General features: G+C 48.6%; 2 protein-coding genes across 4 annotated transcripts; both read right to left on the bottom strand.

The window, feature by feature from the left end:
* Positions 1–2,260: 2,260 nt before the first annotated feature.
* Positions 2,261–136,993, bottom strand: FAAH2 (fatty acid amide hydrolase 2). 2 transcript variants are annotated; one of them, XM_069212158.1, is made up of 11 exons: positions 136,634–136,993; positions 111,500–111,582; positions 97,672–97,808; positions 90,710–90,919; positions 71,092–71,211; positions 66,616–66,751; positions 64,803–64,920; positions 63,598–63,717; positions 27,561–27,672; positions 15,363–15,557; positions 2,261–10,926 (listed from the first exon to the last, which is right to left on the bottom strand). In XM_069212158.1, exons 1-11 carry the CDS (start codon positions 136,835–136,837, stop codon positions 10,751–10,753), a joined length of 1,611 nt encoding a protein of 536 aa, XP_069068259.1. In that variant the 5' UTR covers positions 136,838–136,993; the 3' UTR covers positions 2,261–10,750. The 2 variants fall into 2 exon arrangements, with proteins under 2 accessions (XP_069068259.1, XP_069068260.1); XM_069212159.1 differs by lacking the exon at positions 111,500–111,582 and having other exon boundaries at positions 136,634–136,724.
* A 14,891-nt stretch (positions 136,994–151,884) lies between these two features.
* BRCC3 (BRCA1/BRCA2-containing complex subunit 3) lies at positions 151,885–205,667 on the bottom strand. 2 transcript variants are annotated; one of them, XM_069212156.1, is made up of 9 exons: positions 205,390–205,667; positions 198,476–198,595; positions 190,886–190,973; positions 178,358–178,446; positions 176,495–176,550; positions 169,133–169,264; positions 168,020–168,063; positions 166,913–167,114; positions 156,151–156,283 (listed from the first exon to the last, which is right to left on the bottom strand). In XM_069212156.1, exons 1-8 carry the CDS (start codon positions 205,492–205,494, stop codon positions 166,945–166,947), a joined length of 804 nt encoding a protein of 267 aa, XP_069068257.1. In that variant the 5' UTR covers positions 205,495–205,667; the 3' UTR covers positions 156,151–156,283; positions 166,913–166,944. The 2 variants fall into 2 exon arrangements, with proteins under 2 accessions (XP_069068258.1, XP_069068257.1); XM_069212157.1 differs by lacking the exon at positions 166,913–167,114 and having other exon boundaries at positions 151,885–156,283; positions 205,390–205,662.
* Between the last annotated feature and the right edge of the window lie 10,274 nt (positions 205,668–215,941).

Genomic DNA, 215,941 nt, shown 5'->3' with positions numbered 1-215,941 from the left:
AGACAAACTATGAGGCTGTAAAGCTGAGTGCCACGCTAACCAGCAAATGGTGAGTGACAGGCGGGCTCCAAGCCTATACTGAACACATCAGTCTTGCAAGCGAGATGCATGGACTAGCGCATGCACTCGGAGGCTCGATCCTAAAAAGGAGACCACCAGAATTGAAAAACAAAAAATTGCCACAAGGATCACCAGCCTAATCACATTATTTGTGGAATATATGGTCATTAGGCAACTGTTACACTGAATTTTGAGATGGACCCAATGCAAAAAAGTGTAAATTTGGGCCGCTTGTGCTTGTTAAATGTACACATTAGGATAGTGTGTGTTGCATGCAATTTGTACCAAGTATGGAATCTACTCAAAAGAACGAATATAGGCCCTTATTACAACATTGGCGGTAACTACCGCCTACTGCCCTCATTACAACATTGGCGGTAACTACCGCCTACTGCCCTCATTACAACGTTGGCGGTAACTACCGCCCTCATTACAACATTGGTGCTAACTACCGCCTACCGCCACGGCCATCACCATACCGCTGCCGTGGCTACCAGCCGTCTACACGCGTATCATGACCGCCGACGGTATACCACCAGAGTGCTGGCGGAACACCGCCGATGGTCATGGCGGCGGATGGCGGCGGTGCTGACAGCAGCACCACCACGCCAGCAAAACACCGCCGACCGCATCATGACCAATGATATAGCCTAGCGGTGTTCTGCTGGCGGACGCTGCTGCTGACAGCAGCGCTGTGGACCGTCTCCAGCCGGAGGACCCCCTGCAAGCAGGTAAGTTGAGCTCTCCAACTGGAGAGGGAGATGGGGGATGTTGTGTGTATGTAGGGGGTGTGTATGTATGTTTTGGTATGCGTGCATGAGTCGCGTTAGATGCATGCGTGAATGAGTGGGAGTGTTGTGAATACATGTGTGTGGCAAGGTATGTTGGTGTGTGTTGCGGTGTGTGGGTATGTATGTGTGCATCGTGGGTGGTGGTGGGTATGCGTGTGTGCATGTGTGTATATAGGTGCGCGTGTATATGTGCGGGGGGCAGGAGGGGGAGGGGGCAGAGGAGATCCCCATCAGTGCCAGGGAAGGAATCCCTTGGCACTGATAGTGCCTATCGCCATGGTTTTCGTGGCGGTAAGTTTGGCACGAAAACCATGGCGGTAGGCTGGGTCGTGATCCAGAGGGTGGGATTGTAGCGGCCGCCGGGCTGGAGACCGAAGTCTCCAGCCCAGCGGCCGTTACCACCCTGGCGGTCGGTGTGTTAAAGTGGCGGTCTTCAATGGTGTTTACTACCAAGGTCATATTCCCATTTTTTTTTTACCGCTGGCCTGTTGCCGGTATTAACGCCACTTTAACACCGACCGCTAGGGTTGTAATGAGGGTCATAATGATTAAAATAACTGACTTACAGCTAATTCCCGGGAGTGCTTGAAATTATTAATATGATGAAAGATGCGATGAAGGAATGAAATGTAAGTCTGATAATAACTGAGGTATTACTGTTGACAAAAAAGCGAAATATCTATCCTCATAAGTCGTATCTTTTTGTGATTTTGGTACATGTGCCCTGGACTTCAAAGAGTTAATTGGACCACCCCTGTTGTATACAACATCTGAAGGTGGCATCACATTGTATCTCAAACTAGAAAACTGGGCCTAGACCCAGCATTTATCTAGCTGCAGGAAAGCCTGTTGTGCCAATCTGGGAAACTGCACACCCTGGCACGAGCTCCGGCATGTGAAGGGGAGGACAGAAGGTTACGCTCAAGAGCGGTGAACAGGTGAAAACATCTCTGGAAAGTGTTAATCAGGAAGGAAGGAACCAGCGACAGGGAGTTCTTCTGACACAAACTCGGGCAGATGGGATGAAGCCTCAGAAGTGGATTGCAGAGCCTCGAGGGTGAAACAATACTTCACATCAGAACTGAAATGCATCAGCAGATGTGGAGCTGGCGGGAGGTGACTTGTCTCACCCTGGAGAAGATGCCCCATGCCAGGGGCCGTAGAACCAGCAGCACCTTCGCAGGAACACCTGAACTTACTGACAGAAGCAGACTCTCACCTGAAGGGCCACAGCAGGACAAGGACAGCAAGCCCTCTACTGCCTGCCCCCTCAGTCCCCAGCCTTTGCTTCCGGGTTACTAAGGACTCACCTCTGTTCCTTGGAAACCAATGCTGTGTGAGAGAACATCACACATATCTGCAGGGGATCATTGATGTTTCATAGTTAAGCCGCCTTTGATTTCTCATCATACCTGATGTTCTTCACGTTTATTAACATACATTTTAAATACATTTAATTAAATAAAATAGATTGACAAGCTTCTGCTCTTTGACATTGTGACTTAATTTAACAGTAAATTTGAAATTGTGAAGAAACGCAACAAAGAATGATACACAACCATGCCTTGGAGTTTCCAATTTCTGGAGAACCGACATGGCCTACAAGGCAGTCTGAATGTGTCGCTGATAGGACGATACCTGCAGGTGCCAGTGACATCACACGCAGTCAGGCTACAGACAATTCTGGATCCCACCACAAGATGTGACAAACCATGTGAATCTGAAGGCGTTTCATCCTGCACCATGGCTCGCGCGCTCTCCTCCAAGGGTGGAGGGGGGGCTCGCTGTAGCGTCCCTCCCTGTGGACTGGAGGAGCATCGAGTGATGTGTTCTGAGCCTGGAAGGACTAAGTGTCCACCTGAGGGCGTGCCATCGCATCCCACTGAGTGGAGGAGCATGGAGTGATGTGTTCTGAGCCTGGAAACACTGAGTGTCCACCCTGAGGGCGTGCCATCGCACCCCCCGTGGAGTGGAGCACCATGGAGTGATGTGTTCTGATCCTGGAAGGACTGAGTGTCCACCCTGAGGGCGCGCCATCGCATCCCACGGAGTGGGGGAGCATGGGGTGATGTGTTCTGAGCCTGGAAGCACCAAGTGTCCACCCTGAGGGCACGCCATTGCATCGCTTGGACTGAAGGAGCGTGGAGTGATGTGCTCTGAGCCTGGAGGACCCTGAGGGCGCGGATGGTTTTGAACGATTGAATGGAGTTGGCCGCTTTGCAGAAGCACAATAAAGTTTTCGAATGTAGTAGAAGGAATAGTTATGTGCTTTTAGTCCGGTTATTTCATCGTAGGCATCTTCACTGAAGTGATGAATGTCAGAGTAATTCACCGCTGCATGTGGGTACCCTAGAAGAATTTACATCTAAAATATATGTTTTAGGGAGGATGAACAATCTGACATGGCCAAATACAGATTCAGCACCCTCAGCAAAACTATCAAAGGCAACATTTTCCAAGCTTTCTACTGTTTTGACAAAACATAAATCATCCTTTCTCAAAACTGCATTGTAGCACCAATATTATAAAGAGCTAACACAACTAACCAATGGGGAAAGGAGCTGCCTCGGGCCTTTAATACATGGTGAGGCAAAAATAAAAACGTCCCTTCAAGAGTCCAGAGGGTTTTCATTCCCATAATAGCTCGCTCCTGCAGGTGCTTCACAGTCAGTCCTCTTGTAGGATAAGTTGACTTAAAGATTGGATAATTTCTATATTCCATCCCATTTGAGACAGAAAGAAAGCGAGGGAGGAGGGATGGTCGTTTACGACTTCAATGAAGATGCTTTGAACAGAGAAGCAGGACCACGAGTTACCCCTTGAGCACGGATGGTCAGAGATGTTGGCAAAAGGTAGCGAGTTCATTCCTTGTTCCTCCTGAAGCTCTAAATCATAACAGATACTATCTACATCACCTTTCAGGGTAATATATACTCTTGAGAGTTATATGAAAATATTGTCAGTGCGGAGTGTCCTACCCTAGAGTCACCCTCACATCAGAATCAAAATGACAGAGGCTTAAGGAGGAAGGACTGAGCTCCAAGTGACCGCCTTACGGATATCGTAAGGAGGGATGCTTCTTAGCCCGGCCCTAGTATTCGCTTTCCCTCCGAGTTTTCCTGCTAACAGTTTATTGGCCAATTGGTTGATAATAGAAAGACGTAAAAGACAGAATCCTAAAAGGAATATTTTATTTCCAGGAGCCTAGATCTCAGCTTAAGGTCATACATGGCAACTCGCTGGTTCGGCTTCTGAATGGTTTTGGTCCTTTCTATATAAAAGTGTAAAATTCTCCTGACTTCTAACAAGTGTGAAAAGGATAAGCTGGAGAAGATTGTTTAAAAAAAATCTAAATCAATCTTCGAAAGAAAAGAAAAAATGCTCCTCTTAATAACCACAGAGCATGGGAAACTGTAGGGGTCGGCTGCTGAAAGTCTGAATCTCACTGACCCTCTGAGCTGAAGTGAACAGTTACTAAAACACTGTGATCACTCACAGATGCTGCAATGAAGTTCTGTGAATAGGTTTAAATGGGGGATCTATTCATTTTAGCACAAAGAGACTAAGTACCCATGGCGGTGTAGGTGCCTTTATAGGAGGAGATGGTCTTTATGAGCTTTTCAGGATGTCTTTATTGACAAGGACCTTAAAGAAAGATGTCTGATTGGGCGCTTTTCTGTAAATGGCTTTAGGGGCAAGATAGACGTTAACCGCAAATTAGCATAAGTAAGATGCAACAAGGAAGAATCGCTTCTTCTTGGCAGATGGGATTGCGACCATGCTGCTCACAAGATAAACGAAGGCCCTCATTATGAACATGGCGGGATTGCCCACAGCCGACCATCCTGACAGTCGTCGGATGACTGCCAGTGGCAGCGGCTGCCATCCCGCCAGATAATGACACCTGGAGCCTCACTGCCATTGATGGCGGTGAGGCCCGCAATGCTGGCAGTCGATGGCGGGGGTGGATGCTGCTCCACCCTCACCGCCATGGCAGTCCAGATACCGCCACGCCTATAATGATGCAGTCATAGGAGTGGCGGTGTATGAGGCACGGCGATGCCAGTGGAACAGCATCCAAGGAGCCTATTCCCTCCCGGAGCAGCGCCATGGAACAGGTAAATGCTGTCCGAGAGGGAAGGGGTGTGTGTTTTGACTGCATGGGGGTGTGTGTTTGTGCAGGGGGATGTGTGCCTGCGTGTATGCATGTAGGAATATGGGTGCATGTGGATGTGGGGGGTTGGGGGGGACTTGTATGGAGGTGGGGGATGGTGAGGGGGGATTTGGGGAGGCCTACAGGGAGATTGGAGGGTGGAGGGATGGGGGTTGGTTTTCGGGGTTCAGGGGGTGGGGGCGGTTCTAGGGGCTTGGGTGAGGTTTGTGGCGGGGGGGCCGGTGTGTCACATACAGGTGACAGGAATGAGAATTTCTGTCACCCATATGCTTTCCGCCAGGGATTACTTGGCGGGTATCACGCCAGAAAATCCCTGGTGGAAATGGGATCATTATCCCACTGCTGTTCTTGCTTCCACGGCGGGTCGAAAGTGCCTACCATCAGCCCGGCGGTCGAATCTGACCTGGCAGTGGGTAGTAGTGAACTGGCTGCTTTGCAGACAGTTTACTATGTTCATCATATGGCGGTCTGCACCGCCATGCCGTTTGCGGTAATGACTGCCACCACTCGCACACCTGTGACTGTTCTCTGTACCAGAGCTTCTTACAGGAAGAGTGACCCCAGCAGCAGATTGTCCCCTTAGGCACCACTCAGCGAGAGACTGCAACCGAAGCTGAGGCCTGTATCAGCTGCTTCCCACTGAGACAACCGGTCATCGAGACACTGTTGGAGCGGTCTCATGCGCAGCACTTTGGACAGTGGACATGCAGGCGGCCATGGAACACAGCCCAGGACGAGATCTGAGCTGAGGGTTGAGACACTTCTCCCAGACTGATGACACACTCATCTCCAAGGAAACACAGTTCCTCTTGCTGCATCGAATGCTGCCCTAGATGGGACAGATTACTGCAGATCTGGTTAAAAACCTCGGCATGTGTATAACAGAGACCGCGCTCACAGCATTATGCCACTTTTATTAAACCTGCACTTTTATCAGCCCATCGAGTACTTCTGGATAAACAAATACTCCCCAGGGACACACATGGGGTGACAGTACTCCCATGCAGGTGGGGAATCTCCGAGAAGTGCACTTCAGACCCAAGTGTAGTACTGTGTTCTGGAAGTGTGACTGAAGTATCATAAAGTTTAAGAACTTTCTATGTCTCTTTGTGCTTGAACAAGGAACTGTGTAGATTCACAGCGCGCAACCAGTCTCCTTGTCTGTAGATTCACAGCACGTAACCAGTCTCCTTGTCTGTAGATTCACAGCGCCCAGTCAGTCTCCTTGGCCTGTATATTCACAGCGCGCAACCAGTCTCCTTGTCTGTGATGCAAAAAGATTTGGCTCAGTGGGAGCATTCAAATCTCTCTTTTCATACACTTGTTGGCAACATGCAGATATTGGATTGATCTAAATTCCTTCTTTAAACCTTTCTTTCTCAACCAGTAAACATCTTGAATAAATACCTCTACCCCTCTCGGGAGAAGGAGTCTGGAACTTTCGCCTGTTGTTGTAAAAAGCTAGAAGTCGCCTTGTGCCGGTCGTCTTGATGGAATTTTGAAGTTGGCGTTGGTGAAAGCCAGTGGACCAGCCTTGAAACACAGCGAGCAGCCATGTGCTAAAACAGACAGAACCCAACTGTCATCTTTGATTTTTTTTCTTTTTTTCCAGATGACAAATTATAGCTCCCATCACTAGAGTGTTAACTGAGGTGAGAGGAGTCATCATTGGGGAATACTGGAGGACTGTCACCCTCGGCGTTGGACAACTGAGGTTGGGATGACTTATCCTTGTTCCTTCCTTCTGCTGCTAGGAAAGTCTCTAGTCCTGTTACTGCTGATAGCACCAGCGAGGGGATTGAACCCCTTGTCATGCATAACAGCAGATGGACTTCTAATGAGACCTGAAAAATGTATTCTTGTCTTCCAGTCCACCAGCCTTCAAGGTCTCAACCTTGTCTTACATTCCACCAGTTCATGCTCAGTGCATCGACGAACGCCGAGGAACCAGAAAAAGAAGCTCGAGAAAGTTTAGTTGCAAATCTGGTTTCAGGGACCTGAGCTGCAACCAAGTAGACTGAAGCATGGTGATGCCTTCATCGCAACCTGCAGCTGCCAGTTCTGCTGAGACAACTTGATAGCTTAGTTCAAAACTAGGAAACCTTCTCAAACCAACTCGTCAAAGACCTATCTGCGATGTCTTAGCAGGACATCTGAGAAATTCCAAGTCACCCCAAATCTCATGGTCATAACGAGCTGGTACAGCAGCCACACTACCTGTTTTCGCGGCTGTGGGTGCCCTGATACATCTTTCTACCTGCCACATTCGTCACCTTTGCAGGAGATGCTTACATTTATGGAGCGAAAGCAACAATCCTCCTGACTGCTGAGAAGACAGAATCCTCCTTAGGGTCGGATCTCAAAAAGTCAGGGTTCTGCTCTGGTGACTTAAAGTTTTTCAACAGCCGTGGCCGCTTTCAGCATGGCCAGAGCGAGGAAAGTTTCCTTTGCCAACTCATGGAGGCCTGACATCAGTCATAGAAGAAGTCTAGAAGAACCTAGGGTTGTAGAGTCCCCCTTATCAGCAACACCGAAATCTGTGGAGTCTACAGAAGGATGCTGAGTTTCAATGCTCCTCTTGGCGCCAAAACACCATGAAAAGCAATCATCTTGAACAGAGACTCTCGAAAGGCACCTGACCGATGACACCGGTCTGTAGGGCGACCGTTATGTGAGCATAGGGCGCATCAGTGACCAGGTGTGTGCTAGAGCGCATCAGTGACAGTAAGCTTAGGGGGGTATCAGTGACCAGCAGTGCACTAGTGCACATCAGTGACCAGGTGTGTGCTAGTGCACAACAGTGATAGTGAGCTTAGGGGGGTATCAGTGACCAGCAGTGCACTAGTGCACATCAGTGACCAGGTGTGTGCTAGTGCACAACGGTGACAGTGAGCTTAGGGGGGCATCAGTGACCAGCAGTGCATTAGTGCACATCAGTGACCAGGTGTGTGCTAGTGCACATCAGTGACAGTGAGCTTAGGGGGGCATCAGTGACCAGCAGTGCATTAGTGCACATCAGTGACCAGGTGTGTGCTTGTGTACAACAGTGACAGTGAGCGTAGGGGGGCATCAGTGACCAGCAGTGCACTAGTGCGCATCAGTGACCAGGTGTGTGCTAGTGCGCATCAGTGACAGTAAGCTTAGGGGGGCATCAGTGACCAGCAGTGCATTAGTGCACATCAGTGACCAGGTGTGTGCTTGTGTACAACAGTGACAGTGAGCGTAGGAGGGCATCAGTGACCAGCAGTGCACTAGTGCGCATCAGTGACCAGGTGTGTGCTAGTGCGCATCAGTGACAGTAAGCTTAGGGGGGCATCAGTGACCAGCAGTGCATTAGTGCACATCAGTGACCAGGTGAGTGCTAGTGCACAACAGTGACAGTGAGCGTAGGAGGGCATCAGTGACCAGTAGTGCACTAGTGCGCATCAGTGACCAGGTGTGTGCTAGTGCGCATCAGTGACAGTAAGCTTAGGGGGGCATCAGTGACCAGCAGTGCATTAGTGCACATCAGTGACCAGGTGAGTGCTAGTGCACAACAGTGACAGTGAGCGTAGGGGGGCATCAGTGACCAGCAGTGCACTAGTGCACATCAGTGACAGTGAGCTTAGGGGGGCATCAGTGACCAGCAGTGCATTAGTGCACATCAGTGACCAGGTGTGTGCTTGTGTACAACAGTGACAGTGAGCGTAGGGGGGCATCAGTGACCAGCAGTGCACTAGTGCGCATCAGTGACCAGGTGTGTGCTAGTGCGCATCAGTGACAGTAAGCTTAGGGGGGCATCAGTGACCAGCAGTGCATTAGTGCACATCAGTGACCAGGTGTGTGCTTGTGTACAACAGTGACAGTGAGCGTAGGAGGGCATCAGTGACCAGCAGTGCACTAGTGCGCATCAGTGACCAGGTGTGTGCTAGTGCGCATCAGTGACAGTAAGCTTAGGGGGGCATCAGTGACCAGCAGTGCATTAGTGCACATCAGTGACCAGGTGTGTGCTAGTGCACAACAGTGACAGTGAGCGTAGGGGGGCATCAGTGACCAGCAGTGCACTAGTGCACATCAGTGGCCAGGTGTGTGCTAGTGCACATCAGTGACAGTGAGCTTAGGGGGGCATCAGTGATCAGCAGTGCATTAGTGCACATCAGTGTGACTAGCAGTGAAGGAGCGTGCATTAGAGACCAGTAGGGCAAGAGTGAACATCAGTGGTGCATTAGGGTGCACTGTGACCTGTGCTGCAAGAATGTATACCAGTGAATAATGGACTAATAAGGTGCATCAGTCCTTAGTAATGTACCGGGGTGCATGGCTCACATGGGGTACACCAGGATGGTTCAGTTATGAGTGCTGCACATCATTTACCAGTGGTGACCTACTACACTTCAGTGGCGTATGGATGAGTATGGTACCTCAGTGACCAGCAGTGCACATGTGCTTATCAGTGATCAGTACTGCAGTAATGGCCTATGCAATCAGTGGTGCACTAGGTTACATCAGGAGCATGCTACAGCACACTAGGCGAGATAGAGGCCAGTGACACAGTACGGTTCACAAGTGACCAGTGACACCTAAGGGCATGAGTAATAAGTAATATTCTAGAACACACTTGCAACCAGTGTGCACCAGTGACCAGAGGTAAACTCACCATCAACCAGTGGGCACTTGTGACCAGTGCCAAACTCACCATCAACTAGTGGGCACTAGTGACCGGTGGTGAACACCATCAACCAGTGGTGACACACCATGAACCAGTGGGCACTAGTGACCAATGGTTAACTCGCCATCAACCAATGCTGACACACAATCAACCGGTGGGCACTAGTGACCGGTAGTAAACTCACCATCAACCAATGGTGACACACCATCAACCAGTTGGCACTAGTGACCAGTGGTGAACTCACCATCAACCAGTGGTGACACACCATCAACCGCTGGGCACTCATAATCAACCAGTGGTGACACACCATCAACCAGTGGGCACTAGTGACCAGTGCTAAACTCACCATCAACCAGTGGGCACTAGTGACCGGTAGTAAACTCACCATCAACCACCAGTGACCAGTGGTAAACTCACCATCAACCAGTGGTGACACACCATCAACCAGTGGTGCTCCCAGAAACACCATGAATCTATGGTTCACTAGGGCGTTAGCGACCGGTGGGCAATGCGCAACGCAGTGCTCTTGTATGCAGTGCTCGCCTGCTCCAGACATAACTAATGGAATCTTTGGATTTACATGGGCAGGATCTTCCTGTGTGAGGGTGAAAGCTCTTCTGTTCTGCTCTCGCAGACCACCCCGTCCCTCCCCAGCAAGTCTGTAGCACTAATACTGGGGTGTCTGGCAGCATCAAATAAGGCAAAGCAAGCAGTGCAGTTTCACTGACTTGGAGGTCAGGCAGCCGAGAAGCAATGGAGGTTTCCTTTGGGCATCCTGGTGATGTCTTAAAGCAACAGTTAATTATCACAACATTTATCAATCTTCATCTGTGGGCAATATCATAATCCTTCTCGAAGAGTGCAGGATCCGTTCACAGGCAGATCCCAATCAACGTGAGGCAGTCCTGTACATGTGAAGGAGCAGCCCCAATGTGAGAGGCGCAGCGGAAGGCCCACCGGCTCCAGCTCCGCGCCTCTAGGCACACTGGTTCCCAGTACCCTGAGAGTCTTCATTGTATTAGTCTCTAGGAGCAAACTCATGATCTACTGTTCCATAAACAAAGAGGATTTATCAGTCTATGACGCGCCAGGGACTGCCCAGCCACCAAACGCCTTTTCCAGGTACCGAGCCACAGCCAGCGTGAGGTGGTCATTGAAGTGGTTTGCCACCACCTGGATGCCCACAGGAAGGCCCTCTTTGCCCAAACCGAGAGGGCACTGGGTTACTGGAAACCCAAAGATATTGAAGATGCCTAAAAAAAAGAAAGATAAGAGAGGTTTCAGTGTAAGGAGTTTAATTATAAATACATCATCTAACACTGACCATTCAAGATCATGTACCCAAAACTGACCAAGCATGATCACTCAAGGCCAGGATCCAAAACGAAGAAACCAGGAACCCTAGAGAAAGAGCCCCAAAAACCTCAAAACCAATAATGCAACAACCCCATCACCAATGACCCACAGACCTTCAATGCATAGAACGTAACTGCTGGAACACGTTCTGAATCTGTTAATCTATGTCCATCCACACAGGACTGACCAACCAAAAACATCCACCCAAGACCCAAATCCAAAGACCCAAGACCAAAGATCCAGAGACACATCACCAATAAAACCAATGACCCCCCCAAACCAATGTCCTGCAGTTTGTAAATGCAAAGAACTTAAATACTGAAACACAACCTAATACAGCTCATCTAGGACCATCCAGACAGGACTGACCAACCAAACTGTTCACCCAAGACCCAAAGACCTAAGACCAAGGATCCAGAGACACATCACCATAAAACCAATGACCCTCAACACAAATGTCCCGCAGTCCTTCAATGCAAAGAACTTAAATACTGAAACACAATCTGATACTGCTCATCTAGGACCACCCACGCAGAACTGAACAACCACAAACTACTCACCCAAGACCCAAAGACCTAAAACTAAGGATCCAGAGACACATCACCATACATCCAATGACCCCTAACACCAATGTCCTGCAGTCCTTCAATGCAAAGAACTTAAATACTGAAACACAATCTGATATTGCTCATCTAGGACCACCCACGCAGAACTGAACAACCACAAACTATTCACACAAGACCCAAAGACCTAAGACCAAGGATCCAGAGACACATCACCATAAAACCAATGACCCCCAACACAAATGTCCTGCAGTCCTTCAATGCAAAGAACTTAAATACTGAAACACAATCGGATACTGCTCATCTAGGACCACCCATGCAGAACTGAACAACCACAAACTACTCACCCAAGACCCAAAGACCTAAAACTAAGGATCCAGAGACACATCACCATAAATCCAATGACCCCTAACACCAATGTCCTGCAGTTTGTAAATGCAAAGAACTTAAATACTGAAACACAATCTAATACTGCTCATCTAGGACCATACACACAGGAATGACCAACCACAAACTATTCACCCAAGTCCCAAAGACCTAAGATAAAGGATACGGAGACACATCACCATAAAACCAATGACCTCCAACACAAATGCCCCACAGTCCTTTAATGCAAAGAACTTAAATACTGAAACACAATCTGATACTGCTCATCTAGGAACATCCACACAGGACAGGTTAACGACAAACTATTCACTCAAGTCCCAAAGACCTAAGTCCAAGGATCCAAGGGCATATCTCCAATAAAACCAATGACCCCCACCCCAAACAACAATGCCCCGCAGACCTTCAATACGAAGCACTTAACTGCTGAAACACAATCAGAAACTGTTCATCTATGTCCACCCACACAGGCTTGACCAATCACAACCATCCACCCAAGACCCAAATGCATGGACCTAAGACCAAGGATCCAGATACATGTCACCAATAAAACCAACCACCCCCAACATAAATGCCCGCAGTCCTTCAATGCAAAGAGTGGAATTACTGAAACACAATCTGATTCAGCCCATCTACGAATACGACCATCCACACAGGACTGACCAACCAAGACAATCTATCAAAGACTCAAAACCAAAGACTTATGACTATGGAACCAGGAACACATCACTGGTAACACCATTGGCCTCAACACCAATGATCTATCAACAATCACAGGCAACATCTCTGTGCGAAGCACTGAAAAGAAGGAAGTGTCTGTACTGGCAGTCTACAAACACACACAGTTCTGTAAAGAGGACACCCAACTTCCCACCTCTGAGAACAGCACTGAAAAGAGGGTGTACGATGTACTGGAACTCATAACGCAGTCACCTCATGAGCCCACCCTTCCACTGGCAATCCTTTCCATCAATTTGTTCACTCTCTGCCACCTGTAACAAAGACACTGCCTCACACTCACCTGTGCACGCATAATTACACTCACATGTGTACGCATAATCACACTCATGTGTACGCATAATCACACTCACATGTGTAAGCATAATCACACTCACCTGTGTAGGCATAATCACACTCACCTGTGTTGGCATAATCACACTCACCTGTGCATGCATAATCACACTCACCTGTGCATGCATAATCACACTCACCTGTGGTGGTATAATCACACTCACCTGTGCATGCATAATCACACTCACCTGTGCATGCATAATCACACTCACCTGTGTTGGTATAATCACACTCTCCTGTGCATGCAAAATCACACTCACCTGTGCATGCAAAATCACACTCACCTGTGCATGCATAATCACACTCATCTGTGTACGCATAATCACACTCATCTGTGTACGCATAATCACACTCATCTGTGTACGCATAATCACACTCATCTGTGTACGCATAATCACACTCACCTGTGTACTCATAATCACACTCACCTGTGTACTCATAATCACACTAACCTGTGTACTCATAATCACACTCACCTGTGTACTCATAATCACACTCACCTGTGCACGCATAATCACACTCACATGTGTACGCATAATCACACTCACACGTGTACGCATAATCACATTCACCTGTGTACGCATTATCACACTCACCTGTGTACGCATTATCACACTCACCTGTGCATGCATAATCACACTCACCTGTGTTGGGATAATCACACTCACCTGTGTTGGGATAATCACACTCACCTGTGTTGGGATAATCACACTCTCCTGTGCATGCATAATCACACTCACCTGTGTTGGTATAATTACACTCTCCTGTGCATGCAAAATCACACTCACCTGTGCATGCATAATCACACTCACCTGTGTTGGTATAATCACACTCACCTGTGTTGGTATAATCACACTCTCCTGTGCATGCAAAATCACACTCACCTGTGCATGCATAATCACACTCATCTGTGTACGCATAATCACACTCACCTGTGTACGCATAATCACACTCACCTGTGTACTCATAATCACACTCACCTGTGCACGCTTAATCACATTCACCTGTGCATGCATAATCACACTCACCTGTGCTGGGATAATCACACTTACCTGTGCACGCTTAATCACACTCACCTGTGGATGCATAATCACACACCTGTGCACCCATAATCACACTTACCTGTGCAAGCATAATCACACTTACCTGTGCACGCATAATCACACTCACCTGTGTACTCATAATCACACTCACCTGTACACGCTTAATCACACTCACCTGTGCATGCGTAATCACACACCTGTGCACCCATAATCACACTTACCTGTGCAAGCATAATCACACTCACCTGTGCACGCATAATCACACTCACCTGTGCACGCATAATCACACTCACCTGTGCACGCATAATCACACTCACCTGTGCACGCTTAATCACACTCACCTGTGCACGCATAATCACACTCACCTGTGCACGCATAATCACACTCACCTGTGCACGCATAATCACACTCACCTGTGCACGCATAATCACACTCACCTGTGCACGCTTAATCACACTCACCTGTGCATGCGTAATCACACACCTGTGCACCCATAATCACACTTACCTGTGCAAGCATAATCACACTTACCTGTGCACGCATAATCACACTCACCTGTGCACGCATAATCACACTCACCTGTGCACGCTTAATCACACTCACCTGTGCACGCTTAATCACACTCACCTGTGCACGCCTAATCACACTCACCTGTGCACGCATAATCACACTTAACCTGTGCATGCCTAATCATACTTACCTGTGCACGCATAATCACACTCACCTGTGCACGCATAATCACACTTAACCTGTGCATGCATAATCACACTTACCTGTGCACGCATTATCACACTCACCTGTGCATGCATAATCACACTCACCTGTGCATGCATAATCACACTCACCTGTGCACGCATAATCACACTTAACCTGTGCATGCCTAATCACACTTACCTGTGCACGCATAATCACTCTCACCTGTGTATGCATAATCACACTCACCTATGCATGCATAATCACACACCTGTGCACGCATAATCACTCAGCTGTGCACGCATAATCACACTTAACCTGTGCATGCATAATCACACTTACCTGTGCATGCATAATCACACTTAACCTGTGCATGCTTAATCACACTCACTTGTGCACGCATAATCACACTCACCTGTGTACGCAAAAGCACACTCACCTGTGTCTGCATAATCACTCACCGGTGCATGCATAATCACACTCACCTGTGTATGCATAATCACTCACCTGTGCACGCATAATCACACTCACCTGTGTATGCATAATCACACTCACCTGTGCATGCAAAATCACACTCACCTGTGTATGCAAAATTGAAGGGCACTCCAAGAGGCAGATGGTGTTTGGGGGCCACCCTGGGGTGCGAGGGGTAAAGGAGGACCCCATCGTTGCCCAGCAGGTTCATAAGCTCAGTTTGCAGGGTCTGGGCCAAGCTTCTCATTTTCTCATTGCCGCTCTCGTTCAGTGCAGTGAATCTCTCTGTGAGAGCGAGCCCTGCGGAGGTAAGCAGACAAGAGAAGAGATAGAGCATCTTTAACCCGAGCCTGAGATGCACTCCATTCAAACCGCCCAGTAACCCTCTCTTCTCCCTGACCCCGCAACCAGAAGGCACTCAGCTGGTACATACCTTATCCCATAACGCAAAAAACAGGTTCAGAATGCTCAACTTTTACTGTCTTCCTTCGAAATGTGTCCTCCGAAGGAGTAAAGAGCCCACACCTCCTCACCAATCCTCAAGTGATGGCTAGAGAGGAATAGGAGTCCCATGGAGTACAGGAGTCCCTTGAGGTACAGGAGTCCCGCGAGGTACAGGAGTCCCATGGGATACAGGTGTCCGGTGCCTTCCCTTCAGCAGGAGAGCCAGTGCCATGAGTGCACATCAGCAGTGTGAGAACTGAGTCACAAGCTGCTGGGTGAAGCCCCCATGAGCCGCTGCCAGGGTTGCTCAGCTGCCCCCTCCTAGTGCTGCCCTGCACCCTCGGACACTCTGCCTTGGCACCTGAGCCCTCTGGAGCTGCCAGGGGCGCTCAGCTGCCCCCTCCTAGTGCTGCCCTGCACCCTCAGACACTCTGCCTTGGCACGTGAGCCCTCTGGAGCTGCCAGGGGTACTCAGCTACCCCCTCCTAGTGCTGCCCTGCACCTTCAGGCACTCTGCCTTGGCATGTGAGCCCTCTGGAGCTGCCAGGGGCACTCAGCTGCCCCCTCCTAGTGCTGCCCTGCACCCTCAGGCACTCTGCCTTGGCATGTGAGCCCTCTGGAGCTGCCAGGGGCACTCAGCTGCCCCCTCCTAGTGCTGCCCTGCACCCTCAGGCACTGTGCCTTGGCATGTGAGCCCTCTGGAGCTGCCAGGGGCACTCAGCTGCCCCCTCCTAGTGCTGCCCTGCACCCTCAGGCACTCTGCCTTGGCACCTGAGCCCTCTGGAGCTGCCAGGGGTACTCATCTGCCCCCTCCTAGTGCTGCCCTGCACCCTCAGACACTGTGCCTTGGCACGTGAACCCAGCCCTCATAGTGAGAGCAGTGCCATCCTCTGGGGTGCACGACAGACCCACCAGCCACTCCCATATCCCATATAGCTGATGCAGAAACAAGACCAAGGAATTCAAGTTATTTTGGGGACCCCCACTGCAACCCTTTCCAGTTGCAGCTCCTGCCATTGGTCTGGTGTCTTCAATGCACCAGGGATGGGGGCACGAAGGGCAGCGTTTAAGCTGGCTGGCCTTAATGGACCCTTTTTACTCCATATATTAGGGAGCAGCTCATGATGCTTTTCACTGGTCAGAGTTTACACTCACTATTGAAAAGGCTGAAGGTCCTTGGGAAAGAGAAACCTGCTAATCTAAAGGCAAGACCTTAAGTGAGCAAAATACACCAATGTGAACAGAAATCCATCACTGAATTTAGCCTGTGCCCTCTGTGACCTGGAGAAGGTTCACTTCAGTGGGCACCTTTCTTAGCCTCAGCTGGGGGTGTGAGTGCCCCCCCCCCCACAGCAGGCCAGTGGGCACTGCATGCCACCACAAAGAAGCCTCTGTCGATTGTGTATTCACGTATACCACACAGGGGTTGCGTAGGCTGCAAGCTGTCTGGTACTTAAAAGCTAACAGACCAAAGGAGATAAAACGTGAGAAGGAATCCCTGCAAACGTTGGACAGAGTGAGCGAATGGCACAATTTAAAGGTATGTCAGTGGAAATAAGACTTCTCCAGCATCGGGTTTACCACCTCTGCATAGAGAGAAATCAATCAATCAATCAGGATTTATAAAGTGTGGCTAATCACCCGATAGGGTATCCAGGCACTTGCAGGTGCCAGAGGCATAATTGAACAGCCAGGTCTTGAGGGCCATTCGGAATTTCAGAAGTGAGGTGATGGTCCGGAGGTGTGGGGAGGCTGTTCCAGGGTTTTGCTGTGCTTCGGTAGATGCAGGGAGTATGGACACGTGAAAGGAAGGCAGAGCATAGTCTTCTCAACAGTTGGAAGAAGTTCAGGCGGTGGTTAATGTACACAGGTCCTTGGTTGTGTAGAGCCTTTTGTGCGTGGGGCAGCAGCTTGAATTGCCATCTCTTCTGTACGGAAGCTAGTGGAGTTGTCTTAAGTGGGGTGTGATGTGGGTTCGTCGAGGATCAGTTTGGCTGCACCCATTCTGTATGGTCTGAAGTCTCTGTAGGAGATGTGTGGCTATTCCTACGTAGAGGGTGTTGCCGTAATCCAATCAGTTGGTGATGAGGGCTTCGGTGCGTCTCGTGTGCAGAAGTAGCCACATGAAGATCTTACGTAGCATGCGCAAAGTGAGGAGGCATGTGGAGGACACCGTTGATTTGTGATTTTATGGTGAGCTTCTTTTCAATGATGATTCCGAGGTTTATGGCATGGTTGGAGGGAGTGGGTACGGGTCCTAGGTCTGATGGCCACTAGGAGTCATTCCATGTGCTGCTGCTGTTGCCAAAGATCAGTACTTCCATCTTCTTTGTAATCAACTGCAGGCAGCTGTTCTTCATCTAGTCAGCGACGCTTGTCATGCATCTTTGGAAGATGGTTCTGGTGGTGGAGGGGTCATTGGTGAGTGAGAGGATGAGCTGGCTGTCGTCTGCATAGGAACTTATGCTGAGACCGTGGGATCTGCCGTTATTGGCCAGCGGGGTCATATATGTGTTGAAGAGCATGGGGCTGAGGGATGAGTCTTTGGGGACACCGCAGGTGATCTCCTTGGGTTCAGAGATGAAAGGTGGGAGGTAGATCTTCTGGGTTCTGAGGAAGGAGGTGATCCATCTGAGTGTGTGTCCCCTTAGATGCTAATGTGGTGTAGTCTTTCGATCAGCATGTGGTGGGATACAGTGTCGAAGGCTGTTGAGAGGTCAAGGAGGATCAAAGTTATTTGTCCTCGGTTGAGGAGGGTTCAGATGTCATCCGTGGCTGCAATCAGGGCAGTTTCGGTGCTGTGATTGCTTCGGAAGCTGGATTGGGAGGCACAGAGTAGTTAGTTCTGCTCCAGGTATGTCATGAGTTACCTGTTGATAATCTTTTCCAGTGCCTTTGCTGGCAATGGGAGCAGGGAGATTGGCTGGGAGGGTTTGTGTTGGTGGGGTCAGCAAAGGGTTTTTTGAGTAGTGTCTGACTTTGGCGTATTTCCAGGCATTGGGACATGTTGCAGTATTGATAGAGGTGTTGAAGAGGATGGTGAGTTCCTGGCCGATCCTTTGGTTTCCAAGGTTGAAGATGTAGTGTGGGTTTGGGTCTGTGGGAGTGGATGGATTTCATGGTGAAGGTGATGTCCTCAGTGGAGAGGATGTTCCAGGTGGTCAGTATGTGGTTTGTGCCGATTAAGGCGGTGGCATATATGTTGATGAAGTCCGTAGGCGTGGGTCGAAGTTTCAGTATATGGTTGCGATCTTGTTGTGGAAATACTCACCAATTTAAACATATCAGACTATACGGTCTAGTGGGGACACACAGGTGGATTTACAGTCAATGTGCAATGTTGCTATGCACTCGCTAAACCCTCTGTGCAGATGTACCGGAGACGTACCTTTAATGAACACGTTTACTATCAGCCCCCTTCCCTTGCCATGGACTGGCTGTCAGAGTGCTAACACGATATCGCACTCACATATTCTTCTGCCATATTCTCTTGGGAAAGACTTTCAGGAATTAATGAACATACATTGTGACAGGCTTACTGTTTGTGTGCAGCAAACAGACGTCCCCTTCTTGTAGAGGACTTAACACTGAAGCAGACCTGTTGGAGCTGGCACAACAGAAATTCTAATAATAAACTCTAAATCAGAGGCTATTCCATTCAGGATTACTGCAGCCATTGGGTTTTAGGAGGTTTTATCATCACCATCATCCTCCGAATTGGACGTTTGGGCTCACTTTTTGCTGTGACTTTGAGGGATCCTGTGATCTTAACAACGGAGAACATGCCTGGTTTGTGGGGTTCTTAAACTGCCTCTGATTGGTCACATATACTAATCGTTCTCTTTTTCTAATTAAATGCATGTTATGGCCTTTTTCCTATATATTTATGCTAATGTATGATTTGGTGAATCAATTCCACATGATGAGCGTCTAGCAGCAAGTCAATGGAATCATGTTTGCAAGAGTAAATCTCGTTATTCCTGGCAAGATGGCAGTGAATGAAGCACTTGCTTCTAGCTCTCATCTGATATGTAGTCACAAAACCATATCCAAGCAAAGTCAAGTCAACCTTTCATGCTTCGGAGGTCGATATCTTGACTAACACTGAATTACAAAGTAGTGACAACTGCAATTCATACAGATGCAAAACTTGAACTTTAAGCGCAATCAAAAAATATGTTGATACACATGCTCCCCATCTCTACGCTAAAAGAAAAATATTAGCAGTTTGTATTTGATTTGGCCTCCTCAAAATATTATTCTCCCCAACTGGTGAAGATATAAACTGCTGGTCTTTAAGAAGAGTACTTCAATTCTGGCTCTGCTGGGCCCGGAGTTATATCTGATGCTGCACCAGGCATCTTCTGCTGGAGGAGAAATAAAGTAATTTTGGGGCACACATATGTTTCCAGTGTTGTGTTGTGTCAGGTAGGTGCATACATTTTGCGGTACCTAAAACTTTCTTCCTGAAGAGGGGGACGGCATCCATGTGGAGTGCGGAGTCCCTTGCTGTTTCCTAGGCTGAAGCAGCAGAGCCACAACTTCGTCTCCTGAGATCAATCTGATCAAGGTCTGCTACTTCAAAGTTGCTGAAGTGAGCAATTTTTCTTCTGCTAATTCCGTAAACCTTGTGACTTGTGGAAGAATGGGTCTTGGAGAAGCACTTGGCCAAATCTCCACGATGATAGTGACTGCTGGTCGTGGGACCTCTATTTGAATACTAAGTTTTGCTGCTCTCTGATGAATACATCTTGGAAAGTTAAACCATCATCTGCTGAAGCGCAAGAAGAAACAGGAGGGGACACTAACGTATATTGTAAGGAAATGGCTCCCTGTTGCAATTACCCCCCACGTTTTGCCTGATACTGATCCTGACTTGACTGAGAAGTGTGCTGGGACCCTGCTAACCAGGCCCCAGCACCCGTGTTCTTTCATCTAAAATGTACCATTGTCTCCACAATTGGTACAACCCTTGCACCCAGGTAAGTCACTTGTAACTGGTACCCCTAGTACCAAGGGCCCTGATGCCAGGGAAGGTCTCTAAGGGCTGCAGCATATCTTATGCCACCCTGGAGACCTCTCACTCAGCACAGACACACTGCTTGCCAGCTTGTGTGTGCTGGTGGGGAGAAAATGACTAAGTCGACATGGCACTCCCCTCAGGGTGCCATGCCAACCTCACACTCCCTATGGCATAGGTAAGTCACCCCTCTAACAGGCCTTACAGCCCTAAGGCAGGGTGCACTATACCACAGGGGAGGGCATAGGTGCATGAGCACTATGCCCCTACAGTGTCTAAGCAAAGCCTTAGACACTGTAAGTGTAGGGTAGCCATAAGAGTATATGGTCTGGGAGTCTGTCAAAAACGAACTCCACAGCTCAATAATGGCTACATTGAATACTGGGAAGTTTGGTATCAAACTTCTCAGAATAATAAACCCACCAGTGTTGGATTTATTAAAAAATGCACACAGAGGGCATCTTAGAGATGCCCCCTGTATTTTACCCAATTGTTCAGTGCAGGACTGACTGGTCTGTGCCAGCCTGCTGCTGAGAGACGAGTTTCTGACCCCATGTGGTGAGGGCCTTTGTGCTCTCTGAGGACAGAAACAAAAGCCTGCTCTGGGTGGAGGTGCTTCACACCTCCCCCCTGCAGGAACTGTAACACATAGCAGTGAGCCTCAAAGGCTCAGGCTTCGTGTTACAATGCCCCAAGGCACTCCAGCTAGTCGAGATGCCCACCCCCTGGACACAGCCCCCACTTTTGGCGGCAAGTCCAGGAAAGATAATGAGAAAAACAAGGAGGAGTCACCCACCAGTCAGGACAGCCCCTAAGGTGTCCTGCGCTGAGGTGACCCCTGCCTTTAGAAATCCTCCATCTTGATTTTGGAGGATTCCCCCATTAGGAATAGGGATGTGCCCCCCTCCCCTCAGGGAGGAGGCACAAAGAGGGTGTAGCCACACTCAAGGACAGTAGCCATTGGCTACTGCCCTCCCAGACCTAAACACACTCCTAAATTCAGTATTTAGGGGCTCCCCAGAACCTAGGAAACTAGATTCCTGCAACCTAAGACGAAGAAGGACTGCTGAGCTGAAAAACCTGCAGAGAAGACGGAGACACCAACTGCTTTGGCCCCAGCTCTACCGGCCTGTCTCCCCACTTCTAAAGAACTGCTCCAGCGACGCGTTCGACAGGGTCCAGCGACCTCTGAAGCCTCAGAGGACTACCCTGCATCTAAAAGGACCAAGAACTCCTGAGGACAGCGGCTTTGCTCCACAAAGACTGCAACTTTGCAACAAAGAAGCAACTTTGAAAGAACACATGTTTCCCGCCGGAAGCGTGAGACTTTGCACTCTGCACCAGACGCCCCCGGCTCGACTTGTGAAGAACAAACACTACAGGGAGGACTCCCCAGCGACTGCGAGACCGTGAGTAGCCAGAGTTGACCCCCCTGAGCCCCCACAGCGACGCCTGCAGAGGGAATCCCGAGGCTCCCCCTGACCGCGACTGCCTGCTTCAAAGACCCGGCGCCTGGTAAAGACACTGCACCCGCAGCCCCCAGGACCTGAAGGATCCGACCTCCAGTGCAGGAGCGACCCCGAGGTGGCCCTCTCCCTTGCCCAGGTGGTGGCTACCCCGAGGAGCCCCCCCCTTGCCTGCCTGCATCGCTGAAGAGACCTCATGATCACCCATTGAAACCTATTGCAAACCCGACGCCTGTTTGCACACTGCACCCGGCCGCACCCGGCCGCCCCCGTGCCGCTGAGGGTGTACTTTTTGTGCTGACTTGTGTCCCCCCCGGTGCCCTACAAAACCCCCCTGGTCTGCCCTCTGAAGACGCAGGTACTTACCTGCTGGCAGACTGGAACCGGGGCACCCCCTTCTCCATTGAAGCCTATGCGTTTTGGGCACCACTTTGACCTCTGCACCTGACCGGCCCGGAGCTGCTGGTGTGGTAGCTTTGGGGTTGCCCTGAACCCCCAAAGATGGGCTACCTTGAACCCAACTTTGAACCCTGTAGGTGGTTTACTTACCTGCAAAACTAACAAACACTTAGCTCCCCCAGGAACTGTTGAAAATTACACTGTGTCTAGTTTTAAAATAGCTTATTGCCATTTGTGTGAAAACTGTATATGCTATTTTGCTAATTCAAAGTTCCTAAAGTTCCTAAGTGAAATACCTTTCATTTAAAGTATTGTTTGTAAATCTTGAACCTGTGTTTCTTAAAATAAACTAAGAAAAGATATTTTTCTATATAAAAACCTACTGGCCTGGAATTGTCTTTGAGTGTGTGTTCCTCATTTTTTGCCTGTGTGTGTACAACAAATGCTTAACACTACCCTCTGATAAGCCTACTGCTCGACCACACTACCACAAAATAGAGCATTAGAATTATCTCTTTTTGCCACTATCTTACCTCTAAGGGGAACCCTTGGACTCTGTGCATGCTATTTCTTACTTTGAAATAGTACATACAGAGCCAACTTCCTACATATATGACGTGTCACTGTCATACAAAGATGGTCCAGAAGAAGATGGAGACCTTCACTTTATGGTCTGTCGGAAGTTTGTGCGAGCATTGTTGATTCTGTTGATCTCGGATTCAAAGGTAGCGCTTGACCTAGTGGAGACAAAGGAACCAAAGGTGTAAGCCCTACTAGAGGATCTGGTACATTTAGAGGTGGAAATCGTAAAGGCAGAAGAGGAACCTGTACAGTGACTTCTGCTGGAGTGATCAGCCTCGGCCTCTTCAGAGTTACCGGCTCCTCCATGGGTTCAGCACAATCTCCTGATGTTACAGACTGCATTGATGCTTTCGAATGTCTCAACGTCGAATATCTGTGTCATGTGCATCAACATCGATCCTGACATTCTTGGATCCGAGACTTGATGTAGTTTAAACGTCGAAGATGGTGCAGTGGAGTGCTTCAGTGACAAATGATGGTGTCTGGGAGTTGCTGACATCTAGCGCGTCTTGTAGGTGCCGGAGTCATGGCTTGCTCCCATGATGGAATCAATGGCAGTGGTCTTGACATCGATGGCATCAACATTGATGCGAATACACTGGTTGAGGTACCTTGTGTGAGGGAGTCAAAGTTGGTCCTTTTGCCAACAAACATTTAAGTGCCGATGGTATTGGAGTGTTTTGAATGGTGAAGCCTTGGTCTTTTCTTTTTGGATCAACTCTGTGGGGGTCATTTTATGCCCCCTTGTGTGTCTTTTTCTTCCTTTCTTCTGCAGCTCTGTGTTCTTCGAACTCTTCTCGCAAGTGAATTCCCTTTCTATCTTTAAGGGCTCTTTTTGTAATTTTTGTTTTACAAAAAATACATTCTTTCACAGAATGTGAGTTCATGTCACATGTAGAGAATGTCGGTCACAATAGGCCTTTTTTCTCCCACAGGAGGGGCCACTCCACAAAAACTGTGACATTTCTATATAAAAAATACTCCAGATGATGTCATAAATTAGGGAGGTGTTAAAGTCCCCAAAAGATTACTTAACTATGAAAAAATGTTTTTCTCAACACAAATCCTTAGGAAAAGATGGGTTTCTAGCCCTGAAGTGTTCTGAGATCCAATCAGCACGAGCCAGAAAAAAAGAATAGAGCTGGTGAGGCAAAGTGCGAGTTCAGTGCGTGTTCAGTGCGAGTTCAGTGCGTACTGGGTGACGGAAGGTGCTCGCGCCCTTAAAGCTACAGTGTATAGTGTGTGCAGCTAATGCACTTTTGACCTTAGAGGCACCTTTCTCTTCATTTGTTGTGCAGTTTCAGCAGGGGTTTAAACTAGTTTTATATTATATGTCATTTTTTCTATAGTAAATGTTGCAATTTGAGACAGGGGAGGCTATCAAAGGGTTAGCAACAAACTGACTGACTCCATTCTAAATTCACCCTTCTATTGAAAGTTACCTTTAATACAATATCAGTAATGAGTCAGGTTTAATTTAACAATTAATTTGACACCTTGGGGTAATATCTTTGTTGGTCCCAATTGTAGGTAAGAGCGTGGCGGCTAGTGAAAGTCCCAGTTATCCAATGGGACCACAGGTCTTCCTCCAGTGAAAACAGCAATTTGTTTACAAAATAAAGATGCCCTTCTTGTTAATATTAAGCACCCTGTCTGCTGGGGTTACCCAGGCCTTCTCTAGGGGAGCGAATCAGGAATTAGCCAATTGTAAACATATTTTTGGGATCAGCACGCCTGGACAGCAGGGCCTAGTGGGTTACAGAGTTAGAAAACCATAAGCAAAAGTCCAAAAACTTGGAGGGGGAGGGAGATGAGACATACAAAGATCCTTTCCCTCACTCTCCATCAAACGGAACATTCCTCTACGCCATGCATGTCCAAGGAGTGTAATGCTGGTATCTACCTCCGTGGGGGTGGTGTCAACGGGTTGAGGTGCACGCTGGATGTTAGAATTGAAGATGATAGTCCCCTCTTCCACCATTTCCTGACCCCTTTTGTAATACACCTCTCGGCAGCTGTTGTACCAACTGGTATGTCTGTCCTAAGTGGTATCTCTAGTACCAAGAGAGACGTCTGACTGAGGGTGCAGTTGTCCTCGGTGGCTGTCCGCACTGCAACATACTTGCCAATGAGTTCCTTGTTTGAAGGCATCTCCAGTTACCTGGGCACAAGCTTTTTTCCTGGTAGTGTGAAAGAGCAAATCATCCGGTGCGACATGGCCCCTGATGTACACAGGGTCACCTGGGTCAGGCTTATATTCCCTTTTTAACCCTAGTCGAGACGATACATACTTTTAGTAGGTCAGTACTACCCACAGGGCTTGATTTAGAGTTTCACAGACAGGTCATTCCATCACAAATGTGACAGATATTCAGTCCGTCTTGTACAAATGTCACAGAATATAATGCATTTGTCAAAAGAATCCGAGTTGAACTCTTTGTTCTGACGCATGGCGCTTGGGTGGGCTACAAGGAGAGTCACGTGATACTGCAAGACCAATACTTCTACAAAGAAAAACCATGTACATGTCTGAACCCAACACTACATGGCAGGAGTATGCACAGCACACACATATACAGAAACACTAGATTAAATCTACATATTACATTGCATGAAATGACAGTTTTGCACCAAGGGACATCGCAGCAAGGTAAATAAAGAGAGACCACATGTGTCTGAACAGCGGGTTTCATTAGCAGCACACATTGGGTTGACTGGCCCCTATTAAGTAAGCTGTTCCTCACCCAGATGCAGGTGACTGCAACTGTATTTTACTCCCTGTTTGTTAAAGCTGGAAACAAACGTTTTTTTAAATGTAGTCACACTCCTGATGGAAGAACTTTTAAGTAGATAAAAAATAAAATATATATTTTTAATTTTTAAACGTCTTTTTACTTTATATCTCAAAGATATTTAGCAACAATGACCACACCTGCCAGGTCCAAATAGGTTCTGGCACATTTATATAACACAAATGAAACAAAAACACAACGGACAACACTGTAAAACAAAAAGAATATTTATCGTCCCCCGCAACGCTCTCCCATTTTCTGAATTTACACGCTATACCCATGAGCGTACAGAGTCCCACCAATGCTGAGGAAATTCCCTCCTCGGCGTGAGTCGCCTACGGTCCCCAGCCACAAGCACGTGTGAGACAGATCAGCATCCCCGAGAGGGAGGCTTCATGAATCAGTGCGGTATGCCGCATGAGCGTGCAGTGGCCCCCGGCACTCAGAGAGCTCACCAACACCAGGGAGGGAGCCTCCTTTGCGTTTCCCGCCTCTGGCCCCAGAGACATCCCCAGAGGCATCTGCAGCTCCACCCTACCCAGGGAAGACGGCCTGCTCTTGCCTTGCAGAGAGGAAGGTATTATTTGAACTAGTCGGTGAGCATGCTCACTCTTGCATGCCACGTACATTAACATTCAGAATATGCCCTGATGAGACCCCCTCACCATTCTAGGGGTCGAAACGCCGCCGACAGATCAGCGCGACAGACAAACTGTTGTTTGTGTCCATTCTCTCTACAATTTCTCAGAAGTTGCTTGTTACTTTACAAAAGGCTTTTTTGCTTATTATTTATGGTAATATATTAATGATGTTGTGCTTTGACACTGGGGACACATTACGCATGCTCTACTTGTTACTTGTTTTTCCCACGACAATATTTGTATTTGTAATTGGGAGTTCTGGGTACAATCCAGTCCTCACGAGCAGACGGTAGTGATTGCACTACTGCACATGTAAGTTCTGGGTACAGTCTTGTCCGTTGTTTATTTGTTTTGTTTGCGTTATATTAATGTGCCAGAACCCATGTAGGCCCGGCAGGTGTTGTCACTGCTGCTAAATATCTTCCAGACTTCTTCTGTCCTCCTCGTATTGTGTTATGTTTTTTGTACGATACCTGTGTGAACCAGGGAGGCACAGAATGGTTATATACTCAGGTTCCCATGGGTTCAAGGGTCGCTCTCGTAGTCGATTGCTTGTTATTTTATGTGGTCTATTTGCAGAAGGAAAGTCGCATCAGTGATTAGATATGTTTTTCAATCTTAACCCCTGTCCTCAGAGCAGGCTGTAGGTGCAGCACCGTGCCGCCTTGCATTATGGTAACTGGTATCACAGATTTGGTCAGTGAGTAGACCACTCTAGTTCCCACTCCATGAGTGGCGCCCTCCTCGCCCAACCCCTCCGTGATAAGTGCATCTGACTCCATTGGTCACGAAAGGGCAGGACCCCCGCACGACGGACCAGAGCAGACTCTTGGAGAGCATGGGCGCTACTCCACTGGTCAGGCGGTCTGAGAACTACTGCGCCCAGTGGCATAATGCAAAGTCTCAGTGTCGAACCTCTTCCTCTGTTCACACGTCTAAGGACATTCACTGTGACTTACCGATGGCCGGTAGGGTGTGCACGGATAGTCCCAGCGGCCATTTAAGCAGCTCCCACACTGGCCATACCTCCTTCCCATGATCAGAGAGGAGATCTGTGAACGACTGAGGAGGCTGCAAATGAAACACACAAATACAGAAAGATTTAGTAAGGGGAGAATAAAAGGGGGAGAAGGACACGGTATCCTTTCAACACATATGTTCATTACTCAAAGAGCATGGTACAAAATCACTGCGCAAGTGAGAGACCATGGAACTCTTTCTTTTTTGCACATTTTCAAAACTTTTTTAACCAATCCACCAAATGAAAACTTTAGCAAACTCTACTTGGCTGAAAACATCACTGCTACTTAACTACTAAACACTGACACAGCAACAAGCACTGGTAAAGCCAACAGGTCATTGTAGGAAAGTCACTCTTTCGGCATGGTTACCCCCACCGTTTTGCCTGTTTATCAATGTGCTTCGACTGAAATCACTGGGATCCTGCTAACCAGGACCTCAGTGATACTGCTCTCGCCTCTAAATTTGGTTGCTCTGGAACCTTTTACACCCCACAATTGGCATACTGGTGTACCCCTGTAAGTCCAGAGTACATGATACTTGGGTACCAAGGGCATTGGTACACCAAGGGTCCCCCATGGGCTGCAGCATGTATTATGCCACCCATGGGAGCCCATGTAAACCGTGTCTGCAGGCCTGCCCTTTGCAACCTGCGTGAAATGGTGCATGCACCCTTTCACTGCTTGTCACTACACCAGGTCACTGTAAGTCACCCCTATGGTAGGCCCTCCTAGGCAAGAGGCAGGGTGCAGATCCCTGTGTGTGTGGGCACCCCTGCATGAGCATAGGTGCCTCTACGAACTCCAGTTCCAATTCCCTGGACTTTGTAAGGGCGGAAAAGCCATTTTAGCTATGTACTGGCCACAGTTCACTACCTATGATGCAGCTACATAATGGTAACTCCGAACCTAGGCATGTTTGGCATCAAACATGTCGCAATCATACCCAAATACTAATGCCAGTATTGGTGGCACGATTCCATGCACTCTGGGGGCTCCTTAGAGGATGCACCCAGTATTGCTCCTACCAGACTTTCAAGGTATCCGGCAGCCTCTCAGACAGGATTCTGCCCTCCTGATGCTTCACCAGCTCGAGCAGGGGAAGGCAGAACAAAGGATTTCCTGTGGGAGAGGGGTGCAACCTCCTCTCCCTTGGAAATAGGTGTTAGAAGACTTGGGAGGGGTAGCCTCAGCACGCCACTGGTTTGCTTTGAAGGGCACACTTGGTGCCCTTCTTGCATAAACCGGTTTCCAACAGTCCTGGGACCTCTGGTCCCTGCTCTGGCACGAAACTGGACAAAGGAAAAGGGAATGACCACAACACTGTCCATCACCACCCCAAGGGTGGTGCCCAGAGCTCCTCCAGAGGGTCCCTTGATTCTGCCATCTTGAAATCAAGATGGACAGAGGCCCCTGTGAGCATCTGAGTGGCCAGGTCAGGCAGGTGACGTCAGTGATCCCCTGTAATAGGTGGGTTCCCAGATTCGGCATTCAAGACTCCACCAGGACTCCTCTGCATCAACCTCTTCTGCTTCTGACCCACCGGAATCACAACAGGACTTCTCAGGATCCGAACAAGCCTGCAACACCCGAGACGACCTTGCTTTGCAACATTGTTTCTTCAGCTCCTTTCAGCAACTGCAACATTTCCACGATTGTGCATCCTCTGGAGTCGCCAAGACTTGAGCTGCCCCAAAGAAGCAAGAATGACTCTCCCTTAGAGTGAAGAAGTCACTCCCCTGCATCCGCAGGCACCTAATGCAACAACATCTGGCTGCTGGGATCTGCTCTCCAGTGGAACTTTGTGGATCCTCCAACACAGGTGATGGTTCTGAGTGGTCCTCTTGGTCCTATCTGCCTTCTGTCCAACTTGGGAGACAGTGAACCCTTGCCTCTTCCTGTAGGACGGAATCTGTGTGCACCGTGACTCTTGCAGCAACCAAGGCTTGTTGACTCCTGCTCCGAGGGATCTTCAGGCTCCAAGTAGCCCCGGCCTCCAGAACTTCATCCCTGCAAGGACAGTCTCCTCTCTGCTGCTCCAGCGACATGGGACTCCTCTCCAGGTCTGCTGACTGGGCCTCACTTCAAGTTACTGTGGCTGCTGCCAGTGGATTGCTTGTGGGGGTTATGGCTGCTCCTGCTGGCTCTTCTGACTGCTGCAGGTCAGCCCGGACTCCCCTCCAAGGGCTGTGTCCTCTGGGCCTTGCTGGTCCTCTTCAGCTCTGCAAATCCTCTTTTGTCCTGGTTTGCATTTGCCAAGGCTTGTTGGCAGACCTGACCTGTCTTCGACCCCGTGACCGGCATAGGACACATTCTGCATGACTTCAGGGACTCCACTGCAGCTCCTTGGTTCCACAGCTGATCTTTATCTGCTTCGTCGACCCGGATCTTCACTAACCGAAGGGTGGGCAGTGGCTCGTGCCCCATCTAGACACTCCAGCAGGACCTGACTCTGTCCCCTTCTTTTGCAGGGGCTCTTCATTCAGAATCCACCATTGGGTTCCTCTGGTCTGATCCTGTTCTTGCAAACGTCCTTGTCCAAGTCCCCTTGTTAGTCTATGGGAAGACCAGGTAACTTACCTCTGCTCTCCTGGTGGCTGGGGGTCATCTAGGTACTCACCTCTTGGGTTTCCACTTTCTCCCGGCTCCCTACTAACTGCTCCACATCCTTGGGTGGGGGAACTAAGTTCACATTCCACTATTTTAGTATATGGTTTGGCTTACTCATAAGCCCTTGCTATTTTCTGCTATTTCTAATGATGTTATGCTAATTCCTAGTACTTACCAGTGTATGTTTTGTTTGTACTTACCTCTAAAGAGGGGGGCTGCCTATAGTCGTCTAGGTCAGTGTTACTATAATAAAGCACCTTTATTTCTGCAACACTCTGTGGTTCCTTTCATGTGTGATAAGTTGCTTTGTGACTAGTGTGGTATTGCAAGTGCTTTATACTCCCAGATAAGTCTTGGCTGCTCGCCACAGCTACCACTAGAGAGCCCTGGCTTCCTATACACAGTTGCACTCACTTAAAGGGGTTGCCTGGAACTGGTATAAGGTGTCAACGCCATAGGTGTCCATCACACACCAGGCCAGCCTTCTACAGTTGTGCCTTACTAATGATCCAAAATGGCGAGTGCCACTTGGGTTGGTAAATAAACAAAATCCGTTTTCAGTTGCACTAAAGTGAATTTCCAAAAGCAGAGTGGCCATGCAGTACATGGGAGCTGATGGGTACTCCGAAAAAAAAAAAAACAATTGAAGGATCTCGAGGAGCGGTAGAGCAGCAATAGAAGGGGTTGGCGGAGAAGCCAAAGAGAGTGAACGGAGGAGGAGGGGAAAAGCAAATCAACTTCAGGCACAGAGTAACACATGGGTGTGGGAGAAAGACACGAGAAAAAGAGGAACATGGAGCGCAAGGTGGGTACTTGGCAGAGGGAAAAGCACTCAAGGAAAAAAGCTGGAAAACACATGCACTCTCCTAGAGTCTTTCACCCAAAAAATATGTAGTCCCTGTTGGAAATGGGCCTTTCTGCAGGGTTATCCCCAAACTTTTGGCTTTCTTCTCCTATTAATCTGACTCTCTTTTTGTTGGCTTTAGGACTCTGGAACGTTGCTACTGCTAATCAGTGCTAAAGTGCATGTGCTCTCACCCCTAAAACGTGACATAAATGGCTTATACCTATTTGGCTTATTTAATTTACCAGTAAGTCCCTTGTACAGTGGTATACCATATACCCAGGGCCTGTAAATTAAATGCTACTAGTGGGCCTGGAGTGCAGATTGCACCACCCACAGAAGTAGTCTTTCAAGCTTGTCTCAGGCCTGCCACTGCAGGGCTTGCGTGCACAGTTTACTGCTAGACTAACATTGCAAGTCAAACTAATTGTCAAAATCTAAACTCCCTTTTTACTACACGTAAGTCACCCTGAAGGAAGCGCTATATAGCGATATGGTGCTGTGTATTTGAAAGGTAGGACATGTATCTTTATGTGCTCTATGTCCTAGTAGTGACAAACAGCCTATTTAGTTTTTCAATACTGTGAGTGCTGCTCCTCTCCTAGGTTTGCATTGGGCATTCCCTTATACATGTCTAAGTGGTAATTTCTGATTGTCCTGCTATTTGATGGAGTTTGTTTTGACCAATGACTTTGTGTTTCACCACTGCGCATATTAGTTGCTCAATGTTCACCAGTAGCACATGGTATGTTTTGTTCAGTTTAGCCGCCTATGGGCTTTGACATTGCATTAGTCTGTATTCTGCCTATTGGCTTTGACATGCTGTATCCAGTCTAGCCGCCTATTGGCTTTGACATTGCATTCCTATTGGCTTTGACATGATGTATTCAGTTTAGCTGCCTATTGACTTTGACATGCTATTAGATATTCTGCCTATTGGCTTTGACATGATATTATATATTGCATTTTATATTCAGCTTAACTGCCTATTGGCTTTGACATGATATTATACATTACATTTTGTATTCAGCTCCGCTGCCTATTGGCTTTGACATGATATCATATATTACATTTTATATTCAGCTCAGCTGCCTATTGGCTTTGACATGATATCATATATTACATCTTGTATTCAGCTCAGCTGCCTATGGGCTTTGACATGATATTATACATTGCATTTTGTATTCAGCTTAGATGCCTATTGGCTTTGACATTACACTAGACATTGCATTTGATATTTAGGTTAGCTGCCTATTGCCTTTAACATGACATTGCATTTGATATTTAGGTTAGCTGCCCATTGCCTTTAACGTGGAGTTAGACATTGCAGTTGAGAATCCAAGCTGTATTTTTCCAAGCTGTGTTTTTGCACCAGATGAACCAAGATGTTTTGCTCTCACAGTAGACTAGACCTGATAAGAGAGAGTACATGGGTATTGTTTTTCCTTCGCTTGAGCTTGGGAACGGGAGTAGTCTTGGAGACCTGGCCAGTCTCCAAAAGGCTTGCTCAGTTTCCCAGGTCTGAGAGGAGGGGGCACACCTTTGTAACAAATGTAACAGGCTGCAGAGAGTCAGATTCGAATCTGCCGGACCTCGTGCTGGAGCTTGGCGCCAGCTGCCAGCATCCCGTGTGGGTAGATGAAACTCTTTCTCGCGGCTGACAGGGGTCATCAGCTTGCAGACCTTAGAAAGATGTAGCTGTAAATAGTTCCTACACGGTGAAGTATTTGTTTTGCTTTGCATTCAATATCTTATAAATATAACCTGCTGTGTATATTGCAAACTGATACATTTTGTTTGATTAACGCGGACTTGAAAGCTACTAATTCGTCATTCATATAACAACAATAAAAGTCTTCTTTGACCTCAGAAGTGCATTTCTGTTGTGTTATGTTAGTGCTTAGAAACTAAATAAGAGGAAAGCACTACAATTGGTACCTGGAGTCGTGGGGTCGGTCATTAAGAGGTGATTAAAGGGTTTGACGAGTTGGTAGATTTCTAAGTGCACACTTTAGAAAGTGTAATTGTTTTTTTTGTTGTTTGGAGAATTACAGAAATTGTTTTCTGTTTGGGGAATCACAGTAGCACGGCAGACCATGTCTGAGAATACATGTGTTGATGAACTGCCTGATGGTGCTAAGAAAAACTGTGAATTGTTTTCTGTTTGGGGAATTACAGAAGAAAATGCATGTGTAGCTAAAAGGCCTGATAATGTTTTGAGAAATAATTCCTGTTGTATATATGTAGAAAACGTGTCTTTTGGAAGTAATGATGACAGAAAGGTCTGGATACCTTTATCTGCTTACAGAGAAATGCAGGAGAAATGTAGGAAGTTGGAACATGAAAATAGGAATTTACGTGAGCAAATTAGCCCGACTGAAAGTTATAAAAGGGCTGTTTTTGAAGAATCTTTCTTGTCCCATTCCAGTAATGAGGGGGTTAAGACAGCTCCGAGCTGCACTGAGTTTCCGTGTGAGCCAGGGTTTTTGGCAGACAAAATGCATTCCTTAACTGATAACACGGACGAGAGAGCTCGGAATGTGATTTACGAGTTACCGTTGCAAAATGCACAAGTAAAACGAAGGATTTTAGAGCAAGACACCCCGAGTTTCATTAGCTTGTTTGATTTTTGGAAAAAGAATAGCCCTCATTTGAGTGAAATCCTAACACTTTTGTATATGGTCACTGTGAAAAATAATATGCAGCTGCGCGCGTGTGATTTGGCAAATGAAATAATGCAGACTTTAGGTTTCTGCGCAGTGCAAGAAGGAAATACTTATGTACATTTAAATCATGAACAAGGAAAGAAAATAGTGCCCCTAGCTAGAATCATACAATGGATCTGGTACTTGCAAGACAGGGCTAGAGTACCACAGATAAAAGAATTACCAATGAAGTTGTGTGCACCATTTGAATTCGTGTCTACTGAAGATAAAAAGCATGTTTGTTTTTACTAATGATTCATTGACTGAAATGTTGTTTTCTGGCACAGGAGAAGGAACAGCGTTGTATAATGTGTGTCAGATTTTAAAGCAAGAGCTACGTGAGATGTGTCATTTTTATGCTGATTTTTGGTTCATTGCTAATGTTTTAGCACCTAACTGGTTCAATTACCTTGCAGATGTTAATGAGAAAAATTCAGAGAGAGAAGTGTACACCCAGAATTCTGCCTTAGTGGGGATGGCTAAGTGGGTGCCCCAGAAATGTGAACAGCTGAGAGAAAAAGCCACTTACAGGTGGGCAGAGATGAGAGAGATGCACATTCCCCTAGATTTGATCAAAACTGTGCAGCACGCACAAAAGCAATCTGTCATACAAGCAGTCACAGAGCAGTTGGGGAGAGGAAAGTTACCAGGACAAAAATGGCAAATTGATCAGGTTTTAGGGAGAGTGATTGCTGCAAATTACCAAGGAAAAATCGAAATTATGCTGATACCTAGAAAAGAATCTGATTCATTCATACAAATTGGAGACAGAATGGCCCAAATTGACAAAAATGCAGTGAATGGAGGTTTGGTAAAGAATGAGTCTGCCCCAGCCCTTCTGACAGTGCAAGAAAAGGGAAGCTGTGGCGCAGCAGATAAAAACCTCAGTGCTGATGTGTGGGCTGAAGCCCTAAGTGACCCTCCAGAACCTGCAGAGAATATAACAAAGGGCCCCAAAAACGTCCTGCTGATTATAATACAGGGAAAGAAAGAGGAAGGGTGCAGTTTAAATGAAAAATGTTATTTGCAAGAAAAGTCATACTTGTTTCTTTTGCAGATCCTACCACGTTTCGCCACTGTCCCCGAGTGTGCTGTGTGGTCCCCTTTCCGGTGTGTGCGTGTGGGGTCGGGGAAGGGACCGAACCCCCAACCTGAACCTGGCTGAGTAAAGTGCCAGCACCATGGATCCATTTTGCGCAAACTGCGCCTTCAGTTCAAGTTCAACTTGTTTGCTGTGTTTTTTTTTTTTTTTTTTCCCCTCTCGTATGGAACTCTGACTTTTGCTTATCTTCCAGCAAACCTTTCAGGTGGACCGTGCACCTTTACATGAGCAGAACTCATGCCACATCAAATTGCTAACACTGTTGAATTAGAGACTCATTCAGAGTATAAAAATTGCCCAGTCTTTTCTGTATAGATGTATCTGATGTGAAAGGTTATGAAATCAATGTGTTAATGTAGGAAGTTGGCTCTGTATGTGCTATTTCAAAGTAAGGAATAGCATGCACAGAGTCCAAGGGTTCCCCTTAGAGGTAAAATAGTGGTAAAAAGAGATAATACTAATGCTCTATTTTGTGGTAGTGTGGTCGAGCAGTAGGCTTATCCAAGGAGTAGTGTTAAGCATTTGTTGTACACACACATAGACAATAAATGAGGTACACACACTCAGAGACAAATCCAGCCAATAGGTTTTGTATAGAAAAATATCTTTTCTTAGTTTATTTTAAGAACCACAGGTTCAAATTCTACATGTAATATCTCATTTGAAAGGTATTGCAGGTAAGTACTTTAGGGACTTTAAATCATAAAAATTGCATGTATACTTTACAAGTTATTGACAAATAGCTGTTTTAAAAGTGGACACTTAGTGCAATTTTCACAGTTCCTAGGGGAGGTAAGTTTTTGTTAGTTTTACCAGGTAAGTAAGACACTTACAGGGTTCAGTTCTTGGTCCAAGGTAGCCCACCGTTGGGGGTTCAGAGCAACCCCAAAGTTACCACACCAGCAGCTCAGGGCCGGTCAGGTGCAGAGTTCAAAGTGGTGCCCAAAACACATAGGCTAGAATGGAGAGAAGGGGGTGCCCCGGTTCCGGTCTGCTTGCAGGTAAGTACCCGCGTCTTCGGAGGGCAGACCAGGGGGGTTTTGTAGGGCACCGGGGGGGACACAAGCCCACACAGAAATTTCACCCTCAGCAGCGCGGGGGCGGCCGGGTGCAGTGTAGAAACAGGCGTCGGGTTCGCAATGTTAGTCTATGAGAGATCTCGGGATCTCTTCAGCGCTGCAGGCAGGCAAGGGGGGGATTCCTCGGGGAAACCTCCACTTGGGCAAGGGAGAGGGACTCCTGGGGGTCACTTCTCCAGTGAAAGTCCGGTCCTTCCGGTCCTGGGGGCTGCGGGTGCAGGGTCTCTCCCAGGCGTCGGGACTTTGGATTCAAAGAGTCGCGGTCAGGGGAAGCCTCGGGATTCCCTCTGCAGGCGGCGCTGTGGGGACTCAGGGGGGACAGGTTTTGGTACTCACAGTATCAGAGTAGTCCTGGGGTCCCTCCTGAGGTGTTGGATCTCCACCAGCCGAGTCGGGGTCGCCGGGTGCAGTGTTGCAAGTCTCACGCTTCTTGCTGGGAGCTTGCAGGGTTCTTTCAAGGCTGCTGGAAACAAAGTTGCAGCCTTTCTTGGAGCAGGTCCGCTGTCCTCGGGAGTTTCTTGTCTTTTCGAAGCAGGGGCAGTCCTCAGAGGATTCAGAGGTCGCTGGTCCCGTTGGAAGGCGTCGCTGGAGCAGAGTTCTTTGGAAGGTAGGAGACAGGCCGGTGAGTTTCTGGGGCCAAGGCAGTTGTTGTCTTCTGGTCTTCCGCTGCAGGGGTTTTCAGCTAGGCAGTCCTTCTTCTTGTAGTTGCAGGAATCTACTTTTCTAGGGTTCAGGGTAGCCCTTAAATACTAAATTTAAGGGCGTGTTTAGGTCTGGGGGGTTAGTAGCCAATGGCTACTAGCCCTGAGGGTGGGTACACCCTCTTTGTGCCTCCTCCCAAGGGGAGGGGGTCACAATCCTAACCCTATTGGGGGAATCCTCCATCTGCAAGATGGAGGATTTCTAAAAGTTAGAGTCACCTCAGCTCAGGACACCTTAGGGGCTGTCCTGACTGGCCAGTGACTCCTCCTTGTTGCTTTCTTTGTTCCCTCCAGCCTTGCCGCCAAAAGTGGGGGCCGTGGCCGGAGGGGGCGGGCAACTCCACTAAGCTGGAGTGCCCTGCTGGGCTGTGACAAAGGGGTGAGCCTTTGAGGCACACCGCCAGGTGTCACAGCTCCTGCCTGGGGGAGGTGTTAGCATCTCCACCCAGTGCAGGCTTTGTTACTGGCCTCAGAGTGACAAAGGCACTCTCCCCATGGGGCCAGCAACATGTCTCTGGTGTGGCAGGCTGCTGGGACTAGTCAGCCTACACAGACAGTCGGTTAAGTTTCAGGGGGCACCTCTAAGGTGCCCTCTGTGGTGTTTTTTACAATAAAATGTACACTGGCATCAGTGGGCATTTATTGTGCTGAGAAGTTTGATACCAAACTTCCCAGTTTTCAGTGTAGCCATTATGGTGCTGTGGAGTTCGTGTTTGACGAACTCCCAGACCATATACTCTTATGGCTACCCTGCACTTACAATGTCTAAGGTTTTGTTTAGACACTGTAGGGGTACCATGCTCATGCACTGGTACCCTCACCTATGGTATAGTGCACCCTGCCTTAGGGCTGTAAGGCCTGCTAGAGGGGTGTCTTACCTATACTGCATAGGCAGTGAGAGGCTGGCATGGCACCCTGAGGGGAGTGCCATGTCGACTTACTCGTTTTGTCCTCACTAGCACACACAAGCTGGCAAGCAGTGTGTCTGTGCTGAGTGAGAGGTCTCCAGGGTGGCATAAGACATGCTGCAGCCCTTAGAGACCTTCCTTGGCATCAGGGCCCTTGGTACTAGAAGTACCAGTTACAAGGGACTTATCTGGATGCCAGGGTCTGCCAATTGTGGATACAAAAGTACAGGTTAGGGAAAGAACACTGGTGCTGGGGCCTGGTTAGCAGGCCTCAGCACACTTTCAATTGTAAACATAGCATCAGCAAAGGCAAAAAGTCAGGGGGCAACCATGCCAAGGAGGCATTTCCTTACAGTTAATTAACTTCTATTGCTTTACAGGGATTGCTTTGATCATAATGTTTTTTTTGTGCTGATGTTTTTTTTTGTTTGTTTGAAATATGAGATATGTGAAACAAAAATTCATTGGTCAAAGGGCGGAATGTCCTGCTATTTGATGGAGTTTGTTTTGACCAATGACTTTGTGTTTCACCACTGCGCATATTAGTTGCTCAATGTTCACCAGTAGCACATGGTATGTTTTGTTCAGTTTAGCCGCCTATGGGCTTTGACATTGCATTAGTCTGTATTCTGCCTATTGGCTTTGACATGCTGTATCCAGTCTAGCCGCCTATTGGCTTTGACATTGCATTCCTATTGGCTTTGACATGATGTATTCAGTTTAGCTGCCTATTGACTTTGACATGCTATTAGATATTCTGCCTATTGGCTTTGACATGATATTATATATTGCATTTTATATTCAGCTTAACTGCCTATTGGCTTTGACATGATATTATACATTACATTTTGTATTCAGCTCCGCTGCCTATTGGCTTTGACATAATATCATATATTACATTTTATATTCAGCTCAGCTGCCTATTGGCTTTGACATGATATCATATATTACATCTTGTATTCAGCTCAGCTGCCTATGGGCTTTGACATGATATTATACATTGCATTTTGTATTCAGCTTAGATGCCTATTGGCTTTGACATGACACTAGACATTGCATTTGATATTTAGGTTAGCTGCCTATTGCCTTTAACATGACATTGCATTTGATATTTAGGTTAGCTGCCCATTGCCTTTAACGTGGAGTTAGACATTGCAGTTGAGAATCCAAGCTGTATTTTTCCAAGCTGTGTTTTTGCACCAGATGAACCAAGATGTTTTGCTCTCACAGTAGACTAGACCTGATAAGAGAGAGTACATGGGTATTGTTTTTCCTTCGCTTGAGCTTGGGAACGGGAGTAGTCTTGGAGACCTGGCCAGTCTCCAAAAGGCTTGCTCAGTTTCCCAGGTCTGAGAGGAGGGGGCACACCTTTGTAACAAATGTAACAGGCTGCAGAGAGTCAGATTAGAATCTGCCGGACCTCGTGCTGGAGCTTGGCGCCAGCTGCCAGCATCCCGTGTGGGTAGATGAAACTCTTTCTCGCGGCTGACAGGGGTCATCAGCTTGCAGACCTTAGAAAGATGTAGCTGTAAATAGTTCCTACACGGTGAAGTATTTGTTTTGCTTTGCATTCAATATCTTATAAATATAACCTGCTGTGTATATTGCAAACTGATATATTTTGTTTGATTAACGCGGACTTGAAAGCTACTAATTCGTCATTCATATAACAACAATAAAAGTCTTCTTTGACCTCAGAAGTGCATTTCTGTTGTGTTATGTTAGTGCTTAGAAACTAAATAAGAGGAAAGCACTACACTGATCTATACGGAGTAGAGTGGGCATGTTTGGTATGGTTGGAATGGAAAATCGTGCTTACTGGAGTAGGTGGATTTTACATTACTATTACAGAAAGGCTACTTTTAGAAAGCGGGCATTTCTCTGTGTTCATGACTCTGGTGTTTTGCAGCCTGACTCCAATCCACATCTAGGGCAGAGTGACAGCTGCACTTTGCGCATTCTCCCCAGACAGCCATCCATCAGGGAGGGTTAAATGTGACAGGGTTACACCTGCATTCATCTACATACTGATGGTCTTCCTGGGCTGGGAGAGGGGGAGTTGGGGTGCACTTTAAACTTGTATAGGCTGTGTCCACACAAAGGGCTTATTTACCCTCTGCTGATGTCTGGAGCGAGGGTACAGGACATGGGGCATTCTTGGAACTGGTTAGAACTGGCTGGAACATTCTCTCACCTTCTACAAACTGGACATTTGACATTTGAGAATATGTAGAGGGGCTTTCGCCCCCTGATTGTTAGAGCACTTTTGGAACCGGGACTGAACCTCTGTCAGAAGGACTGCTGGACTGCATAAAGGACTCATCTGGATTGCTTTTCTGCACATTGCCATGCTGCCATCTGTACCCTGACATTGGACTGCAAAAGCACAGTAGTGCTATAAAGAGAGATCATCATTGGAGATGCTGGTTTTACTGTGCTGATCTGCCTCGCCACTAATGCCTGCTTTTTGCCCCCTTCAAGTGCCTCCTAAGCAGCCCAGCGCAGAAAGAGCGCTGTTTCCTGGCCCTTGGTTTATCTAACTCAGCTTGTCAAGAGTGCTTTTCATTATTGCACCAGCACATGGTGAGCGCTTTGTAGAGCTCATGGGGAGGGGTACATTGACTGCACCACGGGGAGAAACACGTTGTGGGTAGAGTGCTTTATTGACTTTGGTAGTCAAGTTATAACATGGCTGACCGACATGGAGTCCGCCCCCACCCCTTCTGCCACCTAGTGGTCTTCACTGTATCAGGAGAGCTTGTCCCCCTGGGAGGCACAGTGTAATATTTGGCCAAACACAGAGTCTGAGCCCTTCTTGTGTCCATGCTCCAGCTGCTGGCTTCCCTTGAGGACGGCGCCGCACTGCCTGGGGAAGCGTTGCCAAGAAGAAAAGCAAGATCTTTGGGCTGGCGTGCCCACTACTGGAATCCTGGATGTCAGCCCTGAGCCCGCGCAGCAGCTAGCCACCCTGAGGCACCATAGGGTGCCATCCAGCAGGGCTGACTCATGTGGCCGATGTCCCTCCCAGTTAGGAAAGACCCAGGGCTGAGGTACGGGGCGCTACTGTGTGTGTGGCTAGGAGTGGAGGTGAAGAACGCTCGCATGTCACAGGGCCGCAGCTGGGAATGAGCTCCAGGGGCCCACCTAAAGGCATTCTAACTCACTGATAAGCCCAGGGAAATCAGGCTGGTGTCCCGCCTGGCTGAACAAGGGTGACCTTCCACTTCCAACAACAGGACATGGCCCGACAGCCACAGAGGGCTCTGGGATTAGGAGGCCCGGGCCTGGCCTCCTTCCAAAGGAGCTCATGTTATGAGGGAACATTGCAGGGCTAGGAGTACATCAACGTTCTGGCATCACCAGGATAAGTTATTTGTGTGTTACCAGCACTGGGAAAATAATCTATGTGCCCTACCCGACGAGCTTCCGTTGCATCACAACCCTACTGTTACTATACACACCTTATCATTTGGTAACCTAGGTGCTCCCCGCAAGCCATCCCCCTTTATCTCTCTCACACTGATGAAGATTGCTGCCACCCAGTATTGTTCAGGACAACGAGCATCCTGAGATCATCATTGCGACTGTGGCGCACTGGCTGGGACCACCCTTAATCTGGCTGACTCATAGTACTGATTGAAAAGGGGCTGTATTTCACACGAGGGTCTCCAATGTATTGGCTGGTTTCCAGCACAATTATAATGACCTGTGGTAATTTGTGTATTTAGGGAATATTGGGGAATTTATGTGTTACGCACTCTGATTACTCCATGTTCTGATGCTATCAGGAAAGGGGTTTGGATACTTACATAATCTGGACAATTTTAGGCAGGAGGGGGACGGGCGGGAAGCACACTCTCACTTATTCATTCACACACGCATGCACATCCACTCACAACACTCATCAACATTCAAACATACACGTATGCACCAAACATTCATTTAAATAAAAATCACACACACAGACACACTTACCTTCAGCTTGGAGGTCCCAGGAAGATTGGGACGACTGGAACGTCCCAACTTCGTCACAAAGTGGGATGGGGTCAGTGAGACTGCTCACCCCACCCCACACTGTGACGAGGTGTCACGGATTGAAACTCACCCTGGGCGCTTCAGGGCTTAAACCTGAAGCGCCGAGGACGGAGTCAATAGGTGAAGCTTCCCCTTGTCACCAAGGGGGAGGGCCTCGACGCATCTTTGCTGAGCAGGTCACGCCCACAGGAGCTGTGACCTCTTCAGCCCAGCAAAGTTCAGCTCAGGCAGCGGCATGTCTCACTCCTGGCTGCCTGAGCTGAACATGAAGCATTTCTGTCAGGCTGACTTTTGTTCAGCCTGATCGGCACTCTTCATGAGGGGCAAAAGGTGTGTGGGGGGGGGGGTCCCTACACCCTAAAGGACGGTCTGTGTCTGGCTCTGACTACAGTGGTGGGTTCTGCCTAGCTGAGGTGCATACCCGAGCCAACCAGAAACCCTATTTCTAACATAGAGAGCAGTGGGAAAATACAAGTCAGCCAATCAAAAGGACTGTAAAGAGGTTATGCTCCGCAGGAAGGCAAATCAAAGATGAATAGTCCATCCAATAAGAAACAAGCAACTTAAAGCGTCAAAAATATTAACCAATGGTAAGCAATGAGCAGGCCGTAAGCCCACAAAAGACTTTTTAAAACAACACAACAACATGCGTTGTCTGGGAGGTGAGCCCTAACAAAGCAGTAAAGGGTAATCTAATGCACAGACTGTGAACCAGTGAGAACTGCTTCTGCCCCCTTAAGAACCCTGGACACTAGAATATCATGCCCAGAGAGGAGTCATTTATCCAGTCTAGCTCTTGGGGTGCAACAGAGAGATAAATTACTTTGATGCTAGTTTGAATCTAGAATCCTGAACTGCGAAGATGCATGTGTGACTTTTCTAAATTCGCCTAGAAAAAGTGTTCCCAGATTTCACAGCTGCACAGCGATGTTTTTGCAAAAATATGGAAATGTTCTCCCTTTTGTTAATTCAGAGAGAATATCTCAGCTGAAGAACTATGATTTTGGGTAACTTTTCCATCTCGCCATGGGATGTTATTTGATGTTACTTACCCAGTAGACATCTGTTCGTGGCATGTAGTGCTGTAGATTCACATACTTTGCATAAGTCCACCATCTAGTGTTGGACTCAGAGTGTTACAAGATGTTTTTCTTCGAAAAAGGTTTTCGAGTCACGAGATCAAGTGACTCCTCCTCTCTATAATTGCCACAGGCTTCCGTGGAGGAGGGAGAGCGCATGTGAATCTACAGTACTACATGCCACAAACAGATGTACACTGGGTAAGTGACATTTTCCGTTCGATGGCATGTGTAGCTGCAGATACACATGGTTTGCAAAGACTGTAAAGCAGTCGCCTCCCAAAATACGCGTTGGCTAGCCTGCAGGAGCTAGAGTACTTTGAAACAGTGTTTAAGCACTGCCTGTCCAACGTTTGCTTGTTGGCGAGATAACACATCCACAGAGTAGTGTTTAGTAAATGTGTGTGGTGTAGACCACGTGGCTGCTTTACATATGTCTGTGATTGGTATATTCCCTAAGAATGCCCTGGAAGCTCCTTTTTTCCTAGTGGAATGTGCTTTAGGAGGTATTAGTAACTGTCTTTTAGCTTTAAGATAGCAAGTTTGGATACACTTTACTGTCCATCTAGCTACTCCGTGTTTAGAAATAGGATTACCTTTGTGAGGTTGTTGGAAAGCCACAAAAAGTTGCCTGGACTTTGTGAAATCTTTTGTTCTGTCTATATAGTACATGAGAGCTCTTTAAACATCAAGGGTGTGAAGACCTCTTTCAGCAACTGAATCTGGCTGTGGAAAGAAGACTGGCAATTTCACTGACTGATTGATATGAAAAGGAAAAACTACGTTTGGCAAGAATTTTGTGTTTGTCCTAAGGACTATTTTGTTTTTTGTGAATTTGAAAGAAATTTTCTTCTAAAGTGAATGCTTGAATTTCACTAACTCTTCTTAAATAAATGATTGCTACTAAGAAGGCAACCTTCCATGATAAAAACTGAAGAGCGCAAGAGTGCATGGGTTCAAATGGTGGGCCCATACGTCTTGTGAGTACAATGTTAAGATTCCACCCAGAGGCTGGTGGAGCTCTAGGTGGAATAACCCTTTTAAGACCCTCCATAAAAGCCTTTATAACAGGAATCCTAAACAGAGAAGTATGTTGTCTGTTTTGGGGGTATGCATCTATTACTGTTAAATGGATTCTAATAGAGGATAATGCACAGTTTGCTTTCTGTAAGTGTAGCAAATAGCAAACAATGTCCTGTATTGAAGCTTTAATTGGGTCAATGTTTTAGTCTGACAATAGTAGACAAAACACTTCCATTTAGCCGCACAACACTGTCTACTTGTGGGTTTGCGTGCTTCCTTAAGAATATCCATACATTCAGATGGAAGTTGTAAGTAGCCAAACTCTATGACTTCAGGAGCCAAATCGCCAGGTTGAGTATGCTGATTTGACCTCTCTTTTGAGTCAATGGGTCTGGTCTGTTTGGTAGTTTGTGATGTGGTACTACAGACAGATCCAACAATGTTGTGTATCAGTGTTGACGTGCCCACGTGGGAGCCATGAGTATCATGGTGAGGGAGGTCTGTTTCATATTTTTGATCAGACATGGAGTTAGTGGGAGAGGTGGAAAAGTGTAAGCATATATCCTTGACCAATTGATCCATAGAGTATCGCCCTTGGATTGAGGGTTTGGGTACGCGGATGCGAAGCTTTGCATTTTGCGTTTTCTTTTGTGGCAAAAAGGTCTATTTCTTGTGCCCCCCACATTTGGAAATATTGTCGAATCACTTGTGGGTGAATCTCCCATTCGTGGACTTGTTGCTGCGTCCTGCTTAAGAGGTCCGCTGGCTGATTGTGTATCCTTGGAATATACTCTGCCAGTAATTGAATCTGATTGTGAATTGCCCATTTCCAAGTTGTCTGTGCTAAAATGGACGAATGACGTGAATGTGTCCCCCCCCTGGTTTTGCAGATTATACATTGTGGTCATATTGTCTTTCCTTATTAACACTATCTTGTGTGTGATTTGTGTCAGAAAGGCTTTGAGCGCTCGGTATACTGCAAGTAATTCCAAGTGGTTTATATGGTAAGTCTGTGGAATTGAGTCCCGTTCCCCCTGCATAGTGAGGTTGTTGAGATGAGCTCCTCAACCTATCATTAATGCATCTGTTGTGATTGTGGTCTGGGGTACAGGCCTGAAAGGGCCGCCCCTTTGTTAGGTTGGCGAAATTCCACCATTGCAGAGAGCGGTGAGTCTGGCGGTCCAACAACACTAGGGGCCACATGTACAAACATCCAATTTGCGACTCGCAAAACCGGATGTACAACAGTGTCAATGACACTGTTTGCGATTCGCAATGGGGTCGCAAATGACCTAGCTCATGAATATTCATGAGATAGCTCGCAATTTGCGACCCCATTGGGAATGGTGGCATTCACAGGGATGCTGGCCTGCTGAGGTCAGCAGACCACCATGTCTGTGACTGCTTTTAAATAAAGCAGTATTTTTTTTTGTTTTAAATGCAGCCCATTTTCCTTAAAGGAAAACAAATGCATTTCGAAAACAAAAATGAAAAGTTTTCTTTTCATCTTTTCAGAGGAGGCAGTGGTCCCCGGGAAAAACATTTTTCGTATGCATGCACAAAGGGGGAGGGGTCCCATGAGATTGTGAAATGCTTGAGTCCTCACTGGGTTTGGGTATGCTAATTCTGACTGAGTGTTCAGAATTGCTCCCAGATACGGTTGTATTTGTGACGGCTCCAGGTCAGATTTGTGGTTATTGATTGTGAATCCTAAATTATGTAGGGTGTTTATGGTATATTGAGTATGTTGTTGACAAATTTGAATTGTACTGGCCTTTATATGGCAGTCGTCCAGATACGGAAAGGCATGCATGTGTTGTCTTCTGAGGAACGCTGCAACCACCGCTAAGCATCTGGTGAAAACCCTGGTGCTGCTGTTACCCTGAATGGTAGAACCTTGAATTGGTAGAGCTTTCCCGCTATAACAAATCTTAGATACTTCCGATGTGCTGGATGGATGGGAAAGTGGAAATAAGCATCCTTGAGGTCTAATGCTGTCATGTAATCATGTCTCTGTAGTAGGGGAATGATCTCTTGTAGAGTGACCATATGAAGGTGTTCTGAATGGATGTATAGATTTAGGTGTATGAGATCTAAGACTGGTCTTAAAGTACCAACTTTCTTAGGTATGAGGAGGTATAGTGAATACACTCCTGACCCTTGTTGGGATATAGGCACAATCTCTATGGAACCTTTGAGTAGTAGTGATTGCATCTCCTGTTTTAATAAACTGAGATGTTCCAGAGTAAGTTTGTGCGAGCGAGGGGGAATGTTTGGTGGAGTAGAGATGACTTCTAGGCAATAACCATGTTGGATAATTGATAGAACCCATTGATCTGTAGTAATGTTGTGTCATTGTGGGTACAAATGTACCGGTCGTCCTCCCACAGGAGATGTATGCTCTGTGGGGATGCGTAAGTCACTGCTTTGTGGAGGTGGAGGAACCTCAGGGAGCAGCTACTTAACCTCTTCCTCTATAATTAGTTCCTCTGCAAGAGCCTCTAAAAGAGCCTCTGTTGTAGAAGTGTGGCCCTTGTTTTTGTTGCGATATGGAGGGTTCTGTGGTTGATGATCTGAAACCACTCCTAAACCGTGGCCTACGAAACGTTCCCCGAGTGGGTGTAGTGTATAACGCACCCATAGCTTTAGCCGTCTCGGGTCCTTTTTGAGCTTCTCTACTGTAGTATCAACTTGTGACCCAAATAAATGATGTTTATTAAAGTGCATTTTCAATACTGCCTGTTGTATCTCTGGCTTAAAACCTGAAGCCCTTAACCATGAATGTCTTCTAATGATGATGCTGGTGTTGACTCCCCTTGCCGCTGTACCTGCTGCATCTATAGTGAATCTGATTTGGTTATTGGAAATGGCCTGCCCTTCCGCTACTATGTGTTGTGCCCTTTTTTGATGTTCTGGTGGAAGGTACTGCTACAAGTGTTCCATTTGGTCCCAATGAGCTGTGTCGTAGCTTGCTAAAAGTGCTTGAGAGTTTGCAATCCTTCAATGGTTAGCAGCTTGAGTTGCTACTCTTTTACCCGCTGCATCAAATTTGCAACTTTCCTGGTCTGGAGGAGGAGCATCCCCTGTAGACTGGCTATTGGCCTTCTTTATTGCTGCACTAACAACTACAGAGTCAGGCGGTAGTTGTGTTCTAATAAACACTGGATCGAAGGGTGCAAATTTATATTTTTTATCGACCATAGGTGTAATGATTCTTGATTTTACTGGTTCTTTAAAAATATCTTCGACATGTTTAAACATGCCTGGAAGTAGAGGGAGACACTGATACTCTTTTTTGAGTAGACGTTAATGTGTTAAATAAAAAATCTTCCTCAATGGGATCTGTGTGTAATTGTGCATTATGATACGCAGCTGCCCTGGCTATAACCTGAGTGTACGCTGTGGTATCTTCAGGGGGAGATGGCCTTGCTTGGTATAAATCTGGATCATTGGGAAGAATGGGATCTGTGTCATATATATCCCATGGATCTACATCCTCCTGAGGATCGGATAAATCATCCCTATGTGGTGAAACAGGGGATTCTTGTAGAGAGAACTGTGTAGTTGAAGGTGGTGGAGTAGCAGGTGGAAGAGTAGCAGGAAGGGTAGGAGAACGTGGTGGTGAAGGCTGCTGTGGTGCCTTTTGTTTCTCCTTTTGTTTAAAAAGTTTAGTAGGTGGAGGCCCAGCATCAAAAGTTTCTTAAAAAGTTAATATTCTTTTCATTGTTGGAGGAGGAGAGGCTATGATCCTTCATGTGTCCTTATGCATATGGATTTTTCGCTGCTTAGCGTCCATAACCTCCGATATGGACTGTATCTATGATGACTCTTCAGTAGCTGGAGCATATCTATCACCAACAGGTTTCATCTCCGAAAGCTTGGATACCAAATGCTTGAGTCGAGCCGAAAATGTCAGCTCTGAAAGCGATGTAACTTTTTTCGGCCCCAAGGTGGAAGAGTCCGATTTTTGCCTTGGTACCAAAACAGATGTGGCGAGCTGTTTGCTCGGTGCCAAATGTACTTTGGTCTTTTGTTTCAGTGCCGTACCCGAGGGTTGGCCATCCAAATTTATTTTTCGGGTCCGACCATGACTGGAAGGCAGTGGAGGACCGAAGACCAATGCAGAAGTCTTTTTAATAGTCTTTGGGTGGTCGGACGGGGCTAGTGTACGCAGGAACTGCGCCGGTGGGATGGATTGGCTGTCGATATTGGAATCTTGATCTGAATCAGAGTCTGCGATGGAAACGGTTGCACGCTGTGCTACTTCTTGCGTGTGTTCACCCCCGAAGATATCCGGTTGGTGTGTGCTCTGACGATTTAGACGCCATCTCCATTCGACGCGCTCTTCGATCCCTAAGAGTCTTTTAGGATCAAAACCACCGGCAAGCGTCAGAGTTTTCTTCTCTGTGATCTGGAGACAAGCAGAGATTACACACCACATGTTGCTCAGTGTAGGGAAATTTGGTGTGACACAGAGGGCAAAATCGAAATGGAGTCTGCTCCATCTGCCTAACATTGTTCAATTCCCATGTGTCGAAGTAGGTCCAAAAAAGGCGAGATTGCCCCTAAGGGCGTTTACTCAACCCGACTATCGCAATCCGATCGATTATATGAGCAGAAAACGCGAGCCAAACTATACCGTCAGCTATAGAAAGTTAGAAACAAAGATCAGAAGATACTGAACCGAGATCTATGGGAGCAAGAGGAAACACGTCCAAACCCGACAACGGAAAGAAAACAATCGAACAAAGGACTCGATGCCCATGCGCACTATCACCGAGAGGAGGAGTCACTCGATCTCGCTCGTTACTCAAAAACCTTCTTCGAAGAACAGCAACTTGTAACACTCCAAGTCCAACACTAGATGGCAGACTTATGCAAAGCATGTGTATCTACAGCTACACATATCATTGAATATATATATGTGTGTGTGTGTGTAGAGCAGTGCAACAAGGAAAGTAACATTAAAAGCACAGACAGGGCCACAAAACAAACCTTGATGTAAGCAAGTTGTGGCACAATGCCTGACCCCACTAATGTACCACCCTTGAGTGCAAACAATAATGCTTAGTAAAGAAAGGATTGATCTCCGTTGGGACCAGTTTTTCATATCCCCTTAGGTATTTTCCTGCAGCAAACTCAAGGATGGGAAAAACAGATTCCACTTATTTGTGGTTAGGCTTTCCTGGTGTCTCTGGTTCCCTGAGCCTTGTCAAGCTCACCATTAGGAAGAAGTTGCCACCACAGTGATAATGAAAATGTCACTTACCCAGTGTACATCTGTTCGTGGCATCAATCGCAGTAGATTCGCATGTTTTGCAATAGCTCGCCATCTGGTGTTGGGCCGGAGTGTTACAAGTTGTTTTTCTTCGAAGAAGTCTTTCGAGTCACGGGACCGAGTGACTCCTCCTTTTGTCTCCATTGCGCATGGGCGTCGACTCCATCTTCGATTGTTTTTCCCCGCAGAGGGTGAGGTAGGAGTTGAATTGTAGTAATAGTGCCCATGCAATGGAGTGACTAAGTATGCACCTATTTAAGGTTGAGATGATACATATATAAATAATTGGAGGTAACTTCCAAACTGCTACAGGCTCCCGGGGAGGCGGGTGGGCACATGCGAATCTACTGCGACTGATGCCACGAACAGATGTACACTGGGTAAGTGACATTTTCAGTTCGATGGCATCTGTCGCTGTAGATACGCATGTTTTGCACAGACTAGTAAGCAGTTATCTCCCCAAAAGCGGTGGATCAGCCTGTAGGAGTGGAAGTAGTCTGAAATAATGTCCTTAATACGGCTTGACCTACTGTGGCTTGTTGTGCGGATAACACATCTACACAGTAGTGCTTGGTGAATGTGTGAGGCGTAGACCATGTGGCTGCCTTACATATTTCTTGCATTGGGATGTTTCCTAGAAAGGCCATGGTAGTACCTTTCTTTCTGGTTGAGTGTGCCCTTGGTGTAATGGGCAGCTGTCGTTTAGCTTTAAGGTAGCAGATTTGGATGCATTTAACTATCCATCTGGCTATACCTTGTTTTGATATTGGGTTTCCTGCATGAGGTTTTTGAAATGCAATAAATAGTTGTTTAGTCTTTCTGATGTTTTTTATTCTGTCAATGTAATACATCAATGCTCTTTTGACATCTAATGTATGTAGTGCCCTTTCAGCTACGGTATCTGGCTGTGGAAAGAACACTGGAAGTTCCACTGTTTGATTTAGATGGAACGGTGAAATAACCTTTGGCAAAAATTTAGGATTGGTCCTTAGGACGACCTTATTCTTGTGTAGTTGTATAAAAGGTTCCTGTATTGTAAACGCCTGAATTTCGCTTACTCTTCTTAGGGAAGTAATGGCGATGAGAAATGCCACCTTCCAGGTTAGGAACTGTATGTCGCAGGAGTGCATGGGTTCAAAAGGTGGACCCATAAGTCTAGTTAGGACAACATTTAGGTTCCATGAAGGAACAGGTGGTGTTCTTGGTGGTATAATTCTCCTAAGGCCCTCCATGAATGCTTTAATGACTGGTATCTTATATAGGGAAGTTGAATAGGTAGTCTGCAGGTATGCAGATATTGCTGCAAGGTGTATTTTAATGGAAGAGAAAGCCAGGTTAGATTTTTGTAAGTGAAGCAAGTAACCCACTACATGTTCTGGAGTTGTGTGTAATGGTTGTATTTGATTAATATGGCAGTAGCAAACAAACCTCTTCCATTTACTTGCATAGCAGTGCCTGGTGGATGGCCTTCTGGCTTGTTTTATGACTTGCATACATTCTTGGGTAAGTTGTAAGTGCCCGAATTCTAGGATTTCAGGAGCCAGATTGCTAGATTCAGCGATGCTGGATCTGGGTGTCTGATCTTTTGGTTGTGCTGTGTCAACAGATCTGGCCTGTTGGGCAATTTGATGCAGGGTACTACTGATAGGTCTAGCAGCGTTGTGTACCAGGGTTGCCTTGCCCAAGTTGGTGCTATCAATATGAGTTTGAGTTTGTTTTGACTGAGTTTGTTTACCAGGTAAGGAAGGAGAGGGAGAGGAGGAAAAGCGTAAGCAAATATCCCTGACCAGTTCATCCATAGGGCATTGCCTTGGGACTGTTTGTGTGGGTATCTGGATGCGAAGTTTTGGCATTTTGCGTTCTCCTTTGTCGCAAACAAGTCTATCTGAGGTGTTCCCCAGAGTTTGAAATAAGTGTTCAGAATTTGAGGGTGAATTTCCCATTCGTGGACCTGTTGGTGATCTCGAGAGAGATTGTCTGCGAGTTGATTTTGGATCCCTGGTATAAATTGTGCTATTAGGCGAATTTGGTTGTGAATTGCCCAACGCCAAATCTTTTGTGCTTGCAGGCTTAACTGCGTGGAGTGCGTCCCCCCTTGCTTGTTTAGATAATACATTGTTGTCATGTTGTCTGTTTTGACGAGAATGTATTTGTGAACTATTATTGGTTGGAAAGCTTTTAGTGCTTGAAAAACTGCTAGAAGTTCTAGGTGATTTATATGCAGTTTTGTTTGATGTACGTTCCATTGGCCTTGTATGCTGTGTTGATCGAGGTGTGCTCCCCACCCTGTCATGGAAGCATCTGTTGTTATTACGTATTGTGGCACTGGGTCTTGGAAAGGCCGCCCTTTGTTTAAATTTATGTTGTTCCACCACAGAAGCGAGAGGTAAGTTTGGCGGTCTATTAACACCAGATCTAGAAGGTGACCCTGTGCTTGTGACCATTGTGATGCTAGGCACTGTTGTAAGGGCCTCATGTGCAGTCTTGCGTTTGGGACAATGGCTATGCATGAAGACATCATGCCTAGGAGTTGTAGTACCATCTTTGCGTGTATCCTTTGTGTTGGATACATGCGTTGTATGATGGTGTTGAAATTTCGAATTCTTTGTGGACTTGGAGTGGCTACTCCTTTTGATGTGTCTATTATGGCTCCCAGGTATTGTTGTACCTTGTGCGGCAGAATTTTGGATTTTGTGAAATTGACGGTGAACCCTAGTTTGAAGAGGGTTTGTATGATATGATTTGTGTGATTTGAGCACTGTATTAACGAATGGGCCTTGATTAGCCAGTCGTCTAGATATGGGAACACATGTATTAGCTGCCTTCTAATGTGTGCAGCGACTACCGCTAGGCATTTGGTAAAGACTCTTGGTGCGGTTGTTAATCCGAAAGGCAGTACCTTGAATTGGTAATGTATTCCTTTGAATACAAACCTTAGGTATTTCCTGTGCGATGGGTGTATTGGTATATGGAAATAAGCATCCTTGAGGTCTAAAGTTGCCATGTAGTCGTGTAGTTTTAGCAATGGCAATACTTCTTGTAGTGTGACCATGTGAAAGTGGTCTGATTTGATGAAAGTGTTCACTACTCTGAGGTCTAGGATTGGTCTCAGCGTTTTGTCCTTTTTTGGTATCAGAAAGTACAGTGAGTAAACTCCTGTGTTTATTTGTGTGTTTGGCACTAATTCGATTGCATTCTTTTGCAATAGTGCCTGCACTTCTATCTCCAGGAGATTGGAATGGTGTGTTGTCAAATTTTGTGCTCTCGGTGGTATGTTTGGAGGGAATTGTTGAAATTCTATGCAATAACCATGTTGGATAATTGCTAGAACCCAAGTGTCTGTAGTGATCTCCTCCCATGCTTTGTAATAATGACTTATTCTTCCCCCCACTGGTGTTGTGTGGAGGGGGTGAGTGACATGTGAGTCACTGTTTAGTAGTAGGGGTTTTGGGGCTCTGAAATCTTCCTCTATTTCTAGGGAATTGCCCTCCTCTATATTGTCCCCGAAAACCTCCTCTATACTGTCCCTGGTAACTGGACGGTGTTGCTTGTGAGGTGCTGGCTTGTGTGGCCTGACCCCGAAACCCCCCTCTAAAGGGTGTTTTACGGAATGTGCTGTAATTCCCTCTGCTCTGCGGGGAGTAGAGTGCGCCCATGGCTTTGGCAGTGTCCGTATCTTTTTTGAGTTTCTCAATCGCTGTGTCCACTTCTGGACCGAACAGTTCTTTTTCATTAAAAGGCATATTGAGAACTGCTTGTTGAATCTCTGGTTTAAATCCAGACGTTCGGAGCCCTGCATGCCTTCTGATAGTTACAGATGTATTAATTGTCCGTGCAGCTGTATCTGCAGCGTCCATGGAGGAGCGGATCTGGTTGTTGGAAATGGTCTGTCCCTCCTCAACCACTTGTTTTGCCCTATTTTGTAAGTCCTTGGGCAGATGTTCAATGAGATGTTGCATCTCGTCCCAGTGGGCTCTGTCATAGCGCGCAAGTAGTGCCTGGGAGTTCGCGATGCGCCACTGGTTTGCAGCTTGTGCTGCGACTCTTTTACCAGCTGCATCGAACTTGTGGCTTTCTTTATCTGGGGGTGGTGCATCTCCAGATGTGTGAGAGTTGGCCCTTTTCCTAGCTGCTCCTACAACGACAGAGTCTGGTGGCAGCTGTGTAGTGATGAAAACCGGGTCTGTAGGAGGCGCCTTATACTTTTTTTCCACCCTTGGTGTGATTGCCCTACTTTTGACCGGCTCCTTAAAGATTTCTTTTGTGTGCCGGAGCATACCAGGGAGCATAGGCAGGCTTTGGTATGAGCTGTGGGTGGAGGAGAGTGTGTTGAATAAAAAATCATCCTCAACCTGTTCTGAGTGGAGGCTTACGTTGTGAAATTGTGCTGCTCTAGCCACCACTTGAGAATACGCGGTGCTGTCCTCTGGTGGAGATGGCTTCGTAGGGTATGCCTCCGGACTGTTATCTGACACTGGGGTGTCGTATAGGTCCCATGCGTCTTGATCTTGGTCACCCTGGCTTATGGTGGTGTGAGCTGGGGAGTGTGATGGAGTTCGTGCTGGTGAGACGTTAATCACGGGCGGAGGAGAGGGTGGTGGGGTAACTCTTTTCACCACTTTTGGTTGTGGTGTCTGTTCAGTCTGGAACTCCAACCTTCTCTTTCTCCTAATGGGGGGAAGGGTGCTTATTTTTCCTGTCCCCTGCTCTATGAAGATACGCTTTTGCTTATGGTCCACATCAGTTGCTTGTAGCTCTTCCTCAAACCTATGCTTTTGCATCTGGGAGGTTAGCGAGTGCTCTTCTGTATAAGAGCCTGAAGCTGGGTCGCTTGCAGTTTGTTTCGGCATCGAAACCCTGTCTGCGTGTTTTTTCGGCTCCGAGGTGACTTTTTTCTTTTTCGGGGCCGAAACCTCTCGGCGTCGATCTTCTTCGGTGCCGCTGTCTCGGCGTCGAGCCGTGTCCACACCGGCATCTCGGTGTCGAGGCTTGTCTCCAGCACTTTCTCGGTTCCGAGAAGGCTGCGTGCCGGTGTCTCGACCGGAGTCGGACGACCTCGGCGCTGTTTGGGCCTTTTTCGGTGCCGACGGTCGGTCACCGAATTTATGGGTGGAGCCATGGCCGGATGGCAGTGGCGTCCCCTGGGCCTTGTAAATGTTTCTCTGTGTGGTTTTCGACGTCTTACTCACGGTTTGTGTATCGTCGAATCCTTCGGAGTCCGATTCTTGGATCGAGAAGGTACCTTCCTCTTCCTGCTCCTCGAACTCTCGGTGGGCTGTCGGCGCGGACGCCATCTGAAGTCTTCTGGCTCGACGGTCTCGGAGTGTCTTTCGGGACCGGAACGCACGACAGGCCTCACAGGTGTCTTCACTGTGCTCAGGTGACAGGCACAGGTTACAGACCAAGTGTTGGTCTGTATAGGGGTATTTATTGTGGCATTTGGGGCAGAAACGGAACGGGGTCCGTTCCATCGGCGTTCTTCAGCACGCGGTCGGGCCGACCAGGCCCCGACGGGGGATCGAAAAACTACCCCGAAGGGCACCGGAGCTCTTCGATCTTCGATGCGGTGTGGAATCTAAGTACGCCGATCCCGAACGCAACAATACCGACGAAAATCTTCCGAAATTAGCTAATTTTCCGTTCCGAAACTCGGAGCGACAGGAACACGTCCGAACCCGATGGCGGAAAAAAAACAATCGAAGATGGAGTCGACGCCCATGCGCAATGGAGACAAAAGGAGGAGTCACTCGGTCCCGTGACTCGAAAGACTTCTTCGAAGAAAAACAACTTGTAACACTCCGGCCCAACACCAGATGGCGAGCTATTGCAAAACATGCGTATCTACAGCGACAGATGCCATCGAACATGATGTTACAGGATGGCCCCTGACTAGTTTTTAAGCTGCCTTTTGAGTCTCTGGTGGGTTGTGATCTCGCAGTTAGGGGGAAGTTGTGTTCCAGTTCATGGAAGATCTGGCCTGACAATTCAGTCTGGACTGGTCCTGTTTGAGCAGGATCAAGGCTGATTTGCATATGGATGGGTCTAATCTGAGGTGGCGTGGTGGGCAAAAGAACAGTGGGTTGAATGTTACACTGGGCGATTGACTTATTGCAAGCATTCCTCCCATCTCCTTTCGTGTGTTTGATGTAACGTCCTAAGTGGTTGAGGAAATGCCCAGACATGGGTCCCTGGCTCAACGTGCCACTGGAACCAACCTATACCTGACTGACAAGCCCCAGTAAGGACAAAACTGTTCTTGGGCTGCTTGTGTTCTGCTTCAGGAAGGATCTGCTCTGGCAATTTGGGCTGCACTGTTCCTATTGGAGCAGGACCAAGGATGATTTGCATACAGTAATGCAACCTGAGGTGTGAAGGTGGGAAAAGAATGACGAGCTAGAATGCTAACCTGAGTGATCAGCAGTGGTTAGACTTATTGCAAGCATTCCCGCATCACCCTTGGTGTGTTTGGTGGTCTACGACGCCCAGGGGCGAGAGTGCCTTCAAACAGGCAATCATCAAGTTAAGGGGAAAGACTGGAAACTCCAACTTCTAAAGCTGTGGTACAACCACCACCATCACTTTCAAGACCATCCGAGGGGCACTGACTAGGTCAAAATGGACCGCCACTAACTAAAAATGCTCTGGCCCACTGTGAACCACAGATAGTCCAATGCTACAACCAGTTTCCGGGGTCCAGAGCAGACAGGTCCTGGGCTAGCAAGAGCATCTTAACTTTGTCCTTGCGCAGAAAGGCGCTGAGATGGCAAAGATCTAAGGTGAGATGAAGGCCTCCGTTCTTCTTTGGCACAAGTAGCGGGCAGAACATCCAGGTCCCAAGGCCAGGACCCTGTACACGGCACTGAAATTGCTATTTTAAGAGAGTTACTGCCCATAGTTTTGGAGTGACTAATGTCATAGAAAGGTGAAGTACTGGATCAGTGCTATTTTGCCATGTTACCTGTTGGTAAACGTTGCTTGCCGGTGCTGCATTTGTATGGGCATGTTGAGATATCTAAAGTGCACAACACACCAACACAATTAAACCATAACAGGACAAAACACAACAAAATGAAAATGTCACTTACCCAGTGTACATCTGTTCGTGGCATCAGTCGCTGAGATTCACATGGTATGCATGAGCTCGCCATCTGGTGTTGGGTCGGAGTGTTACAAGTTGTTTTTCTTCGAAGAAGTGTTTTCGAGTCACGGGACCGAGTGACTCCACCTTCTGTGCTCATTGCGCATGGGCGTCGACTCCATCTTCGATTGTTTTCCCCGCAGAGGGTGAGGTAGGAGTTGTACTATAGTAATAGTGCCCGCGCAATGAAAAATGTAAGTATGTACCTATTAAAGGATTAAGTAATATATATACAAATGTACAAAATTGAAGGTAACTTCTGAACTGCTACAGGCTTCCGGGGAGGTGGGTGGGTCCATGTGAATCTCAGCGACTGATGCCACGAACAGATGTACACTGGGTAAGTGACATTTTCAGTTCGATGGCATCTGTCGCTGTAGATACACATGGTATGCATAGACTAGTAAGCAGTTAGTTCCCCATAAGCGGTGGTTTAGCCTGTAGGAGTAGAAGTTGTCTGAAATAGAGTTCTTAATACAGCTTGACCTACTGTAGCTTGTTGTGCGGATAGCACATCTATACAGTAGTGTTTGGTGAATGTGTGAGGCGTAGACCAAGTGGCTGCCTTACAAATTTCTTGCATTGGGATGTTTCCTAAAAAGGCCATTGAAGCACCTTTTTTCCTTGTTGAATGTGCCCTGGGAGTAATGGGCAGTTGTCTTTTTGCTTTAAGGTAGCAGATTTGGATGCATTTAACTATCCATCTGGCTATACCTTGTTTTGATATTGGGTTACCTGCATGAGGTTTTTGGAATGCAATAAATAGCTGTTTAGTTTTTCTGATGTTCTTCGTTCTGTCAATGTAGTACATTAATGCTCTTTTGACATCTAATGTATGTAGTGCTCTTTCAGCCACAGAATCTGGCTGTGGGAAGAATACTGGTAGTTCTACCGTTTGATTTAGATGGAATGGAGAAATAACTTTTGGTAAAAATTTTGGATTAGGTCGTAGGACGACCTTATTTTTATGTATTTGTATAAAAGGTTCTTGTGTTGTGAACGCTTGAATTTCACTTACTCTTCTTAGAGATGTAATGGCGATGAGAAAGGCAACTTTCCAGGTGAGGAATTGTATTCCGCAAGAGTGCATGGGTTCGAAAGGTGGGCCCATGAGTCTTGTTAGAACCACGTTTAGGTTCCATGAAGGAACAGGTGGTGTTCTTGGTGGTATAATTCTTTTAAGCCCTTCTATGAATGCTTTGATAACTGGTATCCTATACAAGGAAGTTGAATATGTAGTTTGCAGGTATGCAGATATTGCTGCAAGGTGTATTTTAATAGAAGAGAAGGCTAGCTTTGCTTTTTGTAAATGGAGCAAGTAATTTACTATATGTTTTGGAGTTGCCTCTAGTGGTTGTATCTGATTATGATGGCAGTACCAAACAAATCTTTTCCACTTACTTGCGTAGCAGTGTCTAGTGGATGGCCTTCTGGCCTGCTTTATGACTTCCATACACTCTTGGCTAAGTTGTAAGTGTCCGAATTCTAGGATTTCAGGAGCCAGATTGCTAGATTCAGCGATGCTGGGTCCGGGTGTCTGATCTGTTGGTTGTGTTGCGTTAACAGATCTGGTTTGTTGGGCAGTTTGATGTGTGGTACTACAGACAGATCTAGCAGTGTTGTGTACCAGGGTTGTCTTGCCCACGTTGGTGCTATTAAAATGAGTTTGAGTTTGTTTTGACTCAATTTGTTTACTAGGTAAGGAAGGAGAGGGAGAGGAGGAAAAGCGTAAGCAAATATTCCTGACCAGTTCATCCATAGGGCATTGCCTTGGGATTGCTTGTGTGGGTATCTGGACGCGAAGTTTTGGCATTTTGCGTTCTCTTTTGTTGCAAATAAGTCTATTTGTGGTGTTCCCCAGAGTGTGAAGTAGGTGTTCAGAATTTGTGGGTGGATTTCCCATTCGTGGACTTGCTGGTGATCTCGAGAGAGATTGTCTGCCAGCTGATTCTGGATCCCCGGAATAAACTGTGCTATTAGACCAATTTGATGGTGGATTGCCCACTTCCATATTTTTTGAGCTAACAAGCTTAACTGCGTTGAATGTGTTCCTCCTTGTTTGTTTAGATAATACATCGTTGTCATGTTGTCTGTTTTGACAAGGATGTATTTGTGGGTTATGATTGGTTGGAAAGCTTTTAGTGCTTGAAAAACTGCTAATAATTCTAGATGATTTATATGCAGTTTTGTTTGATGTATGTTCCATTGTCCTCTTATGTTGTGTTGATTGAGATGTGCTCCCCACCCTGTCATGGAAGCATCTGTTGTTATTACGTACTGTGGCACTGGGTCTTGGAAAGGCCGCCCTATGTTTAAATTTATACTGTTCCACCATAGAAGCGATAGGTAAGTTTGGCGGTCTAGCAACACCAGATCTAGAAGGTGACCCTGTGCTTGAGACCACTGTGAGGCTAGGCACTGTTGTAAGGGCCTCATGTGCAGTCTTGCGTTTGGGACAATGGCTATGCATGAGGACATCATGCCTAGGAGCTGTAGTATTGTTCTTGCTTGTATTGTTTGGTTTGGAGACATGTGTTGAATGACCCTGTTGAAATTGTGGATCCTTTGTGGAGTTGGCGTTGCTACTCCTTTTGTCGTGTCTATTATGGCTCCTAGATATTGCTGTACTTTGCTTGGCAGAATGTTTGATTTTGCAAAGTTGACGGTGAACCCTAGATTGTAGAGGGTTTGTATGACTTGATTTGTGTGGTTTGAGCATTGTGTGAGCGAACTGGTTTTGATTAGCCAGTCGTCTAGATACGGGAACACATGTATTTGCTGCCTTCTGATGTGTGCAGCGACTACTGCTAGGCACTTTGTGAATACTCTTGGAGCGGTTGTTAAACCAAAAGGCAATACTTTGAATTGGTAATGTATTCCTTTGAATACAAACCTTAGATATTTCCTGTGTGATTGATGGATTGGTATATGGAAATATGCGTCCTTGAGGTCTAGGGTTGTCATGTAGTCGTGTTTTCTGATCAATGGTAACACTTCTTGTAGTGTGACCATGTGAAAGTGGTCTGATTTGATGAATGTGTTTACTACCCTGAGGTCTAGAATTGGTCTCAGTGTTTCGTCCTTTTTTGGTATCAAGAAGTACAGTGAATAAACTCCTGTGTTTATTTGTGTGCTTGGTACTAATTCTATTGCATTTTTTTGCAGTAGTGCTTGAACTTCTATCTCTAGAAGTTGTGAATGGTATTTTGATAAATTTTGTGATTTTGGTGGTATGTCTGGAGGGAATTGCATGAATTCTATGCAATAACCATGTTGGATAATTGCTAGGACCCATGTATCTGTAGTTATTTTGTCCCATGCTTCGTAATATTGATGTATCCTCCCCCCCACTGGTGTTGTGTGGGAGGGGTGAGTGACGTGTGAGTCACTGCTTGTTGGTAGTGGTTTTGGGGCTTTGAAATCTTCCTCTATTCCTAGGAAATTGCCCCCCTCTATACTGGCCCCGAAAACCTCCCCTGTACTGTCCCTGGTAGGTGGGCGGTGCGGACTGTGAGGTGCTAGCTTGTGTGGCCTGACCCCGAAACCCTCCTCTAAAAGGTGTTTTGCGGAAGGTGTTATAAGATCCTCTGCTCTGCGGGGAGTAGAGTGCGCCCATGGCCTTGGCAGTGTCAGTGTCCTTCTTGAGCTTTTCTATAGCTGTGTCGACCTCCGGACCGAACAGAAGTTTCTCGTTTACTGGCATGTTAAGCACTGCCTGCTGAATTTCTGGCTTGAATCCAGACGTTCTGAGCCATGCGTGCCTACGGATGGTAACCGACGTATTAATGGTTCTTGCGGCCGTGTCTGCTGCATCCATGGAGGAGCGTATTTGATTGTTGGAAATGTTTTGACCCTCCTCAACAACCTGTTTTGCTCTTTTTTGCAGATCTTTTGGGAGATGTTCAATGAGATGCTGCATCTCATCCCAGTGGGCTCTGTCGTATCGCGCTAGCAGCGCTTGTGAATTTGCGATGCGCCACTGGTTTGCTGCTTGGACAGCAACCCTCTTCCCGGCTGCATCGAACTTCCTACTTTCTTTATCTGGGGGAGGTGCATCCCCAGAAGTGTGTGAGTTTGCCCGTTTTCTGGCAGCCCCTACCACCACAGAGTCTGGTGGCAGCTGAGAGGTGATGAAGACAGGGTCCGTAGGAGGCGCCTTATACTTTTTGTCCACCCTAGGCGTCACTGCCCTACTTTTAACTGGCTCCTTGAAAATGTCCTTTGCATGGCGTAGCATGCCTGGGAGCATCGGCAGGCTTTGGTAGGAGCTGTGGGTTGAGGAGAGGGTGTTAAATAAAAAATCATCCTCTACTTGTTCCGAGTGTAGTTCCACATTATGGAATAGAGCTGCTCTAGCCACCACTTGCGAGTAGGCTGTGCTGTCTTCCGGTGGTGATGGCCTAGTTGGGTATGTGTCTGGGCTGTTATCAGACACTGGTGCGTCGTACAAGTCCCACGCATCCTGATCTTGGTCGTCGTGGCTCATGGCGGTGTGAGCTGGCGAATGTGACGGGGTGTAAGTTGGCGAAGCCGGAGTTACAGGTGGAGGCGAGGGAGGAGGTGTTACCTTTTGTGTTGTTTGTTGCTGAGGAGTAAACTGAAGCGTTCTCTTTCGTTTGACAGGTGGGAGGGTACTGATCTTCCCAGTCCCCTGCTGAATAAAGATACGCTTTTGCGTGTGATCCACGTCAGTGGATTGCAGTTCTTGTTCAAATCTATGTTTCTTCATTTGAGAAGACATAGAATGCTCTTCGGTATAGGAGCCAGAAACAGGGTCTGATGTCGCTTTTTTCGGCTCCGAAAGCCCTGTCGATTGTTTTTTCGGCTCCGAGGTAACCTTCCTCTTTTTCTGTGCCGAAAATTCTTGGCCTCTATGGTCTTCGGCGCCACTGTCTCGGCGTCGATCGGTGTCGACACCGAACTCTCGGTGTCGATGCTTCTGTTTAGCACTCTCTCGGTCCCGAGGAGGCTGCGTGCCGGTGTCTCGACCGAAGTCGGACGATCTCGACACTGAATGGGCCTTTTTCGGTGCCGATTGTTGGTCACCGAGAATTTGGGTGGAGCCATGGCCAGTTGGCAGTGGCGTCCCCTGGGCCTTCTTTCCTTTTTTAAGGTTTGATCTCGACGTCTTACTCACAGTTCTTGTAGAGTGTAGCTCGTCGGAGTCTGAATCCTGGATGGAAAAGGATTCCTCCTGTTCCTCTTCTGTCTCGAACTGTGGACGCTCTTTTGGCGTGGACGCCATCTGGAGTCTTCTCGCTCGACGGTCGCGCAGAGTTTTTCGGGACCGGAACGCCCGACAGGCCTCACAGGATTCTTCGCTGTGCTCGGGTGACAGGCACAGATTACAGACCGAGTGTAGGTCCGTATAAGGATATTTGTTGTGGCATTCGGGGCAGAATCGAAACGGGGTCCGATCCATCGGCGTTGTCCTCCACGCGGTCGGGCCGACTAGGCCCCGACGGGGTGCCGAAATCTACCCCGAAGGGCACCGAGGCGCTTCGATGTTGAACGCGTCGTCGTATGTGTCTATCTCTAACCGGATCGCAACGATACCGTCGAAAATCTTCCGTCTTCAGCTAACTTTCCGTTCCGAAACTCGGAGCGACAGGAACACGTCCGAACCCGATGGCGGAAAGAAAACAATCGAAGATGGAGTCGACGCCCATGCGCAATGAGCACAGAAGGTGGAGTCACTCGGTCCCGTGACTCGAAAACACTTCTTCGAAGAAAAACAACTTGTAACACTCCGACCCAACACCAGATGGCGAGCTCATGCATACCATGTGTATCTACAGCGACAGATGCCATCGAACCAGTAATTTCAGAATGCTGCACCACAACACATCGTAATATATTGGAATAATGAAGCTCAAATAACAACAGAAACATCACCACCACCAAAACATGCCACAGACTAGATATTGTCACACGTTAGAATCTCCTTTAGAGGTGAAAGTTGGAGACCAGAGCTATAGAAGTTACTACAGTAACTTTCAATGTTATGGACCATCCACGCGATGCGTGTACGCTTCCCTACAATCGATGGATACATTGGAATATGGAGTCCGCACAACCACAGGTACTCTATGTTGCTTTCCATGTGGATTATGAAACTACAATCAGGTCAGTATAAACAATGTGAGCATGCAAAGCCTCAGCACACCTCTGTAACCACGATGTGTGCGCGGCTGTAGTGTCAGCACGCGGTTGACTTAATTCCTGGATAGAAGACAAATAAACATAAAGAACTGTGCCCGATAAAGGTTTAAAGTGTTCAATATAAAAGGAACAATAGTTGGCAATAAACTCCACATTAGGCTGACATTTGAAAAGGAAGCAGAATTCCTTCCTATCAGTCATTCCAATGTTTCTTGTACTTACGTTTGGCTATCATTTTTAATTTATCTTTCGTAGCTGCGTGAATTCTATAACTTACTAAGTCTGAATACCCGGTGGAGGTTCTGCGGTCTTGTACAGGTCCACAATGGTCCATACCACGGGTTTGTGTAGTGTGCTATTGTTTGTGTGGGTAGCTAGAATGCAAACTGTAGCGCAGGAGCACGCTGCCCCCTGAAGTGTGCGCATCTCACACCAGTCTACGCCTCCCCGTTGGCGTGTTTCTGCGGGGGTGTCATGGCTGTATAAGCAGAACTGTGCGATCATCCATATTCTGAATACGCTGGAGTGGGAGAATCCTCCTGGCTCTTTGTAAATAGAGCAGCCGTGTTGGGCGGAGGTTAATGAGGGGGCTTCATTAAACCCATGTAGAGGTTCCCCACATCTATAAATATTAGTTCAGAAATCCCACATAGGACAGAGTCCACAGAGAGCCACTTGCCAGGCAGTGATTAAGTGCAGTGTCTCTCATGTGTACATCAGGTACCAGGACAGCACCATGCTTTTTCAATGCTGACATTTCAACTGTTTGTCTGGAGGCACAGAGCCCATGTAAGAAGGGGGCACACTGTCAGAATTTACCTAGGCAACACAACAGAGTTGCCTGCACAAAGTCTGGGGGTGTCCAATGAACTCCGATCTCTACTCATAACGAGAGATTATCTGGTGCCACACAACTGAACCCACACAATGTCAGCCATGACTGTACGATCTCCTAGCGACCAATCAACACACTGCCCTAACAGGCGAGCCTTAAAAATCAACAGAAAGCCAGCCTAAACCCAGAAGTCACAACAGCATACATGACCCACCCCTATCTTCTACATAAAGCGTGAGAGTTAGACACCATGCCAGCCTTTGCCCACACGGTGAACGTCCAGAGGATTTATTCCAGAGGCCTGCATAAGACAGATCTACACAGTGATAGTTCTGGCGTACATGGAATTCTACTGCATACTATCTGCCTTCAGAAAACCACACTTGACACTAAGTTACAAAGTTACAAATACGCAGGTTGTTGCCAGTGGCCTCCCTGCCACATGTGATCTCTCTCTGAAATGAGGCAATGCACGCACCTGGCCGTCGGCGCCCTTGGAGGACATCAGGGCAGACCAGATCTGAAAGGAGTATCTCATCTTCTTGATTTCCACATTCTGCACCTCCACACCGAGGTCCGTCTGCAAATAATCCACCACCTGGGAAAGATGAAGCAGACGCACAGACATTACCTATAGAGTTCCTACTATTCACAAGAACCCAGGCGGCGGTTTATGCGAGGTGCTGGTAACTGTTGTCTGGAGTACACCTGAGCATCCAACATTGCATGCCTCAGTCCCTTCCCATCTTCCTCTGCCTCCTCCCCTAGATGCACACTGCAGGTGTGCTATGCTGTTCCATAAGAAAACCCTCCTAAACACAGGGAGCATCCACTCTGCAGGTAGAGAAGCCCCCTCTATTGAAACTTTAAGGTACACAATTATCAGGAAAGAGGGTGCAGACTAAAAGAACCCCTTTCCCTGCAAGAAAGAGTAAGTCAATTACAGTGCAAAGCCATGAAACTAACGCCCCTAAACCCCACCCCCGGGGAGTCAGCATGAACATTTCTTTGAGGACTGCATAGGCTAAATCCCTCCTATCACTGGAATCTCTAGAGACATCAGGGGGACACCACAGGGATAATCTATATTCCCACAATCAGAGTCTGCATTTACCACTCAAGTAATCCATAGTCCTCACCAGGCATCTTCATAAATGTAATCTGGATTACAGACACCACTGGGCCAATCCTTCCACATCCCGGTAGACTGCGGGGACTTAGTCTAAGTTAGGGTCACAACGGGATAAATCCTTAGAGTCTGTAGGAACGTAGAAACACCACAGGACTAATCATTCTAGGAATGTGTAGGGACAGCAATCACCTAATCCATAGATCCACCAACAGGGTCTGCATGAATTTATTCATGGTGAGGGACACTATGGGGCTAATCGCCACCCCCCATGAGATCTGCAGGGGCCCCCTGGGTCTAAAACTTACCCCATTCAGTCTACAGATCCTTCAATTTCACAAATGTCATCCTGGGCATTCCCCTCCTCTACTGCCTGAACCCAGGAGCTTGTAAGGCCTCCTCCACCGGTGAGACCTCGGCTCGTGCCTCAGAGTCTACAGGGCCCTCATCTTTACAAACCACACTGTGTGTCACATTACAAGCAGTCTCTGCCGGCACCAGCAGGGGGCACTGCTGGCCTAGCAATCACCCTCTGAGCCAGATATCAGACTTACCCTCCTCTGTGTTTCACGGAGCTCCTGGTCCACAGGAGACACAAAGATGGAGCCCCCGTCGTGCTCCATAGAGTAGAACTTGATGCCCCTCATTTCCACCTCTTCATCGAGCTTTAACCTGAGGAATAAAAGCAGCAAGACTGTTCAAGCAAGGAGGGGGCTTCGTGTCACAGTCGTTGTGCAATCCTTCTAATTTCTCAATACACCTCAGACGTTTCTGGACAACTTCTCCATGAACATTTCATTTGCATTGGATTTCTTCAGGAAAACTGCAGTCGATATCTTTTCAGGTTTGAGGGTGCCGGTCATGCTGCTGCTGTAGGTGCACACACTAGCCAGGAAACGGGGTAATGACCACGCGCTCACTCAACTCCTTATTTTAAATACAACCTAATATGGCAGCACGCTCCTTCAGCAGTCCAGCGCTTGTCCTGTATTACGCACCCCACTGGCAGAAGAACTGCCACAAAGTGGCACAGAGGGACCCCCCAGAAAACAGAGCAAGGGGAAGACCTTCAAAACTCAGTACAAATTTTTAGTGACTCATTTTTTACAATATCTTGGATGGTTGTAATCTACCAGGTTCATTCTCTGAAGCAAAAGGTGTTAGTTTCCTCCAAGAGCAGAAGCCTCCCAAAAACCCAGGCTCATATCATCCCATTAGTCTATATGAACATCGATTACAAACTTTACACCAGAATTATCACATACAGATTGGCTCCACTAGCACTGACCCTGGTCCATGCAGATGAAAGTGTTTTTTTACCTACAAGATTGACTTCTAACACCAATGTTCTTGGTACAGGCCATTGATTGTTATTCAGCAAATAGTATAAAGGCAGCCATTATTATGTTGGACGAGGAAAGGGCCTTCGATTTAGTACAATGGGAGGTTTTGTTTGCCATAATAATACAATTTGGGCTTCCCCAGAAACTGGTCCATCTACTAACAAATTTGTATTGACGCCAACATTTTAATTGATTCGCAAATGGCCAGGCGTGTGACAATGAAGAGAGGCCCAAGTTAAGAGTCCCCAATGTCACCCAGCTGCTTTGCTTTATTTATTGTGCCTTTGCCTACAGCTCTAACGGAAGATGTGTGAAATAGGGCCCCAACAAAGGATGCAGCAAAAATAAAACAATATGATATTATACTTGGCCTCCGAGGAACAAAATATTTCAAACGCGTTTGCCAAGATCCAAGAATTTACAGACATCGGCGGATATAAAATTAACCACTTCAAGTCCGACGTTCTATTATTTAACAGAACCCCTTCAGTCCTCCCTTTCGAAATGAGATTGCTCTATTCCCATACTCGCCCCAATCGATATTTCGGGATCTATGTCCGAACCATATTCTCTCCATGACAATGCACTTTGGACTTTGATGTTTCATCTTTACATGATCAAGATATTTCTATATGGACTATAAACTACAAACGAAAGATTTGTACCTATTAACTTTAGCGTGTGCCTCTATGTTTGTAAATTTGTCTGATTAATATGGTTTTTCAGGTTAAGGGATGAGGGTGTTTTCACCGCTTTATTGATATTCATGCAATTTAATATGTGCCAACTGGGTCTTTGAGCACCACATTTCTCCAATATCTAACAGCCCCCCTTTTTGAATTGTCCAGACTGAAGCCAGAACACCGCCTCTGAGTCCACTGCGTGGATACACTACAAAGGGGCGGGACAGAGCCATACATACCAGACCCTCAGCGGATCAGAAAAGCATTGCTCCGAGTATAACTGTGCGTTCCTCACGAACAGGAAGCACCGCACAGACAGCGCATCAGTACGGATCACTCACTTGTTGATCCCAGTTCCCGCCATAACCCTGAGCCAAGGGTCCAGGTCTTCCGCGTAACGACACATGGGTCCTGTGCACATGTACTCAATGCGAGGACCAACTGCAATAGGGAACTGGCCATCGTTTGGAACCACCCCTGCAAAGGAAAAAATACAACCACAGTGAACGTTCACATACAGAGTCTGTGCGTGACAATGTAGAGCGGGTCCTTTGACATCGCATGGAGAACGGGGAATGCAAATTATGTCAGGATGTTTTTTGTTTCACAGAAGAGCAACTTACATCTGTGCTAGGTTCTAGGCACAGCAGTGTAGACGAATTGCATGCAATTAAACACAGCGAAGTAATCAGTCCCACGATAGGAGTCAAAGCAATGGAAATCCACCTCATGGCACGAGGCACAGCAGCGTAGCTGTGCCCCAGGGTGACATGCACCGTGATCTAGACTCCTCCCTGGAACTAACCATCACAATCTACACGTGTTTTGGGTTGCTATGCGCAGTAATCTGCACCGGATCCCCGGCACCATGCACTGCAAACTAGATGCGCTTCTGGGTGCTATGCGCAGTACTCTGCACCCGATCCCCGGCACCATGCACTGCAAACTAGATGCGCTTCTGAGTGCTATGCGCAGTACTCTGCACCCGATCCCCGGCACCATGCACTGCAAACTAGATGCGCTTCTGGGTGCTATGCGCAGTACTCGGCACCCGATCCCCGGCACCATGCACTGCAAACTAGATGCGCCTCTGGGTGCTATGCGCAGTAATCTGCACCCGATCCCCGGCACCATGCACTGCAAACTAGATGCGCTTCTGGGTGCTATGCGCAGTAATCTGCACCCGATCCCCGGCACCATGCACTGCAAACTAGATGCGCTTCTGAGTGCTATGCGCAGTACTCGGCACCCGATCCCCGGCACCATGCACTGCAAACTAGATGCGCTTCTGGGTGCTATGCGCAGTAATCTGCACCCGATCCCCGGCACCATGCACTGCAAACTAGATGCGCTTCTGGGTGCTATGCGCAGTAATCGGGACCTTCCCCCCAGCACTAGGTACAAGAACGTAGACACATACTGCGGACAGCAGTGCAGAAGGGCCAGACATCGCTGTCGTAGTCATCTAGGACAAGTACGTCAAGTTACTCATTACTGACTGGTCATGCTAGCGCTGTAGTGCCCCTCCCTTAGTATATGGGACACCCCTGCAGTGGGAGGCGAAAACAAAAGAATTTGGAAGCAAGATCACATCAATAGACCGAGTTAGAACAAACCTCTTCCCATAGGTTGAACTCAGATCAATTTAGTTTCTCAAAGGGTTTACCAATGAAGTTCAACCACAGACTAGAGGGTAGATGGGTCAAAAGCAGTGGGTGTGAAAATGTCACAAGAAGAATCAACAACTACTCTGTCCCACATGCAAACCACTTTTGTCAAGACTGAAGCTTTTCAAACAGAGATCTAAAGGGAAGCTAGCAATTTATCAAACTTTCAAATCAAAAACATTTCTTAGTATGGCCTATCCAGCCTGATGATCAGCTCTGAAACACACGTCCAGTGCACAGGGTCTGCAGTGAGGGAACGTCCTGAACCATCTGCTTTGCAGACCACACAGACAGGCGTCTGCCCCTCCAAAGCCTGAGGAACCTTCACAAACTGCAAGCATGTGGACACCGTGGGGTGAGCGAACGCTTTGGAAAGAAGACAACCTCATGGGCATGAATGCCACTTAAGAATGTTCTCCTGGTTAGGACCACGACACATAACTAAAGGACATCTGTTACAACTAAGAGAAGAATAATTAAGTTAGTCGTGTGTGTGGAGGGTGGACAGTGCAATGTCCTGTTTTATGTGGCGTTTAGGACAAGAATGGAGTAACACACAGGCTGAGTCGAGAGTACACATCATATGGAACATCTGCTTTGCACAGATTAATGTTTTCAGTGCCCAGCACAGCACCAGAACCCTGTAATGTTTGCACTTATTGTAGTGTTTTGTGGCATGTCATTCTGCTATTGAGGCTCCTTCAGAGCGCTATGTAAGGTACCTTCAAGCGAGTTATGTGGAAAGAACCAAATACTTCAATTATTCAGTGATGTCCAAAAGTGGCATTACTTAATAAGAGAAAACCTTTAAATGAAGTACTGAATAAATCACAGAATAAGGTGTATATGCTTTTGCATGTTGTATTCTTCTAAACGTTTGGAAAGTTAATAGCATTTGTTTAGATTAGACACTGCTGGAAGCTGTGCTAGGCCATGTTCTTCACTGATAGTTAAAGGGGCTAGAATTCATATTTAACAGACAAACTCAATATACGGGGGAAATGAACTATGACAGCAGTAGAACACATTCAGAAAAGGCACTTCACGCAGCACCCTCAGAGTTACAGGTTTTGTACGTAATGTACACAGTTCTTTCTCTCAAACACCGTTCATCAAACAGAAGCCTTTTACCAGAAGGTTTCTGTTTCGTCCAGCGCACACATTCGCAACGAATTCTAATAATGGAGTGGGAGGCAAACATCAGCATCGCTTCAGCAGTGGCGGGTAGTAAGTCTATTACCAAGCTGCACCTGCATTTAGTTCACACCCCTGCAGTCCCCATGATGTCTGCAGTATGTGTGCCCCCACTAAGTCTATTACCAAGATGCACCTGTAATTAGTTTACACCCTCCAGTCCCCATGATGTCTGCAGTATGGGTGCCCCCAGTAAGTCTATTACCAAGTTGCACCTGTAATTAGTTTACACCCTCCAGTCCCCATGATGTCTGCAGTATGTGTGCCCCCAGTAAGTCTATTACCAAAATGCATGATGTCTGCAGTATGTGTGCCCCCAGTAAGTCTATTACCAAGATGCATGATGTCTGCAGTAAGTGTGCCTCCAGTAAGTCTATTACCAGAATGCATGATGTCTGCAGTATGTGTGCTCCCAGTAAGTCTATTACCAAGATGCATGATGTCTGCAGTATGTGTGCCCCCAGTAAGTCTATTACCAGAATGCATGATGTCTGCAGTATGTGTGCCCCCAGTAAGTCTACTACCAAGATGCATGATGTCTGCAGTATGTGTGCTCCCAGTAAGTCTATTACCAGGATGCATGATGTCTGCAGTATGTGTGCTCCCAGTAAGACTATCACCAGAATGCATGATGTCTGCAGTATGTGTGCCCCCAGTAAGACTATTACCAAGATGCATGATGTCTGCAATATGTGTGCTCCCAGTAAGTCTATTACCAGAATGCATGATGTCTGCAGTATGTGTGCTCCCAGTAAGACTATCACCAGAATGCATGATGTCTGCAGTATGTGTGCCCCCAGTAAGACTATTACCAGAATGCATGATGTCTGCAGTATGTGTGCCCCCAGTAAGTCTATTACCAAGATGCATGATGTCTGCAGTATGTGTGCCCCCAGTAAGACTATTACCAAGATGCATGATGTCTGCAGTATGTGTGCCCCCAGTAAGTCTATTACCAGAATGCATGATGTCTGCAGTATGTGTGCTCCAAGTAAGTCTATTACCAAGATGCATGATGTCTGCAGTATGTGTGCTCCCAGTAAGTCTATTACCAGAATGCATGATGTCTGCAGTATGTGTGCCCCCAGTAAGTCTATTACCAAGATGCATGATGTCTGCAGTATGGGTGCCCCCAGTAAGTCTATTACCAAGATGCATGATGTCTGCAATATGTGTGCTCCCAGTAAGTCTATTACCAGAATGCATGATGTCTGCAGTATGTGTGCTCCCAGTAAGTCTATTACCAAGATGCATGGTGTCTGCAGTATGTGTGCTCCCAGTAAGTCTATGACCAAGATGCATGATGTCTGCAGTATGTGTGCCCCCAGTAAGACTATTACCAAGATGCATGATGTCTGCAGTATGTGTGCCCCCAGTAAGACTATTACCAAGATGCATGATGTCTGCAGTATGTGTGCCCCCAGTAAGTCTATTACCAAAATGCATGATGTCTGCAGGATGTGTGCCCCCAGTAAGTCTATTACCAGAATGCATGATGTCTGCAGTATGTGAGCCCCCAGTAAGTCTATTACCAAGATGCATGATGTCTGCAGGATGTGTGCCCCCAGTAAGACTATTACCAGAATGCATGATGTCTGCAGTATGTGAGCCCCCAGTAAGACTAATACCAAGATGCATGATGTCTGCAGGATGTGTGCCCCCAGTAAGACTATTACCAAGATGCATGATATCTGCAATATGTGTGCTCCCAGTAAGTCTATTACCAAGATGCATGATGTCTGCAGTATGTGTGCTCCCAGTAAGACTATTACCAAGATGCATGATGTCTGCAGTATGTGTGCTCCCAGTAAGACTATCACCAGAATGCATGATGTCTGCAGTATGTGTGCTCCCAGTAAGACTATTACCAAGATGCATCTGCATTTAGTTCACACCCTCCAGTCCTCATTGTCTCTGCAGTATGTTTGCGCCCTCCCTTCCCAGGTCCAGTTCTACCTGTAGTGGGTTTGTGTCCAAAGACGCCATTGAAGAAGGCAGGCATCCGAATACTTCCCCCGATATCAGAACCCACTCCAATAACTGATCCGGCTGCTCCCAGGATACAGCCCTCGCCACCTGTAGGACAAGAAGGGAGCGTTGTCAGTCAGTGAACGCAAACAGCAGTGTGCGAGAACGCTGCATTAAGCAACACACATGTAATGTTTCTCTCCCTGGGGACCAATCCCAGACCGTGGGTAGCATTTGATCCCTGTTTTGTACACATGGTGCGTGTCATAATATCCCTAAAGCTTCCAAGAGGCCCTATTCCAACACCTCATCATATCCCCTCATTAGACACTTCACCACACCAGTTGCTTACCCACACATTGCACTGCCCGACCCCTCATTAGTTCTCTATCCATCTGCCATGTGTGTGGGATAGAAAATTGTATACAATGAGTTCCTCAACATCCTGCACTAGTCTATCTTGTAAAATGTTTTTGTCATGCCTTGTTCACCTCCTACGTGTCCTGTACTTCTCACTAAATCTACAGTGGTCCACACACTATTGCTTCCATTCACCTGGTATTCATTCTTCCATCCAAGTTGCACTGTTTACTCTCCGGCGCCCCATGACTACTGAGACATCTTTCTTCCTAACAACTCTCAATATTCAAACCCTATATGGTGCTGTTTGAAAGATTAACCCATTGCTTTGAGATATATAGAGACAACACACTAGTCCTTTTTCATTAGGGCCGAGGATCAAAGTAGTTTGACATTGGACAATTGCAAAACCACGTGCATGGCCACCAAAACACGAACTACAAAGAGTATGAAACAAAGCAGCCAGGCTGTGCCTCCCACTCAACAAGCAGGTAATCGATTCTCTACTGCGGCACAAAATCCCTTCTAGGATCTACCCCACTACCAACCTGCGAATGCAATCGCGAACAAGAAGGCAGTTGGACAAGTTACTTACCTTTGGGAATGGCTTTTCTGGTAGAGACAATATCTAGTTGAAGATTCCTTACCTTAGAATTTCCCCCAGGCGTCAGTCTGGAACCGGAGATTTTTCTCCAGCAGCACCTTTGCAAGCCGTCAACAACTGGCTCAATGTTTTCTGTTATTAGCACTCCTTGCATGGTACTGGGTTAGAAGGCTGGTGGGGCCTTTGATAGATGGAGAATTATGAAACAGGCCTCTCATAAATACTTTAACCACCCTAGTTAGAATAAGGATGGTGTGGTGGGTTGGGAGTGCTCACATATTCAGATACGGTTGTACGATGAACTCCAACCAAAGACTATCTCAAGCCGGACTCTGCCAGATGTGGGAGGTAAGGTGCCTCATGTGGACACATTGAACAAGGGTCAATCTTATAAGCCGTCGCCAAAAGTAAAAATCTTTTGAATTGTAAAGAATACATTTTAACCCAGGAAGCTCCTCTAGCTGCTGGTGGAGTCTTCTTAGAGTTTGGTGGACTGTTCAGAGAGCCATAGTCAAGGTCTGCAGCAGCAGGAGAGTACAGTGCAGAGAAGCTGGAATGGGGGAAGAACATGTCCTTGATTCTTGGAAAGAAGGTGTGGCTATGATGTGAAATAGACCGGTGTTTCTATTCACAGGTCCCATAACTGCAAATCCCGACTTCCTGGCCCGCGGGGGCATTAATATTAGTATACATGGTCCCTTTTCACCCCCAACCAGTCGGATCGGGGGAAAGCACAAACAAATATCCCTGGTAAGAGAATTAAACATGCTTCTGCTTGAGAGCCAACATATGACCACCTGCTTACTCAGCTTTCACATCTGGCCTTCTCCAGCCTGGCAACCAGTTCAGAAGCAGTGTAACCCACCATTCAAATACCAGTTCTAGTTGTCTCCGGTCCAGGAAGTGCTTAATTTCAGCCGGTAGCTGCAGGTGAGGCGCAGCGGCACTCATTTTTTGGGGACCTGCACCTATTTTTCTTTGATTTAGAGCTGGGGAGGGGAAAATCACAAAAGGAGGAAGAGAAGAAACTAAAGAACTGGCAAAGGTGAAAAGCAGGCCTGAGAAAGGACCTGCATGGGTGAGGTAAAGAGGAGGGACTGTCTGGTGGTGGCATGAGATGGAATCAGGTAGGGGGTCTTGGTATTCAGCAACCAGACCTTTGATGGTGCCGCCTGTAGGTTCTGAACAAAACTTTGGGCGCAACATTTATTATTATCAAATATCCACTGATGATGAGCCAGCTCTCATCTGTGCCAATCCATGCCAGGCCCGTAGCCAGGATAATATACTTTGGGGGGCCTGGCCCAAGTAATAAGAACATCTGAGAAGGGCTTGGGGTCGGGGTGCACCACCAGAAACTCTTTGACCTGGAAACCAAATGAGTTCAATGCAATTTCTTTTCTAGCTGCCATGAAGTTTTTTTTTCCGTAGCACCCTCTCCTTTCTTATAACTTCTAAGAAAGAAGCACCTCACACATGCTACTCTCCCCACAAAGCCTTGAGACCCCCCCCCGGACACCGTCCCATCACTGCCTCCAATGATCTCTGGTATGTTACAGCAATCAGTGAGCTGCTTAGTGTTAGCAAAGCTGCTTCCTACCACCTCCAGAGAGTGAGGGGTCCCTTATGATCCTCAGAATGTAATCTCACTTGATCCACTTAGCAAACTCCCCCGGCTGGTGTGAAAATTCCTGGACTTAGAAGGAAACTCACGGAGCCTCAGTCACATGAGCCTCTGACTGCTGTATGTGTTGAGGTGAGCATACACTATACACTGTGCCAAGCAGGAGGCTCTGAATTTGTGAGTGTCATCCCACCATGCCCGGGTGTGGCATGGAATCCTCCCAAGGAACCACAGACCACCCTCTGATGGTCACTGCGATTATCAGAATTTTGTGTAGATTGCCTGGCATCAGGACACACTCATCTCTCTGACGATCATCTGGGTCTTGTAAGGGCCCCTTGTCTGAGCACACATTGTCCTCAACTCCACGATACCCAGGATTTTGTGGGGTTCCTTATCTCAAGTACACACTGAGTAGAGCTGACACGTGCCATTACCTGTTAGTGTGCAATCTTTGTCTGGGGTACATATGCACCCCGGCTGCCAACAACCGTCCCTCAGGTGTGCGCATTCTTTGTCTGGAGTACATATGCACCCCTGCTGCCTCCCACCTTCCCCAGGTGTGTGCATTCTCTGTCCGGAGTACATATGCACCTGTGCTGCCACCAACCGTCCCCCAGGTGTGCGCATTCTTTGTATGGAGTACTTATTCACCCCTGCTGCCACCAACCGTCCCCCAGGTGTGCGCATTCTTTGTCTGGAGTACATATGCACCTGTGCTGCCACCAACCGTCCCCCAGGTGTGCGCATTCTTTGTATGGAGTACTTATTCACCCTTGCTGCCTACCACCTTCCCCCGGGTGTGTGCATTCATTGTCTGGAGTATAAAGCACCCCTGCTGCCCCCCACCTTCCCCCAGGTGTGCGCATTCTTTGTCTGGAGTACATATGCACCCCTCCTGCAACTAACCGTCCCCCAGGTGTGCGCATTCTTTGTCTGGAGTACATATGCACCCCTGCTGCCACCAACAGTCCCCCAGGTGTGCGCATTCTTTGTCTGGAGTACATATGCACCCCTGCTGCCACCAACCGTCCCTCAGGTGTGCGCATTCTTTGTCTGGAGTACATATGCACCCTGGCTGCCACCAACCGTCCCTCAGGTGTGCGCATTCTTTGTCTGGAGTACATATGCACCCCGGCTGCCACCAACCGTCCCCCAGGTGTGCACATTCTTTGTCTGGAGTACATATGCACCCCTGCTGCCACCAACCGTCCCCCAGGTGTGCGCATTCTTTAGAGTACATATGCACCCCTGCTGCCACCAACCGTCCCTCAGGTGTGCGCATTCTTTGTCTGGAGTACATATGCACCCATGCTGCCACTAACCGTCCCCCAGGTATGCGCATTCTTTGTCTGGAGTACATATGCTCCCCTGCTACCACCAACTGTCCCCCAGGTGTACGCATTCTTTGTCTGGAGTACATATGCACCACTGTAGCCTCCCACCATCTTTCCCCTAGGGGTACATTATTTTTCTGGAGTAAGTTTTCAACCCTGCTGCCTCCCAACTTACTCTAAGTCTGTGCATTCTTTTTGTGGAGTAAATATCCCCCCTGCTGCCTCCCACTTTCCTTCCCCCATGTATGTGCATTCTTCATCTGGAGTACATATTCAACCCTGAGGCCTCCAACCTTCGCCTTGGTGTGTGTATACTTTGTCCGGAGTACATATTCACCCCTGCCGCCACCAGCCTTCCCCAAGGTGTGTCCATTCTTTGTCTGAAGTATATATTCACCCCTGCTGCCTCCCACCTCCCCCCCAGATGTGCGCAACTCGACAATGGCAAAACATCAGCCCTCATCCTCCTAGACCTGTCAGCCGCCTTCGACACAGTCTGCCACCACGCTCTGAAAATCCGCCTCCACGAAGCTGGGATCCAAGAGAAAGCCCTCCACTGAACCACATCCTTCCTCTCCGGCAGAACCCAGAGAGTCCACCTGTAAGGAAATGCCTCCTTGGCATGGTTACCCCCTGACTTTTTGCCTTTGCTGATGCTAAGTTTTGATTTGAAAGTGTGCTGAGGCCTGCTAACCAGGCCCCAGCACCAGTGTTCTTTCCCTAACCTGTACTTTTGTTTCCACAATTGGCACACCCTGGCATCCAAGTAAGTCCTTTGTAACTCGTACCAAGGGCCCTGATGCCAGGGAAGGTCTCTAAGGGCTGCAGCATATCTTATGCCACCCTGGGGACCCCCCACTCAGCACAGACACACTGCTTGCCAGCTTGTGTGTGCTAGTGGGGATAAAAATACTAAGTCGGCATGGCACTCCCCTCAGGGTGCCATGCCAACCTTACACTGCCTACAGGTATAGATAAGTCACCCCTCTAGCAGGCCTTACAGCCCTAAGGCAGGGTGCACTATACCATAGGTGAGGGCACAAGTGCATGAGCACTATGCCCCTACAGTGTCTAAGCAAAACCTTAGACATTGTAAGGGCAGGGTAGCTGTAAGAGTATATGGTCTGGGAGTCTGTCATACACGAACTCCACAGCACCATAATGGCTACACTGAAAACTGGGAAGTTTGGTATCAAACTTCTCAGCACAATAAATGCACACTGATGCCAGTGTACATTTTATTGTAACATACGTGGCCAGGAACAAAGCCTGTACTGGGTAGAGGTGATTCTCAACTCCCCCTGCAGGAACTGTAACACCTGGCGGTGAGCCTCAAAGGCTCACCCCCTTTGTTACAGCACCCCAGGACACTCCAGCTAGTGGAGTTGCCCACCTCCTCCGGCCACGACCCCACTTTTGGCGGCAAGGCCGGAGGAGATAATGAGAAAAACAAGGAGGAGTCACTGGCCAGTCAGGACAGCCCCTAAGGTGTCCTGAGCTGAGGTTACTCTGACTTTTACAAATCCTCCATCTTTCAGATGGAGGATTCCCCCAATAGGATTAGAGATGTGCCCCCTCCCCTCAGGGAGGAGGCACAAAGAGGGTGCAGCCACCCTCGGGGCTAGTAGCCATTGGCTACTAACCCCCCCAGACCTAAACACACCCCTAAATTGAGTATTTAGGGGCCCCAGAACCTAGGCAACTAGATTCCTGCAACCTAAGAAGAAGAGGACTGCTAAGCTGAAAAACCCTGCAGAGAAGACAGAGACACCAACTGCTTTGGCCCCAGCTCTACCGGCCTGTCTCCCCACTTCTAAAGACACTGCTCCAGCGACGCTTTCCACAGGGACCAGCGACCTCTGAAGCCTCAGAGGACTGACCTGCATCTAGAAGGACCAAGAACTCCAGAGGACAGCGGCTCTGTTCACCAAAGACTGCAACTTTGCAACAAAGAAGCAACTTTGAAACAACTTGCATTTCCCGCCGGAAGCGTGAGACTTGACAATCTGCACCCGACGCCCCCGGCTCGACTTGTGGAGAACAATCACTTCAGGGAGGACTCCCCGGCGACTGCGAGACCGTGAGTAGCCAGAGTTGCCCCCACTGAGCCCCCACAGCGACGCCTGCAGAGGGAATCCCGAGGCTCCCCCTGACCGCGACTGCCTGCTTCTAAGATCCGACGCCTGTTAGAGACTCTGCACCCGCAGCCCCCAGGGCCTGAAGGATCCAACCTTCAGTGCAGGAGCGACCCCCAGGTGGCCCTCTCCCTTGCCCAGGTGGTGGCTACCCCGAGGAGCCCCCCCCTTGCCTGCCTGCATCGCTGAAGAGACCCCTTGGTCTCCAATTGATTCCTATTGAGAACCCGACGTGTGTTTGCACACTGCACCCGGCCGCCCCATGCTGCTGAGGGTGTACTTTCTGTGTGGACTTGTGACCCCCCGGTGCCCTACAAAACCCCCCCCGGTCTGCCCTCCGAAGACGCGGGTACTTACCTGCTGGCAGACTGGAACCGGGGCACCCCCTTCTCCATTGAAGCCTATGCGTTTTGGGCACCACTTTGACCTCTGCACCTGACCGGCCCTGAGCTGCTGGTGTGGTAACTTTGGGGTTGCTCTGAACCCCCAACGGTGGGCTACCTTGGACCCAAACTTGAACCCCGTAGGTGGTTTACTTACCTGCCAAAACTAACAAACTCTTACTCCCCCCAGGAACTGTTGAAAATTGCACTGTGTCTAGTTTTAAAATAGCTATATGTGATTTATGTGAAAACTGTATATGCTATTTTGCTAATTCAAAGTTCCTAAAGTACCTACCTGCAATACCTTTCATTTGAAGTATTACATGTAAATCTTGAACCTGTGGTTCTTAAAATAAACTAAGAAAATATATTTTTCTATACAAAAACCTATTGGCCTGGAATTGTCTCTGAGTATGTGTTCCTCATTTATTGCCTGTGTGTGTACAACAAATGCTTAACACTACTCCTTTGATAAGCCTACTGCTCGACCACACTACCACAAAATAGAGCATTAGAATTATCTCTTTTTGCCACTATCTTACCTCTAAGGGGAACCCTTAGACTTTGTGCATACTATTCCTTACTTTGAAATAGTGCATACAGAGCCAACTTCCTACATTGGTGGCTCAGCGGTGGGGTACAAGACTTTGCATTTGCTGGACTACTCAGCCAATACCTGATCACACGACTAAATTCCAAAAATTGTCATTAGAAACTGATTTTTGCAATTTGAGCTATTTTTCTAAATTTTTAAAAGTCCTGCTAGGGCCTTATGTTAGCCCCTGTTAGCATTTCTTTTAGAGTTTAAAAGTTTTGTGAAAGTTTGAATTAAGTTCTAGAGATAGTTTTAGATTCTTAAAAAAAGCATTCCAACTCTTAGAAACATAATGTCTAATGCAGAAGAGAGTGTGATGGAACTCGACCTCACACCTTACCTCCATCTTAGAATGAGGGAGTTAAGGTCTCTCTGCAAATTAAAAAAATATTAAAGCTGGTTTAAACCCTACCAAACTACAGCTCCAGGAGCTTTTGGCAGAGTTTGCCAAAGACAACCCCTCTGAGGATCACCTCATAGAGGAAGAAACTAGTGATGTGGAGGAAGTCCCACTTCCAGTCCTAGTTAGGGAGAACAGGGCCCCTCAAGCCCTGTCTCCAACTGTGATAGTCAGAGATGCTGTTTCCCTCACAGGAGAGTCCAGCACCTCTGGAGTCACAGAGGATAGCCTCAGTGAAGATGACCTCCTGCTAGCCAGGATGGCCAAAAGATTGGCTTTAGAGAGACAGCTCCTAGCCATAGAAAGGGAAAGACAAGAGATGGGCTTAGGTCCCATCCATGGTGGCAGCAACATAAATAGGGTCAGAGATTCTCCTGACATGTTGAAAGTCCCTAAAGGGATTGTAACTAAATATGAAGATGGTGATGACATCACCAAATGGTTCACAGCTTTTGAGAGGGCTTGTGCAACCAGAAAAGTAAACAGATCTCACTGGGGTGCTCTCCTTTGGGAAATGTTCACTGGAAAGTGTAGGGATAGACTCCTCACACTCTCTGGAAAAGATGCAGAATCCTATGACCTCATGAAGGCTACCCTGATTGAGGGCTTTGGATTCTCCACTGAGGAGTATAGAATTAGGTTCAGGGGGGCTCAAAAATCCTCGAACCAGACCTGGGTTGATTTTGTGGACTACTCAGTAAAAACACTGGATGGTTGGGTTCAAGGCAGTGGTGTAAATGATTATGATGGGCTGTACAATTTATTTGTGAAAGAACACCTATTAAGTTATTGTTCAAGTGATAAACTGCATCAGCATCTGGTAGACCTAGGACCAATTTCTCCCCAAGAATTGGGAAAGAAGGCGGACCATTGGGTCAAGACTAGGATGATTAGGATGACCAAGACTTCCACAGGGTGTGACCAAAAGAAAGGGGTCACAAAGCCTCCCCAGGGGAAGAATGTTGAGACATCCAAAGGGAAAAATAGTAAAGAGTCTTCTACAGGCCCCCAAAAACCTGCACAGGAGGGTGGGCCCAGAGCCTCTTCACAATCCAATTTTGGGTAGAAGGGTAAAAACTTTGATCCCAAAAAGGCCTGGTGTCGTAGCTGTAATCAGCCTGGACACCAAACTGGAGACAAGGCCTGTCCCAAGAAAAATTCCACTTCTAACTCTACTCCAGCTAACACTGGAATGGCTAGTCTCCAAGTGGGATCAACAGTGTGCCCAGAGCAAATCAGGTGTCACACTGAAGCTACATTAGTCTCTGAGGGCAGGGAGGATTTAGCCACACTGGCTGCCTGGCCCCCTAACATGCAAAAATACAGGCAACAGCTCTTAATTAATGGGACAAGTGTAGAAGGCCTGAGGGATACAGGTGCCAGTGTCACCATGGTGACAGAGAAACTGGTTTCCCCTGTTCAATACCTGGCTGGACAAACTTATCCAGTCACCAACGCTGACAATCAGACTAAAGTACATCCCATGGCCATGGTAACTTTAGAGTGGGGAGGGGTCAATGGCCTGAAACAGGTGGTGGTTTTCCACAAATATCCCTGTAGACTGTTTGCTTGGAAATGACCTGGAGTCCTCAGCATGGGCTGAGGTAGAACTGAAAACCCATGCAGCCATGCTGGGTATCCCTGAACTGGTGTGTGTCAAGACAAGGGCACAGGGTGAAAAGGCTCAGGGTGAAAAAGTGGTGTTGGAGCCTGGAAAAAGGGCCCAACCCTCCAAGAGGAAATGAAAGACAACTGGGGAGCCAGTTGCAACACAACAAGAAAAAGAGAACCTCTCTTCTCAGGAAGATGTTCTGCCCTCTGAGGGAACTGAGCCTCTGGAGTTAGGACCTTATCAGGTTGAGCTCCTAGGCCCAGGGGGACCCTCAAGGGGACAGTTGTGTAAGGGGCAAGAAACCTGTCCCTCTCTTGAAGGCCTTAGGCAGCAAGCTGCTGAAGAGTCCAATGGAAAGAAAACAGGAACAAATAGGGTCTATTGGGAAGATGGACTCCTTTACACTGAGGCAAGAGATCCCAAACCTGGTGCCACTAGGAGAGTGGTAGTGCCTCAGGAGTTTAGGGAGTTCATTCTGACCTTAGCTCATGATATTCCTCTTGCTGGGCATTTGGGACAGACCAAGACGTGGGATAGACTAGTCAACCACTTCTATTGGCCCAACATGTCCCAGAAGGTCAAGGAGTTGTGTGTCTCCTGTGCCACCTGTCAAGCCAGTGGTAAGACAGGAGGACACCCAAAGGCCCCCCTCATTCCACTTCCAGTGGTGGGGTCCCCTTTGAAAGAGTGGGTGTGGACATAGTGGGTCCACTTGAACCTCCCACAGCCTCAGGGAACCTGTACATACTAGTAGTAGTGGATCATGCTACTAGATACCCTGAAGCAATTCCCCTTAGGTCGGCTACTGCCCCTGCAGTAGCCAAGGCACTCATTGGTATTTTTACCAGAATGGGTTTTCCTAAGGAGGTGGTGTCTGACAGAGGTACCAACTTTATGTCAGCATACCTTAAACACATGTGGAATGAGTGTGGGGTGACTTACAAATTCACCACACCATACCATCCACAAACCAATAGTCTTGTTGAGAGATTCAACAAAACATTGAAAGGCATGATCATGGGGCTCCCTGAAAAACTCAAAAGGAGATGGGATGTCCTCTTGCCATGTCTGCTTTTCGCTTACAGAGAGGTGCCTCAGAAGGGAATTGGGTTTTCCCCCTTTGAACTTCTGTTTGGCCACCCTGTAAGGGGACCACTAGCTTTTGTGAAAGAAGGCTGGGAGAGACCTCTTCATGAGCCTAAGCAAGATATAGTGGACTATGTACTTGGCCTACGTTCAAGGATGGCAGAGTGCATGGAAAAGGCAAGCAAAAACCTTGAGGCCAGCCAACAGCTCCAGAAGTTTTGGTATGACTTCCAAACAGAGCAGAAAGTCCGGGTTTTGGATCCTGCGGCTCCCAGGGCACTTCAGAACAGATGGAGTGGCCCTTACCCAGTGCTAGAAAAGAAGAGTCAGGTCACCTACCTGGTGGGCCTAGGCACTAGCAGGACCCCCAAGAGGGTGATCCATGTGAACCGCCTCAAGCTCTTCCATGACAGGGCTTATGTGAATCTGTTGATGGTAATAGATGAGGACCAGGAAGCTGAGAGTGAACCTCTCCCTGATCTCCTCTCCACAGACCCTAAAGATGGCTCAGTTGATGGAGTGATCTATTCAGACACCCTATCTGGCCAACAGCAATCTGACTGTAGGAAGGTCCTACAACAGTTTGCTGAGCTCTTTTCCCTAACCCCTGGTCAGACACACCTGTGTACCCATGATGTGGACACAGGAGACAGCATGCCTGTCGAAAACAAAATATTCAGGCAGTCTGACCAAGTTAAGGAAAGCATCAAGGTGGAAGTCCACAAGATGCTGGAATTGGGAGTCATTGAGCACTCGGACGGCCCCTGGGCTAGCCCAGTGGTCTTAGTCCCCAAATCTCACACCAAAGATGGAAAGAGAGAGATGAGGTTTTGTGTGGACTACAGAGGACTTAATTCTGTCACCAAGACAGATGCCCATCCCATTCCAAGGGCTGATGAACTGATTGACAAATTAGGTGCTGCCAAAGTCTTAAGTACCTTTGACTTAACAGCAGGGTACTGGCAAATCAAAATGGCACCAGGAGCAAAAGAAAAGACAGCATTCTCCACATCTGATGGGCATTATCAGTTCACTGTTATGCCCTTTGGTTTAAAGAATGTCCATGCCACCTTCTAAAGGTTGGTGAATCAAGTCCTTGCTGGCTTGGAGTCCTTTAGTACAGCTTACTTGACGACATTGCTGTCTTTAGCTCCAGCTGGCAGGATCACCTGGTCCACCTGAAGAAGGTTTTGAAGGCTCTGCAATCAGCAGGCCTCTCTATCAAGGCACCCAAATGCCAGATAGGGCAGGGAACTGTGGTTTACTTGGGACACCTTGTAGGTGGAGGCCAAGTTCAGCCACTCCAGCCTAAGATCCAGACTATCCTGGACTGGGCAGCTCCAAAAACCCAGACTCAAGTCAGGGCATTCCTTGGCTTGACTGGGTACTATAGGAGGTTTGTGAAGGGATATGGATCCATAGTGACAGCCCTCACAGAACTTACCTCCAAGAAAATGCCCAAGAAGGTAAACTGGACTGTAGAATGCCAACAGGCCTTTGACACCCTGAAACAAGCAATGTGCACAGCACCAGTTCTAAAAGCTCCAGATTACTCCAAGCAGTTAATTGTGCAGACAGATGCCTCTGAACATGGGATAGGGGCAGTTTTGTCCCAAACAAATTATGATGGCCTTGACCAGCCTGTTGCTTTCATTAGCAGGAGGTTACTCCCCAGGGAGCAGCGTTGGAGTGCTATTGAGAGGGAGGCCTTTGCTATGGTTTGGTCCCTGAAGAAGCTGAGACCATACCTGATCTCCTCTCCACAGACCCTAAAGATGGCTCAGTTGATGGAGTGATCTATTCAGACACCCTATCTGGCCAACAGCAATCTGACTGTAGGAAGGTCCTACAACAGTTTGCTGAGCTCTTTTCCCTAACCCCTGGTCAGACACACCTGTGTACCCATGATGTGGACACAGGAGACAGCATGCCTGTCGAAAACAAAATATTCAGGCAGTCTGACCAAGTTAAGGAAAGCATCAAGGTGGAAGTCCACAAGATGCTGGAATTGGGAGTCATTGAGCACTCGGACGGCCCCTGGGCTAGCCCAGTGGTCTTAGTCCCCAATACCTCTTTGGTACTCACTTTGTAGTTCAGACTGACCACAGACCTCTCAGATGGCTGATGCAAATGAAAGGTGAAAATCCAAAACTGTTGAGGTGGTCCATCTCCCTACAGGGAATGGACTTTATAGTGGAACACAGACCTGGGACTGCCCATGCCAATGCAGATAGCCTTTCCAGGTTCTTCCACTTAGAAAATGAAGACTCTCTTGGGAAAGGTTAGTCTCATCCTCTTTCGTTTGGGGGGGAAGGTTGTGTAAGGAAATGCCTCCTTAGCATGGTTACCCCCTGACTTTTTGCCTTTGCTGATGCTAAGTTTTGATTTGAAAGTGTGCTGAGGCCTGCTAACCAGGCCCCAGCACCAGTGTTCTTTCCCTAACCTATACTTTTGTTTTCACAATTTGCACACCCTGGCATCCAGGTAAGTCCCTTGTAACTGGTACCCCTTGTACCAAGGGCCCTGATGCCAGGGAAGGTCTCTAAGGGCTGCAGCATATCTTATGCCACCCTAGGGACCCCTCACTCAGCACTTGCCAGCTTGTGTGTGCTAGTGGGGATAAAAAGACTAAGTCGACATGGCACTCCCCTGAGGGTGCCATGCCAACCTCACACTGCCTACAGGTATAGATAAGTCACCCCTCTAGCAGGCCTTACAGCCCTAAGGCTGGGTACACTATACCATAGGTGAGGGCATAAGTGCATGAGCACTATGCCCCTACAGTGTCTAAGCAAAACCTTAGACATTGTAAGTGCAGGGTAGCCATAAGAGTATATGGTCTGGGAGTCTGTCATGCACGAACTACACAGCACCATAATGGCTACACTGAAAACTGTGAAGTTTGGTATCAAACGTCTCAGCACAATAAATGCACACTGATGCCAGTGTGCATTTTATTGTAACATACACCCCAGAGGTCACCTTAGAGGTGCCCCCTGAAACCTTAACCGACTACCCGTGTAGGCTGACTGGTTTTAGCAGCCTGCCACACTCCAGACATGTTGCTGGCCACATGGGGAGAGTGCCTTTGTCACTCTGTGGCTAGTAATAAAGCCTGTACTGGGTGGAGGTGCTTCACACCTCACCCTGCAGGAACTGTAACACCTGGCGGTGAGCCTCAAAGGCTCACCCCCTTTGTTACAGCACCCCAGGGCACTCCAGCTAGTGGAGTTGCCCGCCCCCTCCGGCCACGGCCCCACTTTTGGCGGCAAGGCCAGAGGAGATAATGAGAAAAACAAGGAGGAGTCACTGGCCAGTCAGGACAGCCCCTACGGTGTCCTGAGCTGAGGTGACTCTGACTTTTACAAATCCTCCATCTTGCAGATGGAGGATTACCCCAATAGGGTTAGGGATGTGCCCCCCTCCCCTCAGGGAGGAGGCACAAAGAGGGTGTAGCCACCCTCAGGGCTAGTAGCCATTGGCTACTAACCCCCAGACCTAAACACACCCCTAAATTGAGTATTTAGGGGCCCCGGAACCTAGATTCCTGCAACCTAAGAAGAAGAGGATTGCTAAGCTGAAAAACCCTGCCGAGAAGATGGAGACACCAACTGCTTTGGCCCCAGCTCTACCGGCCTGTCTCCCCACTTCTAAAGACACTGCTCCAGCGACGCTTTCCACAGGGACCAGCGACCTCTGAAGCCTCAGAGGACTGCCCTGCATCTAGAAGGACCAAGAACTCCCGAGGACAGCGGCTCTGTTCACCAAAGACTGCAACTTTGCAACAAGGAAGCAACTTTGAAACAACTTGCGTTTCCCGCCGGAAGCGTGACACTTGACACTCTGCACCCGACGCCCCGGCTTGACTTGTGGAGAACAATCACTTCAGGGAAGACTCCCAGGCGACTGTGAGACCGTGTGTAGCCAGAGTTGCCCCCCCTGAGCCCCCACAGCGACGCCGGCAGAGGGAATCCCGAGGCTCCCCCTGACCGCGACTGCCTGCTTCTAAGATCCGACGCCTGTTAGAGACTCTGCACCCGCAGCCCCCAGGGCCTTAAGGATCCGACCTCCAGTGCAGGAGCGACCCCCAGGTGAAACTCTCCCTTGCCCAGGTGGTGGCTACCCTGAGGAGCCCCCCCCTTGCCTGCCTGCGTTGCTGAAGAGACCCCTTGGTCTCCCATTGATTCCTATTGAGAACCCGTCGCATGTTTGCACACTGCACCCGGCCGCCCCCGTGCTGCTGAGGGTGTACTTTCTGTGTGGACTTGTGTCACCGCCTCCCCCCCCCCCCCCGGTTCCCTACAAAACTCCCCTGGGCTGCCCTCTGAAGACACAGGTACTTACGTGCTGGCAGACTGGAACTGGGGCACCCCCTTCTCCATTGAAGCCTATGCGTTTTGGGCACCACTTTGACCTCTGCACCTGACCGGCCCTGAGCTGCTGGTGTGGTAAACTTTGGGGTTGCTCTGAACCCCCAACGGTGGGCTACCTTGGACCCAAACTTGAACCCCGTAGGTGGTTTACTTACCTGCAAAAATTAACAAACTCTTACTCCCCCCAGGAACTGTTGAAAATTGCACTGTCTAGTTTTAAAATAGCTCTATGTGATTTATGTAAAAACTGTATATGCTATTTTGCTAATTCAAAGTTCCTAAAGTACCTACCTGCAATACCTTTCATTTGAAGTTTTACATGTAAATCTTGAACCTGTGGTTCTTAAAATAAACTAAGAAAATATATTTTTCTATGCAAAAACCTATTGGCCTGGAATTGTCTCTGAGTGTGTGTTCCTCATTTATTGCCTGTGTGTGTACAACAAATGCTTAACCCTACTCCTTTGATAAGCCTACTGCTCGACCACACTACCACAAAATAGAGTATTAGAATTATCTCTTTTTGCCACTATCTTACCTCTAAGGGGAACCCTTGGACTCTGTGCATACTATTCCTTACTTTGAAATAGTGCATACAGAGCCAACTTCCTACACTGCCTCCCTACCTTTTAATCCGAAGCCACCAACATCATCTGCGGCGTACCCCAGGGTTCATCCCTCAGCATGACGCTGTTCAATATTTACATGGCCCCCCTCCCACAAGTGGCCTGCCAACACAACCTGAACATCATCTCCTACGCCGAAGACACCCAACTCATCCTCTCCCTCACCAAGGACCCGCACACCGCCAAAACCAACCTTCACAAGGGTATGAAGGCCGTCGCCGACTGGATGAGAGGCAGCCGTTTGAAACTGAACTCGGACAAGTTATAGGTCCTCATCCCAGGGCCCACCCCCTCCGCCTGTGACGACTTGTGGTGGCCAACCTCGCTGGGTACCCCACCGACACCAACTGACCACGCATGCAACCTTGGTTTCATCCTCGACTCATCCCTCTCCATGTCAAAACAGGTCAACGCCATCTAGTCCTTCTGCTACTACACCCTCCGCATGCTCCGCAGGATCTACAAGTGGATCCCAACTGAAACAAGAAAAACACAGGCGCTCTTCAGCAGCAGGCTCGACTAAGGCAACATACTCTACGCAAGTATCCCGTCCAAGCACCTGCAACGCCTCCAATGCATCCAAAACATCTCCGCCCGACTTATCCTTGACATACCCTGCCGCAGCCAAATCACCCCCCACCTGAGAGACTTGCACTGGCTACCCGTTGACAAGAGGATCACCTTCAAGCTCCTCACCCACGCACACAAAGCACTCCACAACACGGGGCCATCCTACCTGAACAACAGACTCAGCTTCTACACCCCCACCGACAGCTCCGCTCCTCCAACCTCGCCCTCACCGCCGTCCCCTGCATCCAACGAAAAACCTCTGGTGGCAGATCCTTCTCCTACCTCGCCGTCAAGACCTGGAACACGCTCCCTACCAACCTAAGAAAGATCCAAGACCCGCTCACCTTCAGAAGACACCTCAAGACCTGGCTCTTCGAGCAGTAGCAGCACCCCACCCCCCCTCCCAGCGCCTTGAGACCCTCACGGGTATCTAGTGCGCTTTACAAGTATAATGATTGATTGATTGATTGCATTCTTTGTCTTGAGTACATATTCTCCCCTGCTGCCTTCCATCTACACCATGGCGTGTGCAATTTTTGCATGGAGTAGATATTCAACTTCCCTGAGGTGTGTGCATTCTTTCCCTGGAGTATCTATTCACCCCTGCCGCCACCAGCCTTCCCCAAGTTGTGTCCATTCTTTGTCTGGAGTATATATTCACCCCAGCTGGCTCCCGCCATCCTGCAGGTGTGTGCATTCTTTGGAGTAGATATTTGCCTATGCTGCCTTCCACCTTATCCTAGGTGTGTGCATTCATTGTCTGGAGTACATATGCACCACTACTGCCCCACACCTTCCTCTACATGTGTGTATTCTTTGTCTGGAGTATATATTCACCCCTGCTGCCTCCCACCTTCCCCAGGTGTGTGCATTCTTTTCTGGAGTATATATTCACCCCTGCTGCCACTAACTGTCCCCCAGGTGTGCGCATTCTTCGTCTGGAGTATATATTCACCCCTGCTGCCTCCCACCTTCCCCCAGGTGTGCGCATTCTTCGTCTGGAGTATATATTCACCTCCGCTGCCTCCCACTTTCCCCCAGGTGTGTGCATTCTTTTCTGGAGTATATATTCACCTCTGCTGTCTCTCACTTTCCTCCAGGTGTGCGCATTCTTTGTCTGGAGTACATATGCACCCCTGCTGCCACCAACCGTCCCCCAGGTGTGCGCATTCTTCGTCTGGAGTGTATATTCACCTCTGCTGCCTCCCACCTTCCCCCAGGTGTGTGCATTCTTCGTCTGGGGTACATATTCACCTCTGCTGCCACTAACCGTCCCCCAGGTGTGCCCATTCTTCGTCTGGAGTATATATTCACCTCTGCTGCCTCCCACCTTCCCCCAGGTGTGTGCATTCTTTTCTGGAGTACATATGCACCCCTGCTGCCACTAACCGTCCCCCAGGTGTGTGCATTCTTCGTCTGGAGTATATATTCACCTCTGCTGCCTCCTTGCCCCAGGTGTGTGCGTTCTTTGTCTGGAGTGTATATTGATATCTTCTTCTATAGCGCATGAATGCCAAAAGCATCTTATTTCTAGGTTACTGGGCTGACTGAATCCTAACCTACCTAAGACAAGAATCACTACTTACTTTCCAGAGCTAGTAAAGCACCGTCGTGAGAAGTTTTCTAAAGGATAATAGATTGGATATGCTTCTCAGTTGAACCGCTGAACTGTTCCATCGTCGTGATGTAGCGTAGATAAAACTTCTGCCCCCAATTTGGATCTTCTGATTTTTTGCACATTTATTAGGCGAGCATTAGTAGAACGAAGTAGCCTTCTGGGGTGTACAAGTGAGATTGTTCTTCAGAAAGTTTAGGGCAGCTCCATATCGCTCTTGGTGGGCAAGGCAATGAGCCCTAAATCTGACTTGTTTCTTTATTGCCAACCAATGCAGCTCTCGCAGTGTCCCTGAGATTGACTGGAACTTGGGAATGTTCTTCAACAGTCTCTCTGCCGCATTTTGAATGTACTGCAAGTTTTGCAAGGAAAGCTGATGAATGAAAACATATAGGGCATTGCAGTAATCAAGCCTTGATAAAACGAAGGCTGTTACCACCTCTTTTTGCAGATCAAAAGGTATGTGCAGGAAGATCTTCCTGATCTTACAGAATAATAAAACACAAGATGAGGTAAGTTTATTTATTTAGGCATTAAAAGGCAGAGATTACTCCCAGATTCTTGAAAGAAGATACTGGAGTAGGGAGGGGACCCAGTTCTTGAGGCCAACAAGATTGGTTTAAGGATGGTGAGCTTTTAACAAAAAAAAAAACAACACTTCAGTCTTTGCTGAATTAAGCATAAAACTGTTTATGTTCATCTATTTCCCTGTAGCGCTCATACAACTATTACAGCAGTGGCCGTCTCTTCTGTGTTGCTTGAAATAGACACAAAAAGCTGAGTGTTGTCTGCATGTGCTACTGGGATGAAGCCAAAAGATTAAATCAGCTTCGTCCGGTGGGCCACACAGATATTAAACAAAGAAGAACTCAATGGTGATTCTTGAGGCACCCCACATGGTAGTGCAATGGATTTAGAGACCACTTTACCCAGGGCCACCGGATGTTCTCTTTGAGACAGAGAAGAACAAAGCAACTCTAAAGCTGAGCCTCTAATACCAGCACCTGCCAAACGCGCAATCCAGATCTCATGATTGACAGTGTCAAAAGCTGATGATAAGTCTAGAAAAAGCATAGCAGCTTTTCCACCATTGTCTAAGATAAACCTCATTTGGTCTGCATCCCACCAATGCGGACTCTGTGGTATGATTTAGTCTAAAACGAAATTGGGCTGAGTCCAGCACATTATTTCCTCTACAAATTTAGATAAGGTAATATTCAAGTGTTTTTCCAGAACTTTAGCAGGAAATGGTAGATGAGAAACAGGGTGTAGTGAAATATGTGTTTGGACCACTGACTTGGTGTTGGACCATTTTGCACTTGGATTAGCTGTCCAGTGTTCACCACTTACAGACTACATTTTTTTTCAGTTTAGCCTTAGATTAATTCTGCCTATTGACTTTATCGCAGCATTAGACACTGCCATGTTAAAGACTGCCCCTAATTTTCCACATTGTAAACTGTGCATTCTGCCTTGTTTTCGTGCTGTTTCTCACCAAGGGCTTTGGGTGATAAGGATGTACTCAGACAGCAGGGAACAGCCTTGTTTTGACATCTTGGGATTGTGGCCAAACCCCAACGTGTTATTTTCAAAGCATACCTAAACTAGCCAGCATGTTTGAATCGCGAAATTAGGGTTTTTTCCAGAAAATTCCCTTGGTTTTTTAAGATATAAACAGACCCAGTGCGACAGTGATGGTTGGAGTGGCCTCAATCAGGATTCAGACGTCGAATGCCTATACAGAGTTCCCGTGAGGGCGGAGACCTCTCTTTCTCTCAGTCGAACGGGGTCATCGACTTGCTGGCATGAGAAAGATGAAGCACCTGACAGTCCCTACAGTGATGCATTTTTTATTCATTATTTGCCGTGCATTATAATATAGATACATATATTTGCTGTGTATATTGCAGTGGAGAATCATTTTGGTATGTTTTCCAGTCATTGCCTCGACTATTTTTAAACATGAGCTTTCAACATGCTCATCTCCTTTTAGGAACCTTGCTTAGTGAAATAATAAATGTCTTCTTTGAACTAAGAAGTGCATTCCAGGGGTTTTTGTCAGCTCGGTCATTAGTGGAAAGCAAAACACAGGGCAGCAGTTTTGCACCCCTGCTGCATCCCACCTCACCCCAGGCGAGTGCATTATTTGTCTGGAGTACATATTCATCCCTACTGCCTCCCACCTTCCCTCAGGTGTGTGCATTCCCTCTCATTAGAACACACTGCCCAGAGTTGTTCCCACCATTCACTTGGTATGCACATTCATTTTCTGGAGTCAATACTCACCGGAACTGCCTCCCACAATCCTCTGGGTGTTGTATGGGTTCCTGGTTCTGCCGTACACATTGTTGCTGGACTCGTACCACATGCACAGCTCACTGCAGTTAGTTACGCCCAGGGGAATGGCACCCGCCTGCTTTATACGCGATACCACAATGGCATCAGTGCTGGAGATAATGTTGCGGCGTGCCAGAAGGCCGGATGAGTTGGGCATGCCTGGGGTAGAGACGGCACAGGAAGGAAGCAAGTGACTGAGTGTACCTGACAGAAGGTTACAGTGATAAAGTATCAAGTCAACGTGAGGCGTAAACTTACCTTTACTCAGTACAGAATAAAGTGTAGGGAAGCATTACGCAAAGAAAATGTGTGAGATCTGAATGTCTCATTGTGGGGATGTGGCCTTTAAGAAATATCCACATTTAAGCAGAAGGTTGCTGCCACTGCACTGTGAATCAGTGCTGGACACCTAGAAAATAGTAAAACAAATGTACAATCTGAAACACACTGTGTGACTCCAAAAAAGGGCCATTAAAGAGCAAACCTTGAAACACACCGGCTGACTCCTACTGCACTGCTCTGGTGTGAAACTGACAGATTGGACAATAGAGAAATGAGGGCACACTCTGAAAAGACAGCCAGACTATATATCTACAAAGATGTTGATTGGATTTTATCGGACGTCTAAAGAGATCTGCCGTACATTTAATGAGACAAACCCACCCGTGGCTGCCTCTACAACTGTAGCACATTAATAGGACAGAGCCAACACTTTTTAGAGTTCTGCACCGCACCAAACGGAACAGTAGGGTCATGTCCGCGATGGTCTGAACAGAATGGATGAGAGCAGAGGCACTTTACAAACCAGATATATGCCGTGCACAAAATAGAACCAGACAGACACGTCTCCAGGGACCTGCAGGACACAAACGGGACAGAACATGCAACGATTTGCATGCACTAAGTTTGGACACTTCTCTAGCAATCTGTAGTGCATTTACGGGGAGAATGGCCGTGCTTCTCCAGTGAGCACTTCCAATAGTACACCAGAGGTATGCAGTACATAGAAAGGGACAGTTCCAGCACAGTTCGCCCCCAGCTCCTTGAGACCCTCACGTGTGAGTAGCTGCGCTTTACAAAAATTGACTGATTGATTGATTGGACCCTGAAACACAAGCACCAGACTCCTATATGTACAAAGATGACGATTGTGTGTGGACCATAAAACACATGCCAGACTCCTGCATGTACAAAGATGACAATTGTGTGTGGACCCTAAAACACGCACCAGACTCCTGTATGTACAAAGATGCTGATTGTGTCTGGATCCTAAAACACACGCCAGACTCCTGTATGTACAAAGATGACGATTGTGTGTGGACCCTAAAACACACGCCAGACTCCTGTAGGCAAAAAGATGTTGATTGTGTGTGGATCCTAAAACACGCACCAGACTCCTGTATGTACAAAGATGCTGATTGTGTCTGGATCCTAAAACACACGCCAGACTCCTGTATGTACAAAGATGACGATTGTGTGTGGCCCCTGAAACACATGCACCAGACTCCTGTATGTACAAAGATGCTGATTGTGTGTGGACACTGAAAAACATGCCAGACTCATGTATGTACAAAGATGTTGATTGTGTGTGGATCATAAAACACACGCCAGACTCCTGTATGTACAAAGATGACGATTGTGTGTGGACCATAAAACACATGCCAGACTCCTGCATGTACAAAGATGACAATTGTTTGTGGACCCTAAAACACGCACCAGACTCCTGTATGTACAAAGATGCTGATTGTGTCTGGATCCTAAAACACACGCCAGACTCCTGTATGTACAAAGATGATGATTGTGTGTGGACCCTAAAACACACGCCAGACTCCTGTAGGCAAAAAGATGTTGATTGTGTGTGGATCCTAAAACACGCACCAGACTCCTGTATGTACAAAGATGCTGATTGTGTCTGGATCCTAAAACACACGCCAGACTCCTGTATGTACAAAGATGACGATTGTGTGTGGACCCTAAAACACACGCCAGACTCCTGTAGGCAAAAAGATGTTGATTGTGTGTGGATCCTAAAACACGCAGCAGACTCCTGTATGTACAAAGATGTTGATTGTGTCTGGATCCTAAAACACACGCCAGACTCCTGTATGTACAAAGATGTTGATTGTGTGTGGCCCCTGAAACACATGCACCAGACTCCTGTATGTACAAAGATGCTGATTGTGTGTGGACACTGAAAAACATGCCAGACTCATGTATGTACAAAGATGTTGATTGTGTGTGGATCATAAAACACACGCCAGACTCCTGTATGTACAAAGATGATGATTGTGTGTGGCTCCTAAACACGAACCAGACCCCTGTATGTACAAAGATGTTGATTGTGTGTGGCCCCCTGAAACACATGCACCAGACTCCTGTATGTACAAAGATGCTGATTGTGTGTGGACCCTGAAACACATGCACCAGACTCCTGTATGTACAAAGATGTTGATTGTGTGTGGACCCTGATATACACACGCCAGACTCCTGTATGTACAAAGATGTTGATTGTGTGTGGACCCTGAAACACACACCAGACTCCTGTATGTACAAAGATGCTGATTGTGTGTGGATCCTGAAAAACACATGAACCAGACTCCTGTATGAACTAAGATGTTGATTGTGTGTGGCTCCTAAAACACGCCAGACTCCTGTATGTACAAAGATATTGATTGTGTGTGGATCCTAAAACACATGCCAGACTCCTGTATGTACAAAGATGCTGATTATGTGTGGCTCCTAAAACACGCACCAGACTCCTGTATATACAGAGATGTTGATTGTGACTGGATCCTAAAACACATGCCAGACTCCTGTATGTACAAAGATGATGATTGTGTGTGGACCCTAAAACACACGCCAGACTCCTGTATGTACAAAGATGCTGATTGTGTGTGGACCCTGAAACACCCACCAGACTCCTGTATGTACAAAGATGTTGATTGAGTGTGGATCATAAAAAACGCACCAGACTCCTGTATGTACAAAGCTGCTGATTGTGTGTGGACACTGAAAAACATGCCAGACTCATGTATGTACAAAGATGTTGATTGTGTGTGAATCATAAAACACACGCCAGACTCCTGTATGTACAAAGAAGATGATTGTGTGTGGCTCCTAAACACGAACCAGACCCCTGTATGTACAAAGATGTTGATTGTGTGCGGCCCCCTGAAACACATGCACCAGACTCCTGTATGTACAAAGATGCTGATTGTGTGTGGCTCCTAAAACACGCACCAGACTCCTGTATGTACAAAGATGTTGATTGTGCGTGGCCCCTGAAACACATGCACCAGACTCCTGTATGTACAAAGATGACGGTTGTGTGTGGATCCTGAAACACATGCGCCAAACTCCTGTATGTACAAAGATGCTGATTGTGTGTGGCTCCTAAAACACGCACCAGACTCCTGTATGTACAAAGATGCTGATTGTGTGTGGACCCTGAAACACATGAACCAGACTCCTGTATGAACTAAGATGTTGATTGTGTGTGGCTCCTAAACACATGCCAGACTCCTGTAGGCAAAAAGATGCTGATTGTGTGTGGACCCTGAAACACATGCACCAGACTTCTGTATGTACAAAGATGTTAATTGTGTGTGGATCCTAAAACATGCGCCAAACTCTTATATGTACAAAGATGACGATTGTGGGTGGATCCTAAAACACACGCTAGACTCCAGTATGTACAAAGATGCTGATTGTGTGTGGACCCTGAAACACATGTTAGACTCCTGTATGTACAGAGATGTTGATTGTGTGTGGATCCTAATACACACGCGCCAGACTCCTTTATGTACAAAGATGCTGATTGTGTGTGGACCCTGAAACACATGCACCAGACTCCTGTATGTACAAAGATGTTGATTGTGTGTGGACCCTGATATACACACGCCAGACTCCTGTATGTACAAAGATGTTGATTGTGTGTGGACCCTGAAACACACACCAGACTCCTGTATGTACAAAGATGCTGATTGTGTGTGGACACTGAAACTCATGCTCTGACTCTTAGGGAAGCGCCATGATTTGAAAAGAGAGCTGCATCCTCAAAGAAACCATCTGTCTCTGCAGGGGGTTAAGTGTGCACCACGAGGTCTCAGGGCTGGCTCGACCCACAGAAGGTTTCTTCAGTAGGAGACAGGCCTTGTGTTTATGGGGCTAGGCTGAGTACACCATAGGCTTCCTCTCCAAGAGGTCGGCTACACGTCTGTTGGTGCACACTTTTCCACAGTAGGACACTTTCCTTGAAGTGATCAGAATTTTTTTTGAGAAAGACTTAGGCCCATATTTATGGAAAGTTAGCGCTGGCTTAGCGTCATTTTGTTATGGCGCTAACATGACGCTAACTTAACTCCATATTTATATTTTGACCCTAAACCAGTCTAGCGTCAAAATATCTGAGATAGCGCCATTTTTAGGAAGTGCCAACCCACCTGGCGTCTCATTGTGGCAATGGTATGCAAGGCAGGGGTTCCCTTCATAAAAATCACGCTAGCCCTCCAGCGCCATATTACCCCCCGATGCTAAAACAACGCACACTAAGGAGGCGGACCTTAAGAATGACGCTAAGGATAATTAGTGTCAAATATTAATGGCTGGTCAGACCAGATAAGTACTGTTAGGCACCTTTCCATGGGGAAACACCATGGAATGGGCACAGAGATGCCCACCCAAACCCCCAGCATCACCACCAACCACACCGCAGGGACACTACTGGAGGAGGGAGCCCATCCCAGGTAAGTGTACGTGGATGTGTTTTCTGTGCCACTGGGAGCTGCTTACATGGGCCCCCCTGGCTGGCAGTGCGTCTGTTGGGGTGGCCCTGGGGACACGGGTCCCCTGTGGTGGGCATTGGGGTTGTTAATGATTCCTGTCTATGCTTATAGAGGTAATATTTTGGCTGCTTGTGCTTCAAAAATTACGCTAGGCTGACTAGCAGCAGATTTTTTCACGCTACCCAGTCTAGTGTAATTTTTGGCCCATTTTCCCTAACAATATTCCGCACCAGCTAGCGTCTTTTGTTCAGACGCTAGGCAGTCCTTAGCGCCATAGTGCGTCCTTTTTTAAATATGGCGCACGGATGGTGCTAGGGAATGGCATTAGCTCACGCTAATTTCTTTGATGTACTACTGCGCTAGAGCAGTTGTACGTCGTTTTCCATAAATATGGGCCTGAGTCTACAGCAGGACAGTTCTCTAGTGGTTATCCAGTGTGTTTCAGGTAGATTCAGTCCACAGCAGGACACTTCTCCAGGAGTGATCTGACGTGTATCAGGCGAAGACTCAGCCCAGAGTAGGACACGTCTCTGGCAGTGATCCAGTGTGTTTCAGGTAGAGTCAGAGTCAGGGCATTTCCCTAGGAGTGATCCTGCGTTCAGAGTAGGACCCTTCTCCAGGGTGCTCCAGCCTGTTTCAGGTAACGACTCAGTCCACAGCAGAACACTCCCCTAGGAGAGATCCAGGGTGCGCCAGGGTGCAGACTCCATTCTCTGCAACACCCTTCCCTTGAGGAAGGCAGCGCCATTTAACGTAGGACAGGGTTGTGATTTTGTAACTAGCAGTTGCTTGTCTGCAGTCCACTAAAGTTATAATATATAATTATTCCTACCTCAGATCAAGAAAGGTGCTATAAATGTCCGTAAATGTAATACCTGTCTTGAGGTACCGAGAACTGATGCCCTTTTCATAAAAAGTTGGCCTTTCAGCAAAGAGACCCCTGAGAGCCCTTAGACATTTTCCATAATAATACTTTTTTTCTACCAAAGAACAACACTGGTCAAGGCTCGTTTGCCACAAATCCAGCACAGAAATATTCTGAGATTACATAAGCGTTACAAATATTCACTTGGAAAATATATTCAGCCTTTGCTACCTTGTGAACTGCTTTAAGTCTAGTAAACTTTAAACCAGTTTGCCTGTGTTTTTCTGTGTGCCGGTCACCTATCAGCCCACCACACTCAGGTAGCTCGTAGGAGACTTCAATAGAGTTCCTGATCCCCACAGCTGCAGGCCTCGTCCTAATCCCTAGCTTTACCCGCACTGAAAAGTGGGAAAGCAAACATGCAGCCACAACATTTGAGATTATTAAGAAGCTCAAAAAATGTAATCTGTGTATTTTTATTAACATAATTAAATATATTTAATTCTTTGGTTGCTGTAAGCAAAGCAGCAATCGGACAACACGATTTGTGCTTCTCTCATTGTTATTATGGCGTGGACAGGGAATGATGGCTCATCATATAGATTAGTATTAACATTTTTTAGTTTTCTGCCCCCATGGAGGTGCGGCGATGACCTCTATGCTTGTGAGCCGGAATGGATAAGATGTGCCAGGATTTCTCCCCCCCCCTTCCGAGGGCCTACCTTAGATGATGCGTACAGAGAGCATCCACCCATATCTGCCCTGGAAGAGGGGTGCAGCCTCTGCCTCTGCCATGGGTGAGGTCTAAGGATCCCCCCCACCTCCCAGCACGGGCTTAGATGATGGGTACAGAGAGCATCCACCCATATCTGCCCTGGAAGAGGGGTCCAGCCTCTGCCTCTGACATGGGTGAGGTCTAAGGATTTGTTCCTTTCACCCTCTTCACCCGCCAACGCCTGCTCTGGATTGAGGGCGCAGTGAGCGCCCAACAACTGGCCCTGGATGAGGAGCACCGCAGTGGCCACCCTGCCTTGGGCTCCCCCTTGAGGAAGTGTGCAAGCACGTCTTCCTTTCATTGCCCAACCTACCCGTCCAAATGCCCTGTCCTGGATGAAGCACTCACTAGTATCCACCCCTTACCTGCCGCCAAGGATGAGGGTACAGATCTCCACCCCAAGTCTACTCGTGTCAGACAGAAAACAACTTGTGCAAACCTCTGGATTTCAAGCACCAGGCAGCAAGGGGACCTGCAGCCTACTCACCATGTACAGCAAAGGCCTCCTTAATGGTACAGGGGACTCCCAGGAAAGGGACCTTCTCCTGCAGGGTCTTCTCGTCCTCCTCCCCTTCTGAGACCATGCGGTCCACCTGCATCGCCTCTTGCAGGGCTGCGTCATACCTGACAAAGGAGAGAGGGACAACACACCTCAGAGCGAAGAAAAAAAGGCAGCTTAACTAAAGGGGTGGGGGGTAAATGGGTACCAGAAATAAAGACCACCGCTGCGACTCGGTGGCGCTGAGGGAGGTATATCAGGGAAAAAACCTAGGAGATGATGAGTGTTACAGTGAGAGAGAGAGAGAGAGGCAGCTAGAGAGACAGAGCGGCATACAGAGAGAGAGATGCACTTGAAGATGATGTCAATAATAAATATGGGGTTGATGCTGTGCTACAACAAACTTTGAAACTATCCCCATCATTTCAACGATTCTCTGGAAGAATAGAGACATATAGGAACCTTCCATTACAACCCCTTAAATGTAGGAAGGAAAACACCTCATGTAAGTACCACCACAGACATCAATGATGTGGAGGTGGTAAGAGGGTGAACAGCTATGGGCCCCCCCGACAATCCTGTAAAAAGCAATCAATACAAAGCATTGCTAGGCCATGGCATGACCAATATGTGTAGCTGACCTTTCAAGGCCACACCACCACCAACAGTGACGTGCCTTAGTCCCTCAGATGCCATAAATAAATTGGTCACAGGACCAATGTGTTCTGCCCAACATTCTCTGTATGGTTAACACCTGGACATTTTTTAGAGCATTGGCTGGAAACGCTGAACAGACTTTAAACACACTAGAGCAATTGCAGATGTAAAAACAGTAGATTATTAAGGGTGGATGGTAGTCCACCACAAGGAATAAAGCTCCAAGCTTCTTACGGTAAAACACAGTTTCAATAACTTAAACCTGGGCTCAGCCCCCTGGTAGCTATGGCACAAAGGAGACAGGCTTTAACCTAGGAAAATGTGTGAAGTATTTACACTAACAAAACAGTGAAAAAGTCAAAACACAACAACACTCAGTCCTCCCACAGGTTTGAGGACTATCAAAGTCTTTTTTTACCAATTCCTTGCTCTCTATGGCTTCAGATGCCGGCTTCATAATGAGCTCCTTCACCCTAACACCTTCCCCCTTGCCCACCACCCGGGGCGACCAGTACAAGTCGCGTCTGCCCAGCGGTTCAGCAGTTCTCTTGATATAACTCAGCCGCAGGATCTTATACCCAAAATCACAAGCTTGGCAACGGGGAGTAACATCGGAGCGGAAGGAGTGATGCCATCTGCTCCATAAAGCAATCCACACTAGGCGTGGTGCCAGCTTTATATGTCCTTCCTCACAGATCACACCCAGTTCCTTCTGGAGAAAGTGACGGAGACTAAAAGGGCCTAAACTCAACATCCGTCTACAAAAGCAGTTCTCCTCCTAGTTCAGGGCAATCGTGGTCCCCTCAGATGGTGGCCCCAAAGGTTAAAACTGGAAGACTTTTAAGACTATAGACTTCCAGCAAGGGTGGTACAGGCCTACTTCCAAACCTTGCCACCTGTCCAAACAGGCCTCAAGGCGCTGGTTAAGGCGGAGGCACCAGTTAGAGATGAAGAGAAGCCAACTGCTGTAGGGATCACACGTTATCCAAAGATAGGAAAATAAACTGACCCTGGTGGTATCTTTCCCCTTGATTGAGCTGGGTCGGATTTTACGGTTTTGCTGATCACAAGCCATTTAATGAGTTTTTACAATATTACACTCCAAATCCAGGTTGTCCATAAAAATAACGAAATGGTCTATGAGGCCAGGAAGGCTATTTGTTGTACATGAACAGAAGACGGCATAATCAGCGTAAAGCAAAGCTTGGACAAAAGTAGATTTCACCTTTGGTGGATGCGTCCCTTGTGAGGTTCAAAAATAATTCAAACCATTTATATAAAGAAGAAATTAAACAGGGGAAAAACACAGCCGTGACGTACACCCCAGGATAGAACAAAAGGTTTGGTACAGTCTCCATCCTTTCCTTATTTAACTGATGCTGTAACCTCAGGGTGCATTGTACGCAAGCGTTCCACCAAGGGTTGGGCAGCACAATCTGGGTTAATATATTCCACAATCTGGAATGGCTGACACAGTCAAAGACGCTGCAAAGGCCCATAAAAGCGAGGTAGAGAGATCCTTTTTAGCAATCGTGTACTTCCCTATAACTAGGTAAAGATTCAAACACAGTTCTGGAGTCCCTAGCCCCTCTCTGAACCCGCACCGTACCACGGCAAGGATGCCACTGAGAGCGCCCGTTCCTCTATCCTGTTCAGGACAACACGTCCACCACTTTTACAACAGAATCATGACAGTGATATGGGTCTGAAGCAGCAACGGTTACTGCCTTTCTTAAAAACTGGAACTTTTGAAGATACTTAGGGGCCCAAAAAGGGCCATTCTCCTTATAGTGGTCCATAGGGACCACATCAGGACCTGGGTGCTTTTTTTGATGGACTAGCATGTGATAAGGTCCTCAATTTCAACTGTATTTTTTTTAAAAGGGAAAAGGAAGGCACTTTCTAGATCATCTATGCTATTATTTCCAAAGGAGTAAATATGTTTAAAGTGGTCTCTCCGTCTGTCTGGGTTAATGTCTGTCCCCATCCTTCCGACAGTTCAAACCCCCCTGGATATCCTTCTCTTTACATGTTTAGGCTAAACATTCCCATGTTTCTTTCTTGATCACCTACTTCCTTCCCTTGAAGGCCCATCTATAGTCTAGCCTTGCTTCTGCGGTGATAGGCCTATTCCTGGATCTGTGGTTACAGGCAGTACACGCTCTACCAAACCATCCTTGTTGGGAGCTCCCCACAGATCTGGAGCCACCTGTAAGGGAGCTTTTAATTGTTGCATTTAGTTTGGTAAAAGCCTCATTCGCATCTAGTGTTGGAGGACTGAATATCAACAAACAGCTGATGATTCGATTGCGGTTCCTCCCAATGACTGGTTAACAGAGTTGGAATATTGCTGTCCGCCGTCTTACCCTAAACCCATCATCTTTTTGGACAAGATCTGGGTGGGGGGGGGCAGGGGGTGTATCTGGCAAACAAACAAAGCGCTGACTCAATGGGGTTATAACCACTGTAGCCATTTCTGTCGTGCCCCCAGAATGGACGTGTTCATCGTGCCCTGTTTAAAAAGATCACTCACAATTTCAGCTGTACTGTGCAGCTCGACGTTAAGTAGGGTGTGCAATCATTTCAGACCTCTACTATCAGTCTTTAAGAGTGCAACGTGTTACCAGAAGCCTGAAAAGGATCATATGGGGTCGCATAAAAAATCCCCCCACTATGATTACATGAAAGTAATTTAGTAGCTTACCAGATCTGGACCTTAAAGAGGCTACCACATTAAATAAGGTGTCGGTCTGGCAGCCCGCAACCTGAACGCAGTTGTAGAAGTTTATAAGAAAAAACTTAAACTTATTTGAAATAACAACCCATAAACCTTGGATTCCAGTATGGTTACAGACAACTGGGATAAACTTAAAAGATTTTGAAATAGGAAGTAAAAAAAATTACAATATAAAGAGAAAAAGAGACAGTCTCTAAAGATTAGTACCTTTACAGGGGGCTATTATTCAACCACCATTCATGGATGATGCTATGTCCTTAGGAACAAGAGAAGTGACCCAGTCCAGCCTCTTCCGCATGAAGACAGACCCACCCTGAGGGAGATGGTGATTTCCAAAGACAGCTACAGACCCGCTTCTTTCTCCTGGATGCAGAGCACTCTGGGCCTTGCTGTCCTGCCCCCTCTGCAATGAGCTTTCATATTTATTGATTAAAAATTGAGGATTTGAACCAAAGTGGCTAGAGGAAGCCACCACCTCAACATCGGTGTGATATGAGCTGGGGCCAGATGTTCAAAACTTTTTGCACATCGCAAACAGCGAATTTTGCTGTTTGCGATGTACAAAAAGCACATTGCGATGCCCAATCGCCATTTTGCGAGTCGGTACCCTGGTTACAGATTCGCAAAAAGGACTGCGAGTCGCAATTAGGAAGGGGTTTTCGCCTTCCTAATTGCGCAGCGCAATGCTGTATTCTTTTGTGACCGCGATCGCGGTCGCAAAACAATCCAGTTACCACCAGTGTCACACTGGTGGTAATCCATTCGCAAAAGGGAAGGGGTCCCCATGAGACACCTTCACCTTTGTGAATGGCATGGAAAACATTTTTCCAGAGCAGGCAGTGGTCGTATGGAACACTGCCTGCTCTGAAAAAATGAAACAAAAACGTTTAATTTTTCATTTTGTAATGCATCTCGTTTTCCTTTAAGGAAAACGGGCTGCATTACAAAAAAAAAACAGCTTTATTTAAAAGCAGTCACAGACATGGTGGTCTGCTGTCTCCAGCAGGCCACCATCCCTGTGAGTGCCGCCACTCACAAGGGGGTCGCAAATTGCGACACACCTCATTAATATTAATGAGGTGGGCCTTTGCGACCCCCTTGCGAGTCGCAGATGGTGTCAGGGACACCATCCTACATTCTGGATTGCGGCTCGCAAATTGCGAGTCGGTCTGACTCGCAATTTGCGAATCGCAATTCAGACTTTTACTACATCTGGCCCTAAATGTCCAAGTGCCTGTGGCTGCTACCACGTGGACTGAGGACGCAGGAGGCGGTATAGTGTCCAATGTCCAACCTGGAAAGGAGGAGAGCCTGGACTGCTGATTGCAAACCGCCCACTGGAGAGAGTGGTTCAAGGGATGCAGCCAAATAACCCAAGTTAACACTTCTTTGAATTCTTTATTTGTAGGCGTGAATAGAGATAAGGGTACAGGGGACCCTAAGTGTTTTTTTTAAGAACAAGACAGAGAATTACAGCAAGACAACCTAGAACCAGAGAGAGCCCACAGCACGAGGATCAAGAGGTCCAGACACTAAGTGGGTGGATCAGAAGGGTGCGGCTATGGATATGAGGCATCACCCCAAATTCCTTTTTCCTTTACAAACTTTTGAGTCCGCGTTTGGATCAGGGGTACTGGGGAATGCAGGGATTCGCCCCATTCTGGTCATCTCGGGGACTGGGGGTGCCTTATTACCCCTGTGATAAAGAAATCCCATGAAGAATTTGTAGCGAAAGTGTTTATTGCTCGGTTCCCTCTAAATTTGTAAGGGACACAGCACAACATTGTGTTGGCGTTGTCATATGTGGGGAGTATGGTCCTCCTACACGTGTGTCCACAAGACAGATGAAAACCCTACGAGATCACACGTAACAGGCTCCTACTTGTTCAGAAGCCAACTCCCCACAGTTGCTTAACTGGCAGAAAAGGCTGATGGTGGTGCCTGGTCACCAATGCGACACATTGTTGTGAAGACAAGGGCTAACTTGCACCACGCACAGCAGGCTCACTTTAAAGCTAAGGAGATGACTTTTAACTTTAAAATTCTAAATGGCAGGGCTCAGAGGAATCTTTTTTTCCTAAAGATCTCTGGAACTAGGACACTAAACTTCTTACCAGATGACTGTTCTATTCCTGGTCTTTGTGGGACCAACAAGGACTGGGGCTGTCCTCCTTCTTTCAAGGTCAGCAGAACCATGTTTGTGAAACACCTGCAGTACACCAAGAAGTGATGATCAGCTCTGCTCCAGTGGGAACAGTTCAGGCTGGAGTGTTCCTATTGGAGCAGGAACAGGACTGATTTGCATGTAGTTGGGTCAAATATGAGGTGGCATGATGCGCAAACATGTTTTTAATTGGGGTACAGCGTAAGAGATTACCAGTGGTAGAGAGTAATTCAAGCACTCCGTCCATCATTTTTTGGATTTGAGACACATCTAGGTGGACAGCCATTAAAGCCCTCCGATAATCCCAGAAACTGTTTCAATCCTTCCTTTAGGCTACAATGCTGTTCTGTGGAAGATGGGTGTGACTAGAGGCCATGTTCAGAGCTGCTCTGACGATGGATGGGTTATGTGATGGTTTAGGAACAGTCTGGTCTAGTCTGTGGAGGGGCCTGAAATGCGATGATCGGTATTACTGGCCGGACTGAGCGCTCTCCATTCTGCAGGGAAGCGGTACTCGACAGCCAGTCATCCAGAAAGGTGACCTGTTGGGTATTTCATACCACCAGATACCGCCAGATACCACCAGACCTGGCACTAAGCAGCAGTGAAATCTTCTGCAGAACACGTTTTATCTTTAACTGGAGTATCCAACACGCGACACGCTGCTGTGTCTAGCACAACAGTATACGTAGGGTCGGGTAAGACCAGGATCCAAAAATAAGAACATGATGTAGGAGGGCCTAAGGGTTGCATGTAGATAGGATGCAGAACAAAGCACACTGTACTACAACATTAAGCAAAATAATATTTTTCAAAAATGAGTATTTTATTATAATTTGACATTTTTGTTGGTGGGGAGGAGATCAAGGGGTGTCAGAGAACTTTACAAGAGAAAACAAGAGAAGCTTCCTACAAGTAATGTGGGTGACAGTCATCAGAGCATGTCATTACAACTTAGCATCACATAAATCATGTGCAACCATACTCACTAAAAGTGACATAGACAGGGTAATGATTATCAGACAAAACAAAACAAGGTATCCAGTATGAACAATATACACAAATGTTTGTGGAGCGCACTGGTACCGCCCCCTGATGTCCAAGGTTATGGCACTGCAGTAAACGTAGGTTAAAGGCTCTTTTATTGACTATACACAGCTATATCTGTCGGGCTTTTAGACATCTTACCTGACCAGACTAGGTTTAAAGGCGTAAGAAGGGAGAGTTAAAGGAGAGACACCTGCACACAAAAGCACCTGCCACTCAACGCTGCACAACTAAAGAAGGGAATGATTGACAGTCAACTTCGCAAAGACCTCAAGGCACACAGAGGAACAGGGCCTTAAACCTAAGTGAGGAAAAAGTGGCTATTTTGCTAAAGGTTTGGTGAAAGGTTCTTTAAAGTTTGGAGGAGCAGCAGTCCCACCACAAATCAACAAGACTTCCATCCCATAATACCCTCGCAGGAGACTGGAGAACCGCTGACGGACTGCTCCTGGAGCCAGTGGCCTATCACTTGCAGCAGTCTATCCACCCTGGTGCGGTCGGTTTTACTGCTTTGGAAGGCCCCAGAGAACCACTCACGAAACGCTGATGGAGCAGGTGGTCATCCACCATGGGGCGGTTGGTTTTACTGCTTTGGAAGGCTCTGGAGAACCACTCATGAACGCTGCTGGAGCCGGTGGTCATCCACCATGGGGCGGTTGGTTTTACTGCTTTGGAAGGCCCCAGAGAACCGCTCATGGACAGCTGCTGGAGCCAGTGGTAATCCAACCTGGTGCGGTCGGTTTTACTGCTTTGGAAGGCTCTGGAGAATCATTATTGAAACGCTGCTGGAGCCGGTGGTAATCCACTCTGATGCGGTCGGTTTTACTGCTTTGGAAGGCTCTGGAGAATCATTAATGAAACGCTGCTGGAGCTGGTGGTAATCCACCCTGGTGCAGTCGGTTTTACTGCTTTGGAAGGCTCTGGAGAACCGCTCATGAACGCTGCTGGAGCAGGTGGTCATCCACCAATGGGTGGTTGGTTTTACTGCTTTGGAAGGCACCAGAGAACCGCTCATGGACAGCTGCTGGAGCTGGTGGTCATCCACCATGGGGTGGTTGGTTTTACTGCTTTGGAAGGCCCCAGAGAACCGCTCATGGACAGCTGCTGGAGCTGGTGGTCATCCACCATGGTGCGGTCGGTTTTACTGCTTTGGAAGGCTCTGGAGAACCGCTCATGAACGCTGCTGGAGCAGGTGGTCATCCACCATGGGGCGGTTGGTTTTACTGCTTTGGAAGGCCCCAGAGAACCGCTCATGGACAGCTGCTGGAGCCGGTGGTCATCCACCATGGTGCGGTCGGTTTTACTGCTTTGGAAGGCTCTGGAGAACCACTCATGAAACGCTGCTGGAGCTGGTGGTAATCCACCCTGGTGCAGTCGGTTTTACTGCTTTTGAAGGCTCTGGAGAACCGCTCATGAACGCTGCTGGAGCAGGTGGTCATCCACCATGGGGTGGTTGGTTTTACTGCTTTGGAAGGCCCCAGAGAACCGCTCATGGACGCTGCTGGAGCAGGTCGTAATCCACCATGGGGCGGTTGGTTTTACTGCTTTGGAAGGCTCTGGAGAACCGCTCATGGACAGCTGCTGGAGCAGGTGGTAATCCACCATGGGGCGGTTGGTTTTACTGCTTTGGAAGGCCCCAAAGAACCGCTCATGAACGCTGCTGGAGCAGGTGGTCATCCACCCTGAGGTGGTCGGTTTTACTGCTTTGGAAGGCTCTGGAGAACCACTCATGAACGCTGCTGGAGCCGGTGGTCATCCACCATGGGGTGTTTGGTTTTACTGCTTTGGAAGGACACTCTATTTCCAAAATAGATTTTTCTAGCTGGGTGACCTATTGGAAGGGAGCATTTTAATCCGCGACTGCAATTTTAAAGATCTTAGACGGTGTGCCACGGAGGGGCGGAGGCAGGGCCTTCATCACCATACAGGTCTAGGCAGACCATCTGTCAGGAGTTAAATAAAAGTTATTTAAATAAATACACTTCCAAGGGCAGCCAATGGAGGCAGGGCAGACTGCCTGAAATGTTGCCGTATGTCCTTGACGCAGGATTCCTGCAGCCATGTATTAAACACGCACTAGCAAGAAATGCAGAAAGACTAAAGTATGTTTTATTTCCACCACCACAAAGGAACAAAGGTGTTGAATGCCATAACAGAATGCGAGAAGGAAGGGGAGAATGCCTCCGAGGAGGATCTGCTAGCAGAAATCTGCCTCAACCACGGTTCTGACCTACGTGCAGAGGTTTCCCGTCCACCTGGTTTTCAAGGCCACGCTAGGTGGGGGACCAAGATCTAGGAGTGGGGCTGGAGCTTTTGCCTAAAGAGCTTAGACTGTCACATTAAGCTTAAAAGTCGTCTGACACCCCCCACTCCATGACTCCGATAAGTCAGCAGGTGCTGAACTGATGTATCGAGGTTCTTTAACCTAAGAATCAATTGAGTTATCGACATACATGAAAAGCATTGCCTTCTGCTTGTTCAATATCACAGCCAAAGGCACTGGACAGGCCAGAAGTTAAATAATAAAGGCGAGATCCTAAAACCTTGGGACACGGTGTCTAGGGTTTCGGGCGGTGATTGTAATGAGGCCTAGGCCATGATCTGAATGACAAAGAGCCACCGTGGCCTTCAGCTGTGTGGCTAGCACAGTCTCTACACATGTCCAAGCCCTAGGAAGAAGGCTCAGTGCCAACTACACAACATGCTCCATCTTTGGTTAGCACTCATGCTTGGAGCAGGTGAGTGTCCACTGGCTGTATGTACATGGTCTTTTACACACACTTCACCCATAGGAAGGAGCTGATGACAAACCCATTTTCTTTAATGAAGGCGACTATTACAGTGTAAAGGAAATGTAGGGCTACACAGTTGTACTACTGTGATGTGCCATAGTGAAGCAATTACATGTTAGATTTACCACTTCCTACACAAGCATTTGACGGAGAATAAACTACATGAGTGTTACCACCCTCTGTTCAGGCAATGTTGGGTTAAGGTTTCTGTATCAAGTGCCTGCAGGGAACTAAGAAACCAAAAATGCACTTGGTAATAGGATTACAGGCTTCAAGATGTGGTTAAAGATCACTTCTCAGGCACCGAACCCAGGCAAGGGTCAGTCTCCTGAGCAGACCCGTGGCAGGAGTTGACATCTGTTCTTACCCGCTGAGCTGATAATGAGGGCAGACTTTGTACCCAGGATATCCTGCATGTGCCCCACTCAGACCTTCAGCCAGCAGCACAGACTCAGGAGATAAGTAGAAGTAGCAGACTTTGCCCTCCCAATTATCTCGAGTTTCCACCTTCTGCAGACATGTAAGTGACGTGGCTAAAGTCTAAGATGGTGGTCTGCTGAAACCAAGAGCCACGCCGGGCGACCGGGCTGCACCTAGACGTGGGACACAGAACTAGAGACCACAGGTGTAACGCGAGGGGAGGAAATATTCATCTGTGAAATCGTACAGATTACATCAACTGTATCATGAAACGTCTCCTCTGTCCCCACACCTCCCAGCAGGTCAGGGGGGTCAGTTCCCACGGCACACCTACATACAGAGCTACATCTCAGTGGGCGAAAGGACCCTCCTGTAGCATGACGCAAACTCTAAGTCCAAGGGAGACAGAGGTTTGTAAGAAGGTAACTGAAAACAGACTGGGCGAGCAAACCTGGTTAAAGCAGGCTTAGAAGGACATGGATTTCTGTTTTTATTTGTTCTCCCCAGAACTTTACTTAGCCCTTATGATCAGACTTCTTGGATGAACATGGTGGCCTCAAAGCGCCTCTCTCCAGGGTCCCCGTGAGCTAAAGTGCCCAGAGGCCCCAGTCACCACGCTTTGATGGCTGGAGCCAGCGCTCAAGGAGGCGCATCCAGGAGTTGTCTGAGGAGGAGATAAGCCCTGTGGGCAGCAGGGCTCAGCTCCTGGTGTCTGTCTAGCACCCATTGCTCAAGGGGAGAGCAGAGTCAGTTGAGGAAGGTGGTAGGAGGAAGGGGCTGTGGGCAGACAGGAATGAAACAGTCTGTGGAGACTCATCAATCCAGCAAAGATCGGGCAAGGTCTGGGAAATAAGCCCACTCCGGTCCTTTGCTAAGTCAACAGAAACAGGGTAAGTTTCCTTTCCCCGCGTTGTTTTGCTGTCAGTAGTAACGAAAGGTGAAAACGTCTGGAGGGAGTTTTAGAAGGGCGAGGGTCGTAAGGATTTAAGGCGAATGGGAACGGCCCACCAGTGGGAGCCTTCGGGAGCAGAAGAAAGGCAGAACCCCTGCTTTAGATATAGCTCCTTTCGGCCTCGATGGAATAAGTGAAATCTGGGCCTTTTAAATATTGTATAGTTTCTTCTTCCTTGAAAAGTGAGGCTTCATATAGGAGCAGCGGGCACTATCTCTGCCCATACACTGCCTGATTCCTGCTTGCGTCTCACAGGGACAGGGCTTGTGGATAAGCAGTGCTAGGACTACTGTAGGTGGACATCTTCTCACTGACCAGCAGCGCCTCCAAGAGCTGTGCCCCCTCCTGCTTACGTCTAAAAGGGGTCTGACAGGGACAGGGCTTGTGGATAAGCAGTGCTAGAACTACTGTAGGTGGACATCTTCTCCTGCTTATGTCTAAAAGGTGTCTGACAGGGCTCGTGGATAAGCAGTGCTAGGACTTACTCCCAGACCCACCTACTGTAAGCGGACACCTTGTCGCTGACCAGCAGCGCCTCCAAGAGCTATGCCTCCCTCCCGCTTCTGGGTGGACATCGCACAGCACACAACCTGCTTGTTTAACACAGCTCCCGGGGGCTGATTTCTGTCGCTTCTGGGTGTACACCACATATGTGCTTCAGGTTGGATTCCGCCTATCCATGTGATATGAACCCTTTGATGGCCTCGAACTCAGGCTACTGACGAATCGTAAAGTGGTACATAAGTGTGTCTGACTGTGCCCGCACACTCTCCGCAACACCACGTGCCTATGTGCAGCGATGAGCACCACACTATGTTTGAAGGACGTCTTTGAAACTCAGGTGCCTTATCCAACACATCCCAAACCGGCCAAGACCATCCCAACTATGTATTCAAAAGCAACGATGGCCTTGTCAGGGGAGAGAAGCACTATATAAACATATAATGCAACAAACCAGACCCAAGCAAACTACGCCCAATACCAGTCCGGTATCAGCTTTGTACTTGATTGCAATACTCTTTCACAAATGCATGAAAAGTCGTAACCGAGCACCTCTCTAGTAACCAAGAGCAGGCACCATCCGCACAGCTGACAGGACCAGGCTCAGTTATCCTACTTCAAAACAAGGTTAACAACTCTGGCTGCCTTCTCCTCCGAAACCAGGAAACCTCTGGCTAACCGTCCGTCTTCCACATCAAACCCTGGTCCATCTCTCACCATCCCTCAATCAACCAGGATTTATAAAGCGCGGCTAATCACTCGATAGAGTACCTAGGCGCTTCCAGGGCCTGGAGGCTTATTTAAGCAGCCAGGTCTTGAGGGCCATTCGCAATTCCCAAAGTGATCTGATGTGTGGGGAGGCAGTTCCAGGTCTTTGCTGTGATGTGGGAGAAGGAACGTCCTCCACCTCTGCTTCAGTAGATGAGGGGGTTATGGGCAAGAGAAGGCTCCTTTCTTTAGCATAAAACAGTCCTTATTTCTGGCCTACTCAACCCTATCAACTTCAAAAACACAGGGAGCTTCCCCAATTTAAAAACCATCTGCCCAAGCTATCACCATTGCAAACTATTTTCCAGTCTCCTTCCCTTTTATACTTTCTGCAGTCATGGAGGCTCTTGATTTTAAAAGACACATCACCTCCCTCACACAAGTGAGCTCCAATACATCCAGATACCAAAACAGTGCAGATTCACACAGTCTTGTAACTTCCTCGATGCAGCTTACCAGAGCCACCTGCCCACTAGTTATATGTTTCTGGCCACTCCACACCGCATGACACCAGTATCACACCACACAATCCTAGCCTTTGAGGCCTCCGTCCTGATCTTCTCCTCTTCACTAGGGATCTCCGGCCCCCTCTTTGCTGAGGGAACATTTCTCTCATTATCACCCTGACCTTCTCTTCCCACATTCAAACCACAAAGATTGGCCGCCTTCGCTCACTCCAGCTCTGGATGGCAGCACACTGCATTATCCTGAGTTTGACAACAAACCATATCACTTTTATCATCCACTGTGCACTTCTTCTCCAATGCTCCACTCAACTCCCTCTTGTATCAATGTACAAGCATTCTCAGCCAGGAACCTGAGGGTTCACTTTGGCATTCTCAGCCAGGAACCTGAGGGTTCACTTCGGAAGCCTCACCCAGAACCTGAGGGTTCACTTTGGCAGCCTCAGCCAGAACCCGAGGGTTCACTTTGGCAGCCTCAGCCAGGAACCTGAGAGTTCACTTTGGCCGCCTCAGCCAGGAGCCTGAGGGTTCACTTTGGCAGCCTCTTCCACTGCAACCTCCTTAGCATCCACAGGACCTCTCTACGCCTCATCTGCCTCTCCTCTCATCTCTGCTCTGGCCCAAGAAACATTCCTATTGCAACAGCCTAATTTCTCACTCATTGCTCCACCAGGAGAAAGTTTCAAAAATGACAAGTGCCAGCTGCACTGCGTACCGCACATCTGTAACTCAACGTCCTACCACCAGGAAGGCTGGGCCTGTCCTAAAGAGCGCCTGTTACAAATGTCTCACTCAGGTTATTACAGCCCTCACACCCCAGTCCATCAGTGCATTTGACTCTACACCCAGTCCCTTCTATGGATGTCACCTGCTTTTAATGGTCTATCCCATAATTACAGACCCAAGTGAGGCAACTTAAAGAGAGGGAGCAATTAACAGCTGTTAATGCCCAGTAATGTGTGGGCAAACACTTAGGCATGACATGTGAGTAAGCCTCTGCAGGCTTTCAAAAGGAAAACACTGCAGAATTCTGGAAGGCCAGTGAAAGAATATGGAATATCTGCTCCCTGAGCTCAGTGAGCGCCATCTGAACGGGATGCACACAAGCATCACTTGTGCCTTTTGTCTCAGTGAGACCGGAGTGTTCTCAGAAACTAACAGGTTGGAAAGAAGAAACGAAAAACACAATGTTACTTGGTCCTGTACCATGAAATTATGTCACAGGCGTATACACATGGATGTCAGGTTTAAGGTGGGCCACTCTTACCACTTGCTCATCTCATACAGATCCAGGGAGCGATGACTTATACTCACCGATCCTTGACCAAGGCATTAACGACAGGATTTATTGCCTGTATCCTATCGATGTACGCCTGCACCACATCAACGCTTTTCACCTGTGAAAAGGACAAAATAAGCCTGGTGATATCAGCAGCACCAGCGCCTTCACTGAAGATTGCAGATCACGCTCACCAGGAGGATTGTTTGTCTATTTCAAGGACTTACGTACTAGTGAAGGTGAGAAATGAGGGAGTGAACACTACAGATTCCTCACCTTGTGAATATCCTCATTCATCAGATTCGATCCGATTATTTTGTAGAAACTCCCTCACACTTCGATAGATGTCATTGTGCAGCTCCACGACGGATCCGCCCAGCCTCAAATAGGGCAGCAGGGCCCCTACACATGCAAAACTTGTGTGCAATGATGTCAGTTTCTTTCCAAACTCCGTCCAAACCACTGAATGTGGAGCCCATTACAATTGAGATGTGGCAGTGTGCAGATATTTTCAATATATGGAACTTTATAAATGGACAGAATAAGCCCATTCCACAAAATGGGGTGGAGGGTGAGTCAGTGAGGAATTTGGAGTTAGATTTAGTCTGTACCAGAAAAGGCATTACTGAAGGAAAATAAACTTGTTCTTCTGATAGAGACTTCTAACTACAGATTCCTCATCGGGTGAATAGATACAAAAGCAGTACCACCCCAGGTGGTGGACCTGAGGAATGGTTCAGAGTAGGTAGTCCTGCAGACGAGATAACACAAAATGCCTATCCCGCCAGACCTAGCTATCCAGGCTGTATTGCTTAATGAATGTAAGGTGGGATGCCCACGTAGCAGCCTGGCAGATGTCCAATACTGGTTCACCACACACCATCGCAGTGGGAGCAGCTTTTGCTCTGGTGGAATGGACCTGTAATCTTGCAGGTTAGTCCATAGCAGAGCTCAATGCATAGCAGAATCCATCGGGTGATGGTTCTCTTCTGCACTGCTTTTTCTTTCTTAGTCCGAGCCAAACTGGCAAAAATGTGGTCATGTTGTTGGTTGCCCGTGAAAGATCAATACAGAAGCTAAGAACTCATTTTGGTCAAGACAGTAGGTCTGTTCTTCCTACATGGATGGAAGAATGTACATAAAAAGCCGGCAAGGTGGTGATTACCCTATATGAAAGGATGTGACTACCTTGGGCAGGAATGGTGCTTTGGTTTGGAGGGACAGTTTGCCTGGGATGAACAAAGTGTACGGAGGTACCACAGACAATCCCTGCAGTTCACTCACTTCCCTGGCCCATGTTATGACGATAAGGAATAACTCGATGTTTAACAGACAAAGAGGGCAACTGTGCATTGGCTCGAAAGGAGTGCACATGAGCTAGGTTAGCATCAAGTTAAGGTCCCACTTCAGCATCAGAAATTGTGTTGCTGAGAACAAAAAGCGCATCACAACAGGTGATTTGAAAAGGGTGGGTTGACCCGGTAAACGCAGAAAAGTTGAAAGAGCTGATAAATAACCTTTAGCTATGGTCACAGGAAGGCGTGCTGGACCGATGAAAATCAAAAGAATGTCAGATAAACTTGCTCGCAAGGGTTGAACACGTCAGGGGGAACACCAAGCAAAAAACCTCTCCCAGAGTCCAGCATATACAGTTTTGGTAGACGGCTGCCTGGCTGCTAGAATAACACTAACCACTTCTTAAGGAAGATCGAAAACCATCAATTGTATCCACTCAATCTCCACGCATGGAGGTGCAGCCTGTGCAAGCTCAGGCGTCAAACCCAGCCTCGCTGCTGTGGCAGGAGGTTCTCCTGAATTGCAGGACAAATGTCCATAGTCAGAGGTTCCGAGCACCACTGTCCTCACGCAGTCCGGGGCCTCTAGGATGACTGGACAGAGTCTCTACTGATGTTTTTCAGTACTCTGTGCAGGAGAAGGAGCAACAGAAACGTTCAAAGAAGTCCTGAGTGTAGGCAAAAGGTATGTATTAGTGGGGATTTCCTCGGAAACTCCAACTCGCAAAAGCTTGGACACTGCGACCTCTATTCAGTGGCGAACAGTTCAAGCCAGGGTTCTCCCCATTGCTTTAAAATAAAATCGCCACCTCCGAGTGTAAGCACCATTTGGGATCCGCTAGCCAACATCGGCTGAGCTTGTCCACTCAAGCATTCAAAGATCTTGCCGGGTGGTGTACGGTCAGGGAGATGCGCTCAGCCAGTTCTATGGACACAATGCCTTCTGGCACGTGACTCACAACCCTATACAACCCTGTTTGCTGCCATACCACATGACGGTCATGTTGTCTGTGAGCACCTGGACCCATTCCTTCTTGATGGTGGGGAGGAACGCCTTCAGTGGCAAGCACATCGCTAACAACTCCAGCAAGCTGATGGGGAAGCAAGCTTCCTCCAGAGTAAAAAGTCCTCTTGTCTCTACCTCTCCCAGATGATCATCCCAACTCAGCAACAATGTATCAGTCACAACCGTTAGTTCTGGGTATGGTAGAGGGATGGGTCTGTCTCAGGTCTGTTTGGGGTCTAGCAGGTCTTTCGCAATCTCCCTCGACACCAGGATGGGATCTGACAGACTGCTATGGTGCTGAGACCACTGAGACTTCATATCCCACTGTACAGCTCACATGTGCCACCTACCGTGGTTGACAAGCAGGATGCCAAGAAGCATCAGAGCCGATATCACGGATACCCTGCTGCAGGTTGAAACTTCGGGATCATAGCCCGAATGCCCTCAATTAATTGAGGCAGAGGAATGGCTTGCAAAAGCACTGTATCTATGATGGCTCCAATGGAGGGGAGCCATTGTAAAGTAGTCAGGTGTGACCTGGGCACATTGAAGGAAAAACCCAATGATGTCAACGGGTGGGCCATCACCAGGAGGTAGATTACAACTGCCTGAGGCAAGCCCGCCTTCAGCAATCAGTCATCGATGTATTGTAAGACAGGAATTCTCAACCACCACAGATGAGCTGTGAAGACCAATGTTACATTGGTTTTCTATGTCTATACTTGTGCATGCCATTGTAATGTTTTGATTGTATACTTAATTATGTATTCCATGGAATGGCACAAAGGGAATGCTGGAGTGAGTTGATGGCTGCCTGTGATACAGGTGGGCGTGCTGTGCTGCCAGGAATAAACTACAATTACCACAACTCTGGAATACTCGTTCCTATAACCAACATCACTTTGGTGAACGCCCAAATTTCACCTATCAGGACAAAAGGGACACTGAGAACTGGAAATGCTTGAGGCCTACCTGAAATCTTAGAATGCGTGTGTGAGAGTGAGACAGGGGAGTGAAATTAAGCGTCCAGCATGCTGAGTGCTACTATTCAGTCTCCTGGATCCAGAGCAGACAGGACTGGGGCCACAGTGACCATTTTGAATTTGTCCTTCCAAAGGGAGAAGTTTAGAAGGTGGAGATCTAGGAAGGTATAGAGGCCTCTGTCCATTATCACTAGAAAATAAACAAGTAGCAACCAGGCCGGCTCTCATGCCGGTATCCTTTCTATTGCCCCCTTGTCTATATTGGTACCTCTGCTGGTAACCCCGACCGATGCCTCGAAAGTGGCGAGTGGTATAGGGAAACTAGCGTGCAGGCAGAGCTATGCTAAGGAGCAGCCTGGGGCCTTGCTCCCCTTAAAGTGTCCCACGGTCAAGTCCGCCTTTCCCCAAAGCAGGTGAGAACCATTGAATGGCAGGTCCATTAGGGGCTGCTGGACATCACGAAAGAAGCCTAGTGAGCGTATCCAAGGAAAGCACCTTAGCACTCTACTGGTTCCGACTACCCACCCTTGACAATCAGTTGTGCCCGGGCCAGACCGGATCAGTATTTCACCGCATCGTGCCTGTCTAAGATGAGTCATTGCAATGCTACTCGGATGTCGTCTGAGACAGCTGGCAAAGCCTCTGCCACGTTGTCCATATATCGCGCGTGTGAATACCTGCCCAGGAATCAAGCAGCACTTACTGACCTCAGAGCAACACTGACGGACTAAAAAGTCTTGTGACTGTTTCCGTTCCCTTTCACTCCCAGTAAGGGGGAGTTGCAGGGAATGCATTTGGGTTCAGTAGGCTGGTGAATGTCTACACTACTGACCTCTCAGGGTGGGATGTTGTATTAAGAAAAAAGAAACCTGGATGCCCTGGAGCAGGTCTGTGCCATTTTTCATCTTTCATGCTGACTGATGGGCAAGATCCTGATTTTGCAGAGGTGCCTGCAGCACATCAGTCATTGCCTCTTTGAAGGGCAGAAGAGGTTTCTGACTTGTTCGCCCGGGGTGAAGGACATCAGTGAGCACATTCGTTTTAACCTCTGCTGTTGGCAGCATGAGGTTTAGTGCTTCCAATGTCCTCCTAATCACTGTTGAGGATGAGGCAGTCCTCTGCTGCCGCAGCGGGTTAGGTGCAGACACACGAACGCCTTGGACAGTATCCGGACCACATGCATCCTGTAGAGCTTCAAAAATGTCCACATCACTATGATAAGGATCAACCTGATTAGTATCATCATCAGCGGATTGTGTATAGTCCTGGTCAAAATAAGGTGATCATTTCGGAGCCCACGAAAAATATTGGATCTGTGTCTGGTTTCGGGATATTGCCCAGTGTAGTCGTTCTCGGCGCTGAAGGGGGCCTCAGGCATGATGCCGGCCTCATAGCCAGTGGAGTCAGCACTGAAGTAACGTTGCAAAAAGTTGTAGAACTGGATCCAAATGAAGGATCTGCATCAGGTTGAGGAAAAGTGGAGTGGTCGACACCAGGAACGGATCCACTAGCGGGAACCCAACCGGCATTCAACTCAGATCCATGGGACCCGGAGGCACTAGAGAGACCAGATGAGGCACAAAAAATGTTGTCCATGGCCAGACAAAGCTCATGCAGCTGTTGTGGCATCACTGCTCGTTATGGATTGGACTGGTCTGATACAGGGGAAGAGTTGTTTCCAAGAAACCTCTGAGCTGTGGGGGTACCGGGACGAAGGGGACACATGCTTGGGTTTTTTATGTTTCTTATGGGATTTCCTGGACTTTACTGATTCTTGAGACCACAAAGACAAGAGGTCACAGGAGCAACCTCAGGAACTAGAGCACCTCCGCACTAATGACTTCAACCGAACCTGCATCTTCTTGCGTTCTGCAATATCGTTTGCCTTATCGATCCCGAATGCTGTTCTTATTCTTTTTATCACAGCAATAGCATGACTTTTGTGTTTGGTGCAGAGGCATCAGAGACAGTGTTCATGGGTGTCAGTGACTGATATCCGTTGACTGCAGGCAAAATATGGTTCAAAGCCTGTTGTTTCAGGGGGTGTCATGCTGCATGCTGTAACATTTATGAGGGACAAGATCTCTGTTATGTATGATAGGATTTAAAACCTCCAGATTCGAGTCGGGGTGTGGGAAAAAATGAACTGATGTCAGCCAACAGAGATGGAGCATATATAGGGGCCCAACACCATATGTGGGGAGGGATGGATCAACTGCGGAGCCACCCGACGCCACCCACTGACGGGTGTCAGAACTGCTACAAGAGTTTCTAGATACAGTCTGACGCCTGGGGGTATTCACAAGGAAAAGAATCTGCAGTTAGAAGTCTCTTTCAGAAATCAACACCATGTCAGGACCAACATCAACAGCTATCCCACGTATATCATTAGTTTCACTATATTTAGCCTTCAGTTCATCCTTTGCTCTTGCTCCGATGTCATTTATAGTTTAATCTGGCACATTATTTTATCACAACCAACTGAACTGAAACCTAATTCCATACGCTCACTACCCTCAACATAGAAATTAACCTACTCTAGCCCCCCACAGCCCAGGGCATCATACACAAGTACAATCTCCCACTCTCTGGTAACTATGTTAGGCCTGAAGAACATACTTGACCATAAAAGTAAAACATTTAAATGTTCTTCTTATAACCCACCATATATTTCATCTTTACCAGTATTTATTTAATTGACTGACATATGCCTCCCTCCTCACTCGCAGACCATGGAGATGTATGTCCTCCGCCTCTCTCTTTCTGTGTGCACCCAACCAATAACTTTCTGTGGACAGTCTCAGACCTTCTTTGATTTTTAGAGATTCAGCATTGGAGACACCAATTAAGCTATGGTCACTCCACCTTCTGATAACGCAAATCATTTCTTCAGTGTGTCGTGTGTGCATGCAGCAACAGGCATAACGACGACAACAAAGGTCAGCATTCACACAAAGGGGGGTGGAGTGCAGACAATGATGGAAGCAGAAGGCCACATGGTGAGGGCTAAAGTGCAGACAGTGATGGTGTCAAACGCAGGCAGTGGTGAGGGGTAAAGTGCTGCTAATGAAGGGTTAAATGTGTAACGTGCAGACTGCAACTGGGTAAACTGAGTGTACCAATGGGGTGAAGTGCAGCCAATGATGGAAGCAGAAAGCCAACTGTGGTAAAGTGCAGGAAGTGGAGGGGATGCTGGCAGGTAAGGCTGGGGGAAAGTGTAGGCAGTAGTGGGGTACAAGCTAAACTAAAAGGTACAATGTAGGCAACTGGAGGGTACATGCAGGCATCAGTGGAATGTGGGGAGGCAAGGATGGAGGGTGGTTATGGTACTTGGGGGCAAGGGGAGAGTGCAGTCTGGTGTACAATAGGATGCAGACAGTGGCGGGTAAAGGAAGCACTGATGCCAGGACCGCAGAGGTGGCAGAGAGGGGGTAAAGAGACACCCTGATTATGGGACTAGAGTGCACTGGGCGTAGTGTGGTCAGTAAGACTGGAGGAGGGAGGGGCTCAGATTTTTTGACAATCCGGCTGGCACATACTGTTTAAATACATTAAACGACAGGCACGGTGCATGAGAGGGGCCTCAGGGGCAGTGGAAAGGGAGAGGACTGTGGATTGGTTTGAGTACTAAGAGAGAAAACACAATATTCAGTAAAATACCAATATTTTTAAGGACGTGTGTGTGTGTGTGTGTGCTTTTTTGCCTGAGTGTATGTTAAAATTTTCAGTGAAATCCGACTGAGATTTCAGAATATCCAAATGAAAGCACATGTACCCAACTATTTATCAGAAAATACATTAATTAGGGGGTGTAACTCTACAAACCATCCCCTGAGGCTACGCCCTTGAGAGTGCAGACTGCTATGGGTAGAGGGAAGCCATGATGATGGCACCAGAGTGAGGGGTAGAGGGAAGCCATGATGATGGCACTAGAGTGCAGACAGTGAGGAGGGTACACAGAAACCCTGATGATTGCACCAGTCTAAGGGGTAGAGGGAAGCCCTGATGATGGCACTTGGGTGCAGGCAGGGAAGGGTAGAGGGAAGCCCTGCTCATGGCACTGGAGTGCAGGCTGCTATGGGTAGAGGGAAGCCCTGGAGATGGCACTGGGGTGCATGCAGTGAGGAGTAGAGGGAAGCCCTGGTGATTGCACTGGGGTGCAGGCAGTGAAGGGTAGAGGGGAGCCCTGGTGATGGCACTGGGGTGCAGGCAGTGAAGGGTAGAGGGGAGCCCTGGTGATGGCACTGGGGTGAAGCCAGTGAGGGGTAGAGGGAAGCTCTGCTGATGGCACTGGGGTGCAGGCTGCTATGGGTATAGGGAAGCCCTGGAGGTGGCACTGGGGTGCATGCAGTGAGGAGTAGAGGGAAGCCCTGGTGATGGCACTAGAGTGAGGGGGTAGAGGGAAGCCCTGCTGATGGCACTGGAGTGAGGGGGTAGAGGGAAGCCCTGCTGATGGCACTGGGGTGCAGCCAGTGAGGGGTACAGGGAAGCTCAGCTGATGACACTGGGGTGCAGGCTGCTATGGGTATAGGGAAGCCCTGGAGATGACACTGGGGTGCAGGCTGCTATGGGTATAGGGAAGCCCTGGAGATGGCACTGGGGTGCATGCAGGGAGGAGTAGAAGGAAGCCCTGGTGATGGCACTAGAGTGAGGGGGTATAGGGAAGCCCTGGTGATGGCACTGGGGTGCAGGCTGCAATGGGTAGAGTGAAGCTCTGATGATGGCACTGGGGTGCAGGCAGTGAAGGGTAGAGGGAAGCTCTGCTGATTGCACTGGGGTGCAGGCTGCTAAGGGTAGAGGGAAGCCCTGGTGATGGTACTGGGGCGCAGCCAGTGAGGGGTAGAGGGAAGCTCTGCTGATGACACTGGGGTGCAAGCTGCTATGGGTATAGAGAAGCCCTGGTGAGGAGTAGAGGGAAGCCCTGGTGATGGCACTAGTGTGAGGGGGTAGAGGGAAGCCCTGGTGATGGCACTGGAGTGAGGGGGTAGAGGGAAGCCCTGGTGATGGCATTGGGGTGCAGGCTGCTATGGGTAGAGTGAAGCTCTGCTGATGGCACTGGGGTGCATGCAGTGAGGGGTAGAGGGAAGCCCTGCTGATGGCACTGGGGTGCAGGCTGCTATGGGCACAGGGAAGCCCTGGTGATGGCACTTGGGTGCAGGCAGTGAGGGGTAGAGGGAAGCCCTGGTGATGGCAGTGGGGTGCATGCAGTGAGGGGTAGAGGGAAGCCCTGCAGATGGCACTGGGGTGCAGGCTGCTATGGGCACAGGGAAGCCCTGGTGATGGCACTTGGGTGCAGGCAGTGAAGGGTAGAGGGAAGCCCTGCTGATGGCACTGGGGTGCAGGCTGCTATGGGTAGAGGGAAGCCCTGGTGATGGCACTGGGGTGCAGGCTGTTATGGGCATAGGGAAGCCCTGGTGATGGCACTGGGGTGCAGGCTGTTATGGGCATAGGGAAACCCTGGTGATGGCACTGGGGCGCAGCCAGTGAGGGGTAGAGGGAAGCTCTGCTGATGACACTGGGGTGCAGGCTGCTATGGGTATAGAGAACCCTGGAGTTGGCACTGGGGTGCATGCAGTGAGGAGTAGAGCGAAGCCCTGGTGATGGCACTAGAGTGAGGGGGTAGAGGGAAGCCCTGGTGATGGCACTGGAGTGAGGGGGTAGAGGGAAGCCCTGGTGATGGCATTGGGGTGCAGGCTGCTATGGGTAGAGTGAAGCTCTGCTGATGGCACTGGGGTGCAGGCAGTGAGGGGTAGAGGGAAGTCATGGTGATGGCACTGGGGTGCAGGCTGCTATGGGCACAGGGAAGCCCTGCTGATGGCGCAGGCAGTGAGGGGTAGAGGGAAGCTCTGCTGATGACACTGGGGTGCAGGCTGCTATGGGCATAGGGAAGCCCTGGAGATGGCACTGGAGTGAGGGGGTAGAGGGAAGCCCTGGTGATGGCATTGGGGTGCAGGCTGCTATGGGTAGAGGGAAGCCCTGGTGATGGCACTGGGGTGCAGGCAGTGAAGAGTAGAGGGAAGCTCTGCTGATGGCACTGGGGTGCAGGCTGCTATGGGCACAGGGAAGCCCTGCTGATGGCACTGGGGTGCAGGCTGCTATGGGCACAGGGAAGCCCTGCTGATGGCACTGGGGTGCAGGCTGCTATGGGCACAGGGAAGTCCTGGTGCTGGCACTGGGGTACAGGCAGGGAAGGGTAGAGGGAAGCCCTGGTGATGGCACTGGGGTGCAGGCTGCTATGGGTAGAGGGAAGCCCTGGTGATGGCACTGGGGTGCAGGCTGTTATGGGCATAGGGAAGCCCTGGTGATGGCACTGGGGTGCAGGCTGTTATGGGCATAGGGAAGCCCTGGTGATGGCACTGGGGCGCAGCCAGTGAGGGGTAGAGGGAAGCTCTGCTGATGACACTGGGGTGCAGGCTGCTATGGGCAAAGGGAAGCCATAGAGATGGCACTGGAGTGAGGGGGTAGAGGGAAGCCCTGGTGATGGCATTGGGGTGCAGGCTGCTATGGGCACAGGGAAGCCCTGCTGATGGCACTGGGGTGCAGGCAGTGAGGGGTAGAGGGAAGCCCTGTTGATGAAACTGGGGTGCAGGCTGCTATGGGCACAGGGAAGCCCTGCTGATGGCACTGGGGTGCAGGCTGCTATGGGCACAGGGAAGCCCTGGTGATGGCACTGGGGTGCAGGCAGTGAAGGGTAGAGGGAAGCCCTGCTGATGGCACTGGGGTGCAGGCTGCTATGGGCACAGGGAAGCCCTGGTGATGGCACTGGGGTGCAGGCAGTGAGGGGTAGAGGGAAGACCTGGTGATGGCAGTGGGGTGCAGGCTGCTATGGGCACAGGGAAGCCCTGCTGATGGCACTGGGGTGCAGGCAGTGAAGGGTAGAGGGAAGCCCTGCTGATGACACTGGGGTGCAGGCAGTGAGGGGTGGAGGGAAGCCCTGGTGATGGCACTGGGGTGCAGGCTGCTATGGGCACAGGGAAGCCCTGGTGATGGCACTGGGGTGCAGGCAGTAAGGAGTGGACGGAAGCCCTGGTGATGGCACTGGAGTGAGGGGTAGAGGGAAGCCCTGGTGATGGCACTGGGGTGCAGGCAGTGAAGGGTAGAGGGAAGCCCTGGTGATGGCACTGGGGTGCAGGCTGCTATGGGTAGAGGGAAGCTCCGATGATGGCACTAGTGTGAGGAGTAGAGGGGAGCTCTGATGACTACAGAGTGAAGGCTGCTATGGGTAGAGGGAAGCCCTGGTGATGGCACTGCGGTGCAGGCAGTGAAGGGTAGAGGGAAGCCCTGCTGATGGCACTGGGGTGCAGGCTGCTATGGGCACAGGGAAGCCCTGCTGATTGCACTGGGGTGCAGGCTGCTATGGGCACAGGGAAGCCCTGGTGATGGCACTGGGGTGCAGGCAGTGAGGGGTAGAGGGAAGACCTGGTGATGGCAGTGGGGTGCAGGCTGCTATGGGCACAGGGAAGCCCTGCTGATGGCACTGGGGTGCAGGCAGTGAAGGGTAGAGGGAAGCCCTGCTGATGGCACTGGGGTGCAGGCAGTGAGGGGTAGAGGGAAACCCTGGTGATGGCACTGGGGTGCAGGCTGCTATAGGCACAGGGAAGCCCTGGTGATGGCACTGGGGTGCAGGCAGTAAGGAGTAGACGGAAGCCCTGGTGATGGCACTGGAGTGAGGGGTAGAGGGAAGCCCTGGTGATGGCACTGGGGTGCAGGCAGTGAAGGGTAGAGGGAAGCTCTGGTGATGGCACTGGGGTGCAGGCTGCTATGGGTAGAGGGAAGCTCTGATGATGGCACTAGTGTGAGGAGTAGAGGGGAGCTCTGATGACTACAGAGTGAAGGCTGCTATGGGTAGAGGGAAGCCCTGGTGATGGCACTGGTGTGAGGGGGAAGAGGGAAGCCCTGGTGATGGCATTGGGGTGCAGGCTGCTATGGGTAGAGTGAAGCTCTGCTGATGGCACTGGGGTGCAGGCAGTGAAGGGTAGAGGGAAGCCCTGGAGATGGCACTAGAGTGAGGGGGTAGAGGGAAGCCCTGGTGATGGCACTGGGCTGCAGGCAGTGAAGGGTAGAGGGAAACTGTTGGTGGCACTGGGGTGCATGTAGTGAAGGGTACACGGAATCCCTGGTGATGGCACTGTGGTGCAGGCAGTGAGGGGTAGAGAGAAGCTCTGTTGATGGAAGTGGGGTGCAGGCAGTAAGGAGTAGAGGGAAGCCCTGGTGATGGCACTGGGGTGCAGGCTGCTATGGGCACAGGGAAGCCCTGCTGATGGCACTGGGGTGCAGGCTGCTATGGGTAGAGGGAAGCCCTGGTGATGGCACTGGGGTGCAGGCTGCTATGGGCACAGGGAAGCCCTGGTGATGGCACTGGGGTGCAGGCAGTGAAGGGTAGAGGGAAGCCCTGCTGATGGCACTGGGGTGCAGGCTGCTATGGGCACAGGGAAGCCCTGCTGATGGCACTGGGGTGCAGGCTGCTATGGGTAGAGGGAAGCCCTGGTGATGGCACTGGGGTGCAGGCTGCTATGGGCACAGGGAAGCCCTTGTGATGGCACTGGGGTGCAGGCAGTAAGGAGTAGAGGGAAGCCCTGGTGATGGCACTGGGGTGCAGGCAGTAAGGAGTAGAGGGAAGCCCTGCTGATGGCACTGGGGTGCAGGCTGCTATGGGCACAGGGAAGCCCTGGTGATGGCACTGGGGTGCAGGCTGCTATGGGCACAGGGAAGCCCTGGAGATGGCACTAGAGTGAGGGGGTAGAGGGAAGCCCTGGTGATGGCACTTGGGTGCAGGCTGCTATGGGTATAGAGAAGCCCTGGTGAGGAGTAGAGGGAAGCCCTGGTGATGGCACTAGTGTGAGGGGGTAGAGGGAAGCCCTGGTGATGGCACTGGAGTGAGGGGGTAGAGGGAAGCCCTGGTGATGGCATTGGGGTGCAGGCTGCTATGGGTAGAGTGAAGCTCTGCTGATGGCACTGGGGTGCATGCAGTGAGGGGTAGAGGGAAGCCCTGCTGATGGCACTGGGGTGCAGGCTGCTATGGGCACAGGGAAGCCCTGGTGATGGCACTTGGGTGCAGGCAGTGAAGGGTAGAGGGAAGCCCTGCTGATGGCACTGGGGTGCAGGCTGCTATGGGTAGAGGGAAGCCCTGGTGATGGCACTGGGGTGCAGGCTGTTATGGGCATAGGGAAGCCCTGGTGATGGCACTGGGGTGCAGGCTGTTATGGGCATAGGGAAACCCTGGTGATGGCACTGGGGCGCAGCCAGTGAGGGGTAGAGGGAAGCTCTGCTGATGACACTGGGGTGCAGGCTGCTATGGGTATAGAGAACCCTGGAGTTGGCACTGGGGTGCATGCAGTGAGGAGTAGAGCGAAGCCCTGGTGATGGCACTAGAGTGAGGGGGTAGAGGGAAGCCCTGGTGATGGCACTGGAGTGAGGGGGTAGAGGGAAGCCCTGGTGATGGCATTGGGGTGCAGGCTGCTATGGGTAGAGTGAAGCTCTGCTGATGGCACTGGGGTGCAGGCAGTGAGGGGTAGAGGGAAGTCATGGTGATGGCACTGGGGTGCAGGCTGCTATGGGCACAGGGAAGCCCTGCTGATGGCGCAGGCAGTGAGGGGTAGAGGGAAGCTCTGCTGATGACACTGGGGTGCAGGCTGCTATGGGCATAGGGAAGCCCTGGAGATGGCACTGGAGTGAGGGGGTAGAGGGAAGCCCTGGTGATGGCATTGGGGTGCAGGCTGCTATGGGTAGAGGGAAGCCCTGGTGATGGCACTGGGGTGCAGGCAGTGAAGAGTAGAGGGAAGCTCTGCTGATGGCACTGGGGTGCAGGCTGCTATGGGCACAGGGAAGCCCTGCTGATGGCACTGGGGTGCAGGCTGCTATGGGCACAGGGAAGCCCTGCTGATGGCACTGGGGTGCAGGCTGCTATGGGCACAGGGAAGTCCTGGTGCTGGCACTGGGGTACAGGCAGGGAAGGGTAGAGGGAAGCCCTGGTGATGGCACTGGGGTGCAGGCTGCTATGGGTAGAGGGAAGCCCTGGTGATGGCACTGGGGTGCAGGCTGTTATGGGCATAGGGAAGCCCTGGTGATGGCACTGGGGTGCAGGCTGTTATGGGCATAGGGAAGCCCTGGTGATGGCACTGGGGCGCAGCCAGTGAGGGGTAGAGGGAAGCTCTGCTGATGACACTGGGGTGCAGGCTGCTATGGGCAAAGGGAAGCCATAGAGATGGCACTGGAGTGAGGGGGTAGAGGGAAGCCCTGGTGATGGCATTGGGGTGCAGGCTGCTATGGGCACAGGGAAGCCCTGCTGATGGCACTGGGGTGCAGGCAGTGAGGGGTAGAGGGAAGCCCTGTTGATGAAACTGGGGTGCAGGCTGCTATGGGCACAGGGAAGCCCTGCTGATGGCACTGGGGTGCAGGCTGCTATGGGCACAGGGAAGCCCTGGTGATGGCACTGGGGTGCAGGCAGTGAAGGGTAGAGGGAAGCCCTGCTGATGGCACTGGGGTGCAGGCTGCTATGGGCACAGGGAAGCCCTGGTGATGGCACTGGGGTGCAGGCAGTGAGGGGTAGAGGGAAGACCTGGTGATGGCAGTGGGGTGCAGGCTGCTATGGGCACAGGGAAGCCCTGCTGATGGCACTGGGGTGCAGGCAGTGAAGGGTAGAGGGAAGCCCTGCTGATGACACTGGGGTGCAGGCAGTGAGGGGTGGAGGGAAGCCCTGGTGATGGCACTGGGGTGCAGGCTGCTATGGGCACAGGGAAGCCCTGGTGATGGCACTGGGGTGCAGGCAGTAAGGAGTGGACGGAAGCCCTGGTGATGGCACTGGAGTGAGGGGTAGAGGGAAGCCCTGGTGATGGCACTGGGGTGCAGGCAGTGAAGGGTAGAGGGAAGCCCTGGTGATGGCACTGGGGTGCAGGCTGCTATGGGTAGAGGGAAGCTCCGATGATGGCACTAGTGTGAGGAGTAGAGGGGAGCTCTGATGACTACAGAGTGAAGGCTGCTATGGGTAGAGGGAAGCCCTGGTGATGGCACTGCGGTGCAGGCAGTGAAGGGTAGAGGGAAGCCCTGCTGATGGCACTGGGGTGCAGGCTGCTATGGGCACAGGGAAGCCCTGCTGATTGCACTGGGGTGCAGGCTGCTATGGGCACAGGGAAGCCCTGGTGATGGCACTGGGGTGCAGGCAGTGAGGGGTAGAGGGAAGACCTGGTGATGGCAGTGGGGTGCAGGCTGCTATGGGCACAGGGAAGCCCTGCTGATGGCACTGGGGTGCAGGCAGTGAAGGGTAGAGGGAAGCCCTGCTGATGGCACTGGGGTGCAGGCAGTGAGGGGTAGAGGGAAACCCTGGTGATGGCACTGGGGTGCAGGCTGCTATAGGCACAGGGAAGCCCTGGTGATGGCACTGGGGTGCAGGCAGTAAGGAGTAGACGGAAGCCCTGGTGATGGCACTGGAGTGAGGGGTAGAGGGAAGCCCTGGTGATGGCACTGGGGTGCAGGCAGTGAAGGGTAGAGGGAAGCTCTGGTGATGGCACTGGGGTGCAGGCTGCTATGGGTAGAGGGAAGCTCTGATGATGGCACTAGTGTGAGGAGTAGAGGGGAGCTCTGATGACTACAGAGTGAAGGCTGCTATGGGTAGAGGGAAGCCCTGGTGATGGCACTGGTGTGAGGGGGAAGAGGGAAGCCCTGGTGATGGCATTGGGGTGCAGGCTGCTATGGGTAGAGTGAAGCTCTGCTGATGGCACTGGGGTGCAGGCAGTGAAGGGTAGAGGGAAGCCCTGGAGATGGCACTAGAGTGAGGGGGTAGAGGGAAGCCCTGGTGATGGCACTGGGCTGCAGGCAGTGAAGGGTAGAGGGAAACTGTTGGTGGCACTGGGGTGCATGTAGTGAAGGGTACACGGAATCCCTGGTGATGGCACTGTGGTGCAGGCAGTGAGGGGTAGAGAGAAGCTCTGTTGATGGAAGTGGGGTGCAGGCAGTAAGGAGTAGAGGGAAGCCCTGGTGATGGCACTGGGGTGCAGGCTGCTATGGGCACAGGGAAGCCCTGCTGATGGCACTGGGGTGCAGGCTGCTATGGGTAGAGGGAAGCCCTGGTGATGGCACTGGGGTGCAGGCTGCTATGGGCACAGGGAAGCCCTGGTGATGGCACTGGGGTGCAGGCAGTGAAGGGTAGAGGGAAGCCCTGCTGATGGCACTGGGGTGCAGGCTGCTATGGGCACAGGGAAGCCCTGCTGATGGCACTGGGGTGCAGGCTGCTATGGGTAGAGGGAAGCCCTGGTGATGGCACTGGGGTGCAGGCTGCTATGGGCACAGGGAAGCCCTTGTGATGGCACTGGGGTGCAGGCAGTAAGGAGTAGAGGGAAGCCCTGGTGATGGCACTGGGGTGCAGGCAGTAAGGAGTAGAGGGAAGCCCTGCTGATGGCACTGGGGTGCAGGCTGCTATGGGCACAGGGAAGCCCTGGTGATGGCACTGGGGTGCAGGCTGCTATGGGCACAGGGAAGCCCTGGAGATGGCACTAGAGTGAGGGGGTAGAGGGAAGCCCTGGTGATGGCACTTGGGTGCAGGCTGCTATGGGTAGAGGGAATCTCTGCTGATGGCACTGGGCTGCAGGCTGCTATGGGTAGAGGAAAGCTCTGCTGGTGGCACTGGGCTGCAGGCAGTGAAGGGTAGAGGGAAGCCCTGGTGATGGCACTGGGGTGCAGGCTGCTATGGGTAGAGGGAAACTGTTGGTGGCACTGGGGTGTAGGCAGTAAGGAGTAGAGAGAACCCCTGCTGATGGCACTGGGGTGCAGGCAGTGAAGGGTAGAGGGAAGCTCTGGTGATGGCACTGGGGTGCATGTAGTGAAGGGTACAGGGAATCCCTGGTGATGGCACTGTGGTGCAGGCAGTGAGGGGTAGAGAGAAGCTCTGTTGATGGCAGTGGGGTGCAGGCAGTAAGGAGTAGAGGGAAGCCCTGGTGATGGCACTGGGGTGCAGGCAGTAAGGAGTAGAGGGAAGCCCTGGTGATGGCAGTGGGGTGCAGGCTGCTATGGGCACAGGGAAGCCCTGGTGATGGCACTGGGGAGCAGCCAGTGAAGGGTAGAGGGAAGCCCTGGTGATGGCACTGGGGTGCAGGCAGTGAAGGGTAGAGGGAAGCCCTGGTGATGGCACTGGGGTGCAGGCAGTGAGGGGTAGAGGGAAGCCCTGGTGATGGCACTAGGGTGAAGGGTAGAGGGAAGCCCTGGTGATGGCACTGGGGAGCAGCCAGTGAAGGGTAGAGGGAAGCCCTGGTGATGGCACTGGGGTGCAGGCAGTAAGGAGTAGAGGGAAGCCCTGGTGATGGCACTGGGGTGCAGGCAGTGAGGGGTAGAGGGAAGCCCTGGTGATGGCACTAGGGTGAAGGGTAGAAGGAAGCCCTGGTGATGGCACTGGGGTGCAGGCAGTAAGGAGTAGAGGGAAGCCCTGCTGATGGCACTGGGGTGCAGGCTGCTATGGGTAGAGGGAAGCCCTGGTGATGGCACTGGGGTGCAGCCTGCTATGGGCACAGAGAAGCCCTTGTGATGGCACTGGGGTGCAGGCAGTAAGGAGTAGAGGGAAGCCCTGGTGATGGCACTGGGGTGCAGGCAGTAAGGAGTAGAGGGAAGCCCTGCTGATGGCACTGGGGTGCAGGCTGCTATGGGCACAGGGAAGCCCTGGTGATGGCACTGGGGTGCAGGCTGCTATGGGCACAGGGAAGCCCTGGAGATGGCACTAGAGTGAGGGGGTAGAGGGAAGCCCTGGTGATGGCACTTGGGTGCAGGCTGCTATGGGTAGAGGGAATCTCTGCTGATGGCACTGGGCTGCAGGCTGCTATGGGTAGAGGAAAGCTCTGCTGGTGGCACTGGGCTGCAGGCAGTGAAGGGTAGAGGGAAGCCCTGGTGATGGCACTGGGGTGCAGGCTGCTATGGGTAGAGGGAAACTGTTGGTGGCACTGGGGTGTAGGCAGTAAGGAGTAGAGAGAAGCCCTGCTGATGGCACTGGGGTGCAGGCAGTGAAGGGTAGAGGGAAGCTCTGGTGAAGGCACTGGGGTGCATGTAGTGAAGGGTACAGGGAATCCCTGGTGATGGCACTGTGGTGCAGGCAGTGAGGGGTAGAGAGAAGCTCTGTTGATGGCAGTGGGGTGCAGGCAGTAAGGAGTAGAGGGAAGCCCTGGTGATGGCACTGGGGTGCAGGCAGTAAGGAGTAGAGGGAAGCCCTGGTGATGGCACTGGGGTGCGGGCTGCTATGGGCACAGGGAAGCCTTGCTGATGGCACTGGGGTGCAGGCTGCTATGGGTAGAGGGAAGCCCTGGTGATGGCACTGGGGTGCAGGCTGCTATGGGCACAGGGAAGCCCTGGTGATGGCACTGGGGTGCAGGCAGTGAAGGGTAGAGGGAAGCCCTGCTGATGGCACTGGGGTGCAGGCTGCTATGGGCACAGGGAAGCCCTGCTGATGGCACTGGGGTGCAGGCTGCTATGGGTAGAGGGAAGCCCTGGTGATGGCACTGGGGTGCAGGCTGCTATGGGCACAGGGAAGCCCTTGTGATGGCACTGGGGTGCAGGCAGTAAGGAGTAGAGGGAAGCCCTGGTGATGGCACTGGGGTGCAGGCAGTAAGGAGTAGAGGGAAGCCCTGCTGATGGCACTGGGGTGCAGGCTGCTATGGGCACAGGGAAGCCCTGGTGATGGCACTGGGGTGCAGGCTGCTATGGGCACAGGGAAGCCCTGGAGATAGCACTAGAGTGAGGGGGTAGAGGGAAGCCCTGGTGATGGCACTTGGGTGCAGGCTGCTATGGGTAGAGGGAATCTCTGCTGATGGCACTGGGCTGCAGGCTGCTATGGGTAGAGGAAAGCTCTGCTGGTGGCACTGGGCTGCAGGCAGTGAAGGGTAGAGGGAAGCCCTGGTGATGGCACTGGGGTGCAGGCTGCTATGGGTAGAGGGAAACTGTTGGTGGCACTGGGGTGTAGGCAGTAAGGAGTAGAGAGAAGCCCTGCTGATGGCACTGGGGTGCAGGCAGTGAAGGGTAGAGGGAAGCTCTGGTGATGGCACTGGGGTGCATGTAGTGAAGGGTACAGGGAATCCCTGGTGATGGCACTGTGGTGCAGGCAGTGAGGGGTAGAGAGAAGCTCTGTTGATGGCAGTGGGGTGCAGGCAGTAAGGAGTAGAGGGAAGCCCTGGTGATGGCACTGGGGTGCAGGCAGTAAGGAGTAGAGGGAAGCCCTGGTGATGGCAGTGGGGTGCAGGCTGCTATGGGCACAGGGAAGCCCTGGTGATGGCACTGGGGAGCAGCCAGTGAAGGGTAGAGGGAAGCCCTGGTGATGGCACTGGGGTGCAGGCAGTGAAGGGTAGAGGGAAGCCCTGGTGATGGCACTGGGGTGCAGGCAGTGAGGGGTAGAGGGAAGCCCTGGTGATGGCACTAGGGTGAAGGGTAGAGGGAAGCCCTGGTGATGGAACTGGGGAGCAGCCAGTGAAGGGTAGAGGGAAGCCCTGGTGATGGCACTGGGGTGCAGGCAGTAAGGAGTAGAGGGAAGCCCTGGTGATGGCACTGGGGTGCAGGCAGTGAGGGGTAGAGGGAAGCCCTGGTGATGGCACTAGGGTGAAGGGTAGAGGGAAGCCCTGGTGATGGCACTGGGGTGCAGGCAGTAAGGAGTAGAGGGAAGCCCTGCTGATGGCACTGGGGTGCAGGCTGCTATGGGTAGAGGGAAGCCCTGGTGATGGCACTGGGGTGCAGCCTGCTATGGGCACAGGGAAGCCCTTGTGATGGCACTGGGGTGCAGGCAGTAAGGAGTAGAGGGAAGCCCTGGTGATGGCACTGGGGTGCAGGCAGTAAGGAGTAGAGGGAAGCCCTGTTGATGGCACTGGGGTGCAGGCTGCTATGGGCACAGGGAAGCCCTGGTGATGGCACTGGGGTGCAGGCTGCTATGGGCACAGGGAAGCCCTGGAGATGGCACTAGAGTGAGGGGGTAGAGGGAAGCCCTGGTGATGGCACTTGGGTGCAGGCTGCTATGGGTAGAGGGAATCTCTGCTGATGGCACTGGGCTGCAGGCTGCTATGGGTAGAGGAAAGCTCTGCTGGTGGCACTGGGCTGCAGGCAGTGAAGGGTAGAGGGAAGCCCTGGTGATGGCACTGGGGTGCAGGCTGCTATGGGTAGAGGGAAACTGTTGGTGGCACTGGGGTGTAGGCAGTAAGGAGTAGAGAGAAGCCCTGCTGATGGCACTGGGGTGCAGGCAGTGAAGGGTAGAGGGAAGCTCTGGTGATGGCACTGGGGTGCATGTAGTGAAGGGTACAGGGAATCCCTGGTGATGGCACTGTGGTGCAGGCAGTGAGGGGTAGAGAGAAGTTCTGTTGATGGCAGTGGGGTGCAGGCAGTAAGGAGTAGAGGGAAGCCCTGGTGATGACACTGGGGTGCAGGCAGTAAGGAGTAGAGGGAAGCCCTGGTGATGGCAGTGGGGTGCAGGCTGCTATGGGCACAGGGAAGCCCTGGTGATGGCACTGGGGAGCAGCCAGTGAAGGGTAGAGGGAAGCCCTGGTGATGGCACTGGGGTGCAGGCAGTGAAGGGTAGAGGGAAGCCCTGGTGATGGCACTGGGGTGCAGGCAGTGAAGGGTAGAGGGAAGCCCTGGTGATGGCACTGGGGAGCAGCCAGTGAAGGGTAGAGGGAAGCCCTGGTGATGGCACTGGGGAGCAGCCAGTGAAGGGTAGAGGGAAGCCCTGGTGATGGCACTGGGGTGCAGGCAGTGAGGGGTAGAGGGAAGCCCTGGTGATGGCACTAGGGTGAAGGGTAGAGGGAAGCCCTGGTGATGGCACTGGGGTGCAGGCAGTAAGGAGTAGAGGGAAGCCCTGCTGATGGCACTGGGGTGCAGGCTGCTATGGGCACAGGGAAGCCCTGGTGATGGCACTGGGGAGCAGCCAGTGAAGGGTAGAGGGAAGCCCTGGTGATGGCACTGGGGTGCAGGCTGCTATGGGCACAGGGAAGCCCTGCTGATGGCACTGGGGTGCAGGCAGTGAGGGGTAGAGGGAAGCCCTGCTGATGACACTGGGGTGCAGGCTGCTATGGGCACAGGGAAGCCCTGCTGATGGCACTGGGGTGCAGGCTGCTATGGGCACGGGGAAGCCCTGGTGATGGCACTGGGGTGCAGGCAGTGAAGGGTAGAGGGAAGCCCTGCTGATGGCACTGGGGTGCAGGCTGCTATGGGCACAGGGAAGCCCTGCTGATGGCACTGGGGTGCAGGCTGCTATGGGCACAGGGAAGCCCTGGTGATGGCACTGGGATGCAGGCAGTGAGGGGTAGAGGGAAGACCTGGTGATGGCAGTGGGGTGCAGGCTGCTATGGGCACAGGGAAGCCCTGCTGATGGCACTGGGGTACAGGCAGTGAAGGGTAGAGGGAAGCCCTGCTGATGACACTGGGGTGCAGGCAGTGAGGGGTAGAGGGAAGCCCTGGTGATGGCACTGGGGTGCAGGCTGCTATGGGCATAGGGAAGCCCTGGTGATGGCACTGGGGTGCAGGCAGTAAGGAGTAGACGGAAGCCCTGGTGATGGCACTGGAGTGAGGGGTAGAGGGAAGCCCTGGTGATGGCACTGGGGTGCAGGCAGTGAAGGGTAGAGGGAAGCCCTGGTGATGGCACTGGGGTGCAGGCTGTTATGGGTAGAGGGAAGCTCTGATGATGGCACTAGTGTGAGGAGTAGAGGGGAGCTCTGATGACTACAGAGTGAAGGCTGCTATGGGTAGAGGGAAGCCCTGGTGATGGCACTGCGGTGCAGGCAGTGAAGGGTAGAGGGAAGCCCTGCTGATGGCACTGGGGTGCAGGCTGCTATGGGCACAGGGAAGCCCTGGTGATGGCACTGGGGTGCAGGCAGTGAGGGGTAGAGGGAAGACCTGGTGATGGCAGTGGGGTGCAGGCTGCTATGGGCACAGGGAAGCCCTGCTGATGGCACTGGGGTGCAGGCAGTGAAGGGTAGAGGGAAGCCCTGCTGATGACACTGGGGTGCAGGCAGTGAGGGGTGGAGGGAAGCCCTGGTGATGGCACTGGGGTGCAGGCTGCTATGGGCACAGGGAAGCCCTGGTGATGGCACTGGGGTGCAGGCAGTAAGGAGTGGACGGAAGCCCTGGTGATGGCACTGGAGTGAGGGGTAGAGGGAAGCCCTGGTGATGGCACTGGGGTGCAGGCAGTGAAGGGTAGAGGGAAGCCCTGGTGATGGCACTGGGGTGCAGGCTGCTATGGGTAGAGGGAAGCTCCGATGATGGCACTAGTGTGAGGAGTAGAGGGGAGCTCTGATGACTACAGAGTGAAGGCTGCTATGGGTAGAGGGAAGCCCTGGTGATGGCACTGCGGTGCAGGCAGTGAAGGGTAGAGGGAAGCCCTGGTGATGGCACTGGGGTGCAGGCTGCTATGGGCACAGGGAAGCCCTGCTGATGGCACTGGGGTGCAGGCTGCTATGGGCACAGGGAAGCCCTGGTGATGGCACTGGGATGCAGGCAGTGAGGAGTAGAGGGAAGACCTGGTGATGGCAGTGGGGTGCAGGCTGCTATGGGCACAGGGAAGCCCTGCTGATGGCACTGGGGTGCAGGCAGTGAAGGGTAGAGGGAAGCCCTGCTGATGACACTGGGGTGCAGGCAGTGAGGGGTAGAGGGAAGCCCTGGTGATGGCACTGGGGTGCAGGCTGCTATGGGCATAGGGAAGCCCTGGTGATGGCACTGGGGTGCAGGCAGTAAGGAGTAGACGGAAGCCCTGGTGATGGCACTGGAGTGAGGGGTAGAGGGAAGCCCTGGTGATGGCACTGGGGTGCAGGCAGTGAAGGGTAGAGGGAAGCCCTGGTGATGGCACTGGGGTGCAGGCTGCTATGGGTAGAGGGAAGCTCTGATGATGGCACTAGTGTGAGGAGTAGAGGGGAGCTCTGATGACTACAGAGTGAAGGCTGCTATGGGTAGAGGGAAGCCCTGGTGATGGCACTGCGGTGCAGGCAGTAAAGGGTAGAGGGAAGCCCTGCTGATGGCACTGGGGTGCAGGCTGCTATGGGCACAGGGAAGCCCTGGTGATGGCACTGGGGTGCAGGCAGTGAGGGGTAGAGGGAAGACCTGGTGATGGCAGTGGGGTGCAGGCTGCTATGGGCACAGGGAAGCCCTGCTGATGGCACTGGGGTGCAGGCAGTGAAGGGTAGAGGGAAGCCCTGCTGATGGCACTGGGGTGCAGGCTGCTATGGGCACAGGTAAGCCCTGCTGATGGCACTGGGGTGCAGGCAGTGAGGGGTAGAGGGAAGCCCTGGTGATGGCACTGGGGTGCAGGCAGTGAAGGGTAGAGGGAAGCCCTGCTGATGGCACTGGGGTGCAGGCTGCTATGGGCACAGGGAAGCCCTGGTGATGGCACTGGGGTGCAGGCAGTGAGGGGTAGAGGGAAGACCTGGTGATGGCAGTGGGGTGCAGGCTGCTATGGGCACAGGGAAGCCCTGCTGATGGCACTGGGGTGCAGGCAGTGAAGGGTAGAGGGAAGCCCTGCTGATGGCACTGGGGTGCAGGCTGCTATGGGCACAGGGAAGCCCTGGTGATGGCACTGGGGTGCAGGCAGTGAGGGGTAGAGGGAAGCCCTGGTGATGGCACTGGGGTGCAGGCAGTGAAGGGTAGAGGGAAGCCCTGCTGATGGCACTGGGGTGCAGGCAGTGAAGGGTAGAGGGAAGCCCTGCTGATGGCACTGGGGTGCAGGCAGTGAAGGGTAGAGGGAAGCCCTGGTGATGGCACTGGGGTGCAGGCAGTGAAGGGTAGAGGGAAGCCCTGCTGATGGCACTGGGGTGCAGGCAGTGAGGGGTAGAGGGAAGCCCTGGTGATGGCACTGGGGTGCAGGCAGTGAAGGGTAGAGGGAAGCCCTGCTGATGGCACTGGGGTGCAGGCTGCTATGGGCACAGGGAAGCCCTGGTGATGGCACTGGGGTGCAGGCAGTGAGGGGTAGAGGGAAGCCCTGGTGATGGCACTGGGGTGCAGGCAGTGAAGGGTAGAGGGAAGCCCTGCTGATGGCACTGGGGTGCAGGCAGTGAAGGGTAGAGGGAAGCCCTGCTGATGGCACTGGGGTGCAGGCAGTGAAGGGTAGAGGGAAGCCCTGCTGATGGCACTGGGGAGCAGCCAGTGAAGGGTAGAGGGAAGCCCTGGTGATGGCACTGGGGTGCAGGCAGTGAGGGGTAGAGGGAAGCCCTGGTGATGGCACTGGGGTGCAGGCAGTGAGGGGTAGAGGGAAGCCCTGGTGATGGCACTGGGGTGCAGGCAGTGAGGGGTAGAGGGAAGCCCTGGTGATGGCACTGGGGTGCAGGCAGTGAGGGGTAGAGGGAAGCCCTGGTGATGGCACTGGGGTGCAGGCAGTGAAGGGTAGAGGGAAGCCCTGCTGATGGCACTGGGGTGCAGGCTGCTATGGGCACAGGGAAGCCCTGGTGATGGCACTGGGGTGCAGGCAGTGAGGGGTAGAGGGAAGCCCTGGTGATGGCACTGGGGTGCAGGCAGTGAAGGGTAGAGGGAAGCCCTGCTGATGGCACTGGGGTGCAGGCAGTGAAGGGTAGAGGGAAGCCCTGCTGATGGCACTGGGGTGCAGGCAGTGAAGGGTAGAGGGAAGCCCTGCTGATGGCACTGGGGAGCAGCCAGTGAAGGGTAGAGGGAAGCCCTGGTGATGGCACTGGGGTGCAGGCAGTGAGGGGTAGAGGGAAGCCCTGGTGATGGCACTGGGGTGCAGGCAGTGAGGGGTAGAGGGAAGCCCTGGTGATGGCACTGGGGTGCAGGCAGTGAGGGGTAGAGGGAAGCCCTGGTGATGGCACTGGGGTGCAGGCAGTGAGGGGTAGAGGGAAGCCCTGGTGATGGCACTGGGGTGCAGGCAGTGAAGGGTAGAGGGAAGCCCTGCTGATGGCACTGGGGTGCAGGCTGCTATGGGCACAGGGAAGCCCTGGTGATGGCACTGGGGTGCAGGCAGTGAGGGGTAGAGGGAAGCCCTGGTGATGGCACTGGGGTGCAGGCAGTGAAGGGTAGAGGGAAGCCCTGCTGATGGCACTGGGGTGCAGGCAGTGAAGGGTAGAGGGAAGCCCTGCTGATGGCACTGGGGTGCAGGCAGTGAAGGGTAGAGGGAAGCCCTGCTGATGGCACTGGGGAGCAGCCAGTGAAGGGTAGAGGGAAGCCCTGGTGATGGCACTGGGGTGCAGGCAGTGAGGGGTAGAGGGAAGCCCTGGTGATGGCACTGGGGTGCAGGCAGTGAGGGGTAGAGGGAAGCCCTGGTGATGGCACTGGGGTGCAGGCAGTGAGGGGTAGAGGGAAGCCCTGGTGATGGCACTGGGGTGCAGGCAGTGAGGGGTAGAGGGAAGCCCTGGTGATGGCACTGGGGTGCAGGCAGTGAAGGGTAGAGGGAAGCCCTGCTGATGGCACTGGGGTGCAGGCTGCTATGGGCACAGGGAAGCCCTGCTGATGGTACTGGGGAGCAGCCAGTGAAGGGTAGAGGGAAGCCCTGGTGATGGCACTGGGGAGCAGCCAGTGAAGGGTAGAGGGAAGCCATGGTGATGGCACTGGGGTGCAGGCAGTGAAGGGTAGAGGGAAGCCCTGGTGCTAGGAGCAGACTGAGGGCACTGAGGGGCAGTCAGTGCTGTCAGAGGTCAGGGGTGAATCCCTTTTCCCAGAAGCAGCGCCCGTCCTTCAAGAGAAGCCATGCACCCCTCATTCTCAGCAGTCACAGGACCCCACAATGAACCAGGAAGCGGGGTGTGTGTTGTGGCTGCTGGTGGGTCCCATCCCTGCCACAGGAGGCCCACAAACTACAACTCCCAGAGTCCCCGCTCGTCACGTGACGCGCAGGCCGGGTCCACGTGACCATCACGGCCGGGGTGCGTCCGTTGCACATAAGGAAACTCGTCTTTGGGGGTCCTTCCGCTAAAACCCCCCCCGGACTTTAGCCCATACCTGCCCGCGCCGGATCCGCCGGGCCAGCTCCACCCCCGGCAGTAGGAGCAGTGGTTCGGTCGGGGGCTCCACAGTCAATGGTCCGCCCCCGCGACCCCCAAACGTCGCTGAGAAGCGCGCGACCAGGGCGAAGAGCGCGAGCAGAACGCGCGAGAGCGCGCGCAGCAGCAGCGCCAGGCAGCGCTCCAGGTGGGACAGAGTCATGGCGTGAGCTGGCCTAGGACTGACTGACGGACAGGGTGTGGGCTGCGGCCGCGAGGGACAGTCGGGGCGGGGATGCCGGCTCTGCGCACGCCCAGCACAAGCTCGACTACCGCCGCCATTTTCGTCGAGAGCCCGGGTGTTGTGCCTGACCCCAACATGTCCGCTCTGCGACGCTGAGGATAACCAGCGCGCGAGCCCAGCGCGGCCATCTTGGGTGAGGATCGAGGCTGGTGGTCGGGACAAGACCACCTGAGCATCTGAAGACCTCTACCGGGACGCCGAGCTGTCACCCTGCTTGTCTGTGACCCTTCCATGTGTGCAGTATGAGTATGTGAACAGTGTATGTCAGCAACAGCCCTGTGTGTGACTTGTTTATGTGTGACCTTTCCATGTTTGCAGTATCCCTAGGTGTGACCTTTCCATGTTTGCAGTATCCCTAGGTGTGACCTTTCCATGTTTGCAGGATCCCTAGGTGTGACCTTTCCATGTTTGCAGTATCCTTAGGTGTGACCTTTCCATGTTTGCAAGATCCCTAGGTGTGACCTTTCCATGTTTGCAAGATCCCTAGGTGTGACCTTTCCATGTTTGCAAGATCCCTAGGTGTGACCTTTCCATGTTTGCAGTATCCCTAGGTGTGACCTTTCCATGTTTGCAGTATCCCTAGGTGTGACCTTTCCATGTTTGCAATATCCCTAGGTGTGACCTTTCCATGTTTGCAGTATCCCTAGGTGTGACCTTTCCATGTTTGCAATATCCCTAGGTGTGACCTTTCCATGTTTGCAAGATCCCTAGGTGTGACCTTTCCATGTTTGCAATATCCCTAGGTGTGACCTTTCCATGTTTGCAATATCCCTAGGTGTGACCTTTCCATGTTTGCAATATCCCTAGGTGTGACCTTTCCATGTTTGCAATATCCCTAGGTGTGACCTTTCCATGTTTGTAAGATCCCTAGGTGTGACCTTTCCATGTTTGTAAGATCCCTAGGTGTGACCTTTCCATGTTTGCAATATCCCTAGGTGTGACCTTTCCATGTTTGCAATATCCCTAGGTGTGACCTTACCATGTTTGTAAGATCCCTGTATGTAACATTTCCATGTTTGCAAGATCCTTCACAAACAATCAATCAAGGATTTTGCAAAGCACAGCAAATCACCCATGAGGGCCTAAAGGCGCTGGAGGTGATTACTGTTTGGTGGTGATCTGTTCATTCTAACAGCCAGGTCTTGAGTTCTTTCCTGATTTGCTGGGAAAATGAGACCGACCTGAGGTGCAGAGGGAGGCCGTTTCAAGCTTTGGCCACCAGGTGTGAGAAGGGGGTCCTGAGCTGTTGCATCAGCAGTATGGTGGGTGTCTGTGAGGAAGAGGGCGGTGAATCATAGGTTTCTCGTTGGTTGGAGGAAGGTTGTGCATTTGTTGATGTATGCTGCTCCTTCGTTGTGCTGGGCTTTGTATGCATAGGTCAACATCTGGAATTGGCACCTCTTCGGGTAGGTTTTTGAGGTGGGGAATGATGTGGGTATGTCTGTGGAGGTCAAGGATGAGTTTTGCTGCTGAGCTTTGTATTGTCTGTAGTCTCTTCAGGAGGCATGTAATGATTTGTACATAGTGTATGTTCCTGTAGTCCAGCCTGCTGATAAGGGCCTGCATGATGGTCCTTCTGGTGTTGAATGGGAGCCATCTGAAGATCTTGCGGAGCATGCATAGGCTGTGGAAGAGACTGTGTTTACCTGTTTCTTCATAAATAGCTTGTTGTCCAGGATGAGGCTGTGGTCTGTCAGGTAGGGGATGGGCAAAGTTCCATAGGACACTCTGCACCATTTCATGGAGAGGTGTTGTTCCCAATGAGGACGACTTCTGTATTCTGTGTTGAGCTTGAGACAGTTGTTCTTCATACATCTGTGGAAGTTGGCTCTGGTGGTGGAGGGGTCTTCTGACGGCGAGAGGATGAGCTGGGTGTAGGAGATGTTGAGTCAGTGCAATCTGGCACTGCTTGTTTGGGGGGAGGGGGGCAACTGTCATGTATGTGTTGAAGAGGGTGGGGCTTAGGGACGAACCTTGTGGGACATTGCAGATGATCTCCTTGGGTTCCGAGGTGAACAGTGGGAGACTAATTCTCTGGGTGCTTCCAGTGAGGAACAAGGTGAGCCATTTGAGGGTGCCTCCCTGGATTCCAATACAGTGGAGTGTGTTTATCAAAATATGATGGGAGATGGTTCCATGTTTGTGGCATGCCTATGTGTGACATTTGCATGTCTTAAGTGTGATACCTGGAGTGACACTTCATCACAAGTTTGTTTGTTTATTTATTATTACTATTTTTTTTTTACTAGACGGAGAAGCGCAACCATAGCTGTGCAACATAGTGCCCTCAGCACCGCATTACTGCTTCCAGGCAGTGCCAGCAGCATTCCCACAACTGTATGCTGACATGGAGAAAAAGCTCCAAAGCTGTACATTACCATTTCCATGTTTGAGGACCTTATCCATGCCACAACTTTCCTTTGCACTAACTGGTGTCCTGCATTAGTAGTAAAAATTAAAATAAACACTACATACACCAAAATGAAAATTCAAAGTCTGGTCACAGAACTTGCACATGAAATCAGAGCACTTCAGAGTACAATGCGGCCTGTCTTGCACCAGGACGTCTGTGCCAGAACTGGTGGCAATCCTGCATTCCATCAGATGAGGGAGCAATCTGTCACCCATCCTCCAGATCGATGAATCACCCCTTCTTCCCAGGTACTTCGCCCACCATCCCCTGCACGCCTTCGAAGCAATGATTGCTTTGCTCCAGATTCATGCAGAATTCACTCATTGAAGTCTCCCCTCTCTTTAGGCTCCTGCAGAAGGACTCTCTCTTGTCACTATAGGACCCCCACAGGGACACTCCCTCCCAAACGCATCTACTGCAGGACTGCTCTCTCTTTCCTCCCTCCATGATCCGGTAGCATTCCCTCCTTTGATGCTCTTATTGAGTCCCCTTACTCCCTCTTACCTTCTCTCCCCCCCCCCCCCAATGTTCCTCCATGCTCCTAGAGTGCACCAATACTTCTATCAGTCTAGTCCACATCTTGATTTTCCCAGGATGCACCAACATTCACTGTTTCTGCAGTATTTTCTCTGCTGTTATGGGTGCCTCCCTCCATGTGCAAGGGGTGTGGGAAACCAGCCCCAGATATTCCCAGTGGTTGACGGGGTCCCAGAAGAGGAGGCCCCTGAGCCAACTGGGGAGGATATTGCCGACCTGGGTAACCTGTCTGAGCTTGCTGGCTGGCAAGTGCAGGGCAGGCCAACCAGGGAGGAGTTCTGCAAAAGCACAGAAGGAGTGCCCCACTCTTGAGGGTCTGAGGCAACAGGCCTCAGCCCAAGCAGCAGGTGAAGCCTCTGGCGTTCACCACATATATTGGGAGAATTATCTCCTTTACAGTGAGCCTAAGGTACCGGCCACTGGGGCAGCACGTGTGCTGGTGGTCCCCTCCGTGCTACTGGGCCTTCCTACTAGGCCTGGTGTAAAGAAATGGCTCCCTGTTGCAGTTACCCCCCACTTTTTGCCTGATACTGATGCTGACTTGACTGAGAAGTGTGCTGGGACCCTGCTAACCAGGCCCCAGCACCAGTGTTCTTTCACCTAAAATGTACCATTGTTTCCACAATTGGCACAACCCTGGCACCTAGGTAAGTCCCTTGTAACTGGTACCCCTGGTACCAAGGGCCCTGATGCCAGGGAAGGTCTCTAAGGGCTGCAGCATGTCTTATGCCACCCTAGGGACCCCTCACTCAGCACAGACACACTGCTTGCCAGCTTGTGTGTGCTGATGGGGAGAAAATGACTAAGTCGACATGGCACTCCCCTCAGGGTGCCATGCCAACCTCCCACTGCCTGTGGCATAGGTAAGTCACCCCTCTAGTAGGCCTTACAGCCCTAAGGCAGGGTGCACTATACCACAGGTGAGGGCATATGTGCATGACCACTATGCCCCTACAGTGTCTAAGCAAAACCTTAGACATTGTAAGTGCAGGGTAGCCATAAGAGTATATGGGCTGGGAGTCTGTCAAAAACGAACTCCACAGCTCCATAATGGCTACACTGAATCCTGGGAAGTTTAGTATCAAACTTCTCAGAATAATAAACCCACACTGATGCCAGTGTTGGATTTATTAAAAAATGCACACAGAGGGCATCTTAGAGATACCCCCTGTATTTTACCCAATTGTTCAGTGCAGGACTGACTGGTCTGTGCCAGCCTGCTGCTGAGAGACGAGTGTTTGACCCCATGCGGTGAGAGCCTTTGTGCTCTCTGAGGACAGAAACAAAGCCTGCTCTGGGTGGAGGTGCTTCACACCTCCCCCCTGCAGGAACTGTAACACCTAGCAGTGAGCTTCAAAGGCTCAAGCTTCATGTTACAATGCCCCAGGGCACTCCAGCTAGTGGAGATGCCCGCCTCCTGGACCCAGCCCCCACTTTTGGCGGCAAGTCCAGGAGAGATAATGAGGAAAAACAAGGAGGAGTCACTGGCCAGTCAGGACAGCCCCTAAGGTGTCCTGAGCTGAGGTGCCTCTGACTTTTAGAAATCCTCCATCTTGAAGAAGGAGGAATCCCCCAATAGGGATAGGAATGTGACCCCCTCCCCTTGGGAGGAGGCACAAAGAGGGTGTACCCACCCTCAGGGCTAGTAGCCATTGGCTACTAACCCCCCAGACCTAAACACGCCCTTAAATTTAGTATTTAAGGGCTTCCCTGAACCTAAGAATTTAGATTCCTGCAACTACAAGAAGAAGGACTGCCTAGCTGAAAACCCCTGCAGAGGAAGACCAGAAGACAACCACTGCCTTGGCTCCAGAAACTCACCGGCCTGTCTCCTGCCTTCCAAAGAACTCTGCTCCAGCGACGCCTTCCAAAGGGACCAGCGACCTCTGAATCCTCTGAGGACTGCCCTGCTTCGACGACGACAAGAAACTCCCGAGGACAGCGGACCTGCTCCAAAAAGACTGCAACTTTATCCAAAGGAGCAGCTTTAAAGAACCCTGCAATCTCCCCGCAAGAAGCGTGAGACTTGCAACACTGCACCCGGCGACCCCGCCTCGGCTGGTGGAGAACCAACACCTCAGGGAGGACCCCCGGACTACTCTACGACTGTGAGTACCAAAACCTGTCCCCCCTGAGCCCCCACAGCGCCGCCTGCAGAGGGAATCCCGAGGCTTCCCCTGACCGCGACTCTCTGAAACCTAAGTCCCGACGCCTGGAAAGGACCCTGCACCCGCAGCCCCCAGGACCTGGAGGACCGGACTTTCACTGCAGAAGTGACCCCCAGGAGTCCCTCTCCCTTGCCCAAGTGGAGGTTTCCCCGAGGAAGCCCCCCTTGCCTGCCTGCAGCGCAGAAGAGATCCCTTGATCTCTCATTGACTTCCATTGCGAACCCAACGCTTGTTCTAACACTGCACCCGGCCGCCCCCGCGCCGCTGAGGGTGAAATTTCTGTGTGGGCTTGTGTCCCCCCCGGTGCCCTACAAAACCCCCCTGGTCTGCCCTCCGAAGACACGGGTACTTACCTGCTGGCAGACTGGAACCGGGGCACCCCCTTCTCTCCATTGAAGCCTATGCGTTTTGGGCACCACTTTGAACTCTGCACCTGACCGGCCCTGAGCTGCTGGTGTGGTAACTTTGGGGTTGCTCTGAACCCCCAACGGTGGGCTACCTTGGACCAAGAACTGAACCTTGTAAGTGTCTTACTTACCTGGTAAAACTAACAAAAACTTACCTCCCCCAGGAACTGTGAAAATTGCACTAAGTGTCCACTTTTAAAATAGCTATTTGTGAATAACTTGAAAAGTATACATGCAATTGAAATGATTCAAAGTTCCTAATGTACTTACCTGCAATACCTTTCAAACAAGATATTACATGTTAAATTTGAACCTGTGGTTCTTAAAATAAACTAAGAAAATATATTTTTCTATAACAAAACCTATTGGCTGGATTTGTCTCCGAGTGTGTGTACCTCATTTATTGTCTATGTGTATGTACAACAAATGCTTAACACTACTCCTTGGATAAGCCTACTGCTCGACCACACTACCACAAAATAGAGCATTAGTATTATCTCTTTTTACCACTATTTTACCTCTAAGGGGAACCCTTGGACTCTGTGCATGCTATTCCTTACTTTGAAATAGCACATACAGAGCCAACTTCCTACATTGGTGGATCAGCGGTGGGGTACAAGACTTTGCATTTGCTGGACTACTCAGCCAATACCTGATCACACGACAAATTCCAAAATTGTCATTAGAAATTGATTTTTGCAATTTGAAAAGTTTTCTAAATTCTTAAAAGTCCTGCTAGGGCCTTGTGTTAGTCCCTGTTAGCATTTTCTCTTAGAGTTAAAAGTTTGGTAAAAGTTTGAATTAGATTCTAGAACTAGTTTTAGTTTCTTAAAAAGTATTCCAACTTTTGAAGCATAATGTCTAATACAGATGTGAATGTGGTGGAACTCGACACCACACCTTACCTCCATCTACAGATGAGAGAGCTAAGGTCACTCTGTAAACTAAAGAAAATAGCAATGGGCTCCAGACCTTCCAAACTACAGCTCCAGGAGCTGTTGGCAGAGTTTGAAAGAGCCAACCCCTCTGAGGATGGCAACACAGAGGATGATGATAGTGACTTGGAGGGTGATTCCCCCCCCACCAGTCCTACCTAGGGAGAACAGGGCTTCTCAAGCCCTGACTCCACAAATAATAGTCAGAGATGCTGGTTCCCTCACAGGAGGGACCAACAACTCTGAAATCACTGAGGATAACTCCAGTGAAGAGGACATCCAGTTAGCCAGGATGGCCAAAAGATTGGCTTTGGAAAGACAGATCCTAGCCATAGAAAGGGAAAGACAAGAGATGGGCCTAGGACCCATCAATGGTGGCAGCAACATAAATAGGGTCAGAGATTCTCCGGACATGTTGAAAATCCCCAAAGGGATTGTAACTAAATATGAAGATGGTGATGACATCACCAAATGGTTCACAGCTTTTGAGAGGGCTTGTGAAACCAGAAAAGTGAACAAATCTCACTGGGGTGCTCTCCTTTGGGAAATGTTCACAGGAAAGTGTAGGGATAGACTCCTCACACTCTCTAAAAAAGATGCAGAATCTTATGACCTCATGAAGGGTACCCTGATTGAGGGCTTTGGATTCTCCACTGAGGAGTATAGAATTAGATTCAGGGGGGCTCAAAAATCCTCGAGCCAGACCTGGGTTGATTATGTTGACTACTCAGTAAAAACACTGGATGGTTGGGTAACTGGAAATTAAGTGTATGACTATGTTGGGCTTTATAATTTGTTTATGAAAGAACACATTTTAAGTAACTGCTTCAATGAAAAGTTGCATCAGTATCTGGTAGACCTAGGTCCAATTTCTCCCCAAGAATTGGGAAAGAAGGCAGACCACTGGGTCAAGACTAGGGTAACCAAAACTTCCACTGGGGGTGACCAAAAGAAAGGGGTTACAAAGCCTCCCCAGGAGAAAGTGGGTGACACTAGAAACAAAGAAAAAGAGTCCCCTGTAGGCCCCCAAAAACCAGACCAGGTGGGTGGGCCCAGAGACACAACCCAAAACAAAGGTGGGTACCAGGGTAAGAGCTGGGATGCCACTAAGGCATGGTGCCATAACTGTAAACAGACAGGGCACCACACCAAGGACACTTCTTGTCCCAAAAACAAACCCCCTAGCAAAATCCCAGGGGTGACCAGTGTAGCCATTGGGGATGACTCCTCAGATGAGGAGGTCTTCATAGCCTTCAACTGGAAAAAGGGCCCAACAGGTGAGTTGGAGATTCCAGAGGGAAGTAGACACTTCCACCACCTACTGGTGAATGGAATCCCAGCCACTGCCCTGAGAGACACTTGTGCCAGTCACACTATTGTGCAGGACAGGCTGGTGTTCTCAAACCAGTACATCCCAGGTGAGATGGCCAGAGTAAGAGTTAGCCCAGACAGGGTCACTGATAGGCCTGTGGCTTTTGTGCCCATAGAAGTGGGTGGCACTTTTAGCTGGAGAAGGGTGGTAGTCAGTACAGACCTCCCCCTTGATTGTCTCCTTGGAAATGACTACCCAGAGGTTAGTCAGAGCCCAAGAGAGGAACTGGTCCAGTGCCAGTCCTCTCCCAAGGATTCTGGAGTGCCTGCCTCTGCAGTAAATGCAAGTAGGCCCCAGAAGAAAAATAAAAGGAAACCGAGTAGGAAAGGTGGACAACCTTTAGCCAAGGTTCCAGCAAGCCAAGGAGATTCTGCTCCAGTAGAGGAGAACTCCAAAAGTGGCTCTGATAAAGTCCAACCTGACCCACAAGAAGTCCTGGCTAGTCAGGCAACTGTTAAGCCTGAGTGGGTGGCTCCTCAGCTAACAGAAGAAAGAGTGGAAGAAGGGTGCTTACTACAAGATGTGGTAACCCCCCACTCTAATACAGCAGACAGGCACCCTGAACCCAAAGAAGCCTGTAACTTAGCCCCTTCCCTTGTAGGTGAAGAGCTAAAGGTGTGGTTCTGGGCACTGACAGCTGTCAGTGGCCTCTGCTGGGTGTTAGCCTTTATGGCTGCACTATCCTTGGCATGGTGGTCTGACCCCATGCCAAATAACAAGTTAGGCCCCCTGACCCTGTTGGTCATGGTGGGGTTAATCCAGCTCTGGGTAACCTCTTTGGGTAAGCTAGGGGTGACCCTGGCTAAGATAAGATTAGCAGAGGTGGATACCTCTAACCCCAAAATAGAGAGAATGGGTGAAGACATAAAAAGCACAGACAAGAGGCAGTTCAGACTAGGTCCTATCACTGTGGAAGTGGGTCAGTTCCCCAGAGGGAATGACCTGAACAGGAGGATGTAAGGCAGAGTAGGCCCTGCAACAAACCAGCCTATTTCCTCTACTCTTCCTCGCCTGACAGACTAGGAAGACTCTCCCAGCTTTGGCTGAGTCTCCTGGCCTGTGGGCTGGGGGGGGGCTTGTGTAAAGAAATGGCTCCCTGTTGCAGTTACCCCCCACTTTTTGCCTGATGCTGACTTGACTGAGAAGTGTGCTGGGACCCTGCTAACCAGGCCCCAGCACCAGTGTTCTTTCACCTAAAATGTACCATTGTTTCCACAATTGGCACAACCCTGGCACCTAGGTAAGTCCCTTGTAACTGGTACCCCTGGTACCAAGGGCCCTGATGCCAGGGAAGGTCTCTAAGGGCTGCAGCATGTCTTATGCCACCCTAGGGACCCCTCACTCAGCACAGACACACTGCTTGCCAGCTTGTGTGTGCTGATGGGGAGAAAATGACTAAGTCGACATGGCACTCCCCTCAGGGTGCCATGCCAACCTCCCACTGCCTGTGGCATAGGTAAGTCACCCCTCTAGTAGGCCTTACAGCCCTAAGGCAGGGTGCACTATACCACAGGTGAGGGCATATGTGCATGAGCACTATGCCCCTACAGTGTCTAAGCAAAACCTTAGACATTGTAAGTGCAGGGTAGCCATAAGAGTATATGGGCTGGGAGTCTGTCAAAAACGAACTCCACAGCTCCATAATGGCTACACTGAATACTGGGAAGTTTAGTATCAAACTTCTCAGAATAATAAACCCACACTGATGCCAGTGTTGGATTTATTAAAAAATGCACACAGAGGGCATCTTAGAGATACCCCCTGTATTTTACCCAATTGTTCAGTGCAGGACTGACTGGTCTGTGCCAGCCTGCTGCTGAGAGACGAGTGTCTGACCTCATGCGGTGAGAGCCTTTGTGCTCTCTGAGGACAGAAACAAAGCCTGCTCTGGGTGGAGGTGCTTCACACTCCCCCCTGCAGGAACTGTAACACCTAGCAGTGAGCTTCAAAGGCTCAAGCTTCGTGTTACAATGCCGCAGGGCACTCCAGCTAGTGGAGATGCCCGCCTCCTGGACCCAGCCCCCACTTTTGGCGGCAAGTCCAGGAGAGATAATGAGAAAAACAAGGAGGAGTCACTGGCCAGTCAGGACAGCCCCTAAGGTGTCCTGAGCTGAGGTGCCTCTGACTTTTAGAAATCCTCCATCTTGAAGAAGGAGGATTCCCCCAATAGGGATAGGAATGTGACCCCCTCCCCTTGGGAGGAGGCACAAAGAGGGTGTACCCACCCTCAGGGCTAGTAGCCATTGGCTACTAACCCCCCAGACCTAAACACGCCCTTAAATTTAGTATTTAAGGGCTTCCCTGAACCTAAGAATTTAGATTCCTGCAACTACAAGAAGAAGGACTGCCTAGCTGAAAACCCCTGCAGAGGAAGACCAGAAGACAACCACTGCCTTGGCTCCAGAAACTCACCGGCCTGTCTCCTGCCTTCCAAAGAACTCTGCTCCAGCGACGCCTTCCAAAGGGACCAGCGACCTCTGAATCCTCTGAGGACTGCCCTGCTTCGACGACGACAAGAAACTCCCGAGGACAGCGGACCTGCTCCAAAAAGACTGCAACTTTATCCAAAGGAGCAGCTTTAAAGAACCCTGCAATCTCCCCGCAAGAAGCGTGAGACTTGCAACACTGCACCCGGCGACCCTGACTCGGCTGGTGGAGAACCAACACCTCAGGGAGGACCCCCGGACTACTCTACGACTGAGTACCAAAACCTGTCCCCCCTGAGCCCCCACAGCGCCGCCTGCAGAGGGAATCCCGAGGCTTCCCCTGACCGCGACTCTCTGAAACCTAAGTCCCGACGCCTGGAAAGGACCCTGCACCCGCAGCCCCCAGGACCTGGAGGACCGGACTTTCACTGCAGAAGTGACCCCCAGGAGTCCCTCTCCCTTGCCCAAGTGGAGGTTTCCCAGAGGAAGCCCCCCTTGCCTGCCTGCAGCGCGGAAGAGATCCCTTGATCTCTCATTGACTTCCATTGCGAACCCGATGCTTGTTCTAACACTGCACCCGGCCGCCCCCGCGCCGCTGAGGGTGAAATTTCTGTGTGGGCTTGTGTCCCCCCCGGTGCCCTACAAAACCCCCCTGGTCTGCCCTCCGAAGACGCGGGTACTTACCTCCTGGCAGACTGGAACCGGGGCACCCCCTTCTCTCCATTGAAGCCTATGCGTTTTGGGCACCACTTTGAACTCTGCACCTGACCGGCCCTGAGCTGCTGGTGTGGTAACTTTGGGGTTGCTCTGAACCCCCAACGGTGGGCTACCTTGGACCAAGAACTGAACCTTGTAAGTGTCTTACTTACCTGGTAAAACTAACAAAAACTTACCTCCCCCAGGAACTGTGAAAATTGCACTAAGTGTCCACTTTTAAAATAGCTATTTGTGAATAACTTGAAAAGTATACATGCAATTGAAATGATTCAAAGTTCCTAATGTACTTACTTGCAAAACCTTTCAAACAAGATATTACATGTTAAATTTGAACCTGTGGTTCTTAAAATAAACTAAGAAAATATATTTTTCTATAACAAAACCTATTGGCTGGATTTGTCTCCGAGTGTGTGTACCTCATTTATTGTCTATGTGTATGTACAACAAATGCTTAACACTACTCCTTGGATAAGCCTACTGCTCGACCACACTACCACAAAATAGAGCATTAGTATTATCTCTTTTTACCACTATTTTACCTCTAAGGGGAACCCTTGGACTCTGTGCATGCTATTCCTTACTTTGAAATAGCACATACAGAGCCAACTTCCTACACCTGGCTCACAAAATCTCCCTGGCAGGACATTTGCAGCAAAACTAGACCTTTCCCGGCTTGTCACCCACTTCCATTAGCCTAGAATGAGGGTAGCCTCTGATAATTTCTGTAGGGGCTGCCGAACCTGCCAGGCTAGTGGGAAGACAGGGAAAAGGCTTAAGGCCCTCCTGATCCTACTCCCCATCATTGGCACCCTCTTTGAAAGGGTGGGCATCGAAGTCATTGGTCCCTTGGACCCCAAAACCGCCCTAGGCAACAGGTTTATCCTGGTTTGGTGGACCATGCCACCTGCTACCCAGAGGCAATCCCTCTGAGGACAGTGACTGCACCAGTGGTAACCAGAGCTTTGATGGGGATATTTACCCGTGTGGGGTTCTCAAAGGAGGTTGTGTCTGACAGAGGCACAAACTTCATGTCAGCATACATGAAGTCCATGTTGGATGTGTGGGGTAACCTACCGGTTTACCACCCCTTACCATCCTCAAACCAATGGGCTTGTTGAAAGATTCAACAAGACCCTGAAAGGAATGATCACTGGCCTACCTGAGGCCATGAGGCTTAAATGGGACGTCCTCTTGCCATGCCTTCTCTTTGCTTATAGGGAGATGCCCCAGAAAGGGGTAGGGTTCAGCCCCTTTGAATTTCTCTATGGTCCCTTGTGTAGAAAATTATCGACACATTGTCTGTGTGAGGCCGGAGAAACAGACGCACACCTCCCCGTTTTCCACGCATATCATCCTCTGCGGTCCCTTGCAGAGAATTTGAACGCACACCAGGTACTTTGTGCTTGCAAGAGACACTTGTTGCTTTTTAAAGACTTTTTATCATCCTCTGAAGTGATATTTTAACTTGTACTTATCAAATCTTGATCGTTTTGACCTGCACTTAATCAGATAAACATTATATATTTTTCTAAACACTGTGTGGTGTATTTTTGTGGTGTTATACTGTGTTATTGCATATTTATTGCACAAATACTTTACACATTGCCTTCTAGTTTAAGCCTGACTGCTCAGTGCAAAGCTCCCAGAGGGTGGGCACAGGATACTTTGGATTCTTTGTGACTTACCCTGACTAGAGTGAGGGTCCTTGCTTGGACAGGGAGTAACCTGACTGCCAACCAAAGACCCTGCATCCTTTCGATCCTTCAGGCTCCTGCATCCTGAACAGTGCACTTTTCTCTTCCCATCCTTCAGGCTCCTGCATCCTGAACGAGAGCACTTTTCTTTTCCCATCCTCCAGGCCCCTGCATCCTGAACAGTGCACTTTTCCTTTCCCATCCTTCAGGCTTCTGCCTCCTGAACAGTGCACTTTTCCCTTCCTGACTATTGCAGAACTTATTTCCACCCTTGTTAGGAGGGTGTGTTGCCTCTGTAGCTCTCAGTGCTTTGGTAACAAAGTTTCGCTTATTCGGAGTTGCTCACTGCCACGCTTTTGTGGCATCTCCGACACCCATCCTTTCCACACACAGGCCTGCACTTCCTACCATTAAAAGTTTGCTAACTGTTATCGGACTTATAATGGCGGCTTCAGCTCACTTCTCCTGTGCTCACAGGCCTGTGCCATCTCTGAGACCTTACCTAGCTGAAGTCAATAAGCCTATGGGTTATTCTGCCACAGTCCAGAGCAGTCGGTCCAGACTCCTAAGGTGAGGTGCATCAGCCCAACACCTGGGGAGCAGCGAAGCATGAAGCACAGCAAGGGAACGAACGCAGGATTCATGAGCACCCTTTCCAAGATAGAAAAATAAAGAAATAATTGGGGTGTAGTGGACCCCTCGCAGCCATGGGCCCCAGTCCACTGCACCTACTGCATAATTTGTAGCTACACGTCTGAGCATCTCTCTGTTCACCATTGGCTGGCCGGACTTGAACATGTAGTTAAGCAGCTCCCAGTTGTCCTTGCAAAAACTGGTCCAAAGGAGCTGCCAGGTGCACTTTTATGGGTCCCACTGGACATGGCTCTGCAGTGGGTGGGTGGCCAATTTTCTGCAAACTCGTGGTGACCCCAGCAGAAAATGTTTGTGGGGCCTCAGGAGGACTAGGAGTTGTATATGACATTTTTGAAGTTTTATTCACTCTCCTTTATGAAATAATCAAGCCACCTTTAGGTACATTACTGGTCTAAGGTTGAACTTATTGAGTTTGATTACTGCTCAGACTGTACTTAAGTTCCAAACATATTGTCACTGGCCTCGAACAACGTTACCAGTCCTGCATGTTTAGTGACTTGAATAGTCTACTCGACCCAACTCCAATATGCTTGACCTATAAACTGCGAGATACTAGGAAAATATTATATTTCCCCGAGTGACCTTTTTCTTTATCACATACAGGAGCACCTTTGAATATGCGAGTTCAGCATGTCTGCAGCACTCGGACTCTCTTTTGATGGATTTCATAGACTAAACTCTCACTCCATGTAAATAAAAAACAAGCTCACATATAAGGTACACATGATCCTTTTTCTAAGTTTATGTTTAAAAACTCACTTTTAATAAATATATTACTGAACACATGATGTGGCAGCAGCCTTACTTACATTCAGCTTATTTTCCATTGAACTAGCTACACATTTTCCTACTCACATTCATTTTTACTAATAAAGGCAAATGTAACAAGATTTAAAGGCATCTTTTTTTACTCATTTATGTCTGAATCAACAGAACACCTGTTCTTTGCCAGCTTGAGCTCTCTCACCAGACAAGGCCAGTAGGTCCTAGAACAGCTCACCCAGATAAAATCCGACTCTCTATAGCGATAGCAAGGTGACTTCTCAAACTCTGTACTGTCTACTTGAGTGAGCCCGACTGCTTGCTACCTTTGAGACCTGTTTAGAAAGGGAACACTTTTCAGATCCAAGCTTAATGAAATAGTCTTATCTTGAGTTCTTTGGTTTGCCTCTGTGAGGTCTCCCCAACAATGTGTTTGAACCTTTGCCATGGCATGTATTGTGGGATTTAACCATGCCAACTCTCTCTCCCTTCAGCTTGCCTTGTAGGTTTCTGTGATTTCATCTTATGGTTGTAGGGTTTCACAAATAACAACCTCTGCAGAGTGACCCGATTACAGATTTTGCTGTTTACCATTTACAGGTGTAGATTTGCACGTAGGTGTAGACTTGCGTGTCTCCACTCCTTCAAAACAGTGGGTGGAGCCTCTTACACTGGGATTTACAAGAATAAAGTTGCTATTAGTGACTTTGCACATGTGGGTGGGCATTTCTGTCACTGCAGCAGAGATCACCTATGAGAAAGTATAGGTAAGATATCATTTATTGAAAAATGGTTATATTTTAATGTAAATTATAAAGGTGAATTGATTTTGTATATTTTTCCATATAGAACTAAAGTGTTATAACACTAACGCATGTGTATTAAATAAATTAAATGTTTATTTTTTTAAATCAGGTTTAATTATTTTTAAACTACTTAAAATTTATATACTTTTTAACATTGTTATACATATTTTTATTAACATTAAAATCTCCTGCTTCCATTGATTTTTGCGGGAGCATGTTGTAATACCTGTCAGCGGCCATGTATGGCTCTTGACTCCCTCTAAGGCTTGCTGGAGTTTATTTGAATCTGTTTTGACACCTTAAGAACTGTAGTAACCTTAAAAGTGTAGTTTGTTTGTGTTTTGGAATCTTCTTGCTCTGTTGTGAAGGGGGGGGGGGTGCAAGGGAGCATTAGTATAAGCAGTATTGTCCTCCCCACCCCCTCCAAACCACTTACCCATTCACATGAAGTATTAGCATTTTCCAGCCACCCCCACTTGTGCATCCCACAGTTACTACTGAGAGATAGACCAACATGTGCAGAGATCACCACCTTGCCATGTCCCTTGCAATCACTTTTTACAATTTATTTTTCTGTTCCCTTTATGGCAAGACCAGGAGTATTAACTTAAAGGCTGTTAACAAGTGTGTGGTTTAAAAAAATAGACTAGTGGTATAGTCAAAAATTCAATATAGTGGGTGATGCATAGCCGTTGCAGCAAGTACCAGTGTGCCTCAGTATCACATCTATTACTCTACTGCTGGGTAAATCATACCCTTCGTGGACCTCTGTCCAATGATCTGACAATATGACCGCACTTTGAAACAGGCCTTGTGGAAGGAACTACCACCAAGAGCATATGCCCAACGCAGGTCCCCAGCATTCTCTTAACTCATACACTGGTGTGTCACACACCTCCAAATGACGAGTGTCGGTATGAAGTGATCTGTTGTGTTTCTGCCTTGTTTGGATTACCTGAAGATCTCAACCTATATGGTGATCGTTCACGAGATCAGTCCCAGGAGCAGGTTCACACTCTCGACCTTGACCAAGACTCTTGACTTCTGTCAATGGTCTACCACACTTTAATTTTGTAAAGAAAAACTAACAAGCCTGAAAACTCGAAGGAACAAGCTCCAAATCCACATCAGGCGGTGGGGAAAGAAAGGAACTGACTTGAGCCGTAGAGTTGTTATGAATATAGTGTCCCTGACATCACATCTGGTGGGACGGATCAGACGCAGAGCCGCCGGATGTTAATTCCAGGTGCTTAAGGGAGTTGCTATGAAAATCAGCCAAATCCACTCTGGCACCTGGGAAAACTCACAAGGTGTGGAATGCGGGGTCTATCAGAACTTGTCAATTTTGAACTTAACGTAGATTTTCCTTTAGCAAATTTTGGTGGCACAGCGTGTTCCTATTGCAGACTTTGGTATTAAAAAAAAAAAAAAAAAAAAAAAAAAAAAAAAATCACTGGATGAAGTTTACCAAATTTGAATATCTCATCATTTAATAAGTTTAAGAAAGCAGAATCTTTCCATGCCTTCTAAACATGCCAGTGCTCATAAATGCCTAAACATATATGGATAAGTTTCATGAATGAATTACAAGAATCTTTTTACAGTAAACTGAAGTGCACATTAACCTCAGTAAGTCTGCAAAGTTCCAATATTTCTGAGGCCTAGAAGCCATTTTCTGCACTGTGTAGTAAGAGTAATCTCATTTTGAAGATTGGCATCATGAAGAGTGAAATATATAAATGACTGGAGTCACTACTTGTTTTTATTTTAGTATCTAGTCTTCAAGCACTTCTCTCATGCTTTTGAGAGAAAATCCTGCACACAGGTAGCTGGCAAAGTGCGGGGCTGCACAGACACTGTTCCACTCCAGAAATAACATGCGGAGCCTATATAGATGCCTCTCCCGAGTGCCATCAGTTGCTTTCGAGTCTCCAGTCTCCAGTTCCCATACACAAAGCCCCAATAGCAAACTGGATGTGACTATTGGGCAGATTCCTCAACTTGGGACCTTATTATTATTGGATAAAATTAAATCACAAACGGGGAGGATTGGAGGATCAGCAGCTAGACAGGGTGTCTACCCAAAGAGCGTTACTGAAGGTAAGTGACTTATTCTTCTGATGGAGACTTCTAGCTGCAGATTCCTTTTGAATAAATTCCAAATCAGTACCTATTTGTGGTTTGACTCCATCCACAGGCCTACCTCCAAAGTCCTGCAGGGACCAGTGGGGAAATTCTCCTCTCAGCGAACATGACCAACCAGACAATAGTGCTCTGTGAACATATGCAGGGACGCCCATGCAGCAGCAAGGCACATATCTAAGAAAGGTACTATACCTGTGCTCTAGTCCCATCATCAGAGCTGCCCTTTTAAGGTAAACTGAATTACCTCCAACTTTAATTCTAAGCTGGGGTTTAAAAAAGAACTAGAGGCATGACCACCTCATAAATAATACTGCTGGGGTTGCTATTAGTGCTAAGCATCCTCTCGCGGAATTGTGAAGCTCAAGCTGCAGAGGAACATCATACATGGTCTTGGAAGTAGAATGCTCTGTGGCAGGACTCAAGGGATAATCTTATTGCACTCATCTCCTCGTACGTTGTAACGTGCCCTGCAGGTGAAATATCAAGCGGACACGGTACTAACCTAGAAACAAGAATGGCTGCCTTTAACGCTTCAGTGACAGAGATCCTAATTAGTTTACCAACTATGTTCTGCATATTGAAAGCAAGACGTCCGGCGTCTCTGTCAATGTGAGTCTTCCCTAGCAATCATGCACTATTTGCTATTGGTCCCTGATCTCTCTATCTGCTGCTTGCCTCAATTACCAAGGCTAGGCTGCACCCAAGGCCTCATCTGCTGAATCAAAGTGTAGCTGCTAGGAAGAGGGAGCTGGGATTGGGTACTACTTGGCCCTCCCGGCCATTCATCACCTGATGTTCTCTCAGCCCACAATTACTGAGATGGTAAGAAAGTACAGCTTTTTAGAGTGATTCTGTTAATGAAACATTTAAGACGTTCTACTCGTGCAAGGGGAATCTCAAGCCCTTCTATGTACAAGGCTGCCCTGCCTACGTTTACCAATGTAGAAACTAAGATCAATCTATTTTTGGTAATCATGTAACCACCTCTCACAGGAGAAATATTAAGAATACCAGTTTTCTTTTTGAGTGTCAATTTATTGGTGTAAGTTATTGAATCAGCACCGATAGGTTTGCTACTCCTTAGGACTAAAGTTAGACAGCAGTGTTGCTTCTCTCTCTGAAGCGCCTTGAAGGCATCAGTGCTCTACAGTCATTAACTCCAATGGAGCTCATGTGCATTATTCTTTCACAAACGTTCATATACTCGGGTTATGGGCCGAAGCCTGCACTACGCACAAAGTACGATTGCCAGTTTTGTTTCTTGCAAGTGTGTGTTAGACACATAAGCTACACAAATGGTGATTTAATGGTGTCAAACTGAGCTAATCACTAATATGGGCCACAGCTAATGTGCCCACCTGCTCCGCCGGGTTGACACTGTAGGCTGGGTAAGTGAGGTTATGTTACATGAGAGGGCTCTTGTGCAAGTCTGATGGGGGGTGCACAACAACAGCTCTACAATGAACTCTAGTCTCATGGTACATATGTCCAATAACAGTGCACTGGCTGGATTGGGAGACTTACTCGATGGCACCAGACTGAAGCCAGTGGATTAAGATTAGGGGAATGTGGACAGATCCCTCAATTAACTAAAGCAATAATTACCCAGACCTGGGACCACATGGCTCCTAGCATTTTCTGAATGTTAATCAGATTTAAACAGAGCCCTGCCTCCTTAAACCGGACAAACAGATAATAAAGAATCTGCCCTGGGCACAAGCGGAAAGCAGCAGGACTCATAGCTTTTGCTCCTAGAGCTCCACTGAACACGACTGACAAACTTCAGGCACATACATGTCCTAGGCTGAGTTAGAAGAGAAAGACTTCACATATTTTCTGGAGCGCAGCATGTCTAGTGGAGTAAACGAACAAGTCCGCACAGATCTCTACCCTCAAATGGGGCTCACGCAGACCAGCAGAGAAGTTGCTTCCGAAAGCTGCCAGGCTCAGCACATGCATGTGTCACCTCCTTTCCACCATCTATACTTTGTGAGGTAACCAACAACCACTTGTGTGCTTGGGCCAGGCATTTGTTAAAACTCTGCAAAATGTTTGAAACACCTCCAGTGGCAAGGAGCAAGTTATCCAGCTCAGACGTTTCCTGTGCCGCAGTGCGTCCGAGGATCATCTAGAGTAAAGGCATCTCATCAGTGATGGCCTGAAAGTGTCCCACCCCTTCACTCCAGGGCTGCCAGTTCCTGCAGGAGCTGCTCTTTCTCGCGCTGAAGCTCCTGCATGCGCAGGTTGTTCTGCTCCAGTCTGTCCTCCAGCCACTGCAGGAGCGGGCCGCTGATGGCGGACATCTGGCTGCACAAATTTTTGGTGAAGACTGTAAGAAAAAAATAGGTTTTACATCACTGAGTACAGCCCATGGATGAAGAGTACGTTACGCACTATCACAGACTGACATCAATATAGAGCATGCATCACAGAAGAGCCCATATATGCACCACCAGCAAGGCAGCATACGAATGAATACAACTGTATTCATATAGGATTATAATTAATCATAAGAAAATTAACCATAAAATACATTAGCTTAAAACTATAAAATAATGCCATAAAATTAACTTCTTCAATTCACAGTCTGCTTTCCTGGATCCGACATGTTCGCCTGGCTTCCCATGTCAGTGCCTGCTGAGATCTTCCACGCGGTATGCAGAGTCACAGGTGGTTAGTGTGCTCAGATCGTTTGCTTGAATGTAATTCTTCTCGTTAAACTGGTTTTCAGCTCACCTCAAATGAGTATGATGCATTTTTCAAATCACACTAGGACCCCCAGTATCAGTGCGCTTCCTTGCATGTATGTATGCCATTGTGTAAAAACAACGGCTTTGGTAGAACGTGATGAGGAGTCCCAATTCTAGGCCAGGACCAGAGGCAAGGATTATGCATTTCCGTCTTCACTTTTTAATAATAGCCGTTTCAAAGACAGTGATCAAAAAATAAACATTTACTACATATCCCATGAACCCAAGGGATTAGGTAGGCATGGCAACCAGTAACCAATCACAATACACTCCAATGTATGTATATTGATGTCGGTTGTTCTTCCTCTTTCTTCACTGCTTGTCAATTAAGTCCATACTTAAATATTATGGGAATCAATTTTGCCTTTGATACCATTATGATGGCCTCAGCTGATGGACTGTATAAATTTGCATTTACCCAGCAAAAAACAAAGGCGAGATTGCCAGCTCTCTTCTTAATGGACATTTAATGCAGCCTTGACCTACTTGCAAGCCAAACCCCTTTAGATGTTGCATATTTGACCTTATCCAGACCTAATCACAATGTGATCTTTGATTTATTCTTACATTTTCCAAAAAAACACCACTTTGGATTTGTTGGCCTTGACCACCATCTTATATGTGGAGCTCTACCAGGGCACGTTGTAAACCTATTTTGGTTTGATCTTAATTATCAGATCATCAGCATATTGTTGGTTTGTAATTTTATACTGGCATTTTCTTGGTGGTAATGCTTTTGCTCCATTTATTATGTTACCCAGACCTGCTATACACAGGTTGACCAATATGGGGGCCAAGAAGCACCTTGTTTGATGCCCCTAGTAGTATAGATCTTTTCAGAGACTACTTCTGAGCCCCAATTTGATCTGCGCCCACGTATCCGGGTATAATACAATAATTGCTTTCAGTAGTACTTATGGGATGCCCTGATGGTCAGTTTCCTCCATAGTATATGGTGAAATACGCCATCAATGCCACAGAATAGTCCACAAACCAAGCATTAACTGGTGGCTGTAGCAGACGACAGGCGTGGTGGGCCAAGTATGATAGTGCATCTATACTGTCTATGTGGAAGACCTCTGCGTGAACGCAATTTGGTTAAAAAAAAAAATCCTTTTCTGCCCATTGCTCTTTTGCTCCTAATAAAATGGTAGCATATACTTTTGCTTCCACCTCTAATGGTGCGATCGGCCTCTAATTTGCTGGGTCTCTTCTATTCCTTTTTTACTTATAGATGTTGAATGGCTCCTCGCCATGAATGAAGAACTTCCCGACAAAGGAGAGTGGCCTGATACAGTGGTGTTAGATGCTCAGCCGAGAAGTCAGCGCCCATCTTTAAGTGAGAGCCTGGCAGGCCAGTTTGCCCTGGGGCATCATCTTCTCTCCTCTAGCCCTTTTTTTGACGGCAAGGTAGCTGAATATAACCTCTTGCTCGAAGTCCAGCTTTCAGTTGTTGTCAGTGATGTGTATACCTCCAAGGGCAGGGTCATTCAACATATATATCAATTTTATATTTGCCACCGTTTGTTTTGTAATATGCAGTTTCCCTTTGTATAAAGGGGTGCTCTGTAATGAATTAATTTAATTCCAGGCAGCACACACACAAGACAGGTTGTACAACACAAAAGCTGCAGAGATTCTCACAAAAATTAACAGCCAGAGGCAAATATCCTGTAGAAAAGCAGATTACTGGGCATGCCTGTAACACTAAAGACAAGCATCAACTGCAAGGGTTTATGGAAGTTATTCAGACTCAAAGTTTAAGTCAAACCATTTTAAGTGTTCACAACTTGTGATATATATATTGGGGAAACGTCACGAAATGGCAAGGGACACTGTAGGAAAGTACCCTCTTTTTGGCATTATTAACCCCACTTTTTGCCTGCAGTCAGTGAGTTTTGATTGTGCTCATGGGATCCAGCTAACCAAGACCCCAGTTGACTGTGCTCGCCCCATCCAAATTTGGTTGTTTAGGGCTTAGCACACCCCACAATTGGCATACTCATGCCCCCATATACGTCCCTAGTAAATGGTACTTAGGTACCGAAGGCACTGGGGCACCAGGGCTGCACCATGTATTGTGCCACCCATGGGAGCCCATACAGAATGTGTCTGCAGGACTGCCATTGCAGCCTGCGTGAAAAGGTGCATGCACCCTTTCACTACAGGTCACTGCACCAGGTCACTGTATGTCACCCCTATGGCAGGCCCTCCTAGCCCAGAGGGCAGGGTGCAGGTACCTGTGTGTGAGGGCACCCCTGCATGAGCAGAGGTGCTCCCACAAACTCCAGCCCCATCACACTGGACTTCAGAAGTGCGGGAAAGCCATTTTACCTGTGTACTGTACCTGTGCTGAGCTACATAATGGTAACTCCAAACCTGGGCATGTTTGGTATCAAACATGTCTGAATCATACCCCAATACTGTTTCAAGTATTGGTTGTATGATTCCATGCACTCTGTGGGCTTTCTTAGAGGACCCCCTGCATTGCTCCTACTAGACTTCTGCGGTTTTGCAGGTAGCGTGTGTTGCTGCCACCCCACAGAGAGGTTCTGCCCTCCTTCTGCTTGACCAGCTCAGGCAGAATAAAGGATTTCCGGGGGGGTGGGGGGGGGGGGGGGTGAGGGAACACCCTGTCCCTTGGAAGTAGGTGATACATGGCCTGGCTTGAGAGGGGTAGCCTCCTAAAGCCACTGGTACACTTTGAAGGGCATATTTGGTGCCCTCCTTGCATAAACCAGTTTGCACCAGTCCAGGGACCCCCAACCCCTGCTCTGGCGCGAAACTTGAAAATTGAAAGGGGAGTGACCACTCACCTGTCCATCACCACCCCAGGGGTGGTTCCCAGAGCTCCTCTGGGTGGCCACCTGATTCTGCCATTTTGAATCCAAGGTGAGCAGAGGCCCCTGGGAGCACTTAAGTGGCCGGGTCAGGCAGGTGACATCACAGCCCCTCCTGATAGGTAGTCACCCTGAGAAGTGCACAATTTAGGGTCTCCCTCTTGAGTGGGGCCTCAGTTTTGTAGTGCAAGATTCCAGCAGGACTTCTCTGCATCATTTACTTCGTCGTCTGGCCACCAGGACTACAAAAGGACCTTCCAGGAATGTACAATCTGCAACAACTCCACTTTGCAACATTGTTTCTCTGGCTCCTTCCAGCAACTGCAACATTTCTCTGGCTGTGCATCCTCTGAAGGAGACGAGTCTTCAGCGTTCACAAGAAGCAAGAAGAAATCTCCCTTGGAGTGGAGTCACTCCCTTGCATTCGCAGGCACTAACTGCAACAACGACTGGCTGCATGGATCCTCTCTTCTCTGGAACTGCATGGATCCTGCATCACAGGTGGTGGTCTGCGGTGGTCCCCTTGGACCTCTCTACCAGCTGTCCAACTTGGGAGACAGTAAGCCCTTGCCTCTCCTCGCAGGACAGTACCCCTGTGTACCACGTCTCTTGCAGCTACCAAGGGTCGTTTGTTCCTCTTCCAAGGGATCTTCCGGCTCTGTATAGCCACGGCCCCCAGCACTCCTTCCTGCAAAGCACAGTCTCCTGCCTGCTACTCCAGCGATGCAGGACACTTCTTCTGGGGTGCTGAGTGGACCTCACCGCGACTCCTGTGCCTACTGCCAGTGGGTTGCCTGCGGGGGCTGCCTATTCTTCTTGCGACTCTCCCAACTGCTGAGGGTCACCTCGGACTCCCCTCCTTAGGTCCAGTCCTCTGGGCGTTGTTGGTCCTTGTAAAGAAATGGCTCCCTGTTGCAGTTACCCCCCACTTTTTGCCGGATACTGATGTGGACTTGACTGAGAAGTGTGCTGGGACTCTGCTAACCAGGCCCTAGCACCAGTGTTCTTTCACCTAAAATGTACCATTGTCTCCCCAATTGGCACAACCCTGTCACCCAGGTAAGTTCCTTGTAACTGGTACCCCTTGTACCAAGGGCTCTAAGGGCTGCAGCATGTCTTAGGCCACCCTAGGGAACCCTCACTCAGCACAGACACACTGCTTGCCAGCTTGTGTGTGCTGGTGGGGAGAAAATGACTAAGTCGACATGGCACTCCCATCAGGGTGCCATGCCAACCTCACACTGCCTGTAGCATAGGTAAGTCACCCCTCTAGCAGGCCTTACAGCCCTAAGGCAGGGTGCACTATACCACAGGTGAGGGCATAGGTGCATGAGCACTATGCCCCTACAGTGTCTAAGCAAAACCTTAGACATTGTAAGTGGAGGGTAGCCATAAGAGTACATGGTCTAGGAGTCTGTCAAAAACGAACTCCACAGTTCCATAATGGCTACACTGAATACTGGGAAGTTTGGTATCAAACTTCTCAGAATAATAAACCCACACTGATGCCAGTGTTGGATTTATTAAAAAATGCACACAGAGGGCATCTTAGAGATACCCCCTGTATTTTACCCAATTGTTCAGTGCAGGACTGACTGGTCTGTGCCAGCCTGCTGCTGAGAGATGAGATTCTGACCCCATGTGGCGAGGGCCTTTGTGCTCTCTGGGGACAGAAACAAAAGCCTGCTCTGGGTGGAGATGCTTCACACCTCCTGCCTGCAGGAACTGTAACACCTAGCAGTGAGCCTCAAAGGCTCAGGCTTCATGTTACAATGCCCCAGGGCACTCCAGCTAGTGGAGATGCCCGCCCCCCTGGACACAGTCCCCACTTTTGGTGGCAAGTCCAGGAGAGATAATGAGAAAAACAAGGAGGAGTCACTGGCCAGTCAGGACAGCCCCTAAGGTGTCCTGAGCTGAGGTGACTCTAACTTTTAGAAATCCTCCATCTTGCAGATGGAGGATTCCCCCAATAGGAATAGGGATGTGCCCCCCTCCCTCAGGGAGGAGGCACAAATAGGGTGTAGCCACCCTAAAGGACAGTAGCCATTGGCTACTGCCCTCCCAGACCTAAACACACCCCTAAATTCAGTATTTAGGGGCTCCCCAGAACCTAGGAAATCAGATTCCTGCAACCTAAGAAGAAGAGGACTGCTAAGCTGAAAAACCCTGCAGAGAAGACAGAGACACCAACTGCTTTGGCCCCAGCTCTACCGGCCTGTCTCCCCACTTCTAAAGACACTGCTCCAGCGACGCTTTCCCTAGGGACCAGCGACCTCTGAATCCTCAGAGGACTGCCCTGCTCTAGAAGGACCAAGAACTCCCGAGGACAGCGGCTCTGTTCACCCAAGACTGCAACTTTGTAACAAAGGAGCAACTTTAAAACAACTTGCGTTTCCCGCCGGAAGTGTGAGACTTGCTACTCTGCACCCGACGCCCCCGGCTCGACTTGTGGAGAACAAACACTTCAGGGAGGACTCCCCGGCGACTACGAGACCGTGAGTAGCCAGAGTTGCCCCCCCTGAGCCTCCACAGCGACGCCTGCAGAGGGAATCCCAAGGCTCCCCCTGACCACGACTGCCTGTCTCCCAGATCCCGACACCTGGTAAAGACTCCGCACCCGCAGGACCTGAAAGATCGGAACTCCAGTGCAGGAGTGACCCCCAGGAGGCCCTCTCCCGTGCCCAGGTGGTGGCTACCCAGAGGAGCACCCAATTTGCCTGCATCGCTGAAGAGACCCCTTGGTCTCCCAATGATTTTCATTGGAAACCAGACGTGTGTTTGCACACTGCACCCGGCCACCCCCGCGCTGCTGAGGGTGTACTTTCTGTGTGGACTTGTGTCTCCCCTGGTGCACTACAAAACCCCCCTGGTCTGCCCTCCGAAGACGCGGGTACTTACCTGCTGGCAGACTGGAACCGGGGCACCCCCTTCTCCATTGAAGCCTATACGTTTTGGGCACCACTTTGACCTCTGTACCTGACCGGCCCTGAGCTGCTGGTGTGGTAACTTTGGGGTTGCTCTGAACCCCCAACGGTGGGCTACCTTGGACCCAAACTTGAACCCCGTAGGTGGTTTACTTACCTGCAAGAACTAACAAATAGTTACCTCCCCTAGGAACTGTGAAAATTGCACTAAGTGTCTAGTTTTAAAATAGCTATATGTGATTTATTTCAAAAGTATATATGCTATTGTGATTATTCAAAGTTCTTACCTGCAATACCTTTCAATTGAAGTATTACATGTGAAATTTGAACCTATGGTTCTTAAAATAAACTAAGAAAAGATATGTTTCTATACAAAAACCTACTGGCCTGGAATTGTCTGTGTGTTCCTCATTTATTGCCTGTGTGTGTACAACAAATGCTTAACACTACTCCTTTGATAAGCCTACTGCTCGACCACACTACCACAAAATAGAGCATTAGTATGATCTCTTTTTGCCACTATCTTACCTCTAAGGGGAACCCTTGGACTCTGTGCATACTATTCCTTACCTTGAAATAGTGCATACAGATCCAACTTCCTACAGTCCTCTTCAGCCTTGCAAAACCTTCTCCTCAGACTCTTGCATTTGCCAAAGCTTGTTGGTGGTTTTCCAGCACCACGACCACCAACGTGGGACATCACTTGCAACACTTCTGGAACTCCTGTGCTTCACTGTTAACTTTGTTCATCCACAGACGTCTTGGTCCTGCATCCACAAAGGGTGGGTAGTGGCTTCTGCCACAGTCGGACACTCCAATTCGAACTTGCCATGGTCCCCCTTCCTTTTCAGGCCCTCTTCTGTAAGGATCCACCTTTGGTTTCTTCCAGTCTTGTCTGGGTCTTGCACAGTCCTTTTCCAAAGTCCTCCTGTTGGTTTTGGGGAAAACCAGGTACTTGCCTTGTCTCCCCTGGAGGCTGAGGGGCATCCTGGTACTTACCTTTTGGGGATCCTAGTTCCTCCAGCTCCCCTCTACTGATTCCACTTCCTTGGGTGGGGGACTGCCTTTCACATTCCACCTTTTTAATATAGGTTTGGCCCTCACCGTTTGCTACTGCTTTTACCTACGCCTATTGCTTTCTATGCCACTTTAGTATTTGTGTTATCATAATAAAGTACCTTTATTTTTGTAACACTCTGTGGTTCTTTCATGTGTGTAAGTACTCTGACTACAGTGGTATTGCATGAGCTTTGCATATCTCCTAGATAAGCCTTGGCTGCTCATCCACAGCTACCTCTAGACAGCCTGGCTTCTAGGCACTGACTACACTTCACTGAGAGGGGATACCTGGGCCTGGTATAAGGTGATAACACCATAGGTGCCCACCACACACCAGGCCAGCTTCCTACAGACACTTCAACCGGATGACTAGATAAACCTCGCAGTTCCAAAGCTGGGCTTGACAATGCTTAGCTGCTAAGATTATTATCGGGGGCCATGGAACAATAAATAGGAATAAAAATAGTGGAGATCTAAAATATTCACATGGAAGCAGAAAAGGCATTCCGAAACCAAGGGAGAGGAAGGATGACAGGTCAGTAAATATATAATTTAAAGGGGAACAATCTGAACGTAACTTTTCATAGCTGTTGCTGCCCTCACCAAAATAAATGATTAATACTGTAAAGGACCTGAGAAGGGGTGCACACCTCAGAATGTGAACCCCTACCACAAGACAATCTTTCCCACATACGCTCATCTCCATCAGTACCGTGTCTGTGTGTTGAGCTGGGGTCGCTTCAGCAAGGTCTGGAGATGGAGTGGTTGAAAAAAGAGGCGTGGGGAAGACTCTGGCCTGTGGAGCATTTTTTCTATGTTTTTCAGGTTTCAGAACAGAAGAGTCTGAAGGCATCTCAAGATGGTTTGGTCAACCTTGCTATTAATTGTATAGAATGAAGGGGAAGGTATTTGCCACCCTGGTTCTCCATCATTGGAATCTTCACTGAAATTATGTGCAGTGAAAGGCTCTACAGTCTTTGTTTAAAGATGTTTTAATAGCTCAATTAAACTAGAACATAGAAGCAGCAGCTGCTAAGCTTGGCTATTTCTGGTTTTAGTTGAAGACATTAGTCTTAGAGGGCGTAAACATGCACTTTGCCTTCACGCCACCACTCTACTTTGCAATCCCCAGGGCACTAAAGTGGCACTTCAAGATGAAGTTTGAATAAAGAATTAGAAATAAATAAGGGAGGCTTAGAACATACTCCGACTCTTGCGGTTTCCGGGATGGCTGGCGGGTTGTTTATGAATTCAATGAAGATCCCTATTATGGATGAGGATTGCAATCACGCAATTTCAACGCTGTAGCTTCTCTGGTGTTCATTAAACACCCACAGCTCGAGCAGAAAATACTACACAGAAGAGTGGAGAGGAGGTGGACAGCCAAAGGGTTAGCGCTATCAACCCGCAGAGCTGCGTCACAGGCGCTTCCCAACGAGAGCATCGTGTTGGGATTTTTAGTCTAGGCAGTAAACCCGTATAAGTCTCCGGCTGATTGGCAGGCTATGCCCAGCAGTTTTTTTTTAAATCAAAAAGGTTTCTCAACAGGGCTGCAGTACAGAAAACCGTGCAGGATAAAACCTATGGACTATTAAATGTTGTCAACTGTGTACTACCAAGATCAGAAATTAAACAGTTGTTGAGATTTCGAAATGCAAGGTCATATCAGGGGCATGCACAGACTTTTCAACAGGGTACATTGTTTTAAAAAAAAAAAAAAAAAAAAAAAAAAAAAAAAGGTCGAATGATATTTCTGGATTTACATGAAATTATGAGACGCCTCTAGGAAGAAAAGATTTATAGGTTGTTAAAGCAAAGTTGCTCTAACAGACAATGATCTATGGTTCATTAGATCGTAGAACCTGCATCTCACTTACCATAGGCGCAAAGGGATGTCAACTCAGAAGCCAATTTCCCAAGAATTACATTCCAAGCTGAATTTGTGGGGCAAAGGGCTCAAATGGAAGACTCAAGCACCTCGACAAGACAATGTTCAACATACAAGGGGAGCAGCTGAAGAAAACCACCTCTAGGACCCTCCAAACTACTTAATCACTCGTAAGGACGGAGGTTTGTAGCGGGGCCTTTGGACAGAGAATGAAAGAGGCCACACTAACTTATGGAATAGAACTGGAGATCAGATTTTGCCAGGTGCAGACAGAAGAGAAGCAGTATTTCTTCCTAGGACGTGATAATGTTGATTGGCTCCTACAAACAAGATTCTACACCTCTCCACATGAACACATATGCAGACCGTGGTAAGGGATCCTGACTGCACAGAGGAGAAAAACCAAATACAACTCGCCTGCTAAACGAGTGCCCCTGTGGCTGCAGCATCTCAGGGGTTAGAGACGCTGGGCAGTTCTCTCTGTACATATGTCTGCCTCTGTCCACTTTCTTTTTTTCAGGTCACAAAGGAAGCAGGAGGAAAAGTAGGGTTGCTTCCTCAATACAATGTCTAAAAGTATAACTGTCAATCTTAGAAATGGAGCCTTAAATCAGCTAGAAAGAGACCAGAAGACGGACAGCGTAAGAGAGAAGATCTCTTGTGAAAGGTCGCAGGATCCCACACATAATGGAGAAACGGGCAGTGTTGTAATGGACCTAGCCAAGGCCCTCTTGGACAGTGCTGTAGACAGTCTGCACCAGATGTAGGGTTGTACCAAGCAGCTCATTTATGTACCAAGCAGCTCATTCACCTACTGATCAAAAGGTACCCAAGCAATAAAGGACAGATTTTTCTCACGTCTAATCGACCTGATGGTGAAAAATACAACCAACATGTGAGCAAATGAGGGATCTCAGACTCAAAAATCTAACCAAGGGTGATGCGATTTCCCAAACCGTACTCCTTGGAACCGGCAAAGTAGAGAACAGGACAGACAACCTCCAAAACAGACTTCAATACAAAACCCTTCCTACTATCCAAGCGGTATCGGAAGATTAATGCGGGTCCATACTGCTTCAATCCAGGGGTATCAGCATTCCAGTGCCTGTTGTTCTATCACTTTAAACAGAAGAGTAGAGGAACCGAAATGTAAACCCAAAGTAGGACTGAGTGAACTTCTCACAGCAGGAACACCAGAGCATGGGCTCACTGCAGATCAGCAGTAAAACAGACTAGCAAGTCCACCTAATTCTAGAGTGTTACTTAAGTTAGCTGTAGAGGGACGGGGGGGGGGGGGGAGGCTTCTCAAGCACAATTTACACAAATCACGAAGGTACAAATAGAGAAGAGTTTTCTGCAGAGAGATGTTCAGAGATTTACAAAGCTGGAAGGGGCAGGACCTGTAGAGAGAATATATGATTTACACCCTGGATTCTATCAAACAACTGCACGGAAATAGATGCGTGAGGTTTATGAGCCTCCTGCTTGTCTTCTTACCACTTTCTGACTTTCGGTTTATGTGGCCAAGTTCAACCACGAGCAATCCCTGAGCTGTGAGATCCTGTGGCTTTCGTCTCGCACATCTGCCCAGTTTTACATGACAAACATGAACCGCTGACAAACTTGTTTCGCTGCTGTAAAAGGCTGAAGTGTGGCACATTCTCTCGCAGGGGCAGATGGCAGCTCGTCTGTATGGTATCTAAATGCAGAGATTATTTTTAAATACAGCTAAAATAAATGGAATCAGGGAAAACACAACATCCTTTGGGATCCTAGTAGTATTAAAAGCTAGAAACGCTGCCCGGAATATAGACCTTCAACAAAGGCCTGGACTCAAGGGGACCAATGTGCTTGACAAGTAACTTTTTTTTTTTTTTCCTAGTTTGAGGTCACAGCATGCGTGCATTTTCCTTCAACACTGTGCCTAATTTGCTTTTGCGAATTAATGTGAAATGTCAGGAAAATGACACCAAAGTACATGAAACGCGAAGCCGGCATTTACGTACGCATTTAAAGCGGACAAAAATAGACGGGAGGACTCATTTTGCACAACAAAAAAAAACACACAAAAAAAAAAAACTCAGAAGTGCAGGAAACAGCGGCCGCTCATGTTTGTTTGTGTTGTTCTTGTGCGCTACATATTTGCTGTGAATGGCACGTAATTACGCGGCATAACAGCATAATATCGGGAATGGTGAGTAACAACATAATGTGAAATTACGCAAGATTACACCTGCGTACAGGAAATTTCACCTGGGTCAATTACAAAAGCCTGGCTACAAGTTATTTAAATAATGTTATGAATCGGGCAAATGTGGTTGCTTAAACAAATGATGGTTATTTCCCAATACATCTCGGTGAAGACCAGGAATGGTCTTTTGGACAGTGTACTATATGCAGCGAGTTGATGGTGACAAATGTGCAATAACATGTTATTTACCCTACAGCGAGGTTCATACTCTACAACTGAGCTCAGAGGAGTGAGTGCTACGCCAGTAACTGGTCCTGTGACGTGAAGGAACCACACGGGCGAAACTCTGACACGGGTCAGTGTACGCAGAATCTTACGACATTAACATGCACCCCCCCCCCCCGCGATCTTACCTGAGCCATTATGAATCTTCGTGACGGAGTCCAAGTGCGTGAGGCTGCAAAGCAACAGAGAAGTGAGGTACACTTAGGCTATGCGCCGGTCAGGAGGATGCTTTGCAAACAGAAAATAGGCCCCACCTAGCTACCAGTGTGTTCCTACTGTACACAGACCCCGGCTCTGGCATTCCTGCACCCTGGAGCTCAGTCCCAGCCACAGGAGCCAAGCCCCAAGGATTTACTACAGACTGCGTTTCTCTCACGACAACCCAAGCATTGCAACATGAGCCTCCGTCCTGGGACCACACGGGCGTCTAAACTCATCTTTACAAACAGGCTTTGTATCTCAAATGTGCACCTCCCGTTCCCCAACAGAACATGCATGACCAGTCTAGGCCCAGACCCCCGTCCGACAAGGTATGGCCATTATTACCCGTCACCTGCAGTAGGCCAGGCTTTCACACACTACATGCACGCATGCTCAGTTTCCATGGTATCCCTCCTCTCTCCCCATGTGTTTCAATCTCTCACCACATCACAGGGCTGTATCACCCACAAAACTAGTCAATAATTCCCATCTTCTCTCCAATACAGATCAACAGTCATGACCCCAAGACAGACGGGCATGGTCACAGCTCCCTTCCTCACAAAGCCTTTTCTGTAAAAGATCTTCTCACCCTCCTGACAGACACTGAGAATCACAGTCCAGCCCCTGAGAGGCAACCACAGAGACGGTCCCCTCTCACGTATTCAGAGCATCATCCATCCTTTCTGGACAGTCCAGAGTGCCCCGAGAGACCCCGTTTCCCTCCACAGTGACAGTGACAACAGTCAGGAATGGCTTTCTCCATTATAGCACCTCCCAACAGGTATCCTCGAGTACTGGTCCCCAGTAATGGCTCTCACAATACCCCTTACTCAGTCAGATGTTAGCAAATCCTGCTCCAATGAGCATTCTCAGACTGCTACAGACACCCACAGAAGCAGGTGCGGATACTCGAGTACTCTCTTTCCCATCATCTTGGACTACAGAAGCAGCGTGATCATTGGGTGTGCGCTACAGAAACCCTTTCCAGAAGGTTCCGCACTTCAGACCCCGCTCCCTTCTCCATGCCTGCCTCTTCCTACCTATGGATCCTCCGGTAGGCGTCCTGCTCTTCCTGGCACAGGATCTTGGGCAGCTCCACAGCAGACTCTAAGCACACCTTCCCAATGGTGTCACGAGGCACTACATGAATAGGGACTTCGATGCGCTCATACCTGTGGAAGAAATCAAGGATGTCCTTATCTGCGGGCACCAAAATGTGCACGTAAAGAGCTTTTGTAAATAATTATATATATATATATATATGTATATAAAATGTATTCACTGAAAAAAACAAAGGTTATAGGGACGTTATAGTTGGGTTCTGTATTTCCTCGCACAAAACCAAAGAAATTCAGCAGTTAGTTATGGTTAACTCAACTAACTATAACTCGCGGCGTAAGGTATCTATAACTTGCTCCCCCACCATGCACAATTTTCTCATCAATAATTTTATTGCAGTAATAATATTAAGAATGCCATAGAAGGTGTAATCAATGATATAATATGTGGAGTAATTAGCAGTGCATGGCAAGGCACAAGTTATAGTGACCTTAGGGAGCAAGTTATAGTTACTTGAGTTAACAATAACTATAACTGCTGAATTTCTATGGTTTTGTGCAAGGAAATTCAGAACCTAACTACTACATCCCTGTAACCTTTGTTTTTTTTTTTCCAGTGAATTTTTATGATTTTTTTTTTTTTGTTTTGCACACACAGACGTAAATATAAGCAGGGTCGCGCACCAACCAAAGGCTGTCCTGCATGCAACCAAACCCAAGCTGTTAAACGCCTTTAGCAGTGCACAGCATGAATTTGGATGCAGTTTTTTTTTTTTTTTTACCTCCTCAATCTTTCTCTGGATTCAAGGATCAACCAGTGGAATCGCGAAACCGCAAATCGCACACAAAAAAAAAAAAAAAAAGGCAATTATCCTTAAGGGACCCCTCTATGTGACCTATGGAGTCAGAATACCTGTATCCTGACCCCTAAGGTGTTTTTTTTTTTAACTCTTCTTTTCCCCCTCGCCAGCCGATGCGACAAACAATGGCGGCTGCAACTTTTCTGTCAGGTTGCAGCCAGCCAATCAGGGCCTTGCTTTTGCTCAGAATCTGCAGCAAATCACAAAAATCACATTTTTTTTTTCAGTGAATTTCTATAGTTTTTAAACCTAAAGTAATTTTCATTATTATACGTTAATCCAACCACCGCAATGCACGACCTTTAGCCAGGCCCTGCGACCTACCCCCTATAACCACCCAACCTTCCACAGCACACGGCGAGTTGCCCGCAGGGCTTAGCCTGCAGCCAGTACCTGTGGCCAACCCCCCAGCCCCACGCTGCACACAGCCTTCAGCCATGCGCAGCTGGAGCTGGCTGCAGGTCCGCATGACCCCCGCCCCCCCCCGGCCGATTTCAACCCCGGGAGCCCCATTCCCCGGGGCCGCGCATTAATATTTTTATTTTTTTGGGTGATGGGGAGGCACATGGCCCCTCTTCCCGGGCCAATCTACACCCCAGAGACTCCATCCCATGGGGCTCAGCCTTTTAAGTTACTATAATTCTTTTTTTCTTTTTTTGGAGGGGAAGAGGCCCAACGGCCTCCCTCCCCCCAGCCAATTTCGGCCCCTGGGATCCCAACCCTCAGGGCTTGGCCTTCATGTATTTTCTTTTGCTGGGGAGGGTGGGGAGACTGCATGACACACTTCCCCAGGCTAATCTTGGTCCCAGGGACACCCAGGGCCCAGCCAGCTTCCCACCTCCTGTGGGAGCCGGCATTGCTCACAGAGTGAGCTGCTAAAAGCACTGTCCTCTCTATGTCCCTGGGTGACCCTCCAATGGGAACGTCTGGAATAACTTTAAAAGGGACTGTAAAGTCATGTACAATTTCAATATGTCCAGAAGTAAGGAAGGCATATAGTCGAAACACGTCTGCTTAAGGATATTAAATTTGTGAATTTGGGCCCCCCCGAGTACCCTTTGTTTGTTTTGGAAGCAAGCATATGGCATGAGTATACCCTCACGAATGGCAGTACCTCCACAAAGAAGTTCAGCATTTTTGGTGGAAGTTTTTGAAGTATATAGATATATTTATAAAGTGTTTATACTTATATTTTTTTGGTGAAGGTATTCATTGTAAAGGCATTTTCGTTATAACACTTGCGTTGTAAAGCCATTCATTGTAATGGCATTTGTTATTCTGTCATGAACACTACTGAGGAGAGAGGAGGCAGTGACTTAGCTGAGGGCAGCATGCCATGCTCCCATGTAAAACTACAGGCATTTGGTGGGGGCCATGCTGTTTTAGCAGATGCTGGTCTGCACCCGATGAAACAGGGGTCATTGTTCCCGCACCTGGGGTAAAATAAAGCCCAGTCACTCCAGCTGCAAGAACGAGCAACTCCAGTTCGCCCAGAGCTGAATCCTCTGGGTGACCCCTAATGAGGGCATAACTGGGAAAAATGATCAGCTATGTTAAGTGGGTGGCAATTTTTCAGGCAAGGCAGTGGCAAAGCAAAATGTGAAAAGACTGAGTGATAAGAATACTGGATGTTAATGTGTACGCTTCACTAGTGTCTACTCTGAGACAGATTCCTCACAGACTTTTGCACATGCATCTTTTCTCCCTTACATACTGCTGCGTTTGTAACCCTCCCTCATGGATTAGTGTACAAGTATCCTTTACACCTCTCAAAGCATGCACTACAGTGATATTTAGCTCGTAACAGAATGATGTGTGTATCCTCCTTCATACGGTATGATGCCCAGACCCTCTCCTTACACAATACAGCACAAATGTGCAGCTTTGTCCACTGGAGCCGGTGACACCGAATCACAGGGGTGCACACTGACTGAGCAGCTGTCCGCACCTCAAGCCCGGACTCAACGACAACAAATATTAAGAATAGATGAGAAATACTGCACTGGGACATTTCTGTCACTGGGATCCCCTAAACTCTAAGAAGGAAGAGGCTTGTAAAGTTGAGGGCTGGGAAATGAAATGGTTCTGGCGTGTTTTAGATGTAAGAGTAACAGCATTGTGTATGTTGAAGAGGCAGCTGTTTTCTGCTAAGGAAGCGAATAACGATGAAACCAAAGTTCACACGCCGCAGCCTAGACGCCCAGAACCAAAGGCATCGGTCTCCCTACTACATGCACAGAAGCTTTCGATCACAAGGAGGAGAGAAGGTTTATCTGAGGCAACATCTGCCAGTGGGTTAAAAAGGTCTGATGGTCACCAGATCATTTTCATGCAATGAAGCACACTTTCCAAGATCGTGTCAATTAAGTCCCACGGTTCTTGTAGGAAGCTGGCCTGGTGCGTGGTGGGTACCTAAGGTACTTACACCTTATACCAGGTCCAGGTATCCTCTTAGTGAAGTGTAGTTAGTGCCTAGAAGCCAGGCTCTCAGAGGTTGCTGTGGATGAGCAGCCAAGACTGAACTAGGAGACATGCAAAGCTCATGCAATACCCCTGTAGTCACACAGAACTTCCACACATGAAAGAAAACACTCAGTGTTACAAAATAAAGGTACTTTATGTTTTGCCACAGATTATCACAAATCACTAGAGAAGTGGCCCACTTTTAGCAGGTAAGTAATACACTAAATATATACACTAGCAATCAAATGGGCACAGAAAAGGTTAGAAAACAGTGCAAACAGTAATAACCAATGGTAAACCTAGGGGGAGCACAAACCATAAACTAAAAAAAAAATGGAATACGAACACAGGACCTTCACCTAGGTAAGCGGAATGTGTAGAGGGAAGCTGGGGTTATTAGAAAACCACAAAGGTAAGTAACAGGACCCCCCAGCGACCACACATGCAGGAGTAAACCACCCAAAAGGAGGAAAAGAAGTAAAAGAAGATACCCAGAGAAGATTGCAAGAAAACCAGTGGTGGATTTCTGAAGGAAGAAGACCTGTGGAGAGAGGGGACCAAGTCCAAAACTACAACAGAGTCCAGCGGCGGCAGGAGCCCCTACCCAAGATGCAGGAGTTGGTCGACGGCGAAGAACAGGTCAGCACCGCAGCCCAGGAGCCCGAGAAGATTTCCAGATGAATGAAGAAGATGCCCCACGCAGGAAGAAGATTGCAGACGGTGTCAGTGCAGGATTTCCACCAACAAGCTTTGGCTAAGGCAAGCTCTTGGTTAGTGGAAAAGAGGTGCTGCCGGGGACCAGCAAGGCCCAGGAGGACTCAACCCAGGAGGGGGGTGGGTCACAGGGGACCCTCAGCATCGCAGAGAGTCCACAGGAGCAGAGGCAGCGCCAACAGGAGTCCCACAGGAGGGTGACACAGAAGTCACAAAAGGAGCCCACGCAGCACTACAAAAGTGGATCCCACGCCGCAGAAGAACCACACAGGAGGCTGTGCTTTGCAGGATGGAGTGTTGGGGGCTGGAGCTACATGTCGCCTGAAGATCCCTTGAAGGAGATGCAAACAAAGCCTTGGCAGCTGAAAGAGACGCAGTGCACGGGGTGCTGTCTTGCAAGGGAAGGCAAAGGCTTACCTCCACCAAAGTGGAACAGCTGGCAGAGAGGACCAAGAGGACTACTCTGGACCACCACCTGTGATGCAGGATCCACGCAGCTCAGCACGAGAGGATCCACGCAGCCGGTCGTTGCTGCCTGCGGTTGCAGGGGAGTGACTCCTTCACTCCAAGGGAGATTCCTTCTTGTGCAGGCTGAAGAGTTGCTGTCTTCTGAGGATGCACAGCGATTAAACTGTTGCAAAGCTGACAGGACTCTGGATACAATGTTGCAGAAGAGCCTTCCTCTTGGATCTGCAGCTTGTAGGTTCCTGGAGGGTCCAGTAGCGGTTCCGGAGTCCAGAAGTTGAAGTAAAGGTTGCAGAGGAGTCCCACTGTAATCTTGCAAGCCGAATCTGAGGACCCACCCATGAGAGACTATAAATAACCCAGGAAGGGGAATTGGTCTCCTAACTAGGTAAGCACCTATCAGGAGGGGGCTCTGACGTCACCTGCCTGGCCTGGCCACTCGATGCTTCCAAAGTTCCCTGCCAACCTTAGAATCAAGATGACAGAACCTAGGAACCATGTGGAGGAGTTCTGGGCACCACCCCCGGGGTGGTGATGGACAGGGGATTGGTCACTCCCCTTTCCATTGTCCTGTTTCGCACCAGAGCAGGGACTGGGGTCCCTGAACCGGTGTGTACTGGTTTATGCACAGAGGGCACAAAATGTACCCTTCAGAGCAAAACCAGTGGCTAGGGGAGGATGCCCCCCCAAGCCAGTCACACCTATTTCCAAAGGGAGAGGGTGTTGCCGCCCTCTCCCACATGAAATCCTTTGTTCTGCCTTCCTGGGCTTGATCAGATCAAGCAGCAGGAGGACAGAAACTCTGAGGGGTGGCAGCAGCGGGGCTGCCCGGAAAACCCTTTAAGACCAGTGTTAGCAATTCTAAGGGTCCACTAAGGAGCACCCAGAGTGCATGGAATCATACTTCCAATATTCCATGATTCCGATATGTTTGATACCAAACATGCCCAGGCTTGGAGTTACCATTATGTAGTTGGACATAGGTAGGGACCCTATGACCAGTATACGCGTAAAGTGGAGTCTCCGCACTCACAAAGTCCAGGGAAATGCATCTCACACACAGGTACCCCAATGCCCTGGGTACCTAGGTACCATATACTAGGGACTTACATGGGGGGGAACCAGTGTGCCAATTGTGGGAAGAAAACTGTACAATTTAAAGGAGAGAGCACATCTACTCGGGTCAGGTTAGCAGGAACCCAGTAGACACAGTGAGACATACTGACAACAAGCAGAAAATGGGGGTAACTATGCCAAGAAAGAGGGTACTTTCCTACAGTTCTCTTTCCAGTTATTACGACGTACAGAAGATCATGGTAGGGGTAGCATGACAACCAAGAATTTCACAGGGCTCGAAAAATCCACTCGAATTGGCGAGTCTTATTTGATCAGGTCAAGCTATTTTTAATAATTACTCGTCCCTTCCGGCGAGCTGACACTGAACAGGTGTTCTGTTCAGTTGAAAAGTGGAGGGGCAATAAACAATGCCTTTAAATCTTGTTTTTATGTCACATTTGCTCTGTGTTCACAGAGGTCAAACGTCAGTTTTTCTTGCAATTAATTTTCCTTCTGACTGCAGAGTTCCAGGTGAACTGTGTGACCTGCTGCTTAGAATGTAAAATAAAAGGATATAAGGTGTCAGGTTTTTCCTAACACACAACATTTAAATTACTAAGTCAAATGTGCAAACATTTCAAAATATATTTCAGTAGTTGTGAACGCCCTTTTTTTATATTTGTGTGATGAAAAAATATTTTAATAGGATGAAAACAAATCAGAATACTTTACATGTTGATGTGCAAAAGATGCGTTTCTGAAACCCAATTTTCAGAGATTGTTAATACACTGTATAGTTTTATCAGTAAAGCTGCAAGTTAGTGGAGAGGGTTTTGGACAGTTCTTGGAAAGGTACTGTGTGTAAGTGACATTGTTACCAGATCATGGTTTGGTAGTATATTTATCAAAATTGAGTGTTTAAACAAACAGAGAAATGCTCCTGCCCTGATGGCAATTTTGTTAGTAAACTAAAGTCCTAGGTTATGTGGGCTAGACTTCATGGGTATGTGGGCTAGATTCTTTTGATGCATGCAGCAAACATTAGTCTACTTAATAAAACAAATGAGGTATTTTTGTACTGCAGAAATGCTGAGGTCACATATTTGAAGGTGCAATCATTTGTGAGAATTAACAAAAAGGCGACTCTGTAAACTATTTACCTAGGGTCACACAATTTGAGACCCGTTTACAGGTCAAATACACTGCAGTTAGGTCGAGTAGATTTAAGTTACTCGACCTGCAAGTCTAGTAACATTTTTATGATTTTTTAAGCCCTGATTTGACCATCCAGACTTTTTAGAGCACAGACTGCATCATACTGAGAGAAAGAGTGTGGTACGATTTCTTTTTTTCCTGGAGCAATCCTGCATTTTAAAGACCATTTACAGCAATGATATTTTTGAGGCATCTCGACAAGGCCTGACGAGGGATGGGATGGAAACAAAGGGGCCACTGTGAGTTGCTGTGGTCAGGGGGTGAAGAAGGGGAAGGTGTCCGATTCCTACTATTTCACAGGCTCCTGTAAGAGAAAGGAAGTGCTACTACCTAGCAGAACTAAGATACACTCCTTAACCTCATCAGCTGCTGCAAGGGTGGGGTACAAGACGTTAAGTACAGTTGTTTTGTTTCTACACATGGGCTGAAGAGGTCGGTCTTACTTTGCGACCTGGAAGGTGCTCAAGTTTTCATAAGGCAACTGTCTGCTTTGTCAAATAAAATAAATCACAGCAATGTTTCTCCCTCAGGTGCAACTGGAAGCAAATGGATCTTTACATGTACTACTTACTCCGAGCTCTTCTGGGCCTGGACAGACTGGAAGCAGGTGTAAAGCACGCGTCCTGTCTGAAGGAATCAGAGACATAAATGTTAGGCACACAGCAGCATTAAACACTTCCACCGTGAGACTGGGCATGGACATTTAACTAGAAGGTGGCTAACTTGAGAAACTGAACCTGCAGTAGAGAACCTGGACTAGGGCATGGACATGTTACTGCTACGTGGGAAACATATTTAAAGCCTAAGCATGCAGCAGAGACCCTGGGGTGGGACACGTGCTTGTTATCAGGTGAGAAACACCTTTAGAAACTAAACATGCAACAGAGACCCTGGGATGGGGCACTAGCATGTTAGCATTAGGTGAGAAACCCTGAGAGACTGAACGTGCGCTAGAGCTTGAGACAGGGCCCGGGCATGTTACTACTGTACGAGAAACACCCTGCAAAACGGAATATGCAGTAGAAACCCGATGACAGGGAATGGACATGTTACTATTAGGTAGGAAACACCTTGAAAAATCCATCAGTAAACTTTATCAGTCTATAAATATTCCCATCTTAACCCAGCAGACAATCTATCATAGAATGCTTTCCATAAATTCAGCCTAAGGCAGGCATTTGTACAACTCCTAAGTTTATTTATATTAATGAAAGTTGTGCCACTCATTTCCTGTCCTGCTATCACAGATTGTCAAAACCAAGTTGGAAAAAGACAAATGCAGAAAAGGTCTGGGAGCGATGGCTCATTAAAAATGAAAAGATGAAACTGGAATGGGACTGGCACATGGCCTTTCTGCTAGGAAGACATGGCATTGCGTGACAGTGGACTGGTGGGGCTTTAGAATAGCCAGTTCAGCATGAGATGCTTTGGTATTAACAGCCTTTTGTAAAACTGATCCACATTCATCCTAGTAAGAGGCTAAAGTGGGTCTCACTTGAGGTAACATCTAATGGACAAGTTCTGTGCATTAAAGCTATACTGTGATATGACATGTCCTCAGAAAATCATGATGCACACCCTTCCTGGGATCCCGTACTTTTAATCCAACCTACACAGGTCTGGACATAAACGCATCACATTGTATCTTTCTCCACACCCAATATAGGAGGGCACTATACATTTTCCTTTCTTTGGAGGGGTTACCCAATGCTTCCTGCGTCAAGGGATTTTGGAGGGCAGTGCAAGGTATCATCCCATTTTCATTTCCTAAAAGGAGAGAGAGGTGATTTTGGCTCAGCAGACCCAGAACCTCCAAACACCCTCGCCAGCCCACCACATACACCTGGCCACCTCCCCATCCCTCTGTACTATATATGCACACTAAAGCCTGGTAACCTCTTTGTTCTCCATCACAGAACAGCGAAAAAAAGCACAGCACTAGAGAGCTGGTGAGAATGGTTGTCTATGGAGGATATCAACCATTCATATCCATAATTTTATGCTGCAGAATCATTTGTCGCGTAGCCTACGGGGCCTCAGAGACTAGAGCTGCACTTCACTGATGAGGCCCAAGGAGGCCAAGACATACTTGGGGCTGCTTGTGTCCACTTTCAAAGTGAATGTGGCCTATATATCTGCATTTTCCTTATAGGTCATGTCCCTCAGGGTCCAAACTGATACCACTTCATTAGTTCATGTCTGTTATATCATAGGGAGCAATTCAAGATAGGATTTTGGCTCAGAGCTAGAGGAAGCCCCAAAACTTTATGCAAGCCTTTCCAAGCATAACAATCTGATTATCTAACAATCATCGTCTCCATCTCCACTGTAACTACAGTAATCTCAGCATAACATTGAGTATTCCTTTTCCTACCATTTCCTTCCAGAATGTGTGTTATTCTCCTCAGCTCCTTGCACTGCCTTTACTACACACCTTGGTGTTTTTGTCCTCGATGAAGCACGAAAAGATGAGACCCACAAAGCCCTGGTCCATCATCTGGTACATGGCCTGGGTGCGCACGTCTAAGAATCAAAAGAGAAGCACGGAAGAACTCAAGTTAGTGGAGATGACACAATTCACGGTGAGAAAGAAGCACTGAAGTACTGCAGGGCAATATTACATTGTTTGGAGATTTTACACATAACGCACATCAACAGCTCCGTTTATACATTACATATAGGAAAAGGAAGACCATGAAACACCACCGGCAGATCACATGATATAAGTTACACAACACGCAAGCAAGAGAAGTTTCCGCAATGTGGCAAATACAGGCTAATTAATAGTAAGATGTGGCAGAGTCGGTGGCTGTAGTGTCCTGTTTTGTTAGTTTCACTAACACTGATACAAAAGGGATTCCCGCATAATACTAAGGTTAATCAAGAAATAAAAAGGTATATACTTCCACCATATTAGATTGAAAATGTTATACACCAAATAAAAATTTAAAAAAAAAAAAAAAAAAAAAAAAATGAATAATAATATATCAAGATTTTGGGCCTCATTACGAGGCTGGCGGTCTTGAGACCACCAGCCACGTGGTGGTGGTCGTCACCGCCGCTGCCGTGGGGGTCGGATCCGCTACATTAAGATCACCACCGGGATCCATGATCCCGACGGGCTGGCGGTGGCGGAGATCACAATCAGCCAGGGTGGCACTGCATGCAGCACCGCTCTGCTGATTACGACCCTGTTCTCTGCCACCCTTTTCATGCCAGTTTGAACACCATGAAAAGGCTGGCAGAAAACAGGTGCACCTGCAATGGGCAGTGCAGGATTCCCCATGCCCACTACCATCGCAATGTTCATTGTCTGCTGTGTAGACAGTGAAAGTTGCAAAGCTGCTGGTGCCCCCTGCGGGTGGCAGCATTGCCGCGGGGTCGATTACGAACCGGCAACAATGCTGCCGTCTGTTTACCGCTAGGCTGGCGGGTAGAAGAAACCTTGGTTTGGTGCCAGACTGGGATCCGAAAAACTCAAAAGCAGTACTTCTATGTGCCGGTGTAAGGAAATGCCTCCTTGGCATGGTTGCCCCCTGACTTTTTGCCTTTGCTGATGCTATGTTTACAATTGAAAGTGTGCTGAGGCCTGCTAACCAGGCCCCAGCACCAGTGTTCTTTCCCTAACCTGTACTTTTGTATCCACAATTGGCAGACCCTGGCATCCAGATAAGTCCCTTGTAACTGGTACTTCTAGTACCAAGGGCCCTGATGCCAAGGAAGGTCTCTAAGGGCTGCAGCATGTCTTATGCCACCCTGGAGACCCCTCACTCAGCACAGACACACTGCTTACCAGCTTGTGTGTGCTAATGAGAACAAAACGAGTAAGTCGACATGGCACTCCCCTCAGGGTGCCATGCCAGCCTCTCACTGCCTATGCAAGTATAGGTCAGTCACCCCTCTAGCAGGCCTTACAGCCCTAAGGCAGGGTGCACTATACCATAGGTGAGGGTACCAGTGCATGAGCATGGTACCCCTACAGTGTCTAAACAAAACCTTAGACATTGTAAGTGCAGGGTAGCCATAAGAGTATATGGTCTGGGAGTTTGTCAAACACGAACTCCACAGCACCATAATGGCTACACTGAAAACTGGGAAGTTTGGTATCAAACTTCTCAGCACAATAAATGCACACTGATGCCAGTGTACATTTTATTGCAAAACACACCCCAGAGGGCACCTTAGAGGTGCCCCCTGAAACTTAACCGACTGTCTGTGTAGGCTGACTAGTTCCAGCAGGCTGCCACACTAGAGACATGTTGCTGGCCCCATGGGGAGAGTGCCTTTGTCACTCTGAGGCCAGTAACAAAGCCTGCACTGGGTGGAGATGCTAACACCTCCCCCAGGCAGGAGCTGTGACACCTGGCGGTGAGCCTCAAAGGCTCACCCCTTTGTCACAGCCCAGCAGGGCACTCCAGCTTAGTGGAGTTGCCCGCCCCCTCCGGCCACGGCCCCCACTTTTGGCGGCAAGGCTGGAGGGAACAAAGAAAGCAACAAGGAGGAGTCACTGGCCAGTCAGGACAGCCCCTAAGGTGTCCTGAGCTGAGGTGACTCTAACTTTTAGAAATCCTCCATCTTGCAGATGGAGGATTCCCCCAATAGGATTAGGGATGTGACCCCCTCCCCTTGGGAGGAGGCACAAAGAGGGTGTACCCACCCTCAGGGCTAGTAGCCATTGGCTACTAACCCCCCAGACCTAAACACGCCCTTAAATTTAGTATTTAAGGGCTACCCTGAACCCTAGAAAATTAGATTCCTGCAACTACAAGAAGAAGGACTGCCTAGCTGAAAACCCCTGCAGAGGAATACCAGAAGACAACAACTGCCTTGGCTCCAGAAACTCACCGGCCTGTCTCCTGCCTTCCAAAGAACTCTGCTCCAGCGACGCCTTCCAAGGGACCAGCGACCTCTGAATCCTCTGAGGACTGCCCTGCTTCGAAAAAGACAAGAAACTCCTGAGGACAGCGGACCTGCTCCAAAAAGACTGCAACTTTGTTTCAAGGAGCAGCTTTAAAGACCCTGCAATCTCCCCGCAAGAAGCGTGAGACTTGCAACACTGCACCCGGCGACCCCGACTCGGCTGGTGGAGAACCAACACCTCAGGGAGGACCCCCGGACTACTCTACGACTGTGAGTACCAAAACCTGTCCCCCCTGAGCCCCCACAGCGCCGCCTGCAGAGGGAATCCCGAGGCTTCCCCTCACCGCGACTCTCTGAAACCTAAGTCCCGACGCCTGGAAAAGACCCTGCACCCGCAGCCCCCAGGACCTGAAGGACCGGACTTTCACTGCAGAAGTGACCCCCAGGAGTCCCTCTCCCTTGCCCAAGTGGAGGTTTCCCCGAGGAAGCCCCCCCTTGCCTGCCTGCAGCGCTGAAGAGATCCGTTGATCTCTCATAGACTAACATTGAAAACCCGACGCTTGTTTCTACACTGCACCCGGCCGCCCCCGCGCTGCTGAGGGTGAAATTTCTGTGTGGGCTTGTGTCCCCCCCGGTGCCCTACAAAACCCCCCTGGTCTGCCCTCCGAAGACGCGGGTACTTACCTGCAAGCAGACCGGAACCGGGGCACCCCCTTCTCTCCATTCTAGCCTATGCGTTTTGGGCACCACTTTGAACTCTGCACCTGACTGGCCCTGAGCTGCTGGTGTGGTGACTTTGGGGTTGCTCTGAACCCCCAACGGTGGGCTACCTTGGACCAAGAACTGAACCCTGTAAGTGTCTTACTTACCTGGTAAAACTAACAAAAACTTACCTCCCCCAGGAACTGTGAAAATTGCACTAAGTGTCCACTTTTAAAGTAGCTATTTGTCAATAACTTGAAAAGTATACATGCAATTGAAATGATTCAAAGTTCCTAATGTACTTACCTGCAATACCTTTCAAACAAGATATTACATGTTAAATTTGAACCTGTGGTTCTTAAAATAAACTAAGAAAAGATATTTTTCTATAACAAAAACTATTGGCTGGATTTGTCTGAGTGTGTGTACCTCATTTATTGTCTGTGTATGTACAACAAATGCTTAACACTACTCCTTGGATAAGCCTACTGCTCGACCACACTACCACAAAATAGAGCATTAGTATTATCTATTTTTACCATTATTTTACCTCTAAGGGGAACCCTTGGATTCTGTGCATGCTATTCCTTACTTTGAAATAGCACATACAGAGCCAACTTCCTACAGCCGGTATGTGATACCATGCAGCTCGGTGTCACAGTTCCACTTTGGAAGGGACGAACAAAGGTGCATAAGAGCACCACCCAGATACGCCGACATTGGTTCCTCTGTTTACATACCTTCAGATGAGGAAATTCTGATCCTTTAGTCTACAACAAGATTTTTCTACTTTTTACAAAAATGTACCTGTGTGTAAGGAAAATTTCCCCACCTAAAACAACAGGCTTCACACCTTTTAGGGACTGTGGCAAACAGATGTGTATGGCAGATCCCCACCAGGTATTCCTCTGGTGCCTTGGCTTGGAGCAATACTCCTTGGACTCAGACCACTGCACCAAGCTCCACCACAGGGCCATACGGAACTGTGAAGTGAAGCTCTATATCACAAAACACTGCAAGGCTCTGGGCTATGACTGGTCAAAGTCAAAATGAACCTCCTGTTCCTCTCCTGAAGTTGTTCCTGTGGCAGGTCTTCATCACATTTGGAGTCTTCAGATAAGTCAAAGAAACACAAGAAGTTTGGCAAGAATCTAACACAATTCACGCTGAAAACACAAGAAATTCAGCGTGATCGTACCCTTCTTGCTATTCTCAATCTCCAAAGAAGGAAAGAGGAAGTGAACGTGGCACCCAGTTTCACCCCTTAACTTCTGAGGAGCCAATTCAGAGTTTGGTCCGATGCACCTCGATTTTCAGGGTGCATCCGCGGCACTGCAGGAATATGAAGTCTATAGGGAGGCCATGCTGTACATTTGTGGCACACTTTTTGCTCCATCTTGCAGGACTGGGTCCCCCATGATCAGCAGGGACCGCCAGGCAGGCTTCGGCCAGGGGGTTCAACCTGGGCACCATCTGCGTCTCTCAAACCTGCCTCAGGTTATACACTGGCTTCAGTGCTGCTTTCAGTCCCAGAGGCACAACTTGCAGCGGTGCCTTCAACAGACACTGGAGGATCATCCACAACTTTTAGTAGCCTTCGACTGAGAGCTGAACTTCTCTCGACCAAAGCTTAGGCCGTGCTCCGAACCCACTGGAGCAGAACTCATTGGCAATCCTTCAGCCCTGCCAGGCACCTACCGAACCTCTCCTGCCCTTTAGTGAGGCCCTCATATGTGCAATCGGGCAAAATAATGTTCTGTCCCACTGGTCAATACACAAGTCGCCTGCCGCGACGGTCCAGCTTCGGCACCCCTGACTTTCTCACTCAACAACCAATGCCATAAGTTTGGTTATTCACCATCAAAGTCTAAACGCCTTCCCTGCAACATCTTGACTGCAAACCAAAATTACAGAAACCTTTGGCAAGTGCAGGATTCCTTTCGCCACCCTTCCCTATGTTCATCAAATGCTAGCTACCTCCTTGGTCACTACATGCATGCACTATAGGACATGGTGTTTCAGATCTTACCCTTGATCAGAGACGACCGATGGGCATTGTAAGGAAATGCTTCTTTTAGTATGGTCACTCCCAAGTTTTTTGACTGAAGCTGCTGTTTTTTTTTCCATGGCTGTGCACCCTCCTGGGGTTTGCATTCTAGAAGCAATAATGAATCTCCCTTGGAGTGAAGAAGTCACTCCCCTGCATCTGCAGGCACCTCAAGACGACAACTAGCTGGTGGATCCTGCTGTCCCATGGACATCAAAAGGCTCTCAACACAGGTGGTGGTTCTGTGGTCCTCTTCAGGTCCCTCTTATCTTCTGATCCACTTGGGAGACTGTGGGACCCTGCTGCAGCCACTGGAAGGAAGCCCGTGCACTGTGACTGTTGCGCTTGCCAAGGCCCGTTTGCTCTTCCTCCAAGGAGATCTTCAGGCTGCAAAAAGCCCCAACCTCCAGCACTCTGCAACTCCAAAATCTGCTTCCACTCTGCACCCCCTGCGACGTGGGACTCCCGTTTTGTTGTGCTATTGAGGCCTCTCTGCGACTCCCTCTGCCAGCTGCCAGTGTGTCGCTTGTGGGGGGGGGATCCATCAACTTCAGCTGTCTTTCCTTCCTGCTGAAGGACTGACCTGACTCCTTGCCAAGATCCGAGTCACTAGGGCCTTATTGGTCACCAAAAACAGACAACTTACCTTGCACCTACTATTTGCATTTGCCAGGGCTTTTTGGTGGCCCTGCTGGTCACTGACCATCCTGCACTCCGGGAATCGACGTGGGACAGCTCGTGGGTGACTGCTAGGCTCTCCTACATCCCCCTGGACTCCGCAGCTGGAATTCTCCTTGACCATCCTGCAGGAACTTCACCGCCAAGAGGGTGGGCATTGCCTACCTGCACCGCTTGGACATTTCTGAGGGGTCTGGACACTGTCCCCTCCTTATTCAGGTTCCTCTCATCTGGAATTCACCTTTGGTTTCCCCCGACCTCGTCCATGGCTCGTGAAAGAAGCTGGACAACCTAGGCTTCCATTGACTCCAACAAGGGTTTCTGATGCCACATCACCCCTATGCACCTGGGCTCCCGGGTGTGGGTACTCCGGTCTTCTGGATATCTACGGGTGGGATCACTCTCCAACCTTCTTTGAGCCTTTTGTTTCCTTCAGGTCCACTGGGAAGGGTCCTGAATCCATAAAAATTAAACTGCAATGGTCCTGTGTTTGCCTATGGGACACACAACCCGATAACTCTGCGCCTGTGAGATAACAGTTACCTCTGGTATTTTCTTACTACCCCAGCCCCTGGGGTCCTAACACACTTACCTTGGTTGGGCATCTCCATTCTTAACCACTCTTAGTATATGATTTGGTCTCCCCCACGACCCCATGTATTCCTATGCTATTTCTGATTGTTTCTAAGTATATATTTTGTGTGTAGCTATCTCAAACTGGAGATACACCAATATTAGTATAGTCTATAGTGTTGTATTAAAGAAACCTTTATTTTTGCAACACCTGTTGTGGTTCTTTCTTGTGTACAGTTACTGACTGACTATTGTGGTATTGCAAGTGCCTTACACTCCTCCTAGATAAGCTTTAGCTGCTCACCAAAGCTGCCCCTGGAGAACTCCTGCTATCTGGACACAATCACTAAGGGTTGGCTGGACTCAGTATCGGGTGCCACACCATAGGTGTAAACCATAAACTGAGCCAGCCTCCTACAGGGCCCACACCATAGGTGGGCACCATAAACTAAGCCAGCCTCCTACAAGGCCTACTGAGTCCTAAGGCAGGGTGCAACATATGACATGGGCAGGACATGTAGTTTACACGCCCTGAAAATAAACACACAAACAATTTTTACTGTGGAAAGACTTGGTCGCCCATTTGGCGAGTACAGGGTTACACACTGGCCCCTCTGCTGTGCCAGCTCCTGAAAGCGCAACCAAAGTGGCCACTCCAAGGTATTGAACAACTCATTACATTAAGCCCGACTTTTATCTCGAGATGAAACTAATGTAACTTGTTGCAGTGTGCGGCTTTTACAAAGCCGCCACTTTGTTGCCTTTAACATCCTTGTGCCTTCCCGGACACATGGAGCCTGTTCCACAGCTTTTTGCCCTCCCGGAGAGACGTGCCAGTGTCTAAGGAAGGAAAACAATGAAGGACTGCAGACGAAGGAGGTGTCACCTCTCCCTGCATGAAGTCACTTAGGTGTTAGCCCCAAAAGACAGGCTTAAAAGAAGAAGCTGCCTTTGAAGGGCAGATGTGTGACACCGGGAAGGAGGGCTGCCCCATTGTTTAGGCAGACATGCTGGCACGGGGAGCAGAGAGGGGAAACCAGTTACCAAATCGGTTTCCCCAGGGGCATTTAGCCCCGAGGTAACCACTCCCTAGGGGTGGGCTAGGGAGGTCTGAACACCGCGAGAGGGGTATCGCCATCTTGGGAGTGGGCAGAATGGTGCATCCTGGAACAGCCAGATGCCACTTTACACAGATAGTGGTCATCAGGTGGGAGGAAACCTGGTAGGCCATTCTCTACCAACCGCATATTGCCTAGAGGGCATTTTCCGAGCATAAGAGGGGCACCCCTGGCACCACCCAGACCTCAGATCTCAACAGAATTGGAAGAAGTACTGAAGGACAGCCTTCTGAAGAAAGACAGCCCTGCTGCACCCAAGGACAAGCAAAGAGACTGCACTTTCGAAGACTGCACCTGGTGGCTAGTGAAGAGAGGGACTGTACCTGCAGGGTCCTGCTCAAGAGTAAGCTGTCTCTGGAGCACAGTCCAGCCAATGGAACTCCATGGGCCAGCCAACTGGTCTCCTGTTCAGAGCACGGGGACACAACAGCTGAAGAAGTCTGCTGGGGCAAGCTGATGGCCCAAAGTTTTCATGCAACTCCCATACCACTGTGCAGTACCAAGGACCAAGACCTGACACACAGAATTGCACCCGATTTCTCCAAGCAAAGGAGTGCTGTCTGAGAGTTGCTGGGCTCTTTAGAATGTGAGTTACTGACCCAGGAAGGTTTGTCTTGAGACCACGACACCAGGTGACTTGTAGTCAAAGAGCAACTGGACTTCGGCCAGACCGGAGAGCACTTCATGGGACGTCGACCCTACAACCAGGACCCCCTCACCATCTTTGTGGACCAAGGAACCCCCATAGGAAGACCCACGTCGACTGTCACAGTATCCTTAGAGTATCTTCAGTGTCCTTCATCCCTTGAATCAGGATCACTCCCTAGGAAACCATTGCAACATGGATAAAGTGCCTGGAACTGCTGGAAGACTGCTTCTCCTCTGGAGGTAAGTGTTTCTAAGGATCTTGCTAGTCCCCCTGACTAGCAACCTGCTGGTGTTAGTCACCCCAAGTACTTGTAACTGACCGCATTGACATTTAAAAATGTTTTCAAGGAAAACGTGGGTGTATGAGATTTGTTGACTTTGCCAAGGCTCGATTGTGGTTGACTGAAATTGCATTGATGTATTATTGCTTGTAAAATCTATATCACGGGAACCCCCCGGTGGAGCTTTTTCATTCTAGTGTCTAAAATCTTATAAAAATATAGTCTGTTTTTAAACTGATGTTGTATTTCCAAAGTGCCATGTCGATTTCTCCTTCAATCGTTTTGGTGTTGTTTAAAAGCTTAGAACTTGTTCCTCCGTGTAAGCTTTGCTGCTCAGTGCCACAGCTACCCAGGGCTGAGCTGAGGGGTTGACAGACGAAACCAGGGTCCTAAAGGGTTTGGTAGGTTTATTACACGGCGAGGATGCACAACCACACCATAAAATAGACCCTATTTCCTCACAGGCAACTTCAGCTCAAACCATTCAGGTCGGCAGGTATGCCGCAAAAATGTTAATCCAATCGACCTGGACACAGCCGATTACCTAGGGTGGGCAATCGCACAAGGGTGGTGCTTTGGTGCCATGCTTGATGAGGTCTACAGGCTTCTCCCTGGATGTCCAGATACCTTTAATGGACACACCATTGGTGGCTCTAGTCTCTTTGGTAAGAAGGTGGATCGGGCCCTAGTGTGCTTTGAAGACAGCTGCACTACAACATCAGGGGCAACACATAACCCCTGCACCGCCAACAAACAACTTCGAAAAACGCTTTAGTGTGACCTTTGCGACATGCAGCCTCCGTAAAGGAGACAGAATAAGCCACTTCTTCCAGAGGTGGCAAGACATCACTGCTGATAGATAGGCCCTCCAAATTGTCCAACAGGTCTATGCTCTTCCATTTCTTCCTAACCTGTTGCACCATTCACCCCATCAGAGTGGCTAGCGGACAACCACATGTCCATTTTTCAGAAGAAAGCGCACGCCCTTTTTGCAATAGGAGCCAAAAGGCATTGGACCATGCTACGAGAAGCCTAACTAGGTGCTATTCATGCAGCTTCCCTGTGCCGAAGGATGGAGGCCTGTTTATTTTAGCTCTTGGTTCTTGTAGTGCCTTCCTGTGGAACAACAAATTCAAGATGGTTACGCTAGCTGAGGTTCCATTTGCCCTGGATACTGGATGGTAGCACTGGACATGCAGACGCTTATTTCTATATTTCCATATCCAAGTCCCCCAGCCCCAAGCTAGCTATCTACAGTTCATAGTGGGTTAGGACCATTTTCAGTTTGCCGTGCTCCCTTCTGGATTACCAGTGCCCCACGGGTGTTCACAAAGGTGATGGCGGTGTTTGCAGCACACCTACAGAGTCTGGGGTTCTAGTTTTACTCAGCTTTGATGACTGGCGGTTGAAGGCAGGATTGTACCAGGCAGTTGTAAACTATCTCCACAGGACAACAAACCTTCTAACATTGCTAAGGTTCATTATCAATGTGCCAAAGAGACACCTTGCTCCTTCGCAGATGCTCCTACTCAGCAGAGCCAACTGAATGCATTTCAACTGTATGCTTTCCCCCCGGAAGCGGCGCATCCAGGACATTTGGGCTATGATCCTGATGTTTCAGGTGTTGTCCTGGATATCAGTGAGGATGAGACTAGGGTTATTGGGAGTGCTGGCTCCTACAGCCGCTGGACAAACGTCAGATAGCAACTCCAGGCTCTGAGGTGGGATTTTAAGTTGGGGCAGCTCCAGAGGAAACTATCAGATGCCATCCAGGTTTCTGGAAGAGACTGCAACAGATCTACAGAGGTGGCTGCTCAATCACGAATGGATCAGCAGCAGATCCCTCTCCTTGCCCTACCCAGAGCTGATGGTGATGATGGATTCATTGCTGCTGGATTGGGAAGACCGTCTCGGAGAGCTGAAGATTAGAGGACTCTAGTATCTGGCAGAAACTTGTCAGCTCATCATGTATACGAGTTTCAAGCACTTTTGGCCCAGTCATCGTATACTAGCCTTTTGCCAAATGTATGTTAAGGATTTGAGCTGTGCTCCTATAATGCCAGCTTTTCATGTTGGACATGCTATCAGCCTTCTGGCATGCTTTGCCCCACCTCACCCCTCAACAGAGGAGGAGAAACTCAATTGTCTGGATCCCAAAGGAACACTAAGTATCTACACTATTCGCACCAGAGACCACTGTGGGGGCGATCAGCTCTTTGTGGTCTTCATGAGGGCTAGGAATGAGAAGACGGTGCAGAAAAAAACATCTCACAGTGGGTAGTCCTTTCATTAAACTCTGCTACATGCTGGCTAAGAAGCAGCAACCTGAATGTCTACAGGCTCATTCCATTTGAGCCAAAGCTGCTTCTTCTGTGTTGGCACGCTCACGGTCTCCCCATGATATCTGTTAGCCTGCTTCCTTGGCATTAGTGCACACCTTCATGAAGCACTATTGCCTTTCCACTCAGGTCCATCAGGATGGGAATTTTGCATGTTAGAGCCTGCGTGACTTTTTGATCTGAGCCATCCGACAAACCCACCAGCCGGGGAGGTACTGCTTTGATATCTATTTACAATGTGAGGAATCTGCAGTTAGAAGAATCCACTAGAAGAACAAGATACTGACCTTGGGCAACAATCTTTTAGAGGATGCTCTAACCGCATATTCCTCACCATCCTCCCATCTCCCCGTTCTGCGGTATGGACTCTTTTCTCTAAAAAGGTTACAATATAGAGATCTGTACACTGGTTACACCAATTTGCTGGTGGGTTCTGTATATGAGGGTACAGACAACCGTATTAAAGGAACTAGCATCAGGTCAAGTAGATGGTGCTCTTAGGTTTGTCACTGCTGGAGCAGAGCCACACTGTGCCACCTACTGGCACGCAGCAGTACTGCTTTTGAGTTTGATACCTGGGGAATGTTCATAAGGCAAGGAATCTGCAGTTAGATAGAATATTCACCACCAGGAAGATGGTTACGAAAGACAGGTAACTTGTCCATTAACACTGTCTTGTCTAACTCTAAGAGGAAATCAGTGCGGGTTGCAAGAAGTGTGCACATGTTGGTGTGTTTTCTACAGAACATACCATTGTAGCTGCGCTCACCTGAAACTAAGCTTACTTGTACGCACCTCTTGTAATAAAAAAAAGTGTCCAACTTCTATTGTGAATATCCAAGTTATGTTTTACAATGGGTATTAGGTTTGGAGGTTACTTATTATCCACATGCAGAAGTACCTGTTGCTCTGAGAACAGGGTCTCTCGTTTGATTACAAAGTTGCCTGAGTAAGACAATATATTTTCATGACAAAAAAGAAATCAATTTCCACTACTATAATTAAATTTAAATAGTTTTTTTTTTTATGATGGAGACATAAGCGCTTCTTCAGTCTAGTAACTGAGGTCATTAATACACTCTCGGCAACAGAGTTCACTTCATTAGTATTTATTTAATACCGGAAGAGATCTACCAACAACTGAAACGTAACCTGTTGACTACTGTCCAGTGTCTGCCACGGTCTTCTACCAAGGGTGCCCCTCTTCTTTTAGTAACTTCTGATCAGCGAAGTGTGACGCACCCACATTTAGGCAGAAAATTCAATAAGTGTAATTCCAGTGACTGTCTCAGTGTTAAGAAGGCACCTACATGTCACTGAAAGAAGGTTCTGTTCCTTACTACAGCCGCAGCCGCACCCACGTGTTCCTTTCACTCCCGTTTCGTTACTTGCAGTGTGGAGGTCTAAAGATGTCTGCCACTGATGAGGCTTATGAACAGTGTGATGGGGAGGCAGGGAGATGGGGACAGAGCTAATGGGTAAATTATTCACGCAAAATGTGCAGTCCTAGTTCTGGATACTTCTTGAAAGTGCATACATTGGATGGTTACTGGTAGGCTGAGGTAGTCGCGTGACCGTAAAGCCACTTTGATTAATTATTTCTATATCAATAGCCTTGAGGTTCTGTGAAAACCATGCAGCTCATCTAGGGACTTACCTATCTGGGACGCCCAGAGATGACATGAAGATGGGAGCAACACTGTTACATTTACTTACCAACATGGGACGGCCAAACAGTGATGTGTGGATGGGAGTGATACCATCCCACAACCCTCATGGGACGGCCCGTCATTTCAGCTAATCTGTGAGCCAGTAAAGGTTTTACAACACTTTCCAGTGAGCCTAGCATTTTTTGCAGGATTATTGAAAAAAAAACATTATTGCGTGCCAGATCAGACATGATAAGCAGTATCTCCACTACACCCTGAACTAAGATTTCTACACACCAACTAGATCAAAGGCTGTTCCATTCCAATGCACTGCATCACGATTCCTGGACCAGGTAGATTCATACATTTGACACCATTTATGGTAGTGTGCTAATAAGTCTTGCCCAGAAAACTCTCCTGCCCCCACTGCAAGGACAGCATATCTCTTGCGCATCACTCAACTAGCAGACTACAGCCTCATGATACAGTAAGTTTCGCTTCACGGGGCAGGCAGGCCATCAGTGTTTTGAAGACTGTGTCTGGACGGTCTATCCTCGAGGTTGGTCCACTCCACCCCCTTCTTTAACAGCAAACATGAACTGCAACCGAGGATGAAACATGACAAAAGAAGCCTTTCAAGCCACCTTTGCTTCAATTATGCTGTACAGCATATGGTCATCAGTGAAGGCTTCCTTCCAGCCAATCTGAAAAACGTACCCCATTTGTCTCTTTTGTTTTCTAGTTTGCCACTCCTTGTACTGTCATATGTCACACATCTAAGGGAAGTTGCCTGGTGTGTGTGTGTGAGCATAACTCTAGAGAACATTTTACCGTAATCCAAGCTTTCATAATCCACATTGATTGTATTCAACAAGACAAAGGAACTCACATTGGTAAAACCAATCTACTGTAAACACAATCTGTCATTTTCCAAACATTGTACAATTTTCTTGAAAAAAAAAAAGACATGATTATATTGATTATCCCGTTGATAGGGCCATGTAGTCTAACACATACTAGCCTGCTACCTTCAAAGACCCTGGGAGTACTACCCCTGACCACATATGGACCAGAGACCTTTCCCAGGGAACATTACCCCTGAAGAGATGGACCAAAGGAGCCTTCCGCAGGGAATACTACCCCTGACCACATGTGGACTACGGAGGCCTTTCCTTGAGGTCACGTACAAGTAGTGATTTCTGCACAGTATCCTCTGCCAGCAGAGTTGTTTAATACTGAAAAAGCTGACTAATACTACCTGGACCTCCGTTTTAGTATTTGTCCCTCAAAGTCAAGGAATCAAAGATTATGCTATGAGATTGCAGGTATCAGAAAGAATGAAAAATGAAAAGGTACAGCACATTCAAAACGTACGGACTTGTGAATGCCAGACCGTCAAACAAAATTACTTAAAAGTTACAGTTATAAATAGGATACACCACGAAAGGCAGACGCTGTTCTCAACTTTTGGGGCAGAGATACAACCCCAAATTTACATAGTATCTACATGCTGGGCTCTTACAGCCAATGGTACTCCATACAGCATTTGCCATCAGTGTCTCCGAAAATGGAACAGAGGTGGCAAACAAAAAAAAAAATCAAATTAGCATGTTTCCAGATCCTACACATCAGGGATTCCTCTAAAAGTAATACAATTCAACCAACCAGAAGTTCACCTAACAAAATCCCACCACACAAACAACAATGGTCCAATTTTAACAAGTCACAAGTTTTGGTGTCTGCTTTCACGGGCATGGACCCAGTAACTGATGTCCGTTCACTTCAGAGGGCAGATAAAGACCCAACCGGCCGCTCAGGAAAGTCCAGGTCTTGAGATTCTTCTGAAGTTAAGGAGGGTGTGTGCGGAGAGGGGGTGGGGTTCATTCCAGTTCTTGCCACTAGGTGGGAGAAGGAGTGCCCTCTGCAGCAGCTGCATCAAATTCTCTGGATCTGGCCGAGGGAGAGGGGTTGACGAGCAGAGCTCCCCAGTTGGCTGGTGGTAGGAAAGTCTGCAGTTGTTTATCTTGGGTCTGGTGATGTGGAGGGCCTTGTAGGCGATGGTGAGAAGTTTGAATTTGCACATCTTGTGCACAGGCAGCCAGTGTAGACCCTGAGGTGGGGGGTGTTGTGAGTTCTTCTAGGAAGGTCTAGGATGAGTTTTGCTGCTGTGTTCTGGATGTCTGGTGGCAGTGGAGGAGCTGGGTGGGGAGTCAGACGTAGAGTGCGTTTCTATAGTCAAGTCTGTTGGTGATGAAGGTTTGGGTGACCTTTTTTGTAGTTTTGATGGGGATCCATTTGAAAATCGTCTTCTCCATGTTCAGCTTCAAGCAGTTGGATTTCATCCAGTCTGCGACGTGGGTCATGGCTTTGCTAAAGTTGTCTCTGGGGGTGGTGTGGTCTTCGGCAAGGGACAGTAATAGTTGGGTATCATTGGCATAAGAGATGATTGTGAGTCCATGGGAACGAACAATCTCGGCCAGCAGCGTCACAGACTTCGAAGAGGGTGGGACTGAGAGAGGATCCCTGGGGGATGCAGCGTATGTTGCTTTTGGGTTCTAAGGTGGGCACTCTTGAGTGTGGACCACGATGAAGGCGTGGATCTATTTGAGGGTGTTGCCGCAGATCCCAATGTGATTAGGTCTGACAGTGAGGGTGAAAAGGGAGAATGTGTTGAACGCGACAGAGCGGTCTGAGAGGATTAGAGCTTTCTCTCCGTGATCAAGGAGGGACCTGATGTCACCTGATGCAGTGATAAGGGCGGTCTCAGTGCTATGGTTGGCACGGGAACAGTATTAGGAGGAGTCCAGTAGGTTGTGTTTTTCCAGGTGTTCGGAGAGTTAATTGCTAATGGCTTTTTCCAGGTCCTTGGCAGGGAAAGAAAGCAGAGAGGTGGAGTGGTATTTTTTTTTGTTCCCAGGGTGTTGGCACAATGTTTCTTTAGGAGTGGCTCGACCTCTGCTTGTTTCCATGCTTTGGGGATGGTGGCACTCCCGATGGAGGTGTTGAGGATGGGGGGAGAGGATGCTGCTGATTTCCTTCTAGCCCAGGATGGATAGAGGCCTCCAGTGCGTGATGAGGTGGACGAGGAAGTCCTTGAATGGGGTCAGAAGGTGTTTGATGCTGGTGGGTTGAGGCTGAAAGTTGCTTTAAAATGTGAAGTCACTCACCCATAAACTTGCAAAAGCATAGACTGAGAAATTATGAAACGCACATTTTGCAGGTGACTAAGGTTTAGGCACCTAGGTATAAGGAATCACATTCAATTTGTGCAGTGCAGCTACCAATTATTGGATGCAAAAAACACCATGTTACACACTTTTCTCCACTTCTACAGCAGGATTTTCTTGCTGCTCCTGGCTGCCAACTCCTCTGTCAAGTGCATAGTGCCCATGAACTTTGATCGCATTTTGAAAGCGCATAGCACTTTGTGTCCAAAAGTGCCTAGCTGCACAGTCACAATAATCCTTGAACAGTTTTGCTTTGCTTCTTTTTTTATGTTATTGTAACTGCACTTCAGTTTGCCTTATTAATGCACGTTGCAAGGCAAAGTATTTTTACCACGTAGGTTGATCCTTCTCAGCCTTTCATTTCAGAGGTTTGATTTTCTATTTAAATTCATTGTCTGTTACCAGCGATGTTCTGCCTCTTCCCCCCTTTTTGCTGTTTTGTAACTTTCATACCACTCCCACTCCCACTGCTTTCCATACTTATTTCCTACTCACTTCACATGTATTATTCTTAGAAAATAACTATTTCCAAAGAAATCTCTGCATCCTGGCAGACTTAGTGTTTGAGGAAAAACCATTAAGTAAATAGGTGCGGCCTCCCGTTGGGTAACTGCTGCCAGTCCTTACATCATACAATGGAAGAGGGCTTGGAGGCTATTTTTGCTGCTTAGACTGCATCGGAGGGACAAGGTCAATCATCAGAATACAAAAGTGTTTTGGTTTCTTTTGAAATGGTGGTGTTCTATTAGATGTGGGCTCTTCAAGAGAATCTGAAGAACATGGCGACGCAGCACTGGAAGAAGTTGTGATTTCTCTTCACAAGCACAACTTGGGTCGCTGAGAGCCATGGATCAAAGCACTATCCAGAGTATACACAATTGCAAGGGTGGTCAGCCTGGCATCTCCATAATATATTTCAGGGTGCAATCCATCCTTTCATTGGAGTAATATTTGCAAATTGTGTGCCATTAACTACTTTAAAATTGTTGTGAACGACATGTTTCTTGGGAACATTGTGCAGCAAAGGTTTTCTGTGATTTATACTCCAGAGAAGAATATAAAGGTCAAGGATTTATTGATCCTTTTCAAAGGGTGCCTGCTGTTCAGGCAGTACAAACCACGTACAACAGCTCGGTAAGGCATCAAGATGTTTATGCTGTGCAAGGGTTCCACTGGCAACGCATATAGCCTAAGACATTACACTGGAGAGGACACCAGTATAAATCCTGCTGGTTGTCCTTCGTTAGGGACCAGCAAGAAGATTTTGTGGGATCTGGCTCAATCTCTCCTTCAAAGCGGTTATAAGCCATACATAGACCATTTCTATACGATGTACAGTTAGCTGTACAATGTTGGCTCTGTGGCACGTGGGACAATGAGAAGACAATGCTAAGGATTTCCTCAAGAGCTTATTTGTAAGAAGCTCCAAAAAAGATCAGTGATGTGCTTTGCATTGCACTGAACTACTGGCTGTGAAAAGTCTCTGAAATATCGGAGTTACACGTGCTCCTCACAATTCATAACAGAACTTCTCCTGTCACATCTTGGTGCCAGTTGGCAGACATAAATAAGTCCAACTGTATAAATGATTATAACAAGTACAAAGGTGGAGTTGATAAAACTGAACAGCTACTTCAACCAACTTGTAAAACTTGCCCATGGTACAAGAAGATGTCTAGTCTCCTGGTTAATTTGGTAAAGTACAATGCATATGTTGTCTATCCTCAGACTACTACTGGAAGGCTGATGCACAACCTTGATTTTGAGAGGGCCATTATCTTATCATTAGTCTCACTGCTGTAGGAGCTGCGGCCTCCGGGTTCATCTACTGTGGAGAAAACTGGAATGCTGAAGGATCTACACTTTGCTGACAGCATTGCTGCAACAGAGAATTAACCACTTAGAAATCCAGAGTGTCTACTCTGCAGGGAATGAGGTGAGAGGCCCTAAACTACTGTTCCCAGTGTACAGTTAGGTCAGGCCAATGCTTCACTGTGCAGCACACTAAGTAAACTTTTGATCTGAAAAGTAATAGCGCTCATGGGCTACTTTACCTGCCTATGCTACTATATAGTATATAGATGAAAAATCTTAGGAATAGTTTCCACACAAAAAACTGCCATAATCCAGAACTGTTTTTCTCCACAAATTATATTTCCGCCATTGGCTTTTAGTAATTTAGGTAAACAGATATACATTGGCCACACTTTTGGCCTAATTGCTAGCATTGTCCTTCATTTGGCTATGGTCTTACTTTAGAATTTGGATGAATCCTTCAAAAATGAGACAGATATTACAAGTGCATTACAGTCAATAGCACTCTAGTAGGATATCTGCCACCTTTGGATGCTGTACCCTGTTTGCCAAAATCTACACAACACCCTACATCTCATTTCAAATGCTTTCTGGGGAATTTAGAAGCATCTGTCTTAGAATTTCAGCCTCACTTAAAAAATGTAAATATGTTTGCACGCTTTGAGAACTGGGTCGCCAAGAAGTCCCAGACAATCCCCAACATACTACCACACAGTAAAAAGAGTTGGCTGTTGGTAAATGTCGACTGGATTTTGGGCAGCGGCATTGCCGGTGATGAGCTGAAACCCACTGCTGCAGTGCTCCTATCAGGAACAGTGGACACACTGTCCTCCTGAGTCTAACCAGGCTGCCAGGACAAGGCATTAGTAAAGGTTCACCAGCCCAATTTCAACAGGTCTTGTAGAGACACAAAGCCATGAGGAGAGATTTGCCTAGTTTTATTATCATGGCATAAATTCAAGGTAGCAGTGACACACAAATAACTACATTCAACAGTACTCACAGACACCTCTCCATCCACACATGTAGGTCTGCCTGTAGTCACTTCACAGCTCACAGTTTTCTATGACAGAAAAACTTGAAAACATACAGCAAATAAAAAACGTCTTACTATCCTGCATTGTCACACTTCTCTCGATACAAATGACCCAGTGTAGGTGAACGTGACCATTTGCAGACTGCATCGACTTCATAAAGTCAATGATTCCACAGGCTTGTGTCCAGTACGATAGGGACACCCATACAAGTGGGGTAACCATTTTCATATGGAGAATTGTGAGACTTTTGCCTGCAGAACAAGGAACTTTCCCTCTCAGAAATGCAAGAAAAAACTATGATTTTAGGGACACTGACATTTCCAGCGCTTTCTGGGTAAGAAGCTTCCCTCGATGCTAAACTACCCTGCACCCAAATACTGCACCTACTGCGGCAACACAGAATTACTGAATTTCAAAGGGGAACTCTTGGGGTTTTCCTCCATCACATTTGGAGGATTCCCTGCTGCAGATAACAGGCTCCACCAGCTGACTGATAAAGAGGTTCTCTATAAACTTAAGTCTTTGCCTATAGGGTGGTAGATCAATGCAGAGTTGTTTAATGGGCTGAAACATGTTTGGTTAGGACTTATTCTTGGGTGGTAACAGACTGTTGGTTGGAACTGGTGGAAGAGATTTGATCAGGAACAGGCGGTACAGATTTCATGGTGGGGACAGGGACCAGCAGATGGGTTGGAATATGTGTGATGTGGAAATAGGGCACAGCTTAACGAGGTGGGTAATGTGTGACTGCAAATAAAGGAGATAAATGGGCTGATGTCAAGAGGCTTCTGGGGTACGGTAGGGCTGTAAGATGCCTTGTTTGCGGGCTGCTGGGTGGAGACCAGATTTTGGCACAATACTGACAGATGCCAACTGACGATGAAAATGACGTGGCAGAGGGAAGAGTACAGAGATAACTGGGAACTGAGAAAGGATAACCAGACAGTAATAATTTAGTTACTAGTCACCAGCCATTAACTCACTGTTCTTTAGACACCTGGGCAGAGCTGTGTAACCGTATTACAACCGAGATTAAATTATAGTGTGGACTGTACATTGTGTTAAACATTCCTTATCATAATTAAGAGACAAAAGAGATACGGCTCTTGTGCCTCACCCCAACTCTCACACCTGTAAGATTTGGCCTGTCTAAGCTGCACTGTTTCTTCAACTGCTCCTGAATGGCTGAGGTTTTATTTTCTATCCGTATAAGTTAAGGCACAAGTTATGCATAGTCAGGCACAACCAGTCCAGTAACAAATAGCACAGCAACTGACTAGCTGAGTACTAATCTCTTGGGTGTCTCAGGACAATCAGAGCTGCTGCAGCCACAAAGTACAGATCGTTTAATGTCATTTAAAGTCATAAGCCCATGAAAGAAATGGGAAGACAAAGTTTATATCTTGTGATAGTGCATCTAAAGCACTGCATAGTTTCCTTAAACTTCCTTGTGGAATGACCAAAACTTTGTGAGGGAGAAGAGGGGCCACTTGAACAACAATGTGATCAGCACTAACAAGTGGCGATGAAACCTGGGCACAGATTATTAAATCCGAACGACTGTCATATAAAGGATATTTCTGCCTCAGTGGATGCAGCGGACAGCTGCTCTGGAGAGATTTCCACCCGATCCTTCCTCTTATCTGAACGCCTGAGGATAATGACTGAATGGATATGGACTATTCGACAGGTGTCAACCTGGGGGAAAAGAACAACATGTTACCAGTCATCTCTGTCCACATTTGAACCATGCAGCTTTTTAGTGTAATAAATATTTTTAAATACTTTTCGGAAAAGGTTATTTTTTGGGTGGGGATTGCAAGGGGCAATTCTCACTACTCAAAAGACTGATGTCCCCAACTACTGAAGTCCATGGGATGTCAACACCACATACATTAACCCCCCCCATCACATACAAAAGTCACTACCTATCTGGGAGGAGGATGTATACAGCCCATATGCGACTGGTATCATCACCTCTACCCCTTGGATGATGCATACCATCAAATACAGAAGGCACCATCCCTCATAGTGAAGATGCCTACGCTACACACTAAAGAAGTCAAACATTAGGATTTATGACTGCCCCTCATACTACACAAATCTCAGCCCATGTGACAGGAAAGATGTCGACACCTAGTTGTCCTCCAACAAAATCTACTTATCATTTTGGTGCTATACACGTTACGTGAGCAAATATGGTAGCATTCTCGCTATATCTAAGCTCTGATAAAAGCTTCTCTGGATATGCCAGGAATAATATATCAAGACTTTGACATTAACGAAGCTCTGATTTTGCCACCTGCCTGCAAATATACTCACAGGCTGGAAGTAAGCTATAAGTGGTCATTCCAGGGTTGGAATGTACTGCGAGTCTGTACACACCCACAAACTTCCATGTTAAAAGCTATTCACCTACTTCTATACAATGTCTTTCCACACTAGAAAAGGCTGGAAAGTTATTCCATACACAGGCAATAGCATAAACAAACATTTGCAATGCAATGGGTCTCATGTTTACTCGAGTTGGAGCTATTAGCGTTGTAAATTGCTAACTGGACTTTTCTTGCCACATAAACTGAAAATGAAAAGTAAAACAGTTGACATAAGCAAGTCAATTCAAAGCTTCACGGCCGCCATGAGTGTCAATGCAAGGGAAAGACAAAAGGAAAAAGAAGTTTGCTTGCAGTCAAACGTATCAGCAAACATGCAATTATCCATGTAATAGGGTGAATGGTCAAGGCTGTAACAAAACTGACTCATTTATCACTCGTTCATGAGCTTGCCTTTCAAAAATCCTTTGTCATTGGTAAATGCTTTATGTGTTTCCCTCTTTGTGGTAGTTTTGTTAACGCCTTGGCCATCGACCTGTAATATGGATAATTGTAATTTTGCCAATAACTGACTGCAAGCGAACTTCTTTTTCCTTTTGTGTCTCTCCTTCACGCTCACACTTGTGGCAGCCGTGCCTCTTTGAATCGGCTTGCTTATTTCAACAGTTTTACTTTTTATTTTCAGTTTGTGTTGCAAGAAAAGTCCAGTTCAGATTTTGCAACGCTAGTAGCTCTAACTCGAGCAAACATGAGACCCACTGTATTGCAAATGCTTGTTTTTCTAGGTAATAAAGGCATTTAACAAACTTGTTTTACTAAATGATGCCTCACAGAAATGGAATCCAAAATTACACAATAGTTTAGCAAAACGTTGATTTTAAAGTTGCACCTTTTTTGTGATCATTTTACTTTGAAAGCAAAACAATTACAGTCTTGCTTTAAGGCTTTAACGGACAACATTCCAACCAGCTCACAAAGGACAGCATAAAATTAAATAACTGTATCCTCAACATAACCTCTGATCTGCTCCAAATGTAATGCCCAATATGTTAATATATAAACATTCTTATGAGATTTATAAAACAATCCGTGAGGGAGAACCAGCAATGCTCCTACAGAGTTGTCTTTCCATCATAGCTGGTGGCTCACAATGAACCATTCTAACCACATATGCAAAAAACGTGGGCATCCTCTCAAAGTTAATTGAGCTGTGTTGGTTCTAACCAACCTTACTGGGCCAGTGCTCTAAACCCCACCTTGTCACTCAAAGTGTCGAAGATACACTCTTTAGAAGGTCGGGAGATATCCACAAAACCTCAATTATTAAGTATGTTTTAAGTTGCGCTTACATGGGTTCTAACCCCAGTTACGGACTCCATAGGTTTTAAAAGACCATGTTTATTCCAAACATTCACCCTGGAACTCATGGTGGTATCCCCACAATGAGAAGTGGATGTTTGCACAACGTCACCCCTATTTCTAACTTATAAGTTTGATAACTGATATAGAGTCTACTCATCCACCTCTCCCACCATAAATATATATATATATATTTTTTTTTGTATAGGTGGGTGAGTGACGGCAGCTCTGGGCAAGCCTATGCCACACACCGGCTGTCATCTCTAAATGGTGCCACATAAAAGTACCCTCTCCTTCCTTATGCAGTTTTGAAAATTAAACAAAAACAAAGCTGCCTCCCATAAAATGAAATAGCCACAGTAGCAAGAATGATTATCAATAACATCCCAGATGTGGGTTTTCTACGTTCATTGAATTTGCATCTTAAATTAAGTGTTGAAAAACAAAGTGAAACAACTGCAGACAGTTAACCTTTACACTGCCGTCCGGTATAACTAGAAAGCATAAGTCATTGTACGTACTGTGACATTTAAAAAGCTTGCTAACTCATTGTATTACCCCTATTGTGGTGATGGGCTTCCTTGGAATTAGTTGTGTCTATTAATGTCTGAAAGGACATTGATATTAACATCTAAATAGAGAGCTGCAATTTTCTTACATGTAACTTTGTACTACTGGGTGTGAATGAATCGCATCAGGGTTACACAAGACTAATTCCTATTTAAAACCAGAACAGTCACGGTGTGGAATTTTACAAAGTATCTACTTGTCCAAAGGACACGGTTTAAAAAAATCTATTTGTCTGGAAAAAAAAAAAAAAACACTTGTCTCATCTAGAGCCACGTAATGAGGTGACAACTTAAGGCAGAGTTCTTGTTTAACTGTGATAATAGCTATTATGATGATGCCCGTGCCATTTTTAGTCAGAATTTGGCTTCCAGCGTGGCTTTGATTATGCCACGAGTATATCAGATTCTGAACACTGCAGAACTCTATTAGAGTCAAAATGTTTGAACATTCAAAGGTGCTGCTGATGCAGAAGCTCTGTTCATGATTAAGATATCTCTAGGTGTGTTTTTTTTTATCATGGTATGGTTCTAACTATGCCAACACGCCCTAGCGCAATTCAGGGGCCATCATTCTTAGGTCGCGTCTCAGACACAGAGAACCTTGTGTCCTGTCCACAGCCCAGTCTCGCTTCGGCCCTCAATTCAATTTATTTATGATATGGAACTCCCATGGAGGTCCACATTAAAAAAAAAATACATACTAAAGAAAGATCAAAAATGACTTAAAACTTCAGAAACAATTTACATACCCCATTTCTTACAAAATAATTCAATAATTTAATTAATACAATTTCATAAAACATTTTAAAAAGTTAAAGATTCTGCAACAAAACAGTTCATTTGTAGGGACAGAAAAGGCCTGCAATACTGCCAGTCACGATTTCTTTCTATGACAGAGACCTCAAAGAATCGTCATCACTGTTCTCCAGACTAACCACCCAGCATACAACCCTAGCCAGTCTTTGCACAAATGTGCTTCTTAGACCCATCTCTAGCCTTAAGATTGCTGCTGAGAAGGCAGTGTTAACAGATGAAAAATGTTTAAGGGCTCAGTCCTCTAGCTTATCTAAAAACTGACATTTAGAAACTCCTACATGCTTCAAACCGTCAAGTTAAGAGGGTGGTATATTTGCCCGATATATCTTTAAGAGATGTTGAAAATTCTTGCTGCCTGTCACCCTATAAAGGGCATCTAAGCCATTAGTTTGAGATTCTGCCTCCCTTATACAGGGAGTGCAGAATTATTAGGCAAATGAGTATTTTGACCACATCATCCTCTTTATGCATGTTGTCTTACTCCAAGCTGTATAGGCTCGAAAGCCTACTACCAATTAAGCATATTAGGTGATGTGCATCTCTGTAATGAGAAGGGGTGTGGTCTAATGACATCAACACCCTATATCAGGTGTGCATAATTATTAGGCAACTTCCTTTCCTTTGGCAAAATGGGTCAAAAGAAGGACTTGACAGGCTCAGAAAAGTCAAAAATAGTGAGATATCTTGCAGAGGGATGCAGCACTCTTAAAATTGCAAAGCTTCTGAAGCGTGATCATCGAACAATCAAGCGTTTCATTCAAAATAGTCAACAGGGTCGCAAGAAGCGTGTGGAAAAACCAAGGCGCAAAATAACTGCCCATGAACTGAGAAAAGTCAAGGGTGCAGCTGCCACGATGCCACTTGCCACCAGTTTGGCCATGTTTCAGAGCTGCAACATCACTAGAGTGCACAAAAGCACAAGGTGTGCAATACTCAGAGACATGGCCAAGGTAAGAAAGGCTGAAAGACGACCACCACTGAACAAGACACACAAGCTGAAACGTCAAGACTGGGCCAAGAAATATCTCAAGACTGATTTTTCTAAGGTTTTATGGACTGATGAAATGAGAGTGAGTCTTGATGGGCCAGATGGATGGGCCCGTGGCTGGATTGGTAAAGGGCAGAGAGCTCCAGTCCGACTCAGACGCCAGCAAGGTGGAGTACTGGTTTGGGCTGGTATCATCAAAGATGAGCTTGTGGGGCCTTTTCGGGTTGAGGATGGAGTCAAGCTCAACTCCCAGTCCTACTGCCAGTTCCTGGAAGACACCTTCTTCAAGCAGTGGTACAGGAAGAAGTCTGCATCCTTCAAGAAAAACATGATTTTCATGCAGGACAATGCTCCATCACACGCGTCCAAGTACTCCACAGCGTGGCTGGCAAGAAAGGGTATAAAAGAAGGAAATCTAATGACATGGCCTCCTTGTTCACCTGATCTGAACCCCATTGAGAACCTGTGGTCCATCATCAAATGTGAGATTTACAAGGAGGGAAAACAGTACACCTCTCTGAACAGTGTCTGGGAGGCTGTGGTTGCTGCTGCACGCAATGTTGATGGTGAACAGATCAAAACACTGACAGAATCCATGGATGGCAGGCTTTTGAGTGTCCTTGCTAAGAAAGGTGGCTATATTGGTCACTGATTTGTTTTTGTTTTTGAATGTCAGAAATGTATATTTGTGAATGTTGAGATGTTATATTGGTTTCACTGGTAATAATAAATAATTGAAATGGGTATATATTTGTTTTTTGTTAAGTTGCCTAATAATTATGCACAGTAATAGTCACCTGCCCACACAGATATCCCCCTAACATAGCTAAAACTAAAAACAAACTAAAAACTACTTCAAAAAATATTCAGCTTTGATATTAATGAGTTTTTTGGGTTCATTGAGAACATGGTTGTTGTTCAATTATAAAATTAATCCTCAAAAATACAACTTGCCTAATAATTCTGCACTCCCTGTATTGTGTTGTATGTGCACCCTGTCACTGAGGTTCCCACAAATTAATTTGCTCAAACAAGTTTACCTTTCTAGTTTCTGTGTTCCCAAATACTAGCAAAATTTTTCATACTTAAAATTATTTTTACCATGGAAGCACAAAAGATTACTTTTAGAGCAATGGCCAGAAACATCTATTAATTGTTGCTTCCCTTTCATTAATCCCATATCTGTTGATTACATGTCTTTTTAAGTGTGACTCCTTTTTAGTAGGAACAGATGAATATTTCTTTCCAGAGAGTATTCCCTATATTGCTTGCGGATAAGGGTGTTGATCTCTCTATTCAGTAAAAGAAGGGGGCGGGGTTGTGCCATATGCTTGCCATACGTCTTGTGGCAGGCCTTCACGGGTAGCTGCTGCATAAACTATAAAAACTTCTCTAAAACATTTCCTGCCCAGCTTTCTAGATTGCCTGAGACTGTTGCTAATTTATCTTCCAGCCCCTTAATCTTCACTGGTCCAATGTGTTCTACCTGTTTTAATATTACATTTTGATTTGGACCCGCAAAACAGACAGCGAGCCTTGGATGCGATCCACAGCCCATTCTCCCTTCTGCTCTCGTCGACAGAGCCCGGGTCCCATGTAAAGGCCTCCACCTCTCCGAGCCGCAGGGCCTGCTATTCAGACTCTTAAGCAGCTTCCATGCGAGGACTCTGCAGCTCCAGCGGATACACCCAGACCCCCTCACACCCCCAGAGCCCGGCGCATCACCTGTGACACGCGGACTCCATCAGCCCCCTTATGTTAGTGTTTACGTTGAATCCCCCTCACCTCTGTGATGCAGGCCCCCCCCTCCTCCTCCTCCAGAGCCCCCATGAATGCCCCCCCGTACCTGTCCTGTACAGAGCCCCCCTCCCCTCCCCCAGCCTCAGCTCTGCGATGCATGACCTCCCCGCGACCCCCCTTCTCTGGGGCCCCTCACCTGCCCGATGCAGAGCCCCCCTCCCCCCTCTAGGGCCCCCCATGTACCCCCTCACCCCCCGGGCCCCTCACCTGCCCGATGCAGAGCCCCCCTCCAGGGCCCCCCATGAACCCCCTCACCCCCCCCCGCAGCCCCCCTTCTCCAGGCCCCTCACCTGCCCGATGCAGAGCCCCCCTCCCCCCTCCCGGGCCCCCCATGAACCCCCTCACCCCCCCCCACAGCCCCCCTTCTCCAGGCCCCTCACCTGCCCGATGCAGAGCCCCCCTCCCGGGCCCCCCATGAACCCCCTCACCCCCCCCCGCAGCCCCCCTTCTCCAGGCCCCTCACCTGCCCGATGCAGAGCCCCCCTACCCCTCCAGGGCCCCCCATGAACCCCCTCACCCCCCCCGCAGCCCCCCGTCCCCGGGGCCCCTCACCTGCCCGATGCAGAGCCCCCCTCCCCCTCCAGGGCCCCCCATGAACCCCCTCACCCCCCCCCCCGGGCCCCTCACCTGCCCGATGCAGAGCCCCATCACCTCCTCCTTCTCGGTGCTCAGCGCGTGGTTCAGGCAGACCAGGAAGGCGTCGCTGTCCAGGTGCGCGGCCTGCACGGCCATCGGGGCGGGGGCCGGAAGTGTCCTCCTGTGATATCACCGGCCCTCCCGTACAGCGCTCCGATGCCCCCGGCTGCGCTACATAAACCTGCAAAAATAAAGCACAACTACAGAGCGGGCCCCCGGACTGTCACTGGCTGCACTTCCGCTTCCGGCGCCTTCCTCGCGGACACAGAGAGAGGACAGGGCGGCGCCATTACTACCGGAAGTGTCCGCGGCCATCTTGGATTGGGCTCATCTCCGCCCTGGCTCCCAAAGCCGCAGGCACTCACGCCCCACAGCCCGACTTCCGGTGGCAGCTCGCGGCCTGCCGGGCCCCGGGCACCAGAAACAAGCTCCGGGCGGCCGCCCACTGCAAGGAGCTGCCACTCCGGCCTGGGCTCTCCCCATGGGGCGAGGAACACTCGTTATCCAGGTCCAAGCGTGAAGCGCTGCTCCGGGGCTCCCTTTGAATCCCGGGACTTGTAGTTTTTGGATCACATTAGAAAACAAGACTGCATCTCCCAGAATTCCAAGAGGCCCCTGGAGCAGCGCCTCGCGCGTGCACCTGGAAGCTTGCGGCCGGGCGGGGCTCTCGCGGCACTGGGGGGCACAGCACCCCCGAGGGGAGGGCGTCGGGGTTAAAGGAGCACAGATCAGGTCCTTCTCCTGCTGCCAAGACTCCCAGGTCCGCGCGCTGCTCCGCCGCAGCTTTTTTCCCTTTGACTTCTGGAACTTGTAGTTCTGTTTTATAGTGAAATAAACACGCCTACAATTCAAAGGGGGTGGGGCTGTGCTGGCGTGGCACACCAGGCCTGGAACTGGAACCTCGTCTGGGCTGCCCCGGCACAGTGCCCAGGATGCCCCTCCTCCAGCTGCTTCCATGTCCGGGCCATTCATATAGCACTTGAGGGCCCAGCAGCCGGCCCTGGGCCTAGAGAGGTAACTCCACTCACAACCTGCACCCCAGCAGCGCACGGACGAATTATCACGGCCCAGGGCCCGGACCCCTCCAGCACCAGCGAGGCCGGGAGTCCCTGGCAGAGGCAGTGTTTCCGCTCACGTAGGAAAGGACCATCTTGCCTGGCATGTTACCCCCATATTTCACTGTATATGTGTTGTTTTAGTCTATGTGTCACTGGGACCCTGCCAGGCACCATTTGTTGGCTTCAGTGTCACTCTACTTTGCAGTCTCCTAATTGGCCAGCATAGGGCAAGCATTACTTCCATTCCTTTCTATGGAGAATGGACCAAGCACAGATTGATTCAACTTAATGCCCATCCACTGCTCATGCTGTGGTTGAGCTACTATTTCTTCTTCTTCTTCCCCTCACCCAGTCCTCATGCCCCTGGATGCATGCAACATAAATTCATAGCAGAAGGAACATTTTTCACATTAATGTCCCAAAGTGAAAACTTTGCACACACCAAACTTTTCAATCTACGTTCAAAAGGTTGGGAAAAAACAATTCTATACAAATAGTTGGACAAGCAAAAACAAGGGAAGCTAAATCCACAATTATTGGTGGTGCTTCAATAATGATATTAAAATTCAAAGCAAAGAACACCCCTTCCTATTTGCAACTTCCATTCCCATTTTGCGAGTCGATAACCAGGTTACCAACTCGCAAAATGGGAATGGGCATCGCGATGTGCTTTTTGCATGGTGCAAACAGTGAAATTCAAAGTTTATGCCAGACAAAAGGTTTGCTACATCTGGCCCTAAATCTCAGGAATATCAGTGTAATTAATTCACTTTACACACTGTATGTGCATTAAACAGGTGCTCAGCTCTTCGCTGCACCAGTGCAGTTCATCACAAGAGGACTGTGAAGTTACACCACCTCCGAGCAATGCAATCTCCGGTCAGCACCCTCAGGGCAACACTTTCTGTAATTCAACATTACTACTTTTCAGCCATTGCTAAAAATACTCAGGGAATGTATAACTTTACCCAAAATATTCCAAGACTGGAGTTGGGATGGTAAATAAGCCCCCTGGAATATTTAAGGGAACGTTGCTCTCTCCCCAGATATTCTAAGACTGGAGTTAGAATAGTAATTTTGACTTTCCAGTGTCCGCCACACCCACTGCTGTTCTGAAGGTGCAGTTCAGGTCAAGAAACACGAACAAGCGAGAGACTAGAGAGGTGCTCAGAACTTTACCAGAGTGTGTGAGTTCTGTGGTTGATAGAATGAGTTACAGTGTCCAGCTTAGATTGCAGCTGGATGGCAGGGTTTAGTCATTTTACTGCAGCAGTGCTTAAAGGCTGAGCACAGGCTTGTTCTTTCCTTCGGAATGAAGGGTATTGCTAGCAACTCGCTCGTTTCCGCCACACTTTTTGCTTTTTCCAGTGGGAGAGAGGATATAGCAGTATTCTGTGGCTGACCTGCCCCCTTAGAGAGTCGTTGCCCCCTGGGCTGCTGGCAAGTAGGCTTTTGGAAAAAAGTGCTGGGGAAAAAAAACAGTGCAGCTGATGAACATTGTACCTTTATCATCTCAGAATTCTTTGTCAATTGCTTGTGTTCACTATCCAGTTTATTGCAAAGTTATACACAGGAATGCAGTGTAGAGATCACAAATTAACCGGTTGTTTTGTGTACCTTGTTGAACTAACTGCACTTGCCCTCTTGGGTCTAGTGTTATCCAAAACATTTTGATTTTTAGTAAAATATTATGTATAAAATACTTATTTAGAGGGGCTTTCATCCAGCCCTCTTTACCCATTGGTCTGCTCTTGTGTCAATTACCATTGTCATCCACACACAGCATCTTACAGGGACCGCCCCCTTCAGCCATTGGTTAACTTCACTGTGAGTGATGCTATTGGACAGTGAAGGGCAGTGGTTTACCTAGGGACAGTGGTGCCTGGTGCTCAGGCCACTGAACTCTTTCAGGTAATTAGTCGCACTTGTTCTGAGGACGCTCTGTCTGGTAAATGTGAAATTGATTCCCTACAGCTTTCTTGCTGGTTTGTGCTCAGAGGTGTGCAAATTGTTGTTGGGGTCTGAAACGTATTCACCTGTCGCTCAATTTTGTGTTCATGTTTGAAATCATCTGGCCCTGCAGCTTGTGTGCAGTCTGAGCCAATACCTCACACTGCAGCAACACAAAGGCCTCACCACATAGGGTTGTGTCTATTCTGAGGAGATAGGCACTTGCACGTGTTGGCCAAGGTAAGATATGCATATCATATTTCCACTGACAGTGAATGACCGCTCAACAGATATTCATACATTTTTCACCTTATGACTCTCCAAATTGAATCCCCGTCTGAAGAAAACATTTTTTTTTCCAAACTGGCTTCATGAGAGAGCCCTGCAGAACCTCAGTTAGGACCACTTCATTCTTTTAACGTCGTTAAGCAAAAGACATTGCACAAGACGTACGCACCAAGGTTCAATAATGAAGTAATGATAATCTAACAGAGACTATTTTGAACACATGGAAATCGGAAGCTGGGTGAGAAGCTTGAAGGTGATTCACTTATCGACCGGTAGCCAGTGGAGGGTCCTCAAGTGTTGGAGATGTGTTCTTGGCAAGGGAGGTCCAGAATGAGTCTGGCGGAGGTGTTCTGGATGAGTTGAAGTTTTTTGATGTTCCTAATTTATGTGCCGGCGTAAAGGGCATTGCCGTAGTTGAGCTTGCTCGTGACTAAGGCACGGGCGACTGTCCTGTAGTGAATCCTAGTTCGTTTTAATGGGATAACAGGAGTTAGCTTAGCCTCTGGCTTGCAGACTCGTGCCCCCGTCACCTAGTGACTTTTAACCTACTTAGCTTGCTCTGTCTTAGCCCATTTAATTATTTAATTTTTCTATACCAATAAATCAGATTCATCAGGAAGAAAAGAAGACAGCACCAAAGAACCTGACAGCATGAGAACCGAGGACCTGCTGCACCAGAAGAGGCTCCAAGACCCCTGCTTGTTGCACCAGAATCCCAACAATCGCCGCTGCGGAGGTGCTGACCACTGGACCAACCTAAAAAAAAAAAAACAGTGGACCACCAAGCTTCGCAAATAGCCCAAGATCCCCCCCCCCCCCCCTGAGTGGAGGCACCACTCAAGAGACCAAAGAAACCTGCAAAGACCAGCAAACTGGTAAGGGTCACTTCACCGATCAGATGATATCTCTGCAACTGGAAGACGCAGCTGGACCAGACAACATACCAACAGTCCGGACGAAACCTACCAGGGTGCCAACTTTGGTGCCACTGCTCCCTCCTGTGGCCGAGTTGTGCCAATACCCCAGGTAATGGTCAGTGCATGTCAGACAACAGCAAATACAGCTCTCCCAGAGCTGCAACTGGACCAGGAGGAAGCCCCAGGAGGGGCTTGAGGAACACCCCAGACCACCTACCAGAGTGCCCTCATCGTCCTGCAAGGCCCCCCGAAGAAGTCTTACCTCCAACTCGCCCTGCATCCAGCCACCCTGAGCCCTGCATCACGGAACTAGCTGTGTGCCACGGGTCCCTAACCCCTTGCGACCTCAACAGCCCAAGGGGACCCTGAAGTACCACCTTTAATTCTACAAACCAGCTCCTTTTCCAGGTGGCCCTGTGCTAAGAGACTCTCCAGCTGGCACAGTGTGCCCACCAATCATCCTGCAAAAGAAGACTCATAACACTTGTGTGATTTTATAAGCATTTTTTTTTTGGTGGCCTTCCATTGATTTCTATGGTGCATAATTACACACAGAAAGACTAACAATTAAAACTTTGAAAAATCAAAAAGTACTTAACATATCTTAACCATTTATGCCTTAAAATTATATGAAAGTCTGAAGTATTTTTATAAAATCTGGTCTCGAGTTATTCATTGAGTGTGTGTGGTGCATGATTGATATTGCGGGTACAACAAATGCTTAGCACATCTCCTGGATTACCCTAACTGCTCGTCCAGCTACCTCAACAATTGGAGCATTAAGTGATCAGATTTTTGCCTCTGGAAACCAACGTGTGGTTGACTGGCCCCCTGCACAGTGTGCCTAGCTTTTGCACACTACATAGAGGGCCAGCCTCCTACACTGATTTTTTTCACTAACTTGAAATGAAATACACTACATTTTATTTTAAATGTAATTTTGAAAGGCATTAGTTGTCAGTGGTGCAACGGAGCTCAGAGTGAAGTTAAATTCTAGGTTAAGAATGATAGTGAAAAATGCATTACCCCCTCACCCACCACTAGAACCCTGGCCTGTTTAGGTTTTGACATTAAGCTGAAAGGGCTTGCAAGCTACCTCTGGAGCACCGTTGAGTGCCTTTAAAGTTGGCTCACAGTGCAAACCAAAGGTCTATTGTGTACAGAATTGACTTTTAATTTGTTGATAATTCATTACACTGGATGGAGCTCAAAAGTAGCCCACCAGGGTAGATGGGAACGGGTACAATCCACTGTGTGGAATCTGTATTCTGCTTCAAACATTACAAATCTTGTGTTCACCGAGCACTTGGACAGAACAGATCATTTCTGAACAGCTTGGACACGTTTCTCATAGGTCATGGGCTTTTTAATTGCCCAAGATTTTAGGAGCACGTTGTGCCCTCTTGCTTGTGCAGTTTCCCCGATTCTTGTAGTCGGGGTTCCTTTGATGTAACTGTGCGCGTGGCCAGGCCAGGGGAAGACAGCAGTGGTAGTGCTCTTCTTGCAAGACCCTACTATCAGTCTTATATCCATGATGTAAGAAAAGGTGAGTTGTATCTCCTTTCAGTCTCCTGGCAAAAGCAAGACAAAAAGCTTAACTGCATTATTTTCCTTAGAGCTGTAGAAGACAAGTGGGGGTTCCCTACGCGGACTCTGAGTTCTATGTCGTCAGCCTGGGAATGGATCTAGACCAGTGTCTCCAACCTTTTGACTTTTGTGAAGACCCCCCCCACCACTTTATCAATACTGGAAACACAGGGACCCTCACTGATTAATTATTGGAATCCATGCACCCCCCACCCCCCAACAAAATTACTGGAAGCTGGGGACCTAATATGTTATTTAATTTTCTAAGCAGTCGTGGACCCCTGAGGAGGCTTCGCAGACCCCCAGGGGTCCCCGGACCACAAGTTGGGAACCACTGATCTTGACTAATTACAACTCAATGCCATTTGAGGGTTCACAGGGAGTCTTCAGTAAATGTCAGCCTACCCAAGAACCGCCTCAAACTTTCTCTTGCTCACATGATCTGCTCTAGGGCTACAACCCATTCCCTGATTTCTAGTCTTTGCAGCATTTGCTGGGACACCAATCGCACTGAAAGCTTAAATGTCAACATGTCCCATCATTTTTGGAAGCAACCTGAGGGATGGAGGCACCTTTTACCATATTTTAATTAGTATCTAGTTCATAGTTTGTGTCATTGAAGTGCCCTGTGCAACTCCCAAAACCCACTGCATAGATTTACTTTGTGGTCGGCAAGGGATGTTCTGGACTATAGGATTAAAATTCAGCACCAGTTAGCCTTGTATTTTTAATGCACTCGGCCGGTTACAATTGAACACGTGTGGGCTGCAGGGGGGAGTACCATCGTGTGCAGCCCGGTAACTGCACAGGTAGCCTGGCACAGAAGGGGCACTGCAAGGATAGGTGCTGACCTTGGGTAGGCCTTCTATTAGTGATCACTCATACAAAGGTTGGTAGTTTTCTGGAACATCTACAGTGCTTTTACTGTGTATTATGATACATATTGGTGAAATCTTCCCTAAAGTGTCGTTTCGTCCACTTAGTCGTAAGCAGTCCAGGAAGGTTTTCAAACTGGTGTAAAACATGCACATCAAGTTTATAAAGGCAGGTCCCAGAAACGTACTAACACCTTAAGAGACATCAAGAATGGTCATATTTCTCTGACAGCTCATGATCAGATACATGCCTTTGTCCCACCTGTTGGGCCAAGTTCATTACTATGCTCTACAGCGGAGGGAACAAAGGCCTCCCCACACAAAATCAGCAAGTATCAGTGAGTGACCCAGTTTCCCTGGAGGGGGAGGGCATGTGGGGAAACTATCTGACAATTACCTGGCACACTGCGCCTGAGGTGGGTCAGCTCAGGCCCACTGAACATAGGAAAAAGCCCAGACATCTGGAGCCAACACAGGAGATCTTCCCTTGAACTTCTGGTGGGAAGTAGTCTGGCACTGATGTCAGCCAAGAGTGGAGTTAAGGACCTCAGAGGAGGTTTTTACAGAGAAAAAATGACAGCACCACATTGGATTGTCCCAGAATGGTGTGCATGAGGGTTGGGACAGAGTAAATGGATGATCTGGCATCCTAGGATTGGCCAGGGGAGCTCCACCCCCTCCCTCAAACCTTGCACAAGGAAGAGACGGGGCAGGAGATCTTGGGCCGCCCTAAGAGGAGGTGACAGTGGAGGAAACGGAATCTGGAAAGAGGAGCAACCTGCTGCTGCCCAAGATGGAGTAAGGGCTTCGTCTTTAGAGGACTCCCCAGGACTAGATGGATCTCTCGAAGCCAGTGGTACTGGGCCCCTAATTTCCTCCAGGAGGACAGGCTGGGGAAGAACCTGGACTTCACTGCCACCCCAGGTGCTCTCCAAGATGCTATGGGGCCTGAGGGTTTGGGTCGGAGGGTGCTCTGCTGCCTGGTAGCACAGGGGCTGCACAAGATGCCTCCACCAGCGGGAGCGCCAGGACCCGGGCCAACGAGAAGGCTAGCCCAGGAAGATAGAATACCAAGCTCGCTCCAGATTGCACTCTTTCAGGCTAGGAGACCTGATGAAAGGGATCCTGGTGGATAAACCCACCATCAGGAGCAAAGCAAGAGAAACACCGTCCAAAGGGGCCTGAGTTGCATTACACCCCCCCCTTTATATTGTGAAGTTCCTTCTTGTCTAGCTGGGGGGTACTGAGGTTAAGGGGTGAATGACTCACTAAGGGTTGTAAAAGAAGGGAGACACCAAATGTATTTTCATCTACCTGACGACATATTTGCAATTGAATCTGTAGTTCTTAGTAGTGTGCGTGTGGAGGGGGACTGGGGAGACCGTGTCTAACCTCTCATGTCACTGGGATTTAGCTGCAGATAATTACGATGGTTCTAGGCATCTAGGCCCCAAACAAAATCACGAATCCCTGTCCATCTTTAACAGCTCTCTTGCTGTTGGGGGGTCCCCGACAGTAGGAAGACAGCTACTGGCAAACCACTTAAAGAGCAGTGTGAGCCCTTTGAATTTAAATAATTGCAGGTCTGTTGCACTCAACACACTGGGCCGAGCTCTTAAAAAGAATGTTCTCAGCCCCAGAGGTATGTGGAAGAAAATGGTAAACAGGGCTCTTTCCAGGGAGGTTAGAGTTGGTCTCACTACTTGCTCTGCGCAGGCTGGGGACTGCAATAGGGGCTCCGGTCCCGTTCGACCAGGGGTCTTCAAACTGGGGGGCAGGCCCTCCAAGGGGGACCTCAAGTGATTCAAGGGGGAATGGGTAATCACTGCCCAAAAGAATCATTATGCTGGTAACAGGGCTTCGTTTTAAGCTGGGGAAAAAAACAAGCATTTGCAATGCAACGGGTCTCGCGTTTGCTCGTGTTAAAGCTGATAGCGTTGTAAACTCCTAACCAGACTTTTCTTGCCACATAAACCATGGTAATGCTGTACCGATGTGGGGCACTAAGCGCGATAATCATGTTTGGCGCGGAGTCCCTGCATACATGCAGATCTATATAAAAGCTGAAAGAAACTAGTGCGATCGTGCTGCTACAGTTCACTCGTAATGAAACTTATCGGCAAAAGTGCAATTATGTACGTAACCGGAAAAAGTGCAATTAACTGTGTAACAGGGTCGATATTATGCAAAGCGCTCGGCTTCTGCCAAGCGAGATCACGCTGCGAAAATAGAGAAAAAGTAGTCCACGAACCGGACAGAAAACAGCGAGCCTCGTATGGTTTCTGTACTTGGCGGATGCACTCAAGGAGGGCTAGCCACCGGAAAAGGCATGACGTATGCATGTGTGCCTTCCACTAATGAAAGCAAGCAGATTCGAACAGGCAAGCCCACGAACCAATGAAAGACACGGCATGACGTGGACGGGACTCCGAGACGATTTTAATTCCTAAAGCGTCTCGCTAGTGAAATGCATGCACAGGCGCATGCCACGCAGGCTCGACCCTAAAAACAAGCAGCAGTAAACACCCAGTAATGGGCCATCACTAACATGTTTTGTCATTTATATCCAAGCTGGAAGTGTCAAAAGGGAAGGGACTCAAGCACTCTATAATCATCCCCCGCTTCTAATAATCACACTGTGAATACTATTTCACATAAGGACTGACTGACCACAACAGTATGGTTGGCATCATTTATTTGCCTTTTTAAAACCGTAACAGAACTTAACTGCAATGTTTAAATAAGTCTACACACATTTAAACATTGCCAATATAATAAAATAATTGTGAACATTTTGTAGGAAGACCCGAACAATTTGTTTTCCCCACTGGGTGGGATGCAGGATTAAAGTTTTAAGACCACTGCTTTAGAGTGACCTGCTGCCTTTGGCATCGATCATGCCATCCCGACTACCATGTGTGTTCTAGCAGGAATTAAAGCGGCTGGTCTCATCCCTGACAGCTCAGTGACACTCCACCTGCTCACCTCTAAACCCAAAGCTCCTAACTGCACGTCCACCTGTGGTTACCACCCCCTCCCCCTTTATGGAACAACCGCATGCAATCTCCGGCCCATCTCAGCAGTCACAGGGAGGCCAGATTTTTCAGGCAGGCAACACCCAATTGATCTTTAGAGATCCCCCCCCACACACACAGACCTCTTCCAATCCGACAGAAAGGAAACTCATGACACGTTGGTGGATGTCAGAAAACATGAAATTTAATTCTACTAAAACTGAGCTTTCCTATTAACCCTCACCTGTAACCTGGCAGCTAACTTGCATCTGTTCTAGTTTTCACACCGGCAGGAAAGCAGCCAGCTTATGCTTCTATTCAACTGAAGATTGTGATCTTTCTCCAGTTTCATTGAAAAACTATTTCACGTTCTTGTAATTTAGGCCTTGGTCTATTCTTGATTGGACTACAGCAGTGGCATTTAACTTGCTGCCCCCGAGAATAATAATAAATACAAAAAAACACCGCCTACTGCTGTTACAAGATACAACCACTCAGCATCCCAAGGTCAGACAACGCCTCTACCAGGTTAAGGAGGCTGCACCAGCTGCCTATAGACAAAAGGGTAACTTAAGGCAATGACCCTTCTTCAGAGATTATTTTTCTTTAGCACTCTGTCCTCTCCAGCTTTAGCTCACAGGAGACCCCCTCCCACCCCCCAACTTTATGGCCTCCAAAAGAGACAGGTGGAACGCTTCACCTAATCTCAGCCATTAGTAGTTACGTGGTAACGCATCCCACTCCATCAATTTTGTTGCCCACCAAGCCGCCCCAGACAGGAACCAGCCTTGTTCCTGCTCCAAACGCGACAGCAACTGCTACACCACCTCCCCTCAAGTAACCAAGGGACCGCT

This window comes from Pleurodeles waltl, chromosome 10 (genome assembly GCF_031143425.1).
Source record: "Pleurodeles waltl isolate 20211129_DDA chromosome 10, aPleWal1.hap1.20221129, whole genome shotgun sequence".
Taxonomy (NCBI): Eukaryota; Metazoa; Chordata; class Amphibia; order Caudata; family Salamandridae; genus Pleurodeles; species Pleurodeles waltl.
This window is presented reverse-complemented; position numbering and strand designations above follow the sequence as displayed.

Coding starts and splice junctions, on each gene's coding strand:
- FAAH2 (XM_069212158.1), bottom strand. CDS start 136,837: ATGACTCTGTCCCACCTGGAGCGCTGCCTGGCGCTGCTGCTGCGCGCG. Junction 97,809..111,499: donor AATGCCTTGGTCAAGGATCG/GTGAGTATAAGT, acceptor CTCCTTTGTCAG/GTATGACGCAGCCCTGCAAG. Junction 90,920..97,671: donor GGAGGCCTTTGCTGTACATG/GTGAGTAGGCTG, acceptor TCTCTACCCCAG/GCATGCCCAACTCATCCGGC.
- BRCC3 (XM_069212156.1), bottom strand. CDS start 205,494: ATGGCCGTGCAGGCCGCGCACCTGGACAGCGACGCCTTCCTGGTCTGC. Junction 169,265..176,494: donor CAGGCCCAGAAGAGCTCGGA/GTAAGTAGTACA, acceptor TTTCTTCCACAG/GTATGAGCGCATCGAAGTCC. Junction 168,064..169,132: donor GCCTACCGGAGGATCCATAG/GTAGGAAGAGGC, acceptor GTTGCTTTGCAG/CCTCACGCACTTGGACTCCG.